Here is a 272,819-nt window from a genome sequence, read left to right on the forward strand (position 1 = left end):
TGTAGGAGGCCGTAAATGGGACCCTGTGTGTTGAGGTGCTCGCTGGCGGAGCAGAGTTTCTGTGGGGGTTGTTTTGAATGCTACAAACACCGTAGTGCTGTTTTCCATACCCCCGCTCCCCGAAAGGTTTTGGAGACTGGTTGGAAACTTTCCCCTTGGCCTGAACAATGATCCAAACCAGAGTCCTAGCTTTACGTAGGTATGTAAGGGTTGCGTTTCAGTTGCGAGAGAAATTTTCCCTTATTTTCCTTATTTGTTTCTACTTTTGCCGTAAATTTTAACATTGTTTTTCCTTTCTCATGTTTTTAGCAGTATATAATGTGATATTTAGGTACTCTGCTTTCACTCTTAAGCTTACTAGGCAACTATTTAGTGCACCAAAATCGTTACCTAATAATACCTCAGGTGGCTTGATTTAGTCGTGCATGTCTCAAGTCCCAGTGGCTTGAATTACGTCACAGGATTCTACCTGGTTTTGGGCGTAGGCCTTGTTAGTATTTAGTAGCTGTTGAAACTGTTTCTCCCAGAGGATAAACCACTATTTAAGTATCCATAAATATTCCCACAATGTTGTCTATACACTAGAATCCCTTATCTCTACAAGTGTTTGTTCGTAGGTTTTACAACGATGCATGCTAAAGCTAAAATGGACATTTGGGATGAAGTCTAGAACTAACATGCTCTCTCATTTTAGAGATGAGGAAACCAAAGCCCAGAAAATATAAATTGCCCAAGTTCACCCTCTTAGTATACAGCCTATGCAGAGCCCAGTTCACCAGATACGCAGTCCAGTATTTATTTGTTTGAGGTTTATATACAGATAGCCTTCCTGAAGATAAAGATCAGAAAAGCTACTGAGAATGCCCAGATTCTTTTTCTTTAAACCAAATGATACACAAGAAATTACAGTCATAATGTTAAGACAGAAAACTGAAATCAATGCTACTGATGACATTATGGATCAAAAAAGGAAGACAATCTTTTTTTTCAAAATGGCAAGATTCATTTCTTTTCAAAATCACCTTACCTATAGATCAGTCACTAGCTGACCACTTATTATTATCCTTATAAGAAATCAGGAGGAATTTATGTCTTTAGCAAATCTGAAACAGATGATTAGTCCTATGACATTATGTTATGGTTAGTTGCAGGGAAGAAATGTTATGAAACTTACTGATATATTGTGTGACTAGCATTTAATGTGATCTGCTTGCAGAATTGAGGGCAGTTTTAGATTGTCCTTATCTTAGAACTGTTCACACACTTTTTTTCTTTTCTTTTTTTTTTTTTTTTGAGACAGAGTCTTGCTCTGTTGCCCGGGCTAGAGTGAGTGCCGTGGCGTCAGCCTAGCTCACAGCAACCTCAAACTCCTGGGCTGAAGCAATCCTACTGCCTCAGCCTCCCGAGTAGCTGGGACTACAGGCATGCGCCACTATGCCCGGCTAATTTTTTTTTCTATATATATTTTTAGTTGGCCAGATAATTTCTTTTTATTTTTAGTAGAGACGGGGTCTCGATCTTGCTCAGGCTGGTCTCGAACTCCTGAGCTCCAGCGATCCGCCCGCCTCGGCCTCCCAGAGTGCTAGGATTACAGGCGTGAGCCACCGCGCCCGGCCCACATACATTTTTTTTTTTAAATGTCACAGAAGACATATTTAGGTACAGTTTACCTAAAAGATAAAAAAAGTAACAATGACTTCTTTCAGAAAGGTAATAGTAAAATTACCCAAAAAAGTAAAAAAAAAAAAAGCGTTCCCTTTTTTTTTGTAGGGATTTTTTTTCCTGTTTTAATTTATATTTTACCTTGTTCTAAAGGTAAACTGTTACAACCATGGAATAAAATTTCTACAAAAGAAATATGCTGTCCTGATATATATGAAAAAGGCAGCATAGTCTTATGGAAAGTTTAATACCCTACTAGTCTCAGTTCTACTACTTCATGGTATTTCAATCTTGTTTCATCTATGAAGTGGGTATAATAATACCTTCCCAGTTGCCACACTATGTTGTTGTGAAAATCAAATAGAATAATATTTATGAAAGAACTTTGTAAACTCTAAAATTCTATGTAAGTATAAGGTAGTAGTACTATGATAACATTTATTCTAGTATAGGAGGTCTGGAAACAGCATTTTCTCCAGAGAAAAAGCCATATTACACTACTAGAAATGAGCTAGCAATCACATGATGGTATAGGCTCAAATGCACGTGGACTAGTAAATCTTACCTTCCTGTCTTGAAACCTCCAGAAGAGATATTGTTTTATGTGGTTTAAAAAATATGGTCAACAGAAAATAGATGTAGGAAATCTAAGATCTAAAAGAAAAATGCAGGTACTTAATATGTCTTTATTTCAAAATATATACCTCTCCACAGACAAATAACTAACAATAGTTAGTTAATTCATTTGTTTAGCTCATAGTGCTAGTGAGGGTAGGGTTATGAGTTTCAGTTCCCAGAACAATTATCCAGAAACCCCTGTCCAGCTAGATGACTTCCAAATGGGATACAAAAAGGAAGAAAAGAAAAATATACCTGCTCATATTGAAAAATACTGTAACAGGAATAACCTAAAGACACACAAATTACCAACAGTTTGGACATTCTTTTCTTTAATTCTCTACCCATAGGTGTCTAAACTAGTACTTTTTGAGAAGTAATTTAGCAATTTTAACAAATTTTTACAATTGTAACAAAATTTTCAACTTGCATATTCTGTACTACAAAACTATTTGCACAAGAATGCAAAGATATATAAAGATGTTCAATGCAGTATTATTTTTACTGGTAAGCTGGAAATAGCCTAAGCATCCATCAAAAGGGGTGAGTAATTATGTTCTGATTTGGAAAAATATCTCCTATATAATTGGTTAAAAGATAAATTGCACAAGAATGTAATATTATTTCATTTATATAAAATATATTTTGTTATAAACATAGAGAACATCTGAATGCATACCTAACAAGTTTAACTGCAGTTGCCTTTTGGAAAGGGAAATTAATGAGGTTTTTTAAAAATACTGTGTGCTTCTTTTAATGCTGTATTGGTTTTTCTCATAATTAGAAACACCCATCTTTTTGGAGGTTTTTAAACATGGTTGCTAACTCCTTAGCTTCTTTTCCACATTCTACAAATTATGGTACACAGAATCAAAGGGAAGCTGTTTAATTGACAGTAGGAACAATCAGTTGAAAATTAATGTTTCCAGTTTTGCATTTTGTCATTATTTGCAAGCAAAGATTGGCCAAAATAAAAGAAGAGCACTGTAACTGTGAATACCTATTTACAAAATGACCATCCAGTGATGTATGGCTTATTTTTGGAAACTATAATCTATTAGAATGGCATTAATTATGTATTTGTCTACTTAGGATAAGCAATGTAATGATAACTGTGATATTATACATTCTGTGATTAAAATTTTATTTCAAATATTCTTTTTTCAGTTTTAGCCAACAAAAAAATGACCATTACTTTCTGTTTTAAATTTTTTTGCTTTTGTTTTGTTTCTTAATGTAGAGGAGCTCAGGGTGAGGGGAAGGTGAAGAAACTTTATCAAAGTTAGCTGGATGTGGTGGGCACATGGCTGGGCCAGCTCTTCAGGAAGCTCAGTAGGAGGATTGCTTTGAGCCCAGCAGTTTGAGACCAGCCTGGGCAACAGAGAGACCCCTCCTCTAAAAAAAAAAAAAAAATCAAATATTAAAGAAATAAGACTAAAAAGTGACAATTATGACTAGAAATATTCATTTTAAACTGATGTATTGTTTTAGTCAATATATCTTTTTTAAAATTATGGCCAAAAAAACCATAAAATTGACTATCTTAACCATTTTTAGGTGTACAGTTCAGTAGTGTTAAAAATATTCACATTGTTATAAAATCTGTCATTTTAATAGATTGGTTTTCAGTCAACTGCTTTGTAACCTTTTTGTCTATATTACTACGTACAGCAAGACTTTTAACTTCCCATGATATGGACACATAAAACAACAAGCTTCATACCAGCTATACAATGCTGTTCAGTGTTTACTTCATAAACCTTAAAAGAATCATATAAGAAACTTTAGTTTTATAGTAGTGTTTTCTCTAATTCTTTTTACAAATTAGAATTTTGAGGGAATATATAAAGTTGTCAACAAGCTAAACCAACTAGTCACTGTGCAAATTAATGAAAATTAAAGGGATTCTTTCTGAAAATTTTGCTAAGGGATCTAGATTTTAATGTCATTAATCTCATCAACACAGGACTTCCGGAAAATCTCTTTGCCAGTTTCTTTCAGTCCCCAACCTTTTTGGCACCAGGGACTGGTTTCATGGAAGATAATTTTTCCACAGCCTAAGGGTCTGGGAAAGGTGGTGCAGAGCTCAGGCAGTGATTCTCAGCCCCTGTCCTAATAGGCCAAGGACTGGTACTGGGCCAAGGTCTGGGGGTTGGGGACCATAGAGGGTCATGCCAACTGGCACCATATAATACAAAGAGAACCTGCTTCATTAGGCATAAGGGTGAGTTGGTAGAGTTAGCATGTATTTAAAGAATAAAAGGTTTGCTTTTTTATATCTTTATAAAATTAAATTTTGTAAGGTATATTGAATAATACAGAATCAGGGATTTTAGAGCAAAGTGATTTTAAAAATCAGGTAATCCAGTCATTGTCATATACTTTTATGTGGCATATGTGTGCATAGAAACTTTTGGTCATCTCTCCTCATAAATACGTTTTTTACTACTGCTAATTCATATATTAAATATCATGATTGTTAACTGTTTAATGTTTTTACACAATAAAAAATTGTGAATACTCAATTTTAATACTTTATGTCCCAGCAGATCATCCCTGACTTAATTCTACACTCTTGCTTGAGGTAACTCAGCAAGTAACTGATAGAGGTAGTATTATGGCCCAAGTCTCTCAGATTGGTTCTATGTTTTTCTACTTTTTTATCACTTTTATTGCTGTAGAAAGGGATAATTTCCTTCATGAAATACTTTGCAGAGAAAGTCACTGTGTCTGATGGTTAATACCTATTAAATGTTTGTTAAGTGACTGAGCAGCATCACCAAGAATGCAATTTCCCCTCCAAATAATTAAGCCTTCACTTTTGTTCAAGTACTTTATGGTTCTTGGGATTGGAAGCTGCTAAGTTGCCTTGCTTTAAAACATCCTTGAGCATGTGATTAGAATCAAAGAGACTAAAAAGCACCTCATCCATGTTTAACCCATTACTACCAACATATGCGTAACCAGGCCTTTCCCTCTTATTAAATTGTTCTCTGATGTCACCAGAGAATAGCTTTGGTGAGGGTGGGTAAGCAACACAATTTCCAGGAGATTGTCTTTTGCTGGAGTAAATTGTATCCCTGGTACAATATCTCTAAAGGTAAGATTTTCTGGGACACAGGAGTATTCTTGTATGTTAAGTCCTGATCATCAGTAGCCCTGGGTTTCCCCAGACAATGTTAACTCAGATCACATTCTAGCTTTTTTACGGAGCTGAGAAAGTCTAGCTATTCCCCATCAGGAGCTTACCCTCCTTATTTCTACCTCCTTCTTTACCCTTCAATCAATTAAGCACCCAAACATTCAGATACTACATGTAAGCTACCATTTCCCCAAATCCAGAGTCCTATTGAAATACATTTATGGAGTTGAGGAGAGAGGTATGGGTAATTGCTACAATTTTCCCACAACAAACAGGAATAGGCCTTTACTGTTCCCTGCAGTAGCCCCACATTTCACCCCAAGTGCAGCTTTTATATTCTTCTCTCATTCCTCTCCAGTTGGCTTCATTGAAGCCTGCTGTATCAAGGGGGGGGGGAGGGGGCGGGGGAGCGGGGGTGGGGTGGGGACAGAGTCTTGCTCAAGTGCCTTGGCACCAGCCTAGTGCACAGCAACCTGAAACTCCTGGGCTCAAGCGATCCTCCTGCCCCAGCCTCCCAAGTAGCTGGGACTACAGGCATGTGCCACCACGCCCCGCTAGTTTTTCTATTTTTAGTAGAGACAGGATCTCGCTCTTGCTCAGGCTGGTCTCAAACTCCAGACCTCAAGGGATCCTCCTGCCTCAGCCTCCCAGAGTGCTAGGATTACAAGCGTGAGCCACCATGCCTGGTCCTTCTCTAAAGCTTATTTACCCCTTATTGATAACTCCTCCAAGGCTGGAACTATGTTATTTTCATCCCTGAGTTCTCACTTGAAGTTAGAACAAATTCTTTGAACTAACATTTACTAAGGATTTTTATTCAGATTAACTGTTGTATTGAATACATTAATATTCAAGCTTAGGCCAGGCGCCATGGTTTATTCCTGTAATCCTAGCACTCTGGGAGGCCGAGGCGGGTGGATCGTTTGAGCAGAGTTTGAGACCAACCTGAGCAAGAGCGAGACCCCGTCTCTACTAACAAAAAAAAAAAAAATAGAAAGAAATTATCTGGACAACTAAAAATATATAGAAAAAATTAGCTGGGCATGGTGGCGCATGCCTGTAGTCCCAGCTACTCGAGGGCTGAGGCGGAAGGATCGCTTGAGCCTGGGAATTTGAGGTTGCTGTGAGCTAGGCTGATGCCATGGCACTCTAGCCTGGGCAACAGAGTGAAACTCTGTCTGAAAAAAAAAAAATTCAAGCTTGCCCATATCCTTTCTTCTTAGGCCCACTCCCTTAGGTTTGTTTCTTCATCCCCTTTCCTTCCTGCCTGACCCTTAAGGACAGTCCTTATATAAATGGAATTAGCTATTTACTGAGATACTAGGTTATATTCTCATCTATTGAATCTTATCTAAAAATCTGAATTAAAAAACATGTAATATTCTTATTTAAGAATTAATACTTGGGCCTGGCATGGTGGCTCACACCTGTAATCCCAGCACTTTGGGAGGCCAAGGCAGGAGGATCACTTCAGGCCAGGAGTTCAAGACCAGCCTGGGCAACATAGTGAGACCTTGTCTCTACAAAACAAATTTTTTTAAATATTAATAGCTGGGCTTGGTGGCACACCTGTAGTCCTAGCTACTTGGGAGGCTGAGGCAAGAGGATTGCTTGAGCCCAGGAGTTCGAGGTTGCAGTGAGCTGTAACTGTGCTACTGCACTCCAGCCTAGGTGGCAGAAAGAGATCCTACCTCTAAAAAAAAAAAAAAAATCTCTAAAAAGAAAAAAGAATTAATACTTGGAGAAATGAGAAATGAAAACTTCTATTTTAAAAAAGTAATAATAATCTCAAAAGGTTCCTAAAACATTTTAAAATATTAACAATTATTATATTTTGTTTTATGTAAGCTTTGTTAAGAGAGAATCCTAAGAAAGACCAGGAAGAAATTTTCTTTTTCAAAAAATTGTGGCTGCACATCTACATTGTCCTTGGATATGTGGAAATCCTGCTGAGCTAATTTGTATGTTTCTTTCATTTGGTAAAGATTTTTGCTATTTTTTCCTTTGCAAGTAGACTTTCAAGTTCTTTATTCTCATATTTTGAAGTTCACATTGTTCTTTTGAGTAAAATACAGAACTACAGCAGGGAGATGACAAATGTCCAATTTGCTGAAATATTATCAGTATGATTTAATTTTCTTAGGTTTTGCTTTGCTTTTTATTAAATGAAATAGATTATATGTTTAAATACCAAATGACAATTTTATTTACTACTATAAGATTTAATTGTATATGAGCCCTTATCTAACCACAAATGAAAATCATTTTGTTTTATGTTTAGCGCATTACAACACCATATTCATTTATTCAAGGTAGACAGATGCTTATCTAAATCATGTGACAGATAAGAAAAATAGCTATAATTTGAAAGTGTCATTATTTGATGAACCTCACTATTTTTATGCTGTCTAGTTCATATATATTTTCCATTGGGGTCATATAGTGTTAAGATTTTTTAAAAATGATAACCATAAACTTTTGCCTCTTTTTATCTTGTGCCAGTCTTGGGTTAAGAAGGAGTTAGGGCATTCCTAGAGATCAATATACTACAAATAGTTCCAGGAGATTGTCACCCATCCCTAGTGTTCTAAAATACTCTAGTGTAGGAGGAAGACATCATAAATTGGAGTCCTCATACAAATATTACCAAAGATACTATAGAAATTGGAGTTAGAGATAGACTAAATTAGAGTAGATGATTTCACATCAGGTGGGCCAAAGGAATCTTCACTGGAAGGCTCAAAGACGTGTTCTCTGAAATATCTGTGATATTAACAATTATATGTATGGACTCCCTGCAAACTGGAATGATTGTAGATAATGGGAAAAGTCAAGCATAATACTCAATTTTTAATGGAAAAAGGAGGAACTGAGGGATCACACTCTGTTTATCTGCTTCTTTGAAAGACTATGGTATTAATCTTTGAAAAACAACAATCTCCCTCCCTGTAAAAACCCCCTGCAATTTATAGGTCCAAAGAGGATAACCAAGTATCCGTCATCCAACATGGGTTTGTAAATAGCAATCACGATAAATAAATTTATTTACATCTTAAATAAATAGCAAAAAGAAGTATAATAGTAAGTTTGATTGGATATATGATCATTGCTGATGCTATGCAAAATTGTGATTTAGAGAAAATTCAATTATCTGCTCCAGGCTTTATTTAACATATTCAGATTACTCATTCAATTGCACTTGCCACATACATACAATTCCAAGTTCTGATTCATTCACTTGACATTGTATAATAAACTATGTACTACTCTTACTTACCTATAACCAGGTTACTAAAGAATCTGAAGTTGTGCTTTATTTATCTCTAGTCACTGTTCCCTCTGTAGAATCTATCCTTTTCCCCAGGCAGATTCCGTAGTTTTTGGTCTTTAAAGTTATTTAAAATCTAGCCAGGCTAGACTTCAAACTCCCTAGCCAGGGAGTTTAAAACTTTGGAGTTTTAAAACTTCCCCCATTGCTGGCCAGACTTGTAGCCATAGGGAGCTGAAATGGGGAATGGAGCATGGTCAATTTTTTACTCATCCTCCCTCTCCAAGCCCATTAAGATTGGGTTTGGTGGTGGTAGTGGAATGTCTGGTTCTAGAATATTTCTTCCTCTTTCCTTTTCAAGGCTAACTCCTCCGGTATTGGGGGCTAGAAGGAGGAATAGAGAAGAAATGAATCTTGCTACTTAATACTCTGTTTTGGTCATCTCTGCTTCTCCAGCTGACATTGGCCATCAATGTTCTTTCTGCCTCTCACATAGCACACTTTCTTAATTATTTCAGTGAGCCTAAAGGTCCTCTGCACTGTACCAATTCCCTGACAAGGAAACTCCTGTTCCTTGTTGCTGTGGTTTCCTTAGTCAGTAGTCCTTTCTTTTGGGTGGAACACTGCAAAGGCAGTTCAAGCCCCAGTATCTTCCTGGTGTCACCTGACCTGTAAGAAATTCATGTATCATCCCCTATATGGCAATCAATGTCACAGACACAAGGGCCACACATAGTCCTATCCATCATCATATCATCACAGGATGATGAAATTTAAAATGCTCTTCATATGAAGTGGGGATGGAGTGGGGATGGAGAATAATATAAACGTAGCTGCTGTTGAACCCTACTTCTGTGGGTGGCCACGAGGCCTAAGTTGACAATTATAACTTTCTTTTTCCACCTCTCATTCTACGTGCCCTCATCCCTGCAAGCACCTTGACTAGGTCTAATTATCTAGAGCAGTGCCCCACACCTTAATTCCCAAATGATCTGAGTCCACTATGGACTTGTCTTTGTCAGGTTGGCCGTCGCTATTTAGTTGCCTCAGTTGGGATTCAGACATCCTTGCCTTATTGGATGGCAGCAACCCGGTTTTCCCTTGATGATCTGGATTAATCACCACATGGCTATAGATAGTGACCCTTTTTGCCTTTAATTTTGCAGCTGGAGGAGCCAAAAATGGCCAGGGGGCAGTTTCAGTTTCCAATTCATCTGAACCATGATGCTCTTTCTTGGTGGAAGCATTTCTCTCTTGGACACTAGGGCCTCAAAAATCCATGAGCCCAGTCCGGGCGAGGTGTGGCTCATGCCTGTAATCCTAGCTCTCTGGGAGGCTGAGGCAGGAAGATTGCTTGAGGTCAGCAGTTTGAGACCCTGTCTCTACTAAAAATAGAAAAAATTAGCCAGGCATGGTGGTACACGGGAGGCTGAGGCAGGAGAATCGCTTGAACCCAGGAGTTTGAGGTTGCTGTGAGCTGGGCTGATGCCACAGCACTTTAGCCCAGCAAATAAATAAATAAATAAATAAATAAATAAATAAATCATGAGCCCAAGGTTGTGGGGAAGGGAGGCAAAAATGTCTTCAGTGGATTATTTAGTGAGACACTGAAAGAGACCACTTTTACCTCCTCCTCTTCGTTCATGTATCTGTGCATTCTGACTACAACAGATCCCCTTTTTATCTCCAATGTTCTGGTATTTCAAAATGTACCTTGGTATGAAACCTTTTTTTATTCGTTGTTCTGGGTATACAGAGGGCATTTTGAAACTGAAAACTCAACTTTTAGGTATGAAAAATTCTCTTATGTTATTTCTTTTATAATTTCTTTTCCATCATTTTAAATCTCTATTTTCTCTAGAATTCCTAGAAGTCAATTATTGGGCGCCCAGGTTAGTTATTTATATTAAAATCTTTTTCCTCCCTTTCTTGGTGTATTGCTCTATTTTCTGGGAGATTTTAAAATTTTGGAGTTTTAAAACTTCCCCCATTGCTGGCCAGTCTTGTAGCCATAGGGACCTAAAATGGGGAATGGAACATGGTCTATTTTCTACTCATTCTACCTCTCCACAAAAATGTTTCACAACATTTTTATTACAATCTTTTCATAACTTCTTTATTACCATTTACTAGTTTTATGACCTTGGGCAAGCTGCTTAATCTTATAGTTTCAGTTTCCTTATCTTTGAAATGGAGATAATAACATGAAATAATTCTACTTCAAATTTGTTTGAGGATAGAGTGTTAGAAAGTGCTTAGAATAGTGTCTGACACATAGTAGTACTCAATAAATATTAGCTAATTTTGGTTATTCACCAGTATCTTGTGAATTTGGTTAGTTTAAGTGATCTTTGAGCCATTTACAGGATGATTTCTGACCTACAGAACTGATAACCAGGTCCTGGGCCTTGGTGACTTTCTCACGTCAGGCCGTTTTTGGATGCCCTAACAACTGTCCTTCAGAATCATGCCTCTCTATCTCACCATGCTCTTCAAACGCAACAATTTTTACAGTCCCTTCTCCAATTATCTTTTTTTTTTTTTTTTTTTTTTAGAAATCTTTATTCTTAAAGAGAAAAGTGATGTGGGGGCGGGATGATTAATGAAGATGGTCTATCCCAGAAGTGTGTATTTGTGCTTTCAGCAAACATTTTTATTGACCATTGCTATATGCCTTGCCCTGTGCTAGTTGCTAGGGATCCAGAAATTTTTGTTGTATCTTTTTCTTTAATTCTTATATTGAGCATCTACCATGCTCTACTATGTGAGTTCACAGTCTATTGTAGTATTTTTAAACTATAGGTCAAGACCCACTAAAGGATCACAGTATCAATTTAACATGTTGAAACCAAAACTAGAAAAAAAAATAGGATAGTACAGAATAGTAAATACCATAGTGTGTTGCATGTAGTAATGTTTAATACTGCTCTGTCAAATTTTTATTTTGCTGTCTACTGGGGTTGTGAAAAGGAATGTGTTTTTTGCTATATAGGTCTGAGTTAATAAAGTTTGAAAGCTACCAGTAGAAAAGATAATAAGCAAAGAGGTAATTGCAACACAGTGTGATAAATACTATACAGAGGGTATAATGAGTACTCAGACTGGGTCTACCATAGATGTGGGAACGGTGGTGGGGTAGGGATTGTTTTATGGAGGAGTAGATTCTTAAGCTGTATCTCAAAGGATAGGCCACTGGAGTAGATGTGGAGTAAGATATTCCCAGCAAAGGAAATAGCACAAAAGCTCAAAATCCTCATGACTGAAGGAATAAGTATAGGGGTAGTAAGAAATAAGTAAGAGGAAAGGGCCAAATCAGGAAGCCTCCACCTTTCACCGTACAGAGGAGTTTGAATTTTATATTGAAGTCAGTAGAAAGCCGGCAAAGGATGGGGAAGTGACGAAATTCAGTTTCTGGGTTAGATCAAACACCTGATAGCACTGTGGAGAATGGATTTGACAGTAGTAGTGACAGGAGCAGAAAGTAGAGAACTGGAGGCTGGGAAAGCAATTAGGAGCCATATGAAGGCCATCAGAATCAAGAGAAGAGATTTAGAAAGCACTGAGGGGATGGAAAACACAGGATGGCTATTTGGATATGAGGGGGAAGGAAGAGTCTGATCCCCAGTTTTCTGACTCGAGCAACAAGGCCAATGGTAATGGCTTTCACTTAAGAAATACAAGGGGTCTAATGGCTAATGGTAGAGTAACCAGCTAGGAATGATCAGTGAACATTTAATTAAAACCTGCACAGCTAATGTCAGGCATTGAGATAAGCGTTAGGACTGAGGCGGGGGGTGGATGAAGGAGGAAGAAAACAATAAGATATACTCTGGAAGGAGCACAGAGAAATGTCCAATTCAAGAAGTAGTGAATTACTGTTTCCATGAAAACTTCTGTGTACCACCCACCTTGAATTGATTTTTTTCTTTGTCTAAGCCTCTACTGCATAAATTCACCACACAATTAAGCATCGCAGTATATGCATTGTTACTTAATGGTTTTAGATGATGTTCTCTTCATATTTCCTGCTTACAGATATCAATAATAGGAAGGCACACAGTATGTCTCAGAGATGGATTAGAATTCACAGCCATATAGAAATATTTTTTTTCTCTTTTTTTGAGGGAGGATCTTGCTCTGTCACCCAGGCTATAGTGTAGTGGCATCATCATAGCTCACTGCAACCTCCAACTCCTGGGTTCAAGTGATCCTGCTGCCTCAGCCTCCCAAGTAGCTGGTACCACAGGTGCATGCCACTGCACCTGGCTAATTTTTTTTAACTTAATGTAGACATGGGGGTCTCACTATTGCCCAGGCTGGTTTCAAACTTCGGGCTTCAAGTGATCCTCCCGCCTCAGCCTTCCAAAGTGTAGGATCACAGGCATGAGCCACTGTGCCCAGCCCCATAGCTATGCAGAATTCTATGTGGTAGAATAAATGCCCTCTTTTCCCTTCAAGGTTCTCTAATATGTTTAAGCAAAGAAGGATTTGTTTCATCTACTGAGCAGTAGCTTCTCTGTAATCCATGCCCCTCGTTACCACTCAGTTACATCTTGGGTCACACTTAGCTGCTCTTCCCCGTGTAGAACTCTGAGCCTACCTGTCTTGGATGAAATGATGTTGCTGCTACCATCACACAGATCTCAGTGAAGGGGTTGGCACTTCACTGAGGAAGGTTATACTTCCCATTACTATGACTTAATTTTCTTCCATGCCATCAACACAAAACTTGTTCACAGATAATGTTTTATTGAAGGGTTGGGGATAATTAGAGGAATTATAACTGCTGACTCCCTGTTCTATTCCCCATCCTCATCCCAAACTATCCAGGCAAGTTCATCCACTCAAGGTGATATAAGAGCAGAGTAACAGGAGAGTGAGCAAATAATGACTGTTTCTGGGGCTTCTTTTCTAGCAGTGATAGCAAGGCATAACACAGGCAAGACTGTAGATACGTTACTCCTATTGCCCACACTGGTTTGACTAGACTCAGTATTACCCAGCAGCTTCCTCAAAAATTCAGTATATAGTTAACTCTTTTTAATACATATGTTGTATTCTTGTCCTTTGTGGCATCTTTTGCAGCACAATGACCTTATGCCATGGGGAATTTAATAGACCTTTTGTGCCCCAACTCTTTTTTTTTTTTTTTTTTGAGACAGAGTCTCACTCTGTCACCCGGGCTAGAGTGCTGTGGCATCAGCCTAGCTCACAGCAACCTCAAACTCCTGGGCTCAAGCAATCCTACTGCCTCAGCCTCCCGAGTAGCTGGGACTACAGGCATGCACCACCATGCCTGGCTAGTTTTTTTTCTATATATATTTTTAGTTGGCCAGATAATTTCTTTCTATTTTTAGTAGAGACAGGGTCTCACTCTTGCTCAGGCTGGTCTCGAACTCCTGAGCTCAAACGATCCACCTGCCTCGCCTCCCAAGTGCTAGGATTACAGGCGTGAGCCACCACGCCCGTGTGCCCCAACTCTTAATTTCTATTTATTTCATTTTCATGCCGTTTTCCTTACTATTTTGTCATTATCTTAAGGTGGTATCCTATTATCAGGGAAACTGAGAAATACAGAGTACAACTTTGACAGAGACCTTTAATTCTTTTTGGTCAAGTTTCTTCCATATTCTTAGCTTCCTTCCTCTTCTCATTAAAAGAATGCTGACCATTCCACAATCCTCCCCACTTTCTCTCTTTGACTTGTCTCTCTCCACAAGATCTGTCTCTCTTCAAGTGCTAGCTGTTCAAACTCTTTCTCCAGAACTTTCTAATTTAAACTCCTCATTATCCTTCTGATAAGTACAATTTGGTACTGATCAATATTACATTATTCCTCTAATGTAATTCTTCAGGAGAAGTTTCTTCCTGGCCATCTCCGAGTTCCTAGCTTCCTTGTCTTGATGTTTGTAGACTTCTCTTCCTTAGTGACTCCTTTCTTCAGGTCTCCAGTGCAAACCTGCTCGCCCCTTTCTGGAAACTCCCTACTCAAAGGGGTTGGTTTTATCCCACAATCAGTTCTCCTTCCCTCAACAGGGCAATCCAAGGACACAATGACCAATTGCAGGATATTTCCCCAAAATGTCTGAATTTCTCAGTCTAGAATTACACCCTGGGTGCACTCCAGCAGGAGAGTTCCAAGTTAGGGATCAGATTCCAAGTCTGATTCTTTCCAAAGTTTCTGTCATTTTGTTATGCAAATGTATTCCGCATTCTTCCTCTTGTTTTGTTTGTTTTTTGTTTTTTTTTGTTTTTTTCCTGTGGGTTAACTATTAGACCAAATGAACACATAGAGCCAAGTATGCACAACTCCTAAGGACATACAATTATTGTCTGAATCTGTGTTAAGGAAAACATTTTTTTCTCAATGCAATATAATTTTCACAGATTCCTCTGCCTACAAAGGACATACTTGTCAAGCGGTTTCAGTTTCTTTTCCCTTGTCTCCAACAATGCACAGAGAGATCTATCAGTGGTTAAGAAATAAATCCCATTACAATTTCTAGCCAAACAACATAATTACATACATGGATAGCCATCTTTAGAAACACAAAGACCCAACACAATTTTTCCCTGATATCTTATTATTAAAATTTTCAATCATTTAGAAAAATTTAAAGAATGTTTTTCAGTGAACTCTTGTATACCCCCTGCAGTTAGATATCACGTATGTCTATCCATCTATAAATATGTCTTATTTCTTTGATGTATCTCAAAGTAAATTTAAAATACTAGTACTCTTTCCCCTAAATACATTGTATCAGGGGTCCCTAACCTATGGTGAGTTGTATAATTATTTCATTATATATTACAATGTAATAATATAAATAAAGTGCACAATAAATGTAATGCAACTGAATTATCCCCAAAACCACTCCCCCATCCCCAGTCTGTGGAAAAATTGTCTTCCAAGAAAATGGACCCTGGTGCCAAAAATGTTGGGGACCACTGCATTATATCATTGGCTGGAGTTCAATATTTGCTCATAGTTTTTTTTCTTTTGAAGAAAAATTTACACAGTTGTAATGAAATGTACAAACCTTAAGAATACATTCAGTAGGTTTTGAAAGAATGCATATATCTGTTACCTAAACCCCTAGCAAGACATACACTACTATATATTTTTTTTTCATTCAAGATAGTTCCTTCATGCCTCTTTCCAGTCAATTCCTCTCCTTTGGCAATCATGGTTCTGATTTTTTCCACTATAGATTAATTTGCTTGTTCTAGAACTTTATATAAATGGAATCATACAATATATGCTCTTTTGTGCTTTGTGATTCCATGTAAGGCTTCTTTCACTTGTCAAGATGCTTTTGAGACTTATCCATGTCATTGTGTGTATCAGCAGTTTGCTTCACTTTATTTCTGAATAGTATTCCATTCCGTAAATATCCTATAGTTTATCTATTTTACTATTGAGGGACATCTGGGCTATTTCCAGTTTTTGGCTATCATGAATAAAGTGGCTGTGAAATTCTTGTACAGGTCTTTTTATCAACATATATTTTCACTTTTCTTGGGTATATATTGAGAGGTAGAACTGCTGAGTCATAAGGTAGGTGTGTTTAGTGTTATAAGAACCTGTTAGACCTTTTCCCAAAGTGATTACACCATTTTACACACCCACTACAGTCTATGAGAGCTCTGGTTGCTCTACATCCTTGCCAACATCTGGCATTTTCAGTCTTTAATTTTAGTTATTAAATGTGTAGTGGTATCATCTCACTGTAATTTAATTTGCATTTCCCTGATGACTAATGATGTTTACTTTTTATGTTTTTGTTGACTATGTATTTTCTTTTCTGAAGTATCTGTTCTAGTCTTTTGTCCATTTTTTAAAAGTCAGGTTATCACAAAGAGTTTTACAAGATTTTTTTTTTTTTTAGAGACAGGGTCTTGCTCTGGCACCCCAGGCTGGAGTACAGTCACATGATTATAGCTTACAGCAGCCTCGTGATCTTCCTGCCTTAGCTTCGAAGTCACTGGGACTATAGTCACATGCCACCTCACCTGACTAATTTTTCTTTTGTATTTTTTGTAGAGACAGGGTCTTGCTCTGTTGCCTGGGCTGGTCTCAAAGTCCTGTCCTTAAGCAATCCTCCTGCCTTGGCCTCCCAAAGTGCTGGGATTACAGGTGTGAGCCACCACACCTGGCCTACAAGTTCTTTATATCCTGGACATCAGTCCTTTGTCATTTTTAAAAATTTAATTTGATTTTTATTTTAGAAATAGGGTCTCACTCTGTCACCCAGGCTAGAGTACAATGGTGTAGACATAGCTCACTGCAGCCTTGAACTCCTGGGCTCAAGCAATCTTCCTGCCTCAGCCTCCTGAGTAGCTGGAATTGCAGACGTGCACCACCATGCATGGCTAATTTCTTTCATTTTTTTTTTAAGACATGGGGTCTTGCATTGTTGCCCACGCTGGTCTTGAACTCCTGACTTCAAGTGATCCTCCCACCTCAGCCTACCGAGTAGCTGGGATTATAGGCATGAGCCACCACGTATAGCTTAGTCCTTTGTCATATATACTTTTTGCTAACATTTTCTCCCATGGCTTTCCTAGTCATTTCTTAATGCCATCTTTAGATGAACATAAATTTTTAATTTTAGTGAAACCTAATTTATCAGTTTCTTAATTTATTTTCACTGCCTTTTATGTCCTAAGAAACATTTGCCTACCTCCAAATCACAAAGATATTATTTAAAAAAAATTTTTTTTTAGAGACAGGGTCTCACTATGTTGCCCAGGCTGGAGTGCAGTGGCTATTCGTAGGTGCAATCATAGCAGTACTACAGCCTCAAACTCCTGGCCTCAAGTGATCCTCCCACCTCATCCTAGTTGGGAATACAGGCACACACCAGCATGCCCAGCCACAAAGATGTTCTTTTATATTTTCTACTAAAAGCTTTGTTTATAAAGCTGAAGGTAGGGGGGAACCCTTATAATTTCAGCTTTTGTATTTAGGTCTATGATTCATCTCAAATTAATTTTAGTGTAGGGTATGAAGTAGGGGTTGAGGTTCATTTGTTTCTCCACACTGGTATCTACTTATTCTAACATCATTTGGTAAAAAAGACTCTTTGCCCTCATTGAATTGATTTGGCACCTTTGTTAGAAATTAAATAACTTTATAATTTTGGATCTATTTCTGAGCTCTCTATTCTGTTCCACTGATCTATTTATCAATTCTTATGCCACCCAGTAATACACTGTATTGATTTCTTTAGCTTTATAGTAAATCTTGAAGCCAGGTAGTCTAAGTTCCTCCAACTTTGTTGCTTTTCAAATTTGCTTTGGTTATTCTGGGACCTTTGCTTTCCTCCCATACAATTTTTAAAATGACACTTTCTTCTTTACTTTGGATCAGGTCCAAAGCATTCTTCCCCACTGACCTCTAAGTGGAAGGGAAACAAAAAGCATCCAAATAAATCCCCAGGGGTAGGGTAGGTTTGGGTGGCCGAGGGATAGGTGGCAGGATGTTTGTTCTCCCAGTTATATATTGTTGATTGGAATGAGAATATGTGGCAAACCAAGAGTTTTTTTTTGTTTTTGTTTGTTTGTTTCTTGAGACAGAGTCTTACTCTGTTGCCCTGGGTAGAGTGCAGTGGCATCATCATAGTTCACTGCAACCTCAGACTTCTGTGCTCAAACAATCCTCTTGCCTCAGTCTCCCCAGTAGGTAGGACTACAGAAACACACCACCATGCCTGACTAATTTTTATATATATTTTTTTCTGTAGAGATGGGGGGGTGCAGGGTCTCACTCTTGCTCAGGCTGGTCTCGAACTCCTAAACTCAAGCAATCCTCCCATCTCGGCCTCCCAGCATGCTAGGATTACAGGTGTGAGCCACAAAGCCCAGCCAAACTAAAGAGTCTTTACCCCATCATTACCTAAAACTGCTTTGGCCTTTGGCCTATGACAAAAGGTTTTAGCATCATTCTTTTCACTTTCTTCATTAAAAAATGAATAGTAGTAGTTGCCACAGTACTCCATACTTTGGGAATCCTGCTATTTATTTCTCTTGTATTTCCTGTAACTACAACAGTGAGTTTTGTACAAACACAAGGCACTCAATAAATGTTTATTAACTAAAATTTGGCTCATTCCAAATCATGAAATTAAAGTGTTTGAAGAAGGATTAAAGTTCATCTAGTTCAATCCTCCATCTGATCATATGGTTTCCTACTGAATACCAGCTTGTACATGATTAGTCTAGTGACAGCGCACTCACAGCTGTATGTGTAGGGCAGCCCATTCCATGAATTCCTTCAAGACCCACTAAAAAGAAAACTGGCTGTTATTGCTTCCCCAAGGGAATAAAGAAGGCTGTTATCCAAAAATAAGATTACCGTCATCTCCATTGCATAATTAACAGGACTTAAGAGTTCGACTGTGAGGAAAACAGTTTAGGAAAAGACATAATTTCAGGAGTACAGCTATTTCATCTAATTTTTGATACCCCTCTCTTTCTTCTCCACCAAAATGAGAATTTATTTCAATATGAGTAAATGTTCATATGGGGCATATAATACTTACGTGGTATAGAAAAGCCCTAAAGTGTGTCATTTATCTAGTGTCTAACTGTAAGTGGCTTGGGTTGAAATAATACTTTCTGATTTATTGCTCTCCAAGTCAGCCTACCAAGTAGAATTTAATTTGCTCAAAGTTGAACACTTTTCACTTTGTATTTCTCCCCAGCCCACTCCTGCCACTTCTACATATAGACCTTAGCAAGGAAGGAGTTAAAAGTGCAACTTATAAAATTTATGTTTTACAATGTTTCAGTAAAATATAAAGAACCATTTTATGATTCTAGGAATAGGCCAAAACCAATATACACTTAAAAAATCCAGATGTTCAAATAGCCTGTGTGCGTGTATTTATGTGTGTGTGTGTGTGTGTGTGTGTGTGTGTGTTAAGGCGAGATCATGCTATTAATTTCAGTTATTTTAAGCAAGCTTCTACTTGATGGGGGATATAAAATAAATTCAGCTTATTCCTCATCACAGTGATGGTGTATATGCCTTTAACCTAGGAAGAGCTCTACCCTGATTTAATTAGTCAGTGATATTCTAATACTGTACGAACTGGTTGGACCCCACCTCAATTTACTTCTTGCAAGATGACATTCATAGTACCTGTGTGGGATTTGGAAACAGGAACAAAAATGTATTTATGTCAGTAAAATAATAAGAGGAGGGTAGATGATATACAGAAATGGTATACTATTAAAATGGAAAAATGATCACAGATTATGGCAGAATAGGATCGTTGGGAAATGCCCCATTTTAATAATTAGATTTTAGCTTATTAGGGCACTAAGCATTAGGTTAATTCTAACTTTCACCCACAAAGTATCAGGGTGGTTTCAAATTATTTTAATGCAAGTTGCCTAAGAAATGGAGATTGTTCCTGTGGGTTTATCTAGCAAGCTCACATTTTGGTTTTGCATCTGGGGGTAATATATTACTTTAACAGGCAACAACTTCACAGCAGATTTAAATTCCATCTCAGTCAAGCCACATACTGAACTCTAAAAAGTGTCTATTTATTAATGACATCTGTTTTTTAGGGTCAACAATGAAAATACAGTACAATTGTAACTAGTCTTATAGCCTTTCACTTCCAGCTTTGCTTTCTGAAATGTCACTCTTTCTAGGCTGTCTTAATTATCAAGTTTTCAACTTAAAGTTGTTCCACAGTTTTAAAACTTAAAATTTTTCTTTACAAGTATCATTCATGACTTAAAAAAAGACTTTTAAATTACTATATTGATGTGTAATAAAAATGTGGAAAGTTCTGAATTGTTTTCACCACCTTTTTCCAAATATATTATGAGTCTTATTTGACAGGTTTTCTTTTGATATTTCATTAGCTAAGTTTTCCATCAACCCTGATTATCTACAGTTAAGGCAAAAATAAGTTTTAATGTGCTAAAATTTCTGCCAATACTATTAAACTGTTAGCCAATTATTACAACAGAATGATAGATTGCAAAGTTTTTCAGGGCAGGAACACTAGTATATATGCTTTTGTATTCTTTGAAATACTTAGTGCATGTTCTACAGTACATACTTTTTTTTTTTTTTTTTAAAGAGACAGGGTCTCACTCTGTCACCCAGGCTGGAGTGCAGTGGTGCAATCATAGCTCACTGCAGCCTCTAACCCCTGGGCTCAAATGAAGCAATCCTCCTGCCTCATCCTCCCAAGTAGCTAGGACTACAGGTGTGCACCGCCACACTGGTTATTTTTTTATTTTTTGTAGAAACAGAATCTCAGTATATTACCCAGGCTGGTCTCAAACTCCTGGCCTCATGGCATCCTCTCATGTCAGGCTCCTGAGGAGATGGGATTACAGATGCAAACCACCATGCTCAGCCCTAGTGTACATACTTTTAACACATTAAGGCATTTACCTTAGGGCTTGTATTACAATACAACATTTTATTACTGATTATTATGTTTGGATAGATGAAAAATCTAGCAAAATTGACGTTTATGTAGAGTAACTGAGCTCTTCTATCTTCTTCATATGGCAACCTTATTTAAAATTATTATATCATCTCCATTGCAACTAGATTGGCCCAGTGAAACCCTTGAACTTGTTCAGAGCTTTTTTCTTTTTTTTTTTGAGACAGAGTCTTACCCTGTTGCCTGGGCTAGAGTGCCGTGGTGTCAGCCTAGCTCACAGCAACCTCTCAAACTCCTGGGCTCAAGCAATCCTTCTGCCTCAGCCTCCCGAGTAGCTGGGACTACAGGCATGCGCCACTATGCCCAGCTAATTTTTTCTATATTTTTAGTTGGCCTGCTAATTTCTTTCTATTTTTAGTAGAGACAGATCTTGTTCTTGCTTAGGCTAGTATCGAACTCCTGACCTCGAGTGATCCACCCGCCTCAGCCTCCCAGAGTGCTAGGATTACAGGCGAGAGCCACCGCGCCCGGCCTCAGAGCTATTTTTTAATCAAGAAAATTTCCATTGTGGCCTGGCACCTATACCTACAAATTATTTTGATAGGCTCTGTTTAAATGTAATGTTGTCTTCCTCCTTAGGAGTAGCCAGTTCAACCCTAAATTTTCACTCCAACAATAGGTATTTAGTCAACAACAATGTGTTTCTATAGAAAATACTCCCTTCATTTTAAATAAATGTCTTCCTTTCCCTTAAGTACTTTTATTCAAACTGAGGGACTTTGGGCTACTAAATAGACATCCTTCCCTTGTAAAGTAACATAAAATAAACATATCGGGATTCCCACTTAGGGAAACTTCATACTATAAGAAATAGCAGAGTATCCGGGACATAAAGTGCTAGACAAAATAGTACATTGTTTAGAACACCTTGAACAGACTGAAGAAAGAGAACAGACTGAAGAAAGAGATATAATAGTGGTGGACAGTTAAAGCAACTGTAGCAGAAAAACTCTTCTTGGGAGTACTAATAATGTAGCGTTGAAACCACAACTTCCATTTGCCACTCCTCTTTCCTCGTTTCTATTAACTTGGATCCTTAACACAAATATGTTTAGTGAGACTGGCTGGCGAAATGGGAAGCCTCATGTGAGATTCAACAGTGGAAATGTAAAAGAAGGTGGAGAGGGATTAGAGAGCTAAGTGAGAATAAGATAAATCTTGGAGTTGTTTGACTTTTTTTACTTATAAGGAGCATGCTTGGTTTAAAAACAAAAAAGTAAACGTGTGGTTGGGGTTGTAGGAAACATTGGCCATCTGTAATCATCTAGAGGGTAGGGACTACACGTTACTTGTATTTGCATTCTTTACAAGTAGGACTGTGGCATATAACGGATGCCCAATGAATGCCCGAGTGAATTAATATGCGGTCTAATACAGTCATAATGGCAAGATTCAGTGTTAGAGACATACTTTTGGTTCAAGGTAGAGCTATACTACTTTTTAGGTAGGGCCAGAAATCGAATGGAGAATTACTTTCTGTTCGTGTAGGGGGAAGGGCTAGGATTCCCTGCCAGCCCTATCGAGAACAAATGGAAGGTTTTCCGTATGTATTCGTACCCTACCTCATTGCACAAAGGATTTGGGTGATTAGGAAAGTGGAGTGAGTCTACTAATAAACCTTCATAATAGTACACAAAGCAAATTTTTTTAAGTGTATTCCTCCCGTGCCAATTTAGGGGAATATTTCTCAAGTTATGTTTCCGTTGGTTTTCCCCAGTGGCTCCCAGTCTGAGCGGTTCCCAGTCTTTTTTTTGTCAGTACTTGCCATTAGTTGTCATGAATTCATTGCTGTTATTAATGGGACGTGCTCTTTGATTCTTCGAAATTTTGCTCAATATAGGCCCCAAGTGTTCCTTTAAGCCTCAGGAAAAACGGCTTTGGCTGGTCCGTACCCAAAGCCACACCCACTAAGAGGCCTTAGGAAACCTGGGGCTTTTCTGGCGGCGACTCAGCTGTGGCAACCACGCGGCGCGCCGGAATCCCGCGGCTCGCACTGCAGTCTCCCCGTGGGAGGCGCGGCCCCCGCCCCGCGCGGCCTGCGGGCCCGGGGCCAGCTCCCTTTCTGGCCGGGGCGCGGGGCCGGCTCCCCACGCGGCACGCCCCGAGTTCATTTGCATAGGGACGCGCGCGGCGCCGGCGAGCGGGAGGGCGGGCGCGGCCGGGGAGGCGGCGCGCGCGCGCCCTGACAGCTCGGCCCTGCTCGCTCACTCGCTCGTCCCCGGCTTCCGAGCACAGCATGGCGGTCAAGGTGACTCCAACTCTCTGCTGCTGCTTTTATTGCATAAGAGACATTCTGAGGGTCCTGCCTGCAGCCCCTCCACCTCTTCCCATTTTCTTCTTTGCCTAGTTCTTAGCTGGCGCGTCCTGGGGCTCCAGCTAGCGGGTGGGAGAGCTGTGTGGGGCTTGGACCGGAGGAAGAGGATGCCCGGCTGGGGGAGGGGAGGGAGGAGGGATTATGAGTTGGAGGGGCTTGTGAGGACCACGGCTGGGAGAAGGAGGAGTAGAGTCTCGCCTTAGGTGCATGGAATTGTGAGTTCGGAGTTGGAAGGCATCGGAAAGGGTGTGGGAGGAAGTGGCAAGTAAAGCCGGGGGTACCTAGGGCATCAGTGAATCGCGGTGGGGGAGGGGGTGAGTATTGAGTAATTTGGGGCCTCAATAAGGCTGGGGGCAATGGTTGGCATTTGCGTTGCAGGTTGCAGGATGTCGAAAGTATTGGCATTTGTGGCAGCTCTCATCTTTTAGGTTGGATGGGGAGAGGGACGCGGAGATAATTACATGCCTAGAATTGCTTTCCATCGGGAAGAAAGACTGCTAGGCCAAGTGATTAATTTGGGTATTTTAACTTTCCTGTTGCTTCACTCTTGCTGGCCTCTTCATTTGAAGATGGGTGGTTGCTGCTATGTTGCTAGTAGGTGTGGAGTAAAGTAAAAGATTGGTCCTCCTCACCTGTTTCCATTCCAGAAGAAGCACTGTTCGGTAGATTTACCATAGTTTGGGCTATTCACACCTGTTTTTCCACCCTCTAGTCACAGATCTCCAGTTTGACAGTTGTTATCAGCAATTAGGGCTTTTTGTTTGTTTTCAACTAAATGCCCTTATAAAAGATAAGAGCATTGATTGTTAGTGTTACTCTAAAGAGATTGTGTGGTCTCTAGTGAAGCATTAACTGGCTTTTTTTTTTTTTTTTTTTTTTGTAACAGGTGCAGACAACCAAGCGAGGTGATCCTCAGGAGTTAAGAAACATATTTCTACAGGTAAATTGGCTTATGTAGTGTGCTTTTTATTGAAAAAAACAAAAAAGGTATGAGTCTTTCATCCTTTTCAGGCCTTAACTTTGAGGAATATTCTATTTTTTGCATTCTTACAAACATGACTGGACAATATAACTTATAATTCCTTTATTAAGGTTTGATTAAAGATTTTCTTTCTGTTAAGGATTGGTAAAAGGTTTTCCTCAAATTGCTGTTTTTCATTATGTAACTTAAGATATATAAAAGAAGACTAAAAAGAATTTCCAGCTTTAAGCACTGAGATGAAGATAAAATTTCAAAATATATTGGTGTTCTTGGATAATTGATAAGGGTGGTGGCCCAAATTCTTTCTTCCTTGAAAGTTGCATGTTTTTAAAGTTTTCCTACTTATGAGCAATCCTTCATGTAATTTGTTACAGACATAAGAATATTACAGCTACTCTTAATCTGTGTGTATCTTCTTCCCCTCTACTTATTTAAATTGTATTTGTAGGCCTTTGCAGGTTTTGTTACAAAATGTTACCCTCTAAGATTCTTGCAATGATCCACCTTAAATGGATCATTCTGCTTTTCTGCTAAGCTTTTAGAATCAGCGACTTGACTGTAGACTTAGGGGGGGAAAAAGGTTGGGTTAGTTTTTTGTTTTGCTTTCTTTTCCTAAATTTCAAAAGTTCCCTATGCAGGAAGTTATACTTAAGAAGTAGATGTAAAGGGAGACAAACTAAGGTGTTTCACTAAATATTGTGTTTTTCTCTGAAATCTTTTGAGAACTTTCTTTTCTGGACCTAGGTTCTTAAGAACACACTTTGACCTTGGGCAGGTCCCTGCTGAGTATTATTTTCCTCTGTAAAATGAGAGGTGATCTCTAAAGTTCCTTCCAATTCCAAAAGTCTATGATTCTATATTAGGAACAGGTTCTAGCATATGCTGATGAGCCTGGAATAGATGACATTTTTATCTGAGACATGTGGTTTGCTTAAGCTATTGTTGGAGAGGAGGCTTCATAGATATATGTAGTTTGTGAAAATAGGAATCTTAAATTTTATAAAATCTGATAAAGGAAGAATCTTTTCCAGAACAGAATAATTGTAACAGAAATGCTGCATTTGTGGCCTTGAAACTTTATTCCTCACAAGTATTCTTGAGAATAGCCAAAAATATGTCAATATTAATCACACCATGTGATTATACTCAATTGTTTTGTGAGAAGTTCAGGTGATATAGTTAATTTAATTTTCTGGACTAAGTAAGCATGGAAGAAATCAGTTGAAATGCTGCAGTGAAATGAGCACTGGCCTAGGTATCAGGAGCCCTGGGTTCAATTCCAAGCCCTGCATCTATCTGGCTTTTGTACCCTTAGGCTAATTGTCTATCCTTCCTGGGTTTCATCTTCTCATGTGGGACTCAATGGGATGTAAGGGAATGGAAATTGAGGTCTTTCCAGCTTTAAAAATTCCATGGGAAAAGAACCCTGTGATTCTATATGGATTTGTTTTTTCGTGTTTTGGGATGGTGAGGGTGGGGTGGTGGGGGTGGAGGTACAAGGAAAGAGGTCAGTACTTTGCCTAGCTCTTTGAAAACTTGTAAATCTTAGCTTTTCATTTAATGTTTTTCATATTATCATTACCTTTTTATGCATTGTTTTGATGATGCCATTATTTTTATACTGAAAATTTTTGGAATCCATAACTGCTTATTTAGCACTGAGTATAAAGCATTGACCCAGGTGTTATTGATAGATAAGAAGGAAATAAAACATAAATACTTACCTTCAGAATGACATAAAGCCACTAGCTGGTTGGATCAATTTGGGCACAGTTACCAAGTAACATATTAGATCTTTATTCCTGGCTTGAATACTTCAAACTATAGTTACCTACAGCTATAGTGTACTGTTTAGAAACAGTTTTATTAGAGATGCATATGGCTTATTGATATTTTAGATATAATAGAAAAATGCTAACTATGTATTTCTTTAGCATTTAACGTATATACCCAACATATATTTACTAAGGACTGTTTGCAGTGTGCCTTGCACTTGTATTTACTTCAGCAGTAGACACCAAGTTGAATAATCCAAATGGAGAATTGAGCCAAGACTTGAATGATGATGGGCATGTGATTGGACTAGCTCCACCCTGAGGCCCATTCCATCTCTAATGATCTGTGGTTGAGGAAGTCAAAAATAGTGACAGCAAATGCATAGTCTGTGGTAGAGCAATCAGTTTGGCTTCCTAGATCATAGTGGCCATGTAATAATGACAATAGCTAAAATGCATTGATCATTTAGAGTGTGCTGGACATTGGCCTAGTGCTTTACGGATATATTAATTTTCATAACCTTACGAGGTAGGTCTGGTATTCCTGTTATATAGATGAGGTTGAATGATTTGGTTAATGTCACTTAGTTCAAAAGTGGTAGAGACTGGATTCAAATTAAACTGCAGAACCCATAATCTTAACCCTTACACTATCCTGCTTGTAGGATCTCAGAACAGAGTGATTTTTGAAAGGCAGAGATATGTTAGTGGCTAAAGGCAGCTGTCTTTTGTTAAAGAAAAAAAAAAATCTGGTTACTTAGATGTTGAAATAAAAAGTGCCTTTATACTGTAACTATCTAGAATAGTTGGCTAAGGAGTTTGGATTTGAAACAGTAGGGAGCCACTGTGGGTTTTTGAGTGGGCAAATTGAAGTGGTGAATTTTGGCAGCTCTTTGTATATGTTGGATAAAGTATGAAGAGATGGGAAGTAGCTTAGGTGATCAGCTAAGAGGTTACTAAAATAGTACTTGTGGGAGATCATGACCTGGAGTGGCTGATGGCTGGGAAAATGGAAAGGAAGGACAATATCAGGGACTTTATAAGGGAAGAATCTATTGAATTTGGTATTAAATATGGAAGTAAATGAACAAGTGAACCTGGCATTTTTAGGGTAGATGTTAATTGATAAGGCATCTATTTTGGGAATTTGTGGGGGGAGGGAGTTTGGTTGCTAAACAAATGTATTCCATTAAGTTAAAGTCAGGTTTGGATAGATATAAATTCATATAGGTGGGAGATGAAGCTTTTGTTTAAGGGGATTAAATATAAATGAAAACAGAAGATGAGCAACTGATTAATAAGTCATATCCACAACTGAAGTGAGAAGGAAAAGGTGAACAAGAGAGAATGGGAATTTAAAGTAGGAGTTTCACAAAAAAGGTGTAGTCAAAGGTTATTATATAGATTATTCTGTTACTTGTATGATTTGGTTCGGGGAGGATTTTGGGGTCATTTGAATTTAGGATCATTTGAGCTATTTAAAGACTACAGAGAGAAGATTTAAATTTTGGAATACAGTCAAAAGTTCTTTGTAAAATATAGATCTGTGACATTAGCTGATTAAATTCACAAATAGTCAATATGGCTCAAATGTCATTTGTTTTGTAAAACAACAAAATATTCCTATTTGAAAGTACAGGTATATCTATGTTTAGTGCAGTTATTTGAGAATTCATGTGTGAGTTCATGAGAAGGACTTTGTAAGAGTAAAGCACTATTATTTTGAGCATGGGGAAATTGGTTCATTTTTTTCTCTGCTCTTCATTGTTTCTCAAATTGAGAATGTGCTATGTTTTTTTCATTTGTTAAAAAAAAAATACCCAACTATATTCACTAAGATTTTGCTTTTTCCCATCCCCCACCCCCAAAATTGGAGCACAACAAATGAATCTTTATGTGTTAGACTGTGCTATAATTTTACAACCAGTTGTCAAGCTAAGATTTTACTCTCGCTACCCTTACAACTGTCATTTCTTGATTTATTCCTTTCTTCTTTTAACCTCTCTCACCCACACACTATCATTGACCCAATTTAGCTACATCAGAAGTATACAGTAGCAAAAGGAGACAATAGAAGCAATGAAGAGGGAGGTGAGGTGGGGACAACAGGAATGTCATAGGCCATTTGTTGTAAGTCTGATAAATTTCAAAATGAAAAGTTAATCTTGTCTCTGCTTGGTGGCAAAGTAGATTTATCAAAAACTTTTAAGTGAACGGTTTTTTAATATCTCTTTAAAATTTTTTTTAGTTGATAGACTTTCTGTTGTTCATTTACTGATATATTTTATGATAAAAGGAACATATGTTGAGACTGTACAACTATATATGCCAGACCCAAAATTTACTGAAAAGTAGATCTCAAATATTATTTTAATCTTGTTCTTTTTTCATTGTCACCAATGTAATAATGAAGATCATATCCCATACAAAATTATGAAAATGCATTTTTTTCTGTCTTGTTCATTTTACATTAGAGAATAAGTAGAAGAAGATGCTGCTAATGTAAAACAAAGAGTAATTTTTCCTTAGGGACTTTTTGATAAATTTTTAAATGAAAGGAATGTCCTTTTATTCAATAAACATTTGTTTGCATAGTATGTAGTTATTTACTTATTTTTGGCAGTAGGCTGGGCTGAGAAGGGAATGAAGCAGGGCTTTTAGCAGGAGACCCTTTGTTGGAGTACACATTAGGGCTGTGTTTTTAAAAGTACGGGATGTGTATCATAATAATAGAGTTACAATAAGATTATCAAGTATGAAAGGGTGATAACATCTACTGAGGCCAAATGTGGAGAAAAAGAGTGCTGTGATACTGTATCTGTGGAAACAGACTCTTTGGAAAGCAATTTGGTAATGCTTTAAAGTGAAAAGAAAATGCCATTTGAACAAACAGTCCTACTTTTAGGATATTTATCCCAGGAAATAAAAATACTCATAAGAATATTTATATGTACAAGGTTGTTAATTGCAGCAGTCGTTTTTTCCTCAAAAAAAAAAAAATGCTATCAAAGGGGAGGGGTAGAAAAATTACAGAATAACTGTACCATGAAAAATTATGCAGATACTAAAAAGAATGAGTTAAGCCTATATCAGCTGATTTAGAGGGATTTTAGAGGGATTACGAAAAGAAAGATGTAAAGTGTATGATTCTGGTTTGTAAAACAAAGTCACTTCATATATGTTGTATGTATGTTTATACATAGTTTGTGATTTAATGAGCATTGAGAAAGTATGAAAGGGTAGATACTAGGTTGTTAACTTGGTTGGGAGAAGAATAAAGAGGAAAATAAAAATAAAGTCTCAAAGTATGTATTAAGCTTTGAGCAAGTGAATAATTTAAAAACTAAGAAACTTAGCAATTCAGAACCTGAAGCTAAAAGAGGACTCCCCATTATAAACTGGGTTGAATAAACCCAATATAAGACACACAGAAGAGCATCTATAGTTTTATTAGCCATGCTGATTAAGGGTTTTCACCAGTTCTTCAGAATGTGGGAATTGAAAATGATAACCTTTATTTTTAGTTTAGAAAGTATTTACCATAAACTATACAGAGTTTTCATTTTTAAAAAAAAGTGTTAGCATTAAGGGCAGACTAGCACCATAGTGAGACTTCGACCTTGAATCAATCAGAAAGACTGACAAAGAATTGAAAAAATAAGAAAATTAGTGTTACTAAATGCCATAGTATGTTCTTCCACCAATGAGTATATTTTTAGTTGCCTACTATGAGCCAGGCTAAGCACTGTACTGGGTTCTACCTTTATAGAGGTAACATAGAGGGATTCAGTGAGGGTAGGACCTTACATTCTAGGGATGAGGCAGACAATAAAAAAGTCCAAAAATTAAAAAATATTACTACAGATTATGACAGTTTCAATGGGGAAATAAACAGAATGATGAAAAGGGCCATCATTTTTTTTAATGATTTTTCAAGATAGTGGTCAGAGAAGGGCCCCAAAGAGGTGATATTAAGAGTTGAGAACTAGAAGGTGAGTAAGAGTGAGGTGGTGGAGAGGATCCCAGACTGAGGGCTCACGTGTATTATACAAAGGCTTAGATGTCGAAACAACAAGCAGAAAGGAGGCCAGTGTGCCTGGAGCATTGGTAAGTGTGGGAATGGGTGGTCATTAAGAGATGAGCGGCAGGACCCACAGCAAGCAGGTCCTTGGAGGAGAGTATGGAGTTTTTTCTGACTGCAGTGTGAAAACCACTGAAGATCTGTCTTTCACCTTGGAAGTGGAATGGTTGAATTTATAGCTTAAATGGATCATATTGACATGTAAACTGTTCCTTTTACATTTCTATCCATACTCATGGATGACTGCTTTTAGTAGACTGTGATTCTTTCAGTTTAATTTCCTCCTGTCTGTAGGGTTCTTAGAACATCTTGAGCTGGATGAAACTCCTTTTCATCCAGGAGGCAGCAGAGTGTAGCTGGAGCCTATATGGGCATCGTAGTCTAGCCTGGGTTTGAATCCTCATTTGACACCTTTTGACCTCAGGTGTTTACATTACTTTTGGAGCCTGTTTTCTCATCTCAGAAGGGTTAACTACACCTAGCACATAGGGACCTTACAGAGATTAAACGAAGTAACGTGTAAACTATGCCTGACGCACAGAGAACCAAATAAAGCTTAGTTCCTTGTCCCCTTCCTTCTATTCTAAGTTGAGATGAGATGAGGACTCCCCCCACCCTCATAGGACCTGAGCCCTCTGTCTTCCCCAGATGACTATGCTGGACCTAAAAAGTGACTAAAATGTGAACATGTGTTTGTGATTATGTAAATGTAATCAGTTAATTACTCACATTCTTGAGACATACAGCTGAAGATCTTCACTAATCCCCATGTTTAAAAATATCAACAGAAGAAGTAATATCTCTCAAGTTTGTAAGGCTCTGAGAGGAGGTATAGCCATAGTCTAAGGCTGGGATACCTGACAGACCAGTTAAGATATGTGCAGAATTTTCTTTTGAACCTTCAGTTGCTCAGTCTTAACCAGAAAAGGAATAATAGTCCAACTATAGGCTCTAAAATACCAAAACACAGACGTGAAAGACAGACATATAATTTATTTTTGTGTGTGTATGTAACTTTTCTTCTTTTTTTAAACCACTACCTCCCCATTCTGTCTGGCTCTCAGCACTGTGGAAATTTCTGAAAGGATCTTCCCCTGAAATCATTGCTTTGGCCAGCATTGGGCATCTAGACCTGGAAGAAACCCATTTTGAAGATATATTAGTTAAGACTAGTTCAGTCTTAAGTGACAGAAATTCAGTTAAACTTACTTGGGTTGAGAATGTACTGTCTGGAGCAATGACTGGATCAGGAACTTCTTATCTCTTAGTTTTGGTTTCCTTTGTGCTGGCTTCTTATCATCAGGGATCAGGAACTTCTTATCTCTTAGTTTTGGTTTCCTTTGTGCTGGCTTCATTCTCAGACATTCTCTGCCATGTGAAGTATCTCCAGATTAAAATCCTACCAGTTGAACGCTTTCAGCAGAAAAGGGTCCGTTTTTTCCACTTTCTAGGTTAGGTCTAGGAATTATTGACCACCCCCTGCCCCACCCCCACCCCCCCAAAAAAACCCACACCTGTACCAAAGGAATGCAGTTCTTTCATTGGCCTGATCTGGTTCAAATGCTCACCTCTGGAGCTGAGTTGAGTCAGCCCCACTTGAATAACCTGTGTAAATTGGGGGTGGGGAAGGGGCATACTGTAAAGGAAAATTAGCATGCAGTTACCAAAAGAAGGGGGAAGGAAAGCTGGGCAGATTAAAAATAAGAAACATATATGTACATCATATAAGGGATTGGAAAACCTGGGAGCCTGGAGATGGGAGACAAATGGCAAGTGTCTCCAAGACAACACTGCTGTATTTGATAGATTCTCTTTCTAGCACTGCTCTTTTACTGTCTGCAAAAATATCTTTAGTGAAATGACAATAAATAACCAAAATTAAGCCTTTGAAGAAGAAATGTAGCCTCACCTTATTCTTCCTTCAGATACCTCTAGTATTCTTTCCAGTTTTATTTTTTTTTTTTTTCCTGTGGTGGTCTTCCTCTTCCCAGATTCTTTCCTGTCCACTCTGTACCCCTCCCATACCATGGCTCATAATTTTGAACATTTCTGTTCAACACTGATTGCTACTGATTGTCCTACTAAGAGCCAGACACTGTGGTAGGTACTGGAGGAGGTATGAGGATAAATAAGGCATCCCTGATCTTCAAGGACTCATAGCCTAGGGCCACTTAAGTTACACATTCATACATGAATGCATTTAAAAAAAATTACAACATTCTGTTGTATAAGGCTGAAGGCTTTGAAGTCCTTTCTGAACTCTCCTCAAATCCCAGTATTTCTCTGACACCTAAGAGGTAACCACTGTTCTTGGTTTTGTTACTTTCTGATCATTTCCCATGCATTTACTTAGAAAATACAAGGTTTTGTGGTTTAAAAACATAGGTAATAACTAATGTTTACTGAGTCACTGTTATATATCAGACACTTTTAAGTGTTTTATATAAATCATCATATTTAATCCTCAGGACAACTCTATTAGGTAGGTTCCCATTTTACAGACGAGGCAACTGAGCCACAGAAAGATTAAGTAACTTGCTCAAGGTTATGGAGTGAATGGAAGAGCCTTGCTTCATATGATGCAACTTGCCTTTTTTACTTAATATTATTTGGAGATATAAGTATGTTAGTATATAAAGAATCATTTCATTATTTTTCTGTAGCCTTTTGAAAAGCATTTTATTATGGACCATTTCAAACATACACAAATTTAGAGAAAGAGTATAATGAATCACCATATACCTGGCACTCAGCTTCACCGGGTATCATGGCTAATCTTCCTTCATCTATATCACAGTCACACTGGCTTATTTTGAAGCACTTCCTAGACATCATATGGCTGCATCCATAAATGGCTCAGTATATATCTCTATAAGATAAGGACTCTGAAACCAACCAAACCATAATACGATTATCACACCTAAAAAAACTCCTTAATATCATCAATTTCTATTCAGTGTTGAAATTTCCCTGATTGTTTCATGATTTTTAAAGTAGCTTTATTAAAAACAGGATCCAAGCCAGGTTCACACATTGAATTTGGTTGATCTGTCTCATAGAACTTTTAATACTTTTTGCTACCAGGATAAAAATCCTTATTTCTCTATGGCAAAAATCTCGGTATTTAATCAAGGCTTATCAACATTAAAGTGTCCTATCCCCCTAGGAGTTGCACCTTGATTGTCAGAGAGACATGATTTGCCCAGGCTTGTATGTATATATGCTCCTTGTATGTTTCCACAGTTACTTAGACTAAGAGATTGAAGTATTTAAAGAACAATGCAAATTAATTCAACTTAATCTGCCCTGGGAAGCATTATAGTTCCATTTATTGGATTCTCCAGGTTCATTATTTTATTTTCAAGGCTTTTGGCCATTTTGAGGGGAAAATTGTTTTGGTAGACCTGGTTTGCTATGGTGGCTTCAGTTGATTTTAGTGATTAATAAGGCTCTTGTACCTCCCTGCTCTGTTAGGAATTGCATTGTTCAGTAGCTGACAGTAGGACTTGCTGTAATAGACAGTAAAAATACATTAAAGCAAAAAGAAAAATAAGCATACAGCATTTCATGGAAGAAATCTGAATTAGAAAGGCAGCGTTCTGAAGAATTTTCTTAGCAAAATCAATAAGAGGTTTTGTTTCTAGTATATGCAAAATATGAAACTGAAAGTACTAATTAAAATTGGTTGTATAAAACTGCTTTTCCCTAATGCACATATAGTTGGTTTTAGTCATATCAGAAAAATTTTACATTACCAATTAAAATCCCTGTTTTAAAAAATTAATATTACTTAATAAAGTCATTAAAATTAAAAGGTCAACGTGGCCATGTATATTTAACATTTTTTTCTCATTAAAGCATTATTCATGATAGAATACTCTCATTCTAATCGAGGCAACATACTAAAATAAGGTGAATTATACATTGAACTGTTGTAAAAGGGTTTGTATGTCAGACTGCTGTGGTCTGCTCCCTACGCAGAGCACTTGTGTAGTTAGTGAAAGGGCATGCATTCCTGACTAAATTTGGCTTCCGTTAGAAGTAACAGTGAAGGACAGCAAGGGGATTAACTTCATATGCTGAGCTCTTGACTTGGTATATATCAGCCTCTTCCATTGTTCACATAATTCATTTTTCTATATGGGGAATGCTCTATGTGATACCTATAGTTGCTGAACTTTGTGACATTGTCATTTGAGTTACTGAAATTGAAAGGATGTTAAGATCTGAAAATGTCAGTTCATCTCAGTTGGAACAAAGTCATGGAGGAACAGTTTGTTTTGACTCATATTACAGCCACATATTTGATAAGCAGAGATGAAACTGCCTAGACCAGTCAGGACTGATCCCGTGGTAAGCCCGGCAATCCTAGAAGCTAACCCCAAGGAAACCTTAGTTTGCAGAGAGATGGAGAGTTAGAACAATAAGTCCTTCATGCTTGGGCAAAAGCAGAAAAATTCAACAAGCAAGGAGGGAAACTGGGATCCTGTGCTTTTCTGTTTCTAAGCATTTTACATAACCATTTCAATATGCATATGTTTTATAATTTCCAAGTACTTTGGTGTTCAAGAGCACATTTTTGCCTCACAACAGGACAACTGTTTTTCTGTAACCCCTTGTTAGAGAAGAGGATCAGAAAAGCTGCATGTTTTGCCCAAAAATTTTTAATGAGTTAATGGCTCAGGTTTAGAACCCAAGTTTTCTGAGCTACTTGACAGCAGGAACTGTGTCTTAACTGATCTCTGCATCCCTAGTACGAGGCCTAGTGCCCAGCACAGTTTTAAAATGAATGCAGAATAACCTGAAAGATTTGATCTCAGCAGATTTTGGCTTAAAAAGTAGTGTTTCTAGATATATTGCCTTAGTTTTGGTGTGCATACTTGAAAAAAAATCCTTGATCTTGACACATTGCATAATTTTTAAAAAGTAACCAATTTTCAGGCTGGGCACAGTGGCTCATGCCTGTAATCCTAGCACTTTTGAGGCCGAGGTGGGAAGATTGCTTGAGACCAGCCTAAGCAAGAGCGAGGCCCCATCTCAAAAAATAGAAAAATTAGCTGAGCATGGTGTTGCATGCCTGTAGTCCCAGCTACTCGGGAGACTGAGGCAGGAGGATCTCTTGAGCCCAGGAGTTTGAGGTTGCAGCGAGCTATGATGATGCCATTTCACTCTAGCCTGGTGACAGAGGGAGACCCTGTCTCTCTCCCCACGGCCCCCCCCCAAAAGTAACCCATTTCCTAGTCACAGCAGAATTTTCCTTTATAGTCTCTGGAATATCTTTTAGAATATAAAACATCTGTTTATGAACTTTTATGAACATGTTTATGAATATCTTTAGAATATAAAGCATCTGTTTATGAACTTAAACCATTTAAACAAGTAATTTGTGTCATTTAGACCAGTGGTCCCCAACCTCTTTGGCACCAAGGACCAGTTTCATTGAAGACAATTTTTCCACGGAGAGGAGTGGGTGGGGGAGAGAGGAGATAGGGAGCTTAGGTGGTGATGCGAGCAATGGGGAGTGGCTATAAATACACAGATGAAGCTTCACTTGCTTGCCCACTGCTCATCTGCTGCTGTACAGCCCCCTGGTTCCTAAATTTAATGGAAGATAATTTTTCCACAGTTGGGGACTGTAGATTTAGACTATTTGGTTTTTTTACTCATTCAAGTCATTGAATTTTAAGTTAATCTTTTTTATTCTTAGTGGAAATTTAGGGTTGTGTGAGAGCTCTTTGAAATATGTAGTTAATATAATATAGTTAATATGGTAATGTAGATTGCACACATTCTAAAAGTCACTTAAGGTTAAGTTTGGTAAATTGCACTGGAGTTACTACTATCCAATTTACTTCTGTCAGGTGAGGCCTTGATTTGTTAATCTGTTGACTTAGTAAGCAAAATATTTCTTGATGGCATAATCTTGTCTGTAGCTAAAGCTAGTTCAGTGCAATTATGTCATATATCTGTATATGAAACACTGCCATCTTTTATAGACAATAAATGTATGAGGATCCTAATCTCTCATAAGGTTTATTTTATTTCTCAAGCTTCAGAATGCCAAAGCTCTTTCAAGCACATGTGAACTATACTCAATGTAAATTTTAATGTTTCTGCAAATGTCAAAGCTATGTGTACTTTCACATTTCAGATACTTGAGTTGGGTTTAGAAAAAATTTAATCAAGAAAGTAGACTACCTATTTCTGTTCAGATACTCTCAGCTACTTCGTCTCAATGTCTTTCATGTGTCCTTGACTTTTTGCCCAAGAGGGATTTACAACTGCTTAAGAGACATCTTTAAAATGGCAAATGATTAACTCTAAAGTTATTTGTAGTATGAAGATAATATTTGGTTAATTTCATTTAAAGTCATTTTAATTCACCCTTTGAAAAGATAGGAACAAAATGGAAATGATATTATTAAACTACCAAATTACTTGATATATTAAATCTTTAGCATAAGTGTTAGTCTGGGAGACCGAACACTTTGTTTTAAACTGCTTTTTATCATTTTTAGTGTAAATACTCAAGTCATTTTGATTAGCAGAAAGAGGAGGCCACAATAAGGTCACTAAACGCTAAACATGTTCTTATTTCTAGCCTCATATGTTACCCTAGTCCATATTTACTTTAAAAAAAAAATCTGTTTAAAACATTATTACTCAATTAAAAGAAGCATTAAAAGTAATTAAGTTGTTTAAAGTAAGTGGGTCATTTTTATTTTAAAAGTATTTTAGTTTAAATATACCACTAATTTTTGAGGAAGTAGCTTTTCTCTATTAGCATAATACCTAAAGTATTTTAACATTTTGACTGGCTGTGGGTAGATTCTGGTGTCAGTTCTAAATTCCCTTTTTGGTTCTGTTTGTTCAGGCAACAGGCTTATTGAAATTGCCAAGTAATTGTCTCTAATGAATTAATTAGTTAACTGTCTCCTGGAGAAGTCAAGTACTGACTCCATGTGGCTGAGAAGACTTAGTTTTTTTCCTCTGAGCTAAACAATCTATCTTTCAGTTAAAATCAAGTTAAAATAGACTAGGAGAGCTGAGGAAAACACTGGCAAAATACCTCAGGGTAAGTGGTTCTCTGGCATCATTTATAACTCCAGATACTGGCAAAGCCTGTTTCAGTGCATGTCAACTAAAGCATTTATTTGTTTTACTTGTTGGCTGCTGTGTCCTTGGTGGTTTGTGCTAAAGCTGTTCTATTTCCTGATAGTTGTAAAGTCAAGAACATTGTGAAATCTTGGTGATTCCATACATGCAGTATACTTTTAGAGTGTGTGTGTGTGTGTGTGTGTGTGTGTGTTCTATTTAGTGGTAGTAGTCCTGGAGATCAAATTCAGGTTTTAGAGAATAGACATCTCTGTGGCAAAAAGGAATGGACAAATAGTTGCCAAATTTTGTTAGTACTGACTCTGAAATGTTTTCATGTTCTTCCCCCTCTTTTGTCATTTACTAATTAAAGAAAGCAACATAAACAATTTTGAAGAGAGTGAACAAAAATTACCATAACCTCGTCTCTAATATTTTCATATTTTGTATTTTGTGCTTAGTTTTTCCTTCTTTTTAATTTTTCATAGGAGTCAGGCCCAGGATTCCTTGTTAAAGGATGTGAGAACTTTTATGGGTGTTTGTTTTTGTTTTGTTTTTGAGACAGGGTCTCTTGCCCAGGGTAGAGTGCAGTGGCATCATCATAACTCACTGCAACCTGGAATTCCTGGGCTTAAGTGATCTTCCTGCCTCACCCTCCCAAGTAGCTGGGACATACAGGTACGTGCCACCATGCCCAGCTAATTTTTCTACTTTTTGTAGAGACAGGGTCTCGGTCTTGTTCAGGCTGGTCTCAAACTCCTGGTCTCAAGCGATCCTTCTGCTTTGGCCTCCCAGATTGCTAGGATTACAGGTGTGAGCCCAGCCTAGTTCTTTATATATGATGTATATGTGTACTTGTGTGTATGTGCCTATATATTGCTAAATTGCTTTTCAAAAGGACTAAATTTGAAAAAAGCAAGATGTACAGAGCAGTATAAATAGTATGCTTTCATTTGTGTAAAAAAGAAATGGAAGGCCGGACGCGGTGGCTCACGCCTGTAATCCTAGCACTCTGGGAAGCTGAGGCGGGTGGATCATTTGAGCTCAGGAGTTCGAGAACAGCCTGAGCAAGTGCAAGACCCCGTCTCTACTAAAAATAGAAAGAAATTACATGGACAACTAAAAATATAAAGAAAAAAATTAAAAAAGAAATGGATAAGAATTTCATATATATAATACACATATTTGGCTGTATATGTATTATTGTATGTATATAATTTACTTGTTTATGATAAAACCTCTCTAGAAGGATATTTAAGAAACTGATTGCCTCTGGGATGGGGAATTGAGTGACTGGGGACAGAGGTGGGAGGAAGACTTTTCAGTGTCATCCTTTGTATTTTCTGAATTTTGAATAGTATGAGTGTAATACTATTAAAATAATAGAATAAAAAGCCATTAGCAATGGGTAAAAGTGCCCATTGTTTTTTCCTTTTCACTTCCAATACCTTGGTTCAGGCCTCAGCCTCTTTCACCTGTATCTTTGCCATGGCCACTACTTGCTCTCACTGTCCCCCTCAGTTCCTCTCTTCTCCACCCGTCTTTCACATTGCCACTGAGGATAGCACAAGTCAGAGTATGTCTTTTCCCTTCCCTAAAATTTTTAGTGGTGTCCCATGGCTTGCAGAATAAAGTTCAGACTATTCAGTTTAGCATTTAAAGTCTTCCACCATCTGGTCTCAACCTGCCTTTTCAGCTTCACCTTCTACTACATCTCTTTGTATATTTTCTCTTTATTTATTCTTTCTCCAAGTAATTCCTCCCCAAAAAAGAAAAAAAAAGTGTTTTTATTATTTCTATGTTTGTTCACATTGGGTTTTTGGTTTTTGTGGTTGGTTTTTTTTTTTTTTTTGCTTGAAATACCCTTTCTCTCCACTTGCAGTTGAAATTAGATTTAATCAAGGCCCATTCCAAATATTTCTTCCCCCTCTCCCCAGCCCCATCCCACCAGTCCTTAGAATGATTGACTCCTTTTTGCTTCCCATAGTACATTGCTCATGCTGTTATTCAGCACTCATATTCCAGTTAGTGGTGGACCTGTCAGTCTCCTTAAATTCTATTTTTAGACTTTCTTGTGTTGATCCTTCTTTCCCGTTCCAGGATTCGTCTGACATTGTGCCATTTTGCACTCCTGCCTGTCCTTAACATGATAGTTTTGTGATCTTGGTAGCACATGCCTAATTATGTCATACATTAAAGAATAAGGGAGAGAAGCAGCAATTGACAGGAATTGGTAGCATCCACGTACTATTAGTATGGCTGCCTTACAGTTTGCTTTTTCTTCATCCTATGTTTCTATACCTACTGTTTTGGAACCTCAAAGACTATTTTGTCTTTGTTTTATAGATGTGTGAAACACCTAGAAATATGGGAGGAGAATGGACTTGTCTAAGGACTCACAGTGGGTTAGTGGTAGAGCCAAGATTTAAACCCAGGACCCCTTCAGGAATGGCTGTTATGATCATGTAGGGAGAACATGACTTTATTTTGGGGTGATGTTTGGTGCTTGAGTGCTTTTGGTAACACCGACTAGTAAAAAAAAACATGTCCACCTTGGGCTATTTCTTTTGCAGGCTGATAAACTACTGGAGTTGGTAGTCTCTGTGGTGTTTTTCAAAATAAGACAAGGGAAACATTTCTGATTTAATTCTCTTATTGAAAAAAGAGGTGGCTTGATTTAGTCAGATTCACAAATGTAGACATTTGCGGTACCTAACCAAAGAGCAAATCAACAATCCTTTGCTCTGATCCTTCTCCCATCTCGCTTCCCAGAAGCAACAACTTATAACCCTTTTAGCCATTTATTTTGGTATTTCTCTCTACATTTCTATTCTGCTATTTCTAGACATTTTTGACTTCCTATTACAATAGTTGAGGACTTAGCTTCCTTATGCTATTTTCTCCCCCATTCTTCTCAGTTTATTTGTAATTTTTATTAAATTAATATTTAGTATCTACATTATTGTGACTGTAGATGTTATTTATTTTGAGCCAAGTCATGCATTAGGATATTTTCTATTTTTGTACAACAAAAATACTTTTTCATAGAGTTAAAAATTATCAGACTTTTCATTTGCCTAGTTATTTGTGTACCTATTACCAATTCATTAATTTAACAAATATTTACTGCCTACTATGTGCCAGGAATTTTTCTTGATGCCCAGGATACATCACTAAACAAACTAGACAAAGATTCTTTCCCTTGTGACACATTCTAGTTGGGAGATAGACAACAAACACAATAAATAGGTAAAATATAAAGTATGTTAGAAGGTGAGAGGTGCCGAGGTAGAGGGGGAAGCAGAGCAGCATCAGGGGGATTGGAAATATAGATACAGGCAGGAGTTGTAATGCTAAATAGGGCAGTAAGGGTGGGCCTCATTGAGAAGGTGATATTTGAGCAAAGACCTAAACTCCTCCCAGTGATATTTTCCACATCGTCAAATGCCTTGGATAACCTGACATTCCAGTTTCTCCAGTGGCTTTGCTTCCTTGAGCCTTCTGTCTTCCCCAGTCAGGACCAGGTATTCTAGAGGCCAACAGCAGTTGTTCCGAGACTTCCCTTGGTCGCTTCCTGGGTTGAATCGCCTGTGCTCTGGATCCCATATCTTCCTTTTATTTGGTTCATTCCCTCTTTTAAAAAAAAATTTCTTCTATAGCTTTATGAGAAAGGGCACATGAGGGCAGAAAATACAAAAGTACTCAAAGTACTTTTAACCTTATATTTGATTGATAGTTTGGCTCAGTTTAGAATTCCAGGTTGGAAATTTCTTTCAGAATTTTCGAGGCCTTACTCCATCATCTGCAAGCTTCCAATTTTGCTACTGGGGAGCACAATGCCCTTGATTCATGATTCTTTATATGTGAACTGATTTTTCTCTCTTGACAACTTTTAGGATTTTCTCTTTATTCTGATGTTCTGCAATTGTGTGATGATGAGATAGGTCCTAGTGTGGATTTTTGTTTGTTTTAATTTTTTGCTTGGCATTTAGTGAGCCCTTGTATCCTTCAGTTCTGGGAAATTTCCTGATCTTATTGCTTTGTTGGTTGAAGTAACTAAATTGATCTGCTACAACTCAAAGAGGAGGGCTTTGGTGGTTCATGTTTGGTAATGCCATAGTACATAAAACCCTTGAAATAGTGAGGTGTTTCTTTGAGACAGGTATTTATTATTTTATTTAAAAAAATTGGCCGGGCGCGGTGGCTCACGCCTGTAATCCTAGCACTCTGGGAGGCCGAGGTGGGCGGATCGTTTGAGCTCAGGGGTTCGATTCCAGCCTGAGCAAGAGCGAGACCCCATCTCTACTAAAAATAGAAAGAAATTATATGGACAGCTAAAAAATATATATAGAAAAAATTAGCCGGGCATGGTGGTGCATGCCTGTAGTCCCAGCTACTCGGGAGGCTGAGACAGGAGGATCGCTTGAGCTCAGGAGTTTGAGGTTGCTGTGAGCTAGGCTGACGCCACGGCACTCACTCTAGCCTGGGCAACAGAGTGAGACTCTGTCTCAAAAAAAAAAAAAAAAAAAAAAAAAAAAAATTATTGACATAAAAGATCATTTCTTTTTTCCAGCTACTGGAACTTGGAATGGATACCTATGATGGAAGGTCTTATTTGTTATGCCTTTCTCATTCATTTTACTTTTAAGATTTGGCAAGTTATGTCCCTCCTTCTCCCCTGCTCTGTGGACAGGAAGCCTCTGGGAGTCTACAGAGGCTATTTTCTTACTTGCAGGTCCTGGCAGTCCTTTCACTTTTCTGAGTCTTTCTCATATATTTGATCTTACCTATATTTATCTATATCTATCTATCTATATATTTTAAATTGAGATAAAAGTCACATAACATAAAGTTAACCATTTTAAATAAGCAATTCAGTGATTTTTTTTTAACATATTAATATTTACAATGTTGTATGGCCATTACCACTATCTAATTCCAGGACATTTTCCTTGTCCCTAAAGAGAAACCCCATGCCCAATAAGCAGTTAACTTCCATTTTCTCCTCTTCCCAACTCCTGGCAACCACCATTCTACTTTCTGATTCTACGGTGTCTATTATGGACATTTCATGTAAATGGGATCACATAATATATGGCCTTTTGTATCTGACTTTTTTCACTTAGCATAATGTTTTCAAGGTTCATACATGTAGTTTATATCAGTACTTTATAGTGTTCTTAAATTAGGCTCAAAGTATTTGATTTTTCACTATCTGGAGAAAAGTTCTGCATTTATTCTTATTTTAATACTAGCCTTTAACTTACCTTTTTATAAAACATTTGTTGATTACAAAATTATAATGAATAATTTTTCAGTATGCATTATTTATTTTTTTTTTCAGTATGCCAGTACTGAGGTTGATGGAGAACATTACATGACCCCGGAGGACTTTGTTCAACGCTATCTTGGATTATATAATGATCCAAATAGCAATCCAATGATTGTGCAGCTCTTGGCAGGAGTAGCTGATCAAACCAAGGATGGGTAAGGATCTTTATGCTGATGTTGTAGAATATCTTATTAAAAATAAAAGAACCCATAAATTTACTTATTAGTATCTTATTACATATTTTGGGGTACAGAAATCATTATGAAAAATGTATTCAAATTGGTTTTTGGGTTTTTTTTGTAAAATAAAAGAAAGCTGTATTTTGAAAAAGTAAGGATAGTAATTTTCCAGGGAAGGATTCTACTTTATTGGTCAAGATATGAGCCATCATAACTCTTAAACCTCACTAACTGGTGATCCATGTTCTTTTTTTTTAATTGATATATAATAGTTTACAATTAAACCATATCTTTTTTTTAAGTTTATAAAGATTGTGTTATTTACTGCCATTATCAAGGATACTGGCATTTTTCTTTCTGTTTGGAAAAAAAAATTACATGAGGAAAGCCATATTTTATGTTGACTGATTTGAGCAGAATGGCTTCCAGATAGCCAAGTGTATTTCTTTCATTCATTCATTTAATAGATAATGGAGCACCTGCTATGTTTTAGGCAGTGTTCTTGGTGCTGGAATTACATCAGTGAATAAATTGCACAAAGATGATAAGAAAGTAAATTATAGCATGTTAGGAGGCTGTAAGTGCTGTGATGAACAATAACTTAGAGAAGCTCTTAGGGAGTGGTATTTATTCATTTATCTGTCTACATATTTATTTGGTAAACATTAATTGAACAACCACCATTCGTCAGGTACTGTTGAGCCTTATAGATAAATGAGACTTCTGGCCTTAAGAAGAATCTCAGAGCCTAGTGGGAAAGAAGATGATTAAACAAAGGAAAAAAAATAATACTTCTGGGATAACGCAGTATAATAGATGTAAGAGCGGTACAGAGGGCACTCACGAAAGCATGGTTAACTCTGTTGTGGGTGGTCAGGACAGAATCGTGGATGATGTGATGCTTGTGAAATCTGGCTAGATGAACAGGAGCTTGTTAGATAAGTAGGGAGAATTCCAGGAAAGGGAACAGGAGTGGCATGAAATATCAAGGGGCATACATGTACATGTGTGTTTGGGGGGGGGGGGCGGTTGTGTTGCCAGTACTTTGGTGTGGCTGTGGCATTGCTTTGTCGCCGCGGGAGAAGTAGTTGGGATAGCTGTAGGCTCATGACTCTCATTCTTGGAGTTATTTTTAGCTTGCTAGTATATGGGTGTGTGAAGTCACAGAAATAACAAAGTGCATCTTACTAGTGTGTTAGTTTACTCAACTTGGGGGAAAAGGCCACTATTATTTTTATTAAAATTTATATAGGGCTGTTTTATGGAGCAAATGTAATATTTGCATGAATTAGATAAAGAAAATTGGCTTGTTACGGCAGTTTGAAGCTACATCCTCAGGCCTTCAACGGCCCAGCTTTTCTCCTACCTGTAGAGGTGCTTGTGTGAAAAACTTTTAAAAACTAGGCAGTAAGGACACTTTAAAATAATTTCCGTGATCACAAATATCAGATTTTACAAAAATAGTAGGTTGGAGTGGGATAAGACTTGCATGCAGTGAAATCCAGTTAAGTGCCTGTTGTAATAGTTAAAGTAGAAAGATGTTGGTATCTAAGTTCTTTGAGTCCAGGATTAGTACTGTATTCATTTTTATTGTTCCACAAAACAATAGTGGAACTGTGTGATCTACTGTGTGTTCAACACACAAATGTTTGTTGAATGAGTATTTTATGTCTTGGAAAGATTTTATATCACTTATAAATGACAAGTATCGCGGAACTTACATATATTTTGTATCTACTCTCTAAAAATGTCAAATCATCTAATAAGTCACTGTGGACCACTCCACAGCCTTAACTCAAAAAGTGGCCTTCTAGGTCTGTAAGTGCGGCCTTTTGACTGAATCCAAATTTTGCAGAACAAATCCTTCTATTAAAAGGGGTGCAGCAGAGAAAGATGAAGCTTTTCTTGCCTCGTTTGGTGGCTTAAAAAAGAAGAATCTTGAAATCAGAAGGCTGCAGGTTCCCCATCCCTTATTAAATGTAACATATATGTTTAGCTCTTTTAGAAGTTATCAGAATATTTATGGTTATTCATTTGGTCTGACACTTGTTTTCAGAATATCCATATCTTCTTCTCTTTTTTATGTCCATATCTTCTTAAATGTTTCCTTTCTTGATCATCTCTGCCTTAGTGCATCTCTGTAGTTGCCTTCTTTTAAGCTTCATGTGGTTCTCCTAGGCTGAGATGCATTGTTAAAGTAGAACATTTTCATGTGATCAAGTGAAATCAAGAGTTTTTGAAATTTGATTTCACTTGATTGTTGAAATCAAATCAAGAGTTTTTGAAATTTGATTTCACTTGATTTTTGCAACAGTTGCCAGAGTAGACTAGATCAATGATGGGTTTGGCTAGAGGAGAATCTAATAATGTTAAATAGTGTTTATTTTTTTAAAAACCCATTTACTTTTTTTTTTTTTTTCTTTTTGAGATAGGGTCTGGCTCTGTTGTCCTGGCTAGGGTAAGTGCAGTGGCATCATCATAGCTCACAGCAACCTCAAACTCCTGGGCTCAAGTGATCCTCCTTCCTCAGCCTCTCGAGTAGCTGGGACTATAGGTGTGTACCACCATGCCTGGCTAATTTTTCTATTTTTTTTAGAGACCGGATCTTGCTCTTGCTCAGGCTGGTCTCAAACTCCTGGAATCTTCCTGAGTAGTCCTCCAAAAGTGTTAGGATTACAGGCCACTGTGCCTGGCCCTGTTTCACTTTTAAAAAGACAAATATGTTCTATTTCAAATTTTAAAAACTTCTTAAGCTTCCTTTTTTTTTGCCCCCCTCTTTGGGATGAGTCAGATTGGGATTAGGTAAGAAATATGAATTACAGAGTTAGGTTATAAAAATTATAAATGAGTATATAAAATATAAATTATTTCTAAAAGCAGAGAAAGGTGGAATTTTCTAGAAACACAGGAATTCTTAGCCTCCTCTTCATGAATGGTATTCAGAGGTTCCTGAACTTCCTGAAATATGATGCAAAAAAGGGGGATTTTTCCTGAAATCCCAGGTTTTCAAAAAGGTCTGTGACTTTAAGAAGGCCAAGTATCATTGTCAAAGCTTCTTTTATATTCAATAGAATCAAAAGCTTTGGTAATGTTTGATTTATGCCAAGAAGTCAAACCTTCCTCATTTAACAGTTCAGGAAAATGAGCCCAGAGAGGTTGACATGCCCAACAATACAAAATTAGTTCTTTTCATTTTTAGTCCATTTTTCTTCTTATAATCATCTTTTTAAAAAGTTAGTTTCTCCCTCTTACTGTTTTCCACCTGTTTACCCGGGGCAGTGATGAAATATTAGAGTCATTCAATTGGTACAATACATTTTTTCTAGTCCCGAAATGTGTTACTTGGTTCTATTGTAGTTTTTTGGTGATGAGTCCTATAGGTATGTAACTTGAAATGGCAACATTTAATATTGCTTATAATCACTTGAGACCAAGTCTGCACAAACAGAACTTGTATAGACAAGTTTAAGTGATTTGGTTAAGTGTATGAGAAAAGCTGATTTAGGAGTGGTCAATGCCATGCTCTGTGTGCTCTGACCCCTCCTCCCATGTTTTCTAGCATGTAAACTGTCCCCTCTCTCTTCTTCCCCATCTCCTTTCTCCCAGTAGTTGGTAAAATAAGCAGGAATGTTTTGATACAGGCTCTTGCTGTGGAGAGCCATGTAAAAACAGCGTTGTATGTATAAATACCATGATGGGTTGTCTAAAAGTAAAAGCCATTAGCCAAGTATTATTTGTGAGATCTTGGCATAAAGTTTGAAGTTCTGGTTGTATAATGAAAAGCAAAATGATTTTATGCATTAAATGCTGAATCTCAGAAACTATTATTGTGTGATCTGATCTAAAATATTTAGACAATTGCTTGTTTGAAACTGTAACTTCTAGAACTGTAGTTTCTATTTCTAGCCCTTAGTCAGAATTTCATCTGGAGGTTCTATTCTCCTATAATGTGGAAAACTAGTTTTCCTCTCTTTTGTGTTTTTCACAAGTGTTTTCCTTTATGCTCACGTACATATAGAGGAAACTTTTAGGCAGAAATCCTGGTTGTTTTAAAAATTGCTGGGCGTGGTAGCTCATGCCTATAATCCTAGCACTTTGGGAGAACAAGGCAGGAGGTTGCTTGAGGTCAGGAGTTCAGGAGCAGCCTGAGCAAGAGCGAGACCCTGTCTCTACAAAAAATAGAACTATTAGCTGGTTGCGGTGGTGCCCGCCTGTAATCCCAGCCACTCAGGAGGCTGGGGCAGGAGAATCGCAGGAACTCGAGGTTGCAGTGAGCTACGATGATGCCACTGTACTCTATCTTGGACAACAGAGTGAGGCCCTATCTCCATAAAAATTTTTAAAAAAATCGCAAAATTAACATTAATATTTTGGCATTTTATTAGGTCCTATTTAGTAAATTAAAAAGGGACCTCGTATAAAATTTTTTAAAACACACCAAATTCATAAAATATTTTATTTCAAAGTTATAAAATGAGTACATGTTTTTTATAAAAAGTCAAAGAGCAGGGTAATATCTGATAAAAAGTGAAAGTGCCCCCTCATTCTCATTTTAAAAGAAAACAAACAATTTATTAAGGTGTGAGCTAATCTGTGGTTTCTTCACTCAATATTTAGTAGCCTGTGGTTTGCAGTTCTGCTAAAGTCTTTTTTTTTTTTTGAGATAGTCTTTCGCTCTGTTGCCCTGGGTAGAGTGCAGTGGTGTCATCATAGCTCACTGCAACCTCAAAGTCCTGGGCTCTAGGGATCCTCTTGCCTCAGCCTCCCGAGTAGCTGAGACTACAGGTGTGTGCCAGGACACCCAGCTAATTTTTCTTTTTTTAGTAGAGATGGGGTTTCACTCTTGCTCAGGCTGGTCTTGAACTCCTGAGCCCAAGCAATCCTCCCACCTTGCCTCGGCCTCCCAGAGTGCTAGGATTATAGGCATGAGCCACCGCACAGGGCCTCTGCTAAAAGTCTTGACTGGGTCCTTCTAGCAACAGAGGGATCTATGGCAGGATAAAAGAAAAAAAAGCTTTAAAAAGTATTCTGGAACATATTTGCTTTATGTTAGATAAGCAGACTATTTCTTGCTTTCTGAAAAATATTGTTACATTGTAGTGTGGTATATAATGCCTATGTGCTTAAAATAGATGAGAGTATCAGAGAGACTGTCAAGTGGTCTATTTTTTCCTTATTCCCACCCCCCCCAACATTTTATTATGAAAAATTTCAAACATTCAGGAAAGTTAAAAGAATTTTACAGTGAACACTCCTATGTCTACCACATAAAGTCTGCTGTTAACACCTGACTATACTTGCTTTTTTGCGTATCTATCCATCCTTCTATCCTTCCATGAATCTATCTTAATTTTTAATACATTTCAAAGTAAATTCAGACATTGATACTCCCCTTAAATATTTCAGCATGCACATTAGTAACTAGAATTCAGTATTTGTTTTGAGTCTTGTCCTTTAGATGTAAAATTTATACATAGTCAAAATCCTAAATCTTAAAGGTACATTTGCTGAGCTTTGACAAATGCACACACCTGGGTAACCTCAGGTGACTTTTTTTGTTGTGTTAAAACATACATTACATAAAATTTACCATTTTAACCATCTTTAAGTGTGTAGTTCTTGAGTACAGTCGCATTGTTGTGCAACCATCACGTGTCCATCTCCAGAACTTTTTCATCATCCCATCCTGAAGCACCATACCCAATAGTCAATGACTCCCCATTCTCTTTCCCTCCCCACAACCAGCCCCTGATAATAACTGTTCTACCTTTCATCTCTACTATTTTAGGTACCTCATATAAGTGGAATCATACAATATTTGTCCTTTTGCATCTGGCTTATTTGACTTAGCATAATGTTTTCAAGGCACATCTCTTGTTGCAGCATGTGTCAGAATTTCATTCCTTTTTAAGGCTGAATAATATGCTCAGTTGTCTTATTTTTAGGTTGTTGAAGCTTTTGTGTGTTTTCTTAGTTGACCTTTATTTCTTTAACTAAATCACCCATATAACAAAGGTAACTCTGAGTATTCGCCCAATACCGTCTCATAAGGGTCTTCTTAACTATAGACACTAGATGCCCTTTCTAGTTTTCAATATAACTTTAAATTTGAGCGGGTTACTGATTTGCCGACTGTGTTTGAGCAGACCACTTGACTTCTTTGGACCTTCTAAGGGTCCTTCTGGCTGTAAAGTTGCATGAATGTATGATTTGCCTTTTTGAGTATGCTGACAGACAAAATGTAAATCTTTAGTAAATTCCATAGACTTTATATTTTAAACAAAGGGCTACTTGGTTCCTATGCAACTAGAGTCTCAAATCCACAGGTGCAGAGTGCTGTGTACATAACTGATGCGCTCTGGTTGTTTCCCTTTCTGAAGGGGGCAGCTTCTGCTTGGCTCCAGGGGTTTGGTCTGACTTGGGACCAGAAACCTAGAGTTGCCTGAGTTTGCAATTTATCAAAAGAAACCAGAAGAAAACTGGGTATTTATATGAAATCTTAGGATTTTCTAATGTTGCCAACTAATGAAACTAAAAAAATAATATTTTGCATGCCAAAGAAAACACATCTGTGGGCCAAAAGCAGTCTGCCAGCTGAGAGTTTATGACCTTTCTAGTTAAGGAAAAAGCCTTTGATCTCTTCTCATAAATACGAAAAGTTTTACTACTGAGCATAAAATGTTTTAAAGCTACCTATTCAGTATTTCAGGTTAGTTGTATTTTAGATGTCTAATTCCTGAGATTGTTTTGGAAAAAACAAGATGTTAGGGTTTCTTTTAAACCCATAATCAGCCTAGCTATTTTTTATTTTTAAAATTTCTCTTTATAACCAGAGGAAATAATGCTGGTAATTCATTATAAAAATTTCCCACATTTCAGAAACATGTAGAAAGTGAAGTTCTTTTCTTACTCCTGCCCTATATTACTACTGTTTTTGTGTTACATATTCTCATGCTTCCAAATGACACCATACCATTGATCTTTAGTTTCATTCAGAGCTTAAAACAATGCACTACTCATTGTTTTTGAGGAGTGTGTGGATGGTTAGAATGTTAGCTGATGTTGTAATTTCATTTGTTTTTACTTCTCCAAAATTTGTGTAATGATAACTATACTTTCTAGTTTTACTATATATTTTTTAGTAAATACACCAGTGCATAAGACATATTATGAACATGGCCTGATAAACAGTTTTGATTACTGGATCATTCCTCCTAGGATTCACTGGGTACTCAATTTCATCAAGGATTCTTTAGCATGCACATAGTCTTCAGTGCCTTGAAGCTTGTTCCTCAGTAAAGGGCAAAGGCATAGTATGCATCATTGCTTTGGATATATGTAATGTTTATAATTTAAACATCTTTCTAAGTGTTTTAAGTAATAGAAAATGCAAATTTGAATGTAAAATATATTTTAGGTGAATAGAGACATGAAATGAAATGTAAAATGTAAAGCCATTTTCCTAACAATGTATCAGGAAATATGTCTCTCTACAAAGTCATATATTCTAAATTGACTGTGTTCAAGAATATTTATGAATTGTTACTGTGAATCAAGTCAGTGCTCTGTGACAAGCCTATCTTCTTTGGGATAGGGAATTCTTGGGAATTAGATTTTAAGCAATGAATTGCATAATTATTTTGATAATAGTTGTACAAAGGGCACTGAAAAAGTACAGTGTGCTGCTATAAGCATATGTGATGAGGGACGTGGAGTCTCCTGGAGGCTCTGGGATGATTCCCTTGAGGAAATGATATTTGAGCTGAGCTGTGTAAGGATTGGGTGACAATTAAATGGGCAAAAGCTTGGAGGAGGTAGGGTCATTCCAAGGAGAATGAATTGCTGAGTTATGGCCCCGAGTGGAAGGAACGTAGGTTGTTCTAGGAGCTGAATGAGTGGGCTGAAGTGCAGAGAACAAGAGGGAGGTAAGCAGCACTCAGATCACCTGAAGGATTAAATCTATTCCTTTAGATAGGATGATTGTAAATGTGTCATCCAAACCAGGCCACTTGAGAGTCAAAGGGAGTGCTACTAATAAGTAGGACATCTGGTCACTCTACCTTGGATGACCACTGAATAGTTAAGGGGTTTTAAGTAGAAAAGTGACATGATCACATTTGCATTTAAAAAGATCCCTCCAGCAACAGTTTGAAGAATGAGTTGGGGGAGGGCTAGAAGGATTCAGGACAGGTTAGGAGGCTGTTGCCAGTTTTAGCTGTTGAGAATGGGTGTGGCTACATTAGAGCACATATTGGGAGATCATGAGTTTTAATATATTTATTACCTGTAAATATACTAGTTTCAAAATTGGCTGTTTTTCTTGGATTTATTTCATCTTCAATGTGGTGTTTTCCTAAGAAACTAATCTTTCCTTAATTGTTCAATGTTCATTACTCTATATATTTCAAATGTGTTGATTGACGTGAGGATCTTCTTTTTTTTTGTTTTGTTTTTGTTTTTGTTTTTTTTTTGGAGACAGGGTTTCTCTACATTGCCCAGGCTGTTCTCAAACTCCTTGGCTCAAGCAATCCTCCTGCCTCAGCCTCATAAGTAGCTAGGACTACAGGTGCGCGCCACCACACCCAGCTAATTTTAAAATTTTTTGTACACACCTGGTCTTGCTGTGTTACCCACGCTGCTCTCAAACTCCTGGGCTCAAGTGATCCTCCTACCTTGGCCTCCCAAAGTGCTGGGATTACAGGTGTAAGCAGCCACGACACTGAGCCAATCCAGGGATTTTCTTTAGGATATCTTTCATGCAATTTCAGTTTGAGGAAGAAAAAATAGACTGATCAGTATGCAGATCTGTGTGCATATAAAACAGATTTTTATAATGCTGTTATTTGGACACTAGTCCCTTATCAATAGCAGCAAGATGGTATGGAATGTTTGTAGCAAGCGTGCTATGGTAGATCTAAACTAGCATATGCTGGCTCCGTACGGTCATTTTAGTCAGTGTCTGTGTACTTTTGGCCACTAGTTAGTTTTACAACCTTGAGTATGATAGGACTCATTAAGTTCTAGAATCCCAGTAATGTGAGTTCTCCCACCTTTTTTTTCTTTTTTTTTTTCTTTTTTTTTGAGACAAGGTCTCACTGTGTTGCTCAGGCTGGAGTGCAGTGACTATTCACGGGGCAATGATGGCACACTACAGCCTCAAACTCCTGCGCTCAATTGATCCTCTTGTCTCGGCCTCCTGAGTAGCTGAGTTTACAGATGTGAACCATCGTGCCTGGCTCCACTCCTTTTTGTTTTGAATTTTCCTTTAGAATTTTTTATTATTGATTTTTTAAATATATATAACACAGAATAATGTAGTAAATTCAATATACTCATCACCCACTTTCAATAATTACCAAAATAATTATTGAATTTGTTTTGTTTATACCTCCATTCATTCCTCTTATCCTCTGGATTATTTTGAAGTAAATTCCAGATGACATTTTATCTGTAAATATCTCAGTATGTATCTCTAAAAGATAAGAACTCTTAACAGTAAAAACCAAACCAAAAAAAAAAAAAAAAACTCTCTTAAAAACATTAACATTGATTTCTTAATATCATCAAGTATTTGTGTTATACCAGCATTTCCATTTCCCTGATTGTCTTATAAATTAGAAAATTGTCTTTTACTTTGTTGAAATTGGAATCCATATAAGGGTGTACATTGAAATTAATTGTTATATCTCTTAGGTCTTTTGAAATCAAGATTCCTCTTTAAAAATTATTATATTTTTTGCAACTACAGAATGTTTATCTTGTAGTTTCCTATCGTCCACATTTCTGTGGTGGTGGTGGTGAACATGTTCCTTTTGTCCCTTGTATTTACTATAAATTGGTGATTAGATGTAGATCAGTGGTTTTTAGCAGGGACAATTTTGCTTTCCAGGGGACATTTGGCAATGTCTGGAGACATTTTTGGTCATCACAACTGGGATATGCTATTGGCATCTAGTGAGTAGAGTCTAGGGATGCTGCTAAACATGCTTCAGTGCATAGAGACCCCCACAACAAAGAATTATCCAACTTAAATGTCAACAGCACTGAGGTTGAGAAGCTCTGGTGTAGAGACTTGATCAGATTCAGGTTTAATTAGTTTTGGTCTGATTCTCTTTTTGTGATGATAGAGGCTATTGATTATTGCCCAGGTTCACTAATTTGTTAGAGTAGAGGCTTACGAAAGGGTAATATTCTAATGCATCCTTTTTCCTCCCTCCTTCCCCCCTTCCTTCCTTCTCAGGTTACCCTGAGCTACAGTTCATACAGTAAAGGCAGATTAAATGCCTGATGGTCTTCCTTCCTTACCAGCCAATAACATTTTGCATTTTCTTCCAGGTTGATCTCCTATCAAGAGTTTTTGGCATTTGAATCTGTTTTATGTGCTCCAGATTCCATGTTCATAGTGGCTTTCCAATTGTTCGACAAGAGTGGAAATGGAGAGGTGACATTTGGTAAGGGAAAAAGAAGATTATAAGTGATAAGTAAAGTCAGTGTTTAACTGCTAAATCTAGTAATTGAATATAGAATGCTGCTTATTTAGGGCCTAATCAATCAGTGAAGTATTAGTTTCCTAAAAAGATTTACACAGATATAAGTGGTTTTATTTTCTTCAAAGCATTAACCTGTTGCCATAGATGAGGGAATCTAGGCTTCAGCTCATTGTGTCATTGACACTTTCCCATTCCTAAAACAGATGATGTAAAATTTTCTTGTTCTGGGCTAGACTGGGCAAAATTCTTTATTAAATAGATCAAGAACAATATGAAATGGTCTTCTCATTCTCTTTTTTTTTTTTTTTTTGAAATGGGGTCTCACTATGTTGCCCAGGCTGGTCTCCAACTCCTGGGCTTAAGCCATCCTCTTGCCTCAGCCTCCCAAGTAGCTGGGACTACAGGAATGTGCCACTGCATTTGGCTAATCTCATTCTTTAAGAGATTTTTGGATAGGGAGTTTAGAGCTGCTCTGTAGCATCTTTGGAAAATTGCTACAATGTCATTTTAATACCAAGAATGGGACTGAAGGAGGAAATTAAGGCAAGATTAGTGTTTTCTGAACCCCCATTTTAGATTTTTGGTTTTAGGAAACAAAGCTAGAATATTACAGTTGTCATCTGAGTTGTTTGTAGAAATTGATTTAAATCCTCTGGTAGACGCATAATCTAACGTATTATTGATGTCTCACAAATGTATAAACTAGGATTTTTGTTTCTAACCATGTATTAGTTTTTAAAGATGCTTATTTGTAGAAATTATGTTTAGTAAAAGTACTGGCTAATTTTTCTGCAACAGTATTTTCAATAAAAACAATGTAGTTTTTTCAAGGACCTTGAGGCCCTGTACCTCTTTTGAATATTTGAAATTTTTTTATTGTGGTAAAAAACATGTAACATAAAATTTACCATCTTAACCATTTTTAAGTGTACAGTTTGGTAGTGTTAGGTATATTCACAATGCTGTGACACAGATCTCCAGAACTTTTTCATCTTGTAAAACTGAACTTGAGCCCCTTTTACGGTGTGAATTGGCACAAATATTTGTAGGGAAACCCTTGAAAATCAGGCTTTCCCTGAGCCACAGTGCTAAATATTTATTCACTATAAAACAGATGTCCTTTAGTTGAGGAAGGAAGAAATATCACTGTAATGGGAAGAATAGTGAGAAGGAACAAGTAAATCAGAACAGCCAGTGATGCCTTGGCTGTAACCTTGGTGGGCACATTTTTTAATTTGGCATTGATTGTTTCCTTCCTTCTCCCCATTGACTCAGTTATCTTCTGTATGAGAAGACTTTCCTAAATAAATACTATGCAGAGCTCTTTAGATTTCTGCATATATCTTGGCACTCTCAGTGCTTTGGAGCAAGCTTTAGCCATTTTGCCTCCTGAAGAGTGATTTTCCTCAGAAACACCTACATTCTCTAGTTTAAAGCACAAAACCTCTGTCAATCTCATCATTCAGCATTAACCATGTCCTACTAATAATGATGCATTTTCTATTTTCAGTAGGTATCACACGTGCTTTCATGTCTCACAAATTCGTTGCAGAAATTCTCAGGAAATAACTTGATACAAATGTCTGAGTTAGTGATAGTGACCTGTGCTTATATTATGTGTGCATTAAGATTTAGACCTCAAAACCAAATTCTGGTTTATTTTGTCCCTCTACCTTGATATGATGATTCTTTGTGTCTCCTCCATTTAATTGCCTTTCCCAACTTCTATTTTTAAAAATGTCACTCAAGTCACTTCATCCAGCAGACTAAAGATGCATGCCATTGTTGATTAGTAGATTAAAATGAGTGTAGGAAGTAGCTTAGTGGCTTATATATACCTTATTTCATGTAAATGAAAGCTTATAGTTATTAGATCTCAACGTTAGCATTTCATAGATCTTTTGTTTTTCTTTCAGACTATGATTTATGGGTTAGGATTTTAAGAAATATAATTAGGATTAAAAACAAAACAAATCAGTTTTAGTTTTCATAGCACTTGGTATAAACTGAAGAACATACGAACCCTCCAGAATATTGCTTTCATTCTTCTGCTCCGTAATCTAGAGACAGGAAGATTCTTATGGAATAAGAAGCAGCTGTACCCCTTTCGGCACTCTGTTCCTGGGGTTCCTCGCCAGCTGGATGGCTCTCTTGATTTATGGTAGACACATAATCTAACACATTATTGATGTCTCACAAGTGTATAAACTAGGATTTTTATTTATAACCATGTATTAGTCTTTAAAGATGCTTATTTGTAGAAATTAGTTAATGTTTAGTAAACTAATTCTGATTTTCCTCTTGATGGTGCTCACCTGCTTCCCAAGGACCTTGACCATTTCCCCTTCCTGCCTTGTTTCCCTAGCTTTGAGGATACTTTTTTAGACAACTTTTTGCAACTAGATTGAAAGGAATCATAATAAAGGAAAGTTTAATTTTATATTTTTCAGAAAAGAGGAAAAGTATTTAAAACTATTATTTATAGCAAATGCCATTTAACAAGACTTCTAAGGCCCAATTATTTCAGCTGTATTTAAGACTACAGAAGTTCCGCATAAGGAAATAATTAACTTGGAGTTTATTTTTATAGAATTTGGATCTGTGATGAAGGTCAGTTTTTTATGTTTGTACTCAATAAAATGAATTGTGCTTACATATTTATAAACACATGGTTAGGTAAAAGGAAATTTTAGATCTATTCTGACTAGAGTTAAATCCTTTTCACCAAATGGCCTTCTGTTTTCTAGTTGGAGCTATTTAAATTATAATTTTCTCTTGTGCACATGAGGAGAGAAAGTTGGTAGACAATATTGGATGCAAGGTGCAATGGAATGGTGAAAAACTATCATGCCATCAGTATCTCTCATGGACTATGATGATAATGTTATCTGTGTACTTGTATATATTGTTCTCATCTATGCTTTTGTTTTTATAGATATGCTTTTTATACACATATTTTGTATAATTTTTATACAAATTATATACTTAAAATGTGTACATCTTTGCAAGTATTTATATAAATAGCAATAGTGAACATCATTGACTTGAGTGCTGGGCAAAGTTTTTTTTGTTGTTAGAGATGCCTCCACTGGGAGAAAGGACTTGGATTAAGGCCTTGGTACTCCATTTCAGAATGTGAAAGCTCAAGAAAGGGTTCTGGAGTTTTTAAAAGAGTGAATAAAATCATTAGTTAATTATTTCCTTTTTGTTTCTTTAATAAAACTTCTAACGCATGCTGTGGATAATTACTTAATGGCTTGTATATCTGTTACTGCCAGGTAGCATGAGCCTTGGTAGAGGCCATTGCATGACTGGTGTGTGCTAGATATAGTGTAAATTTGCCTTGGTCTCACTGTTATCCACTAGTGTACTGGACATCCTGCTTGATAGAATTAGGTTGAGGTAACCTAGATAAGCAGTTATACTACATTGTGTTGTCAGTGGCTGCCATGCATTTGTCCCAAGATGTAAGCATTCTTTAAAAAACCAACAAAACAATAAATTCTTATCTATTAACTAATAAATGAGTATGAAACATGTTACATGTTTTGAGTTCTCTATTAAAACCTCATCAACATTGTGTGCCCAGGTGTTTGCCTAGCAATGGGTTCTCTTCAAAGTGAACTTTTCCAAGGGCACATCCCCACCCCTTGACTGTGGAACCCTCAAAAAGCAGGGATTCCTTTTGATTTTGTACTGTGTTTGACCATCAATATGTACAGCAAAAAAAAAAAATATGTTCCATTTGTGCCTCGGAAATAGACTCTTTTTCCCCAAAGGGAAGAATGATTGGGGTGATTTAGGCATAACCACTGCTATTATTTAAATGGTCAGGAGATGGAAGTGTAGATGTGAAAAATGTTGTACCTTTTCTCTTTGGAAACAAAGTCATAGACATGGAATAATATGAAATTCTAGCAGTAATAAATACTAAGTTTAATTTGGTAAGAAGTAGCGCTTCACCCAAGAATCCAAATTAAATCAGGAAGAATTTTTGAGATATTTTTCTTTGTACAGCTTTTAGACATAGCAGAGAAGATTTTTTGTTTTGTGTTTTAATACTCAGGGCTATCAGAGTAGCTGAAGAGTTTGAGGTTAAAAAAAAGGACATGGTGTTATTCGTTTTTATGCCATTTAATGATAGTCTGTGGGAGCATCTAGCTTCAATAATGCAGGTGCTCTCTAAATGTGAACTCATCTTTCCTGAGAAATGGACCTTTACATGTATTTGGCAGCAGGACTACTCTGTTGACTGATTGTATAGTAGTCCCTTCTGGAGGTAGGTAAAGGGCTAATAGAAATAATTTCCCCAGAGAAACAAGAGGAGGTCACCCAGGAAACTAATGACCCACCTGGGAGTAGAACCAAGACTGAGTCTACATGCGATGTTGGTTGGGACTTCCTCTACAAGTTCCTGTTGTTGGTCTTTTTGTTGTTGTTGTTGTTTGTTTTCCTTTGTTTTCTTTTTTGGCTTCCTAGTTGTTCCTTCTCTTTCCCCCAATTTTTCCTTCACTGAAAAACTTTTCACTTCTATAAGTCTCACCATTGTTTTTGTTCAGTTATATACAAGGATACTCACTATTCGTGGTGGAAGCCCTAAAAGCCTTTCTGACTTTACTTTAAGAACTGTGCAGGTGAAACTCAGCTATTGAGAAATTTTTTCCTCCTGACAATAAGAATATTTGGTCTCAAGCCTATAAGTTGGAAGTAGTGGCTCCTGCTGGGCTGGAATCCTTGGAACAAGGATGTCGTTGGGCTGATGGTAGGTGGGCTGTGTCACAGGGCTGATGGCTTGTATACCTACAGGAGGAGTTCTCTGGCCACACCGTTGGTACAGCAGCTCCTTCCAGGCTCATTCATGGAACAGGCATGGTGGCAGTCTTGGAGAAGAGTGCCAGCCCCGGTCAGAGGTAATTTTGTACTGCAGAAAGGTGAACAAGATCAGTAGGAAGCTCCCATAAGAACCAGGGGAGGGAAGAGGGTGGATGAGATGGGGAGACACAGTGTGGGCTGCTGGGGAAATTAAAACCTCTGTTAAGACATATTTACGTAATATATATGCTTCAATGTATATTTCATCTAGTCCAGTCATCATAAGTGACTGATACAGCTTAACTGACTAATGTTATACGTCTGTGAACATTTTTACTTAATTAAAGTTGTCACCATTACCTGCCCTCCTGACAAATCATTGTGCTCCTCTCCTTTGAGCAAAGAGAATATAATGACAGGCTACTTTTGTATCTGGCCCCAATTCCCTTTTCAGTGGAATTATACACCCTCCCTTTCATAAGCCCATGCTCTGCAGGAAGTGAAAAAGTGGTCTATTGTTTTCTATATGCCAGAAAACAAATGGATTCCTGTTTCTCTTAGCAATACCAACCTAGTACAAAACACTAGATCATGATCTTGCTGCCAATAAGATGTGACTGTCATATCTCTTTCTTCCAGGCCAAACCATGGCCACTTAAATAACACTCTAAAGGAGTGCTATTTAGAGCTAGAGATCCTTGTTTGCCACTGGAAAGATGGGATTCTCTCTGGGGTGGGGATACTTGCTATGCAGTTTCATTTAGATATATTAGGTATATCTGAGACAATTGGTGTTCTCTTTCATATCATGTAGGACCTGATAAAACTGAGTAAGATAGAACATCAGCTATTTGAGCTATTGCCTCATACAAGTATAAACTCTCCAGTTCTGGACTTTTTTAGTATTTTTTTTATAAGCACATCCTGGTAAAAGTAAAGCGGTGATTATGAATTGGATTTCAATAGTTCTGCTAATTATTTCCGTGACATTCCTGAATAAGCCTCAGGAAATTGGTAGTGGAAATTATGACAAAAGAAATAGAATACATCTCAAGAGGTGCCAAAGTAGGTTTGAAATTTTATTAGTCCTAGTATAGTAATTATAATAGCCTGTGACATGGCTAAAATAATTAAAAGTTTCAGGGCGATAGTTAACCACAGCATATAATGATAATCATAACACCATATGCAAGGTTGTCACGTGACCACTTTGGGAAAGTGGGAAATGTCCAAACAAATAAATACTCATGGAAAATAGTATTTCTATATTTGGGAAGATTACTATTTAGGATATCATTTTGTTTCAAAGACTTTCTAAGATCTTAGAGATTGCTAAGAAGTTTATGAAATAGAATTTTAGGTAAAGTTTTTATTGTAGAGATATCTTTCCAAATGTAAATTACACATTGTAAATTTAGTTTATAAGTGTCCTTTTTGTCATATTAGGAAAAGTTTTTTACAGATTAACTTTTCTTTAGTTTGAAAGCCTTTGAATCTTTGACTTTATCTGAAATAGTTTCACACTTGAGATTGTGATATTTTCTGATCATATGAAAGGGATTCAGTTTTATTCCATTATATAAAAATTAGCAATATATATTTCTTATCAAATAATTTGAGTTTTGTGAGTTATGACCTTTAAAATAAAGATCACTGTCCGGGCGCAGTGGCTCATGCCTGTAATCCTAGCACTCTAGGAGACCGAGACAGGAGGATTGCTTGAGCTCTGTAGTTCAAGACCAGCCTGAGCAACAGGAAGACCCTGTCTCTACCAAAAATATTTAATAGAAAAATTAGCCAGGTGTCGTGGAGCGCACCTGTAGTCCTAGCTATTCGGGAGGCTGAGAAAGGAAGATTGCTTGAGCCCAGGAGTTTGAGGTTACAATGAGCCATGATGATGCCACTGCACTCTACCTGGGGTGACAGAGCGAGACTCTGTCTCAAAAAAAAAAAAATAATAGTAAATAAAATAAAGGTTACTATGAAATAACTTACTCCTTTTAATAATTAATATTACCTAATATATTAATAGTAATTTAAGTTATCCTATTCTGTTTTCCATTAATTTTAAAATTTTTTATCTGAATACTTTTTTTTGTTAGACCTTAAAAATTTAATTTTTTAATTTGGGAATAGAAGCAGCTAATTAATTAAATTAGAAGGATCCTAAAAAATCTTTGCTGATCGGCTATAATATTTTTAGCCCTAAATATTTTCTGCAACCTTTATTATTTCAATTATCTTATAATATTTTACACCTTGAAGTTTCATTTAGATTTAAGAATAATCTTTTGTGTTGGTTAGAAACCAGGATCCCATGAATTACTATTGAGTTAATTCTTTGCTTTTAGGAAAAAAACCCCATATATTTAATTTGTATTTATGTAAGGTGAAAATACTTGACATGATTTGAAAACTCTGAAATACTGTCACTACTTAAGAAATGAATCCTACGTTCCATTTGAAATAAAGAATGAGAATCCCATCTCCCCAGTGACATCCAATGCCTTCTTCCAACTTTGCTGATTGCTGTAATCTATTCAGAGCTGTTACATGGAGTTTAGACTAGTAGGATTTCCAGTTAAGGACTTACATTTCCCACCCCAGTAGTATTGCTTTCAGTAAGAAAAAGGTTACGTATATAAAACTAAAGGGAATCCATTAAACCATTTAAAATATGAGATCATATCTTATTCAAAGAATTTGCAAAAATTAGAGAAAATAGCATAGTTGGCAAAGAATATAAAACACTAAACTCGTATTTACTAATTCTCTAGTATAATTGATAGCTATTGATGGTAAAACCTTTCACTAATAAAATTGGCTTAAATCTGAAAATAATTTTGTTCTCAAGACATCAGTAAAACAGGCTTCCTGCTTTCTTAACTTTGTTCATTTTTTTTTTTTTTTTTTTTTGGCATGAGCTTCTAAATTAGTCTATCCAGTCTATGCTTGTTAAAGTACCAGTCATTTGTGAATTGACTTTTATAGTTAAGTTTAGAACTGTGTAAGAAAGTGAATGACATTGTTAGTGCATGAAGACAAGCTGCCAGAGGGTTTTGGTTGTATATTACACAGTGTGACTGGTTTCTATCTAAAAATTAGTGTACCGTGTTTAGTTCTTTATTTTAAAGTGAATCACTGATTTCACTTATCTTAAAACATTTTAATACTTCAGACTAATAATCATGGATTTTATGGGGATTTTGAAGCTTTGTGTCAAGACCATATTTTTGACAATATCAGAAGCTTTTAATAAGGTGCTTGCTGCTGAGCTAATGATATGCTTTTGGTAGTATTTCTTATATCTATCTTCAATAGACATATTCAGGCTAGTGTGAATGTAATAATCAAGCCTCAATCAAACCATACTTAGTATGACAAATATTGCATTATACTGTAATTTAGGTATTCATGCTTCTGATAAAGGGCTTAATTCGACTCCTTGAGGAACTGGGAAAACACTATTGATTTTATACTGGAATGTAAAGTAGCAGCCATTTATAGTGCAAGATATAAATCACTTTATAATTAAAATTAAATCAAGAGAAATTAAGAATCTCATGGCCTTATATGTAATGGTACACAATCTTAAGTGTAAAATTATATTTTGTATCAATTGTGTTCCTGTGCATGGGTTTCTGGGCACAAAAAAATTTGCAGTTAATCTTAATAGAAGCAGATGATATTGACTTTTTAAATTTCTCTTAATTTTTTTTCTGTAGGAACATTGCAGTGGAATGAACTACTTATTCCAGATATAATTGATTTATTTTTGTTTTCCCTTTTAAGAAAATGTCAAAGAAATTTTTGGACAGACTATCATTCATCATCATATCCCTTTTAACTGGGACTGTGAATTTATCCGACTGCATTTTGGGCATAACCGGAAGAAGCATCTTAACTACACAGAATTCACGCAGTTTCTCCAGGTGAGCTCAGTTTTCATAACTGGTATAAATATACATTATTCTTCCTCTGCCTCCGTCCCTTTTGTTTTTATTAAGTTTATTGCAAAAATAGTAGTCCCCTGTGGCATTTCACCCCAAATTTCCATTTCCCACTCACCAGAAGCAACTTTTAAAAACTCTTATAGCTGTTTCTTCCAATGTTTCATTCCATTTATTTAAATAGTAACCTACTTGGCACTTCTACATTTTAATTGTTCACTTTTAGGTAGTTTTGATTGAATCCTAAGACTAGGAGCTGGCTCTTTCACCTCTCCTTCCCTGCCACACATTTGGACATTTTCTGTCCCCTCTACCCCCTATATTATTACGTCATGATTCTGCTTAGATCAGTAATCCTATGAATTACTGTAATTTTGTAAATACTCTTCATGGCTAAAATTATATTGCTTTTTCTTAGAGTTTCTAGTTTTCATGAATTTAGTTTTCTTTGTGTTAATGCTAATTCATCCTCAAACTTTGGCCCAGTTATTAAGTATCTTTTTAATATGTTCAAAACACATTAGATATTATATGAATTTCGTCGTCTTGGAGCTCTGCAGGAGCTTGCTTTTTTTAAAAAAAAATTGAGGTAAAATTTACATGACATAAAATTAGGTATTTAGTAATGTACAATTTAGTGGCTTTGAGTACATTCACAGAGTGTTGTGACCACCACCTCTATCTAGTTCCCAGACATTTTTATCATCTCCCAAAAAAACCCATTGAGCAATTACTCCTCATTTCTGCCCCCCCAGCTTCTGGCAACTGCCAATCTGCTTCCTATGATATTTCTATGGGTTTACCTATTCTGCAATTTCATACAAATGGAATCATACAATACAAACTTTTGTGCCTGGCTTTTTCACATAATGTTTTCAAGGATTATCCATATTGTAGCATGTGTCAGTGCTTCATTCCTTTCTATGGTTGAATAATACTCCATTGTGTGAATAAACCATATTCTGTCTATCCGTTCATCAGTTGATGGACATTTGGTTTGTACCCACCTTGTGGCTATTGCGAATGGTGTTGCTATGAACATTTGTGTACAATATTTGTTTGAATACCTGTTTTCTGTTCTTTTTGGGTATAGCCAGGAGTGGAATTGCTGGGTCCTATGGTAGGTAAGTCTGTTTAACATTTTGAGGAACAAGCAGACTGTTTTCCACATCAGCTGTACTATTTTCTTAGTGCTTTCTGACCTGCTTTCAGGGTCAGAAGATGGACTTTGTGGGCCCAGCATGGTTCCGCTGCACCACTCTGCTGTCTTAGAAGGTGGACTTTGTAAGCTTGCTGCACAGCCGTCATTCTGTAATCTCCCTTCACGTTTATCCCAGAGAATCCATTTGCCTTTCTGTTGTGTTAAATTTCCGGTTTGCTGGGTTTTACCTCTTCCTTTAGCATGGTTTACTTCTTCTTTTTGGTAGAATACGTCCTGCAGGGACTTCCTGAGGGAAGTAAAATAATTTTTTTTTTCAGACTTCTCATATCTGAAAACCTCTTGCCCCATAACTGGTGGCTCAGTATTCATTCTAGTAAGAATTTATTTTCCTCATAATTTTCACAGTATTTCTCTTTTGTTTTCTAGTTTCCAATGTTGCCACTGTGAATTCCAGTGCTATTTTTATTCTTGATTCAGTTTTGAAACTTTTCTCCCCCACTCTAGAAGGTTTTAATACTTTCTTGTTAGGTGCTTATGAAATTTCACAATATTCCTTGGTATGAGTTTATTTTTATTCATTGTGCCGGGCTTTTCATTCAGTGGGCTTTTCTAATCTGAAACCTATGTCCTTCAATTCTTGAACATTTTCTTAATAGTTTTCTTATTCTATTCCTTCCTACAACTATTAAATATTAAATTTATTATCTTTTAGTTTTCTTTTCTCTCCTATTTTCCTTCTGAACCTTCTGTTGTGATTTTTATTTCTGTTGGATTTCTAATTTTCAGGAGCTTTTTTTGGGTCTCTGAATATTCCTTTTTTAAAAAATAGCATGTTGTTCTTGTTCCATGGATGTACTATTTTCTTTCACTTCTCCAAAGATAGTAAACACAGTGTTTGGTTGTTTTTGTTTTTTTTGTTTTTTTTAAGTTTCCTTGTGCCTGCAAAGTGTTTCTTCCAAGTTTCATTTCTTTTCTTTTTTCCTCTTTGTTTGAGTCTCACTTTTTCATGTTAGTAGCTTCTCTCATATGTCTGATAGTCCTCTGTTCATATATAAGATTAGAGCTTATTGGGAGCTTTGGGTTCCTGGTAGGACTTACTAACTCTGGACCTTACTGTAAAGTTTTCTGGCTGGACTGATTTAGGACCTTCCAGTCTTTTCTTTCAGTTTGGAGGGATCAGAGAAGAATCATCTGGTCTCCCATCTGGAATATTAGATCTGGCGTTTGACATTCTAGTTGCTGTAAAAGAAGAGGGTTGGAGGTCTCAACGTTCAGTATGATGATGTAGTTTGTTACCTTTTTTCAATGTAGTACTCTCCCCCTCAACTGGGCATGGTCTCCACTAGTCCAGAGGTCCTCATCTAAACTCTCCAGACAGTAAACTTCTGGTCTTCTGCCAGGGTTGGGAAAGGGCAGAGGCCTGGCTATTTGGAGTAAGGCAGATAATTAACTGCTTCTTAAACAGACTTCCATCTAAGCCCCCTATTTTTAGCCCCACCTTCACTGTCACTTCCAGAGGTACCAGTGCAGCCAATTCCTGAGTCTTTTGGGGGTTCTGTTATATACATCAGATTGCTTTTTGGCTTTTCCCACTTCTAGTTTTCTTAAGTCTATTAAAGTCAGTTGTCAATTGCTCTTCTGCTTTCTGATCTTAAAAATGTAGTTGCTAGGCCGAGCGCGGTGGCTCATGCCTGTAATCCTAGCACTCTGGGAGGCCGAGGCGGGTGGATCGCTCGAGGTCAGGAGTTCGAGACCAGCCTGAGCAAGAGCGAGACCCCCGTCTCTACTAAAAATAGAAAGAAATTATCTGGCCAACTAAAATATATATAGAAAAAAATTAGCCGGGCATGGTGGTGCATGCCTGTAGTCCCAGCTACTCGGGAGGCTGAGGCAGGGGGATCGCTTGAGCCCAGGAGTTTGAGGTTGCTGTGAGCTAGGCTGATGCCACGGCACTCACTCTACCCAGGGCAACAAAGCGACACTCTGTCTCAAAAAAAAAAAAAAAAAAATGTAGTTACTATCTTCTTTTTTTGTTTTCTTTGTCCTTGGGTTTCTGTTTTGTTCTGTTTTTTTCCTTTATTGTGATTTTAGTGGAGAATAGTGTTTTGGAAGACAGTGCACTTAAATGTACAAGTTCAGGCTCATCCAAAGAATCTGTTTCTGAAGCTCTGCTATTTTTACCTCTTAGATGAAATGCATTTTCAAGTGCAGAAGATCTTCACTTTTAACATAACTTCTCTTCTTTATTCTTTTCTTTAATTCCCCTATCTACCCATCCACCCAGAAGCAAAACTTATTTTACCTTTTATAAGCCCCACACTATTGTTTCTCTTTATTAGGGTAATCACAGATTTGAAAACTATGCCCTTTAGGTGTGGGTATTTTTAGAACTCAGTCCATGTTCTAACACTTTCATTGTTAGTGCCAATCTAACTCATCTTACAAAATACTCAGACTTGGAAAGTTAAAAATATTGTACATTTGAGAGCTGATTTTTTTAAAAAGGGAAATGTCCTCCCAACTACTGTTTTTTTTAAAGATTCTTCCAAAGGTGACTTTGTTTCATTGTTGCCCTTGCATTTACTGAAGATATTTTATAGTATCCATCGTACCCTGATATTTTAGTTATACTGTGTAACTGAGAGCTGTATATATGGAACTTCTTTTTTCTTTGTTTAACTTCTCATTTTGAAGTCTTTAATTTTAATTTTTTAAAACTTTCTATTTTGGAAGACTTCAAATATATTTAAAAGTAGAGAGAATAGTGTAATGAACCCTGTATACCCATCAACCATCTTCAGCAATGATCAACTGTTGGCCAATCTTGTTTTATCCTACTCTGCCTCCTACAGGATCATTTGGAAGCCAATCCCACACACTCTATAATTTCATCTGTGATACTTCAAATATGTATCTTTAAAAGATAAATGAGAGTTCTTTAACTGTTGACCTTATAGAAAACAGAAAATCTATTCTTCTAACATTGCTCTTTCACTGAGCATTCTGCTTCTTCTTTAAGGTAAAGGTCCACATTTTCTTTAGTACTGAGTATCATTAATAAGGCTAAATTGCACCCATGGTACAGTTATTTCTGGGAGATTAAGACATATTCATAGGGAAGACAAAGGCATAGCAAAGACATAAAGGAGGAGAAACAAAGGAGGAGTGAGGAAGGAAAAAAGTATACAAGTCAGGAAGTGGATCTGTGTCTGCTTCTGATGCTGCTTGGGAAAATCCTTGCAGTGGGGACCACTTTCAATCAATCTGATGAAACCAAACTTCCTGCTTCATTTGAAGGGTAAAGTGGTTGGAGTTGAGATGCTGGGAAGATGGAGTGAGTTGGGGGAATGACTAAAGCAAAAGAGGAGGCATAGAGGAGAGAACTTTGTCAAATCATGTTGGTTGTTTATTTTGTACTCTTTTTCTGCCTTACGTATTTACTAGTTGAGTTTATTTCTCTATATTGTTCTTTTAAACCAAATCTAAATATACCTTTTTATATAGATATTTGCTCACTGTTGAAAGTTTAGGAAGTTTCATATACTTGTCTCTAGTCCATCAACCTGCTAAGAAATTGTTAACATTAGTTTTACTGTTAAATATCATACAAATACAGAAACCACATAAAACAAATGTATAGCTCAATTGATGATTATAAAATGAACACCTACTAGGGTAATTTTAATGTTTTTGAATTACCATTGAGCTATCACAAGCCCATAGGCTAATATTATTATATAAAGATCATGAGACTTCTACCAAAAACTATTTTAAATGTTAGAAAAAGGTAAAGCAACATTGATTTGTAAGCTTTTATAAATAAATGGCAATGAAAATTATAATATTTAATTTTATCTTTGAATAATATGTATATACTTGGATAAGACTCTTGGTTTCAGAATTGCAGAGTGTGAAAGAGGCATCCAGTAATCCCATTATTATGTTGTACTAACAGACTTATTTGGGATTGTGTCATGAGTTCCCAAGGCAGAAATGCTCAGGTTTTGACTTTTGTCTAGTACCCGGGGGATTACTGGCACATTTTATTATTTTTATTGATATTACTTATTATGAAGTTTGGCTGCCTAATAGTTAAAAAAATTCAGTGATATTCTGGACAGTTTTACAATTTATGAGTAACTGTGCCCAGAGCCAGAAAGAATTGATAGCTGAAGACTATTTACACAGTTTGTTATCTATAACTTTCATTTTAGAATTACTAAGTATTGCACTTACCAGTTGGGAGAGTTTCTCACTGAGTTTTTTTAAAAACTGTTTGGGGCCGGGCGCGGTGGCTCACGCCTGTAATCCTAGCACTCTGGGAGGCCGAGGTGGGCGGATCGTTTGAGCTCAGGAGTTCGAGACCAGCCTGAGCAAGAGCGAGACCCCACCTCTACTAAAAATAGAAAGAAATTATATGGACAGCTAAAAATATATATAGAAAAAATTAGCCGGGCATGGTGGCGCATGCCTGTAGTCCCAGCTACTCGGGAGGCTGAGGCAGTAGGATCGCTTAAGCCCAGGAGTCTGAGGTTGCTGTGAGCTAAGCTGACGCCACGGCACTCACTCTAGCCTGGGCAACAGAGTGAGACTCTGTCTCAAAAAAAAAAAAAAAAAAAAAAAAAAAAAAAAACTGTTTGGAAAAATGATTTCTAATTCATTTACATATATATATAGAGAGAGAGAGAGACAGAGACAGAGAAAGACTGACTTTGTAACATTTAAAATTGAAAAACTGAGTATGAATCTAAACTCTTAATGCAAGAAGTACTCTGTGATGACAAGAAAGCCTTCAAGCAGGAGAGAATAAATTACTGTATATTTTAAGGCTGAAATAAAACACCTAAAACATTATACTCTATTTGATTACAGTGATGAAAACTTTTGAGTAAAATCTGAAGATTCTTTTTTCTTCTCTTTGTTGCTATGCTCTGATTCATTCTATTTTTTCCAGAGAAGTAACATGTAATACCTTTTCAAGAAAACATGTGCTGCTTAAAAGAAATTAAAGCTTTGTTGTAAATTCAGAGTTGTACGTTGTTCATTTCTGCAAGAAGTACATGTGGTGGAAGGATGTCTGTCCTTCCTTCCTTTCCAAAACATATACTTGGATGTGTTTAACCAATGTAGTGGCCTAGTTCTAATTTTTCCCTCCAGGAGCTGCAACTGGAACATGCAAGACAAGCCTTTGCACTGAAAGACAAAAGCAAAAGTGGCATGATTTCTGGTCTGGATTTCAGTGACATCATGGTCACCATTCGGTCTCACATGCTGACTCCTTTTGTGGAGGAGAACTTAGTTTCAGTAAGTAAAAAGCAAGTACTTTTAATCTCCTGTTTCCTCAAACGTTTTGAACCATTGGGTCCTGGATTACCTGTAAGGACTCATATGACTCTGCTATTCAAACTTCACATTGGTTGGTAGAAGGTAAATGTGTGTGTGTGTGTGTGTGTGTGTTTATGTGTGTGTGTGTAAGGGAGGTAGAGGTGAGGGTGAGTGGTCTTTCCCCAGATCATAGCTTTACTCAGAGCCATCATCTTGCTCCCATGTATTTCCAAACTGTTTATTTCCATTTACAGAGTCCAGTTCAAGGGAAACAAGAGAGTTTGTAGACAAGGGTGAGCAGTTACTTTTTCCAGTGGGCAGTACCTCTCCCAGACACTACTGCCTTCATCTTGGCCTCGTTCCACCCCACCAGGCTCCCAAGGTCTTGCTATAAGGATGGCTCCTTCCTTTGTTGCCTTCAGGGTGCTGTCTGCTGGAGGGATCGTCACTGGCTTCTGCACTGTTTTAATAACCATGCCCATGGCAGAAGGTATGGAGGAAATATGTGGCCATCAGCCTCTGTGGCTCACTCCTCTCTCTGCCCCTTCACCTGTGCATTCAGTCTGTATGCACCAGACACAGTTTTTTGTTCTGTCAAACTGCTAATCTCTATAAAGTAATCATCTGGACCAATAGCAAACTCATGTCATCCACTTCCTCACATAGAGTGGTGAAACTTTCCTCACTTACCCGTTTTCTTGTTCATGCTTTGTACTTATGTATAAGTTTTTGATTACTGCTTGTTTTGAATGGAGGGAAGCCAATGAGTACTTTTGTTGTTTCAGCTGAGGATCATTATCCCTGATTTGGACTGGGGTAGAAAGATCAACTTCTGTTCTTTTTCTTCATTGAATTTGAACATGGAGCATGTCACTTTCTCCTACACATTTCACCTCCCTGACACCACCCCGCACGCCCCTACCCTCACCTCATATCCCAACCAAAACATGAAAGAAGGAAGGAAAGAAAGAAAGGGAGAGAGGGAGGGAAGAAGGAAAGAAAATCCTAGAGGGACGGGCTTATTTGGTACCCATTTAATCTTTTCCAATTGGGTTAGATAGAGCTATTATAGCCTCAATTTACCAAAAGCCAGTTCCAATCCTCAGAGGAATATATTAAATAATTTGAGTCTAGCTTTTGGGTTACTGGTATCCAAACTCAGGCTAATACAAATATAATCTATATTTGGGTTAAGGCATGTGTGTGAGGGGTGGTAAGGATGAATACATTTGCCCAGCATTACCTATACTATTTGTAAAAGACCCTTATGATTAAGGTGGTCACATTAGTGTTTCCATAAGTATTTCTTTGAGTTTTTAACAGAGAATGCATTCAATTAAGTATGTTCCTCTGACTGCTGGCTTGAAAATTAGAATTTGCAACCTATGAAAAAATATTCTTTTTTGAGTTTATGTCCAAGTGGTGGACAGAGGGAGAGATTATCTCCTCACCCTGCAGAGGTAGTGAAGGCCACGTTGCCTCCTATCTTGGGCACAAGAGCCTCTTTGGCACTATTCCACTGAAGACTCAACTTTGTAGTGAATAGATCCTCTCCAGATTTTCTGTACATTTTTTTGGAGTTTTTGGTAGTTGTACCTTTCGTGATACAAATTCAGAGTGCAGCATAGACTGTTAAGTGTCTTAATTATAACAGTGGCCTTTAAAAAAATAGGTTAGGAAAAATTGATATAATGAAATAGTCTTAAAATTAAAACTTACCACTTGGTTTTTGTGAATGTGTATACGGGGGAAAAAAGAAAACCAAGTTTTAAAAAATGCTCCATATATTGTACATTGATGTTTTGTTTATCCAGGACTAGCAGGAGTTCCATAGTTGAGGATCTTGAAGATCCTGTTTAAATAGCTATTGTTTTTGATCTGTGATAATTGTATTTGTTGTTTCTGACCCTATAGGTAGATGAACCATGAAGTCCAACTTCCAGATGTTGCTTTCTTCCTTAAAACCTAAATTACATAGACTTCCCTGAGGGCATGAAATGCACTGAGTGTTTCAGTATGATACCTCCCTTGTATTTATGGACTGGTTGTTAATCATTTTAATAATGAAGACTCCCTTGGATCCTCTTTGAGAAAAGTACGGTGTCCATAAATGTGTTTTTTGGTTTTGTTTGTTTTTTAAACTTTTTGTGTTGTCATTTCCTAGGCAGCTGGAGGAAGTATCTCACACCAGGTTAGCTTCTCCTACTTCAATGCATTTAACTCCTTACTGAATAACATGGAGCTTGTTCGTAAGATATATAGCACTCTAGCTGGCACAAGGAAAGATGTTGAAGTCACAAAGGGTAAGATTTAAAAAATATATATTGATTAGAATCTCAGCATTTTCAGTTTCTTTATCTAGGCATCAGGTTAATCTAAGTTTACCACTCTAAAGCCAGATCTAGAAAGTATGTTACCAAGTGTATATTTGCTTCATTTGGGCTCCAAAAATCCAGGTGGATTTAATGGGATACTGAGGTCAGGAATGGAAAAGTGGCTTTGACAGTTTTGAAAAGAACCTTGGCCCAATCTGTCAAACAGGTCAGTGGCACTGTGGCAGCAGCTTGTTTGTACTAGGAAGGGGTTGCCACAGAAAGGTGGGCAAGCCTACTCCTTTTGGTGAATGGTAGTGGGATTTTTGAGTGACTAGAGAATAGCCAATTCTTTTGTGTTGTAACTCTGGAGACCAAAGTGAATAAACAAGATAAAGAGAGAGAGAGAGAGAGAGAGAGGATTCTAAAGAGATTATTTTGTCTTTGAAGTAATTTATCTGTTTTTGCTGTTTCTTTATCTTAACATTGTCTTTTACTAGCTTTTCAGAAATGTATATTCTTGTATAGTTGAACTTAAATTTTGTTTTAGATTTTTAAAATAATACTAGAATACCCGTAGCTTTCAGATTATGCTATAGTTGGTTAAGGTAGAAGTTTGTTGTGTATTAAGAAGCTTTCAAGATTTTAACATTTTATCTTTCCCTTCCAGAGGAATTTGCCCAGAGTGCCATACGCTATGGACAAGTCACTCCACTAGAAATTGATATCCTGTACCAGCTTTCAGACTTATATAATGCGTCAGGGTAAGTATTCAGTACTTCTTCATGATATTTATTATAGGGTAGTTCTTTTAAAATGTGAAATGGTGATGTGCTTTTAGTTCATTTTAACAATAGTTTATTCAATATATAAATTCCAAGAAAGAGCAACAGATAGGAGAAACAGAGGAGGAGAAAGAGGAAGACAGACCCAGGGTGGAGGGCCATATGAAGGGAGGGAAAGGAAGAGAGAACAAGGGTGGAGAAGAAAAGAGAGGAGGGCAAGGAAAGGGGGGAAGAGAGGGAGGAGGAGAGGTAAGAGAAGGGAGTAAGCAGTTGAGGGGCATGAGAGAGGGAAATGGGTGAAGGAAGAAAAGAGAGCGTAGGGGAGGGAAGTGAGAAAGACAGGAGATTTAATCTGGGTTTTCTGGAGGTGTTATAAGTTTCAAGAGATTTATAGAAATTTGCCTAAATTTATAACTTTATAAAATAGACTAAAGTACATGGAGTAATAGTATAATCTTTTTGGTTTGTTGTAAATTTTCATTTCACTAAAGAGTATATACCATTGCATGTTGAGAGTATCATTTTCTTCAGATATGCATGGGATATTATCATAGTTACCATCGTAGACAAGCTCAGGTGTTTTATGCCTTTATTTTGTAAATTTGAAAGACAGAAGCACATGGAAGGTAATTTTTAGTCTTATGCAAATGCGAAAGAAAAACCCTTATCTGTGGGCACGCAGCAGGACCTGTGAGAAAGGGAACTTGTGGTCTATTAAGAGATGAGATTTTTTTTTTTTTTTTTTAGTTACCTCTAGTAGTTCTTTAAGTATGGCAATATCTGAAAAATGGGCTTTAGCCCTAGAACCAAGAACTAGCAGAACATAGGTGGTTTATTGTCTTCATGCTACATGATGAATTGTTAGACTGGAGATGATACTAAATGTATCAGCCAGACTTTGGTGACTGACGTGAAATACCAGTCCATGTCTCATTCATCTGTAATTCACATTCTTAGACGAAAGTTTTGAGCTTGCTTCATGATAATAAATACTTTCAAAAAGTACTTCTCACAACTGGATCTAAAATGACCTTCTAGCTGGTTCATGGAATTTAAAGAAATTTTTTGGAAACAGTAGTGCATTAACATGGTTCGAAACTCAAGGTTTTTGAAAGAGTATACTGTTAGAAAGTCTCCCTCCCACCCGCGTGCCTTTCCTTGAAGGCAACCAGTTTTTATCAGTTTTGTCTCTATCCTTCCCAGAATACTCTGCACCTATGCACTAAATAGATATGATTAGGGCTCATACATATTAGCATATATGAACAGTCAATGTATATCATTGCTTCTGGAGAGAATTATTTCTTCACTTTTATTATCTATCACTGGAGTCTTAATAAATCTTGGTACATTATTTCTCTGTTTTTTTAAAGCCCTTTTTAAGGCATAAACACATTATTTTTCTAGAGTCTTTTGCTTTTTGTTGATCAAAACAGGCTTTAAAGATGTTTTTTTCTCACTAAAATGATTTGTGTGAATAGGGAAATAATAATTTTAAACCATAGTGGTTTTTTGTCTTGTTTTGTTTTTTGTTGTTGTTTTTTTTTTTTTTTTTTTGAGAAAAGATGATCTTGGTGTGAGGAGTTTGTTCGTGTCTAACAATTCTTTCTTTCCTGTGTATTTCCTGAAGGCGTTTGACTTTGGCAGATATTGAGAGAATAGCCCCATTGGCTGAGGGGGCCTTACCTTACAACCTGGCAGAACTTCAGAGACAGGTAGGAGTAGTTTCATAAATATAATCACCTTCAAAAATGCTAAAATAGTAGCCTAAATAGAAGCCTAAAACTTCTGAATGCTATGAAAATGAAAAATTACTTTCCAGAGAAAGACTTTCCTTAGCTCAAAGATTACCTTTATAGAACTACTGTTATCCTCACTCTTACAGAATATTTATGGGGTAACTAGATTTATGTTTGTGTTTTGTTCTTTTAACTTATTAAGATAAGGAAAATAAAAGTTCAAACATACATGGACTTGACTTTCTCTTAGAATTTGCATTCTTTTTGTTGGCCTAGTCACATTTAAAAATTAGTGTTCAGTTCACTTTGTATCATTAAACTGATATTTATGGGGTTTTTAAAATACAAAACATTCCTCAAATATAATAAATCATTCACTGGGATTGTGCTTTATAGATTATAACAAGAAAAAGAAAAGGTATGTAATTAGTGAACCAGAAAGAAAACCTTGACTATTAATACATTTTTGATAAAATATTAGTTTTGCTTTCTTTAAATGTTAAGTAAAATTAAAACATCTGGGAGACATGGGGAAGGTGTGTGGGGAGAGAGGAAAGAAGACAGGATACAGAGACAGGGAGAAAGTTAAATGGGCCTGCGACAGAAAGAGCCCACACATACTTTTCGTCATTGCTGCCACACTGGTGGGTAGCCAGGGTGGGCTTGCTGCTACTGTTCACCTTCACTGCATGTGGTAGTGAAAAGTCAAGACATGTAGGTGTGGTTCCCTTTGAGAAGATTTGGTGGGAAATCTTTCTTACACTTGAGCTCCATGGAATGATGATTCTGCCTCTGAAACTAACTAGAATTTCCAGTTCTATTTTATATGATGAACAAGAACTTTTTGTCGTCAAGTTGAAGTAAATTGAAAATGAAAAGGAGAGCTTTTGTATCTATAAATACATTTTATGTTAATATGTTGTTTGCTCTGTGTACAAAAAGGCTTCCTACGTGTTAAAATATATCTATAATTCATTGCAATGCAAATTCTTCTGTACCAAAAAAGCCCCCTTATTTGCTGCCATCAAAGTTTATTTCCATTATTAGCTCTCAGGTCCTTTAAAAATAGATGGATTTATTCAAATTAAGTGATTTTTTAAAATTTCATAAAATTATTAAAAAACTTGATACATTGAAATATTTAAAGAGCTCTTACTGAATTTAATTTTATCTTTTGTAGTGTATATTTGTGAAAATTTGCTCTTGAACTTTGAAAAATTGCATTTCAAAAGGAGATATTTTGCAGTGTTGTATATATCTGTTGATATAGCTTTCCCTGGAGGTGTCCTTAATATTTGTAATTGGGAAATATTTCATTTAGCTTATTAAAAACAACGTCAATTGAATTTAAAAGTCTCAACTCATTTCCTACTTTCTCTGCTTTTCTGCTGCTTACTATTCTACTCACCCACCTCTCTTGCCCCTAGCAGTTTTCCTAGAGGCTATATCTGAAACTTGTTTTGCAATTGTTGGCACCCTAAGTCTACATCCCTCATATTTCTTCATCCTTAGGAAGGTTATGTAATTCTGCTACCAGTGTGAATTCTTTTAAAGATGGATTTGAGATGATTTGCCTGTCTTCAGTGGCAGCTCTGATGCTTTTACACTGGCGTAGATGGCCTCGAGGGTCTTGTCAGATACTTAGGAAATGGGCAGTGATACAAACCACCACTTTCTTCTCCTCCCGGATTTCTGATTCATATCCAGAGTGGTGGAGGGGCGCTTTCTCTGCCTTTTCCCTAACTGGTGGGATGGCACAAGGATCTGGCATTTCTAGAGCATGGGTACAGGTCTTGGGTATTCCCCAAGGGAACAACCTCAGAGCCTGTCTTTAAAATTTTTCCTCTCACATATCAGATAGATTGGGTAGTATTACTACTGAAGGTTAGATATAGAGAAATAAATATTAAGATTTTAAATGTACTTTTTCCTATAAATTATTACAAGAACAAAACCTGAGAAAGTAAAACTCAACAGAAGTCACAAATAATTTTTAGATTTTTATAGGAACAGATTTATGAAGATTATTTCAGATGTAGTCAAAATGTCCATTAATATCCATTGTGAAATTTGACCTTTACAAAAAAAAAAAATCTGACTTTTACTATCATTGGGATCTAATACAAGTTTCTCTGGGCCTCAGTTTTCCCTTTAGTAAAGTGAGTACCTGCAAGTACTTCTGAGAATACTTCAAGCTTCTGCATTCTGTAAAATGGTATGAATCAATGAATCTTATTTTTAAAATTCTAAACTCATCTTCCTTTGTGGCATTTAAAATTTTGTAAGGAAGACAGGCTAGAACTCAAGTAGAATAATATGAAAAGATGCTTAAGTTCTTACAGCAACCAAAATAATAGAATAAACTTTCTTCAATTTTCAGTCTTGAAAAAAACTTTCTTCAGTTAACACATTTCAGATTCATGAGGCATTCTAAGGCAGCCATCTAGACTACAATTCTAGTGACTCCGTTTTTAAAATTCTTTAACCCACAGAATTACGGTAATGCTAACCATAGCTATTCTCATGTTACTTCCAGAAGATTTGATTCTCTTGTAATTTTTCCTATGTTGCCAAACTAAGAATACATAATTATTTACATTTAGTATATAGAATGTTCCGTTATAGGAATCTACTTGATACTTAAAATAGGAAGAAGGACATATGTTTTGTTGTTATTTCAACCTATTAAAGTTGTTATTGAAAACACTTGTTCATGATAAAGAATCTGTGAGTTCAGAAATAGAAAGAAGTTATGAGGGAGGCAACGGTTAAGAGCTTGGGCACTGATTCTGTAATAACCTTCCATTCTGTTTCCCCATTTATTAAATAAGGATAGTAATATCTATCTGATAGGATTATTATGAGAATTATATGAGATAATGCACTTACATTAGGCCTGGTACCTACTAAGCATACAATAATGTTAACTGCTATTATTGTTGTAGTTGTGACTGTTATTGAATATGAGAAACCTATATGAGCAAACTATAAGATGAGCTCAAATATATGTGTAATACAATTCCTTATCTACCCTCGTCTATTTCCATTAGGTAGAAGAGGATGGAAAGTGAGGAGGAATTATGGTTTTGTATTTTCTTCTTTATTACTTAAAATGTTTTCTTTTTTAAATTTTTTATGCTGGCTGAAATTCTACCAGTTATATTTTTAAAAAATTTAATTAATGATGGGACTTTTTGATAAAAGCCAGTCTCACTGAAGTTAAGTGATATCTCATTGTGGTTTGATTTGCGTTTCCCTGATGATTACAGATGTTGAACAACTTTTCACATGTTTGTTCGCCCTCTGTCTTCTTCTGAAAAGTTCCATTCATATCCTTTGCCCACTTTTTAATGGGGTTGTTTGATTTTTTTCTTGTAGATTTTTCTAGATTATAGATTCTAGTTGTCAGCCCTTTATTGGTTGTGTAGCATGCAAATATTTTCTCCCATTCTGTAGGTTGTCTGTTTGCTCTAATGATAGTTTCCTTGGCTGTGCAGAAGCTTTTTAATTCGATCAGGTCCCATTTATTTATTTTTGTTGTTGCTGTGATTACTTTTGGGGTCTACTTCATAAATTCTTTGCCTAGGCCGATGTCTATAAATAGAGTTTTTCCAACATTTTCTTATAGAATTCTTATGGTTTCATGTCTTAGGTTTAAATCTGTTATCCATCGTGAGTTGATTTTTGTGAGAGGTGCGGATCCTGTTTCAGTCTTCTACATGTTGGTGCAGATGCAGAGAGATAGGAATACTATACACTGCTGATGGAACTGCAAATTAGTACAACTTCTATGGAAAGTAATATGGAGATACCTCAAAGAACTAAAAGTAGAACTACCATTTGATCCAGGAATCCCACTGCTGGATATTTACCTAAAGGAAAAAAAGACATTTTATAGCAAAGACTTCTGCACTCGAATGTTTATAGCAGCACAATTCACAATTGCAAAGATATGGAACCCAAGTGCCCATCAATACATGAGTGGATTAATAAAATGTGGTATATGTATACCATGGAGTACTACTCAGCCATAAAAACAATGGTGAACTACCTATTGTATTATCCTGTATGGAGCTGGAGCCCATTCTTCTAAGTGAAGTGTCACAAGAATAGAAAAACAAACACCACATGTACTCACCACTAAACTGGTACTAATTAATCAACACTTATGTGCACACATGAAAGTAACATCCATTGAAAGTTGGGCAGGTTGCGGGGAGGGGATGGGTAAATTACACCTAATGGGTGCAGTGCACACTGTGTGGCAGATGGGCACACTTGTAGCTCTGACTTGGGCAATGCAAAGGCAATATATGTAACCAAAGTGTTTGTACCCCTTTAATATTCTGAAATTAAAACATAAATTAAAAAAATTTTAATTAATGATGAATATTCAACTAGGGAATATTCCCTATCCCACACCATACACAAAAATCTATTCCAGCTGGAATGTTCTAAATGTGAAAGAATACAGAAGATAGCATAAGAAATTCTATTCATGATCTAGAGATAAGCAAAGATTGTGTAAACAGGCCAGGTGCTCATGCCTGTAATCCTAGCACTTTGGGAGGCTGAGGCAGGAAGATCACTTGAGGCAGGAGTTCAAGACCAGCCTGGGCAATAGTGAGACTCTGTCTCTACAAAAGAAATTTAAAAATTAGCTAGGCATGGTGGCATGTGCCTGTAGTCCCAGCTACTCAGGAGGCTGAGGCAGGAGGATCACTGAGCCTAGGAGTTTGAGGTGGCAATGAGCTATCATGATGCTCTAGCCGGGGAACCAGAATGAAACCCTGTCTCAAAAAAAAAAAAAAAAAAAAATTGTAAACAGAGTACAAAACATCCATCATAAAGAAAAATATTAGTTGAACTTCCATTAAGTTGAAGGACTTTTGTTCATTAAAATAATTCCCACTAAAAGGGTGAAAGAACAAGCTATACAGTAGGGAAAGATATTTGCAATAAATTTAAGTAACAGAGGATTTGTATACAGAGTATATAATGAACTTCTACAAATTTATAAGCAAAAAACAGACGATGCAATTGAAAAATTGGCAAAAGACCAGAACAGAAACCTCACAAAAGAGGGTATCCAAATGGTAAGGGAATGAAAAAAAAAAGAAAGAAAGAAAGAAAGAAAGAAAAGAGAGAGAAAGAAAAGTCTAATATCATTAATACACAGAGAAAACACATGTTAAAACTACAATGAGGTGCTTTCTTATACAATCCGGATTGGCCAAAATTGTACACTGACAATGGCAAGTATTGTTTAGGAGGTAGAGGAATGGAAACCGTCAAAAACTGCTGGCATCACAACTTTGGAAACGATTGTCAGTACCAACCACAGTTGAAGAGACACATACCCATGACTTATCAATTCCTCTCCTGTGTGTAATCCCCACCAAGAATGAGTACATATGTGTGTTAACGTACATATGTATGTATAAAAATGTTGATGGCAGGATTATTTGCAAATAGCAAAAAATTTTAAACAATTTAAATACTCAACAGTAGAATGGATAAATATGTTCTGGTATAGAGATGACCTACAGTAAGAAAAACAGAAATTTTGATTTGAGGAAAGTGAGATAAATAAAGGGGCATGGGTTGTAGAGAGAAGAGGATGTATATGTTTTGGGAGCAGGTAATGGTTTGGAGGTTAAAACCAGGTTAGTACTAATTTTGGCCCTATGTGAAAATGGGTGAACAAACTTCCTAGTTTTCCTTACTCTACATTACATAATTATTATGTTTTTTAACTGTATGGGATAAATGATCTATGATGGACCTGCTTGGGCTTTTATGTACTTTTTTAAAAAGAGTTTTGTTTCCATAGGAAATTGTATTAAAGCTATAGGCCACTCCACGAAGTTTAGGAATGTAAGCTGGCTTGTGTTCTGTCAAAACATTAGAATGATTTTTCTCTCTATTTCATGTATAGCCCATTAGATATGGGAGTTTATCTATTCTGTGTACTTTGCATTCTATGGACCTTATTTGCACTTTGGATTCGTGAGTACACAGAGTAAAGCATTGCAGCCCAGTTATGAATTCCTTTTTTGGAACTTTTTACCTCTGTCACCTGTGATAGTTTTACCATAAATGGAAGTCTCTTCTCAGAAAGAAGGAAATGAGGTTTATAAGCTATTTATTGGTCATTGACCTGATTTAAATTATTAGATTTAAAGACTTATTAGTCTTTAACACAACTTAACTCCCCTCTTTCTGAGAGAAAAATATGTATTGTTTAGCATTTAGGGGAGAAACATAAACATATATTAATTTTTTTTTTCTTTACCCCCTTCTCCTATGCTGTCATTGCTTTGGATTTAATCTTACTTTGTAAGGCCAAGAATATTGAATTCAAATCCAGGACTATTAAAGTCATAGAGGGGATTTGCAGACAGAAGAATTTTGTTTTGTTTTCCCTAGATTTAGTTTGCCGTTCCAATCACACATTTTAGTTGACGTAGAATCTAGCCTTTCTTCTCCCCTCTGATGCTCAATATAAAAGATTTCAGCTATTGTATCCTTTTCTTCTACCCATTAATAGGGTGTCATTTGGAAGAGGCGGTTCTCTCTATTGGGCTGGCATGCTACATGAAGCGGCTTGATTTGGGCGGTTTCCTTGACTTACCAACCTGATCTTGCCCTATTTATTTCTCATTTATAGAATGAGGTACTGCCCGAAGTTCATACTGAAAAAAAATTAAAATTTATAGGATGAGGTACATTTAACAACAAAAGGAAAAGAACTTTTATTCTTTAAATGAGGTCTCAACTTATTTCCTATCATACACATATGCTTAGGGAGCAGGTTAAATAAAAATTATTTAAAATTTCTCAACTCTTGTTTTGAAAACCACTTAATTAACCTTGTTAAATATCAAACTTTATAATCATAATCATAACCTTAAGGGAAAGAACGCCTTTTCCTTTGGCCCGTTTGCTCACGGTAGGCGACCTTCTTAGTGCTGAGTATTTTCCTTCAGCCTAAATACTAAAAATTCAGAACACAGTCATTAATAGGGATGAGAGCTATAGTAGCATTCCATTTATGAATATTCATGAAATGAAATCCATAGCATTAATTACATTAATTTACATACTTGATACAAGTAAACCATAAGTTATAGTGAAAACTAAGTCTTGATAACCATATATTGTACATTTTCTTTTAAATGCTATTTAATAAGGGTGGAGGTGACATTTCTGTGGAAAGGCATTTAAGTATTTATAGCTAGAGATGTTTTTAGCTAAAAATTAAAGCACACTATAATCCTTCGGTTTTCATAGGATTTGTAGGGTTTATAAACATTTTTTAAAGGAAGAGAGTATAAAGAAAAATATATGTGGTTGAACACAGGAGAAACTTTTACATGACTAAGGGAATTAGTGGTTACTTGATGCTTGTTTGGGATCATAGCCTTTTTATTCTGAATTTTAATTCAACTCTTTCTTTCTTTCTTCCTTTCTTTTCCTTTCCTTCCCTTCCCTTTCCCTTTTCCTTTTCCTTTCCTTTCCCTTTCCTTCTTCAGGGGCTTGCTCTCTTGCCCAGGCTGGAGTGCAGTGGTGTCATCATATAGCTCACTGCAACCCCCAACTCCTAGACTCAAGTGATCCGCCTGCCTCAGCCTCCTGGATAGCTGGGACTACAGGCATGTACTGTCCACGCTCAGCTAATTTTTCTATTTTTTGCAGAGATGGGGTCTCATTCTTGCTCAGGCTGGTCTTGAACTCCTGATCTTGAGTAATCCTCCCGCCTTGGTCTCCCAAAGTGCTCAGCATATTCTTTTTCATTTATTTACATGATTGAAAATCATTCATAATCTATGAGAATGAGATTTATTTTTATTCTTGTGATTGAGAAATTCTAATTTGGGGCTAGGCATGGTGGCTCATGCCAGTAATCCTAGCACTTCGGGAGGCCAAGGCAAGAGGATCACTTGAGCCCAGATGTTTGAGACCAGGCTGGGTAACATAGCAAGACCCAGTCTCTATAAAAAATAAAAAAATTAGCCAGACATGGTGGCACATGCCTGTAGTCCCAGCTACTCAGGAGCTGAGGCAGGAGGATTGCTCGAGCCAAGGAGTTTGAGGCTACAGTGAGCTGTGGTCATGCCACTGCATTCAAGCCTAGGTGACAAAGCAAAACCCCATCTCTTAAAAAAAAAAAAAAAAAATTAAAAAGGAAAAGAAAAAAAACTCCAATTTTGGAAAAGTTTTATATGCATTTTTAAAAGAAGTTAAAAATATATGCTGTGTGTTTAATAGGACCATAACAGCTCTATTGATTTTCAGAGATTTTAAAATTTAAGCCAAAATGCCTGTTTGGGCTGCTATCACAAATTATCATAGACTGGGTAGTTTAAACAATAGACATTTATATCTCATAGTTTGGAGGCTAGGAAGTCCAAGATGAAGGTACTGGCTGATTCATTTCCTGGTGAGGGCCCTTTTCCTGGTTTGTAGGCAGCAATCTTCTCATTACATCCTCTCTCTCTCTCTCTCATATATATATGAGAGAGAGAGAGAGAGAGAAACCTTCTCTCCTATCTTTTCTTATAAGGGCACTAATCTTATCACGAGGGATCCACTCTCATGACTTAATTACCTCCTGAAGGTACCTCCCTAAATACCATCACCTTGAGCATTAGGTTTCAACACATGAATTTTGGGGATCATAAACATTCAATCCATAGCAATGTTATCACTTGAATTTCTTCAAAGTATATGAGGTTAAACATTATGGTTGCCTTGAAGGAAGAGATTGTGTTTAGATATTCAACTGTTGTCTTTGAAACAAAGTATCAGAATTAACTGCTTAGCCTCACTGTGTAACTAAGTGTTCAATCAATATTTAAAAAACAAGCCAAGTGGGTGGCTCAGGCTTGTAATCCCCAGCACTTTTGGGAGGCCGAGGCAGGAGGATTGCTTGAGGCCAGGAGTTCAAGGCCAGCCTGGGAACATACGAAACCCCATCTCTACAAAAAATTTTAAAAAATTAGCAAGGGGTATGTACTTTGTGTACCTGTTGTCCCAGCTACTCGGGAGACTGAGATAGGAAGATCTCTTGAGCCCACGAGTTGAGGCTGCAGTGAGCCATGATTGGGCCACTGCATTCCAGCCTGGGCGACAGAACGAGATCCTGTCTCAAAAAATTAAAAAAAAAAAAAAAAAAAAACCTAAAAAAACTAGCTGAAGCATATTCAGTCATTACAGCCGGCCCTCCATATCCATGGGTTCTGCGTCCACAGATTCAGCCAACTGTGGGTCAAAAATCCCTGGGGGGGGGGAAAAACCAATAAAAAATAAGAATATAACAATAAATAATATAAATTTTTAAAAATACAGTGTAACAACTATTTATGTATCATTTACATGGTATTATAAGTAATCTAGAGATGATTTAAAGTATACGGGAGGACGTATGGATGTGTGTAGGTTATGTGCAAATACTATGCCATTGTGTATCAGGGACTTGAGCATCCACAGATTGCGGTATTGTTGGGTCTGGAACCAATCCCCTGTGGATACCAAGGGATGACCATTTAATACTTTAAAGTACTATCAAAAAGATTTTTGCATTAATAAGTAAAGTACAAAATTATTTTAAAATATTTTATCTCATTCTTTTATAATTTATATTTTTGTATATGTTTAAAATGTTTATCTAATTTTATAATGTCTATTAGATTTATGTATAATTAATATAATGGGAAGTATCTGAACTTTTTATGATGCTTTTTTAAAAAGCTCATTTCAAGCTAATAGTTTTCAACTTTTCTTTATGATAAAGTAAATTTATAGGCCGGGCGCGGTGGCTCACGCCTGTAATCCTAGCACTCTGGGAGGCCGAGGTGGGCGGATCGTTTGAGCTCAGGAGTTCGAGACCAGCCTGAGCAAGAGCGAGACCCCATCTCTACTAAAAATAGAAAGAAATTATATGGACAGCTAAAAATATATAGAAAAAAAAATTAGCCAGGCATGGTGGTGCATGCCTGTAGTCCCAGCTACTTGGGAGGCTGAGACAGGAGGATTGCTTGAGCTCAGGAGTTTGAGGTTGCTGTGAGCGAGGCTGATGCCATGGCACTCACTCTAGCCAGGGCAACAAAGTGACACTCTGTCTCAAAAAAAAAAAAAAAAAAGTAAATTTATTATTCCTTTATTTCAGACTGTTTATGTAGTATATAAGATATTTTCATAATGAAAATATTAAAGAATAAGACTAGCACTAATATGGACAAATTATTTCAGGTCCTTTCTTTACGCTATGGGATACCTATGAAATAACATTCTGATGGGATTTTTCCCTTTGCTTAATTTTATAATTATCATAGATTTTGTATTAGAACTATGAGTATGGCTAGGATAGTAGTCATTAGAGATAGTAGTTATATTCAATATTCTCTGATTTGGGAATCAAGGTAATTTTTATACATTTTAGAAAGATTTTTAAATTTTAAGTTAAAGAAGCGGGGGGAAGTTTTGGACCTGAAATGTTTGTTTACCTTGAAGAGTCACTTCTGTAGACTAGTAGTGTATTCCTCAGTAGTAGCAGATAAATGAGGCATTAATGGGCTTGCAAAAAATACAGGAAAAAAGCTACTGTGTATTTGGCTGAATATAGTTTTCAAAAGCTGATGCTAGAGGTATCTTTTTCAAAAATATATTGCTTCCATTTTTTAGCTACATAAATATCCTATTTTCTTTTTTCAGAAAACATGTTACCTCATTAACAATATCACTTTTATATTTTGTTTTCCCTTATTTTAAAATAGCCACATTGTAGCTTTTTGATTTGCTGTGTGCTTCTCCAAAATTTTTGTATGTGTTTTCTACTTCTCCGCAGCACTCTCATGGGTTCGGCAGGCCTATCTGGCTCCAGATTGCCGAGTCTGCTTATAGATTCACTCTGGGCTCGATTGCTGGAGGTGAGTGACATGTCTATGTGCTGCTTCAGGCTTGTGTTAATGTAATATTATCTCACTAGACCGGGACAGATCAGCAGAGGTGCAGTTCATTGTTCCCGTGGGTCATGACTGCGGGGCTTTCTGAAGTGTTCTTTATTTTTACCTATGATCAGAGGACTTGTCGTAGCATGGCGGTGGCCCCTCTGGCTCCAGTCTGTCTTTCAGGACAAAAGCTCTGTAATGATGTGAACGTCTGGGATGCGGGGCTGCTCTCACCTTCAATATACCAGTTAAGGCTAGGGTGGAAAATGGAGAATAGGACTGTGTTGATGCGGTTGGGGATAGGCAAGGAAGGAAACTGAGATTTGGGATACAAATCCTGGAACCTCATGAAATAAAAGGGCCTCTCAAAGTGATTCACTTTTGCTTTTCTGCTTGTATTTTTTCCTTTCTCCCTTTCATTGGTTTAAGAATATCTAGATTTGAAGTTTATTTGCTAAAATGAACCTCCCCTTCCCTGCCTTTTCCCAGCTGAAATTTGAGAGACTGTTTTTGCTTAAATGCTCTACATAGAAAATGTGTTGAATCCGAAGTTGCTTTGTGGAGAAGAACGCAGCAGGTGTGATTAAAATGCTTATGATTTTTCACAACAAGCCTGAGCTGAAGAGACTATTATTTTTTCTTTTCAGTCTCAGTTTTAGAAGTTGCAAAGCATGTTTTGGTTTTCAACAGTCAAAAAATGCACTACCCTAGTTTATGTGATAAATTTTTCAGTCCCTGACAAATTCTGAAGCATGGCCTTATTTATCTTTTAAACCAAATTCTACATGTAGGGATAGGATCGTGTTGAAATTTATTTCTGATATTATGGCTGTAAATAAGATTAACTTATCAAAATGCTTTAGTAAACTGACTTTTAAAATTACAGCCACCTACTGTACAGATACAGTCATTTTAAGAAGTAACTGGCATAATATAATATTTAGGCACTTAATGGAAAATATAAAGAAATTTTGTACATAATAATTTAACGTCGTTATAGAAAATCAAGTGTTGATTATCTAATATTGGGGATGACTTGATAATCCCCTTTCTAATTTATACACCTGAGATATCAAAGAACATTCTCGACAGTTGTTCTTCAAAGCCGCTGTATTTATGGATCCCAGTGGTCGCTAGCCTGCCATCCCTCGGCTGTGTATGAGAAAAGGAAAAATAATAACATAACGTCTCTTTTGTGACAGTAGACATTGTGGTCTATTTTCTCATCCTTTGAGACGAGATTTGTCGTCCTTGTGAACTCTCCATTTAATTCTGTTCTTCTTTAAGCCTAAAAATTGTTCTGTTTGTAGCTGTGGGAGCCACTGCAGTGTATCCTATAGATCTGGTGAAGACCCGAATGCAAAACCAGCGTGGCAGTGGCTCTGTCGTGGGGGAGCTGATGTATAAAAACAGCTTTGACTGTTTTAAGAAAGTCTTGCGTTACGAGGGCTTCTTTGGACTCTACCGGGGTGAGTAAGCAAATCACAGCTGCTGAAGTTAATGATTTTATCTCACCAGCCACAGATTTTAACTCACTCATTATGGAAACCAACACGTAGCCTGCCCAGCCAGACTAGGGCTGTTTCTCTCTTTTTATTTTCTCTTTGCTCATTTCCCGTCTCACATTCTAGCAATGTTAGTCTGCAAAGAAGGTCTTCCTTTCTTCTTCCTGCTATTTTATTTCTTGGAATTCAAATCCTGTGTTTGTCCCAATATGGGACTAGGGTCATCATACTTTTACAAACTAAAGCAGATGTCTGCAGGTGGAATACAAGGACAGTAGCTAAGAAATAGAAAGCTGCTTTTTCTCAAAGAATTAGAGAGGAGAAATACACCTCTTCTCTGTGAAATAGAACCCAGGCTACCACTCGAAGGTGAGTTTACCCCTCTATACACTAGTTTCAACTGAAAGAAATAGCAAAAGTTTTTGTCTCTTCCTAGGAGATGATTTATAAGTCTTTTCTAGTGAGTCATCTGAAGTTTAAAAAAAAATTAAAAGAAAACCCTTTGATTCCAAGTCTAATTCTTGTTCCTTTCCTCCCCTTAGCTCAGAGGCACACAGTCAAAGCAGAGAGATTTTCTTTTCAGGGAATGTTACCACCAACTCTAGACTGAGCATGGTGCCGTCAGCATCAGAGGCAGCAGCCGCACACAGAATTCTCCCCACCCCCCGTCAGCTTTGTAGGAACTTGTTCTCTTTGGAGAGAGAATGACTTTCATGTGCATGTTTTCACATTAGAATTTAGGGTTTCCTTTGGGAGGGAGATTAATTTTTTAATCCCTTTGGGCGCCACTTGGAATTCTTTGAAAAATACTCTCTCCATGCTCAAGTCCAGGGCATTTATGTAATTTACTGTACTTGTTTGTTTGCACACACAAGCTCATTAATCCCTCGCTCATTCTGAGCTCTGTTGAACTGTTTGGCTTAGAACCTCTTCCTAGGAAAGAAAGACTGTGCCTGAACAAAGCTTTATACTCAAGGACAAGAGAAAAAACACCTCTGGTTAGCATTATTTGCAAGTATTCAAGTGAAAAATGTAACTCTGATACACATATATTTGCAGGAGAGGGTCATGAGGATGTTCATTTTTAGTAATGTATATAGAATAAGAGAAGACAGTCATTCTGAAATCAAACTAAACTCCAATACCCTCCTCCTGAGAATGAATAATTAATTTTGCTCAAATATGCAGAACTCTAGCCTCTCTAAATTCCAGCTGTACTGCGTGTGCTCCATGGGAAGAGGTGTGCATTGTCCAGAATCTTCCCATGTGAATGATTGTTTTAAAATGATTAAGCCTTGCATATCTAGATTTTATTTAATGGGGAATCAGAGTTCAGTGGCACGAAGGTTGCTTTTTTCTTTGACGTCTCCAACCTTTCTTTGTTGAATAATGCCCTTTCTCCTCTTCGGTATACTTTTCAATTGCAAACAAAATGTCCTCTATTAGAAAGAACCTAGATATTAATATATATAGTGCAGAGTTTAGCCTTCTCAGTGGATAAATGCTTACAGAAGATTTCATTTTAGAAAGAGGTCATGTTAATTAAATGGGTGTACTATAGCAAGTAGGGGAGGGGATTGTTGGCTTTATTCAGGATGTGAGCTGATAAAATCAGTTCTTTAAATGAGAGACTTTTGTATTAGAGAGAAGATTGTAGGAGTCCTGTATGTGAACACCGTGATTATCGAGATTGTCATATATTGCTTAGAACTGGTCCATTATCTGTCAGATGATTGACAGAATTGTTGACAGATTAGCTAAATTTCTTTGCATGCAACAATGATAAAATGACACAAATCAGTACTTTATTAAAATTCCATGAGCCTTATTGAGGCAAGTTGTAAAACAAATACACATGCTGACATGGTTGTATGGGAGTTAGATTAAAAGTAACAGGGCCTGATAATCATGAAGGTTAGAAAGTTAAGACTGCCATCTGCTGATTTATTCCTTTACATCAGTCTGCTACCCGTGCAAGGTGTGTGTGGATTTGTGTTTGTCATTGATAATTCAGTTTGACTGACAGTAGCCTGTATGTGTGATTACTTGCTAGCTCTCAATTCGTGGAAAATCACTCAGCAGTATCCTTAAAGTAGGCTTAAGATCAGCAGTGAGCAAGTGGGCAAACACATATCTAACTCCCCCTTGGCTGGATGGTTTAAAGGATATAAAATGTTTATTGTTAGCGTCTTTAAAAAATGTTTGCAAAAAAAAAAAAAAAAGTATGCTAACAATTTGGATAAGCCGTGTGCTTTAGAAAGCTGAGCCCTATGAATATCTACAGATGTTGAATTGTTTATATATTATTTCTTTTCCAGTTCGCAGCCAGCCTGGGAAATTTAACTGTTAAGGATTATGATTTCCTTTGTTTTGAGGGGATTTTTTAAAAAATGTCTTAAGCTTGACATATATTAGTAAATAAGAATACAACAGTCATACGTTTTTGCTTATAGAAGATACTCATTAAATGATGCTTAAAACTGCATATTTTCTTTGCAGTTTTGCTTTAAGTAAATGAATACTGAATGCTGGGTTGCTCTGAAGAGAAAATTATGGGAGTTGGTATTCTATAATAACCAAGCCACTGTATGCTGTTATGTAGGTAGCGTAGTTTGTGGCAAAATCTGGGTATGCTTAACAACACTCTCTTCAGAGCTTTCCCAAGTGTACAGCGTTGCTTCTCTAAAGTGTCTGTGTCTGTTTACCTATTGTCGGTTGTAACAAGGGAGGGTGCTTGGTGACATTGTTATTGGCAGCGTTCCCAGAGTAGAGAAGACCCATAGGCTCCATTCCTTCCTTATGTTCCTTTCGGGAGGGGTTGGATAACTAGGCTTTAAAGGAAGCACGCTTAAGAAAAGGATTTTATAGCCTCAAGAAGACATGACATTATACTTGACTTGTAAATAATTACTACATACATATACAGAGTTTTTAGGATAATCTATTTTTTCCCATTTTAATGAAAACTCTAAAATGTTTGATGGGTAATTAATATGAAGAAAACGCTTCCTTATTGGGCTTGTGTATTCATATCTAGTACATCCATATTGCTAATGAGTCTGTCCCTTTTCTTAGGTCTGATACCACAACTTATAGGGGTTGCTCCAGAAAAGGCCATTAAATTGACTGTAAGTTTCTTTCTCACTGAATTTGTCATTTGTTTGGATTACTATTAAGCCAAAAACTAAAATGGATGCTGCTGAGACTGGCATACTATCAAAGCATTTGTAAAACTTTGTATGTAAATACTTGATAATTTTTAATTTTATCATGAGATAAATATTTTGCTGACTTAGAAAAGCAACAATGTGCCAGTAGAGGAAATGGTTGGGAATTTTGGTTAACTGATACTGTCTTTCCAATTAGGTTAATGATTTCGTTCGGGACAAATTTATCAGAAAAGATGGCTCCATTCCACTTCCAGCAGAAATCCTTGCTGGAGGTTGTGTAAGTATTAATCCTGGGCATTTCTTGTGACAAATACATTCCTTTTTGCACATTAGATATGATATCTGAGTGACAGTCCCTTGAACTCAAGGGACACTAAGCGTGTTTTTTCCAGCAAACATTTATGGAATGAATTTTTTATTTATTTATTTTTTTTGAGACAGGGTCTTGCTCTGTTGCCCCAGCTAGAGTGCAGTGGTATCATCATAGCTCACTGCAGCCTCAAACTCCTGGGCTCAAGTGATCCTCCCGCCTCAGCCCCCTGAGTAGCTGTGACTACAGGCTTGTGCCACCATGCCCACCTAATTTTACTATTTTTTGTAGAGATGGGGTCTTGCTGAGGCTGGTCTCAAACTCCTGGCCTCAAGCAATCCTCCTGCCTCAGCCTCCCAGAGTGCTGGAATTACAGGTGTGAGCCACTGTGCCCAGCCATGGAATGAATTTTTAATTTTGTTTTATAATCTAACTGGGTTTGAGTACAGAAAAGAGGTAATATTTTAATCAGTGCTCTCCCTCAGAACTTCCTAAAGCATTACCTTCTAGACTTCTAAAAGTCCTAATTCCTATTCCTTTTAAGAAATAGAGTACAGAAAACATAGTAGTGGGTAGAGTTGCCATACATGTATATTAAGTGGAACTTTAAGTGTGAGATGGCTGATTAATTGGGCCCTTATATTTTAGCTGTAGGACTGAGTTAGCCATTGTGGTATAATTATAATTTTCCTTCTTTAGGGGCTGTAGGGTATGGCAAACAACTGTAACTATAAGCAGCTATCGACAAAAATTCTTCACTCAGAGATTCAGATTATATTTACTTTGAGAGAACAGAAAGGTTTCTGTCTTTAAAGTGTAAGCATGACATTGAATTTAGATCAATTCTCAAATCTAAGTTTTGCAGGTTTGCTAATTTTATTTGTGGTATTTGTTTCATATTTGATAACACATGGTTTAAGACATGTTCATTCCATTTTGTTCCTGAAAACATGAATAGCTTCCAGTTGAATTGGCTGACAGTCGTGCTAAAACCTCAGTTGCCCATGGAACTGGAGGTGATGAGGTCGATGACCTTTGCAGCTTTAAATACAGAGAAGATGCCCCCAGGGGTCAGAGCCTGCTCAGGGTTCTCCTTTATGAGATTTGTCAGTGTGGCACATACCTGAGTCCTCACCTTTCTGCAACCAAAGTATTATGGAAGCGGTGGATTGGTGTGTGGGCGTGTGTGCGCACACGTGTTTGCACATGTGTCTGCACGCGTGCCCCAGCGCATTCTCAGGAAGGAAACCGCGTTGGCTTAATTTATTTTTTAATGACGGGCAAGCAACAAACATAGAATAAAACATTTGCTTAGGTAGATCACCAAAAATGTTGTGCTTCTTCTTGTGAGATGCTGTAATTGTTTCTCCTTTAGTGAAAGAACTTTTGCAAATTGTAAATACTCTTTCTCTCAGTGGTTTTAAGTTTGCATTTGGTTTAGAAGCTTCTTAACTCATGCATATATTTGCCAGAAATCTTCTAAGTCATGCTTTTTCTGTTCCACAGAGCTAATTATTTGTTTCCATTTGCGATGTTCAGGTTTTTGGCCATGAAACTGACCTGTTCCCATGTCTGGCATGTGACCTAATTGGTTAAACCGTAATAAGATATTTGGTTCCTTTGTTCTTCCTAGGTAAAAACCCTGTTTATAGGTTTGAACTTCGGGAATTTCTATTGAAGTCTGAGGTGCCTTGAGGGTTGTGCTGACACTCTAAATCTGTTCCTTAATCATGACTCATTTCTGGAAGCTTTGATGGATTGTCTAGCTGGAAATTGACAGCATGAAAAATAGTCAGGTTGGACTCTAGGCAGCATGATCAGGTTGTCTGCAGTTCTTCACCTCAAACATTTTCTGCTTCTCCTTTCCCTCTAAATCTCTTTGTTCAGGAAAGAAAGAAAATGTGTAATTATTGAGTTTCTACTGATAAATTCAATCGAACTACAGTGTAAGTGATTGTTAAAGCACAATCCACTACTTCTCCTAAAAGTCTGTAAATTTCAACAGGAATAAAGTCTTAGGAAAAAAGGAGACATATCTATTGAATGTCAGGCACTGTGAGTTATAGGATATTCTCTCTCCTAAATGCTACCAGGCAAACAGTCACCAGATAAACACTGTGAGGAGTGGCTGCCCATGAGCCAGATCCTGAGAGTCCTCACCATTCTGGGTGGTTGGTACAATGTACAGTGTCCCTGGGGGTGTTTAGCTGAGTGCTGTCAGTGCCACCAGTGGGAATTACCAGTGAGAATTACCCAACTTTAAAGAGGCACCTAATGCAGGTTAATTAGGAAGACATGGCTCGAACTGAATTGTAGACTTTTTCCCAGCAGAAAGATTAGCTAAGACCTTGGCCTTGAGTTCCCTAGATAAGAGGAAAATTCTATGGCCATGGAAATGACTATATTGTCCTTTAGGCAAAATGGTATGTATTGCCTAGATCATGAAGTGACCAAGAAGTAAAAATCTCTGGTCCTCAGGTATCAGACTTCTTTTGTTGTTTGTTTTGTTTTATGATTTGTTTTTAAAGGTATGTGATATTTGCTACATGCAAAAAATACATACTATATAGATATAGAGTAATAATAAAACGAGTATCCATGCATCTACCACTCATCTTAACTAAAATATTACTATTAGTACTATCATTAACACTGATTTTTGCTTTTAATGTAGCTCTAATCTGCTAGATTGCTGATGAGCAGTAGGTAATTTTTTTTTTTTTTTTTTTTTTTTTTTTTTACTGGGCTGAATGTTTTAAAGGGCTTATCTCATTGTTATTCCCAGCTAGAGTTGAAGAAACTGAAACCTCAGTCAGCACTTAATAAATGGCAAGGTTGAGATTCAAACCACTTCTGTCTCCAAATCCATATTCTTTCACATTTGATGTATGTTTTTATTTATTTGTTCATTGAATACCTGCTATGTTTCAGGCAAATTTTAAGCATAATAGCTTTATTGAGATATGCTTCACATACCATACAATTCCCCCATTTAATGTGTATAATTCAGTGGTTTTTAGTATATTCACAGAATTGTGCAACTGTCACCACAATCAATTTTAGAACATTTCATCACCATAAACAAGTGCTCTTTAGCCATCACCCCTCGGTCTTCATACCCCACCCCCCAGCCCTAGGCAATCACTAGCATACTCTCTGTTTCTACAGATTTACCAATTCTGACTATTTTATATAAATGGAATTACATAGTATGTGGCCTTTTGTGCCTGACATCTTTCACTTAGCATGTTTTCAAGATTCATGCATGTTGTAGCATGTATTCATACGTCATTGCTTTTTATTGCTGAATATATGAGTATGCCATATTTTGTTCATTCATTAGTTGACGAACATTTGGGTTGTTTCCACATTTTGGCTATTATGAATAATGCTGCTATTAACATTGGTGTATAAGGTTTTACATAGACACATGTTTTTGTTTCTCTTAGGTATGTACATACCAGTGGAATTAGTTGGTCATATGGCAATTCTAATATTCATTTTCAGGAACTGCCAGACTGTTTTTCAAAGTGGCTGCACCATTTTCCATTCCTACTAGCAGTGTATGAAGGTTCTGATTTCCCCATATTTTTTTTGCCACCACTTGTTACTATCTTTTTTTTTTTTTTTTGAGACACAGTCTTGCTCAAGATAAGATAAAGAACATTTCACCCCAGAAGATTCATTCATGCCTCTTTCCAATCAATCCCACTTCCCTTCCCCCAGGCAACCACAGTTCTGATATCTGTCACAAGTTTTGTTTGTTCTTAGATTTCATGTAAATGGAACATACAAAACACATTCTTTCATGGCTGCTGCTTTTGCTTAACAATGTTTTCATTAAGTCATCCTTGTCATGCGGGTATCAGGTTTTTGTTTGTTTTGTTTTTTAATTTTGCTGAGTATAATTCCATCGTATGAATCTACCACCATTTGTCCATTCTGCTGTTGGTGGACATTTGGGTTGCCTGCAGTTTTTGGCTATTATAACTAAGGTTACTGTAAACATTCTTGTACAAATCTTTTTGTCAACATATATTTTCATTTTTCCTAGGTGAATAAGAGTAGAGCAGGATAGATGTGTGTTCAATTTAAAAGAAACTGCCAAGTTATTTCTCAGGTGCAGGTGGACCATTCTGTAGTCTCATCAGCAAGGATTCCTGTTGTTCTACATCCGCGCTATTGCTTGATATTCTTTTTTTTTTTTTTTTTTTTTTTTTTGAGACAGAGTCTTACTCTGTTGCCCAGGCTAGAGTGAGTGCCGTGGCGTCAGCCTAGCTCACAGCAACCTCAAACTCCTGAGCTCAAGCGATCCTCCTGTCTCAGCCTCCCGAGTAGCTGGGACTACAGGCATGCGCCACCATGCCCGGCTAATTTTTTCTATATATATTTTTAGCTGTCCATATAATTTCTTTCTATTTTTAGTAGAGGTGGGGTCTCGCTCTTGCTCAGGCTGGTCTCGAACTCCTGAGCTCAAACGATCTGCCCACTTCGGCCTCCCAGAGTGCTAGGATTACAGGCGTGAGCCACCGCGCCCGGCCTGCTTGATATTCTTAATCTTTTTGATGTTAGCCCTTCTAGTTAGTATGAAATGATATCTTATTGTGGTTTTAATTTGCATTTCCCTGATACCTAAAGATGTAGTGTATCTTTTCATGTGTTTATTGGCTATTTGTGTATATATGTGTGTGTGAGTGTGTGTATATAGATGGATAGATAGATTTTTTTTTTTTTTGGTAAAGTATTCAAGTCTTCTGCCTAGTTTTTATTAGGTTATTTGTATTTTTTATTATTGATTTGTAGGAGTTCTTTGTACGTCGTAGAAATAGTCCTTTGTAAGATAAATGTATTACGAAAGTTTTTTTCCCAGTCTGTAACTTGTTTAACTTTTTTTTTTTTTAATTTTCCAAGTCTAGCAAGATGTTTATTAATTTTCTTAATGGTATTTGTGGTGGTTTTTTAAAGAAAAATCAATGATGTAGTTTCTTGGACACATCCAGAAACTTAAGTGGGAATAAATTTAAATGCCTTTCCAAATTAACAAAGCAGAAAGTTAAAAAATATAAATGGACTGACCTATATGTACTTTCTAAAGGTCTCTCTGGTAAGTACCTGTTTTTTTATTGTTAAACTCTATTCAGAGGTCAGTTTACTACTTACCTGGCCAACCACATTACCTCTTGCAGAGAGTGTTTACTTCTGAGTTAACTGAAGTCTTAAAACTCAAAATGTATTTATTGCTCAGCAAAGGGCTAATATCCCTCATGTTGCAAGTGAGTTTCTGCAACCCTGTATGAACATACTTTCTGGAGAACACCTTCCTTACCTTTGTCTTGCTTTCAATCTGCAGTGCTCTCTCATTAGTTAGTGCACAAGAGCTCTGTGAGGTAGATAGGGCAGTTGCTGGGATCCCTGTTTTCATAGTGGGACACCGAGGAATGGAATGGTTATGATCAGTGCAAAGTTTATGACAATCTAGGTAAACAGCCTTCCAAACACAGGATCTTTCCACTTTCCCATGCTTCTTCCCTTCAGCTTATGCATGTGTGTGTCCTTCCTTCATATGGGTGCAGGAGAAAGCCTCCTCGTTAGGTGGAGCTTTTACTAATGCTGGGGGCCAAGATCTGTAGCTAGTGAGCTCGCCATACTGAAGAAGGCTATCTGTGTCTTCCTCAGCAATCTAAGTTTTTATACATATCTAAAGAGTTGTTTAGAAACAGCTCCTCCACCTCCCATTCCCAGGAATCAGTGTAGTCTCAACTGTATACTTCCATATGAGAACATACATGCATATGCACACAAGTTAAAAATGCTTATATTAAATACATTTATGTTAAAAGCAGCCTATTCGGGGATTTTTGACTCTTCCTATCTTAGTCTGTTCTGGCTGCTAAAACAGAATACCTTAGACTGGTGATCTATAAACAACAGAAATTCATTGCTCAGAGTTCTGGAGGCTGGGAAGTCTAAGATCAAAGTGGCAACAGGTTCAGTGTCCGCTGAGGGCTTGTCCTCTGCTTCCAAGATGGCACCTTGTTGCTATGTCCTCACATGGTGGAAGGGACAAGACAGCTCCCTTCAACTTCTTTTATATGGGCACTGATCCCATTCATGAGGGCAGAATCCTCATGACTTAATCACTTTCCAAAAGGCCTCACCTCTTAATACTATCATGTTGGATATTCGGGTCCAACATATGAATTTTGGGGAGACATCAACATTCAGCTCATAGCACTTCCCTTACCCTACTTAGGAATATGTTTAGTTTTATATCATAACATCCTGGCATATATGGTCACACAGCACTGAGCATTTTGGAATATATTCCTTTTAAACAATGACTATCCTAGACTATTTTAGAAAGAACCCTAGCATTTCCCATTGCTTTACAAAAGTATCTAGGAATGGCTGATGGTGGGTATATAAGACAGAGTCATTGTCTGTTCCTCTTGAGTCAGTTCTAGTGATAACTATTTCTGTGACTTTTATTGGTTTTGTTGGTTTTTTTTGTTTTTTTTCCTTGTTGTTGTTGAGACAGAGTCTCGCTCTGTTGCCCAGGCTAGAGTGCCGTGGCATCAGCCTAGCTCACAGCAACCTCAAACTCCTGGGTTCAAGCGATCCTCCTGCCTCAGCCTCCCAAGTAGCTGGGACTACAGGCATGCGCCACCATGCCCAGCTAATTTTTTCTGTATATATTTTTAGCTGTCCATATAATTTCTTTCTATTTTTAGTAGAGACGAGGTCTCGCTCTTGCTCAGGCTGGTCTCGAACTCCTGACCTCGAGCAATCCACCCGCCTCGGCCTCTCAGAGTTCTAGGATTACAGGCGTGAGCCACCGCGCCCGGCCTGGTTTGGTTGTTTTAAATGCACGTATTTTGTACATCTGCTCAGGGAGCTGGTGTGACCTTAAACAACTTGAAGTTAGATTTTTATAGGTCTCTGTAAGGGAAGACTTTATAATAAATTGCTTAGATTGGTCACTTTGTGGCTGGAGGGAAATTGTTTCAAACTATAGGAGACAACAGATGAAAGAAATAAATAAACAAGGTACTTGGCACAAGCAGGGCCCAGTCCCCAACCTCTTTGTGGACCCTGCCCCTGGGGTAGGATTGTGAGGGCAGAAGATTGAACAGGCCTAATGCTTTACATAGCCTCTCGGCCTCAGGCACAGTGAAGGCGGGGTGACATCTCAATTCTATATCCTTTTCTCTTGCTTGTCAGCTTTAGTTGGTTTATTTTCTCATAAAAAATTTATGTGATATAAGATTAAATGGAAGTTTTAACATTCTTTCCATTTGTTCTATATGAGTAACCCTCATTCAAAATGAGATTTGTTGCTTTTATATATGTTTTAAATTCAGTTCTAGAACAAAGAAATGACAACTTAATATTGAAAAATAAAAGCATTTAAGTCTGTTTTAATATTAGACCTTGTGTTTCTTTAAAAAACAAAAAGTAACAAATTTGACGAGGGAAATTTAGAAATTAGAGGGCTAGAAGCTAATTTGGGTGATTTGGTGAATGAAAAAAGTCACCAAAGGTTTGGTATAGAATGGTGTGTTTTCTAATATCAGCCTTAGTACCAGAAGCAGTAAGATTTCAAATTAAGCAGTGTCTATTTAAATCTATGTAGTTGTGTATCATTGTGGTTCAATTTAAAATGCTACTTATCTTGGTATCTTATTTCAGATCACTAGCTATATTTGGTTAATTTTGATGTTCATATATATGTATATAAAGCTTATCTACCTATAGGTAAGCTGTATCTACCTATATCTTACCTATCTATCTATCTATGTAAATAAGCTTTTTAAAAAGTTTTGGATTCACAGATAACTAATGCCAACTTGTTTAAAATATATATTTATAAGCCAGGCGCGGTGGCTCACGCCTATAATCCTAGCACTCTGGGAGGCTGAGGCAGAAGGATTGCTTGAGCTCAGGAGTTGGAGACCAGCCTGAACAAGAGTGAGATCCCCATCTCTACTAAAAATAGAAAAATTAGCCGGGCGAGGTGGTGTGTGTCTGTAGTCCCAGCTACTCAGTAGGCTGAGGCAGGAGGATTGCTTGAGCCCAGGAGTTTGAGGTTGCTGTGAGCTTTGATGATGCCACTGCCCTCTACCCGGGGTGACAGAGCGAGACTGTATCTCAAAAATATATATATGTATTTATACATATATACAATTTATATTTAAACTGAAATATAAATTTTATATATCTTCATGTCTATTTATTTCAGACCACTAGCTGTATTTGTGTAGGTTTTTTTGATGTTCATATATACATAGGTAAATAAGCTTTTTAAAAGTTTTGGATTCACAGATAACTAATGCCAACTTTAAAAGTTTAAAAAATATTTTTGGTAAATTACCAAATTTAACATGGGGAGAAGGAAGGTGTGAGAGAAGACCTAGTCTATAAAGACATTGTTTCTAAGACCAGTTCTGTTTCTTGTGTTGCTGTTGTTGAATAGTTAGTACATTCTTATGTTTCAGCACTTAAACAACAGGGTACACTATGAATGTTCTTTCTCCCAGCTACTCAGTTTCTCTTTCCAAGAGGCAATGAATGTTTTAGTCTTTAAGCTACTTAGATTTCAATAAACTTAGATAAATTTTGACATATTTGTGATCAAATGTGTGCCTAATATTTTATGTTCTGTTTATGTTATTTGTCGTGGTTGCCAAGCTGACCTTGAACTCCTGGTCTCAAGTGATCCTCCCACCTCAGTCTCCCAAGTAGCTGGGACAACAAGCACGTGCCATTGCTCCTGGCTTGTATATTAATTTTTAAACTGTATACAAATGATGTTCCTAGGAGCGTTCCCCCTTCAAATACAGTACATAGGCATGAAACAACTCATAGATGTGTGCCTTGCTATAGAGTCATTGTTTCATTGTTTGCATGCCCACTTGCCAGATTATATCTGTTTATAAGTGCACATAAATTGAGTTTTGTGGTTATGTCCTATGTATTGCTGGGATTTAGTATGTGTTCCAGGTAACCAGTCTTTAAAGCATACAATTAATGTGTATGTATTTTAAAATGGAGTCGTTTCCTTCTCTTGATCGCACCATTTTAGTAGAAAGCCTGTTACTTGTACACGCCGAGAAATTTGAAGCATTGTTATAGGAGTACAAATCTCAATAATCTGACAATTATTTTCAAAAGGGTCTATGAGAGAAGGGAAGGGAGGAGGGAACTGGGGGTGGGAGGATATGGAGTAGAGTACTTCTGCCCTGCAGGTGTTGTAATTTACTAATGATTACAAACATGAAAGAACTTTGTATTTATTTAAACATAATGTCCACATTTAACACTTGGCACCCAGGGGCTGACACTGTCTGGTGGTGGCAAATTTGGGGGATTATAATCAAAATATGTGGTTCTATTCTTTTTTTCTTTAATCTGCTTTAGTTTAGAACATAAAGCACATTTTCCCAAAGATAGTCTTTGCAATCATTATTTAAACAAGAGATTTCAGAGTAGTAGTAAACTTTTTCAATTGGTTTGGTCCTTAATACCAGCTACAGGAGCAATTACTTGGATTATCATTTTAGCATAATTTTTTACCCAGCAATCCTTTTGAAAGTATTGTTTGCTTTGATTGGAACATTAAAATGCTTCCTTCTGCCTGCAGTGCAACAGATTAAAAGAGAGAGAAACGCAGGCGAGTCACCATGTAAAATTGGGTCAGTACCTCATTGGGGGACCCATGTGCCAGTGGTCTGAATTGTGTCAAGTTGGGGAGTTACAGGAAACTGAGAGAAAGAGAGAGAGAGAGAGAGAGAGAGAGAGATACAGACACAGCAAATTGCTGCACCTCCCTGCTCAAAGGACAAAAAGGGGTTTAGGGCCCTGGGGAATCTAGAGCAATAAACTGCCGGGGAGAGGTAAGGAATCTAGTGTCTGTGAGGACACTTGTGCATGGGGAAAGGAGTCAGGGGTCAGGACTGGGATAGGACTAGTTGGGGGTTTAGAGCCCCAGGACTATTAGGCAAATGGGCTGCGCCACCTTGCTGCCCCTTAGGAGGGGGTCTGAGAGGGCTGTGGGTTTTAGATGAATGAGCAGGAATGTGGGTGAAGGTAGAGGCTTGAAGTGCCATTGAAGGCTGCAGGTGAGTTTTTTGGGTGTTTGTAGTCTTTCATACCTGTAGAATTACAATGCCCCAGAGAGGCACACATTTCATATTTCACGTGGATGTGCATTGCAGTTAAGTTGTGATTATAGAAAATGAGTATGATGATTAGAATATGATTATGAATATTATATGACTATGGTTGTGATTATATAATGTAAACAGCTACAGTTTAAGATGAAAGTGTGTAAATGGGATTTTTTACTTCATGAAAGAAAATATATATATTTATTTATTTATATATATCTCTGGTCACATACATACATTTTTTTCCTTTCTTGCAGAAACCAAAAAAGGAGTTGGTAGTTTTGTTAAAACATTCTTTTTTTTCCTTGACTAGTTAACAGATTTCAGATGCAAATATACTCTCATTATCCAAATTCAGATCTCTGTCACTCACCATCAGAGTGTGGAATGCGGCTTTGATCTGAGGGTGTTGTACTCTCGGGAACTAGATGTTCCATTTCCTGGCTCTACCTTGAAGAGTTTTTCTGCTTTTGTCTTGAAATGATACTGCAATTTATCTTTCCAAATGCTTTCCTTTTGTGTGGGTGTAGCTGTGTATCTGTGTACCTTTGCTCAGGATAATACTTTTTAGAATTTGAACCAAAGGAGACTTTCCCCTGCCTGATTTAAGGCACCTCTGTGGGGCCAAAGTTGCATTAATTGCTCCACAACCCAAGGAAGCAGAAGCAAGCGGCTGTGCGAAAGAGGATGCTTGCGGAGTAAAGGAAAGAAACGATTGCAGATCTGAACTTTAGCCCCGGCTTGTTAAGAATCCCAGTCTCCTACCCTCCCTTTCCCTGGTGGTGGGAGCACCCACTGCCACATCTGGCTTCACTTCTGTTTTCCAAATGGGTTTATTACTTTTGCTCTTTTGGAGATGGCTGAGGTGAGCCCGGAAAGACTGGTGTGAGAAACAATCTCGGTATTTCAAATAGAAACAAACCCAGAGGTAGACTGACCCATGACAGAGTTGGGGACCATCCCTGTGAACCTCTCCAGCTTTAGCCAAAGTGTCAGACTCTCGTTCCCCGATGAAGACAAAGGAGGTGGAAAGGTGGTGAAATGTGGAGGCTTCTCTGGATTTGCCTTGTGGGCACTGCCAGTCCAGCTCTGATGTGGAAATCTGCCACTGTCCCTGCTCCCTCTCCTGCAGGCCGGAGGCTCTCAGGTCATCTTTACGAACCCACTGGAGATAGTGAAGATCCGTCTGCAGGTAGCTGGGGAGATCACCACGGGACCCAGAGTCAGCGCCCTAAATGTGCTCCGGGACTTGGGAATTTTTGGTCTGTATAAGGTGAGTGGAGTCCTGTGGGTTATCTCAGTGGAGAGGTTGTAATGTACTCAATGTAAATGTGAAAGAATGCAGAAACCAGACTTCTCCCCACCAAACTGAAAAGCACTCTTGTCCAGCAAGGGTAGTCTGTGGAGTAGAAAGTCAAACAAAAAGAAAAAATCAGGATTCTTCTGTTAGAGGGAGTGGGCTCCACGCACGCTCTCCTGTTCTGTTCTGAAGTCCCGTGAGGGAGGCCGGCACTAACAGCGCAGACCTGCTGGCTCCAGGCTCACAGCCTTTTGTTTGATAAGGGGTTTGGGGAAAGTTTCTTTGGTGTTCTCTTTGGGCTGGTTTAGGGCTTCAAAAAAGTCTTATGTTTATTCTGAGTCTGAGTTACCGCTATTGTTATCTTCCCTGTAGGAGCTTCTCTTTGTCTTAATAATCTGACCATGATAAAACAGTAGTAGAGTTTGGTAAGATTCAGGTCTTTAAGAAGTTAAGTGGTAAGATTTGTCAATAATGAATTCCATTAAAAAACAATAACAACAACAGAGTGTACTGTACTTCGGCAAAATGCCAGTCAACAGATTCCTTCCCTGCAGGTGTGCCTACTCCCATCATTACAGATCAGATGTAATGGAGCAGAAGCTATTATTTTTCTTAAACAAGGAAGAGTATTTCTTTCCATTCCTTTGCCTGGTATAAGGGGGAATACATAAATGTAGCCACTATAGGCAACTGTGTTTCCACAACATCTGATTCATTTATAGATCCATCACTGCAGAAATGCATAAATTTGCCTCTATAACTGCAAATTAGAAATTAGAAATTCTATATATTGGAATCACACGGCGACAGGGCTTTCTGGAGACCAACAAACAATTATGCTCATCTCGAGAGAGTTTTGTACACAGTTTTGCTCCCCTTCCAATCGCCAATTTCCATCCTTTTTGGAATTCCCTTTGAGAGCCGGATGTATTAATATTGGTTCTCTCTGTATTATCCTTTAGAGAGTCCTTAGATTTTTTTTTTAAAGAAAATGTTTGAGCTTGTCTTTTAAAAACAGAGCCATTAGGGAAACAAGTGCCGAGGTGGAGTGTTTGCCTCGCTAGGTGGAGCCCTGGGCTGTCTCTGGGTGGTTCTCTACCCCCGTGGAAACCGCTCACTACTAAAAGCTAAAAAAATTTTGTCTGGATTCCCCCAGTCTTCTATTTAGGATATGGACAATGGGGAGAGAAGAGTTGTGGTTTCTTTTTTTCTTTTTCCTCTTCCCTTCCTCACAGTCACCTTCCTCACCCAATTGCGTCTTGCCTCCCACCTGGCACTGTGTCGGTGGGGCGGTTCTTTCGGACTCAAGCTATTAATCTTGGGATCCAAAGTCTAACTCCCTCCACCCTCTCCCCACCGCCACCAAAGCCAAACAGAACTGAAGTTTTATTAACCTTAAAAAATTGAATCGAGTTCAATGAGTACCAAAGTTACCCAACATTAATAAGTTGTCATTGTGCTTATAGTTAATATTGTACTGCACACTAAACATTCTGTTAAGAGGGTAGAATTGGTGTTACATGTTCTTACCACAATAAAAGATTAATTAATTAATTTAGAAAAATCTGAGTCTACGTTAGAAATGCCAGAAGTTCTTAGTTGTGAGGATATTGTTGTGTCCCAGTTACTTGCTTTCACAAGCTTTGAGACATGCATGGTTCCCTCTTCCCCACAGGCCTCCCCTCTCCCCGATTTTCCTCCCACATCAGTTCAACATTGTTTGAGGGACACCCCAGGCTTGTCATCAACAGCCCCCTGGATCCCATTCGGGCATTCACACACTGTTTGGCACTATTTCTCCACTGTGTGACAGGGTGCCAAAGCGTGTTTCCTCCGAGACATTCCCTTCTCTGCAATCTATTTTCCTGTTTATGCTCATTGCAAACTACTTCTGGCGGATGAAAACGGACACGTGGGAGGTTTAAATCTTCTTGCAGCTGGAGCCATGGCAGGTAACTACAATTTTTTTTGTTAACTAGAAGAATCCTCATGTTGTCTTTAAGGAGTACAGAGTCTCTATGCACTTTCCCCCTTTCTTTCTGAAAGGGTTATTGTTTGTACCTGACTTAGTTTAAGTATGATCGCTTTTTCTCCTTTGTGGGACGTGCTATGATTCTGATGAGAGTTAATTACATTTGCATAATGTGGATAAACAGCTTAATGCAGCTTAGCAACTCAGAGCCAAATTAGATCTGCCCATCTAAATTGGGCTTTCATCATTAATGTGTTTCTTAGTCTCCTGTGCCCCTGAAACCTTGAGTGCAGCCAAGCTAAGCATTAAGGTGGAAAAGTTTTTCATCAAATCAGTTGCCTTGTGGTATCTCAGGCTGATGCACAGGTCTAGCATGCCCTTACTTTCTATCTCTGTATGTTGGAGTCTACATGATGTGGCTCAAAATTGAGCTTTCTGCATGAAGCTCTCCCACCGCCCTCGTTAGATCAAAGTAATCAGTGCCCCTCAGCAAACCAGCCTGAACTCGATCTTCATCTCTTTTCTGACCCTTAGCACTTTGTCTTTTATTAATGGTTGTTTGCATAAGTTTTCCCCTCGGTACTAGGCTGAGAGCTTCTTTAGGGCAGGGGTTTCATTCTGTTCATTCCTGCTGTCCCACATGACGAACAGACTAATAATGGGAGCTCAATAAATGTAAGGGGAATGAATGAAAACCTTCATCTAGTCTAAGATGCCAAATTCAGCACAGAAGAGATTCCATATGAAAGAGGACCCTAACAAACGCAGCAAGGTGTAAGATGCTTCCTTCTCATCTCACAGGTGTAGGCTTACTCTTGAGTTGTGAAGGAGCTGACTTAGACTAGAAAGGGAAAATGGTGTTCTTGGCTGCACCAACACTCAGAGGTGACAGAGGAGGAAAAGACGCATGTTTGCTCTCTGTACAACAAGTAATGAGCCGTCACAGAGCTCAGTGTGGCTCTGACCAGCGGGGCTCACGTTCACTGTTTGGCCCTTGCTCACTGGGTTCATTCTCTCGTGGCCCTGGCTGAACAGTAGGATGCCCGGGCACTTCCCGAAGTGTGCTGTGCGTGGCGTGTGACAGGAGCTCTCTGTTCAGGAGTGTTGGGATGGACCATGTCGGTGTTCTTGCCTGTGATGACAGAGGATGACTTGTGATGATTAAAAAACTCCCCCCAGGGAGCTTACAGCCCTCATTTGGGGTCCAGCAAATCCCTTGTCTTGTAGCACTTGTCATTTCAGTCAGTTGCATGTTTAAAAGCCAGTAAAGTTTCCTGTTCAGTTGTGGTGCCAAGTGTTCATATCAGCCCCTTTCTGGTACTTACTAGTCTCCCACTTTGAAGTGGGGGCTGGTATTTCCCTCCAGGCTTTTCCCTGTGCTCTCCAATCATCAGCAAAAAACAGCCAGAGAACAGTCTAATCGTGGACAGGCATTTTGCCAGTGGTTGATAGAACCGAGTAAACATTTCCACGGAACTGTCAGCACCAACTTCTTCCCCACAGACATTTGATGGCAGTGTTCAGAATGAGGTGAATTTTTCTAATTTTTACCAGTAAAGCTTTGCTGGCAGGCACTGATAACATTCAGAATTCTTCCTCCAAAGGCAGGCAATTTACCTAGTTCCGTCTGAATAGGGCGCGCGGCTGTGCCAAGGGAGGTATTTGCATCGTTCTCTAACGGAGTCCCCCACGAGGCCGCCAGCTCCATCTACCTAGTGATGGCACAGTGATGTTCAGGCCAAATTGAATTTCTTCCCCCTGGGGACGTTGTGTTGCTCCTTTGTTCCCTGTTTCATTTCATAAGTAAAAGGTGTGGTTGTGAAATCCACCTTCTGTCCTGGGGCTGATCAATCTCAGCGTGTCCCCAGGAGCTCAGGCTCGGGCAGGAGGAGGCCGCCTGCTAGTGATCAGCCCCCCTGTTGTCCCTTAACTGGTTGCCTGGCCTCCTCTGGCTCCCGTTCTAGTGACTTCTGTCGTGTAACAATGTCTGAAAGGAGACACAGTCAACTCTCACTTAGCCCCTCCAACAGGTGAGTGGTTCCGAGTATTGATATTCACCTCGCACTGGACGGTTGACAAGAATCAGCCAGAAAAACAGTAGTTTGGTGTCAGATACATTTAGCAACCCATTAAATTGACATTATTCTATTATTTATTATAGATAAAAATATTCATTTAAGATAAAAAAGAAGGCAAAATAATTGAAACTGAAAGGGAACACTTGGGGAGTGTCCCATTAAATATTAATGCACTTTTTTTTCCTCTCATGGTTATTTGAGATCATGAGATATGGAGGGGTTTTTTTGTTGTTTTGTTTTAATTCAGAAAGAAAAAGTAATTTTGCCCTGATCACAATGAAGCAGGCTTCTAGATCCCTTTTCCCATGAGTGCCCGGATCTCCGTGTAAGGAGTTCGAGTTGCCTGCAGGTGGCTCAGGTTGCAGGTTGAGCTGTTAGACGTTAGCAGTATTTCTGTCTTTCATAAGGTCCTTTGGATGAATTCAATGTGGCTTTCTCCTGAAAGGTGTGCCTGCCGCGTCCCTGGTGACCCCTGCTGATGTCATCAAGACAAGACTGCAAGTGGCCGCCCGTGCTGGCCAGACGACATACAGTGGTGTCATCGACTGTTTCAGGAAGATACTCCGGGAAGAAGGGCCCTCAGCGTTTTGGAAAGGGACGGCAGGTAGGGGCTGGGCCGTGCAGAGTGGCCGGCTGGCTTTCCTGCGCTGCTCCCTGTCACACAATGATTGTCTTTACCACAGTCATCCTGGTTTTTCTCTCCAACCCCTGTCTCTCTCTTTCAGCTCGAGTATTTCGATCCTCTCCCCAGTTTGGTGTCACCTTGGTCACCTATGAGCTTCTCCAGCGGTGGTTTTACATTGACTTTGGAGGCCTGTAAGTGGAACTGCTCAACTCTTTTACAAAGAAATCACTAAAACCAAAACGAATGTTTGTTCTGTCTACAAAGGTATTTTTGAAACTCGTAGAAAACTGACAAGAGAGAATCCTTTGAGACCAATACATTTAAAACAGTGGCCTTAAGAAGCTTCAGTGGTCAGGGAGCAAGACCTTGACAGAGTGACATCATACACAACATTAAGCAGCTATTTGGGGGAAGTTTATGGAGGCAGTAAATTAAAATGCTGTGTGATTGTCTTTTTTCATGTAAGCAAATACCAAGCTTTGTGGAGTTAGGTTATTATTGTGTGAATTTTATTATATGGCCTTTTCACCAGAAGTATTGTAAACGTGTACCAGTAACACTTCACAGACCCAAGTCCTTTTGCACCTCTGATATTTCATTACTCACCACAATTTATTACTAGATAGGTATGATGTTCTTAGACCTAATTTATTGGAAAAAACCTTAGGTTGACAGAGAGATTATGCCCATGGACATAATCACTGGTGGGTGTAGGCCAGAAATTGAGCTAGGTGGAGCTCATCTCTTGAAGCGTATGCCGGGGAGAAGAGGAATTACTTGTTGAATTTGCTGGGTGGAAAGTTGTACCCAAAGCAAGCAATTATCAACTTTTCAGCAGAAGACCAACTACTATTTCTGAGTCCTCACCTCATAAACCTGAAAACCCCTCTCCTGCTCCAGGCCAGGTAGGGAATTAGGTGTTGAACCAGGAAGTGGAGGGACTATATGAAGCAAGCGAGAAGAGCAGCAGGCTTACTGTTCCCTTGTGGAAATGTTAAGGTTCAGGCTTTTCTGTGCTTTTACATTCTGTAAAAGTAAAAACTAAATCTATTTATTTCTCTTTAAATAATTTTAGTGATAACTTTTATGAGTCTATTTAAAAAGTTAACTTTTAAAACTATGTCAAAATAAAAGAAAAACATATATTTTTATTATGTTCATATATGCTTAGTACAGAAAATTTAGAAAATAGAAAAGTATTAAAAAAATCCATAATTCTACTTCCCAGAGTCTTTATATTTGATGACCTTTTTTCTATGGATCTGTTTGTATGTCTATAAGCATTGAAATTGAGGTCATTCCTCTTCTCAATTAAATATGTGGGTGTGTTGCTTGCAAAGCTATAAATGCTGACTATTGCAGTGTAGGCGACATGGAATGGTTGAGACAGATGCTCTTCTCTATGGCACAGGTGTCAGACTGAAAATACTCAGTTGTAAGCTACCCTCGTCAGTCTTGAGCACACTAACCACTGGCTTTTTCCTGTCAACAGCAAACCCTCTGGCTCAGAACCAACACCTAAGTCCCGCATTGCAGACCTTCCTCCTGCCAATCCTGATCACATCGGTGGATACAGACTTGCCACAGCCACTTTTGCTGGCATCGAAAACAAGTTCGGCCTTTATCTCCCCAAATTTAAATCTCCTAGTGTTGCTGTGGTTCAGCCAAAGGCAGCAGCAGCAGCAGCGGCTCAGTGATGAGATGGTTGCTGAGTGTGGCAACATGGTGCCCTGAGGAGAGAGACCTAGGAGAGCAGCCCTGTAACGTATCCAGTCAGCTGCATGGTGCTGACTGAGCGGAGGAGTCAAACTATTCTTTCTATATGACATATACATATATTTGTTTATAAAGTAATCATTTGCCCAGGGGAAAAAACCACAACGCAGTTTCAAGCTTTAGTCTTATGTGTTGAAATGTTTTTCTAAGCCTTGGCATGAATTAGTGTTCTAGACTCTGCTTTGCACAGCTTGCACTTACAGTGACTGTACATATTGTACATCTTTGTACAGAGACATCTTGGCACCTCATCCCAACCAATCACATTTATAGAAATGTAATGCGGTTCTGAGTGGCTTGAAATGTACAGAATGTTTTGAAAGTGTTTTATTAAGAGTCACATGAGAATAAATGTATTAAAATTAAATTCATTCTCTTATTGGTGACTTATGGAAATAAAGCATCAATATTGGATGTATTTAATTCCTAGTTTGTTTTCCATTCTGGAATAAAAAGGTATTTGCTGATAAAAGGCATAATGAGACATAGTGCTGACACCGTTCAATAAGCGATACTTTGGAAAGATGCATGCCAGTGGATGCCAGAGGACCAGGCTGATGACTTGCGTGTGCCGATGTGTTTCCATTTGTATTTACCATGTGTGTAGATCCTCCTCTGTTCATCAATCAAAAAGCATTTCCCAGACAGCTCCTTTCCTGTCAGTGTGCATATGGAAACAGGGATGTCTCCGGCATTACTGGCTTAGTTTTGCTTTTCTTTGAACATAGCAAGGCAAAGGCCGAGTTTTCCGAAAGAGTAAAGGATACTTTGGCAATTGTCCTTCATGTGGATATGATTCCAATCAAAAATAAAATGCACACCAAAATATATGCATGTAGTTGGATTTTTCTTCATAAATATATTGATAGTGTTTTTTGTTCTGATTCACTACTGATTCCGAATAACTCATGATCAGGTCTGCCCTCTCTCCCACCTTTATAGGAAATAGACGATTTGGTTTGGAAAAGGCTAGGGTAGAATCAGGGAAGGAAAAAAGAAAGAAAAGGAAAGCTCTATATGGTAATTTAATGGGGTCTAGGTTCTTACTTAGGAATCCAAATGCAAACTGTTTATTCCAAAAGTCACTCACCAAGAGTGTGATTACTAACTTGGATCTAAACATGCATCTTGACAGCCACATCTACACTTTGCTATGGAAGTGATTTGATGTGTGGCATCAGAATTTATTTACTTTAGCAAAGTGCTCTGAGAAGACACTATTGCTATTGCCAATGAGAATGTATGCAAATATTTTCAAGGGGCGAGCCTGGAGATGGACCAAGTCACTTAGTCTCCTACACAGTGCTCACCAATTGATGGCTGACAGCCCTGTAACCACATCTATAGGCTCTCTCAAGGCCCTGCAGGAACAAAAGAATTAGCTATGAAAGCAAGTCATTGCCAAATGTATTAGAGTGGTCTCATTAGAATTGAATAAATAACAATACAGTTGTTTTGCTATTACCACTTGTTAAAAATGTACAAGTAGTCCACAGATAATATGATTATAAAAGATACATATAATGTATATGTATCTAGAGTAAGAGAGGAAAGTGTCCTCTTTACCCTCCTCCCCCCACCACTTCCTGGCCCAGAGGTGATCACAGCTAACAGGTTAGAGTATGAGTTTGCAGTTTGTTTTTCATACATCTATATATGTTCATATTTATATTTTAAAAACAGGTTCATGTGATATATGTGTTATTCTTTGACTTGCTTTTGTTCACTTAATATATCTTTGAGATCTTTCCATGTCAGTTTGTATTTATTTTTAATAGTTGCATAGTATTTCATTGTATGGGTTCTGATACTTTTCATAAATATCTCCTTATTCATTTTTTCACTATCGCAAACAATGCTGTAGTGAATGGTAAATGTCTCTATACATATACCTTGAGTGCATGTGCTAATATTTTATTAGGATAGATATTTAGAATTGAAATTGAAAATTTATACAATATGTTTTACATTTTTATACATATTGCTACATTATTCTTCAAAAAAGGCTTTATTACTTTCCTGATGACAGCATATAAGAATGCCTATTTCTTTGCAACCTCAGCAAAAATGTGTATTATCAGTCTTTTATATTTTAGGCAAGTCATGATAGGCGATCACTGTTGTTTTAACTTTATTTTTCAAATTACTAGTGGGGTTGAATGTCTTCCTATTTACTGGTCACATGTATATTTTCTTTTTTTCACTTCATTTTATTTTGTTTAGAGACAGGATCTCTCTTTGCCAGGCTGGAGTGCAGTGGCACGGCACAATCATAACTCACTATATCCTCAAACTCCTGGGCTCAAGTGATCCTCCTGCCTCAGCCTCCCCATTAGCTGAGACTACAGGCATGTGCCACCACACCCAGCTAATTTAAAAATAATCTGTTTAGAGATGGAGTCTTGCTATGTTGCCTAGGCTGGTCTCAAACTCCTGTCATATGATCCTCCTGCCTCAGCCTCCCAAGGATCTGGGACTATAGGCACAAGCCACCATGCCCGGCCATTTGTATATTTTCTTATTGTGGAATATACAGAAAGTACATGAAACATGTACATATGCATGTGTGCACAGACACCCACATACATACGTACATATATATATATTTTTAAAATAATCTTAATGTGAACACCATATGACCACTAGGTCAAGAAATAGAACATTTCCAACTCCTCAAAAGTTCTTCATATGTTCCTCTGCATCACAGCCCTCTCTCACCACTTCAACACCAATTCCTACTCTTCATTTCTTTGCTTTTCTTTGTGGTTTTACCTCCCATGTGTTCATCCCTAAAACTATATTTAGTGTCTGGTTTTGGAATTTATATGAATCAAATTATATACTTTTGAGACTTATTTCTTTTGCTAAATATTATGTTTATGAGATTCATCGTATCATTGTATGTAGCATAGTTTATTCCATTGTATGAATGTATTATCATTTACTTTTCATTTTACCCTTGGTGGACATATGGGTTTTTTCCACTTTAGGGATATTACAAACAGTGCTGCTGTGGATAGTTTGAATATGTATCTGGAGATCATGCCATACTGTTTTCCAAAGATTCTTAAGCTGACTTACATTTTTCCCCCAGGTTATATGGACTTTAAAAACAAAAATCTGGTAGATATATAATGGTATCACATTGTGGTTTTAATTAGCATTTTCCTTGTATCAAATGAGGCTCAGCACCTTTCATATGTTTATTGGCCATTGGGACTTCGTCTTTGGTGAATGAAGTATGTGTGAAAAAGTCTTTTGCCCATTTTTCTCATTAATTTGTTGAGGTTTTTTAATATATTCTGGATAATGCTACTTATGAGTTGTGTTGCAGCATCTTTTCCCACCTTATGGCTTATCTTTTCACAATGGTTTTGATCTATTAACATTTTAATTTTAATATCTTCAAATATATCAATAGTTTTCCCTTATAGTTAGCTCGTTCTGTATTGTTTTTTGAAAAAGTTATTCTCTATAGGTTAAAAATATAGTTAATATTTTCTTGTTACATACTTTGTAGTTTTGCCTCTCACATTGAAGTTGCATCGCACTTGGAACTGTCTTCATCATGCAGTATGAGGTAACTCCTTTGCTTCTTCATGGCTAGTCTTTTGTACCAGCACTGTTCGTTGAAAAGCCCTTCCTTTCCCTATTGTTCTGAAGTGCTTTCTCTGTTGTATATTAACTGTCAAGATATGCAAAGATCTTTTCTAGGCTCTTTATTTTTTATATTGGTCTTGTGCCAATATGACTCTCTTTGTTACTCTTTTAAAAAAAATTTTGATGTATGTATGGCAAGTCTTTTCACTCTGTTCATCAAGAGCTTGTGACTCTTCTTGATTCTTTGCTCTTCTATATACATTTTAGAAACAGCTTATGTTCCACCCCCCAAATAAGCAAATAAACCAATCACAATGAAATTTTGATTGGAGTTGCAATGAATCTATAAGCCACTTTGGGAGAATTTATATCATTATAGCAGGACTTTCAATCCATGGACATGATATGTATCTATTTAAGTCTTTAATGTCCATAAACTTTTATAATCACCAAAGAGGTCTTGTACATCTTTTGTTATATATATTCTTAGGTATATCATATATTTGGATGCTATTATAAATTATATCTTTTTTATAATGTCATTTCTGGCATGTAGGAATATAATCAAATTGCCCCCTCCCTTTTATTTTCAAAAATTTCAAACCTACAGAAAAATTTGAAGAGGTAAAATGAATTCTTTCAATACCTTTCACCTAGATTCATTATTTACATTTTTCAATATTTGTTTTATCTTTATTTATATAAGTACATTTATTTTTGCTTAAGCATTTGAGAATAAGTTGCAGAGACCATGGTACTTCATGCCTAACTATTTCAGTATACATCTCTGAAGAATGAGGACATTTGCCAACTGAACAATACCATTATCACAAGTAAAAAATCATTAATAGCATATTATCTGATATTCTGTCTAAATTCAAACTTCCCTGACTACTCCAAAAATGTCTTTCTGATCCAAGATCTAATCAAAATTGATGCATTATGCTTGGTGGTTGAATATTTCATTCTCGTTTTTGTTAGTTTTTCATAATATTTTGATCCACTTGTCTTATAGCATGCCTCATATTGTTTATCTGATTGTTTCCTCCTGGTATTGTCTAACTTGTTCCAGTATTATAAACTGGAAGTTAGTCTAACAGTAAAGTTTTCTTTTTAACAGCTTTACTTAGGTATTCTTTTCTTTCTTTCTTTTTTTTTTTTTTTTAAAGAGATAGGGTCTCACTCTGTTGCCCAGGCTGGAATACAGTAGCCTGATTGTAGCTCACTGTAACCTCGAACTGCTGGGCTCAAGTGATCCTCCTGCCTCAGCCTCCTGAGTAGCTAGGACTATAGGCATGCATCACCACTCCTGGTTTGTTTGGTTTTTGTTGTTGTTGTTGAGACAGAGGTCTCGGTATGTTGCCCAGGCTGATCTCAAACTCCTGACCTCAAGGAATCCCCGTGCCTTGGCCTCCCAAAGCTTTGTGATTACAGGTGTGAGCCACTGTACCTGGCTTTACTGAGGTATTCTTTTCAGTTATGTAACCATCAACACAATCCAATTTTAGTACATTTCCATCATTCTCCAAAATGTAAAATTTGTCATTTCATATTCCCATCAGTAATAGATGAGTGCTACAGTTTCTCCTCATTCTTACCAACACTTTATTGTCTATCTTTTTTTATAGCTATTTAGTGGGTGTGAAATGATACCACATTATGGTTTTAATTTGCATTTCCCTAATAACTAATGATGTTCATGTTTTCATGTGTTTATAGACATATGTGTTTCTTCAAATCTTTTATTTTTAAATTGAGGTTTGTCTTTTTAATATTGAGTTGTTAGAGTTTGTTATACATTCTGGATCCGAGTCCTATGTCAGATGTGCAAATATTTTCTCCAAGTCTGTTTTCTTAATGATGTCTTTTGAAGCACAAAAATTTTAAATTTTTATTAAGTCTAATTTATCAATTTTTTTCTTTTATGGATCAGGCTTTTGGTGTCATTGAAAAACTCTTTGCTTAAACCAATATCATGAAAATTTTCTGTCTTTGAAAATGTTTATATTTTAGCTCTTATATTTAGGTCTTTTGTCCATTTTGAGTTAATTTTTGTGTATGGTATGAAGTAAGGGTCTAAATTAATCTTTTGCATGTGGATATCCAATTGTATCAGCACCATTCTTGAAAAGACTACCCTTTTCCCAATGGTGCTTTTATCCTTTTCCCTTGGTGCTTTTATAAAAAATGAATAGGCTATACATGTAAGGGTTTATTTCTAGACTCTCATTTTCTATTTCATTCATCTATATAACTATACTTACGCCAGTACCACACTCTTTTGATTACTGTAGCTTCATATTAGGTTTTGAAATAGGGAAGTGTAAATTTTTAAACTTTCTTGTTTTTCAAAATTGCTTTCGTTATGTTGACTCTTTTTGCCTTTCCATCTAAATTTTAGGATTAGCTTGTGAATTTCTTCCAAAAAGCAAACTGGTGTTTTGACAGGGATTTTGTTGAATCTGTAGATCAATTTGGGAAGAATTGCTGTCTTGACAATCTTGAGTATTGTAATCCATGAACTTGGAACCTCTCTACTTACTTAGATCTTTTTAAATTTCAGCCATGATTTTTTCAGTGTATAGGTCTGATACTTCTTTGTTATATTTATTCCTAAATATTTTATGATGTTTTTATGAATGGAATTGTTTTCTTCATTTTCACATTGTTCAGTGTTAGTGTACAGATATACAATTGATTTTTGTGTAATATATTGATCTTATATCTTGCAACCTTGCTGAACTCACTAGCTTTGGTAATTGGATTTTGTTTTCTATGTCTCTTCTTTTTTATTGTTCCTTTCTTCCTTCTTTGGTGTAAAAATATATATTTTATAGTATGCCATTTTAAGTCCTTTGTTAAAACTATTAGAGTTATTTTCCTAGTGGTTTCCCCAGGGGTTAAAATATATATCTTAATTTATCAAAATCGACCTCTGATCAATACTAATTCCAGTAAAATATATTCCAGTAAGTTCCAGTAAATATAAAAACTTTGCTCTCCATTTCCTCCCCTTCTTTTGCTATTGTAGTCATGTATGTTACATTTTTATATAACTCCATAGTACAGTTTTATAAATGTTCCTTGCAGTTGTATTTTAAATCAATTAAGAAAAAAGAAAATATGTATTTAGTCCTTTATATTTACCTATGTAATTACCTTTATAGGTGCTCTTTATTTCTTCTTTGAGCCCATCTGCTGTGGTTTGAATGTGTCTCCAAAAGTTTGTATGTTGGAAACTCAACCCCCAATGCAACAGTGTTGAGATACGGGACCTTTAAGAGGTCATGAGGCCTCTGCTTTCATGGATGGATTAATGTGGCTATTGTGGGAATGGGTTAGTTATTGCCAAGAGTGGGCTTGTGATAAAAGTGAGTTCAGTCCAGGCATGGTGGCTCATGCCTGTACTCCCTGCAATTTGGGAGGCTGAGGTGGGAGGATCACTTGAAGACAGCAGTTTGAGAGCAGCCTGAGCAAAATAGCGAGACCCCATCTATACAAAAAATAAAAAAATTAGCCAGGCATGGTGGTGTACATCTGTAGTTCCAGCTACTTGGGAGACTGAAGCAGGAGGATTGCCTGAGCCCAGGAGTTTGAGGTTGCAGTGAACTATGATGACACCACTGCACTCTAGCCAAGGCAACAGGGCAAGACCCTGTCTCAAGAAAAAAGAAACCTATCAAAAAAAACAAGCTTGGCCCCCCCTTTTGCTCTCTCACTCTCACCCTATCTTGCCCTTCCATCTTCCGCCATGGAATGATGCAGCATGAAGGCCCTTGCCAGATGCCAGCACTATGCTCTTGGACTTTGCAGCCTCCAGAACTGTAAGCCAAAGAAATCTCTGTTCTTTATAAATGACCTGATCTGTGTTATTCTGTTATAGCAGCATAAAACAGACTAAGACATAAAATTGGTACTGAGAAGTGGGGCTGTTGCTATAACAAATACCTGAAAATGTGGAAGCAGCTTTGCAACTGGCTAATGGGTAGAGGCTGGAGAAATTTGGAGGAGCAGGCTAGAAAAAGCCTAGATTGCCATGAATTAAGGGCAATTCTGGTGAGGGCTTAGAAGAAGACAAGAGCTGTAGGGAGATCTTCCATTTTCTTAAGGGATTAAGTGGTTATGATCAAAAAGTTGGTAGAAATATGGACAGTAAAGGCCATTCTGATGATGTTTCAAGTTGAAATGAGGAACAAGACATTGGAAACAGGAGTAAAGCCCATCCTTGTTAGACAGTTGCAAAGAACTTGGCAGAATTGCGTCCATTTCCTAGGACTTTGTGGAAGGCAGAACTTAAGAGCAATGAACTGGGATGTCTGGCAGAAGAAATATCTAAATAGCAAAGCATTGAAGGTGCTGCGTGGCTTCTTTGGGCCACTTACAGTAAAATGAGAGAAGAGAATGATTTAAAGATGGAATTTATAATTAAAAGTGAAGCAGAATAGAAAGATTTGGAAAACTCACAGCCTAGACATTTAAAGAATTAAAAAAACATATTCAGGAGAGAATACTAAGGGTATGGCCAAGTGATCTTTTGCTAAAGAAGTAATATAGGTAGAAGGAAGACAGACTCTATTCAGTGAGACAATGGAGGAATGACCCCAACAGCATTTGAGAGAAATTTGAGGCAAGCTAGGACCTTGAGGATAACGTTTCCAGAAAGGTTCCTATGGGACCTCAGCATTTGCTGCCCAGGGCTGCCTTTGGACTCTGCTTCCTACATCCTGGTGCAGTGCTCCTCAGCTACCCCAGCCATGGCTCAAGTGGGTCCAGGTGTGGCTTTTGCCACAGTTCCAGAGGAGACAAGCCATAAACTATGGCAGCGTCCACATGGTGCTCACTCTGTATCAGCTATATAGTACCATGGTTGCCTCCACCTAGATTTCAAAGGATATTGTGGACAGCCTGGGAGCCTGGGGAGACTTGTTACAGGGGCAGAGTCACCGCAGAGAGCCCCCACTAGGACAATGGTGAGCAAAAATGTGGTGTCAAAGCTGCCACAGAGAGTCCCCTCCAGGGCAATGCCATGGGAGCAAGGCCACCTCAGAGACTACAGAACTGTAGTGTCGCCAGTGTGCATCTCCAGCCTGGGAAAGCTGCAGGTGCAAGATTCCAACCCATGAGAGCTGCTGGGTGGAGCAAGCCCAGCAAAGTCATAGGGATGGGCTGCCTGAGGACTTGGGGGCCCAATCTCCACCCCAGTGTGCACAGGATGCGGAAAATGAAGTCAAAGAGATTATTTTCCAACTTTAAGACTTAATATTGTTTTCCCTGTTGGGTTTTAAGCTTACTTGGGATAAGTTATCCCTTCTTTTCCATTTCTCACTTTTGGAATGAAAATGTCTACCCTACCCTGTCCCACATTTGTATTTTGTAAGTAGATAACTTGTTGAATTTCACAGGCTCATAACTGGAGGGCAGTTTGCCTCAGGATGAATTGTGCCTTTAGTCTCACCCGTATCTTATTTAGATGAGACTCTGGATTTTGGATTTTGAGTTTATGCTAGAATGAGCTGACTTTGGGAACTATTGGGATGGAATGAATGTATTTTGTATGTGAGGACATAAGTTTGTGGGGCAAGGGCTGAATACTATGGTTTGAATGTGTCTCCCAAAGTTCATGTGTTGGAAACTGAATCCCCAATGCAACGGTGCAAACAGATGGGACTTTTAAGAGGTGATTAGGTCATGAGGGCTCTGCCCTGATGGATACATTAATGTTATTGTGGGATTGGGTTAGTTATTGTGAGAGTAGATTTGTTATAAAAGTGAGTTTAGACCCCTCTTGCTCTCTCTCTTGCCCTTCCACCTTCTGCCATCGGCTGATGCAACATAAAGGCATTCACCAGATGCCAGCTCCCTGCCCTTAGACTTCCAAGCCTCCAGAACAGTGAGCCAAATAAATTTCTGTTCATTGTAAGTTACTCAGTCTGAAGTATTTTGTTATAACAGCGTAAAATGGTCTAAGACACCATCTACTGTTATTTTCAAATAGTAGAGGACTTCCTTTAGTAATTCCTGCAAGGCAGTTTGGCTAGCAACAAATACTATCAGTCATTATTTGTTTAAGAAATGTCATTATTTTACCTTCATTTTTAAATAATAATTTTGCTGGATATAGAATTCTTGGATGACAGTTTTTTTCTTTCAGCACTTTGAATATGTTATCCTCCTACCTTATGGCATCCATTGTTTCTGATGAGAAATCAGCTGTTGATCATATCCCTTATATATATGGTAAGTCATGTTTCTTTTGCTGCTTTCAAAATTTTCTGTTTTTAAATATGGGATGTGCCTAAGTATGAATCTCTACCCACCCCCCAGCCCCCCACTTTTGCTTTCTTTCCATTTCTGGAACTCCAATTACGTATACATTGGTATGTCTGATGGTGTTCCACAGGTGTCTAAGGCTTTGTTCACGTTTCTTCATTTTTTTCTTTCACTTCTTTGGATTTTTAGGGTTTTAAAATTTCCCTTTTGGATCAGAAATTTTAATTTTCTAGGAATTTGTTCATTTTATCTAAATTTTAAAATGTATTTAAAATTTATTTTTAAATGTCTATAGCATTTTATATTCCACGGTTTTCATTTCTGATATTATTTATATCTTCTTTCTGTATTGTTTGCAGAGATTGGTCAACATTTAGTTTTTATGGAGAACGGATTTTTGGCTTTGTTGATATTTTTGTATTTCTATTTCAATAATTTCTGTTCTTATCTGTGTTCTTCTGTTTGCTTGGGTTTATTTTACCATTCTTTTTCTAACTTCTTGAGATGAATATTTACCTAGGTTTTTTTTAAAAAAAGCTGTAAATTTTCCTTATGATTTCTTCTAAGAACTCTTTTCTAGTCACCATGTGCTAGAAATGCTATATATCGAGAAGGAACTCATAGCCTATTGAGATTTCTTTTTGGATTCATGGGTTATCTAGAAGAATATTTCTTAATTTCCAAATTTGGGAAGATTTATCCATTTTGTTATTGATTTCTAGCATAATTGCATTGTGGTCAAAGAACAGGCTATGATTACAGTTGTTTAAAAATGTGTTGAGAGTTGCTCTTGGCTTCATATAGATGGTCATTTAAAATAAATATTCCATGAGTGTTTATGAAAATATGATTATGCTGTTGATAGGTTTACTGTGTGTGTATGTATATGCTCACTTTCATACATGCATATTTAGTCAAGTACAGTAAAAATTTCTATATTCTACTGAGTTTTTGTTTGCTTGTTCTGTCAATTAGGAAAAGAAGCATGTTAAAATAGCATATTATAATTTTGTATTTTGTATTTCTCCTAGTAGTTCTGTCAATGTTTAGTTACTTTTAGGTTATATCATTAGGTGCCCCAAAACTTAAAATTATTAGAGCTTCTTGATGATTTGAATTCTTTGTCATCATAAAATCTCCTTTTTTACCTCTAGTAATGTTTTCTGAAAACTAGTCCTTTTGATATTAATATAACTATACCAATTTCGTTGTTAGTATTTCAAAGGAAAAATTTCCCTATCCTTTTATTTTCACATTTTCTCTAGTTTTAGAGGTCTCTTGTAAGGAGCATATATTTGAATTTTTAAAAATTTGTGGTCTGACATCAGTCTTTCAGCTGAAGCATTTGTAGTTCATTTAATGTAATTATTGATAAACATCATTTTTATTTAACATTTCACTCTGTGATTTGTCTCATCTCTTTTATATTTATTTTTACTCTTTTCTTGGTTGTTTTGGATCAATTATTCTTATTTTTCTATTCTTGTTCCATAGTTTTAGTTTGGAGTTTATACACTTTGTTTCTTATTGTTTTAGTGAATCTATAATATGTATACTTTCTAAAATTGAAGTTGAATTCATGTACCCGGTGCCTGATAATACTAGGATCTTAGTATACGTGAAAACTTGATATTAGCTGTCAATGGAAAGGCTGCCTAAGTGCTCAGTTTACTACTCTGGGTTTTGGCTTTTCCTTAGTTTGTTGATTTATAATTTTTTTTTTTATTTATAATTTTTTCCTGTGTTCTCAGATTTTCAGTGTTTTGAAAATTTTTAAAAATCCAGCATTTTTAGTTTTCAGAACTGATACAATAACTTACCTTGCCATATTCCTAGGAATGAAGGTCTTTATTTGTGTGCTTTTGAATTGCTCATTTTTAATTTTAATTAGGGTATTTATATTTTTTCTTTGTGTGATCTGGATATTAACTTTTTGCAATGTTTCTCCCAATCCTTTTCTATGCATTTAACTTTTTATTTTAGAGACAGCGTCTCTTTCTGTCACCCAGGCTGAAGTGCAGTGGCATGATCATAGCTCATTGAAACCTTGAATACCTGAGCTCAAGCAATCCTCCTGCCTCAGCCTCTCTAGTAGCTGAGACTACAGGCACATACCACCATGCCTGACATTTATTTTATTTTATTTTACTTTATTTCATTTTGAGATAAGGTCTTGCTATGTTGCCAGAATGATCTCACATTTAACTTTATAATTTTTTTTTTTGATTGAACACCGGATGAAAAGTAGAAGGATTTTTTAAAAAATATATTTTTTTAAAGCAGTTTTAGGTTCACAGAACAACTGAGCAGCAAGTACAGAGTTCCCATACACCATTCTTCACTGTCCCCACACACACTCCCTTTCCTCTATCAACATCTCACACTACAGTGGTATATTTGAATATTTGTTGATCCTACATCGACACATTATCACCCAAAGTCCATAGTTTACATTAAGGTTCACTTTTGGTGTTGTACATTCTATAGGTTTTGACAAAGGTATGACACGTATCTACCAGTGTAAAGAATAGTTTCACTGCCCTAAAAATACTCTGTGCTCTGCCTATTCATCACTCTCTCCCCCCAACTCCTGACAACTATTAATCTTTTTACCCTCCTGATAGTTTAGCCCTTTCCAGAATGTCATATAGTTTGAATTATACAGTATGTAGCCTTTTTAGATTGGCTTCTTTCACTTAGTACTATCCATTTAAGTTTCTTGTATGTCTTTTTATGGTTTGATAGCTCATTTCTTTTTAGTGCTGAACAATATTCCAATGTCTGGATGTACTGCAGTTTACTTACACACTCACCTACTGCAGGACATCTTGGTTGCTTCCAAGTTTTGGTAATTACGAATAAAGCTGTTATAAACATCTATGTGCAGATTTTTGTGGGACATGTTTTCAACTCATTTGGGTAAATTCCAAGGGGTGTGATTACTGGATCATATGGTAAGAGTATGTTTAGTTTTGTAAGAAATTGCCAAACTGTTTTGCAAAGTGGCTGTACCATTTTGCATTCCCACCAGCAATGAATTAAGAGTTTCTGTTGCTTCATATCCTTGTCATTATTTGGTGTTGTCAGTGTTTTGGATTTTGGCCATTCTAATATGTGTGTAGTGTTACCTCATTCTCATTTTAATTTACAATTCCCTAATACATATAATGTTGGGTATCTTTTCATATGCTTACTCAGCGTATCTTCTTTGGTGAAGTGTCTGTTTAGATCTTTTGCCAATTTTTAAACTGGGTTGTCTGTTTTCTTATTGTTGAGTTTTAAAATTTCTTTGTATATTTTGGATAATAGTCCTTTATCAGATGTGTCTTTTGCAAATATTTTCTCCCAGTCTGTGGCTTATCATCTCATTCTTTGACATTGTCTTTCACAGAGGGAAAAGTTTTTAATTTTAGTGAAATCTACAGTATCAATTCTTTCTTGCATGGATCATATTATACCTTTGGTATTGTATCTAAAAAGTTATCACCATACTCCAGGTTATCTCCTTATCAAAGATTTTCTCCTGTTATCTTCTAGTTTTATAGTTTTGTGTTTTACATTTTGTGGGCATAGATTTGTTAATAATATTTCTTTATTATTTTAATGTCCATGGAATCTGTTGTGATGGCCCTTTTTCATTTGTGATATTAGCAATTTGTGTTTTGTCTATTTTTTTCTGAGCCTGGCTAGAGGTTTGTCAATTTTATTGATCTTTTCGAAGAACCAGCTTTTGGTTTTGTTGGTTTTCTCTATTGATTTCCCATTTTCACTTTCATTAATATCTGCTCTTTTATTATTTTTCTTCTGCTTACTTTGGATTTACTTTATTTATAAGGTAGAAGCTTCGATTACTGATTTTAGATTTTTCTTCTTTTCTAATACATGTGTTCAATGTAATAAATTTCCCTGTAAGCACTTCTTTTGTGCATCCCACAAACTCTGAGGAATTGTATTTTCATTTTTGTTTAGTTCAAAATATTTTATTCATTTATTTTTTAAGAGTCAGGGTCTCACTCTGTAACCAGGCTGGTGTGCAGCTCATAGCTCACTGCAGCTTCAAACTCCTGGGCTCAAGTGATCCTTCTGCTTCAGCCTCCTGAATAGCTGGGACTACAGGCACATGCCACCATGCTAAGCTAATTTTTTAAAAAATTGTTTTAGAGACAGAATCTATGTTGCCCAGGCTGGTTTCAAATTTCTGGCTTCAAGTGATCCTCCCGCCTCAGCCTCCCAAAGTGCTGGGATTGCAGACGTGAGCCATTGTGCCTGGCCTAGTTTAAAATCTCTCTTGAGATTTCTTCTTTGACCCATGTGTTATTTAGAAGTGTGTTGTTTAATATCTAAGTATTTTGGGGTTTCTAGCTATCCATTATTGATTTCTAGTTTAATTCCATTTGGCTGAAGAGCAAGCATTGTAGGGGTTTTTTTATCTTTTATTTATTTATTTTTTTTTGAGATGGCATTCTTACTATGACGTCCAGGGTAGTCTTGAACTCCTGGCCTCAAGCAATCCTCCCTCCTTAGCCTCCCAAGTAGCTGGGTTTACAAGTGTGCGCCACCATGCCTGGCTATTCTTTTAAATTTGTTAAAGTGCGTTTTAGGGCCCAGAATGTGGTCCATCTTTGTGAATATTCCATGTGAGCCTCAGAAGAATGAGTATTCTGTTGTCGTTTGATGAAATTGTTAATAGATATCCATCATGTCCAGTTGTTGATGATGGTGTTGAGTTCAACTACGTTCTCTGCCTGCTGGATCTGTCCATTTCTCATAGAGGGATGCTGAAGTCTCCAACCATAATAGTGGAGTCATCTATTTCTCCTTGTAGGTCTATTAGTTTTTGCCTTATGCTATAGTTGATGCTATGTTGTTAGAAGCATACACATTAAGAATTGTTCTGTCTTCCTGGAGTACTGACCCCTTTATCATTATGTAATGCTCTTCTTTAATGCTTTCTGGTAACTTTCTTTGCTCTAACGTATTCTGTCTGAAATTAGTATATCTACTCCCAATTTCCAGGACCCCCTGCAGATCCCAAAATCCAAGGATGCTCAAATCCCTTATATAAAAATGGTATAGTATTTCCATATAACCTATACACATCCTCCCATGTACTTTAAATCATCTCTAGATTACTTATAATACCTAAAACAATGGAAATGCTACGTAAATAGTTGTACTGTATTGGTCTTTTATTTGTACTATTTTTATTGTTGTATTGTTTTTATGGTCCCCCCCCCATGTTTTTGATTTGGTTGATTGAATCCATGGATGTGGAACATGTGAATAGGAAGGGTGGCGCAGCTGTAATATGAAATAGCATTTGGCAGAGCAAGTCACCCCTTTCAGTGTTCCTCACTTTAAAAATTATCTTGGTTATTTTTCTGTCATTTCTCTTCCATGAGTTTTACAATGAACATTTTAAGTTCAAGTTAAAAATTCTGTTGGAATTTGTATTGGAAATTTACTGAATTTACAGATTAGTTTTAGGAGGTATACTGACATTTTATAATACGGAGTCTTTCCATCTCAGGTCTGTCCATTTTTCAGGTCTTTTTAATGTCCTTCAGCAAAATTATATGAGGGTATTGAGTAGGTTTTACACATTCCTTTCATTGCCTTTTTTGTTTGTTTGTTTTAAGTTTAAATATTTTCATTCCTATTGTGAACAGAATTATTGCCTATTACATTTTCTAACTAATTAATGTAATAGGCAATTTTAGTACGTTGATCTTATACTCAGCCATTTTAATGAACTCTTATAATAATTTTTCAGTTGATTGTCTTGGTCTTTCTTAGTTAACAATTATATCTACAAAGGTAGTTTTGTGTCTTCTTTTCAATTTTTGTATTTTATTTCCTTATCTTGATGCAGAAGCTTAGACCTCCAGTAGATTGTTGAATAGGAGGAGCTTGACAGCAAGCACCCTTGCCTTTCTCTATAGAGCTTTAGTGAGAATGATTCTAACATCTTACCTTTAAGTGTGATGCTAGCTATAGGTTTATGATAGATACCCTGCATTAACATGAGAGTTTTCTACTATTCCTAATTTATTCTGTTGTTTTCTTTCTTTTAAAATCAGGAGTAGGTATTAAATTTATCAAATACTTTAGCTTTACTAAGATTTTTCTCTTTAATTTTTAATATGATTAATATTAATAAATTTTCTAATACTGTAGCATTTTAAAATTCCTAGGATGAAACCTGCTAGGCTGTGATGCCTTAATCCTTTTAAGGATAGTGTTATATTCAATTTTCACATTTTTTGTTCATAACTGAGCTTGGCTTATTCTTTTATACTGTCAATGTCTTGTTTGGTGTTCACTACATTTCCCATATTTTTCTAATTCCTGGAATAGCTCTTAGTATAAATTGTGCCTTTAAAACTTACGTCTTCCTAGGGAACAAGCTTTGGTTACCTTTTCCATTTCTTCTTTGATTACTGGTAGACTTAAGTTTTTTACTTCTTAGATCAATTTTACTAATTTATATTTTCCTTAAATTTTTTTCTGTCATGTCAAAGTTTTCAAATTTATTAACAAAGGCATATACTATATGGTTTTGTTTTTGTTTTTTACCTTTTGGGAAAATTCAAGTATATACAAAGTAAACAGAATAGTATAATATGTTTCCATTTATCTATCTTCCAGCTTCAACAATTATCAACTCATAGTTAGTCCTGTTTCAATTTATACTTCACCCACTTCTCTTCCACCCTTACTGGATTATTCTGAAACAAATCCCACACATAGTATCATCCAGAAATATTTCTGTATGTAGTTGTAAATGTTAAGGATTTTTGAAAAAATACATAACCACAACACTCTATCCCCAATTGTTTCTCTCTCTCACACACACATCTCTCTCACACACTGTTCAAATCATGATCCAAATAAGGTCCATACATGGAACGTGGTTGATATATCTCTTAAATCTTTTTTAATATTTGGTTTTCCTCTCTTTCTCTCTTTTTCACTTGCACTTTATTTATCTAAGACACTAGCTTGTTTGTCCTCCAGAGTTTCCTACATTCTGGATTTTGACAATTGCATCCTCGTGGTGATGTTTAACTTGTTCTTCTACTTCCCTGAATTTTATGTAAATTGGTAGCTATGTTCTAGAGGCTTAACAGCATTCAAGATCAATATTTTTGAGAAGACTGCTTTGTGGGTATGGTATGTGTACATCCAAAAGAAGGTACATAATAATGTGTCTTTCTGTAATATTAGCAGTCCTTGATAACTATTGCCTTCAACGATTATTTTATCAGTTGTTACAAAATGATAGTATTCTATTATTTCTTCTTATTAGCTAGGATACTTTTATAAACAGAAACTTACCAATTATTTAGTTACCCAAAGGTGAAAAACAGGATAAATGTTTGATTCTTTTCCTTTGTCAGTTTTCAAAATACTGTCTTTGACCAGTGGGAGCCTCTTCAAGTTAACTTCTGAGTCCTGTTGATATTACCTTAGGAATCTTTGATTGCTTCCTAGCTTTCTGGTATGACAAGATGCTCCAGTCTCTAGTTTTAATTTCTTGCCAAGACCAGACATTTTCAGACTATTCTCCAAGGAGCCCTAATTCTGTATTAATTACTAAATTATTTTTTATTTCCTTTTTACCCTGAGTTACTTAGAAGAGCATTTTAAATTTTTCTTTAAGGCAAGTCTTGCATTTTTAAATGTACATTTTAGTGCACTATGGTAAAAATATACCCATATTGACTCCTATTGGGATATTCTGACATCTTTGGTCAATGATTCATATTTAAAAGGGATGAATCCTTTTAATCCTAAGACTTGTGTCTTTTCAGATCAAAGAAATCTATTTTACTCTGAATTTTTCTCCTTATGGCCCCTCTTTTATCTTCTGTTTAGAGAGAGAGGTCCAAAAATTCCAGTGTCTTTTAACTTTCCTTGATACTTTCTCCATCTATACTTCTAGGCTGAATGGGAGACTGATCTTGTGATTACTCTGTTGACAGCTTTGCTCTTCAGCTATATCCATTATGTAGCTTTTCTTTAAAAAAAAATCATGATCTTAATATCTAAGATTAGATTTGTTCTCTTTTATAACCTGTTCTTATTTTATGGTTATGATATCTTCTATGCTTTTGAGATATTAAATACTCTTACTTGACGTCTTTTCCCATCTGTTCTTTCTGTGGATATATATTTTTTAAAGTTTGTTGTTCAGGGTTTTCATATTATTGGCTTCCTTCACGTTTTTGTTATGCTTAGTTGCTTATTTTTTGTATTTGAGAGCCTCTTTCTATGGATGCTGTTTCTGTTTATCAAAGCCTCTGATGGGAGCAAGTGGGCTGTGCTGCCAGTTGTGGATATGAAAATATTTTGGTTCTAGGCACAGTAGTCCCTCCTTTATCTGTGGGAGATACATTCAAAAACCCCCATTGGATGCATGAAACCACAGACAGTACTGAAACCAATTTCTGTCAACTGGAACATGTTTCTGTTCATGTTTTTCACCCACAAATTTAATGCCTTTTCTGCCTTAACTAAGCACTTACCACGCACCCTGGCTTTAACTTTTGCAGTTTGAAGTATAACAGCAAAACTAGCATGAATTTCCTTTTCCTTCTTCACAATTTCACAGATGGAAGATTGGTTCTTACTGTAGATCTTAGCAACCTCAGCATATGATTTTTTTTTTTTTTCTTTCCTTATAAGGTCAAGGATTTTTACCTTTTCATTTAAAGGAAGAAGTTTATAACTTTCCTTGGGCACATCTGAATTGCCGGCATCACAACTCTTGTGCTTTGGGTCATTATTAAGTTAAATAAGGGTCATTTAACTACAAGCACTGTGATACCGTAACAGTTGTAACCTAGATGGCTACTAGGTGAGTAAATGGGTGGGCAGTGTAGACAGCATGATATGCTGGACAAAGCAGGACAGTGCAAGATTCCACCACACTGTTCATAATGGCATGCAACTTAAAACTTATGAATTGTTGATTTCTGAAACTTTCTATTTAATATTTTTGGACAGCACCAACCACCGGTAACTAAAACTGCAGAAAGCCGAACTGTGGGCAAATGGGGCACTACTGTATAGGCTCCTCTTCTCTTGAAGGCCAGAAAATACGTGGGGGCATTGCCCAGCTTCTCCAGCTCCAGTGGCTTCATCCAGTTATGCTACAGGCTGGTAGAGACTCCTTTTGCCTACCACTTGGCCCGTGTTTGAGGAACTTGCTTAGCTATTCTGAATCAGCTCTCTATGAATCACCCTGTCCAGAATACCAGGGCACCTTCCTGCACTTGCATCTGTTGATTCCAGGTTCCAACCCATTCATCCCTTTGTGGTAGTTTCTGCCTCTTTGAGTTGTGATTTCCTTGTTTTATTTGCCTATAGCTCTGATCCTATCTGTTTTCTATCTATCTGGCATTCTTCCACATTTCTATTCCATTACTAATCTTCTCGTTTTTCAGTGCTATAGCAAGATTTTCTTGTTTTTCTTCTGCTTTAGCACTTTATGGAATTTAGGGTTGAGAGGGATAGTAGATGCTTCTGTCTACCATCTTGACCCAATCTCATTAATGCCACTTAAACCAGACAAAAACTCTTGTAGGCAGTTAATTTCCTTTAAAAGAACTAGTGTTGAAGTGGCTCTTGGGATGATCCTATACAATTACAAAATGTGTTGCACCACTATCCATTCACAGAAAGTATTATTTACAAAGTTTTATTGAAATATCAGCTCTTTTCTCTGCTTCCTACATGCAAAATTTTGTGATGAATCTATCAATACTAAAAACCAATTTCTAGCAGTGAATATTTTTAGAGGTCATGAAATAGTATTCAGTAGTAACCAATTTTATTTGTATTGAACTAGCAGAAGAGCATCAGCTGAGTATAGGCTGGAAATTCAGAGTGGGTCATTTTTTTCTACTTAGCACCATTTGTAACTTTACCATAGACTGTAATAAGATGAAACATTCCTAGGGAAAGTATCGCTGATTAAGAGCAATTAGTATTTTTCCCTGACTTCACTGCTACTCCTGAATGTCTGAGGATTCTGAGGGTTGAAATTGTGATGTGATTTCTTAGAATTAAAACATAATAATTTCTGAAACAGCAGGCCACATAGTCTTTAGAAGATGAGTTCTTGTTACATTGCACAGAAGGGTACACAGATTGTCTTTCTCCATTCTTGCGTTCATAAAATAAAAAAGAAATAACATCCCTTATTTTCATAGTACTTTGTAATATAACTTACAAAGGTCGTCACATAAATATTCTCTCATGTAATTGTCACAGAAAGCAAATGTTTTCCTCATTTAACAAATGACGATATTGATCCTTGTCTAGTTACATCACTGGTAATGGAGGAAATCAGGAATACAACTTGGGTCTTCTGTGCCCCATGTTTGTTCTTTCATATACCAAGCCGCTTTTAAGTATAAGAAATTTTGTTCCAAAGCATTTCCATTACTTTTTTCAGAAAAAAAAAAAAAGTTATAAAAAAAAAAAAAAAACCACCTAGTACAAAAATTCACAAAAGATAAAATTACTTGCTATCAAAGTCTTATCGGTGGTATACCTGATTTCCAGAGTCACAGTGTCAGGTCTCTGCATGTTCAGCACAACGCAGGTGTGTTCTACACCCCATACAATCACCACCCCACAGCTTTCTGACCAAATCAAGTACATTATAAGAGAGGCAGGATAATACGTTACCAGAGACCTGAATAAGTGACCTCACAAAGTGAAATAGACCTTTCAGAAAGCTTACCTGAGTGCAAGCTGTTCCATCCTCTGACTGGAAACTGGTAATGGAATATTAAGAAGCCAAAACTGAGATTCCTGCTATGAAACTAACAACACAAAATACCATAATTTTATAAAAGTTTGTAAAAGATTGCTGATTGGCTATGTTGAAGCTAGAAGTGGTTAGATGGTATATACTGAAAACTTAAATACCTGACATCCATTCGAACTTTTAGAAGTTTGGGGATCGTGAACCTGGAAGGCAGAAAAAGAATCTAAACACCTAAAATCCAACAAAAGGGCTGAGGATATTGGCCTACTGTAAAAAGCATTACAATGTGATGACTATTCAAAGTCTTGCAGTTGGCATTCTGGTTAGGACTGTAGGATGTTTTTCTAAAATGGGCTCCATAGTACCCTTCCCATATGAAATAGATTTTAAAAATGTAACGCAGTACAAGCAAATTACTAGCATTTTGGGACAATAAAGCTGAAGAAAATGGTTAAAAGAATATTCCTAATTGTAATCCTCAAAGAAATATTGAATGTGGATGTTCTTTTAATACTGCCTTTCAGGCAACTTTCTAATTTTTTGGTAGCACTAGAAGCCCCCAAATCGGTAAGCCAGATCTCTAAGTAAATAATTTCCCAGCATTAATAATTTTTAATGAGTGAAAAATAAAGACCTAGTAGTTGAGAGTATTTTCCCCAAACCTGCCAAGTTCCTAGTTGCCTAAGAAATCAGTAAGATCATAACAGGAAAGCAAGAACTCTTCTTGCTGCTGTGTAGCTTGGATTCAAACAAACAAACAAAAAACTCAATGGGAACCCCGTCACCAAGTCACCAAAAGAAGCAAAGCCATTGGCTTGTTAACCTAGACTTATGCCCAAGATTCAGATATGATACCACTACCCTGGATGCCAACAAGAGCTCTATTATCTTTAACATATACCTAATTATATAACTTTTTCATTTAGAAAATTATTAAATGTCAAATGTTGAAATACTGGGGTTGTGGAAAAGACATTTAAAAATGCACTGCCCAGTGAGTGTGGCAGGTGATCACTGGCACCCACTAGAAATTTACAGCAGAGCTTTAGAAATAAAACGAATGACTTTCTGACAAAAAAAAAAAAAAACAACACTGCCCAATAGAAAGAAAAGATAAGATATGCTTCACAACAGATTTTCATTCATTTATTCAAGTCCTTCCTTACCATATGGTTCAAGTGATGGCAGTTACAGTCTATCCATATTAGTACAGAATAGAATAAATCAACATTTTTACAACACTGAAAGACTAGTATCAATCACCCCTAAAACTACTTTCCTTTGGTTCCTCCCCCTACATTTTAAGTCATCCGTTCCTTCAAGATGCATTATTGCAACATTTTAGTTTTTTTTTTTTTTTTTTTTTTGAGACAGAGTCTCACTCTGTTGCCCAGGCTAGAGTGAGTGCCGTGGCGTCAGCCTAGCTCACAGCAACCTCAAACTCCTGGGCTCAAGCAATCCTACTGCCTCAGCCTCCCGAGTAGCTGGGACTACAGGCATGCGCCACCATGCCCAGCTAATTTTTTGTATATATATATTTTAGTTGTCCATATAATTTCTTTCTATTTTTAGTAGAGACGGGGTCTCACTCTTGCTCAGGCTGGTCTCGAACTCCTGACCTCGAGCGATCCACCCGCCTCGGCCTCCCAGAGTGCTAGGATTACAGGCGTGAGCCACCGCGCCCGGCCCAGTTGCAACATTTTATAAAGGGGTTTTCTAAACTTTGTAGGGAACTGGATCTGTAAGCATGAAGAAAGTTTCTACCAGTGATTATTTAGTTTATATAATAGCAAAAAAATATTTTAGAGATTACAAGTTAATTACTGTCTGAAAAACTGAGTATTCTTCCCTCAACAAAGGTAATAAATCTTTAATTCAAAAAGAAAATACTAAACAACAAAAAATTAAAAATTAGCCAGAAAGCTATAGTTTGTTTTCCTACTCAGAAAAAAAAAGTATAACTGATAACAAATATGGTACAATTTCTGTAACTGGGTATTTTTCAAATTGTAAGGCTTTCATTTCTGAAAGTGTAAAGAGCTATGATACACTTCTGGTCAACTTTATCTTGTCAGAAGATCGACAGTCTCAGTATTTTTCTCTTTTGCTATTACACAGTCTAAAGGTAATTCCTTAAATAAATTCATGTATTCCTAAAAATGCAGACCAAAGATGAATGGGCAAAGGTCCACATCATATTTTTAGGGGACAGTAGAAATTATTCCCAAAAAGCAAAACTTTTTTTGGTGATAAATAATTTGTAAGTACTTACCAATTTTCTTCTTCCCTTTCACAATTGAACAAAACAACTTGAGTCTGAGGAACACAGATTCAGTTTCCACATCTTGATTTCCAACTTTAGTCACCATTATGTTTTAACATTCATGTCTTCCCTTTTTCAGTCATTTTTACAAAGTGAGGGCAAAACTACAATAACTACATGAGTAGTGAGTACATGAATTTTCCTCTACAAAGACAGTGTGACTCTACTAAAACTGAAGTTCTGACTCATAGACATTGCTACCAGGAGATAACTTGAGATGTTATCTTTGGTATATAATGGGCAATTGAAAACTGAATATGCAGAAGTAGAGAACTGCCTGATATAATTACAATTAAAAAGTTTAGAGCTGGAAGGAAATTCAGAAATCATTTTATCCAAACTTAATTCCTAGAGAAAAAGAATGAGGCACAGACTTACCTAAAATCATACTTCTCATAAATGCTAGAGTTATAGCTAGAGTTTAGGTCTAATGTTCCTGATCAATTATTCCTTATGCTATATAATACTCATAGTAAGAAGTTTTGCTATTATTTGGAAATTCTTCTCCCAAAAAATCTGTTACAATTATTAAAACAAAAATTTTCAAATTCTGATTTCTAATCTTCCTTCCTAGTTGAATAAAAGACAGTTAAACTTTAGAAGGACAAAGGGTCAGGATCAAGGAAATGAACAATTTAAAGTGGATAAAAGTACAAGCTGATCATAGTCCTTTCTTCTATTCCCGAGACAGGTTTATTTCAATACTAATTCTTAGATATCTGTCACCTACCTTTCAGATTTGTAGACAAGGCTGTGGTAACAGATCTCAAGATGTGGAGTTGATTCAATGCCAAAATATGAGTTCATTTAAGCACTTTTCCCTCAGGGCTACTCCAACCATGAAATAAAGGAGGTTTTATTCTAGAGAGCTCACGTGCATAGTAATCTCAATCAGTGAAAATAATAGGCAGCTTTCTATTTATTCTTTAAAGTAAATATATCTTAGATGGAAAGAAAATAAGGTAGTAAAGTAAAAGTTAACCTAGGGGAAATTTTTTTCACTGACAGATTATCTAAACATCAGAGTGCATTGAGAGATGTATGGTATACCTTGTATGGTATGTGTAAAGCACAAAGCTTTATAGGATTTGAGGTGGCTGCTCACAACAGGAGCTTAAATAAAGATATGGGGGGAAAAAGCCTTAGACAGAAAAATTCAAACTGCAAGGAGTAAAAATGAAAATTTGAAAAGTTAACGCATAAATTTGTTTTTATTTATAGGTAACTACCACATGAATTATAAAGAAGACAAAGGACGTTAGCATGGAACTTGGATAGGTATATGCATGCTATAGCTGAAAATAAACAATGTTGCTACATATTGTTAGTGAGTACAATACCAATATAACAGGGAATTGTGATTATTTAAAAATATGCAGAACTTATTTAATCTGTGCTTTAGAAATAACTGTAGTGTTATAAGTTGAAAAGATTTCAAAAGAATAATACCAAATATACACCTGTGTGTTAGAATTCCGAAAAAGCTGCATTCTGTAAAGTCAATCAGCTGTATTAAAAATGACACAAATCCAAAACAAGATACGTGTTATATAAAAAGGGACATTGTAAGATTTCCTTGCAGCATTAAATCCACAGTTTAATCCATGAAATTTCCTTTTAATTATCATTTAGACAGAAGCATGCAAATAGTCTTAGGATCTACTTAAGAGCCTCCCCAATTTCACTAGGGCTACACTCCCCTTTTCAGGAACTAAGCAGGTATTCGGGTAGCTGCTTCCTCTTCTGCATCAGCTCGGTTTGCATTAATTTCTGCAAGTGTTCGGCCAAACCGTGCCCATTCATCATTGCGAGGAACAGCAATCTGCTGTTAAAAAGAAGACAGTGTTTTATGTACACTGAAATAAAAGATCATCTTACCCTCTATTATTCAGTTTGTTTTCAAATAATTTTTCCATTAAAAAGCAATAATTGACCTGAGTGGCCTTCCCATAATTACAGGGACTATAACAATAATTTACCACATTTCAAAACAAAAGACGATGTTTGCGAAGTATGTTGTGACAATCTCAGAAATGACTTTGCCATTATCACCATCAGTACAAGAGAGAATAACAATGATGCTTTGTAAATATAACTCCTGTGCACCATCTCATGGGTTTTGCTGGTGGGGAGAAATTCCTTAAAAAATTTTTACTTTATTCTTACACCATTCCTAGTATGAAATAATTCTGGAAGCATAATTCATAAGTGCTGGTTTCTTACAAGTATTTATTTTTGTTTGGAGCATAAAATAACCTTTCTTGATACCACAATTCTTTCATCAGAAGCTAAGCTACTATTTCCTACTTTAGTGTTGTACCAATAGCAAAAGGGGAAAAGAGGCTTGTAATGCTTCTGCCTGACAGAGGCAGTCCAATAATAAATATTTTTGATAACTGCCATTATAATATCATAGGAGTCTGACACTGTCATGTTAGGGCAGAAACCACTCAGTGTGGCAAAGGTATGTGCCTGGTTCTAAATCTACACTATCCAATAGGGTAGATACTGGCCACATGTGACTATTTACATTTAAATTAATTAAAATTAAATAAAATTTAAAATTCAGTTCTTCAGTTGTACTAGCCACATTTTAAGTATTCTGTAGGCATATGTGGCTCATGGTTACTACAGTGTAGATACAGAACATTTCCACCTGTGAAGATGGTCCAATTGGCTGTTCTAAATGATTCAGTCTACTTTCCACCAGTTCCAATTGCTAGAGGCTGTGGAGTATCCACAGAGAATGGGGAATCTGGAGGCATAGCAAAAGAAAAAGTGACTATGGTGCTAGTCAGGGCTAAAAAGAAGGACATCCATACTGGGCATTGTGTGCAGCCAATCAGAGCACCAAAGATGACAGAGCTGCAGCTCAACCTATTGGATTCAATTATAACGGCTCAGCATCAAGGCTCAAGATTCAAGGTACATGTTTCACACTGTCATCAGATAACTCTCAAACATATTACTTTTGATTTCTACCACATGGCCCTGACACATTGATAGATATAGAAAAATAAAATCTTATTTCAATATCAATTCTGTAAAACCCCAAAGTCCACCTATAACTCTGAACTTCTTCTCTCTGAAGAATTTCTAATTTCCAGCAATGCTTGCTTCAAGAAACAAGGTACTTCCAATGTACTGTATTACCCTCAATCTGTTGCATGGGGACACATGACATCTAGTTTAGAAAGAAAATTAATTTCAAGAGTCACTTCTGTGCTAGAAATAAGTTTTACCTTTACAATCATATGGTTTGTACAATTCATGAACCTCAAAGACTAGGTTTAGCCACAAAGATACCTTCACTACAATGCCACTAAACAGATGTGTCAAAATTATAGGCAGCAAGTCCCATACCTCTCCCACATCATATATAACAATCTGTCCTTCAGAATCACCCACGGCAATCTCTCTTCCAGAATGGGTCCATCTTACACGATTAAGAGCAGGATTACCCTCCACAGAAATGCTGGCAGTTGGTACCTAAAGTCATTTAAAACATAGTGCAGTGTTAAAAGTTTCATCAAGATTTCTATAAACATGTAAAACAGTAATTCTTCATCCAATCGGCTACATTTTTAAAAGCAAAGATGAAAATAGATAAAGAATTTTCCCAACTTTCTTCCTGTTCAGTGATATATTATGAAAGACATTATAGCCAATCCTTGAAAATAGTTTGGGAAAATAAGTCCTTATGTAAGAAATTTTCACAAGACTAGCCACTTCATTTTGAAAGATCTTCTCTTTAATAAAGGAATCTTCATTGTTGTTTAAACCTCTTTAAGAAGTCAAGCTGTTTGAAAACATATGACCAAAACCCATTTAAAAAGAAAACATTTCAAAAACTCTTATAAACAGATTATGGTTCAGTTTTAGAGGACAGGAATCAATTTTGTAGCTTGCATCTCTGTCAGCTGAAACCTATATTTGATTCACAGTTCCTAGGAACAGTTCATAGTAAAGGTGCAGTATGAGTCTTTCTAAACCCTGTTCCCATGAACTGGCTGGAGGGAGGCAAGATGAGAATACCAACATAATCACAACACCCCCTGGAATCTGATTGCACCTCTTCTATGCTGAGGAAAAAGATTTATTTGCTATACATAGAGCAAATATTCAGTGTTTGATTCAGACTAAAAGCACAATAAAATTTAAAAAATTTTTTGAAATCTGACAAAAATAATCCTTCTAATTGACATCAGTCATCCCCAAATGATTAACCCCTTAGATTGCCAAAATCATTAGGAAAATCAAAGGAAAAATTATAGTTCTATATATTCTTTAACTATTACAGGAAAGATCCACATTTAATTGTAACCACAGATCTCTAAGATCAAAATCCAAACAAAGAAAATAAAATGGTACCAATTTTATTTTCTTAGTATGGAAAGAAGAAACTTTAGCAGAAGGCACTGAGTGACTTTCTTGTCAACAACTGTTACTGATAGACTCTGCTAACATTACTTCTACTACCAATAGCAATATAGATTTTTAAGAATATTTTAAGCTTCTCTAAGCTGGTAAAAATACATATGACTAAAAATAAATGATAGCTGCAGTTAAATTTAATTGCTAATAAGTGATTTTAGGATAGCAATTAGGAAATTTCATATTCTCTATATTCATTTTATGGTGACAGTAACACTGTTTTCAATCCTTCATGGAAAAAGTCATCAAAATATATTTTTCCTCCACTCAAGTCAGGCTAAAACTAATATTTATGCATGATATACACAATCCTATCAAGGCTAAGAGATAATTTAGGAATTCAGAATTAAGGTTAACATATTTCAACAGTCTAAAACTATCTGCTTTCCAGCCTATGAATGAAAAATGTCCCAGTTGCCTTATGAATGAGACTTTGCCAGGACATTAGAGACATGACAGTGTTATTCACAAATAAAAGGAAATGCCCCAGTGTTCTTGGCAACATTATTTCTCCCTTCAGTTCTGCACAGCATGCTGTTTATTATTTAGGGTACAAAGCTTATTTGGTTTCTTTGTGATGAAGCTACAATCACAGAGCCCTTTTACATTCTTTGGGATAAAAGGAATTTCACAAATTATTCAATAAATATCCAATTTTCTATTTTTCAGTGCAATTTTTGTTATTTTCTTGCTCACCTCTGTGTCATTATTGAGATTCCACAAATCCAGTCTCCCCATGCCATCCACACAGGCAAATAGGGCTGGGTGGGTGGGTGACCACATAACATCATAAACATAGTCTGAATTATCTTCAAATGAATACAAAGGCTTGTTATTCTGAAAGGGAAAAGTTGATTCTTAGCACAGTCAAAATATGACATACACACAAATCATTAAACTACTTATCACTGAAAAAAATGACACACATTCAACAGACATAACATTTTATGATATTTAACTCAGCCTAGAAAAAGTTCCTACAATTTGTTTCACTACAGAATTACCTGGTGTTATATACTAAGAATCAACTATTGGGTTGCATTTTCTTTTTAACTTGTAGATGCCATCCTGTTTAAAAAAAAGGAATAGGACATGCTTCAAAAACATTTGTCAATGAGAAGATTCTGGGAAGATGACAGCAGTGGTAGTGTACTTTTTGAATCTCCTCTAAATCTCCCTGAAGAAGTGGAAAGAAGGCACAATAGTTTCTGACAGCTGGAGAACAGAAAACCTCACAGTGAATAGCAGATGCTCACTGGACAGTATGGTGGACCAGTCTGAGAACAACAGCAAAAACCAGGAGGGAGTTTAGCACGATCCCATTTATAAATACAGTTACCCTTGGACAACACAAGTTTGAACTGTGTGGGTCCACTTACACATATTTTCTTCTGCCTCTGCCACCCCTGAGACAGCAAGACCAACTCCTTCTCTTTCTTCTCTTCCTTCATCTTTGTTGTCGACAACAAACATGAAGACCTTTATGATGATCCACTTCCATTTAATGAACAGTAAATATATTTCTCTTCTTTATGATTTTCTTAACATTTTTTCTCTAGCTTACTTTATTATAATAATAGAATATATAATATTAATATATAGACCATAAAATATGTGTTAATTGACGATGTTAATGGTAAGGATTTTGGTCAACACTAGGCTATTAGTAGTTACGTTTTGGGGGAGTCAAAAGTTTATATGCAGATTTTGAAATGCGTGGAGGGGTTGGTCCCCCTAACCCCCGTGTTCTCCAAGGGTCATTTGTAAATGCAAGCAGACTGTGATGCAACAGAAGTAAGGTCTCATGGTACAGTTTCGGCCATATAAACTCTCAAAATTAACAAACCAAAGCTCCTTTCCAAGACAAAGTCTTGCTGGAGAGAAACTGCTGGGAAGAGAATCCAGGTTGTGGAACGCAGGATAAAAGAGATATAGGAAAGAGACATACGAAAGTGGTGGAGAGGAACAGAAAAGGCACATCTCAGAAAGTATATCTGTATCTCCAGTTTGCAAAAACCACAGGAGAGAGAGCTTTAACCTAAACTATGAAACTAGGAAAGCTATCCTTGCCCATTCTCTCCCTTCTAAAAGTATAGGAAAACTCACTTCATTAGTAGACAATAAGCAAAAGAAAAAGATCTCAGTCAAATCCATGCAAAGTTATTGTGGTGTCAAGACAATTAAATGGGGGAAAGAATAGGCTTTTCAACAAATGGTGCTGGGCTAACTGGATATACACATACGAAAGAATAAAGTTGGACACCACTTCCTTCCTCATATCACACAGAAAAATTAACTCAAATGTATCATAGATATAAATGGAAAAGCTAAAACCATAAAACTCTTAGAAGAAAGCATAAAAGTCTTCATGACCTTGAACTTGACAAACAGTTTCTTAGATATGAAGCCAAAGCACAAAGGACAAAAGATAAAGTAGATAAACTGGACTATGTAAAAATTAAACAGTTTTGTGCTTCAAACCATACCATCAAGAAAGTGCAAAGACAACTTATACTGGGGGAAAATATTTGCAAACCATGTATCTCATAAGTGACTTGTACCCAGAACTCTTACAACAGTCAATTAAGTATAAGAAAAGATGCTCAACATCATTAGTCATGAGAGGAATGCAAATCAAAATCACAATGAGATATCACTTCGTATCACTAGGATGGCTAAAATTAAGGAGACAGAAAATAACAATTAATGTTTGTGAGAATACGAGAAATCAGTATCCTCATACCTTACTGGTGGGAATGTAAAATGGTGCAGCCACTTTGATATGCTAATTAGTTACCATATGACCCAACAATTCCACTCCTAGGTAAATACCCAGGAGAAATAAAGACATGAGTGTTCATAGCAGCATTATTCATAATAGCTAAACAGTAGAAACAACCCAAATGTTCATCAACTGATAAATGAATAAACAGAAGGTGGTATATCTATACAATGGCATATTATTCAGCTATAAAAGGGATGACATATTGATACATGAAGTATTGATATGAAGGGATGACGCTTGAAAACATTTTGCCAAGTGAAAGAAACCAGTATACATGTCGAATGATTCCATGAATGTCTATGAACTGTCCATAACAGGCAAATCCATAGAGATAGAAAGTAAATTGATTAGTGGTTTCCAGGGCAACTGTGGAAAGTGAAATGAGAAGTGATTGCTAACGGACACAAGGTTTCTTTCTGAAATTTGGAAATGTTCTAAAATTAGATACTGGTGATAGAGCATACCTCTATGAATATACTAAGAACCACTGAATTGTACACATTAGAGGGGTAAATTTTATGGTATATGGAGCTCAAGAAAGCTTATTTTAAAAAAAAAGAAAGAAGAGATAAAGTGAATTTTTAAAAAGTGACAGACAAGATCAGCAACGATATATCTAAATGGCGGGTCCTGAAGAGGCAGACCAAAGTAATAATGGAGAAGAAATACCAAAAATAATTCAAAAGAACTCTCCTAAAATAAAATACAGCTTGGAACTACATATTGAAAGCGTATCTAGAAATAATGACCCTTTAATGAAAAGGGAAAAAAAAAAAATCCTTTGTTCACCCAAGTTTTTTTAAAAAGACCAAGTCACAGGAAAAGAAAATCAGATTGTCATCAGACTTTTAGACAGCAATGCTTTTTGTCAGAAGACAACAGGGGAACTAACTTATTTAAAGTATGGAAAGAAAGGAAATGTAGGTCATGGATTTTATATGCAACCAAACTAACCTTCATAACCATATACTCTAGTGAATATGGGAATAGCATACCCATGAGCACCTTCTGAGCAATCTACTGTAGAATGATCTTCAGATGACTGAAAAGACATCAATCAACAAGGTCTGGTGGATAACTAACTGATTCATGAGAGTAAACTTCTCTTTATGGAAATATGAACCATCTACAACTACATACATTAATGAGTGATACATTGAAATGCAAAATTCAAACCATGAGGAACTCTGTAGGACCAACTCTACAGAAACCAACCTGGTTTCTTCTTTAAGAACAAAAAATCAAGAAAAAAAGAGGGAAGGAAACCCTATTTTAAGAGAGGGGCTTAAAAGACACGTCAGTCACAAATATATGGACCTCATTTGGATCCTGCTTCAAATAAAAAATGGTAAAAAAAAAAAAAAAAAAAACCCACCCCAAAATAAAAAACCACATTGGCCATTTGATGAAATTAAGGAATCATTGTTCATTTTGGAGGGTGTAATAATGATACAGTAGTATTTTTTTTAAAGGATACTTTACTTTTTAGAGATATATACTGAATATTCATAGATAATGATGTGTCTCGGCTTTATTTAAAATAATCCAGGGGTGAGAATAGACAAGACTGGTCATGTGTTGATACTTGCGGCAGCTACGTAATGGATACAATGGCTACATTATACTAGTCCCTATGCTTTTGTATTTATTTGGAATTTTCCATAATAACAAGTTTTAAACTGTGAATTTAAAATTTTCAGATATGATGGTAAATGTCTACAGCATTGAACATTAAATAGCCAAAAATGTTTGTTTTTAATTAAAAAAAACCAAAATTTTAACAAAACTTAAAACCAAGCTAAACACAGAAACTGAGAGTTTTTTTCTTTTAAGATTGTTATTTACCTGTCACTCTCCCTGATAACAATGTCAATGAAGTCTCACTCTGAGGTAGTGGTTTAATTAACTTAGGATGTGCACTACAATCATCTGCAGAGCTTCTGAAGAATACAGATGAAGGGCCCCAGCCCAGATGCACTTCATCAGTATTTCTGGTGTTGTTCCACTAGTGATTCTGACGCACACCAATGATTAAGAATCACTGTACTAAGGTCTCTCACTCCTGAGGTGATAGTGTACTTCTTAAAGAACATCCCATTTTCAGGCAATTTGATGGTCTCCCACCAAACACTTAAAACAAAAATTGTTCACAGTCATGTTCATATTGCTGACTCAATAAAATGTTTACTGGTCTACATCATCTTCCAAAGAAGGGGTTACCAATAGAAACACAAGAAAAAGACTTAACAGGCACTTCACAAAATGGCCAGTAAACACATGGAAAGGTACATAACCTCATTAGCCTGAAGATAATGCAAATTAAAATGGCCATGCAATGCAATAACACACATTGAAATGGTTAAAATGGAAAAAAAAGAAAAAGAAAATTCCAAGTGTTAACAAAGATGCAGAGCAACAGGAATTTGCATATACTATTTGTGGGTTATAAACTGGCAAAGTCACTTTGGAAAACAGCTTGACAGTATCTACTAAAGCTGAATGTATTCATATCCTATGATGACATAATTCTACTTCTAGTATATACCAACTGAAATGAGTACCTATGTCCATCAAAAGGCACCTATAACTCTGCTCACAGCTGCACTATTTATAATAGCCCCCAAATGGAATTAACATAAATACCATTAGCAGTAGAATGGATAAATTATGGTATATCTACACAATGGAATAGTATAAAGCAGAGAGAATGGACAATGTACAATACTCAACAATATGAATGAATCTCACATACATAACGTTGAGCAAATGAAACCAGACACAAATGAGTACACACTCCATTATTCTATTTTTATAGGCTATAAAATATGAAAAAGCTACATGCAAATTAGATAAAAACTTATTATAATATAAAAGAAGATTGCTAAATGTCTCAGGAAATGGTTAAAATATTTCATCTACTCAGTGGACTATGTGGCAAGAAACAAAAGCAGGATGCATTATAACTAGGTAAATGATTACAATAAAAAGAAAAATACATGGCCAGGTGCGTTGGCTTATGCCTTTCGAGCACTTTGTGAAGCCGAGATGAGAGGATTGCTTGAACCTAGGAGTTTGAGGTTGCAGTGAGCTATGATGACACCACTGCCTGGGTGACAGAGTGAGACCTTGTGTCAAAAAATAAAATAAAATAAAAAACTAAAAAGATAAAACAAAATGGCAACACGTTCCCAAATTTTAAAAATGTGATTATAGATCACTTACAAATTTTTTCAAGTTTAATGTAAAAAAAAAAGTCATCTAAGGAGTAATATTTTTTCCTCAAAGAGAATGAAAGCACACATTTAACATCCAATACTGTTTCATAATATATTAATTTTGTATATGACACTGCAAATTAAAATCCCAAATATTAATAGATCATTTAAGTATTTTTTTAAAGTAATATTTTTTCTTTGAAGAACACTTCTGCCTAAATGGCAGAGAGATACCAGGGAAGAGTTGAAGAGGGACGCAGGACCTAGACTCTTATCTCAGGCTTGCCAGTACTAGTTTTAAGGCGTTGGAAAAGTCACTTCATCATTTTAAGACCCTATTTCCTTATTTATAAAACACAGCCTTTGTGTAAGTAGTTCTGAACCTTGATTGTACATTGTAATTACCTAGAGAATTTTTTAAAATATGCTGTTAGCTGGGTATTCCCCCTTAGGTAGTCTGACTTAATCGGTCTCAGGTGCCAAGTGAGTATTGAAAAATTTTAAAAATTGCCCAGGTGATTCTAATGTGCAACCAAGACTGAGAATCACTGAACTAGATGACTACAGGTCTCTGAAGCTCCAAATTTCTTATACATAAGTGATTTGCTAAATACATTTGCCAAAGAATAAATCAAAACAAAGGGCTTCTTTGAATGATAGATAGCATTTTAATAAGCAAAAATGGCTCATTCTGGTACAGTGGTGAGAATAAACATTGCATAGTCAAGAGACAAGTCATATTCTTTTTTAAGCTCTTTAAGGTTACATACTGGGTAACAGCATCCCCCAGATTCATGTCCACCAGTAAATAGAGTCTTTGTAGTAGCTGTAATCAAGTTAAGATGACGCCATACTGCATTAGGGTGGTCTCTAAATCTAGCATGATTTGTGTGCTTAAAAAAAGAGAAAAATTTGGACACAGAGACAAACAGGTAGAATGACATTTGATGACAGAGACAAAGATTGGAGTGATGTAGCTGCAAGGCAAAGAACACCAAGGACTGCTAGCAACCACCAGAAGCTAAGAAAGAAGCATGAAACATTCTCCCTCAGAGCCTCCAAAAGTAACCAGCCTGAAAACATCTTGATTTTTTACTTCTGGCCTCCAGAACTGTGAAGGAATAAATTTCTGGGTGTCTTCATGTTTTGTTTTGTTTTGTTTTGTTTTGAGACAGGGTCTTGGTCTGTTTACCAGGCTAAAGTGCAGTGGTGTCATCATAGCTCACTGCAACCTCAAACTCCTGGGCTTAAGTGATCCTCCTATCTTAGCCTCCTGACTAGGCAGGACTACAGGTATGTGCCCCGACACCTGGCTAATTTTTCTATTTTTTGTAGAGACAGGGTCTCCCTGTATTGCTCAAGCTGGTCTCAAACTCCTGGCCTCAAGCAATCCTTCCACCTCAGCTTCCCAAAGTGCTAGGATTATAGGCTTGAGCCACTGCACCTGGTCACTTTCTGTTGTTTTAAGTCACCCAGTGTGGTAATTTGTTATGGCAGCCCTAGAAAAGTAATACAGATTCTTTTTCAAAGCTGGGGTGACTGGGGAGTTCTAGATTAATAACAAAGAGAGTTCCTATAGTAAATACATGAAGATAATGGTGAGATGGCTCCCCAGAGAAATGGGAAATAAATATGTCCTCAACTTGGATCAGAAGAGAAACAGATTCTCTTTAAAAAGAAATGGATCCCAAGGTCAGAAATATCTTCCTATATAACCTGGCTAAAAATATTTTTTGAGAAGGAATGTGTCTATTAAAATGAAGATACAAAGAAGCAAAGTCTTATAAGAAAAATGAAGACAGTACCCACTCAAGCATTGTCTAGGAAAGAGGGAGTCTCAACCAATGGATTTTGAGAATTACTACCCCACGGCAAGGCTATCTCTATTTGAAGATGAATGAATCAGGCTTTCTTAGCTTGGTGCCATTAAACATTCAAATTATAAAACGTTTTTTGTTCTAATTCTTTGTTCGCCAAGCAATCTTCTGATTATAATTTGGCTTCCCATGTGGATTGTCTACAGAGAAACAATAAGCTGGTCAGGCCCGCATGAGTATCTGGACCTTCTGGCAGTTATGTTTCTCATTGTAAATTAGTAAATTGACATTCTCCAATGTATTGTGTCTTAGGAGCCTGTTAGTACCAGTCAGTGCTCCTTGTCTAATCAACTCTAGTAGACTGACAAAGTTGAACTTCTGAATATGCAAAGGAAAGGCCGGACACTGGCCAGCAGCAAGTTACTGAGGTAAATGCAGCTATGTAGGACTGGGTTTGGATAATCATTCAGCCTTCCCCCAAGAACACCCCAACTTCAAACACTTTTTCATTTTAACTTGTCTAATAGTTGTGCATAGCTGTTATTCTAAGCATTAGTAGGATCTTCTAATTCTGTTTTAATGCGTGTACCCTCTGAGAGTTATATAGGTAAGCTGTTAAGATGAGGGGTTTTGACACATCAGAGATCATGAAAAATTTCAAGTTGTGTATGGGCTAAAAAAGTCCGAAAACTACCTTTTCCAAGAAATTACCACATTAACAATCTTCAGTGTCACTTTATGGTAAATATGGTTCTGATAGGTGTCTGTACATGCATTAAAACATCTGTCCCTCAAATAAACAATTCTTATATTTTAAGAGTAATCTGTTAACAAATATGGATAAATGAGGTAGCACATTAAGCTAACTTACCAGGTCTACCCCTAATCAAGCTCCTCTAGAATCCTCAGGTTACCCTGAAGAAGCTTTCCTTCCTCATTTATTCTATCAGTTTGCAGACCTGCTGAAGTGCTTCTGTTGTGAATTTTAAATTTGGTATCCTGAGATAGTAACAGATCCAAATATATTAGAAGCAGTGTCTTGGCCTGTTTAAACTTCACCAATATGTGGGAAATAATCTATTTTTCTTTATCTTCTATATAGGTTGAGTATCCCTTATTGGAAATGCTTGGGACCAGAGTGTTTCAGATTTCAATTTTTTTTTTTGGATTTTGAAATATTTGCATTATATCTATGGTTGAGCATCCCTAATCTGAAAATCAGAAATTTGAAATGCTTCAATGAACATTTCCCTTTAGCGTCATGTCAGCACAAGTTTTGGACTTTGGAGCATTTTGGATTTCAGATTTTTGGATTCTCAACCTGTACTAAAAATAGTTGAATTCAATAAAGTAATGAAAACAATTTGATGAGCCAGAACTCTGTAACTGCATTATACTATTATAAATTCCTGTTGAGGCAAAGATTAGAAGATGGCTACAGAACTAGATTACTTTTTTTTTTTTTTTTTCTTGAGACAGGGTCTCGCTCTATCACCCAGGCTGGAGTGCAGTGGTGCAATCATAGCTCACCTCAGCCTTGAACTCCTGGGCTCAAGGATCCTTCCACCTCAACCTCCTGAGTAGCTGGGATTAAAGGTGCATGCCACCATGCCTGGCTAATTTTTAAAATTTTTTGTAGAGACAAGGTCTTGCTATGTTACCCAGGCTGGTCTCCACCTCCTGGGCTCATGCGATCTTCCCGCCTCAGCCTCCCAAAGTGCTGGGATTACAGCACCATGCCTGGCTGTGAAGTAGATTACTTTAAATTTGAGGCAGTGCCAAACTGAGATTTCCAGGGATTTTTGGAGGACTTATTGAAAGGGAGTAAAAGAAGGAGTCTTGTTTTGCTGTTGGGACAGAAGCAGGTCTTAAAGGACATAAAGGTACAACAACATCTAATGATTCATTCTTTCAGTTTATGGAGACTCAATTCCCAGAATCAGAAAGTAGTTAAAAAGTATAGGTAGAAAAGCAAAACATTTGAAGTCTGTTAAATTCATAAATGTAAAGATACTGGCTTAAAAAGCTTAAAATAAAATTGAAAAAATGTTTGAAAAGAGATTATTTAAAAACATTGCCTATTATTCATTACCATTTATTATTCATTAACATTGCCTATTAGTCATTATTATAACACAGAGGTTCTATCAAATTTTGCAGCAGGGCAAAATACCAGCAACATAATTAAACAGGCAGTGTAAATTCAAGATTGAAGCAATGACATTGGGACCCATGGTATGGCCAAATATAAAAATATTTACTCAGCAGATTGCTGCTGCTCTACCCTTCACAGAGTCAAATTATTTGTGTGCAGAACAGTTAGAATAAAGGATATTCTTCTGATAAAGTTTTAGAGGATCCCTGGGCATGTATAAAAACACTCCATGCCGGCCCATCCCTGGACTACTAACTTTGGAGGGGTGTTGGGTGGGTAAGAGAGAGGCATGTATCACAGTTGAATGAATAAATGAGTCTTCTATATAACGCTCGAGGAAGGAAGCAGTGCCTAGCTTAATTAACAAGAAAAGATATATGTCCACTTGTGATTCTTATTCAGATGGCAATTCTATGTTGAAATACAGTAAAATACAAGAACAAAAATATCAATCACCAATCAACTACTTGTATAGTACCACAAAAACAAGTATCACTCAGTCTGCTATCAAAGTTCTGTTCTTGATTAGGCAAGATGAATTCTTCATTTCCAAATCCTGATGTTAAATGTATATAAGGATAGAAGCCTCAAATTTAAAGCCAAAAGGAAGCTGGCAAACTGATGCCCTAAGATATTTTTTAAAAGTCTACAAACAGATAAGATTCTTTTCAATGCCCAAAAAAGGAAGCTGGCCAACAATCTAACAAAGATGTAAAGACATAGTGTCTCCTGTGACTATATATAGAGCTACTAAGATGAAAACACATCCAGAAATCTAACAACATATATGGCTGTTTGACACCTACAGAGAAATAGCTGGCTTCATCTTTCCAATTCTGTCTCTTGCTTTGGTTTTAGGACCAAAAGTGTTGGTCTGAAATTCTTAGGACCAGAAAAGTATTTCGGATTTTGGACTTTTTTGAATTTTGGAATACAGTAAGTCCTCACTTGACATCATTGATAGGTTCTTGGACTATCTTAACTATGATGTTAAGTGAAACAACATATAACAAACCCAATTTTCCATAGGCTAATTGATAAAAACAAGAGTTAAGTTCCTACAGCATATTTCTGATCACAAAAATATCACCAAACTTCTAAATAATGACCCAAAACACTCCCAATACTAAACATGAAATAAACATGAATTGTACATACATTTAAGAAACATTAATAAGAACAAGTAAGATAATTATTTACCTAATTCTTCATGAACCAGTGAGTAACAGCGGTTGCAGAAGTGGTGGGTTAAATCAAGGAATAAATGTTTGCAAGGGGAAAATTATAAGGAGCACCCCTTATCACCAAGCAGTTCCAAAACAAATAACAAATATGGTGTGCTCACTGAGCGCTTTCATACAGAATAATTTATTATTGTGCATTTGTGTGATTGTATACTTTACAAATTTTTATTTTACAGTAATTTGTATTCACTCATTCATTCATTTTCCAACTTGCTTATTCCAGTTCTGGGTCACTGGTGGCCAGAGCACAAAGAGGAAACCCAACCAGTACAGGATGCCTGCCATTCCATCTTCCAGTGAAAATTTCCTTTGAGCATTAGGGTGGTGCTCAGAAAGTTTTAGATTTTGGAGCCCTTCTGATTTCTGCTTAAGGATGCTCAATCTGTACTAGCTAGATTATGCCTTATGGCTCGTGGGTTATGAGAATCTTTTTCCTCTATCATTTCTCACTGTGTAAGTTTCATTCAAAGAACAAAAATTCAGTAACAATCCAAGAAAGGAAACAGATGATTTATTAAATGCATTCAGGCTATCTGATCCCTATTATGGGGAAAAAGAGGAACTGACCACTGGTAAGTGCCTATTATATCTGGACACAGTATTAAGCACTTTTCTGTGTGTTTCCTTCATTAGACTTTCTGCTAATGCCAAACCTGAAAACACTCAATTTTAAAAGGCAAGCTTTCAGAAGCAAAGTTTTCTAATCCACTTCATTATTAGACAGAAAAGAAGCACCAAGAAAGAACATGAGTGAACAGTGAGTTCACCCCAGATTTCTGAGGCCTGCAATTAATAAATAAATAGGAGTTCACTATAATAGTAAAGAAATCTGTTAAGATCACTCAGTTTTCTCAAAGAAATTAAACCAAAGAAGGTCTCTAAACTTTGTCTCTTGAGCAATTATTCAAATTTAGGATAAGACGGATGGAACCAGAAAAAATAAAAGCTTAAAATTTAACTTAATTTACATAGAATCTGATACACTGAGTTTTATCAGCCACATGTAATACTACAGAAAAACTAGATAGCAAAGTTAAGGCGCTTAAATTATAAATTGGGATCAAATGAAACTACAAAGTCTATCACATGAGGTAATATTCCCTACTTAAATTTGTCTCGAGACTTTTAACAGGGCAGGACAATGTCACATTTATCTGGAATTGCTGGAGGATCAAGAAGCACTTTATCACATAAATGGGTTTTTCAAATAACTGAAGTTCATTAAAACCAAAACAAATTTAAATTACTTATAGTACTCTACTATAAGTAACAAAAAATATATGCATCCATGCCTTTACCCAGTGCTTTTTCTTAATGATAAAAGTTTATTATATATAGCCTTATTATATAAGACTTACTGTAAATCAGTTTCTGTCTGTCTTTTCTCCATTTTCCATCAGTACTGTGAGCCAATGTAGTTCTGAATAGGCCTCCTTAAGCTCTCCAAAGAGCAAATGCAAAGCTTTTGTGCTGGACTGAACAACTATATGAGGTGCTATGTAAGATACTCAGGGACTTTTTCCCCAACTCAGATCAAGGTAAACAGTTCTGTGCTTGAAAAGCCTAAAGTGGAGGGAAGACTAGTCTTTGATTATAGTAACTATATTTGCTAGCACACTTTTATGAAAACTACATTTAGTAGCTCACTCCTGCTTTGTAGAACTTCTTAGCAGGCTTGATCTATCAGTAAACAATTCTAAGTGATTTAAAAGGTCTTTTTTTTTTTCCTATGTAGTATTAGAGCACCACCTTGTGTCAGAAATCTGAGCAAACAGCAGACATCTATGTTTTAGATACCTTAGTTGTCCAAAGTTTTACTGTCCAGTCAAATGATGAAGTGACAAACAGATGTGAGAAGTCTACTGCTCCAACAGCTGCATGACAGTGGATGCCAGTGATTGGTCCTTGATGTCCCTCAAACATCTCACTGATTCCAGCTTTGCTATTTCATAAAAGTGAAAATGTTAGGGAAACCTCTTATAAATAGACCAATTATAAACACATTTTATTATTGTTTATATTTCAGACCTTGACTTAATTTTGACAAACTAAACTCTGTGCTCATAATGTATCAGAATAACTTGAGTGTTATTCTATCCAGATTTGATAACACTACTAAAGCAATAGTACATTTTGGAACCATAAACATTATGCTGTTTATAACGGAACTCAAAAGTCCTATCTGAGGTGGTGGAATAGAGACAAAGGGATGCTACCTGTAAGAGAGACAATCTGGCCTACTTTTAAATCAAAAGTGTTGAAGGGAAGGTGATCTATTTTTGAGATGAAATCTGGACACTCAATTTTTTTAAAGGAAGCAATTGATAAGGTACAACTAGATAATTTCAGAACAGACTGAACATCAGGAGAAATACTAGTCAATTTAAAAGGTATACGTGACACTATGGTACAATTATCAGGAGGACTGAACTAAAGCTCAGGCTTCAAGTAAATCAAAATGGGAAAACAGCTGAAAAATCTTATTTACAAGTTCAAAAGTCATATGTGGCACATGCATATTGTATTTATAATTGCTGAATGTTCTTCCCTACCACTAACTTCTCTGAGTACATGCACATACACAAAACCAGAATATACCACAACCCACAAAATCTAGAACACATCATGAATCCAATGATTTTTTTTTAAAGTATTTAAGTTTTAATTTACATGCCTGAACCCAAATATTCTGTCACAAATAACAAGTGGCTGGCTCTAAGACAGATTTCTACTTATAAAAGGGGCAATTTGTTTCAGTGGGATTATTCAGGGTGAATTTTAAATTATTACAAATCCCAGTTTAGGTTTACCTGCCATGGCGGCATGCTGTGTACACAGAACCTTCTTCACTCCCAACAACAAAGTTGTTGACATCTCCAACAGGGAAGGACATAGATGTCACAGCCACTGCCTTTGACTGTTTATGAACCAATTCCATGCTATCCTACATGGGAAAAAATTATTTTGTAAATTTTCAATTTTAAATTTTTGTAGAAAAACTTCTAGTTTTAATTGGTGTGTAAACAATTCCTTTATTATACTACTTATGTAAACCTACTTCAAGTAAATGAAGAAGGTTTGAAAACAAGATACATACACAACAAACTATATTTAACATATGTTTAGGTTTATAAACTATGACAACACTATTACAAAACAGTTTATGAAAAACATAAGCAGGGGTATATACACACTTAAAATATAACATTTGCCTCAAAATTTCAGTTTCACAAGTTCAACCTACCTGTGGATGGGAAAGCATGTCCAGACTCCATGAACAAATTTTTCCATCAGTAGAGATGCTAATCAGATTGTGAGCATTTTGTGTTCCAACAACATTTACACAGTATACAGGGTGCTAGAGACATTAAAGAAAATTTTCAGAGATTGTTTCACAAAAAATGAAATAAATTTTTTAGTCTAATCACAGGTATTCTGCTTCATATCAAAAGTCTATTTTTAATGTGAAGTTTGCTACTATTCTGTTAACAAGAATCTCAGAAGGGAGATAAGTTTCTGATAAAACAGATCTCTAAAAATATAGAAATAGGGCCTTTGTTCTTTGTTGCTAAATGGTGAGAAATTCTTTCATCAAAGGAAGCACATTCTGAGACTACTCTGATAGACACTACTAAATAGTTAATGGTGAAGGAGCACAAAAGTCTAATGGAAATAATCTTATTTACTTACTGTGTGTGCAGCAGCTGACAGTGGAGTTCTTTGCACTGGAGTTCTTTTATTGCTACGGTTATCCCAAAGCACAATTTGGCCAGAATATGTACCACCAACAACAAGATTTGGATGAAATTTTGCAAATGTAGCAGACATCACAGCTGACTGCAAATAAGTAAGATTTTTATACTTGAGATTCAAATGGAAAAAGCCTGAAAAATTATAAAAATCTATTATCCAAAACATTTCCTTCTTTATTGTAAGGTATTAGAGGTTATAAAACAAATAATTAAGTCCATTAAAAGTTTTCATTTTGTTTCAGAAATATAAAACCGTATCTTTAAAATATTTTTTGCTTAAAAGTCAAATGTAATGATTGTTCACATAAATATGTTTAAGCAGTTTATCAAAGAAAGCAAAAACTATTTCATTTGATTATAGTATTAAAAAGATAACTGGTCCTGCATTAGCCTTTGACAGTAATCTGACAAAGTATACACTAGTCTTGACTCAGGTAAGTGTTTATTCAGGATGATGACGTTATTAAAAGATTTTAACTTATACAAACAGAAAAGGCTTGCAAATTCTAACCTACTAAAATCCACTTTAAAAATCTGCATCTGTTTCCTACTTTAACCATATGTTTCTACTTAAAACCATCTAGTTCCAACTCCTCAGGCCATGTATAAGTAATTCAGTTGGCCAACCATCTGATTGTATATTCAGCAAATAAAGTTCCTGAGAAACTCCCTGTAGAAAAGACATTTTATAAAAGATCCCTTTTATACAATCAATCACAATAACAGAAAATCACAACTGCAAAGGACTTTAGGTGTGATTAAACATTATAAGAAATGTCAGAAAAGCTACAAAAGGCAGATCATGTTTCAGAAGTCTTCAGTTTTCTGTTAACATCTGTTTGCAAATATGGAGTGGTTTAATAAATGCCAATCCAATGAAACCATTATGTTGACAAGAAAAGAAAAAAGGCACTTGTCTAAATTCATCAATGAATTCTTAAACTTGGGGAAGACTGTTAAAAGACCACCTTACCTGGCAGTGAAACACATACTCTGGGGTAGTTTTTTTGTATTTCATATTCCACACCAGGGCCACACCATCAGGCTCATGAGGAGCATCTTCGTTGTTGTTATAGGAAGCCACGAGTAACTCTGGATACTACTCGGAACAATCAAGTGGAAAAGAAATGCCATGCATAATAGGAACTATTTTATGCTCCTAGTTATTCAATGGTCTTTATCAGATTATTCTGAAAATACAAATATCTAACATTTCATCAAGAAAGATATCTCTGGAGTTATGCTCATTGGGACATTAGTACAATTTTAAGTTACTATAGTTAATTATTTAAAATGTTTTAACATTGAAACATTTAATTAAAATATGTGTCTAAATTTTATACAAAGGATTTGCTGAGCAATTAAAATCAGCAAAACTGGCCTGTGGCATAAATCAAGTCCTGAATTTTAAATACAATGTTTCCAATCCTTTCTTCCAAAGTACATAAGATAAAATAAATCTGATAACATTACAGCCATCATCCATTCTTTAAAAAATTACACATATTGATTTCATTACACAAAGTTCCCATAATTAAAACTACTTGCTAATTATAATTAAAAAATGAGTTAAGAGCAACCAATTTTGTTACGTTTTACCTGAGATGACCAATCCAAACAGCTAACAACTCGATGCTTTGACCAACGTTCATCAAAAAATTGTCGATTTAATGATAGTTTAGCACCTGCTTGAATCTCTCTATGGAAAAAGACCAAACCCCAAAAAAAGATGGTGTTATAACTTTTATCACTCTTAAAGTAATTTAACATTGCTGAAGTTAAAATCTTAGCAATTAAACATTACCCTTCTTTGTCTTCCAAATCTCTCCCACTGTAGTCAAAGAAGATGTTAATCTGCTCAGAAAGAGCTCTCTCTACGATTCTTGTAGAATGGTCAAAGAAACTTAAAAATTCCTCAGAGTGCAAGATTTGTTGCTTTTCTTCTTCAGTCAGCTCATGAGGGGGAGCTGGAAAGCAAATTTTTTTTGAAGTTTGATTTATGTCAGCCAAATCACGTCCACAGTTTAGAGCAATGAATGTCATTCTTTAACCAGATTCACCGCTCTGATTTAGGATATTTTATACTATTTTAATACACAAATAATAAGAGAAATCTTAGCAGTAATCAACAAAAATTTTTAAAGTTTATTTCTTTAAGATACCTTTACTATCATTTTCCTCATCTTTCTTTAAAGTTTTCTCTTCTTCAGGTTCAATAGGTGGTTTAGGAGCTACTACATCATCTTCTTCCTCTTCATCTGAAAAAATAGAAAGATAACAATTGTTTTTAGGAAAATAAGTTAGAACTTTTGAAATAGTATTTCAGAAGGTACCACAACTCCCTAGATAAAAGCAAAAGTAAACCACTGATAAGACAGAACAACTACAAATATGAATTTTATCAACACAATCTGAAAGAATTAAGTGGAACCTCTTAGTTTTTATATACACCTGTGTGGTACCTCATCAATAGCCATGCTAAATTCTGTAGCTACATAAACTGAAATAAGATATTATGTATAAGCAACTAGGATGATCCTCATGGAAGTCTCTAAAAGCTTGCAAGCATTATCATTCCAGACAGAACAACATGCAACTCCTGCGTAGTTTTATATAGCATGCTGACACATTAATGCTGTAGAATGAGAAAAATCAAATGTCTAAAATAGCCTACAGAGCTGGCTGCTTACTTGTGATCTGAAACCATCAGTGTCTAATGGGTCTTCATATGGCATAAAGACGGCTTACATTAACTCTCAGGTTGCTATTTGAGAGGCAGATTTTAAAGATAATAGCTATAAGACCACATTTTCTATTCCATCATTTGAAATGCAAGTCTCATTATGTACTGTTATATGGTGTGGCAATAAGCACTTAAAAAATAATGTTTTCTTACTTTGAATAAAAACATATATTGGTATAAGATACAATGTTTATAAGACTTTTAAAAAAATTACTAAATCTCTTACAGCCCCAAACCACGAACTAACTGAAAATTATTTATTTTCAAATGTTATAGAACATAAAATCCTGCCCACCTTTTCTTTTGCTACATACTAAGATGGATTTTTATGAAGAAAATGCTTATTTTTATTGCCTAAATACATGTGTTATTTGTCCGCAAGAGAATGGCAGCAGGCGTTCTGCAGCAGAGTGCATCTCAAGTAACAAGAGCCGATTCAATAAGAGGACTTTACTTGTTAGTTATACTCATTTCCCTGACCCATGTTCAGAATTATCTAAAACACACATACATACAATGTACACAAAAGAATGGTCAAGGATGGGAACCAGCTGCCAAGTCATGGTCCCAGCAGCCAGGCCAGCTGACTAGATAGCAACAAACAGATGGCACTGCTGGGATTGTGTCTTTCTGCTACAAGGTGGCAATGGGATGGCATAACATTCTTCCGCTTGACTGCTTCCAATCCTGTCTCTCTTCCCCAATGGCGGGTCTGTGCAATTACCCGCACTCCAGGAGGCCTACAGACAAGCCTTTACCCTGCAAGTAAAATGCAGCTTATAGGCCACACCAGCTGCCAAACCACAGACATAGTGTTACGTTTAGAGAGCTATGAAAATCTTTCTAACTCTATAGTATAAGCAATAAAAATAAAACCGTACCTGTGGAAAGAAAGCTTTAAATGACACTGTATAATGCACACAATGATACAACCTCCAACTTAATCAAAATGATAATGACGTATGCCAATCCTACATTACTTGAAATTGAGCGATTTTTACGTTCTGACAAGTTTACAGAACTAGGATAAATGGCACGAATGATTTCAATATATGCTCATACTTTTGAACCAAATGGTGAAGGTTAAAATTTTTCCTTTCAAGGGCCTCAATCAGCCACAAAGGAAAACAGTAATCACTGTCTTTTCAGCCAGCCCAACCGCATTTGTCAGCCCTTTCTCCGTCAATGCAGCCAGAGCAATCAACCTGCCAAACATTCAGAATGGAAAAACAATCTGAAAATACAGGGTATAATGCACCTGCCAGTGAAAATGGCCATTTCAAGAAAAGCTAGTGATCTCAGTGACCCTGCTGAGGAGGCGGTGGTGCAAAGGGGAAAGAACACGTAAAAGAATTCTTAGTGATCGCCACTCTCTTGCACATTGACACTTCCTTACAAAGCATGCCAATTACAGCTTTTGTGCTACTTAAAAAAAATGAAAGCTTTTTTGGGCAAAATAATCACACAGAGAAACAGAAAGACACTATTCCTTTTTAGATGAATTCTCATCTACAATGAATTATTAATCTGAAAACAATATAACTGGTGGCAATTCTACACTGTACTGCCCAAACATTAGAATGAAATTCTTCCATAAAGTCACCTGCAGGTATAACGTAATAAAATAATTTAATTACATTTAACTTAAAAGTTGACATTTAGAATAACAGGGCATTTACCTCAATTAAAAATTCAGTCTGAGAATATATATATATTTTCATTTTCTGCTAACATTATCAGTTATCCTAATCAATTTTGTTAACTAGGAGGGTTCACTGTATGTAAATCCTAAAATCACTCTGGACAGGCCATACTTGAGCATTGTGAATTATAAATTACAGCCTCCTACCCATATCTTATTCTCCTCCCTTAACTTTGTTGCATTATACGGCTTCTAAGTACCATTTCCAATGACAGGTGTCAAATTCCTGTCATAATGCATATGGTCAGTACTTTAGTGCTAAGTGACCTCATAATCTACATATTTAACAGAAAAGATCTTGTTTATAGACATTCATTTCCTTTTAAAATTTAAAATGTAGATGAAGTATGTTAGACAGTGATCTATATCTGTCTACTATATAGCACTTGCCATGCCTACTTGTCCAAACAAATTACTTTAGTTGTAGTTGAATGATGAGTATCAACTATTTAAATACATGTTCTCAGGATTTTATTGCAGAACAAATGTACATCCCTCTCTTTCTATATGGATTAAAAACAAATTTTAAAACTACAATTGGTACTTAAGCTTCACAAAAATGAATAAGCTAAACAAATTTTAAGGAACATAAAACCAAATGATATACTGTTCTTAAGAACTGTAAAATGTAGTATTTTTGTTATAAAGCTGATCTTTTTATCTACATATTTCAAATATTTGGCAAAAAATGCCTAACATCGATAACATTAGATTAAAAAATGTAACGCTGAAACAAATACACTTCTCTTATAAACTAATACAATAGCTACTAAATGACTATCAACATGCCCAAAAATATAAAATTATGGTTCTAAAGATTTTCTAAGCTAGTTTCTATTACATGATAAGCTATATTTAAAACTGGAAAAGACTGTAACAGAGGAGGAAGACTGAAAAATGGGACTGCCATGTCATATCAATTTATTGATGAATATTCATTACAATATGCTAAGTGGTTAACTCCATGCTTTCTCTGACAGGGAATCTAAGGTTATAAAACTCAGCAGCAAAGAGTGGATAAAAGTAGCAGTTACTTTTAAAATGACAAATCTCTTGTCAATGAATGCTAAAACTAGGTTAAATGAACCATTGAATTTTTACTTTGAGTTAACATCAAAATTGTGATGTATTTTGGTGAGATGGAAAGAAAAACTATTCTATGAATTAAGTGGCACCTAGAAATAACACCAAAGAATAAAATTCCAGTTGTTGGAATAATCTGTTACAATGGTGTAGGTTAATCAAAGTTAAATCATCTGTGAAATGGGTGGCTTTTGTTAAACTGAAGGAAGGAGTCTTCAGAGCAAGTTTTCCTATCTATATGTCACATTACACTTAAGAAACATTGTACATTTAAGATATATTTAAGATAAGCTAATAAGCCACAAGGTATACTTTAATTATTTTAAAATATTACAACACATTTAAAAGCTAATAGGCAAGATCTTAGAAAATCCTTACTAAATAAACATTGCTAGTTACGACTCTATCACTTTTCGTGATTCTCAATATGAAGTGAAAAACAAATCCCATCATTAGTGCATTGCTGTTTGGGAAATACATTTGTTATTCATCAATTCATTATATTTTAAGATAATTTAATATCCTATGAAGAATTTCTAACTTACAAGGTAGTTTGATTATTCATAGTACAAAGGAAGTTGACAATGAGTTCTGAAAATCAGGAAATTTGTTATATATAAACATACGATTTGACTTACATAAATTCAACTTATGAATAACTTCACAAACATCTATGAGAATATTAGAGGGAAATGCTTTAATCATTAGTTTAAAAATACAGATTAGACAAGAATGATTTTTCTTTAATATTTTCAAAATAACCCTTTCTTTTCTGGATCAGCATCATTTAGAATCACTACATTTCAATCTATTTGTCCATAACTTCATCATTTACAATATTCTTTAAAATCAAATATGTATCTAAGAGAATCTTCATTGGGACAAAGCTTCATGAATGTATCAATGGAATCCATTCCTTTTCTTTTTTAAAATATCTAAAATAAGAAAACTTGGGTTTTATTAATAATTTGATCTTCAACAAGGGAAAAATATGTAGCTGACTTTTTAATCAGGAAACATTTTAAATGTGGTTATAATGCTAATTTGGGGGAAAAATAAGAAAGAATGAAAAGAACAAATAGTTGAATTATATCGTTTACTTTCTTTTAACACAGATATTATCTCTCTATATAGTCTTTTTTTTTTTTTTTTTTTTTTTTTTTTTAAGATGAGGTCTCACTATGTTGCTCTGGCTGGCCTGGAACTCCTGGGCTCAAGCAACAGTCCCACCTCAGCCTCCCGAGTAGCTGGGACTATACGTGTGTGTGACCACACCCAGCCATAGTCTTTTTTTATATAAAATTTAGATTTTATTCTGGCAATACTAGCATCATTTACATAGACCCTGTTATTGCAATTTCATCAAATATTACATTTTTCTGAGGCCAGGGTTCCAGATATGCTGATTAAAGTCTTTTAATTAAGATGAAGAACAAATGCTTCCATTTTCTTTATATTTATTTTCTTACAGGTTCTCTGAGTGTTAAAACTAATTTGTTAAACGTGTTATTTCTTCCAGAATTTAAAAAATATCCATTTTAGATAAAGGTAATATTACCCAGAATGCCTACAAATTTGGTCTACTGGGGAAGTGTGGATTCCAAATGTTAACATCCAAAAGATTAAAAGATAGGCTGGGCCCAGTGGCTCACACCTGCAATCCTAGCACTTTGGGAGGCTGAGGAGAAAGGATTGCTTGAGCCAGTAGTTTGAGACCAGCCTGAGCATGAGTGAGGCCTCGTCTCTAAAAAAAAACAAATTGAAAAATTAGGCAGGTGTGTCAATACTCGCTTGTAGTCCTAGCTACTCAGAAGGCTGAGGCAGGAAGATGGCTTGAGCCCAGGAGCTTGAGGTTGCAACGAGCTATGATGATGCCATTGCACTCTAGCCTAGGTGACAGAGCAAAACCCAGTCTTAAAAAAAAAAAAAAAAAAAAAAAAAGATTAAGAGCTATTTACATATAATAATTATCTATATATTATAAATACTAATCAGGTGTCAAGGAAAAATATCTGGCTACTAAACCAATACCAAAAATAATTACAAACTCCCTCACAGGTAAGAAAGGGGAATGGAATAAGGAAAATAGCACTTCACTGGAAATCAAATGCCAGGTTCTAGATATAGCCATCCTCTCATGCTGTGGATTTAGACTAATCAATTAACTTCCCTGAATCTCAGTTTCCTCAGATGTAAACAAGCTGATTAGATAACCTTTAGGATTTCTTCCTTCTTTAAAGAGACTTCTCTCTAAAAATAGCAAAAAAAAAAAAAAAAGAAAAGAAATCCATACTGAAAAGGTGGGCAAGAAAAAATAATGCCATTTTCAAAAGAGTTAAAACTTTTTAAAGGTAAAGGAGGAAAGTAACTTTTCCAGGAGTATATCTGTGGGCACCAGGCTCTTGCCAAGAGAAGCTTTTTACCTGCAGAGAAGGAAATTGACTGAGGTCACATGGTCCTAGTCAATTTCATTCACAGTAGGTGCTTTAAGACAGCAAAGCACTTCAGTTCAGAAACAGTACTACCAAGTTAGAGAGTAAACTTGAAAGCAAGAAGGTGTCTAGCATGGGAAAAAAGAAAAACAAAGCAGAATAAAAACTGCTTTTTAAAAGAATCAGCCATTTTAAAAATATATGAAAGAAAAATGAGAGTTAACTCTAAGACCAATTTTTACCTTCAATTTGGTAACTCACATTACTCCTGCACAGATTATACTGCCTATCCAAGTTTAATTTACTATCTGTTATATTCCAACTGTGATTTCGCCAATTTTTTCTCTTGGTGAGTTTTGAAATTTATTCCATAACTCTTAAACGGGAACTGATCAGGCCAAGTTTGGGAACCACTATATTAAAATAATGGGTAAGCACAAGAACAGTTAAGCACGAAGTGTTTCATAATAAAATCTTAATATAAAGGTTCTTCTCTTTCCTTCTATCTAAAACTATAAAAAAATTTGGAAAACAAACTTAATATAAGAGCCCCAGACATAAAAATAATTGTAATGATGTAGAAAAGAAATTATCTCATTTTTGTAAATAGTTCCAAAGGCTAAGGATAGCTCCATAGTATCAGGAAGCATTTCTCATTCTCCTTCATTTATATACCTCAACTCGTAACTAAAAGGACCACAAATCCAAAGAGAGGATAATCTAATGCCTTCATATATAACATATACTCAATAAACTTATATTAATAGAATCAGTGAAAACTTGCTAGATTGCAAATGATTTTAAACGTGGGCCTTTATAAAATTACCAGCTAAGTCTACACAAGAAAAGTTAAAAGGTAGTAGTGTTGATGTAGACATACACTATTAGAAACTGGGCTCAGTTGACCCATCTTTTCACTTTCAATCGGTTAAGATAATAAAACTTCTATTCAACATCATAAAAGGTCAAAACTGCTTATTCATACCCTGAGACGACCACTAACAACGGTATTATCCTGATGCAGATACACCAATAAATAAACTAACCAAAACATGCTACCCTTTAATGAAGTATTTTTCAAACTGTAGGTCTAAACCAACAAATTTGGTGTGTCACGGTCAAATCAACACTTTAAAAAAAATGAAATACAGTAAGAGAAGATATTGTTCCAGTAAATTTTGTTTCAGTTATACATCTGTGTCTGTACTGAACTGTAATATAAATTGAACTACTTACTGTAGTTACTACCACAAAAGCATGTGCGTCACTGCTTTAGTGGCAGCACGAGAGAAAAAGCCCACCTTACAATCAGTCAGACCTGGTTTAAAATCACAGTTACTGGTTATGTGACCCTTGAGAAACTACATCTTTCACCTTCAGCTTCTCCATGGGTAAACAAAACCAAAACTTAACTTTCGGGGTTTTGGTGAGAGGACTAAAGAGAGGTAAAGTGCTTCACACTGTGCCTGGTATATGGTGGGCACTTTTTGCTGTTGTAATTTTCAGGAGAACTGTTATGAACGAATAGCTAACATAATATTCAATTTTGTTCATAGCATTCAGACAGATACAGAGACCACAAAATAATAGCACATTTGTATCTATGCAGTACTTCATGAAAATTCAAGAAGGCTATAAAGGAGAATCTACAATGGTTTCTTTACAGACCTAAGAGAAAATAATAACATGCTATAGTCATATTAAAACCAAGAACTGAGAGTAACTGTACCTTACCATCCAATTTTATCAATAATTGTATTGTAACATTAACACTGAAAAATAACCTTTTTCCCAGTAGTTGTCTCCAGATAAAAGGTATGAAAATAAATATCCTAAGCAGGCAAAATTATTTTCCTGAGAAAGTTAAAGCAATGAATTCCTTCATCAAATATTTATTGAGTACTTATTACATGCTAGGCACTGTTCAAGCCAGGCATTACAGCAATGAAGAAGAAACAAAAACAGTCCTTATGCTCATGGAAAATTTGGCAAAAAAGCTGAAGTATGAGGATGCTAAAAGCCTTGCCCTGAATAATTTCAAACTGAAAAGAACACAGTTCATCTTGTACTTTTGGGTCTTCTGCTTATCTAACAAATCATGATCTTTTTATTTTTTTAAATTACTTGTAAGATAAAAATGAGAAAAGTAATTTAAAAAGAAATGCCAGTCATATGTTATGCTAGCTATACATTCAAATTAGCTCAAAGGCAATAAATGACATGTCTAAAATTTAAAATTTACAGGCATCTTGAAAATGAGCAATCAAAAATGCAAATTTCAAGTAGGATACAAACCCTCGTGTGTGTGTGCACATGTGTGTACATGTGTGTATATAGTTAGGCGCCACATAACAATATTTTAGTCAATGATGGATTACATATATGATGGTGGTTCCATAAGATTATAACACTGTATTTTTATTGTACCTTTTCTATGTTTAGATATGTTTATCTAAACATAGGTAAGACACACAAATATTGGTACAATCACCTATAGTATTCAGTACAGTAACATTCTGTACAGGTTTGTAGTCTAGGAGCAATAGGTTACACCATATAGCCTAGGTATGTAGTAGGGCCATATCATCTAGGTTTGTATAAGTACACTCCATGATTGCACAACAAAGAAATCATGTAATAATGCATTTCTCTAAACATATCCTTGTTGTTAAGCATCACAACTACATACACGTGGAATTTTTGAAAAAACGTATTCATAGAAAACTTGAATATATTCACTGGAAACAAAATATTAACAATGAATATTGCACGGTGGTATAATAGACATTTCCTCTGTGTATCCTTTCTGTACTCTAAATTCTCTATGATATCCTACTACAGTAATTAGAAAAAATTATTTTTAAAAAATGAAAGTCTTCACTTAAATGAATATCATTATAGATATATTATAATAGACATTACCCAAAATAGCTTCAGAATGCTTTACTTGTCAAACAATCCAAAATACATTTCATAAGCATGATGGTATAACTAAAAATACAATCTCCAAATTACCAGATGAAGAAAAAAATCCTATTTTTAAACTGAGTCAATGTGCCTTCCTTTTGACTATTTTGCTCATCTTCTGAGTTAACATATCTAATAATGTAGCTACAAAAAGATATTATAGTACTCATCAAATTAATATGCTACTTAATAAAATAGTATTTTCTGGAAATTATAGAATCCTGCAATATTAATATTCTCCATACTGACAGTTCAACAGTTTATCTTTCCTTTTCTTTCTTTCTTTTTTATTAAAGTTGCTTCTGTCTCAAATAGGTTCACCATTAGTGGCTTTTTACTCCATTAGGATGAGGATTTTGCACCTACAAAAGCTACCTTACCAATAAATGAAAGAGCAGGAATGAAAAAAAATGTATCCATAGAAATAAATATTTACAAGGTCAAGTAAAACATTATGGATAAAAATGTTATCCTGATTTCCTCAAAATTTTCAAAGCATAATTGTATGTATGATAATGTCAACTCCTTTTTGGAACAAGTGAAAGGCAAGGTTTAATGTATTTATTTCATTTCCATTCTCAGAGGGCAGGGAAAGGAGAGTTATTAAAAGTGTCCATAATGATATACTATTAAGTCAGAAGATTGTAAGCCAGGCATGGTGGTGTGTGACCATAGTCCCAGCTACTCTGGAGGCTGAGGCAGGAGGATAGCTTGAGCCCAGGAGTTCAAGACCAGCCTGGGCAATATAAAGAGCCATAAATAAATAAATTTTTTAAAAAGTGTTGTGTTTATTTATAATCCCAGTTTTCTTTTCAAGTATATACAACTATGAAAATTTAAATATTTTCTTTGGTAATAGCTAAGGATTTCAAGGATTCCTCCACCCAACCCTGCTTCTGATTACCTGTACTTTCTTGGCTTTCTGCAATGAATACTACTTTTGTTTCTCCTTAATGGAGAAACACAGTAATTTAACTAAAATTTTAAAAATAAATTTAAATATTGGATTAAGTTTCTATAGGGAATAGGAATAAATTTTCCTGGCCAAGTATAAAAAATATTCCTTATGCATGGACTATTAAAAGGACAATTTATTATGGGCCCAAAATACCTTATCCACAATTCCAAAATCGTCAACAGCTCTAAAATCCATAACTCATTTGGTGGTAAACTCTGACATGACCAGAAGTAAAGTTTTTTAGAATTATTGTTTATCTCACTAATATGTTCAGATCTTTTGCTGCCAAAATATTAATGCCCAAGATGCTACTGGAGTGTTAACATATAATATATGCTTTATTACTTTTCTAAAATCTGAAAAATTCTGAATTCTAATACATATATGGCCCCAAAGGTTTCAGATAAGAGATTGTGGACCTGTATTAAGGATCTCATGTAAACTTCTTTTATATATGACATAAATTCATTAGCCTCATTGGGAAAAACAAGAACTACCACAGTACTTTATACTTGAATCATTAGCTATTGTAACTCTTTCTGGTTTAAGAACCAAAGGGACTCCACATTCAACATGTCTGTGCATACTTCCCTGCATTACACACAGATTAAAGGCTACTAAATAATCAACATAGGAGAGCCCCCTACATTATAAAAGAGGACGTTTAAGAATTAGGTGTAGATTTGTTCACTAGTATGAATAACATCAGAATGCAGTATCTCTACAGAAAATAATTTACATGACGTCATTTACACTCTTTGGGGGAAGAATTGTGCTCAATGATAGAAATTAAGAACATTCTTAAACTTTTCTGCTTCTAAAAGCAGTATTTATCAATGACAAAATGAAGACTGAAAGACTTAAATTTATGTCAACAAAACTGAAAACCATACATACAGCTTACAATGTTAACATCTAAAAGAAAGCTTAAAAACTCTAAAACAAAGACATAAATACAGAAACCATAAAGCATTAGTTTTCTAATGTTTCTCTAAGAAAATATGCCAAAAGAAATAAAACAAAAACAAAAGGAAGGGGGAAAAAAAGAATTACTTAATTAACATGAAGGTTCAGTGACAATCATATTAAAGATATTCACCTTCTTTGGGTTGAGCCATAACTGGAGTCTGAGTTTCCTTTGTGTACGTGACAATTTCTCGAGGAGGAAAATCAACTTGTGTAATTTTAGCCATTCCAAGTTTGATAGGTCCTCGTCTAAATTAAGTGAATACAAATGATACATTTTAATTACATCAAGCCATGTCATATTTAAAAATTAACAGTTTAACAGTCATTTGCATTCAGCATTGTAATTTAAATTTCTGTTTTAGTCAAGAAATTTTAGATGAAGAATGAATTGATTTTAACAAAAGAATCAGAAAGGAGCAAAGCCAAAAGATATTTCTGAATCATTCAGGGTTATTTATTTTTCATTTTAAAAAGCAAATATTAATAATTTTGTTTCTTAGAACAAATGTGTGGGTAATAATAGAACAAGAGGACAGGAATTTCAAAGTGGACTGCTGAGTAAGATTGGTTATAAGAACTGTTCTTAGCAGGAATATGTTTCTGGACTTTAAGAGTTAGATATATGAGCTCACTCAGACCATGTTTAGTTCCCTTCACCATTAGGAAACTTCAGCTTTAAGACTGAAAGGTTTCTGTTGAAAGCCTTGAGAATCACACTGTCAATTTGGACTTTAAAATGAAATATTTAAACTTTTTAAATCTGTAATTTGTGCATGGTCAATATTGATTCATATATGGACAAACCAAGGTACAGATATTCTACACCTAGACTAAAGCCACAGATCTTTTCAATACCATAAATCTACTAAAGTCACTTCTGTTTTAGAGGGAATACATTCTTTTTTGGCAAATGGAAGAAGAGAGTTGTGGCTGAAGAAAATGGGCCAAAAGAAAAATATTTTATTGGCTATCTGGGGGGCATCTTTTATAGGTCCTTACAGTAGATGTTTAAATTCTAAACCAATTAAAGTATGCTTTCAAACTCCCAAAGCAGTTCTCAATTATGAAGCTATCTTAAAAGGATATTCGATAAAGATACTGCTGCAACTTCCAGAATATCAAGCAGGGTATCTGAAATATATATATGTCACCAGTAATGTAGTAACTTTTTTCTTATATAAACATTCTTTTCAGTTCTGTTTGGTAACTAAATCCAAATCCTGTACAAAGTGTAATAAAATTAGGACATTTTAAAAATTAATTTTTTGTAAGGTCCCAAATGGGGGCCATTAAAAATTTTTAAAGTACTTTTGAAGTAATCTAGTATTCTAAGAATAAAATTTGAAATGAGAAACTCTACATTCTATTTTTATTTTTTTGAGACAGAGTCTCGCTCTGTCGCCCTGGGTAGAGTGCAGTGGCATCACTGTCGCTCACTGCAACCTCAAACTCCTGGGCTCAAGCGATCCTCTTATTCTCTTGCCTCAGCCTCCCAAGTAGCTGGGACTATAGGCGCCCGCCACAACGCCTGGCTAATTTTTCTATTTTTAGTAGAGACGGGGTCTCGCTCTTGCTCAGGCTGGTCTCAAACTCCTGAACTCAGGCAATCCTCCCGCCTCGGCCTCCCAGAGTGCTGGGATTACAGGCGTGAGCCACCTCGCCCGGCCAAAACTCTATATCCTTATTTTTAAGATGCAAATCATATGAAAAGTAAATCACTCACACATCTGGAAAAAAATGGTCAAGCCAACAATATTAGGAACAAGTTACTAGCTTGAATGCATATAGAGTATAATTGTCAAAAACCCACAATATTAAAACAAATTAAAAAAATACTCCAAGATTTTGGAGGAGGAGGAGGGTAGAAATGTAATACCTCACTTATCCAAAAGCCACTTTTACTAAAAATAAAAAAGCAATGAGAGGGGACAGAGGGAAGCCTCAGTAAGCCAATAGAGAGGTCTTCCAGTTAATGTATAAGAAATGCATATATTTTTCTTATATGTTCTAATTCAAGGCTTATTTACTCTCACTTTAGACACAGCTCCAAAAGTATGGTCACATGTTTTAGAAGCTGCAAACAGGTATCTGAGTTAGGCAAAATGGCAACAGCAAACATTTATAATTTGCATTGCAGTCTAGAATAAACAACTGAGTCAATGAATAAATGAATAAATGGCAATCTGTGGCCATACCATAGAGACCAATATCTCTGTTCCTCTCAACACCTTAGAAATCATCAGTAAATTTTAATACCAGAAAATAAATTAATACTCATATCAAATAACCCAGAAAAGGTTCAATTAGATGTACACTATATATTAGAAAAAGTCTGGGAAGTTTTTAATACATCTTAGAAAACTTATATAAAAAATATAGAAATAAAAGAAATTTGGACACTTAAATGGACTTAGGGTACCTAGAAAATCACGTACATACTTTCACTAATGATACAGGATAAATGAGGTGTCACAGTAAAATAAAACTCTTGTCCCAAAGATATACTACACTATTAGAAACGTAAGCAAAATGAAATTAGGAAAGTTTCACAAAGAATCAAAGAATCAAATTAATTATTAAAGAGGGAATGTAATAAATCTATTCAATACCCCAAATCGGAATCTGAGTGAAGCTGAAGAACTGATGGATCTGTATCCCAATGCAGCGTCCTAAATGGTTGTTGGACAACCATGAAGCATTAGCAAAAAAGGTCATAAGTTAGTCAAGCAAATACATTCTATGAATAGCTAAAGCTAAAGTACTGTTCACAATTAAAAAAACCACATGTTCTGGTTAGTACCAAAAGAAACAAAAAAACACCAGGTATTACTCAATGCTCTACTGCATGCAATAAGCATAATATGGTTAAAGATGCAAGCATACAACCCAGAATAGTTAAAAGGCAATATTTTCAGATTATAGGAAACTAATATTGTATAGTAATGAACCAGAAAAACTAAAGCAAACAACAACCCAAATAATACTTTGGATGAAAACAAGCTAGGCTATAAAATAGTTAAAATTTTAAGATTCCTAATTAAAAAAACATTAGTAAAAAGATCTTAGGTAAAATATTCTAAACTTGCCCAAAGCATTAAATGTGTGCAGGAAATTGTCATATTGGTAAAGGAAATGAGTCAACACATAAGCCTTTCAGTAAGAAAACCAAAGACTATCCCACTGGGATACAAAATAGCTAAAGTTTCCAAAATGTGACCCTTCTGTAATTTATGGGTTAAGCACTGCCTTGGGCTTACATGTCATCTGCTTTAGAAAAGAACTAAAGATTTCTGTCTCCAGGAAAAAATAGATTTTTCCCTAGAAAAATTTTATATTCAAAGGATATACCTAACTTTCGGAGAATATCAATCCTAAATAAATATTCAGTGATGTTTTAGCATTGCCTACTGGGTAAACAACTTTACACCAGAGCTTTTCCACTTAAGCCAAATCTAGTCATCACTGGAACAAAAAGTACTTTATCACATTGGCATTCTTGTAGGTTAGCAATATAAGACAAGACAACGCTCACAGTCCCTATAAAAAAGTTAAGCACAATACATTCAGTACTCCCACTTTTGTCAAATATATTTCTTGCTTATATAAGTTATAATGCACAACTATCTTCAGTTGCTAAAATATTTTAATACAACAAATGATTTATCTGACTATATAATTTATCAATAAAATAATCATGAATTGAACTAGAGACATCTTTCATTTTAAAAATATTAATATAAAGAAAGATCATGAAATTTAAACAAGGTTGTGTATATGCAACTAAGGAAGCAGCCACACTGAAGATCTGCTTTGTACTAAGCAATGAAAAGCAACAAACTTAGGCTTTGTTAAACCAAAAGGGGTTCTATGAGATGGTCTCCAAGGAATTTTCTGTCGACAGGCTTTACATTATATAAGGCTCCAGTTGTTATCAATGACATAAAGTTCCTTGTTGAGGATGTCACTTTAGTCTAAAATCAAGTAAGATTTTACTTCATAATATAGCTAGTACTGAAAAATGCACTGCACAACATACATGGTTATACTTATTAAAGGTATCTTCAGACATATAAAGTACAATTCCAATATAATTCAAAAGCTTGAGAAATAAACTGATTAAAAATGGAAAAAAGGAATAAGAGATATGGATTACTCAATTGAATAACTGTTAGCTAAATTTTAGAGATAATAGAAATGACTACAAAAGTGAACTAGGAATTTAATGAAATGCAATTTCCTAATCTGCAAAGTTAGAGGAATATCACTTTTCACAGCCTTTTATATTTATTCATAAATTACCACCAATCTCAATAGAAATTCTCGGCATTTAGAAAGAGTGATTCAAACATGTTTAGATAATATGTTTTGCAATATCAAATCTACCTTTTCCTACCTCTTGAGTGTACTAATCTTAGACCATCTTGGCTAACTAATGAAGTTGAGTGTACAGGTGCATACATCTCACACATCTTCATGAATTTTCCTATGATATTTCTTTTCATTGTCTTTTTTCTTTCATCATCATCATGTTTGTTCAATATGAATTCATTCTGTTTTCATTCTTAGACCTGAGCATTATTTTTAAATGTAATGTGTTTAGAAATGCATTATTTCATTACCAATATCACCATCAACAAGATTAACTATCTTTCCACTATGAAATCTGGAGATATTTTAGTGAAATTCATCATTTTTCCATAATTATTTTATTGTGTGTGTATACATAAAATGAGTATAATGAGCCCTCTTAAAAATTAACGTTTCAAAGAGAGTCTGTGCTTTCAAAGGAGACAATGTATGTATTAAGATTAAAAAGATACAAGGTTACCCACCTCATTCAAAAAGAGGACTTTTTTTCTCTCCTGTTAAACTCAGAAAAACTACCTCTGTATTTATTCTTTAACAACAAACACTTCTAAAAATATTAACTACCTGTTTTCTTGGTTTACAATTTATCATTTAAAAAAATCTACACTTTATACTAAACATAAGTTAGCACATGGTCCTTAGAGCTTTTCAAGAAAGTGAATAGTAGTTTTAAATTAATGATGTAATCACTAGAGTGTAAGTTCCATGAAAGCAAGGGCCATGAATTTCTGTGGTAACCCATAGTATTTAATAAAGTTGACAATTTGGTGACTACGTGTTCTATACACAAATATTTTTCTTACCAGTATTTACTCCCTGGACCAATTTACAATATTCCAAAAGGTTTCTAATAATCTCTAGGTTGTCCATGAAACTCATGAGGACACATCTTAATTCATATTAATTTTAAAAGAGGAGTAGATGTTACATGGTACTACTGAAAGCAAACTTGCTGACACTATATTAAAATAATCTCTCTATTCCTATTCAAAATCAGTAATGAATTCAAAATGTACACCGTATAGTATCTACATAAAAATGTATAATATCAAATAAGGAAATTTAATAAATACAGTAATTTTTTTTTATCTTGGGAAATGTTTTTACTATGGCAATGTTTCCTGTAGAAGAAAAAAAAAAAACCTTCACTTGAAAATTCCAGTTATTTAAAGGTTCTTAAATATCAGGTATTTAAAGAAATACTGACATATTTGTATAAAAGTACAAATAACATATTTGTATAAAAGTACAAATATGTACAGTATAGAAGTATGAAGTACAAAACAAATAAATTTAGCTCTAAAAATAAATTTAAACTGTCTTTAATCTATAATTCATACTATTTTATAAGGTAATAACATTATTTCTAAAAAGAAGGTTTTGATTTTCCTTTAAATGAAAAAATTATGTCATTTACCTCCAAAGACAGTATTGTTTAGATTTGCAATTTTGATTTTATACACAGAACAGTTTTGGAAAACACATCTCAAATTCAAACTGGCAAACTTTATGTGCCTTTTAATTGTTAATGACAACCTGATTATTCAAGAACTGATTAAAGTATTGAGTTTATGAATCATCCAGCCAGCCCCCTTGCTTCTTTTTTTTTCTCCCTCCTCTTTTTTACATACTCATTACTTGTTTGTAACTTCAATCAGAGAGACTCAGGCACAAAAAAGATAAAACTTCTAACAGTTTATGTCTTATTAAAAGGTGTGTGAAGAGATTTTCCTGGGGTGGACATTTAACTTCTAGTCCCAAATAAGGATTCAATCAGCTGTGGATTTTGACTAGCTATGTTTAATCTAATTTCAGCTGTCATAAGAAGTCAAAAAGCATGCTAAATAAAGACTTGCTATTAATTGTGTGTGTCTGTGTATGTATGTATATAACAAAGAGGAATAAGTAATAATACTTTTCCCAATATGCTTTGGAAGAAAGGTGAAATTTTACTCAATTTTGGAAAAGCAAGTTCCAATATTTATGTAGGATCCTAAAACAAACACGAAATACAATTTTATAAGGAAGATGCAAATTCAGGAAAACTTGGCAGTAAACATTCTCATTATTTCCTTAGCAGTTATTCCTTACCCTTGATATTTTAGACATTATTATTTTCCATCTTAATTAGCAGAACTAATGACTTAATAGAACAGTAATAGAACAGAATTGGGCTGCTTAACTGAATTGTTTAGATTTTCAATCACTAAATGGGGAATTTAAGCACAGTAGAGAGGTTTTACACTATTTACCAAAACATTCACACAATAACCAATATAAAGTTTGCTTAAACATAAAAAATTTAAATGCAGGCTGGGTGCAGTGGCTCACACCTGTAATCCTAGCATTTTGGGAGGGTAAGGTGGGAGGATGGCTTGAGCCCAGAACTTGGAGACCAGCCTGAGCAACACAGCAAGACCTCGTCTCGACAAAAAAACAGAAAAATTATCTGGGCTGGTGGTACATGCCTATTGTCCCGGCTGGGAGGCTGAGGCAGGAGGATGGCTTAAGCCCAGGAGTTTAAGGATGTAATGAGCTATAGACACCACTGCACTGTAGCCCAGGCAACAGAGCAAGATCCTTTCTTAAAAACAATTTAAATGCATTAACACCTTTATTTCTAATGTAAAATAATTAGCATAGAATTGGTTAACTATTTAGTACTAAGTTAATCAAGTGTGACAGTTAAATATTGTAAAAAAAATTTTTTCCCCCAATTTACAACAGAATTTCTATGCTATCTACAGTTTAAAATGTTAGGACTAACTCAACACAACTATGTAGAGTCCCTCTAAAGGTTTGACAGTATTTGGGCACTGAATGCATTCTATAATTAAAATATTAAAAGAAAATTGCCATACCTAGATCCCACAGCGCCATCTCCAGAGTCCTGGCTTCCAGCTTCACTTGGCGTGCTCACAGATTTGGAGGACGGAGACATAGGAGGAGGGACTAAATAGTGAAATAGACAGGTATCCGCTGTTACTACACGCAGAGGTTGCTCAGCTTATGACGTTTCAAAAATAATTTAACATGAAGTAATAAAAAAGAAAAAAATGGCAAACCAAAAAATAAATACATATGAATGAAAATGAACAATAGAAAAAAAGGGGAAAAGACAAAGTTAACAACGCATGCTGAAGATTCATGCAATTTCTCTGGCAAAATGCATTTGAGCTTTATATTTAAAAAAAGGCAAGATTATGGAAAGATGCATCTTCATCTCATCCATCACCAAATGTGGCCACTAATTTTCAAAGGAGAACATTCCTTCTCCTCTAACTTCTCACTTTTATTTTTTTTATTTATTTATTTTTATTTTATTTATTTATTTTATTTATTTATTTATTTATTTATTTTTAGAGACAGAGTCTCCCTTTGTTGCCCGGGCTAGAGTGAGTGCCGTGGCGTCAGCCTAGCTCACAGCAACCTCAAACTCCTGGGCTTAAACGATCCTACTGCCTCAGCCTCCTGAGTAGCTGGGACTACAGGCATGCGCCACCATGCCTGGCTAATTTTTTCTATATATATATTTTAGTTGGCCAGATAATTTCTTTCTATTTTTAGTAGAGATGGGGTCTCGCTCTTGCTCAGGCTGGTCTTGAACTCCTGAGCTCAAACAATCCACCCGCCTCGGCCTCCCAGAGTGCTAGGATTACAGGCGTGAGCCACCAAGCCCGGCCTAACTTCTCACTTTTAAGATCACCAGATTATAAGTATTATTTACAACTGCTGCCAAAATTAAAACTTTGAAATATGCATCATTAAGTCATTTAAGCTCTGGTTATCTAAGATTTTAAAATACTAAATTTTGTCTAATTTTTTCTTTCAAAAATTAATGTTCGAATGATTTTATTTCCTCCTTACCAATAAAAGGGTAATTTAGAGAAATGACTGCAGCTTAAGGAATGGCTCCTTTAAAAGGTTCATTAGTTTCCAGCAATTTGGGTGAAAAATGCAAACAGGCTATAAAATAGCATGCCTTTCAGACATGATGCATAACATAAAGTGATGCATGCAAATTAAACCAGGCAAGACTTATGGTAACTTCCTTACCCCAGTATTCAGAAAAAACTGAAGTGTACAGACAAAGATACAGACACCCAAAATATTCTTAATCCCTTCTTATAGAAAAATATACATTTTTCATAGTATATAAAATAAACAACAAATGCTTTCCCCTAAATTGTCAACTTTTAACATTTTATAACAACAGTTGAATATGCACATTTCATGCTTATGACATTTATAAAACTTTTTGACTACCGTTGTAGGATGTATAGGAGGATCATCACTGCCATCTTCTGGTTAAATTTTACCATTACTGTCCCTAATCCCAAGTGTCTTTAAAATAATTTTTCAGTATACGATATTAAGTGACTAATATATTTGATGTTGAGCTGAAAGCCCTTCTTTTAATACTCGATTGAAAAGAAGGTAAGTTCCTAGTTATATAGGAACTAAAGAAATATGTGTTTTTGAATGAATAGTCATGTTCATTGAACCCTTAAGATTATGTTTAAATGTTTATACATAAGGCATTAAACGGTAGGTTTGGTAATCTAACAAAATGTACAAATATAGTATGATGAACTGTATCTTAAACATAAGTAAAAAACTAATCATCCTTATTTTTTTAATAGCAAATTCTATTGGTAACCAGTAAGATTGGAAGAAAAAAATCATAGCTAGAATGTTTGTTTCCTAAGATACAATGGCTAATTCTTGCTTAAATTTCAAAGAACTATAAAAACACAATCAATGTTTCTAATATTGTGATTAAACCAATCAGAAATAATTATAAAGCCAGATAGTTTCATATAGTTCTCACGTGGATGGGATGGCACTGTGCTAGATGCTACATGTATAATTTAAAGTAGCTGAAAATGATTTTTATCTGAAGTAGAATAATATTAACGTCCCCAGAATTGTCTTAGGTTACATTTCCTCATCTTTTTGTCCATTCTCACTGTGAGATTTCCCCTAGTCTAAGTCCCAACTGATACAGAATAAAGAGTAATATCTAACAGTTGCTTGCCTACTGTGCTGTAAACACAAAATAAATGTTTATTATAGTGAAGCATCATAACGTTTTCATATTAAAGATTTTCAAAGAAGAAATTTTGTATTCTTTAAATTACATATTTAATTTCATACTTAGGAAAATAATTTTTCCAAGTATACATATCTTAGAGATTGAAGGAAAATAGTAAAATTCCTATCAATCTATTCGTGATGAACTATAGAATTCTTTTCCAGTTTAACTCACTTTTCCCCCTTTCTGGTGACTTTAAGTATCGATGATTCCATTCAACAAGTTCAACGGTATCTTACTTGGTTAAGACTGCATTTTTAAAAACAGTAACCAAAATCCTTTGTGGAAACAGGCTAAATAGTAATTATACATATATACATAGATACATTAACCTAGCCAGTTCTGAAATAAGTTTCAGAAACAAAAAATAAGTCAAAATGGTGATGCTACCAAATTATCTCAATTTCTTAGCCAGAGGCAAAAAAAAAAAACAAAAAATCACAGTGACTTCAAATTTATAATTACATAAAAATCTCCATCCCAGAACTATAATATATTCTTTCTGTCAAAAAATAGTTTCAAGCCAGCTGATAAAAAAGACTCATAAAAGGACTCTTATTTATTATCTGGCCCACAATTTCATCTTGCAATAATAAATAATGTTCACCACAGAAGGGACAAACCTAGAAAAAAAAATTACTACCATTACAAAAGGAGGAATGTTAATTTTTTAAAAGGGAAATGGTAGTATTATTTAGTGACTACCACATTTTAACCCAATTAATCTAGAAAAATCAAAGAATACTATAATTATGCAATAAGTCAATGTCACTATATTCCCAAACTTCAACAAACCCCTGAGAATGAATGAAAGCATGTATTTAGGGAGTTTAAAAAAAAGAAACACACTGAACTCATAGGTTCTCGAATCTAAGAAAAAACTCACTTCTAGAATTCATTTTTAAGGATGGTTCATGAGTCTAATCAGCTTTGAAAAATAAACATCCATTAATAACTAGCTTTTGCCAAGTATTTGAGATATGATTTACTTAGTAAGAACAGTGATTCAATCAGATTACCTTTACATACATGAATTTCAGCTTCTTAGATTTTTAGAGCAAAGATAACCTATTCCTTTGAGAACCAAGGAAGAAATAGTAAGTTAATGGGAGGGAAAAAAACCCTACACCATGGCATTCACTGGTTATGTAAGTAATGTTCAAAAGACTGTGACTCTAATTCTCTAGGACAAAAAGCCATCAAGAAGGCCTTTCCTGCCAGCTTAGGCCTTGGCCTTCCAAGGGTATAAAATTAACATTGCTGCCTTCTGGCCTGCAATATTTTTAAGCCACAAAGGACCTGGGAATGCACCTAGATTTAGAATTAGCATTAAGTCTGGGTCAATCACTCAAAACTACACAGAAATCTCAAGGATGAAGGATAGCACACAGCCCAATTATTTTTCAAGTAGAAGAAAGCCTCTGGCAAGAAGGGGCTTTTGTGAGGAAGAAGGACCTACAAAAAGTAGACAGCCAAGAAAAGTGAATGTTAGGGAGTAGAAGAGTTGATAGAAGACAATGGAAATGGAAGGAGTGAACTTCTGGGATAACACAAAGTTAGTTGTAAGGTCTCTTCTAACTCATCAATTACTCAAACACGGTCTATGTTACAGTAATGCCCCCTTGTGGAAACAAGTGCTCCTAGCCTGGAATATTAACATTTCAATAACTACCTGTTTTTCATACCTTATTCTTTTTGTCCATTAGGTAGATAGCTAGGATCGCCAGCTCTTCTAGGGACAAGGGTGCCCTGATTTGGTGCTGCCTCGAGCAATTGCCTCACCTGGGAAGAAGAATAAGGGCAGGCATTCCGTGTAGGTGTCGCCCCACCCTTAATCCTATCCCAAGCAACTGCTACAGCTGGGAAAGGATGGAATGCCTTACCAATCTGGGAATCCCTCAGCCTAGACAAAATAGGATTGGGAAAGTGACCTAGAGTAACCTAAGGCTAATTATTATGTCAGTTTAAATTTACATTGTGGTTCACTCTCACCATCCCCCCCACATAGGGCTTTCAGAGAAGGAACTTGCATAGGCAGATGCAACCTTGAGAACACCTGTTACCATGTGGTAACATCCTACACCTCCTGAACACCCTTCCCTGGACTAGGCCAATAAAAGGAAACAACTCGAGAATTCCCAAAGAGAGTCAGTGAGTCAGTCAGTCTCTCTCCACTCATGGAGACAGGGCTGTTTTGTTTAATAACAAAAAGCTCGTGTGAAAATGCTTCCTGCTTGTGGTCATTCTGTTGCACCGGCCTTGCTTGTCATTTTTTCCAAGCAAGGAGCAAAAGAACCATGATAACAGTCTGCCAAGAGGCTGGACCTGACAGTTTCGTGTGTCTGGTCATTCTTCAGCCAAGAACACACCAAGAACCAAGAGCAGCCTGCCACCCTGACATTTTGGTGCCATGACTCAGATTATTCTGTCCAAGTAAATCAGCTCATCTTTTTCCATGAAAACATTCTGACTTGGATAACTCTGTCTAGGAGGTGCCTTCCTTATCGTGGCTGGCCACCCAGTCGCCAGTGCTAGTACTTTTACAAATGATCAGGTCGTTACACCAACAGATCTCATTGTCCTGACGCTCAAAAGAAAAAATGAGAGGCTTATAGGTTTGAGGGGTTGTGCACAGCCCCTCTTCCTACGAATCGGAAAGGAGATGTCCAGACTGATACTTTGGCCGAATGGCCCCGGTCGTTATTTGGGGATGCCCAATTTTAACAGACCCCAGCGGGTATAGCCTCTCCCCTTTCCCTTCTTTGTTCCTTGGCCAAATGGCCCAGGTTGTAACCTGGGGATACCCAGCTCCAACAGACCCCAGCTGGCAAAGTCATTCCCTTCGTTCGTACCCCTGCTCCCCGTTTTTCCTCCTTATTTTCTAGATGGGTGCACAGGGATCAAAAATCCCTCCTAACACCCCTTTGGGGCATATTCTTGCAAACTGGGACAAGTTTGATCTAGACACTCTGAAGAAAAAACGTTTAAACTTCTGTACAACTGCCTAGCCAACATACAAGCTGGATAGTGGAGAACAGTGACCGCTACGAAGGACTCTAAATCACCCCCCCCCCATCTTACAATCAGATCTTTTTTGTAAAAGAGAAGGGAAATGGACCAAAATACCATACGTACAGGCTTTCTTTCATTACAGGAAAATCCTCAGTGGTGCAAGGAGTATTTCAAGCTAAGTAAGATTATGGTGTTAAGAGACCCTCCTCAGGTTCCCACCTGTTCCGAGGTTCCCCCATACTCAGGGAGGCCTAAAGGGGTCCCTACAAACAGGGAGGTGGTGCCATCTCTACCTCCACCAGGGGGAAAGATGGCTCGGCTCCTACCCTGGGTGGAAGTAGTGGAGGAGTCCAGACCAACCCTGGTCCATAAGCCCTTTAGTTTAGTAGAGTTAAAACAAATAAAACAGGATCTGGGGAGCTATACTGATCACCTTAATAAGTATGTAGAGACATTCCATCATTTGTGTTTAGCCTATGAGTTGGCTTGGAAAGATGCACACGTTATTCTAAGCCAGACTTTAAATGATTTTGAGAAATCCGGAGTGTTGTTAACAGAGGCACAAAAGCTTGCCACCAGATTATACCTTTCAAATCCTAGATATCCAGTGGGTGAAACAGCAGTGCCTATGACTGACCCAGGGTGGAATAATAGTTCCTCAGAAGAGAGGTGGGAGAAAGAACATTTTTTTTAGTACATGTCCAGGCTGGCCTCAAGGCCACTAGGCAAAAGGCGGTCAATTATTCCAAGGTCTCCACTATAATCCAGGAGCCTGAGGAAAACCCTATGGCCTTCCTGGATCGGCTTCAGGAGGCAATAGAGAAGTATACCACTGTTGATCTTAAGCCCTGTGAGGGACAGGTGGTATTAAAAGATAAGTTCTTGACTCAAGCAGCACCAGATATTAGGAGAAAACTCCAGAAAACCCTGCCACCTCCCTGGACAATATGGTGGCTGCCGCTAATTCTGTTTTCTATAGAACAGAACTTCTGAGCTCAAGAGTCAGGCTTGGGAGAAGAAATGGAGGAAGCAAGCTAGGCATCCCCGATTAATGGCAGCATTGGCACCCACATTCGGACCAATGGCCAAAGCCACCACTAGAGGAAGGGACCTTCGGTGTTCCATCTGCTGATGGGAAGAGCACTGGGCTAAAAACTGCCCCAATGAGGATAGGCTACCCAAGGCCCCTTGTCATCAGTGCCATCAGACAGGTCACTAGGCTGCACTCTGTCCTATGAGATCGTCCCAGGAGGGGAGTCAGTTCCCAGACTGGATCGCGGTACAACAATGAAGGAGCCTGCTCCCAGCAGCCCCCTGGTAGATAACTATCACTGGACTGGAGCCAAGGGTAGCCCTCCTGGTGTCAGGTAGGCCAGTAAATTTTCTTCATACTGGAGCTGCCTATTCTGTCCTCCTCACCTACTCCAGAAAACTGAAGACTCACTCCTGTATGGTCACTGGAGTCTCCGGGGTCCCTACCAAACAATTCTTTACTCTCCCTTTGTTTTGTTTGTGGGAGGACATGATCATTGAATATTTATTTCTAGTAATTTCTACTTGTGCTGTCAACTTGCTAGGATGAGACTTGTTTTCTAAACAGTGAGGGCAGGTTTCTTTCTATCCTTAGGAGGAACTCAGCTTCATAGGTCTCTTAACAGATTCAAAGGTCTCAGGCCAAAGTCAACAAGACTGGGAGGCAGATATCCTTGCGGTAGTCTGGGACTTCGGTTCCCCGGGCTGTGCCAGAACAGCCCAGCTGATTATGGTCCACCTCAAACCACAGCTAGGATATTCCCATGTTAAACAGTTTCCTTTGAGACCTAAGGCCCTGGCAGGTCTTGAGCCCCTTGTAAGATAATTCCTAGTTTCGGATCTACTTATACCGACTCGCTCTCCTTGTAACACCCCTATTTTACCTGTCCAGAAAAAGGACAGTACTTACTCATTGGTGCTAGACTTAAAGACAGTCAATGAGGCAGTGGTGCCTTTGCACCCTGTGTGCCCAATCTTTATACGTTACTGGGTAATATTCCCCCAGAGACCACGCATTACAGTGTACTGGACCTAAATAACGGACGCTTTCTAATCTCTCTCCACCCTGACTGCCAAAATTTGCTTTTGAATGGATGCCTCTACATGGCACACCCCACCAATTAACCTGGATGGTGTTACCACAGGGGTTCTGGGATAGCCCTCATCTTTTGGGCCAGGCCTTGGGGAGAGATGTGGATGACCTCCAACTCCACCAGGGTGTGGTGGTTCAATATGTTGATGACCTGATCTGCTCCCCAAGCTTAAAGGAGGCACAGGAACAGGCTATTTGAGTCCTGCAATTCCTGACTGATATGGAGTATGGGATATCATGTCGCAAAGCCCAACTGGCTCAATCTAAGGTGACCTACCTGGCACTTGTTCTCACCCCGGGAAAACGAGAGCTGTCTCTGGAGCGCGTCCAGGCCATAGTTTGTCTATCTGAATCTACCACTTGGCCCCTTCTGCTCTCTTTTCTTGGACTTACGGGGTTCTGCCAAATGTGTATACCTAATTATGGGCTTCTGGCTAAGCCCCTTTATATCTTTTTTTTTTTGAGACAGAGTCTCACTCTGTTGCCTGGGCTAGAGTGCCATGGCGTCAGCCTATCTCACAGCAACCTCAAACTCCTGGGCTAAAGCAATCCTCCTGCCTCAGCCTCCTGAGTAGCTGGGACTACAGGCATGCACCACCATGCCTGGCTAATTTTTCTATATATATTTTTAGCTGTCCATATAATTTTCTTTCTATTTTTAGTAGAGACGGGGTCTTGCTCTTGCTCAGGCTGGTCTCAAACTCCTAACCTCGAGCAATCCTCCCGCCTCGGCCTCCCAGAGTGCTAGGATTACAGGCGTGAGCCACCGCGCCTGGCCTAAGCCCCTTTATAAAAGCCTAAAAGGAAACACCAATAAGGAACCTCTAATACGGGAGCCTGAACAAAAACAGGCTGTTCAGGCATTAAAAAAGGCTTTACTCCAAGCCCTGGCCATGGGCCTACCACACCCTCAGAGAATCTTCTTTTTATATGCTCATAAGAGACATGGAATAGCTCTGAGGGTGTTAACATTGCTTTTAGGGCCACAGTTACAACTGGTGGCCTATTTATAAAAGAAATTGGACCCCATGGCTGCAGTCTGGCCTGCCCATTTGAGGGCAATAGTAGCCATATCTTTACTTTTACCAGAGGCTACTAAATTCACTATGGGGGCTTCCCTTACTATGAGAACCTCCCATTAGGTCTCTGAGCTCCTCTAGGGAGGGGTGACAAAATGGATCTCAGATAGCTGCTTGTTAAAATTTCAGGCTGTGTTAACAGAAACCCCTGACTTAAAAATTGAGACTTGTTCTGGATGCAGTAGTGCATGCCTATAGTCCTAACTACTGGGAAGGCTGAGTCAGGAGTTCTTCATGTTTTCTAATAAAATCCTCGGGTATTCCAGCAGTGTTTTTATACTTCTACAATTCAAAAATATTTAATAAATACTTAAGGAATAAATTCTATGGTGAAAAGAAAAACGTATCCATCCTGGGTCATGATATAAAATGGATTTTTTACTGTGGGTTATTGTCAAAAAAAGTTTGACAGCCAATGACCTCATCTGCATCCTGTATTCTTCAAGCCAAATTACAAATAAATACTGGATTTAATACTGGAACTTTAGGCATATGTTTTAAGGATTATGAAATGCATTTAACCTGATTTTCTAACAATAATGTGATCTTCATTCATAAAGCCTTTAACCCTTCATAGGTTCCATTACAATGGTTAATCTGCCGATAATGGATGGAAAACGGTTTAGAAAAATGAACCTTAAAGAAAGGAAAGATGTCTATAGATCTAACTTGGAAACTTAAATGCTAAAATCAAAACATAGTATTAACCTATTTGAAAAGACTCTCAATTCAATGTTAATCAGCTCATGCTGCTTTGATAAACATAATATCACATGCCTTTATATTATTTAAAATTTGAAATAAATATCATGAGTTAAAATAAGTTAAAGCAATGACATTTGGCTTCCTTTTCAAAGCATATCTGTTTACTACTCCCCCACACTATTCTACTCTCACCAATTGAATCTCTACTGTTAATTACTGACAGCTAAAAACTCTCAAGTCAAATAGTTTATAATACGTAAGTGATATTTAATCAAGAGGAAGATATTATTTCCAACCCCTCCAAAAAAACCTTTGTTGCAAATTATGCCACAGAATTCTGTAAAAATATTTTAATTATCTATAAAATTATAGATTAAATATGCTTTCTCCACTCTCTTTAGTAATTAATCCAAATATATAACAAAGTTTAAATCACATATAAAATGTTCTTTTAAATCTTTCAGTAGTTAGTTGCATTCACTAAATAAAGACATTTTTGTTTTAAAAAGTAGCTACTTACTAAATTATCTCTCCATAGTTTAATTTAACAATAACATTAAACTAGTAGTTTGAGGTTTAGCAGTCTCTTTCTTCTTTCATTCTCCTTTTCTTTCTCATATCTATACTCACAGACAAAAAAAAAACTTGGCATAAAGAAAAATAAGGGAATGATCTCTGTGAATGTGTCCTTCTAAAGTTTAAAGTCTCAACATGCACATGCTACACGAATATAAAAATATAGTACTAATACTATAATATTAACCTGAGCTACAAAAACTTTCCAGTTCTGAGATCAAGATAAAATCAGTCTGTTATTGCCTAGAAATGGTTTATCAAGAGATATCTTTATCTTAATCAACTTTCCTCAGAGCCAACTCTCAAAAATCAGAGTTACCTAAGAGAAGCTATAATAATTTTAATAATTATAAGCTATAATAATTGAAGGCTAGTTATTAATGACCAAACAAGCCAGTATTTAGGTTTTTATAGTAGTTTGATTAATGACCCCTCTAAGAGACTACCTTGCTTAAAACCCTCCTATTAAAACTCCCTCCATCACCTACAAGGCCCTACATAATCTGGCCTCTGCTCACATCTGCTCTTCTTCCTCCTGCTCACTACAGTACAAATACACCAGCCTAACTAAGCCAATGTCTACTACTCAGGAATGCTGTGCTCACAATTCCCTCTACCTAGAATGCTCCTCCTCTCAACCTAAGTATGGCTGGCTCCTTCTGGTCTTTCTGACCGTACTTTATAAGTCCACTTCTTAAAGAAATCTTCCTGAACACTCTGTTTAGTGTTACCCCTTGCAGTCTCCTCTATCATATAACCGTAAGAATCTATCTCCCCTACAGGAACATAAGCTTCAAAAGAGCAAGAATGTAAGCTCCAAAAGGGCTTCTGTAATGTTCAGAAGCCCATTCCTAAGCCTGGTTTACAGAAGGTGCTCAACAACATTTGTGGAATTAGTGAATGGATAAATGTTTTTTTTAAAGCACTAGAACTAAACTAAATATTAGAGATTTGAGTTTCAGAAAGCAATGTGTCAAATTGTTCTAACTGGCTCAAAGGATAGTCATATTTATGAGATATTCCAAATCACCTAAATCTAGATTATATATTTATCCCACATTTATAATCAGATTATGGTCATGCAAAATGTCTATTCCAGCCCTAATTTAACCAAAAAAAAAAAAAAAGAGAGAGAGAGAAAGAAAAAAGCTTATGACCAGTAGGAAGAGCTCTGATTACAACACTTTTTCCTGGGTGAAAAACCTTTAAGTGATCTCCCAACAGTTCCTTCACAATCTAGCCTCAGCCTCTATTTCCATACTCTCTCTCCTTCCATTTTGTCAGCCAAAGTAAATCACTTGCTATTTCTCTTGAGTACACCTTAACCTTTTTAACTTTCATGTCTTTGCTAACTTTTCTTCTGCCTGGAAAGTTCTTCCTCTTTCCCATTTGTATACATTAAAATCCTACACACATGGGGCACCAAAAACCATATTTCCAAATATCACAAACAACATTGATTTACCCATAAATCAAAGCCACAAATTTTTGAGGGATGCTCTGAGAGAGTTCAACACTTTTATAAATTGTAGCTAATTCTACAGTTTCTTCCTATGTCTGAATAACATACTTGCTATCAGGCATAGGAAATGTGAGTTTTATCATGATAAGGATTAGAGAAATACAGATAGACAAGAAAAAATGCAAAGGGCCAATTATACCAACTTTACTTAAGGGCCATTTGTCTTTCAGCACAAAATTGAAAATATGCAACTTGAATACTGCTTACCCCCAAATTCTGAATCAAATGTGGTCCATATAAATTTTTAATTTTTGGACTATTTCTCCTATCAGGATTATAGTAACAGGGTCTATTTTTTATATACACAGATCAGTCAGAATCTCTAGTATATAAATAAAATGGCTTGGGAATAAGAAATTTGGTAAGAAAATTTGCTAAAAAACCCAAAAAGCTGGTTGTTTGACAAAAATCAATAAGACAAGACAAATCTCTGGCAAAAAAAAAAAAAAGATAAAATGTAAGTGAGCAAAGTATGAAATGGGAAAAAGAAAATAACTCTAGGTATAATGAGAATAAAAAATGATGAAAGAATTATGAATAGCTATATGCCAATAAAGTTGAAAAGTTAGTTGAAATGGATAAAGTTCTACAAGAAATGAAGTACCAAAACTGATAAAAGAACCCAAATGATTTTAAGGGAAAGTTCTAATAAATGTTTAAGAAATAAATAATTCCAAAATTGTACAACCTTTCCAGAGAAAAGAAGAAGGTGGAAAACCACAAAACTCACTTAATCAGGCTAACAGAACCATTATAATAAAGCCAGAAAAAAATATAATGAAAGGAAGAAAGATTATAGGCCTTCCTCTCTTATGAATACAGATGAAGAATCCCTAAATATTATTAAACTAATGCAGCAACGTGTAAGAAAAATAGACCTCATAACCAAGCTGAGTTTATTCCAAAATGTAAGCATGCCTCTACATTAGAAAATCAGTGTAAATCATATTAATAAATTAAAAAATGAAGAAAAACATATGATCATCTCAAAATACAAAGAAACCTATAAGTTGGTTGCAAATATTTTGGTGGTTTTAAAGAATGCCCACAAATTCTTTGTGAGTGTGGACTGGACTTTGATTCTCTTTCAATGAACAGAACGTGGTGGAAGTGATGCTTTGTGACTTCCAAGGGTAAGTTATAAAAAGGATAGCTTTCTTCTGGCTCTCTTTTTCTCTTGATTACTCACCTTGGGAGAACCCACCTAACATGCTGCAGGGATACTTAAGAAGATCTGTGGAGTGACCCATGTAGGTAGGAACTCAGCTCTCCCACTAACAAGCAGCATCAACTTGCCAGCCATGTGAATGATCCACCCTGAAAGCAAGTTCTCGAGTCCCAGTCAAGACTTCAGATGACTACGGCTCTGACATCTTGATTTCAATCCCATGAGAGACCCTGAGCCAGAACCACTCAGCTAAGCCACTACCAAATCCTGACTGGCAGAGATTATGAGAGAGAATAAATGTTTATTGCTGTTTTGGGAAAAAACAAACGAATCCTGACACAAGAGGAAAGCTTGAAGAGACTATAACCATTTAAAAAAACTTGAAATTATGAATAACCTTGCTCTCTACCCCATGTAGAAAAAAGTCATAATCCAAGGCAGTTTTACAGTTGAATTCTATCAAGTTTTAAAGAAACAGGTAACACCTATCTTTTGCAAATTGTTCTACAAAATACCAAAGGGGAAAGCTGCCTAAGTTATTTTAAAACCATAACCATGATGACCACTGAACTTGAACAGAACAAAAAATTATAGGCAAATTTCACTTACAAATATATACAAAAATCCTAAATAAAATATTAGCTAATTTATTTTAAAAATACATGCAAAAACTCATCTGCCAACCCTACAGGTGACTATTAGTAATTAAAGTGAAAGAAGCATAAATACGTCTCCTGCTCTTTTAACATTTAGGGTAACCAAATAGCTCTAGTTATTGAGGGAAAGTTCCCTCTATAGAAGAACTTCAGCCAATAAATATAGAAAGAATGGTAGAATTACAAAAACAACGTTGCAACTCCTAATTAAATAACTGATTTAGATAACGATCATCCATGAGTATTAATATCATTAAGTAAAAGGTTGATAAAGAAATGAATAGTTGGTGGGTGTGGTGGCTCACACCTGTAAGCCTAGCACTCTAGAAGGCCGAGGCAGGCAGATTGTTTGAGCTCAGGAGTTCAAGACCAGCCTGAGCAAGAGCGAGACCCCACCTCTACAAAAAACAGAAAAAGTGGCTGAGCTTGGTAGTGCTCCTCTGTAGTCCCAGCTACTTGGGAGGCTGAGGCAGGAGGATCCCTTGAACCCAGGAGTTCAAGGTTGCAGTGAGCTATGACGACACCACTGCTCTATAGTCTGGGCGACAGAGAGAGACTGTCTCAAAAAAAAAAAAGAAAAAGAAAAAAGACATGAATAGCATGATATCAAAGTATCACCCTCAGATATCGCTTATTAGTCACAAGGGGTACCTATAATGGAGAAACCTGGACATCACAAGTGTAACCCAGTAATTAAGCTTAATGTCACTAACAGCTCAACAACCATATATATGTGCTACTGGTGTGATGCAGTATGAAGGACACAGCATCATCTATGAGATAGCCTTGCCAAAGGTGTTCAGCCTGAAGTGAATGAAGCTTTTTGATCTAATTTCCAGTTTGGAGGAAATATAAAGAATAGAAAAACAAAAGCTAAATATGAGAAAACCATCAGATAAACCCAGGAGGTGGACACTCTACAGACCGATTGGCCCACTCTCTTCAACAAGTATTATGGGGCAAAAAGTAGGATGTGTGTGGAGGATGTTCTAGATTTTTAAAATTAAAAACATATAACTAAATGTAATGTATGGTACAGCAAGATTTTGGTGGGAAATAATAAACTAATTTTTTGAGAGGAAGAAAAATGTTTATGAAGGTAGAACTATTAAGAAAAAGAGGAACCAAGGTTGGGGGTGACTTTCTATATGAGAAATTAGGATATAATACAAAGCCACAGTAATTAAAACTGGGTTAATTGTGCAGAATTGGACAAATAGATCCATTGTGAAAATAAAGACGCCAGAAATGCCCATGAATATGTGAGAACTTACTGCATGACAAAAGTTGGCATCAGGTATCAATGGGGGAAAAGATAGACTATTTAATAAATGGATTGAGCAAATTAGCTAACTATACAGAAAAATATTAGGTTGGATCCCTACCTCATACTATTTTTAAAAATATAACCCAAATATCTAAATATGAAGGGTAAACTATAAAGCTATTAGGAAAAAAACATAGGAAAATATATTTGTGTTCTCAACGCAGGAAAGGATTTCTTTTTTAAAAGACCAAAAAAGCACAAAAAAAGGGTTACACAGGTTGAGTATCCTTTATCTGAAATGCTTGGGACCATAAAGTGTTTTGGATTTTTTTGAATTTTAGAATATTTGCATTATAATTCACAGCTCAGCATCCCTAATCTGCGTATCTGAAATTTGAAATGCATTAATGAGACTTTTCTTTGAGTGTCATGTTGGCACTCAAAAAGTTTCAGATTTTGGATCACTCTAAATTTCAGACTTTTGGATTAGGGATATTCAACCTGTAATTAGTAGATTTGACCAAAATGAAGGATTCTGTTCAGTGAAGAATACTAGAAACAGAGTTAACAGATAACAGACTATAAGAAACTATTTTTAAAAAGACTAAAACAGACAGAAGCCCTACCTACAATATACAAAATATACAAGGAATGTCTACAAATCAGAAGATAAAAAACCCCAATAGTAAATGGGCAAAAGGATATGAATATGAAATTCACAGAAGGGAGAACTTGAAAGGTTAATAGCTACCTGATGGTCAATCTCCCTGTAATCAGATAAATGTTTACTAAAACATTCTGGTATACCACTTTATACCCACCATATCGGCAAAAATTAGAAAGTTGGATAGTATCCAGTGATGATGTGGATATGGTAAAGCCGTTACTTTTTCATGCGCTAGTAGTGGGAAGGTAAACTTTTGTAGCCATCCTTGAGAGTGGTATGCAGGACCTAATAAATTTAAGTAAGCCCTATACACAATAACACAGCAAGTGTATTCTTGGGCATAAACCCCAGAGAAACTTTTCCATGATCCTCACGGAGAAAGAATATATTCTTTGCAGTGTTATTTATGATAGTAAAGCAAAGAGACAAAAGCAATCTAAGCTAATAGCATTAGGGAAATGGACAAGATATGGTACATGATAGAATATTATGCACAGTCAGAAATAACTAGATTTGTATATGGCAACATGGAACAGAAAACATATAGCATGATGCCATTTATGTAAATGTATATACACGTAGATATATAAAACCTTGAAAAACTTAAAACACATGCAGGAAAGGACATGTTTATGTTAAAAATGCAAGAGTGGGTACTTAGTACACAAGTGGGAAGGAGAATGGAATTAGAGATGGGGAATGGGAGGAACACACACACACACATACACATACATACACACACACACAACTAACAAATGGTCTTTCAAGAATCAATGATGCAGGTGAGCCATACATTAAGAAATATGAACAAGTGAAACCAAAGTCCTAAAAAGGAAAGAAAAAAAATCCTATAGGAAAAAAATAAAGCCAATGCACAGAAAAAAATGATCACTCAAATAACAAGCTACAACTAACAAGTGACTTGGTTTAGTTACTAAGGTAACAAAAAAAAGTGTTTTGATTCATTTGCTCTTAAAATTGTAATATGCAACATAAGCTTATTAAATAAACACATAAAAATTAAAGTACTTCAGTCTTCGAATTCTACCAATAAGGAAAAGGAAAATGAGCTGAAATAACAATGAAGCAGACTATGAGAGTAACCAGCTTTTTCATCTTGAAACCTTTTAGAAATATCAGCTCTAAGGACAGTTATGTTGCAGTTTCACAACAGGCATACAGCAGTTACTATTGTCATTATTTGTCCCCTAGATGAGATGAAATTAGCCTGCAAACTAACCCTAAAATTTTAGGTCCCTAAAGGACAAAGGCCATGTCAAACTAAAATACTTTGTAACAGCACTCAGCACAGAACTATTTTAAGTAAGTATTTAATGCTTTCTGATATATAACTAGATTGTCCTCAGTACCTCTACTATTTCAGCTTTTTGGTCTAGCATAGCTATTAAAATGAACAACCCAGAAAAGAACAAGATTAAGCCAAATTACTGTCAAAATAAGCTACCAAAATTATCTTCCTTATTAGCATTGACAGCAGAAGGCTATAAGCATGTACTTCCATTTCTGTACCTTTGAATACTAATATACTTTGAATACTAATAATATAATTTTGATTTATTATACCTCTAATTTACAGAAATGAATACAAAGTTAAGATCAGGAATCATAGTAATCTTTGAGTTTAACACAGTATGGCACACAAAACTTGTTCCACAAATGTTTGTTGAAATAAATGATTGATTTAATAAGAAAAGTCAATTGGTAGCTCAGTCTATGTTAATAAATATAATTAATCTTGCAGCTCTTTTGAACAAATAACCATGTATTAGCACATCTGAAAAAAGGCAATTCCAAACAAATTATAAGATTAATGATTTTAAGAGACATGATAAGGAAAATACGCAAAATATATTAAGTCAACTCACTCAGCTATGTCTGAGTTGAACAGAATCTACACCTATCTCTCATAAATGGATATATTCTTATCCTTACCAATGGGGGATTCTGGAGTGAGCCCCATACTTTGAAGCAATGCTTCAGCTTCTCTTCTTTTTTTTTCAAGATCTGACTCTTCTTGCACAGGAGCCACAGCTTCCTTCTTCTGATCAGTCTAAAATTTTTAAGTTAAAAACTTAAGTTTACATATAGTATGAAACACTTCTGTTTTCTAAAAAAAAAGTATCTTAAATAATGGGCTAACACTGTATACTTTTAGGGCATGACTTAGTTTTGAGTACAGATTAAGTTCCTTTTTATAGTCATTAAGTCAAAATCATTCTCGATAGAGTTCTAGTAAATAATGTTCAAATGATATGTACTAAATTGATCCACTTTTATACGTAAACAAGGAGTTTCCACAAAAATTCTTCTAACAGATAAATTCAAAAAGTACAATCAACTTCAAATTATCTATAATATGAAATTGCTGTCCATGGTCAGGAATTGTGGAAACCTTCATCCCAATGGCACAAAAGCTTAACTATAAATATCACAACACTATAAAAAAAATTGAGGGGGAATTATTTAAGAGGCAACAAATTTTAAGTAAATGGACAATTCGATTTGTTAAAAAAGTATGAGTACCACAAACTTCTTTATACAAAGTCTTTATTTTACTTATGCAACTTTACATAGAGAGTTTATCAAAACTTCATCCAGATGAAGATTTTATTTTTTAAACTATAGGTCTTATTTTTATGATAATAAAAACATATGGTTGGGTTTGGTAAAATTAAAACTCACCTTTCCATAGCATATGACTTGTTATGAAAATTTTTGCCAGCTTTTTATTTATTATTGTCAAAATCTTCTAGTTAAACTAGATAAACCTCAATACTCTCACCTAAAACATCTCAAGTAAAATTTAGGCTTTCAAGGGAAAAATGTACACCTCAAATGCCCGTGTCAACTAGACAACTATTACTTATACGTTATCTGGAATGAATTTTGTTAGCCATGATTCTCTTTGATACCATTTTGACTTAAAGTCATCAGAAAATTTCATCCAAATAGCAAACAGGCTATATACTACCAAGCTGATACATCACTGTCTAAAACAATATATTGGTAGACTCTCTGTTTAATACCATTGAATTATCTCTTGTAATGTTTTATAAACTTTAAATTAAATACCAATCATGTAACAGATATCCCTTAGAGGCCACTTATGCCACTTATGGCCATCCTTAGAAAACAAAAATCAAATTTGCTCCTAACATTGAAGCATTTAAGCCTATAGATACTATTTTGGAATGGCTCTGACGGTCTGAATCATGCTTCTACCAGTGAGCTTTTAATCAAATAGCTAATGTAAAGTTTTAACCCTCTTATTATAGTGTATCACAGAAAGGTTCAGAAAAAACTAGCAAATTCTTCAATTATAGACCTTTACAGCATCATAGCAATGCTGCACATAAATTGTACCTTCAATTTTTCTACTATTGATTTTTCTTAATCTTAGAGATTTTTGGCAGTCTTGGCTATTACTTAGGCTACTGCACAGAAAAACTTGGTACTAAAGATACACTTAGGACAAACTAGCTTACACTGGCTATTTAAAACATATCAGTGATAAAAATATACAGATCTGTCTAAAGAGTTTCCATAGGGATAAAGTGTTTCAATATGGGAACAAGTAAAATATCTCCAGCTCAGGGTCAACATATATTTGCTGTATATGATGAAATACATGATGCCCAAAGTCTGAATACAGAGGGCCTGGTATACTTTTATGGTACTTTCAAACCTACTACTCAGTAAAAATATTACAATGACTAATTCATGATAAAAGAAACAAGAACGGCCAGGCGTGGTGGCTCACGCCTGTAATCCTAGCACTCTGGGAGGCCAAGGTGGGTGGATCGCTCGAGGTCAGAAGTTGGAGACCAGCCTGAGCAAGAGCGAGACCCCGTCTCTACTAAAAATAGACAGAAATTATCTTTCCAACTAAAATATATATAGAAAAAATTAGCTGGGCATGGTGGCACATGCCTGTAGTCCTAGCTACTCGGGAGGCTGAGGCAGTAGGATCGCTTGAGCCCAGGAGTTTGAGGTTGCTGTGAGCTAGGCTGATGCCACGGCACTCACTCTAGCCCAGGCAACAGAGTGAGACTCTGTCTCAAAAAAAAAAAAAAAAGAAAGAAAAAAAGAAACAAGAACAAATCCCCTAATCAATTAAATCATCTATTATATGTATTTCTGTTTATCATTAATACTATCCATTCTGACAAATTATTAGCAGGTTAGAGTAGCAAAATATTTAGATAAGTTCAAAATCCAAACTAAATTATGATTTGTATGCCATATCGAGCTATTACAACATACGCCCCTTATTTTATTTAATAAATATATTCCCAGAAGACTATGTAAATTGAACTTTTATAAATCAAATCTTAGAAATGTATCAATCTATATGAAATATTTTTATTTAGGCCGGGTGCGGTGGCTCACGCCTGTAATCCTAGCACTCTGGGAGGCCAAGGCGGGTGGATCGCTCGAGGTCAGGAGTTCAAGACCAGCCTGAGCAAGAGCGAGACCCCGTCTCTACTAAAAATAGAAAGACATTATATGGACAACTAAAAATCTATATAGAAAAAATTAGCCGGGCATAGTGGGGCATGCCTGTAGTCCCAGCTACTCGGGAGGCTGAGGCAGTAGGATCGCTTAAGCCGAGGAGTCTGAGGTTGCTGTGAGCTAAGCTGACGCCACGGCACTCACTCTAACCTCGGCAACAAAGTGAGACTCTGTCTCAACAACAAAAAAAAAAAAAAAAATATTTTTATTTAGTAAAAAACAATCATATTTTAATTTACCAGGTTTGTCATTTTCAGTTAGCTGTCTTCTTTAAAGTAAGATTTACTTATGGTGCTACATTTGTGGTCACACTGCTAGAATTTTTTTTGAGACAGAGTCTCACTCTGTCACCCCAGGTAGACTATAGTGGTGTCATGATAGCTCACTGCAACCTCAAACTCCTCAGCTCAAGCGATCCTCTTGCCTCAGCCTCCTGAGTAGCTGAGACAACAGGCACATGCCATGACACCTGGCTAATTTTTCTGTTTTTAGTAGAGATGGCCTCTTGCTCTTGCCCAGGCTGGTCTCAAATTCCTGAGCTCAAGCAATCCTCCTGCCTCAGCCTCCCTGAGTGCTAGGATTACAGGCACGAGCCACTGAGCCCAGCCACAACTGCTAGATTTTTACTATCCTGAAATTATTGAAATTAAATTATTGAAAAATTATGAAAGTATAAGTACTTGGAATAAAGACCAATTATTTTACATTAAGTTTATTTAAAAAAAAAATCAAACATACTTCCTTTTTTTTCCTTTCTTCTTCTTTTCTCTTTTTTTCCTCTCTGATTTGGGCCAATCGCTGCTTCTTACGTTCCAACTCAGCCTTTAATTCACTTTTGTCCGACATGTTTGTGACCTTAAGCAGCAGAAAATCATTTAAAATAATCATTAGATTGGTAAAAGCAAAACACTTTTAAAGAATTAGTGCTTCAAGAAGAGAACTGTTCCATGAGGCCATGTAGTTCAATGCTATCTAGAGACCATGTAAACCCTACTTTTAAAATAATGGAAGCATATATATACTACTGAGTTGAAAAAAATTATAAACAAATGCATATAAGAAATAAATATTATCCAAGGCTAAGCATAACAACTAGCACATAGTAAGTGCTTTAATATTCACGTGTCCAAATTGAACACACTGTGTCAATGTTTTTCATGACAATATATTAGGCCACTGGAGAAGATATAGGTCAAAACTAGCTCTTAAAACAGAAGATGTGGGTTGGCATTAAGAAGCTCTTATGCTGTATGACAGGGATCAAAACTATTACCAGAGTTTTACATTCATTCTTAGAAACTTGATAAAAGCAATATGAGGTCAAACAGAAAATTCCTGTAAATTCTACTTTTTTCTTTTTCCTGTAAATTCTAAAAAGTGCCATGGAAGTAGTAATATTAAAGGCAAACAAAACATAACAGTTACCATTATTAACTATCAAACCAAATGACTTATTTCTCCACAATAACACCTTAACTGCACCCCTTACAGCACTTACAGCACATTTGTGAACACACCTGAAACGTTTCCTATTAGACTGTAATCTACTTGAAATCAGAGACTGTGTTTTTGTCATTTTTGTTGCCTTCACAGTATCCAGCACAGTGACCTTAACATTAAATTGATACTGGCTAAATAAATAATGGATAAGGTAGACAGAATTACAGAGCTTCAAAAAACAATTACATAAACACTACTTCATCTTCAGTTTTAGGAAGAAGTAATGAATTAGGATTTTTTTTTTAATTGAAAAAGAAGCCTAGCAGCTGAGCATAAAGTAGGCACCAGGAACTTGTCACTTTCTTCATATGATTGATTTATTATAATGATCAATCTTTCTCAATGTCTCTGTACAACTGAAGTATTAAATGCTTTTGATCAAGAAAACCAGGAGAATAACCTCTGGAAAACTATTTAGAAGGAATCTCTTAAAAAGCACAATGATTAAATCATAATAAAGGTAAGTTAGTCAAGAGGAAAAGTCCATCTACTAATAAATGCATAAAGGAAATTTCAGCTGCAATACTCCATAAAGACTGGCATGCTAGTTGATAATTTTCAAGTATACAAAAACAGTGAAAAGTGGAAGTGGCAGATCCATATATATACAATATCTACCAAAATTCATTTGGACAAACTAAAAAAGAAAACAAAAGAACATGTTTCTTATTCCGCCCTTTCTTCACCTCTAAATAGCTCCATACTAATAGCTGTTGAAAAGAACTTCCACACTGTATGCTAAGCTAAACACATTATTTTTTGTTCAGTGTCAACTGTAAAATAGATACCAACAATAACTGATATTAAAGTAAGTACATTTTAAGTCAAAACCTAAGAACAAAGTTCGACCAGCTGAACTGGAACTGACCAATCCTCCCATCCTCAGAGAGACCAGAGCCTCTATGACTGACATGTTCAGTTTCTTAAAACTCCAAGAAAGTCTCTAGAGTTTTGTGCAACAATCTCCTTATTTGGGGACTTTCCAATACACACACACAAGGCGAGGGGAAACGCTATCAATCCAAGTAAGTAATGACTTTTATTTTTAAACGGAGCAAAGCGAAAAGGAATCACTTTCTCCCCTGAGATCACCGCCAAGAGGGCGCGGTCCAGGCCAGGGCGTCGGGGAAAGAGGCCAGTGGGCGCCAAACAAGTCTCAAGGCTCCGCAGGCCGCCTCTGGAGAGTCAAGAAGGGAAGGGAGCGGACCCCTCTCCCCAGGCCGCACTGAGTCACCACACCTGGTTCCCCTTCCCTCTCCTCCCCAAAGCCGGGCCGGGCGGCGCTGTCAGCAGGAACTGCCAAGCTGCCCTTCGAGTCCCAACGTGGGACACAGCAGCGAGGAGGGCCTCGAGGGAAAAACACTCAACCCACCTGTCAGGTGGCGGGATAGGGAAGTTCTCCCGCCTGCAATTTCCCGAAAACGTCCCTCGCCTAAGCCCCCAACGCCAACTGCTGCCACCACTAGCTCCGCGGTTTCCCGAAGCACACAAAGAGGTATGGGCGGTGGCTGCTACGGCGAGAGCTAAGGGACAAATGACTCACCATAACGAAGTCTCTCCCAGAAATAAGGGGTGGGGCCCTGCTGAAGGGAATTGTAGCCCCTCCGTGACTTACCCGTTGTAAAGCAGAAGCCAACAGATAAGACAAAGAACACAGCCAGCCTAGGAGCCTGAAGTTTTTCTGCTCTGCCGAAAACTGGAAAACTACGCCTTATATCCTCGGGCTGGATATGCAATTACCCACCTCGCCTTCCCAGCTGACACGAATGAGAACTACAAGCCCCAGCAACAAGAGAAACCTGTGTGCGGCGAGCAATGCCTTCTGGGAATTGTGGTCACTGGTAGTCGCACGGTGTGCTGGGATATGTAGTGTGTCCTGGCCTTTCGAGTTCCCATTTCAAGGCCTTCCTTCAAGATTGCAATAAGAAATTTCTCTTTAATTTTTTCTTGCCCGTTGGTCAGTGCTCACAATGTTTTATGTGTTATATCGTAAGACCTTTAGCCCAACACTGGCAGAATTTTAAGAAGGGCTATTCTGCAGTGGTGAATCCATGAATTACTCCGCACATTTGGTGAAGGACACGTTTTAGGAAAGATACATTATATATATGTTTGTATCAGTTTTAGAAAAAAATGCGTTATAGAGGCTTCATGTGACATCTTAGGCAAAATGTAAATAAAAATATGTTAATCAGCACAGCAAATAATTCTCTAGTATTTTGTTGCATTGTGGTAGTATTTTGGTTTTCTCTAGAAGAGTTTTTGGAAAGAATGCATCACAGGCCGGCCGGGTGGCTCACGCCTGTAATCCTAGCACCCTGGGAGGCCGAGGCAGGAGGGTCACTTGAGCCCAGGAGTTTGAGATTGCTGTGAGCTAGGCTGATGCCACCACACTCTACTCAGGGCAACGGAGTGAGACAATGTGTCAAAAGGAAAAAAAAAAAAGCATTTTATGCTATTGGAATCTGAAGCCAAGCAAGACTGTTTCCACAGGTTTTAGATTTTTAATATACAATGAAAACAAAAGTTACTGGAATAACTTTACCAGAATGAACTTACCAGAAATGTACAGGTTAATACACGTTTTTAAAGTTTATTTAAATAATTTAAAACATTATTTGGCAAGAACCAAAGCTAACACCAAAACAATGTCTTTCCTATGTTCTAGAAAACTGACTTTTCTAGTATCCTAGACATTGCCCAAATTTAGGGTTAACCTTTAGGATTCAAATTCTGAGTCCTTAGGCTTGTGGTCTTTTTCTTATCTTTCTCTGCCAATACCGTATACAAAATAAGTATCTCAGAAATGAATTTAAGAAAGATAATCCTTCAAATTCCAAGACTTTTCCCCATAACCTAAATTCCAAAGGGCTTTATAACTATGCTATTTGTTTTCCTAATACTTAGTTTTCATTTATTCATTTGAAAAAATTGTTATTGATTGCCTACCATCTGCCAGAAATGGTGCTGGGTGTTATATATAAGAGCTAAAATGCATATCTTTCCTCTAAAGGGAGAAAGGGCACTCAACTCAACTAAGTACAGGTGCTCCCTGACTTACAATGGTTTGACTTAAGGCTTTTCGATGGGTTTATCAGAGTATTAAATTCATTTTTGATATATGATATTTTTGAGTTTTGATGAGTTTATCAGGACATAAGTTGAGGAGCATCTGTATTATGATGGGATTAAGTAAAGAAATGATAGAAACACCTGGAAAAACTTTTTAGGAAACTTTCAAGAGGAGGTGATTCCAGAGCTAAATCTTTGATTCTGAAAGGTTGAGTAAAAGTTAAACAAGCAAAGAAGATGCAGAAAGATGCCTTGGGAAGAGGAAAGAATATGGCCGGAGTGCAGGGGTGTGAGAGCATGGGATACTGGAGAATCTGGAACTACTACAGAATGACAATAGGCTAAAACAAGAACTGGGGAGTGAAGCCAGGGGCAAAGTCCCACATCCCAGTTTAGATTTAGTCCTACAGATGATGTGAATCCATTGACAGATTTTAAGTGGGAGGATGATATGATAAGGTTTGCATTTTAGATAGCTGGCCTTTCAAAATAGTCTGGAGAAAGGCTGACATGCTGATTATTTTCTCTTTGTCCCCCAAATTCATATCCTGCCCTTCTCTGCTAAGCTCTATGCCTCTGGGGGTTCTTTAATCAGCTTCTTTAAGGACTGCCTTGTGGTTGGGTTTGACCTTAGAAAGGCCTAAGCAAAGATATCAGAAGGCAGGTAGAAAGTGAAGTTGGGGCATTTCTTCCCCACTCCTTCCCTCTTTTGACGTCACACCTCCAGCAATGGCTTCATCCCTTTATGACAAAACCTCCTGCCAGATGTGAATTCTGTTTCTTGCTGAGACTTACTGATACAGCTGGCTTGAGGGGATGAGAAATGGAGAGAAGAGACAGGGTACAGCCAGGCAGCAGGGAATGCAGTTAGAAGACTTTCGGATGGAGCCAGCAATTCTAAGTGCATGAAGTAATGCATTATCAATGGGAATTAAGAAAAGCAGATGGATTCGAGAAATGTTATGATTATGTAAGACTTTTACAACAATAAAACAGACTAGGTACCCCAACTGACCTTCCCACTAAAAACGCTGATAAAACACACTTTCCTTCTTGCTTCAATGAGTTGGCAAGAAAGTGAGGAATACTTAGGACAAAGGAAGGTGGGAACCTAGAGGGTATCTGCTTAACCTGGTGAACTTTCACGGCCTTATAAGGGCAGAGTACAAGAGACAAAGCCGGAGACCTACACTAAACTGGATTTTAAAAGGAAACCTCCTGATAAATCTTTGATGTAAAAAATCCACCGCCATCTCCTACCTTCTGGAAAATTGCCCAAAAACCTTGGCACTGAGTGGGATGGGAATGAGGCAGATCTCCCCTGAGAATTTCCAATCACAAGCAGGAACTCACACGGATCTGCAGCCTGAAATTTTAGTATCTGGATGATTTATAAAATCAGAGACCGAAAATTTGGTTTAAAGTTTTTGCAGACTTTTCATGCCCTCCAGTGCCTGGGAAAAGCAAATATATATCATTTTTTGAGGAACCCATTCTTATTCCAGGCTTTGAAGAATATTGCATAGATAAATATGAGCTCAAAAATCATAAAATACATGAAGAAATAAGGCACCAAAGCAAGGGCCAATCAACTAACCAGATAGCAGAATGAGACCACAAAGACTTAAGTTTTAGAATAATCAGAGATAGAAAATAAAATAAATATGATTAACATGTTGAAAAAAAGAGAAACTAAAATATGAATGAAACAGCAGATTTGAAAAAGAACCAACTAGAACTTCTAGAAATTAATAACAGAGTAACTGAAATTAAAAACTCAACAGATAAATTGAAGATAGCTAAAGAAAGCAGCAATGTCCTTAGACCTATGCAAGAGAGGCCCAGTCTCTGCCCCTCATCCAGCCACAAAGACTCTGCATGGCTAAGGATATGGCCAATCACATGGAGTCAGTATCCCTCCTTCTAGACCACATGCCTGGCACCAGGGACCCTGAAATTCCCAGCTCAATGTCCCCAAGCCCAATTCCAATTCCTTATGCAGACCTCTTCCCTAGGTCTATCCTGAGGGTAGACTACACCCTCGGGGATGGCCAAGAATTGGCTCTTGTGGGACCTGTGGATGGAACTTGGATTTGTAGGTTGGGTATATATAAATGTATATACTCAGTGACCTTGCAGGGTGGTACTGAGCTGAAGATGTAAGAGAGGGGCTTGAGGCTGGCAGTTAAAAATCAGCTCTTGTTGTGCCACTACATTATAGGGGAAAGCTTAGGTATCCAAAAATTTTAAATTCAAACCTGGCCTTTGTCAAGGCAGGAGAATGGAATATATTTTATTTAATTCTTTGTTAGCTTGATTTCTTTTTAAGTATGTCTATATGGTATGTAGCCTTCCGTTGTACTCTTGCCCAGGGTTCTAGAAACATTAGGGGCAGGTCTGAAAGACAAAAGTTGTATATTGAAAGATTATACTAAAGAAATTAGCCAGAATGCAGAGTAGAGATACAAAAAGACGATATGTAAGAAAGATTTAGAGACATGGAGGATAGAAGAAGAAGGTCTAACAAGTATCTAATAAAGTTCTAGAAGGTAAGGGGAGAGAGAATGGAGCAGAGGCAATATGTGAAAAGACAATTTTCTACAACTGATGAAAATCACTAGTCCACAGATTCATGAATTCCAATTTGTTTGCAAATGGGACAAATGAAAAGAAATCCAGACCTCAACACAGCAGAATGAAACTGTTAAAAAAAAAAAAAAAAAAAAAAAAAAGAGCAAACAAAAAATTCTAGAAATAATCCAAATGCCCATAAGCTAGTGAATGGATAAAATTGTAACATAATTATAAAGTGGAACTGTACAAGCAACAGAGAAGAATGAGCTACTCATATGTGCAGTGGCATGAATGAATCTTGACAAGATTGTGCTAAGTAAAAAGAAGCCAGGCATAAATGACTACACACAGTACAATTGCATTAATATGAAATCCTAGACAAGGCAGGAATGTCTTTCCATTTATTTAGGTCTTTAATTTCAGCAATATTTTTTGGTTTTCAGTGTAAAAGTCTTGCCCTCCTTGGTTAAAATTATACCTAAGTATTTAATTCTTTTTGATGCAATTATAAATGGAATTGTTTTTTCTTAATTTCCTTTTTGGATTGTTCATTGCTAGTGTATAAAAATGAAACTAAGTTTTGTGTGTTGATCTTGTATCCTACAACTTTACTAGATTTCATGTATTAGCTCTGACAGTTTTTTTGTGAATTCTTTAGGATTTCCTAAATATAAGATCATGTCACCTGTGAATAGAGATAGTTTTACTTCTTTCTTTCTAAGTTGGATGCTGTTTCTTGCCTATAACTTCTAGTCCTATGTTGAATAGAGATGGAAAGAGAGCTTACCTTGTTCCTGATTTTAAGAGGGAACAGTCTTTTTCAGTCTTGAAAATACTGCTTTTTAAAACTGATGGAATGTCCCAGCCGTTCATTTGAAGAGTACCCTAGGTAGTAGTCTGGGCTCTCTAAGACCATGGGCAATCTGTCTGCCATTATTTGCTCCTAGTCACCCAGGGAATTATTCCAGCTCTAGTTTCCAGGGACTAAAGATTTCTGCTTTCAGGCAGGGAGCTAAAAGTGGTAGGGAATATATCTATTTGGAATTTCTATCCACTTAATCAGGAATAATGAATATGTGAAAGCCTTTGTCTAGTCTCTGTCTCTTAGTGTCCTAAAATTTCTATTTCATTGTGATTAGAACCACTGGTGAGATAGGGGATACATTCCTGGTTTTTAAATTCTGTAATTGGATTAAGTTAACTAAGATACAGCCATAGAATGCAGTAATATGAAGCCATTAAAAATTAGCATGGTAGTTCTCTATGTGCTGATGGCAAATGACCTCCTACATTGACAATCAAAAAAAGTAAGGTGTAGAACACTTTGAATAGAATGATTCCTTTTGTGTAAAAAAGAAGAAACCTATACGTGTATACTGTTTGTGCAAGGATACACAAGAAGTGAGCAATAATGAATGTCTCTAGAGAAGAGTTAGATGTCTTGGGGTCTAGGACTTCTTCCTTGTAGCCTGTTTGACTTTTTTATAGAATATGTAAATATATAACTTTTTGTAAAAAAATCACATTTTTGTTTTGTTTCATTTTTAACACTTTTTAAAAAACCCCATTATCAGTACTGATAGAAAGATTGTAATGGCTAAGAAATGTTCAGTACCCCAGATATTACTTAGTTCAAACCACTATGTCTTTCTCACTTGCTAAGTTTGCAGAGCTGGTGAGGAGTGATAGTAAGTATTAGTGCTAAAGTGTTTTTTTTTAAAGAGGGGGGATTTGTATTTTAAAACTTCATAGAATGGGTTGTAGGAGAGGGTAGAGATAGATACAATTGCATTTGTTGAACAAATTCGTGTCTAGAATTACACTTGAATTCAATATGCCAATGTATGGAAAATTTTATAAAAGTAGTATATTAACATACCTAAGGATTTCATTTATATGGAATTCAAAGGCAGGCAAAATAATTCTCATGATTTGTTAGAAGAATAGCTATTGAGGTATAGGGGTATTGACTGGAAAGGGATATAGGGAGGTTTCTAGGGTACTGGCAATGTTCCATATCTTGATCTGGTAGGGGTTTCACAAATTTATATATCTGTAAAAAATTCATTGAACTCTACCCTTAAGATGGGTCCTCTTTACTGTATATATATTATATTCAATAAAGAAGTTAAGGGGAAAAAGTAGCTATTAAACTGTGGCATGTAAACAAACAAACATGCAAACCATCAAAAGATGTAGCACACACCCAAATCAGAAGAGAAAGGAATTTGAAAGGGTTAAAAACGTATTCTGTTACCCAGTGATTCAGGCACCTCAAAATATTCAAGGATATTTCTCAAAAAACCTAAAAATAGAACTACCATACAATCCACCAATCCCACTACTGAATATTTATCCAAAGGAAAAGAAATCAGTATATCAAAGGGATACCTGTACTCACATGTTTATTATAGCACTGTTCACAATAGCAAAGATATGTAATCAACCTAAGTGTCCATCAATGGATGAATGGATAAAGAAAATGTGGTATATATACAAATGGAAAACTATTTCACCATAAAAAAGAATGAAATAATGTCATTTGCAGCAACATGGACAGAATTGGAGGTCATTATGTTAAGTGAAATAAGCCAGACACAGAAAGATAAATTTCGCATAGTCACTCATATGCAGGAGCTAAAAAGGTTGATCTCATGGAGGCAAAGAGTAGAATGATAGATACCAGAGCCTGGGAAGGGTGTGTGGGTAGAAGGGGGGGATGAATAGAGATTGGTCAATGGGTACAAATCTACAGTTAGATAGAAGGTATAAATTCTAATGTTTGATAGCAGAGTAGCATGGCTATAGTTGGCAACAGTATATTATATATTGCAAAGTAGCTAGAAGAGGTAACTTGAAATGTTCCCAACACATAGAAATAATACATTCTTAAGGTGATGGACGCCCCCAAATACTCTGAGTTGATCATTATACATTTCTATGCATGCAACAAAATATCACATGTACCCTATAAATATGTAAAATATTATGTATCAATAAATGTGCATATGTAAACACCTCAAAAAAATATTCAAGGAACTCCAGTAAGTCTTTCCCAAGTAGTTAGCTACAGCATTTATAACCATTTGCTGACAACCTTGTGATATGCACCCTCATGCAGTTTATACTGAAATTATGTTGTTGTGCAAAAGAAAGTTGTAGCCCCATAGCAATGCATGAAGCTGTATAGTAATTATACTTTCAATATTCTTCTGTAAATGTTGCTTAATTGGTTATAACTTTGCTAAGATGAAATGTATAAAATTTAAGATGTGCATTCTTGTGACCTTCTTATCTGGCAAAGAACATATTTCCCAGAACCTTTTCTTAAGTATGAGATCTCTATTATTTTTTCCACATAGCTCTGTGATTCTGCACCGGTAGAGGTGTTTACTGCTGGTCCAGTTCTGACCTTTACCTTACTTCTAGCAACCGACTTTTTTTCAAGGCCATGTATAACCAAGTCCTATTTTATTTTTCCACATATTAATCAGAGGTCCTCTCAGATCTCACTTTGGTTATCTACGTTCATGAGGTTTCTACCACCCTGCCTCTGGGACCTTGAGCTTGTTCACCTTTTTGCATGTTAACAGCTCCTTCTGTGTCGCTTGTGTTCTTAATTTTTTTCTAAATACTTCCACTTCACCTTCAGGAAATGTTATTTGACTCTTAGAAACAGTGGCACAAGAAAATATTTTCTTCCAACTTTGGAAACTATCTTAACTTTCCCATTTCCTCTCATGTCTAAGGGAGGCTCTTTAAGAAACTATCCTCACTCCGTGGAGAGTTCATGCGCTGACCAGCAAGTCTCTCATAATTTAACAGCATTACTTTTCTATTATCCTTATTATTGTTCTAGTCTGTATTTTTCCCTTTGGAGTGTTTGCTGCATTGTTAACTTAATATAGGGGGTTTTTTTTCATTATTTCCTCTACTTGTCTTGATGCACATATTTTCTCTCTTAGTGTCAAAATAAGGTGATGGTGAATTATGAGTCCCTTCTGAGCAGAGACTACTTTTGTAATCTGGTAACCTTTGGCATGAAGCACATATCCCAGTGAATGATGGAGCACTTAAGAGTGATTCGCCACTGAGCATTACAGAAAATAGGCTGCGGGGCTCAAAAATTCAAGGCAAGTTCCTTCTCCTCAGCGTGGTGTATATACTGTACTCTCACTTTTCTACCCCCTATTATGTGGTTAAGAGAGAGGACATAATGATGGCTTCTTAAAGTTACCTATAATGCACTCAAAACTCTGTTGGGTGTAATGGTTTTAAAAGGTAGAATGAAAACACAGCTAGGAGATCAACACAAGAGAAATAATTTCCTGACAGAGACAGTGAGCCTGTGCCTTTCTTGATACACACACATGCAACTCACGTTAACTGCAATGGGAATGAGGAGCGCCCCATTAGGGGAGCATGTACCACTAAATGTGGAAGGGGGCTACTCTTTCTCTCCCAGAGTTTCTTGTGTTGACTTAGTTTCTCATGGTAGAATCAAATCTTTGTATTTTTTATATTCCTCTTGAGTATTCAATATATTGTCTTTCAAATATGGGTTTATTAAAAAAAACCACCACTAATAGGCAGGTGAAATATAGTTGAACAACCACAAACCCCATGTAAAGCCCAAATCAGACCCAAACTGATTAATTTTCAGGTTAGAAGCACTGACCTGTAATATTCCTCTTTGAATAAATATTTATTCAACATTTGACCTTACTGACTTTAGGCAAATTTCAGGGTGGTTAAGACTTTCTACATTAACATTGAAATGAGCTTCTAATTATGCAGAACTGTTGATTAACAACATGCACAGATTTGCATAATGAGAAAAGAACTGTGGTTTGCTCAGTGATCTTTCCAGCTATACATAAACATAGATATCTTGATCACTGGCAGATTTCTAGCTTTTAAAATGTTGTCTGTTGGTATATCTGAGTATATATGTGTGTGTGTTACACACACAGAAATATTTACACAAATGTATTATAACATTCTCTCCTGTGCTCCCAAGCCATGCATCCAACTCTCCATTGGATGTTTCCTGGAGATCCTACAGACACCTCAAATTCAACATGTCCAAAACTGAACTGTCATCTTTCCCAGCAAGCCTGCTCCTCCCTCATTTTGGTCTCACCAAATAAAATCTTCATTCCTTTAGTCACCCAAGCCACAATCCTGCAAAATCATCTTAATTCAAGATTTCATATCCCCCGCATCTGTCTCTGTTGATTCTATCTCCTAAATAGTTTCTGGAGGCAACAGGAAGACATCTGTGGTGCTGAGTGGGCAGGTTGTAGCAAGCATGAGTCTAGCCTCAGATCTGGGCAGATGGTCTTCCTGAGAGAAGTGTGGCTACAGGAAGTGAGAATCTAGCCAGTAGGGGACTGAGGGTGCTGAGATTCAACCAAGAGAGCCCCAGGCTCAGAGAACTAACAGATTAGGGGGCAAATGAGGTAGTAGTGAGGGAATGCCAGGGGTGGAGACGTGAGATGGGGGACCTGGAATTGGGATGGCAGCAGGGACCTGGTTATACATGGCCTTAAAAAAAAGTCAGTTGCTAGAAGTGAGGTAAAGATCAGAACTGGACCAGCAGTAAACACCTTTACTGGTGCAGAGTCACAGAGCTGTGGATCCTCTGGTCCTTACATTTCCCTGGCCTTGGAGCCAAATTAACCTCAGAGGCTGGTATACAAACGCAGAAGCAGGTGGTAGTTAGTTGGTCCCAGCTGTCAGCTTCTAGGACTTTGGGGCCAGAGAGGTCATCATATCACCTATCACTGGGTACCATCCATAAGTCTGTCACTAACTGCCCCCTTATCAGGAAGAATATTAACAGAGATGAAGATGGTACTGAAAAAGAAACAATTTTGCTTATATTTCTATCAAACTGAACTATTACCAGTTCCCCAAATGTGTTGTGTTTTCTTAGCTATTGTTTCTTTGTATATATTATGAACCTCCTGGCCGGGCGCGGTGGCTCACGCCTGTAATCCTAGCACTCTGGGAGGCCGAGGTGGGCGGATCGTTTGAGCTCAGGAGTTCGAGACCAGCCTGAGCAAGAGTGAGACCCCATCTCTACTAAAAATAGAAAGAAATTATATGGACAGCTAAAAATATATACAGAAAAAATTAGCCGGGCATGGTGGTGCATGCCTGTAGTCCCAACTACTCGGGAGGCTGAGACAGGAGGATCCCTTGAGCTCAGGAGTTTGAGGTTGCTGTCAGCTAGGCTGACGCCACGGCACTCACTCTAGCCTGGGCAACAGAGTGAGACTCTGTCTCAAAAAAAAAAAAAAAATGAACCTCCTGATATCATCTTTTTACCTTATTTGTAGGGAACTTTCGATACTTGATGGGGTTTTTAATAATTAACAGAATGACAAATCTAGAGGACATAATTTAGTTCAAATTAAGCTTGGGTAGAAGCTCTTACCTCCTTCCTGCTATCTTATTATTGTAACAGAGGGAATGCCCCCCACCAAAAATGGCAAAAGATGTTTTTTGTCTCTTTAAAACTTCCCCCACTCTTTTTGGGAACTAGGACCTGCAACCTTGCCTGGGCAGGTGGTTAGGCGGGGCAGGTGAATGTCTTTTGTTCTTTGTGCTGACAGCTGAACTGTCAGCTCCTTCCCTGGCCTGGTTCCTGGCCTGCAGAGGTCTGGGTGGGGCTCCCAGGTGGGCGGAGGTCATGGCTTTGTCTTCAGCGGAGATGGGACGATTAGAATCATTAACTGTAGCTAAATGACAATAGCCTAGAACTGAGGGCCCTTCCTATAAAAGCCCTGTATTTCTGCTTATGTACAGGATTTTGGACTTTGAGATGATAGTCGACCATTTTCCTCCTTTGCCGGCAAAGTAATAAACTTCTCTTTCCTTCTCCTCAACCACTTGTCCTCATTCTTCTGATGTGGCCTGGTGGGCAAGCACCTGAGCTTTCAGTAACATTCTTCCCCTCTCCCTACCTTCCAGTTTAACTCTGATTAACATGTGGTTAGGCAGACTTAAGAAGCAGTGAGACAAAATACTTAAATTTAGAATTGTTTCAGAAATTCCAGCAAATGTGGCTCTCAATTGTGTAGTCTTCTTTTAAAGTGCCAAGGTCATTGAGCAAGATTATAGGTTCATGGGTTATTTTTCTTCCGCTTATTTTCTGGATTAAGAGGCCCTAATCCTCATTATACATTTTCCCTATGAGATTGCACAGTTTGATTAGTTTGGTTCAGGAAGAGGTGTCTGGAAGCAGGAGGAGCTGGAGCAACCAGCCCAAAAAAGCCAGTCAAAGAATGGCAAGATGTTGATGGAACCTGATGAAAAACTCTCCATGACCAAACAATGACAATGACTCTGTTCTGTTGCAGTTCATTCATTCAGCCAATATCCATTGAGCATCCCAGGATGGGCACTATTCTAGATGATGGGGACACAGCTGTGGGTACAGTGACACAATTCTGCCTAATTGTATCCTTTTCAGAGGCAACCATGAAAATTAAGAAGAGTATAGTTGAATTTTCCACCCCTTATTAAAATCCAATCCAGAGTTCTTACGTGGCAGAATTTAACCAAAAGTTTCATAGGAAAGAGACTTTCTTATGAATTTGCAGTGTTCCCAGATTCTGATCCTTCAGGGGAAACAAACTTTATTTCTGCAGTAGTTTACCCTGTTCCTTGTATTCCCCTATCACGTCACCTTTCAGATAAAGAACTAAATTCCATGAAAATCCACAACTACCCTGTAGTAGAAATCAGTCCCTAATGATATTACACTTGCACAAATTGAAATGGGGTTAAGGGCTCAGACTGTGAATTCTTAGATTTCTTGCTAAACTGGAAGCTTTTATGAGACTCACTTTAAATTGAGAGGCAGAGTTTAGACCCTTTTGTTACTTAAGAGACTGAGCAAATTAGCAAGTCCGAGGCAAATCTTTTTTGATTACTCAACTATTACAAAGGCCTCCTGGCCAAAGAATAACCTCTCTCTAGAGGGAAATGTTCAGCAGGACCTTTTGCTTAAATTCATAAAATCTGTTAAAGCAAATCTCTCACATTTCCATTAAGGCAGTAAATTACTTCTAAGGAAAGAGGATAAAATGCTGGCTACAAAATGGCTGGACTATATTAATGATGGAAGGTGGGGCTGCAGAGGTGGAAGAATTGAAGCTGCATTTATGGTGCAGAGAATTTCAGCCTTTTTCTCGTGTTGGGCTAAATGTAAATGATGTCACCTTCTCCTCCCTGAGTGAGAGGCAAAGTTATTAGGCCACAGAGGCTTCACAGAATGCGTTGTGTAACTGACATTAAAATGACTACAAGGTTATTTCCTTCCCTATCTATTCTCTTGGAAATTTTTTCAAGATTTTATTGTAGATGGGAAAAATGCATAATGCTACAGAAACAAAGCCCTCGCTACATTCTTGCTACTGGATTATTGCCATTCTATCTCAATGCTGATTGAAATCCAAGACTTTGTATCGAAGCCTTAATGAGATGCTGGCAAATATCTTTCTGCCCCACTGGAAATGTAATCTTTCTATTGAACATTTTGTCCCAGTGAATTTCATCTGCAATAGCATTTTGCATTTGAATCAGAGAGGTCACTGCTTGAGAGCAGACCATGTGGCGCTGGCTTGGTTTGCTTTTGGGTGAAATGGATCCTCGAAGGTGTTGAAAGTGTAGCAGTGAGTCATTATAGATAATTAGCTCATTTTTTCATTCAGATGATTAAAGTCATAATACCACTGTCCAATTTGATGTGTTTCTAAATATCAGATTTTCCTATAAAAATGACCTGCTAATTCTCATGTCCACAATGCTTCCCAAGTATATTGAATTAGTGTATTATCTTTTAATCCCTCTCATATATTTGTATTAGATTTACTTAGGGAAACTCATACATGTCACAACTGCTGTCCCTGAAAAGGTCATATTTTTCTACATTTTTCCAGTTTTGTGTGAATGAAGTAGTTCATGCTGAGAACTTAGGCAAAGATTTAAAGTTGAAATACTCTCTCCCTTGCCTAACCATCAGCATTTTCTGAACCTTTGAACATCGTCAATCATCAAGTGAAGCACTAAATTGTACTCTTGTTTGTTAATGCTGAGATACCAGAAAAGGAAGCATTTAACTAGAGGTCTTTTATAGAGATAAGAAGCAATAACCAAACACATTGGCAAATATTTGGCCTGGTAGTTAAATAATATATTTCATGTCTGTAAGCAATAAAGCATATCATGGAAGGAAATGCATACACACACAAACACACACACAATTTTTAAAGTTAATGTATGCTACCAAACTATAAAAACTGTTGCTTTTCATGCTGTGCTAATATCAAAAGACTGAGCATTTAACTGCTATATGAACACGGCTTTTATAAGTAAATTTGCAAATCAAAAAGGCCTGGCATGGTCTACTATGAATTCATTTAAATAGTGGTAGTTTAATGTTCTATGCAATATGATTGATTTAATCAAAAAATGAATAGAACTACTCAAGAGATTTACCTATATTAATAGACCACAAGATTGGGCTACAAACCCAATTATTGGGATTCCAAGTGTGGAAGAAATTCAAGAAAGTGTGCAGCTAGTAAAATGGAAGAATTTAATTTTGAGTAAAAATAAGACCTATTACAATTTCAGAGTAGTAAGTTCATTACCATCATAATGTAACCCTGTTATGTTTCTAAGTGTTAGAGTATGAAGTCTGTAAGCAGGTGAGAAAGATTTCTCAAAGTTTAGGATAGAAAGCAGTACAAAGTTTATTTTACTTCTTCTCCAAAGAGAAGGAGGGCACAGTACCAGAAATAAAGAGAGGTGCTGGCCCTGAGGCCAAATGACTCTGACTCTTTATTAGGGCAGGCTGAGGAGGGGCAGGGGGAAACTCATGATTGTAGCCCAGTTAGCAGAAGACAGCTGAGAAACTGCTGAGTTAGTCTTTTTGGTCTCTCATGTAGCAGGTTGATAACAGGAATTGGTTTCTTCTTTCTTTCCTCTTGGCTATAGATTGATAGTGGGAGACAGTTGGTGCCATCTCTCCCTGAGGAGGCGGGAAGGTTGTGCCTCTGCTATCCTGCCTGGGAACTCTTCAAGGCTGTTTAAACAAACTCAAAAACAACCTTTTTGCCTATAGGTAGTGAATTTTTAATGACTGTTAATCAGATTGTTTACCCTTTCTCTCCTCTCCTTTGGAATGTGAATTGACCTGTTCTGGCAAATGTTAATGAGGATTTACACGCTCCTTTGTTTGCTCAGCTTCTTTTAATTGGTAGGTAAACATCTCTGTAGGAGAGAGATTCATGTTACTAACCTTAGGGGCAGAGTTCATACTGCTCTAAAAAAATGCCGCTAATTAGAAATTTATTTTCCTTGTTAGTGCATTAGCAAGACTGTCCTTTCACTAAATACAGAGAAAGTGACATTTTTGTTATGATTATTAAAAAGACCAATAGAATTTTGTATAAGTAGAAAATATAATTTATAAAAATATTTAAATGTGCCTATTGGAATTTGCATTATTTATTTATTTATTTAGAGACAGGTTCTCGCTCTGTCACCCAGGCTGGAGTACAGTGGCCCAATCATAGCTCACTGTAATCTCGAATTCCTGGGCTCAATCTTCCTACCTCAACAACAACTAATAATAAGCTAGAAAAATCATAACAATATATTGTAATAAAAGTTATGTGAACATGGTCTCTCTCTCTCTCTTTCTCTCAAAATATCTTATTGTGTGGTAGTCACCCTTCTTCTTATAATGTGAGATGAAAACCGAGACAGCTACTAAGTGATTAATGGATGAGTAGCAGCTACAGCTTGGACATTCAGCTGGACAAAGGGATGACTTATGTCCTAGCAGGCCTGAGTGAGACGGCATGAGATTTCATCATGCTATTCAGAATGGTGCACAATTTAAAACTTATGAATTGTTTATTTCTGGAATCTTCCATTTAACATTTTTGGACTGAGTTTGACTTCAGGTCATTGAATCCTCAGAAAGTGAAACCTCAGAGAAGGGGGGACTATTGTATTCTCAACACTTTCAGGCAATGAGTGGTCCTGAAGAAGACACAATCTTTGTCCCCAGGAAACACAGTTAAATTAGTCATTTTATACTGCTTCCTGGAGAAAGGTAAAAAGCAGGTCTATAGACAAGAGAGACTTGTTCAGGTCTGCAGCTACATTTCCCCCTCAGCCCTCACATCCTCTTTCATCCCTGCTGCTGATGCAGCGCCGGCTGGTCTGATAGCTTGACCACATAGCCTTAGATTGAGATCTTCTAGCTGATGGTCAGGGTCTAATGCTTGGAGATCATTGGAATGGCTGGAGACGATCTAGCGACAAACTGTAATTGATTTGTTGAGAGAAACAAACCATTATTGCCATAGTCTCTCTGGGAATGGGCTCTAAAGGATTTGGTTCTGCAAGATGTGAAGGAGGAAGGAAACTTTAATATTTGGATATTAACAATACTCTGAGCTTTATCTTATTTTATACCTCAGTTTTCTCACAGGTTTCCTCACATCCTTATTTTTTAATATATTAAAATATATATTTTATTATAAGTGACCTCAGATCCCTTTTGGAATGAGGTGGGATAAGAATAGTGAGTAAGGCTACTGGCATCAGTAGTACCCACAAGACCTTAAGCAGAGCACATCTGCAGAGATAAGGAGAATGAAGCCAGAAGAGCTGAGACAGTGAAGACCCTTCGGCTGATTGCTTGTTTGCCTGGACACTTGATGGTGACACTGGAATCCTACTCGTGTCGCACTACTGTGTCCCTTCAGTCAGAGCACAGGTTAATTGAACAAAGGTCAATTAATTCATAGTTTTGGTTTTAGATATTTAATTGAGATTAACAAATGAGACCCCTAATATAATCTCTCAACATGTAATGGATTATTTCACAGCAAGAAGTGGTCAGTTGTCTTCCATTCTCCCTAAAGACAGATTGAGAGCCTGAATTACAGCCTGGGAAAGTCCCATTGCCTCTTCAAAGAGCCAGTCAATTGTGTATTGATTGTCTGTGTTTTTCCTTGGTGTTAAAATCTTCTCTTTATTAAACACTTACTATGCTCCAGGTTCTGGGCTAAACATTTTACATACTTTTTTTCTCCACTAAATTTTTATACCAACCCTGTATAGTAGGCATTACCTACCCCAAATTATAGATGAAACTATTGATGTTTAAAGATTTCAGGGCAGGCACGGTGGCTCACGCCTGTAATCCTAGCATCTGGGAGGCCAAAGCGGGAGGATCGCTGAAGGTCAGGAGTTCCAGACCAGCCTGAGCAAGAGCGAGACCCCGTCTCTACTAAAAAATAGAAAGAAATTAACCAGACAACTAAAAATATATAGAAAAAGTTAGCCGGGCCTGGTGGCTCATGCCTATAGTCCCAGCTACTCGGGAGGTTGAGGCAGTAGGATTGCTTGAGCCCAAGAGTTTGAGGTTGCTGTGAGCTAGGCTGATGCCACAGCACTCTAGCCCAGGCAACAGAGTGAGACTCTGTCTCAAAAAAAAAAAAAAAAAAAAGATTTTAATTCTTTCTCAAGTTTATATAGAACAAGTTAAATGGTAGAACCAGGTCTATTTCAAAGCCTTGTTCTTAAATGCTGCTTTTATATCATTTAGGACATTTTTGGTGGCAAGTAACAGAAAATCCCAATTCAAATTGTCTTAAAGAAAATGTCATAACCCACAAAACCAGAGGTCCAGGGGTAATGTGGCTCCAGGGTACTATGTCAGGGTCTGACTTCTCCTGGCAGGGATTCTACTGGCTCTGCCCTCTTCTATGTTTTCGGTTAGCAAGCTGATAGCAAGGAAGTTCCTCAGTTCCAAGCAGGTATCCAGACACAGCAACATCCAGAGAAAGAAAGGGATTGTACCCTTCTTGTCTCTCATTTAAGAATAAGGAGATCTTTCCTGGAAACCTCTCTTCCCCCAAAGACTTTCTCCTTTGTCTACTTTGTCAGAATTCAGTCATATATATATTCTTAAACCATTTATTTATTTATTTATTTATTTATTTTTGAGACAGAGTCTCGCTGTGTTGACCCAGGCTAGAGTGCCGTGGTGTCAGCCTAGCTCACAGCAACCTCAAACTCCTGGGCTCAAGCAATCTTCCTGCCTCAGCCTCCTGAGTAGCTGGGACTACAGGCATGCATCACCATGCCCAGCTAATTTTTCATATATATATATGTATATATATATATATATATATATATTTTTTTTTTTAGTTGTCCATATAATTTCTTTCTATTTTTAGTAGAGACGGGGGTCTCACTCTTGCTCAGGCTGGTCTCGAACTCCTGAGCTCAAACGATCCACCCGCCTCGGCCTCCCAGAGTGCTAGGATTACAGGCCTGAGCCACCGCACCCGGCCATTAAACCATTTATTGACAAGAGGTAGGGTCGCCTTGATTGGCTTAGATTAATCATCTGGGGTGATGTAGATTCTGATGACTAGGGAACTTGGACCACTCTATTGCTGTCTATAAAAGCAATTATTATTAATTGGAATGCTCGGAGCCAAATTTTGGGCCTACCACTAGCAATGTATAAACTTTGGATATTAACATTACCCTGAGCTTTATCTTATTTTCTACCTTAGTTTTCTCACAACCTTGTTTTTTATTTATTTTGTTTTGTTTTTAAGTGAGGCCTATCACTTCAGAAACAACGTTATTTTTTAAAATATTGAAATATGTGTTTTATTGTAAATGACCACAGATCTTTTTGGTAATGAGGTGGAATAAAAATAATTAAGTAGCTATTTAAACATTTAAATTTAAAAATAGTGCTGATTTTATTTCTAACCTGCTTTATTTTCTGTGAATTTCTTACAAAGAAAAGGTCTAGTACAAATTATGTGCATATTTATGACATTTTTGGGCTACTCTGCAAGGCTGGGTTCTTTTTTGTAGGAGGAACTCCTTGACAGGGATTGTTGTTAAGCTTAGGATTTGAGTGATGAGAGACATTATTTGATTTCCTCTGGAGGTCTTTGCATATAAAAAACTAAAACTCTACCTATCTACATGATTGAAGCAGTTTTGCTGGATAAAGAAAGCTGTTGATCAATTGTTTATTCAAAACTTTATCTCTTATTTTTCTACACACTGAGCAGGGTGGGAAAGTGTGAGATTCAGATTCTGCCCAAAAAGAGTTTACAAACTAAATGGAGAGATGACCCCCACCCTGTGCATATAACAATCAGATAAAAGTTGCAAACGCTGCCTGATGAAGGCAGCCATGGGATGAACTCCCAGTTTTGCCTTCTGTAGTTCAAGAGTTTGGGCTCACCGAATAATGCCTTGGTTCTGGCAATATTTAATCTTCTGTAATCCTGTTATGCTTCTAACACTGAGAGTCTGTCATTATTTCCTCTTTACTTATCTCCACATTGATTTTTTTTTTTTATAGACAAGGTCTTGCTATGTTGCCCAGGGTGGAGCGCAGTGGCTCTTCTCAGGCCCAACCACAGCAAACTACAATTGTGAACTTTTTGGTTCAAATGATCCACCCAGCTTAGCCTCCCCAGCAGGTTGGGATTTATTCGGAACAAAAGAAAACTTTCAGGACAAATTGTGAGTTCCTCTTCTAAACCCTTAGGATCTACAGCTAACAAATGAGGCTCAGGATGGTCAGGTTGAGGCACTGAGGCTCGTGATTTACCAAAGAAAGATTCTAATATGTTCACTGTGCCATACTTACAAAAGAAAGCACCTAGCACACAGCAGGTGCTCGATAAATGTTTATTGGATTAAATAAATAAATAGAGTGAGTGAAGGAATGAATGAATCATTTCACCTAAGTGTTTCAGGCTGGGTTCCCTGTGGAGCCAACTGAGGCGGCAACGATCAGGAGGATGAAGAAGGCAGAGAGAGGAGAAGTTGAGCTCTGGTACGGTCTGCATGAGGCCTCCACTGACCACAGGGGGAGCTCTGGAGCAGCAGTAGTCCCGAAGTGCTGCTCCAAGCTGGCCTTTATACCCATTTGGGTCGGTGTAAGATATGGGATGTCTGCAGAAGGAAGCCCGACAGTGGACAAGACAGCTTCTTTCAGCTAAGGCAATCCCCAAGCTAACAGCTGAGACTGCCTTCTGGCATCCCTCCCAGGAGTCCAGGCAATAGGTCTGCAGTGAGTCCAATGGTGGCCCCCAAAAAGATATGTCCCTGTTTTAACTGTCAGAACCTGTGACTGTGACCTCATTTGAAAAAGGATCTTTGCAGATGTAAATAAGTTAAGGATCTTGAGATAAGATCATCCTGGATTACCTGGGTGGCCCCTAAATCCAGTGACAAATGTTCCAATAAGAGATAGAAGAGGAGACAGCATGGAGACACAGAGGAGAAGGCCATAAAGACAGAGGCAGAGCTTGGACTTATGCAGCCACAAGCCAGGGAATGCCTGGAGCCACAGAGGCTAGAAGACACAGGGAAGGGGTCTCTCCTAGAGCCTTCAGAGAGAGCATGGCCTTGCCTATACCTTGATTTCAGACTTCTGGCTTTCAAAACTATGAAAAATAAGCCTCTGTTGTTTTAAGCCACCCAGTTTGTGGTAATTTTTTGCAGCAGTCCTAGGAAACCAGTACAAAGTCCTTCTTCCTGAGCACGCACCTGGCTAACTCACCACAGTGTCCACGAACACTAGGATTGAGAAAAATGGGGTTTCTGGTTAAGCTTCTGAAAACTCAGCAATCTTTCTTTTGGAATATTCCAATTCTGGTTTGTTTGTTTTTGGGGTTTTTTTGATGAAGGGAGGACTGCTCATAAGAAGTGATACAAAGTGGACACTAGTAATCTTAGTAATCAGTGCACATGGCTGTAGAATTAATCCAGACTCCACGGCCGGTGTCTGTTCTCCCTGTTAAATGACCTATTAACCAGCAGGACCCCTACAGAATTCCCACAGAGGCAGGCTTAATTGGTATTCTTCCAGAAAGACCCTCCTTACTTGCTTTACATCTTCCTAAATGATATTTACCTATAGTATATAATGTATTTCTAAAAAGAACTAGTTCTTGATTGTAATGTAGTAGCTGTGCATTTATAGATTTTTTAATACAAATTACACACATTATGTGACTATAATTGCTTATAAGCTGTGTATGCTATAATTTAATTATATTTTGAATAAGAGATTTACATTTCATAAAGAACATTTGGTATTTAGTCACTAGGAGAAAAGAAATCATATTGACATAAATGGTTTTTTAAATATTTATGTTTTACTAAAATAAAGGGAAAAAGTCCCAGGTTTTTCTTACAGAGAATTAAAGTAATCTTTACTATGCAGAAATAATGCTCCATCAGGAAAATTGCATTTGTGCTATTTGAAAGGAAAAGAGAGGATATCTATGAAATATAAAGCACAGAACTGAAGGTTTATAGAAAAACTCAGAAAATTATCATAGCTTATTTGTGAAAAGGCTCTTGCTCCCATGAAATTTTGAGGTATTCTTTACACAGTTGAATTGTTTCCTTTCATTGTTGTTACAAGGCAGAAAGGTCTAGAATAACCATGTTATGAATGTGAATGGATTAGTTTCAAGCATATTTTAAAATAGGTAGTTATGAACAGAGGATTGAAATTCTCATTGAACAATCAGTATTATTTTAAATAACTATGAGATTTTTTTTCATATCTAGGCAGTACTAGTTGATTCTACCAAATGCAAAGAAATGTTATATTTGGGAATGTTAAAAACATTTTATTAAAATAAATATTCTGATACCTGGGCTTCAGCCCAAGTTTTTTTGGATGCTTTTAAATCAAGGGTCTTATTGATGGTATAAAAAAGGAAAAAGAAAGTGAATACAGCAGGAAGGGAGAGAGAGAGAGAGAGAAGGAAGAGATGTGAGAAAGGAAGACTGGGGACATGGGAGGAGGCGAATCTAGTGAAAACCACAGAGACAAATGGGACAAATGTTCAAGGAATAGAAATTTCTCTTTTTAAACTCTTCTAGAGAATAAAAGGAGAGAGAACACTACTTAAACTCATTTTATGAAGCTAGTATAGCCTTGATACCAAAAGCAAATAAGGGCAGTATGAGAAAGAAAATTTACAGGGCAGCTTTTCTCATAAATATGGATGTACAGATCACAGATAAAATATTGGCAGCCTGAATCCAGCAATGTATAAAAAAAGATAATAAACCACGATGAGGTTAGGTTTATTTCAGGAAAGCAGAGTTAGTTTAACATCAGAAAATCTTTTTATCATTACCATATTAACAAAATCAATGAGAAAAAGTACATGACTCTTTTGATCAATGTAGAAAAAGGGTTTGATATACATCAAGAAGAATTCATGATATGAAACTATTCTTAGCAAACCAAGAACAGATAGGAACTTTTCAGCCTGGTAAAAGGCATCTGCCAATTACACAGAGCAAACATTAAATGTAAAATGTTAAAATTGTGAACAAGATAGGAATGCCCACTATTAGTTCTACTTCTGGTTCAATATAGTACTGGAGGTACAACAAGAGAAAGAAGGGAGAAAAAGAAATATTAATAAAACAATGTTTTCAAGCAATATGATCATCTACATATAAAATCTGGAAGAACATACAGATAAATTACTAGAAATTCAGATCCTCAAAGTCAACACATTTCTAGAATCCAGGGACAAACAGAAAATGGAATTCTAACAATATTTATCATAAAATATTATCAAAAAATAAGATATCTAAAAATTATCTGACCTACCTTGTTTGACTGTAGGTCATAAGACCCCCCATTACAAAGAGAGTCCTGTCCCATATGTGAAGGAAGAAATATATACTGAGAAAGGCCAAGAAGAATCTAGACACACAGGCCTTGCTGGGTTTCCCTACTCAGTTGATTAGCATTGGATCATACTCTTCAAAGTTACTTTACTCATACACATAATTTTAAAGACTGTAAGAAAAAAGAAAATATTTTTAAATGAGTTAAGAATAAATTTTACAAAGCCACTTTTGAATGCTTTTTCTCAATTTTTCCAGAAACTCTGGCCCTCAAACTAGGTGAAAATAAGCTCTGGAAATGTAGATAATTAATGTAAAAAGAAAAATGAGCCCAGCTTTTATTGTAAAAGAAAAATTAGAGCCTAAAGCAAGTCTTTTTTTTTTCTTTGTAAAAACCAGGTCCATTAAAATTATCTAAAGCTTAAATGCATTTTGGCAAGAATAAATCCCATGTTGAATTCTGGGAAGCACTGTGTTGACTAATCCTGAGGGCAGAAAATGTCTGTTCCATTAGCAAAAGCCTGGGCAACTTTTGAATAGTTGATGAATAATCTCTGGAGTTAGGAAGTAAAGGTTGGTGACGTGGCTTTCAGTCGTGGCACCAACGTTCATTTCCTGTGGCACAGTGGCACACTGCAGTGTGTTCTGATCTTACCGCACAATAGCTGGGGTGAACTTGAGGGACCCGCACACAGACCCTGAGAGAGGGCACAATTCAAACATAGTAGCTGGGCATCTCGGAGGCTCTCAAACACGGAAATCTAAGATCGAGGTGAGTACGCTGTGAAGGAGACCCTACCAGCAAATGCGATCCGACACACAGAACCATGAGGAGCCAGGGGCCATCTGGGCCAGTGCACTGTTTTTTGTTTCCACCCTCAGCAGTTTTTCCAGCACCAACTCAGACACCTCACAAAACTGTGATGTTGCGTGACAGGGGAGGTTTCCTTACTGCATTCCTCCATTGTTCCCTCCACGTATGTCTAATAATACTCACTTTTGGTTCCAGATCAACATTTTCTAAATTGACCTATACTTCCAATCTGTGATTTATGCTGAGTTGCCTACCATTCACAGTGACTGTGACTGTTATCTGCTTTGTATTATAAATAATCACAATTTTTTTCTTTTTCTTTCCCAAAGAAATGTGGCTACACTTAAGAGGGCAACTACCATTAAAGCAATTTTTTTAAAAACGCACACACACACACAACATTAAACTGGCATCAAAAAAAGAAGCTATTAATAATTCAAGCCCTGGTTAAGGTTGGAAGTCAGAATTTACCAATGCCATTCATTGAAAGCCCCACCTAATCACCCATTCTCCTCTCTGCCCATCTTCTCCCCAGCCCCCACCCTCCCCCGAAAAAAAGTTATTATAAAAATGCCTCTCAGATTGCTGGGGTTGGTTATGGTGCCTTCATGTCTCTGCCTTGCAAGGTCACTTTAAGCCTTTCAAAGGATATATTTTCATTCACAGTATCATATAATCAGTAAAGGCATTTTTAAACAGTAAAGGCAAGGGCAAATTTTTAAATATGTACATACAAGATTAGACAAGCTTTGATGAGCCGTAAGCAGCCAGATTGGTCACCCCTGGGCTCTTGTAGTTAGTTGAATTTTAAATTTAATGACAGTAAATCAACAAATATTTGACACCAGAGAAATAAATATATCCAAGGGGCAAATGATGAAAATATTACATTCCCCTTAAAAATCAATCTGAAACCACCTTAAACATCAAATTTTTATGGTTTTGAAACCAAGTTGCCTTAATTGTCTCTGTTCAGATTTTAAAGAATTATAATTGTACATTTTGTGAGAAAATGCATTTGTTTGACAGTAGCTAACTTTTCCATTCCTCAGCAAAAAGTCAGGACTATTTATCTCAGAAAGGTTAATTTCAAGTCATGCTTCACTTTATGTTTTAAAATAGGTCTTAAGAGAGAGTATTTAAGACTCAATTTAATTGGTTTAGCACCCTGGAAACTCATGTTAAAAATAAGGACACTTATAACAAAGAGAAATTGCCATGGCAGAGAAATTATTACATCCTCTGTTCCCTGTGGATTTTTAATTCATTGTTTTACAAGCCCACCTCAATTTAATTGCTGCTAATTTTTTTCCCTCTTTTCCCCCATAAGCTTATAGAGTAGTCTCAGCTGAGGAAACCAGCAAATAGGTCATCCTAGTCAGTAAGAGCAACCGAGAGCAGGTATCAAAAGATGCAATTTCAAAAACATAGCTTTTTTTGTTTTTGTTTTTGTTTCAGAGTTTTGTGAAGGTACACATGTTTTGGTTACCTAATTTGCTTTTGTACAGTTTGAGTCAAAGTTATAAGTGTGCCCTTCACCCTGTTAGGTATGAATTTGCCCATCCCCTCCTCCCCCCACCTACTTGATTTCCCCTGAGTTTTACTTCCACGTGTGCACATAAGTGTTGATCAATTAGTTTCAATTTAGTATTGAGTACATGTGGTATTTTTTTCCCCATTCTTGTGATACTTCACTAAGAAGAACGGTCTCCAGTTCCATCCAGGTTGTCACAAAAGATACTAGATCACCATTTTTTTTTTTTTTTAATGGCTGAGTAGTGCTCCATGGTACACATATACCATATTTTATTACTCCACTCGTGTATTCATGGGCACTTGGGTTGTTTCCACATCTTTGTGATTGTGACTTGTGCTGCTATAAACATTCAAGTACAAGTCTTTTTTATAAAAATGTCTTTTTTTTAAAGAACATAACATTTTTCTCCTTGCTGAGACAGCCAGTTACTGTTAGTAACAGCATTAAAATTGACACCATTCTGATTCTTCATCCTACAAATTTTGGAGGAGAGAGTTCAGTCCCAGGTCATTTGAGCAGGATCAACCTTGGGAAAAAGGAAGATTTACCTGAGACTTTACTTTTTAAGTGATGAGTTCTGAAAGACATTATTGTTTCCCTAAAAGAAAAAAAATTCACCCTTCCAGCTCTTGGTTTCAGACTTTATTTCATTCCCTAGGTCACACACCCCATGACATGGGGATGGACAAAGATCAAGGTCATAGATGCGTAAGACCTCAAGTCACACAGTCTGGGGAAAGGTTTAACCTGTGATCTGAGGAGCAGAGAAAGGGGTGGGGACAAAGAGCGGCCTCAAGAGTTCCGGAAGGACCTGTGAGAACTGCAGAAATTCCACCCACCTCTTGCACTAAGAGAGTTGACCAAGTTCCAGCATGATTTCTAGCAGTTTAAGGCAAAGTTTCTGGGAAGAAGGTAATGAACGCCGTAGTCCAATAAAAAACTGCATTGGGCCTCAGAAAATAATACCCCAAAGTATGACATTTTGGCATGCTGAGTACTTTGAACTGAAGGATATTGGAAGGGCCTCAGAAGCCAAGTCTCTCCGACCTTCTCCTGCCCTTCTTTTTCCTGGTCCCCTTTCTCCTCCAAGGCAAGTCATGGAATTAGAATGCCTCTTTCCCAAGAAGTGTCACGGAAACTAGAACTATTACTCTAAGCTTCCCCCTCCTTTCTGTGTAGGAGCTGGCCATAGAGGAACCCTCTGACCTACCTTATCTGATCATAAGATCCTCATTGCAAAAGGGGTCCTGCCCTGTATCTGGGAGGAAGGATGCTACACAGAGAAACCAAGAAGAATCCGGACAGGCCTTGGTGAGTCTCCCCACTCAGTCTACTACTATTAGAGCATCTGTTGGGGCTCAGAAAATGATATACTAAAATAGGGGCTTTGACATGCTGAACTAAAGAAGCAGCCTCAAGGTCTCTCTGATTCCCCCTGTGCTGTCTCTCAATCCTCTGTCTCTCCCAAAACACAGCATGAGGCCGTTCTCTGAAATTCCCGTTATCTATTTAGAAACCAAACCCACCAAAAAGATACACAATTGTTTTCAATTCCCTCCCTGAAATTTCATGACCCAGAGATGATTAAAACTTCATTACAGAGGAAGAGATTGAAAATTAAACACTACACCTGGAGTCCAGAGAAACTTTGTCCCATGGGGATTAGCAAGAAATCGTACCGGACTTGGGGTTCTCTGTCCTGGAGGCGGTAGAAATAGAGGCGAGGCCAGAGAGATTTATACAGGCAAGGCTTTTACTGGGACTTTTTGTTCGAACAAGAGAACCAGTGCTGGTTAAGGGGGCAACGGGCTGGCTCTACGAACAAAGGGGTGGGGAACTTTTACAGTTGTAAAGAGGGTTATGTAGAGGGAGGTAGGTGTCAGTTTTGAAGTCATCACATGTAGAGGCGGGGTTCTGCTGGGGGCGGTGCACTTGGCAGTTATGCTTCTTCATGCATCGCTTGTATGATTAGCATGATTAAATCTCCACCCCTGGGTGTGATTTTAGTATTGGAATGAGATTATAATGAGGGAAAAGTCAGGGTAAGGTCACCATGGGGTCTCTCGTGGCTTAAGGCGGTTCAATCCGGATAGGTCTGGTTTCCTTGCACCCAGGTTCCTTATCAGCTGGTGTCAGCATCTTGCTTTAGTGGTCCTGGAAGACATTACTCAAGAGACAGCCAAGTTGGCCCCCTCCTTATATGGGTATGGGCTGAATTCCAGCGGCCAGGAGGTCCTCTGTTTTTATTTCTTTCTGCAGTTAGTTAGGCTGGGTCATGCTGCCCCGTGTTACCTCCCTTGGTCAGAAGTGAGGCCCAAGCCCTGTCCTTACAGTGTCTCAGAAACATGTGAGAATGTCCCTATATTAGTTAAGAAATCTAGGATTACAAGTGACAGGAACCCAATCAAACCAGATGAAGTCATAATGGTATTTATTGGTTCTGACTGGAGCTAGTTTCCTAATTTGGGAGAACTGGTCACTGGGAATCCAGATAGGAGTACCTGTTGGCCAGATGTCAGATCGGGGAAGCTGAGGAAGTCAGTCCCCCCTGCCCCCCATGCTTAGGGGCAATTGTTTAAAGGCATTTTGTTCTTTTCATCCCTATAGTTTCCTAACTAGCTGCCTCATCCATTTATCTTTATGTACCTGGAATTTGTGATAAAAAGAACAATGTATAGTCAATCAATAGCTTATGTGATTTTAAAGTAAATTCTTGTCAAACATTTTAGAAACTACCTCTTCTTATTTCCTTTAAAAACTCACTTATAACTGCTCCTGATCCGAGCATTGATTCAGGGCAACCTGGGTCACAGTCCTCAAATTTGGCCCAAATACACTCTCTATTTATATTATTAATAATTTTGCCTCAGTTTTTTCCTTTAGGTCAACATATCTGGCGTTAGTTCGCAGGACTCCACTGTCTGGCATTCCCTCTCCGACTCGGCACTCGAAACCAACAAACTCATCGTGTTCCTGTGACTCCAAAGGTTTCACTGGGTGCCAAAGGGTAGGTCCTCCTGAATCCGAACGTCTCTTTTCTTTTTGGTTGAGGTCTAGATTTTATTTGGGCTGTTTTTAAAACCCTCTCTTTTCTTTAAGAGTAAAGACTCTGTCTCTGTCTCTGGACTGCAGGTTCAGGTAAAGAGGTCACAGATAACTGTCTCCACCTCTGCCTCAGAGAAATAGGTTCAGGTTACTACACAGGCTGGTGGTTTCACTTCTTTTGGCCTAAAATGACATAGCATGCTTTTAAAATTGCACTGCTTTCTATTGCTTGTAATTTAGACTTGTATTTTCATTTGTGACCAATTGCTGTTAGTTTCAAACCAAAAGGTACATCAGGGAGAGTTCCCTCACCTTGAAGAGAAGAGGCGATTGGTTGCTCCCTCTGACCCACCCCATGCTGTAGTGACTACAGACTTGTCAGAGGTGCCAGGACTATTGTCCTGGACGTGAAGCAGCGTCATAGAGCTTTCCGCACCAGAAGACATTTTAGGGACTCTTGCTCATCTGGAAAGGTATAAATAAGGGACTGGTCATTTTGATGCCTTGAGTACCCTACTGTCACCTGGCAGTTAGGAGCAGTCTTGAGACACATAAGATAGCAATTCGTAATTCATGGGTGACACCTTGAGGAGTGGCAGTCATAAGCAGCACACTTTGACCCAAAACACATTTCTGGCCTTGGTCATGTTTGAAAAGTTCCTAAATTATGGGAAATAAAGCTTCCAAATCTGAGTACCCTTTTAAGGGACAACTTCCTTTAGAAACACCAGCTGGTTTTATGGGACATCCTCTTATAAATATCTAGGAAAATGGACCCACATAACCCAGGCTGGTCATGAGCAGCAGCGGCTGAAATGGGGGGCCTTTGAAAGGCCTAAAATAACCCATTTGTGTGCACAATTGGAAAAAGCTGATTTTAGAACCAGACAAATTGAATGGGAGACCTACTTTCTGTTTGTCTCTTATCAGCTGATAAGAGATTTCAAATCTGATAAGAGATTTCAAAAGACTTTTTGTTAAGGAGAGCTCTGTGGTCAGAAGTCAGCTTAGGCCGGCGCGGTGGCTCACGCCTGTAATCCTAGCACTCTGGGAGGCCGAGGTGGGCGGATCGTTTGAGCTCAGGAGTTCGAGACCAGCCTGAGCAAGAGCGAGACCCCATCTCTACTAAAAATAGAAAGAAATTATATGGACAGCTAAAATATATATATAGAAAAAATTAGCCGGGCATGGTGGTGCATGCCTGTAGTCCCAGCTACTCGGGAGGCTGAGACAGGAGGATCGCTTGAGCCCAAGAGTTTGAGGTTGCTGTGAGCTAGGCTGACGCCACGGCACTCACTCTAGCCTGGGCAACAGAGTGAGACTCTGTCTCAAAAAAAAAAAAAAAAAAAAAAAAAAAAAAAAAGAAGTCAGCTTAATTAAAAGCTGATATTCAGGTTATAATTTTTTTTTTTAAAGGCCTTTCTGCTTTTTCTCTTTTGGATCCTGTTTCTGAGAATTTTTTTTAGTCTACTGAAATCCCTTTTAAAATATATTTGGTTCCTCTGTTTGCTTCTTTTCTTGGTAGGGTGATTTTGCTGAGAAAAATGTAAAACTTCATTGGTCCTTTAGAAAGTTTAAAATCTCCCTGAATTAGCTCCTCTAAGACTTGTTCTTCCATTTCCTTTCACTTCTGCTCTTCCTTTTGCCATTTTTGATACCATAGGAAGAAATCTAAGGGAGACTTCTAGTGGCCCCAAGACTTTTTGAGGAACACAGAAAAAGGCACGACACACACTCACCCTTTTGGGGTCTTCTGTCTCCCTCGTGGAGTCTCAAGAGTCATGGGTGTTCCAATCAGGTATAAAGCTCTGCGCTCGTTTGCATTGCGTTTCCTGAACTCTCTGGGCTCCGGGGGGGGGGGGGGGGGGGGGGGTTTACTTTGTACTGTGGGTGAGAACTTGACCTTTGTGTGCATGTGATGGCTGGCAAGTCACTGGCGAAAGCTGCCGTTTTAGAAGTGGCTGACAGCGGATTCAGTGAATGGTTACTGCTGCAGGGGCTACTTGCTTCTTTGCGTGTTTAGATGTGAAAGGTATGGTTTGAACACTTGGAGGCTGTGGAAACTCTCGCCACCAAGGATGAGACTCCCCTTGGGATGGGCCAATCAAGAGTGGGCTGACTGGCGTTGGGTCACCTTCCAGCCTTGGGGAATGTCTTTGTAGCGAGAAGCACTGTGCAAACATGGTGCAGCCCCTTCCCATGGTTTTCCCCTCTTTGGGGGGATCTGGGATTCAGTATAAAAATGAGATCCTTGATTTTGAAAGATCTAGGTGTTCTGCCTTCCAGTCGTGCCTGCTTTTCACAAATTTAAATAGTAGGACCTGAAAACTGCAAATGTTTTCTTTACCCTATTCACAAAAGGGCTCTACCCCAAGTCGATAATCTAAGAAACAAGCTATATTGAGAAGACCACCTAGCAAATTAAATCGGTCTCTAAAATACAACTAACTTTCTGACATTTAGCTGGCTATTTTGAAACTCTTTGTAAAAGAAATTTATATCTATAAAGGAAATCTCCATTTGTAAGGGTCTCTCTCTCTCCACCTAAACAACAAGAAACTTTTATGCTGGGGAAAACGCTGGCTCAAAGTTTACATAACAACCCCTGCCTTTGTTTAAGACACTTTTCCTGGCACTCTTGTCTTAGCTGAGCCTATACCTACATCCTTCGTTGTCTAGACAATAATGATATTTAGATCTAAGTTCTGTACCTTTGAGATAGAAATTTTCTACCTTGCTTCATGTAAGAGTCCTGTCTTTGGAAGTGCAAATTTAGAATTGACTAGCTAAGAGTTACTGAGAGCAATGGAACAGGTAATTAAGAGATTGGTAGTATAAATGCAGGAGAGAAGCTGCGTGCAAACTAGTGTTGACCTAAAATAGGGAACTAATGCGAAATTAGTACAGAGAGTGTATTTGGGTCAAAGTTGAGGACTGCAACCCGGGAAACACTGGGAAGTGCTCCGGAGAACAAAGCAGAGGCTCAGTTTTTAAAGAGAAAAGAATGAACTAGGAGAGAGCAATTACAAAAGTTGTTTTTTGGTTTTTTTTTGGAATTCTCATTAGTTTACAGAAGTAACATTGATTAGTGACTGGCTATATATTGTTGAACTATAGGTTATGAGTTAAGGAGTCCAACATATGGCATTTTTACGTTAATTTATAGCTATTTGGTGTCAGTCAGTCTAGAGCCCACATAGCAAGTAGCTTCAAGAGGTGATTACTTAGCTCAAGGGGGAGTGAGACTTGACTGCTATCACATTTTATTGCCTCTCTAGGCCTGATAACATAAAGGGGGTTTGCATTCCTCAAATAAAAAGTTTCTTTTCAGCTGGGTATGGTGACATGCGCCTATAGTCCCAGCTACTTGGGAGGCTGAGGCAGGAGGATCACTTGAGCCCTGGAGTTGGAGGCTGCAGTGAGCTAGCATGACACCACTACACTCCAGTATGGGTGAGACCTTGTCTTAAAAAAAAAAAAAAAGTTTCTTTTCCTTCTCACTGGCAAATGAAGAATCTTATAAAAGCTACAAGATCTGCTTCTGTCTGTGTGTCTAGATGTCTCTATGTTTATGTGTGTTATATGTATGTGATATTTTACTACCAAAATATATGAAAGAGCTCTAATTAATTGGCTTAAGGAAAAAGTAATTGCTTAAATAAAAATATTTTATCAAAAAAAAATTTTATCAGAAAAATAGAAACTAACTCAAATGACTTTTAGTTCACATGACTTGGGTAAATCTTTGGTAAATAAGACTAGTTTAATATTGTTCATTTAATGTAAACAGCCATGTCTCTTTTTTTTTTTTTTTTTTTTTTTTTGAGACAGAGTCTCACTCTGTTGCCCAGGCTAGAGTGAGTGCCGTGGCGTCAGTCTAGCTCACAGCAACCTCAAACTCCCGGGCTTAAGCGATCCTACTGCCTCAGCCTCCCGAGTAGCTGGGACTACAGGCATGCTCCACCATGCCCGGCTAATTTTTTTGTATATATATATTTTAGTTGTCCATATAATTTCTTTCTATTTTTTTTAGTAGAGACGGGGTCTCACTCTTGCTCAGGCTGGTCTCGAACTCCTGACCTTGAGCGATCCACCCGCCTCGGCCTCCCAGAGTGCTAGGATTACAGGCGTGAGCCACCGCGCCCGGCCAGCCATGTCTCTTAATCAGCAAAATACCCATGTGCAGGGAGCAAGGATCTTGCCCTGCTAAGGTTCACTAAAAAATCACTGACATAAGGCAGATTTGTTAATAGGAGAGAAAAGTTACAAATTTATTTTAACAGGTATACATGGGAGCCTTCAGAATGAAAACTCAAACATACAGAGGAAATCATTCATTTTTATACTTAGGTTTGACAAAGCATGGACAGTTACATAGAAATATGGTGGGACAAAAATGGTATGATCTAATGCTAACAGACTGTGGCAGAACCCAGCAAGGCCTGTCTGTCTAGATTCTTCTTGGCCTCTCTGAGCATGCATTCCTTCCTTCTGGGTGTGGGGTATGGACCTTTCTGGAATGGGGGTCTTATGACCTACAGTCAAACAAGGCAGGCCAGATAATTTCTTTATGGCCGGTTTTTATATGGAATAATTTTAGGTTTTATGGCTAGCTTTCAGGAAAGGGGGTTCTGGCTTTTATGAACTGCCTTGGGGAAAAGGGATTCTAGTTTCTGTGGCTAGTCTTAGGGAATAATGGGACTGAGAGGCAGGAGGACAAGGAAGGTCAGAGAAGAACTTTTGCTTCTGAGGCCTTCATTTTGGGGTACTGTTTTCTGAGCCCCAAAGATATATAGAAAGCTTTATCTTGTGTGGTCAAAACTGATTGAGGTTGGATGGATCAGTATTTCCATTGTGCATACCACCCTCCGTCTTCTGGACTGGTGGAACACACAGCCGGGATAATAAAAAATCAGCTGGCAAAGCTTCCAGAAATTTTTAACCTTCCCTGGCCTAAGGCTCTTCCATTTGCTTAACTTAGGTTCTACCTCATTTGGAAAACATCAGCTTTCTCCCTTTGAAATAATGACAGGAAAGCCCATGTGCCTGGATGAAGGAGCCTACAAACCAGCTCTCCTTAAAGGTAATATTCTTCTTTATTGCCAGGGCCTGATAAACTTCTGACTAAAAATTCTAAATTAAGGATTCCTTTAACAGCAAGCTCCCAGGAGACAAAGACATCCAATATCATGGCCTACAACCCAGAGATTTTGTTTACTGGAAATGGCATCAAATGAAAGGTTCCCTCCAACTCTGTTGGAAGGGACCACGTCGGGTATTGTTAACCATTCCCTGTGCAGCTAAGCTCAAGGGTACTGAATCATGGATTCACATTTAAAACGGTAGCCTTGCCTTTTATCTTTTATCAACAAACGTCTCCAACTGAAGCTGACCCGCAGAGAAGTGGAAACTCAGAAAAGATCACTGAAAAGGCTAAATGGCTACAAGACATTAGAAAAGCAGACCGTTTACATGATTTGTTTGATTAGTTACCTTCAGGAATAGAAACCCCTTTCAGATCTGGATTTCAAATGGTTTTGTTAATAATTGTCCTTACTTATGTCATATTTTTGATTCTTAAATTCATTATGCTTTGTATTCCTATATGTCTACAGTCAACAACAAAAAACTAATAATGATAGCTAGATTCTTAGAAATGATCCAACATGCTGTGACTCCTTTGTAAGCAGATGGTCTGATTGAGATCCTGTAGCTCTGTCCCTTTCTGTCTTCAATCAATTTGACCTTGAGACTTATGTTCTTAAGCTGTAGAACCTCTCCTCTTTCTAACATGGGATGAGATTACCTGGGAATGAGCCTTCCCAGTGATGTGGGACAAACTTACAACTAAAATATTGATCACCAATGCTTTCAGAAGAGAAAGATTTCAATCAAAAGGTGGAAATGAGAAAAGAAAAATAGCTCAGAGCAACCTATGTGAGATATGCAAAACTTATCAGGCCCAGAGAGACGTGAGTATAGGACTTCAGCCATGCTCCCTCCTTCTGCACCCATGCCTTGGGGACAATTGTTTAAAGGCATTTTGTTCTTTCTTTTCTTCTCTGTAATTTCCTGACTAGCTGCCTCACCCATTATCTTCATGTTCCTAGAATTTGTGATACAAATAACAATGTATAGCCAATCAATAGTTTATGTTATTTTAATATAAATTCTTGATAAACAGCTTAGGAACTGCCTCTTCTTTTTTCCTTTAAAACCCCACTTATAACTGCTGCTAACTGAAGTGTATGTTCAGGGCAATTTGAATTCATGCTCCTGGGTTGCGGTCCTCAAACTTGGCCCAAATAAACTCTCTGCTTACATTAATTTTGCTTAAGTTTTTTCCTTTAGGTCAACAAAGGTAGTCTTCAAAACACAGTACAGATACATAATTTGACCTCTGGTTTTATTAGTTTACATGTTTACTTTTCTTTTAATAATACATTTGGTTTTGGGGTACTCAGGCAAAGAAATTCAGACTTTCTTTTGAGAAAAAATTAACGCTATGGGTTAGGAAAATATTTAAATGGTAACATGAGCGTGATAACCTAAACCATGGCTGTGATTTATTTGATAAATATTTATTAAGCTTCTGCTATGTGAATGGCACTATGATGATTAGTCTAACGACTTGAATAAGAAAATGTGGAAGTGCTTACAATATTAATGTGGACTACCAAGGTTAAAAGGGATAGAAATACTGTTCAGACCAGCTCAAATCATACAGGAAATTTATTGACTCACATTACTAAAAATTTCAGTAATTGCTTTAGGCACTCGTGGATCTGGAGTCTCAGTGCCATACCTCTCCCTGTCTCTAGGCACTGTCTTCCTCTGAAGGAGTTAGACAAGCTAGAAAGGAAATGCACAATTAGAAACTCTAAGGCCACATTTCCAGTCTCCATTAAGAAAAAAAATCTCCCTTGAGATTCATGTCACTTGGTCCCACTTTCTTTGTCTTTAAAACGAAGAATTTGAACTATGATTTTCAAGTTTCCTTCCAGCTTCAACATTTAGATTAGCGAATAAAAATATAGGGCACCCAGGTAAATACGAATTTCAAAATAAACAATGAGTAAATTTTTAGTGTAAGTATGTATCAAATATTATATGGGATATACTTACACTAAGAATTATTTGTTTATCTGAAATTTAAGTTTAACTGTTCATCAAGCATTTTACCTAGACACCCTAATCTTAAAGCTGCTTAAGTCTCATTCATTGATTCATTGATTCATTTGTTTTTTCATCCATCCATCCATTTATTTAAACGAACAGTAATTGAGTGCCTGTGAAACTAAAAACATTTCACCCCAAAATATAATTCTTTGATATATTTAAATACAGCTATTCAGAAGGGCTGGAAACACAAGAATGATTTAAAAAAGCTGCCTTTTGTGGGGGTACGTTGATAAAAGAAACAGGCTTTCTTTAGGCCCTCACTCTCTGTTGTCCAGATCCAAGAAAGATTAACTCAACCTCAAGCTACCATCTATTCTTTCTGCGAGCTATACCTCTGAGGTCCCACCTGCATAACAAGACCGCCATTGCTAGGTAGGTGCCTTTCCTCCTCTTCTCTCCCTCCCATAACCTGTCTTGCCACCCTAACCTGTTCTGCCATGCTCCAAGCTCCTATTATTTCTGTAAACTCAAGATGGTTTAAAAGCATCAAGCATCTGACCATTTCTTTGTATGATGCTCATGCCCCATCCATGTTAATAAAATTTGTATGCCTATTTTTCCTGTTTATCTATTATTGGTATGTTTTATAGACTCAAATTATTAAACCTTCAGGGGAAATATTTAAACTTTTCTACATAAGCTATGTACCCAGATACTCTGCCAGTTGCTGGGCATACAGTGATGAGAAGAAACTGACCAGATTCCTGCTCTCATGGGACTTTCAACCTCTCTAGCTGGGGAGAGTGATAATAATTGTGTAATCACCAAGGCGAATGTATTATTGCTAGCTGAATTAAGTGTGCTGAAGGAAAGAAAAGCATGTTACAAAAGACAGGAACTGGGGAAGTCTTCCCTAAGGAAGTGGTGCTCAAAAGGAGAGCTGAAGGCTGAACTGGAATTAACCCCATTGAGGAAGAGTATTCAAGATGGGGAAAATAGCCAATACTGCTTGTTAAGATTAGTGACTGCAAAGTTGGATTGAAAGATTAATTGTCAAAAATAATAATAAAACTTATAAAAAAAAAAAAAAGAAGGAAGGAAGATTGGTTGTCATCTTATTGGGAAGAGTTAAAGAAAAATATAGGTAGTGGCAGCCTTCTCACCTCCTCAGTCGTTCTGACTCTTGCTACACTCCAGCCTTGCTTTGTGACCATAATAGGACACACTTTCCACGAGCAGTACCACAGTTACCACAGGTGTGAACACTGCTGATGTCAATGTACAGAAATGTGGGCATTAGAAGATATGACTTATGATGCCAATCCTGAAAATGTGTTACTATTGGTCCTAATTCATTTCAGTCATCCAAGATGAAACTTGTGCTCATTAACCATGAATAACGACACATGTGTTGGGGAGAAGATTTATTTTTTCCTCACCCATTGCTAGGTTCATGGCTGACACTCTTAGAACAAAAGACAGATTAACAAGAGAAAAGCATACAAATCTAATATGCTTTATGTGACATGGGAGCCTTCAGAAATGAAGACCCAAAGAAACAGGGAAAATTGTATATGTATTTTTTTCCTCTCTTTTTTTTTTTTTTCTTTTTGGTAGGACAGGGTCTCACTGTTGCTCAGGCTGTTGTCAAACTCCTGAGCTGAAGCTATCCTCCCTCCTTGGCCTCCTAGAGAGCTAGGATTACAGGCATGAGCCACCGCACCCACCGAAAGTTGTGTATTTTTGTGTTTAGGTTTGATGAAGAGGTGAATAGTCATGGAGAAGTATGATTGGACAGAAGGGTATGATCTCTCCCCGTGATCTATAACTGTGGGGAACTTAGCAAGGCCTGTTTGTTCAAATTCTTCTCTGTGTTCCTGTATCTTCAGAGGTAAGAATGTTCCTTCCCTCCAGGTATAGGGAGGGTACCTCTTGAATGAAGGTCTTATGATCTCTTTCAGGGAAGAAGGGTAGGAGAAAGTCAGAGAGTGACCTTCCTAGGTTTTATGACCTCCTTCAGGGGAGAAGGATGAGAGTGACCTTCCTGCTTCTGCTGTTTCCTCAAATGCCAAGGTACCATATTTTGGGGTAGCATGTACTGAACCCCACCATATGGAACTGTTTTTCATGTCAGGAGATGCTGATATTCCTTCTGCTTCTAGCTAGCTAGGTGAGTGTGGGCATGCCATTTAACCCCCTGTGCCTCAGTTTCCTCAGTTATCAGATGGGATTTAGCCTACCTCATTGGATTGTTGTGAGGATTAAAGTAACATGGAACCTTATATTTCAAAAATAAATTTTATTGTTCCTATATTATTAGTTACACAGAAATAGTCACTACTAGTGTTTTTGGTGTGGAATAACTTATATACAATATTCAATAAAATATTGTCCCCTGAGGTTATGCTACATATATTGAAACTTGGACATGTATAAATGTGACACTAATAAGTACCTTTACAGGTTTTTCATCTGTTTAACAATAATAATAATATAGTATTTGCTAATATCCCACCAATGCGGGGTTGAGAGAGTTAATATGCTTAGGGCTTCATGAAAGTAGGTTTCTACCTAAACACAAATATAGATCTTGATTATTATTAATACTATTATAGTTGATATTTTGTCTTTAACACTTAACTTCCCTCCACTGAGTAAACTGCTCAGTTGTTGGAAGGACTCATGTTGTCATTCCTCTCATCTCAATGTGTCTTGCTGTTGTTAAGCTAAACGATTCTTTAGCTCCCAGGGTGCTTATTTAATAAATGATGCTGTGAAGTTCCCAAAGAAAGACTTTCAATTTTCCTCTCGTGTGATGGCTGTGATGAAGTTCTAACACCCTGTGGTCTGCTTCAATGAAAATGTACAGCTGGAATTTATTCACTAACTTGCTTTCTGTATTTAATCTGTTAAATTCCATAACCTATGGAAGTACCTGATGTTTTTCTTCTTCCCTTGACAATTTTCTCCTCTACTTTTCCCCAAACTTGGAAAAAAAGGTTAATTGCTATGTGTTTCTGAGCTAATTTTCTTTGACTTTTATAAGATGCTTTGAGGAAAAAGGTTATCAGTATTTTAAAATGCACACACACACACACACAATTACATCTTGGCTAGAAGATTTTTAAAAAGGAGGAAATGACAAAAAATTTTGAATGAGTACAAAGATTGGTTACTGTGGTAGGCAAAATAATGTCCTCCTAAAGATGTCTATGTTCTAATCCCCAGACTTGTGACTATGTTGTTTTACGTGGGCAAAGGGGAAGTAAAATTGCAGATGGACTTAAGGTTGCTAATCAGCTGAACTCAAAATAGAGAGATTAGCCTGGATTACCCAGGTGGGCCCAATGTAATCATAGGGCAAGCACAGAAGAGGGAGGCAAGAGAGTCAGTCTCAGGGGAATTTGATGTGAGAAAAACTCAACCAGCCATTGCTGGATTTACAGGTGGAAGAAGGCCCCAAGCCAAGGAACCCTAGTAGGCTTGAGAAGCTGGAAAAGGCAAGGAAACAGATTCTCTTCTCCCCTAGAGCCTCCAGAAGGAATATAATTCTACCAACACTTTGATTTTAGCCCATTTTGGACTTCTTCCTTCCAGAACTGTGAGACAATAAATTGTGTTGTTTCAAACCACTAAATTTGCAGTAATCTGTTACAGCAACAATAGAAAACTAATACAGTTACTTTTAATGCTCTAGCCAGGCACGGTGGCAATAGTCCCAGCAAGCTGGAAGTCTGAGGTACCAGGATAGCTTGAGCCCAGGAGTTTGAGGCTGTAGTGTGTTATGATTGCACCTGCAAATAGCCACTGCATCCTAGCCTGAGCAACATAGCAAGACTCCGTCTCTAAAATAAATAAATAGCTGGGCATGGTGGCTCACCCTTGTAATGCCAGCACTTTGGAAGGCCAAGGTGGAAGGATCACTTGAGGCTAGGAGTTCGAGACCCCATCTCTACAAAAAAATTTAAGAAGTAGCAGGTGTGGTGGCACGTGCCTGTAGTCCCAACTACTCGAAAGGCTGAGGTGGGAGGATCACTTGGGCCCACGTGTTCGAGGTTGCAGTGAACTATGATCATGCCACTGCACTTCAGCCTGGGTGACAAAGCAAGACTCTGTCTCTAAGAAAAATTTAAATAAATAAATGCCTTAGATGCCATTGGTCCTTAACACTCTAGAACAGGAATGGGCCTCTCTGTGTTATTAACCATAGTCAGATGTTTGTCATGAGAACTAAGGCCTCTGCCAGTAAGGTTCCTAGGTCCCAACTAATCTGAAGTATCATAATATCAACCTATCAAGCACATTATATTGACATACACTTTGCATGTTTGCGTTTGCTATGGATAGTAGTGTCTCTGAAAGTGAGGACTGAGGGTGTATTAATCTAGGGCTACCAACAAACTAGGGTGGCTGAAAACAACAAGTTTACTCTCACCGTTCTGGAGGTTAGGAGTCTGAAATCAAGGTGGCGGCAGGGACAGGTCCCTCTGAAGGCGCTAGGGAAGGATACTTCCTAGCTTCTTATAGCTTCTGGTGGTTGCTAGCTGACAGTCCTTGGTGTCCCTTGGTTTGTGACAGCAAAACTCCAATCTCTGTCTACATCGTCACATGGCCTTTCCCCCTGGGTGTCTGTCTTCAAATATCTTTCTCTTTATACGGACACCAGTCATTTAATTGAGAGCCCACCCTAATCCAGTATGACCTCATTTTATCTGGATTATATCTGGAACTACCCTATTTCCAAATAAGGTCACATTTGCAGGTACCCTGGCTAGGACTTCAACATATCTTTTGGGGGGATACAATTCAACTCACCAAAGAAGGCTACTTCCTCAGAGTTCCCTGGTGTGTTTGTTAAAGATGCAGATTCCAGTGCCCACCCCAGACCACCTAATTGGAGTGCTGGGGTTCAAGTCTAAGAATCTGCTTATTTAAAACAAGCTCCTCTCATGAATATTATGTGAATATTATTTACCCTATTGATTAAGACTTTTTTTTTTTTTTTTTTTTTTTTGAGACAGAGTCTCACTCTGTCGCCTGGGCTAGAGTGCAGTGGCATCATCATAGCTCACAGCAACCTCAAATTCCTGGGCTTGAGCAATCCTCCTGCCTCAGACTCCCAACTAGCTGGACTACAGGTGCACACCACCACGCCCAGAGAATTTTTCTATTTTTAGTAGAGGTGGGGTCTCACTCTTGCTCAGGCTGCTCTCAAACTCCTAGCTCAAGCAATCCTCCTGCCTCAGCCTCCCAGAGTGCTAGGATTACAGGTGTGAGCCACCATGCCCGGCCATTGATATCTTTAATGGTTTTATTTTTCATTGTTTAAAAATAAGGGAAGACAATTTAGTTACAGTCACTTTCTGTCTTCTAAATGTTTATTTTACATATTTATAGAGGTGAAAATGCAGGAATTTCTCCTTTTATGTGCAATGGGTATCCACAATTTCCACAGGATGCTAAAGGCTCCCAAGAAAAATAGCAGGTTTCAAATGCTTCCATAAACACAAACTGACCTGTTTTTACTTTCAAGCTTCACCCAAATGACCTCCATGTGGGAAATTGCTTGGCTTAAGAACAGAAGAGATACCCAGCAAAGACGCTGATCTGAAGGAAAAAGAGAAGATGGCCTTGGAGCCCCTGAAGCACAATGAGGTCCCAAGGAAAAGAAATAAATTCTGATATGTTTTCTGACAGTGACACAGGTGCCTACAGAGGAGGTGATCCAGGAGAGGGGGCGGGGAAGGAACAAGAGAAATTCTGGGAAACTGGAAAGAAGGCAATTCAAGTTCCTGGCAAAGTCCTATCTGGTGGCTTGTCTTCTCCTCTGAGAACATTAGTGACAAGCCACCCCACGTGGATGTCCATGCCCTACATAAGTAGTAGCCTCCTCCCCTTTGTTTTCTCTAGCCAAGATTGGTTTGAAGAATGTTAAAGTACATAGTTTGTATATAGAAGTATCAGGAAAAGTGTTTCCCAAAATATAAACAGTGGCTGTCTCTGGATGGCAGCATATCAGGTGTTTTTTATCTTTATAATTTTCTGTTTTTCAATGAGCAGGTATTATTTACAAAATCAAAAAGTGAACAGCTATCATTTAAAAACAGTTGTGTGTATGAGTACTTTAAATGTGAAAGTGAGATGGTAAAGAAAATAATAGTAAATGTTATGCTGGTCCAAAAGATCCCTTTGTCCTTTGTAGCAGACCAGTGTCCCCTGAAGTTGGTCAGGAACCAGACTGAGGACTGAAGCTTTGTTTGCTTCCTATTCCCCTCCCACCTCTCAAATCTGAGGATAAGGAGGAAGCGGAAGAAGGAAGAGGAGATGGGCAGTGAGTCAGAGGAGGTGAAGAGGCAGGAGGGGCCCTGGGGGCCTGGGCTGGGTCTGGGGACGTCCTCACCCAGCTGGGGGACTGGCTGGAAGATGGACAGAGAGCTGCAGCACTCCTTTTGAGTCTACGAACAGGCTCGCTGAGGCTTTTATTGACTCATCAGGCGTGGACCCGACAAAGGGTATTATATTAAGAAACAAATGATCTACTCGTGCATGTTTGGGTTCCATCTGCCCCGTGGGGCCACCCCACTGTCATTTCTGACACAGAACCCCAACCCACATCAGCTCTTTTTACACGACATGGAAGTAAAGGTCATTTTTCTCTAGGCATTACCTCGGCTTCTAAATAATGCTTTCTAGAAAATTTCTAGCTAAGAGGGAGTTTTACAGAGTTTAAAGTTTAAAATATAAATTTACAGAGTGAAACTTCTATTATTCTTTCTGGCAGGTAAAAAATAACTTGGTGATCTTTGCCATGCAACAACGTATGCCCCTAATCCGCACTTTCCACCACAACGTGAGTTTGGCAGGGGAAGGGCTAGGCCAGGACTGACTAGAGATTTTCTTCAAAGCTCCTCCTTACCACAAAGGTCCTTTGGAATTTATAGAAGGCACGTGGAAGGGAAGAGACAGAGTTGGGGAGATGCCAACAAGAAGGGTGTTAGAGCAATAGAAAGGGCAGACTTTCTTCGAAGATTTTTAAAAAAGAAAGAAATGCGGTTGAAGGTGGGGGGTAGGGGGCAGAGCATGTGGGAGGTAATGGGGGCTGGAGGCTAAGAGGAGCCCTGTCAGAGCAACCCAGAAATCCCAGTAAGGTGAGGATGAGGAAGAGAGGCTCTGGCAGCGCAGGCAGCTGGGCCATCCTGCTGTGTGGCTGCGCCTGGGACCTCTGGAAGCCCTCAGGAAGGCTCATCTCTTGGGTGTCCAGGAACTTACCAGGCCACAGCTGGCCAGAGTAGATCAGGGAAAGGCCAGAAAAAACTCTCTGCTCCCCACTCGGCTCCCTCCTGTAAACTGTGTGCGACTTCTTCGAGCCAAGTTACGATTTGCCTCTGAGCAGTTAGCTGAGCGTGATGCTGCCACCAGCTCCGGACTGCGGGGTATGGGGAGGAAACCCACGCTGGGAGAGCTCTCACCACGTGCACTTCACTGGTTACTTTTTACATTATTTTATTTAATCCTCAGAAAGATGCAGGGAGACAGCATTGTGGTGCACATTTTGCAGATGAAGAAACTAGGGCACAAGGAGGTTAAATAACTTGTCAAAAATCACAAAATTAGTAAGTGGCAGAGCTGATATTCAAACCCGGATACAATCCAGCTCAAAAAATCATCACTCTTTTTGCTGGGTAGGAACACTATGGCAAACTATAGAGTCCAAATCTCTACTTTTGTTTTTGCTCCTGGTCACCGCTGCTATTCATTACAGGACTTTGGCCTTGAACTTGTGAACTTATTCTTTAGCATTTAGGCATTGTCATTGCAGGTGTGTTAGTCTAGGTCCTCCGAGAAACAGACATCGTGATGGAATTAAATGCTTAGGTGAGAGAACACAGAGCAGAAGGCTGAGAGCCATCAGACTGCAATGCAAGCCTCTTCCCAATGAGGAAGAAAAGGAGAGAAGGCTGGATGGAAGCATCCTAGACCACTGAGCAGACTAGGGAAGGTTGGATAAACCCTCTGAGAAGTCCCTGGGCCAAAATCAGCCATGAGAGAAGTCCTACACCTGCCAGGAGTGAGCCTGCCATATTATCCCTGCCCCGCTCAGTCACCGGCTGGGAGGGGCTGTGGGCAGCACGGGTCTCAGGGCAAATGCTGTGATGGACAAATGAGTGAAAGACAAGCCTCAGAATGGAAGAAAATATTTGAAAATCATATAGCTGATAAGGGACTTGTCTCCAGGATATATAAAGAACACAATTCAATAATAAAAAAAGATAAATAACCTAATTAAAAAGCAGGCAAAGGATCTGAGTAGAAATTTCTCCAATGAATATATGCAAATGGCCAATAAGCATGAACAGATGCTCAACATCATTAGTCATTAGGAAAATGCAAATCAAAACCACAAAATGCAAATCATATCCACCAGGATGGCTATAATAAAAAAGATGAACAAAAACAAGTGTTGCAATAATGTGAAGAAATTGGAACCCTCATACATTGCTGGTGGGAATGTAAAATAGTGGAGCTGCAATGGAAAACACCCTTGCAGTTCCTCAAAAAGTTAAACACAGAGTTATCGTACAGCTTAGCAATTCTACTCCTAGGCACATAGGAAGAGAATTGAAAACATATGCCCACGTGAAAACTTATACACAAACATTTATATCATCATTATTCATCATATAAGCTAAAAGCATTCATCAACTGATGAGTAAATAAACAAGATGTGGTTTATCCATAAAATGAAATGTTATTGGTCATAAAAAGGGATGAAGTATATTTATAAATACAATGGAATATTATTCAGCTTTAAAAAGGAAGGCAATTCTGACACATGATATCACATGGATGAACTTTCAGAACATTATGCTAAGTGAAATAAACCAATTATAAAAAGATAAGTACTGTATGATTCTAATTATATGACGTGCCTAGAGTAGTCAAATTCATAGAGACAGAAAGTACAATGGTGGTTACCAGGGCTAGGGGTTGGGGGAGAGGAAATGGGGAATTGTTGTTTAATGAGTACAGAATTTCAGTTTTAAAAGATGAAGAGATCTAGAGATTGGTTGCACAGCAATGTGAATGTATTTAACACTACTGAACTGTACACTTAAAAATGATTGAGATGGTAAATTTTATGTTATGTGTATTTTGCCATAATTTTTAAAATGAGGAGAGAGAAAAAGGAATAAGGTACTGATATATACCCCAACGTGGATGAGCCTTAAAAACATTATGGGAAGCAAAAGAACATAGACACAAAAGACCACATATTGAATGATTCTATTTATATGAAATATCCAGAATAGGCAAATCCAGAGAGACAGAAAGTAGGTTAGTGGTTGGCACAGCTGGAGAGAGTGGAGGATGGGGAGTGACTGCTGATAGATACAGTTTCCTTTTGGATGATTAAAATGTTATGAAATTAGATAGTGGTGATGGTTGTACAACTTTGTGTTTATACTAAAAAACACCGATTTGTATACTTTAAAAGGGTGAATTTTATGGTATGTGAATTATATCTCAATGAAGATGTTAATTTTTTTAAATGCTACAATCTATTTCAGAATGCATCAGCCACCGGGACCCCTTCAATTATGTCCCCTGCAGTTGCAGATCTGCAAGGTGCATTTTTATCACTACCGCACATGAAGCTCTATTACGAGTATATTTTTGGTATTGATCGTGATAATAGTTACCTAAAATACATTCAGTGCAGACCTGAGCAGGGTAATGCACCAAATTATTTCTCCCAAAGATTTCTTTTTTCTAAGATTCAGTAAGTGCATGATCCCAGATTTCTCACGGAGGAGATATGAGTTTCGATGCTGCTATTTCACTGCTGCAACCATTTTGATTCGTAGAGAGCAAAGGATATAGCAGCAGAAAATGTGAAATGGTTTCATGTCTACTTTGTGACCCTAACAAACACAAAAAGTAGTACGAAACAACTTGGTATTTTCAACTGCAGACCAGAACCACACTTATGCAAAACTGTCACTGGTATCGTTACTGTCATTATCCTCACTTCAGGCAAATCAAATGGAAAGAAGGAAGAAGAGGACAAGCCCTGAAAGAAGATGGGAAGCCTTGTGACTCATGTTACTTTGTAATTTTTTAAAGTTCCAGATTTACTAGTTTAAGTGAAAGATAAACCAAAAGCTAATTTTAAAAAAGCTTCCCAGAGAGGTGGAAGGGACAAAAAGAGGAGAGAATAGTGATAGAAGCTAGACATCTGGAAATTACCTTATTTAGAGATTTGGTTTTGGAATCATGTAAATGTTTTATGTGATTAAAATATCATAACTACAAAAATAAAAAATGAACTTAATTGTGGATTGAATGAGTGGCTTAAACACAGAGAAGAACTGTGTGACAGTATTTTAAAACAATTTGACTGGGATGTACCCAAAGACAAAAGAATTGCAAATATAAAAAAGAAATTTCTCCCAGTAGTCATATTTTTAGTAATAATATTGGTAGTTATTCTTTCATTATGTATGTAATAGGATAAAGCAAATAAATAATTATTAATTCATCAGGAGCCAAGATTTTCATCATAAAAGAGTTACAAATATAAAATCAGAAAAGTTAAGTAAAAACCATGTAATCCTAAATTTGAATTAGAGGCTGGGCATTGTGGGTGACTCACCTTGATAATCCCAGCACTTTGGCAGGCCGAGGTGGGAGGACGGCTTGAGGCCAGGAGTTTGAGACCAGCCTGGGCAACAGAGAGAGATCCTGTCTCTAAAAAAAAAAAAAAAAAAAGAAAGAAAGAAAGAATTCCTATTGAAAAATATTCCCTAGATGTATCTACTGGAAAGGCTTAGAAACAGTGATAAATCCAGTCTCAGTGATCTATCCTAGCACCTAGACTGTGGTCTCTAAATACAATTTCCCACCAAAAGGAAACAGGGCTTTTCAGGAAAATGGCTAATTAAGTTGGGCAGGAAATGATTATGACAAGCCCAGAATATTTTGTCATATTAGAAAACAAGGAAGCTATAAAAACGACTGTGTTGTAACAAAAAGATGCAGAAAAGCCAATTGGAAGAGGCTCCCAGGGACCAAATTTGGGCCAATTTTGAATTCATCAGCATGAATAATAACTAGAACAGGTTGGAATACATTAAAACCAATGAGTTTATAATGATACTAAACAAACAAAAATTATTGATCATCTTTGGAGAATGCTAGGAAACCAACTTATTTTTCTAAAAAAAAAAAAGAAGAAAAAACTATTTAAGCATTTATTCTGCCTTTCCTGTATATACCTCAGAACAACCAAATTGTTGATGAGAGGAAATTTCTCTTGATAGATTTAAGATAATACATGAAGATGCAATGATGGAAATTGATCATTTTGCAACTCCCTAATGAATGCATACAGACAGCGAATATTAGAGACAACCAGACATTGTGTGCCCCCTAGTGGAAGTTCGCCATTTATGATGTATTCTTGATTTTAAAAATCAAACCTGAATCCAATACAGTAGCCACTAGCTTACATGTGTCTATTTCAATTTCAATTAAGCTCTATGTGCTGTCCAAAATGATAGGCACTAGCCCCTTGTGGTTATTTAAATTTGAATTAATTAAAATATAATAAAATAGTTCAATTCTTTAACCACACTAGCAAAATAGGCACATGGGCAGATATAAAACATTGCCATCATCACAAAAAGTTCTACTGGACAGGGCTGAAAATCTGACTACCAGTTTACAGGAAGTACAGGGGACTGAAGAACGTAATTCCCACAGTATGAGGATTTGACCACCACATCTGGGAGGTGGGAAACCATAGGACAAATGACCTAGTTCTTGTAACAAACAAATTATAAGGCGGAAAAAAGGAAAGAGGAAAGAGCCTATTAAAAGAGATTAAGAGATTAAAAGAGACAGAAGAAAAACGTCAGCCGAATGCAAAGTGTGGACCTCATCTGGATCTTGATTGCAAAACTCTGAAAAAACATTAATAAGGCAATTGGGGAAATTTGAACACTGACTGGATATTTGATGGTTCTAAGGAAATATTGTTATTTTTTAGTGATATTATGGTTATGTTTAATAAAAGATTCCTTATCTTTTAGAGATTTATTCTGAAAGATTTACAGAAGGAATGGGCTACATTTAGCTTCAAAGTAATTCAGTAGGGAGAGAAAGTAGACCAGAGCATGACAAAATTTGCCATAATGTTGATAACTCTTGAAGTTGGACATTCCATTAAACTATTCTATTTTTTGTATATGTTTGAAATTTTCCATAAGAAAAGTTTTAAAAATTACTGGTTTATTTATTTATTTTAGTTTAGTTTTTTGCCCACTATATTGCCTAGGCTGGCATCGAACTCCTGGCCTCAAGAGACCCTCCCACCTCAACTTTCTGAATAGCTGGGACTACAGGCACATGCCACCTTGCTCAGCTAAGCTTATTTCTTAGAATCATAAAATAGGTCTGAAACCTATAGTTTTTTAAAATATTTTTCACTGTTAAATCTTTTTTATTCTTCACGTTAGAATGTTTAGAGCAGGGAAAGAGTCAGACAGGCACGGAACAGGCCAGCATGTCTGGTAGACTGATGGCTCTGCAGGTGTTCATCCCCGTGTATTTCAAATAACTACTGTCTCATAGTAGGAAATTTCAATTTCATTAATAAATTCAATTCAATAAACTTTCGGTCCGGCTTAAAAAATACCGATCAAAGCAAATGAGTAACTGAAACGTTTCTATCATTTGAGCACTTTCTACGTGCTTAACAGTCTCCAGAATCTGTGGAGGATCCAAAAGGAAAGTAGGGAAAACTCCTAAAGAATTCTCAGACTTTGTTAAAAAGGTAGGATTTATATGTGTGGAATAATTACGGAGAATGATTAGAGAATTCCTGAGAAAGTTCAAAAACCAGAGTTGAGAAGAGACTTAGAAAAAAAAAAAGTAGGCATAGGTTTTGTTCTAACCTAGGTTTGTTGGTAACGGCAGCTAACACGGAGGGCTCAGTACACCTCTGGCCTTTGCGTGAAGCACTTCCACATACTACCTCATTTAAGCTCATACACATGGACAGAAAAATCTAGATCCCAGTGACTTCTACAATGGGTATTTTTCTTCCATATTTTAACTATAGATAACTGGGAATGTCATTACTGAAGTTTGCCTCACTCAACTCGACCTGGTCTTTGCACACACACACACACACACACACACACTCACACATGCACACATGTGACTGTCAGGGGGTGGGAGAGTGTGGGGAGGTTGGGAGGGTGTAACAGGGCGAGACTGACCCAAAGGAAGTCCTTGGGGCTGACTGGCTGTGGTGAGACACGGTCTGAACAGATAAGCCGGGCCAATGGGATTCCTTCTCTAGGGAAGCTGATTTGCAAACACAAGTGTCCAGTTGAAAAGGAGAGAGAAGGGAGCAAGTCCATGGAAAGCAAGAAGCTGAACAACATTAATGGCTGAACATCAGTGAGAAGTGCTGGTGGCCCAACCCAACCACCCATTCTGGTTCTAATGAGGTCTAGTTATTTGGATTTTCCAAGGACTCTTTGCACATTTTATGCTTTTATAGCTGGTATGAATTTTAGAGTCTCAGGATTCAGATATGCACAGATGTTTTTCCAATTCAGCTGTAGCCTTTGGTTTCAACTCAGTCTCTTTTGAGCAAATACACATCAAATATCGAATTCTCCCTCCACTCTTCTCCTTTTTTTCCCTCCCTGGAGGTATATAAATTTCCAAGCAGAGAGGAATGGGAGAGGACATGCCCTGCTGGCACCAAGAGGGAGCTCTGGTCTGGGCATTTTTCACCCTCCCGTGGGGCCCATGCGGGCCTGGGTGATCTCCTTTCTTTCTCCTGCATCCCTGGCTGATGGCTCTAACCCCAGTCTCTGAGGCTGGCCCCATACTCTGCCTCTTCCTCCTTCTGTGTCCTAATTGCTCACCTCCACTTTCTCTTGGAGGGTCAAAGACTCTTAGATGTGTTCCCTGAACCATGCTGGCACTCACTGAGAGGATGCCCTAACCTAGTTATAGAAAATCTAGATCTGCCTGCCCCCGTGCCCTAGGCATCACAGTCTGCTCAGGAACAGTGTTGGATGCAACACTTTTTTGCGAGGCTTGTGCTGTCCCCTACTACAACCCTGGGGGCCAGGCACAGCCCCTGCTGTTCATGTTTGTCATTTCTGGTAGTCTTTTCAACAGATGTACATTACTGTTTCTTCCTTTTCTATTTCATTAATTTTTTTCTTTTATTTCCATTTTTCTGACTTCCTGAGGTTTACTCTGATGTTCTGTTCCTAGTTCTTAATAAAAAATTTGATGCTCTTTTAACCAAATGCTTGGCTTAGATTTATTGGGAGGTGGGTAATGCAGATGGTAGAAATTCAGACCCTAAACACATGTGATACCAAACTTGTGATTAGATATTCTCCAAGTACTCTTTTCCCCATTTTTCCTTTTTTCATTTAGGTCTCAGTATGATAAGTCCCCCTCAATGTTTCCCTCTCTAGTGGACCCCATCACCACCACCACCGTGCCCTGGTTCAACCCTCTTGAACATACCTATTTAAGTTAATCCTTCTGGGATTCTGGCTTATGTGGACGTTTTTTAGTCCCTCCTCTCAGCTCTTACAGGCCTCATGGTTTTGCCTGTCCTCCCTAGCAGGTGACCACCTAGGACAGCCAGGTAGCCCCATGGCAAACACCAGCAGCAGCTGAAGTCTCTAGATATTTCCTGTCTTATTACCTATGGCAAAGATCTCCCCTTTCCCCGCAAGAGTTCAGCTGAGTATTTTGAAGGATGTTAAAAAATATATTTTATCCAAAAATGGAAGACTTTCTCTGGACATCTAGTCTTTCATACAACCAGATGTGGAAGTCGTCACACTCATAACATAAACAGTGTGCTTTTCTAAACTTTTTAAGTTGAAGGATTGTTTTGGTTTGGGGGGCTTTCTTACCTTAATATCAGTATTTAAGCAATAGACTTCTCTCTGAATACCACTTCACCTCATAATCAGATCAAGATAAAATTCTGTTGAGTACTTACCATTACTAGGTGCAATGCAAAATGCTCTGTATGTGTGTGTACTAGTATTATTCTATATTTTGTCAATGAGGAAATTGAAGTGAAGGAAAATTATGTAATTTCTCTAGGATCCCAAAGGTAGGTAGCATGCAGGGAAGCTGGGATTCCAGCCCAGGTCTGCCTGAGTTCCAAATAAGGTCTTGCAACCAATTCAATGTATTTTATAAAAGAAAAGGAAAGAAAAGAAAAAGGGATATTTGAGATGAGAGTGAAAAGGAAAAACTGACACTATTTGGTTTAGGGTGTTAGAGTAAAAGTTACCTCTTGATTTGACCTAGGTGAGATGCAAGGGTGCAGGTTACTAAGGGGATAACAGTCCAACCGATCCCAGAGGACACGGTGCAGACTGAGAGCGTGGGGCAGCACAGGAACAGGTGCACACAAATGCCTTCTGCCTTCCCAGGTAGGAACTGTGGCAGAAACTCGCCTTTCCTTGCTTAATTCAAATTGTTATTAATTTGTGCTTTCCTGGCAGTATCCATTTATGAAAAAAAAAAATTTAATCCAAATGGCCATATGTGTAATGTGTAAAACCACCACTAATGAACACATTTTTCAGGCCCAAATAAAATAGTCTCTTCGATAATCCCAGACTTTGGCTCCAGGCCAACTAGCTTCTTGCTTTTATTATTTGCAACAGAATCCAGAATTCACAGTGAATAAAAGAGCTGAACAGGAATATAACTCCGGATAATATTGTCTCTGCGTCTTATGCACTTATCCTTTTTGTCTCTCCCCAGGGGAAAAGCAGTTATTCTTACTTATGCTAAATCCAGTCGTTCCCCACGGCGGTCACGTAAATCCTGGCACGAAGTGCCTGGCAGAATAAAGTCGAGGCAGTGGGAGGCGCTCACACGAGAGCAACAGGCGGCCCCAAAGCCCCGAACGCTTCCATCCATTTTCTCCTAAAAATAAAGGGTTCTATTCATCAAAAACTTTTATATATTCTTGTGATTTTTCTTACAAAAAAAAAAAGCCAACATGATATGCAGGCAATGAATAACAACTCCAGGTTCACAAACCGTGCCATCCTTTCACTCCCCGGAGTAAGCAAATAGACCGGGGAGAGCACACACAGGAGAGGCTGGGCCCTGACTGTATTCAGCAGACAAAAAACGTCTTCTGCAAAAAGGGATCGGACCTCAAATTAGACACCTAAGTGGCTCCGTTTGAGGGAAACCGTCTCCTTTCTGCACATTCATTTAACAAAATGAATTACCCGGAGGCTAAACGTGAGCGATTTTATAACTTCCTTTTAAAGGGGTTTCTAAATAGCATGGATTTCTTGCCATGTCTTCCCAGCAAAGGAGAATTGGTTACTTAGAATTTACCAAGATTTAAAGATTATGTAGACCTTATTCTTATTCTTTCTCCTGTTTCTTCTCAGTCTTTAAAAACTATCTTTCCATTGTAAGTTCAAATGATTGTATGCTTTAGAATGTTTCGTCTTCGGGGGGATAACCTGCCCTCGAACTCTAGTTACCCCAGGCCCACCTTAACCCACCTGTCCTTGGCATCTCCAGTAGTTGAAGGATTAATGTCTTGGGCTCACCTGTAAGCCATACGCTGCATGTCTTGGCTCACATGCTGCGAAGCTCTGGGCTAGGATTTATACTCAGGTGTATTAGTTATCTACAACAGCATAAACAATTACCCCAAACTTGAGCATATTAAAACAACATAGATTTGTTATCTCACTGTTTCTGTGAGTCAGGAGTCCAAATGTGGCCTACCTGGGTCCTCTGGGCTCTCCCGAGGCCGCTGGCGAGGTGCTGGCGAGTGCCGCAGTTATCTTCTGGGGAGGAATCCACTTCCAAGCTGACTCGCATGGGTGTCCGCCAGGGTCAGTTTCTCCCTGGCTGTTGGGCTGAAGGCCTCATTTCCTCACTGCTCGTTCGCGAGAAGCTCATTCCTTGCCGTGTGCTTCTCTCCAGAGGGCAGTTTGCTTTAATAACTTGCTTCTCAACAATAGCCAAGAAGAAACACAGAGTGGGAGCTGGGAGAAGGCAGTCTTCTGAAACCTAGTCTCGGAGGTGGCGTCTCACCACCTGTGCTGTATTCTACTCATTAGCAAGTCACCAGGCGCCACCCACACTCGAAAGGAGGGAGTTACACAGGGGCATACACGCTAGAAGGCAGGATCCATGGGGACCCTCTTAGAAGTCCACACCAGAAGAGAAATTGCTGGGTGGCAGGGGTCATACATATGTTCAGCCTTACTAGATAGTTCCAGATCACTATCTAGCAGTGTTTGAAAGTTACTGTTATTACACATTCTCGCCAACACTTGCTTTTCCATTTTTGCCAATCTGGTGGGTTTAAAATGGTAATTCATAGTATACCCACCCATATTCATTGTGAAGTTGAGCATATTTTTAAATGTTAACCACATAATTTGTTCTTCTGTGAAATGCTGTTCATGTTGTTTTTCCATTTTTCTGTTATATTTTTGTCTATTTCTTATTGATTCAAAGGCTCATACTGTCTAAATTCTAAGCCTAGTCCATTATATGTGTGGTGACTATCTTCCTCCAATTTTCGACTTGTGCTTTCACTCTCTTGGTATCTGAATATCTTTTGAGGAACTGCAGTTGGTTTGTTTTTTAGACAGGGTCTCACCCTGTTGCCCAGGCTGGAGTGCAATGGTGTCATCATAGCTCACAGCAACCTCCAACTCCTGGGCACAAGCGATCCTCCTGCCTAGGCCTCCTGATTAGCTGGGACTACAGGAGCGCACCACCATGTCCAGCTAAAGTTTATTTTGATGTAGTTGAATTATGCTTCCAGTTTTGTGTTAATAAATCCTTTCTTACGTCAGGGTTAGAAAGATAATATTCTACATTTTCTTCTAAAGTTTCAAAATTTTGCTTTTAAGTCCTTTATCCATCTAGAATTGATTTTTTTTGAGTATATTGTAAGGTTAGAGTCAATTTAACTTTTGTCCCACGTGGCTAATCAACTCATATTTATTAAATAGTCCTTCTCCCTCCTCCTAATCTGCAATGCCAGCTTTGTCATAGATGAGGTTTCCGTATATTCATCTGGGTCTTGTTCTGGACTCTGTTTTGGTCCATTGATCTATCTCTGAACTTATAACACAGTCTTAATTATGAATGACTTTATAATGAATCTTAATATCTGGTAGTAGTATAATTGCTTCCATTTGTTTTTCTTTAGGGTTATTTTGGCTATTCTTGGCCCTTTGCTTTCCTATATAAAATATATAAATTTTAGGATCAGCTTGTCAAGTCTATGAATAGAATGTCATTAAATCTCTAGCTTATTTTAACAAAATATTATTTACATGTTCTTTATTGTCTTTTAATTACATTTTATGATTTTCTCCATAAAAGACTTCATATCATTTATTAGATATATACCAAGGTGCCTTATTTTTTTGTTGTTGCCATTGTAATTGGCATCTTTCTTTTAATTGTGTTCTCTAAATATTTGTTGCTAAAGTATAGATTTATGATTGTATTTTGTATATTGATCTTATTTATAGCAGACTTGCAAAATTCTAATGGCTTTTCAATAGATTCTTTGGAGTTTCCTAAGACATTTACAGTTTGTTCCTTTCTTTCCAGTCCTCATACCTTTTATTCTTCTTTCCTGTTTTAAGAGCAAGCTAGATCATCTAGTACAACGTTGTAGAAGTGGTGAGAGAAGTCACCCTCATCTTGTTCCTAATTTTAAAGAGAATGCTTTTTTTTTTTTTTTTTTTTTTTGAGACAGAGTCTCACTCTGTTGCCCAGGCTAGAGTGAGTGCCATGGCGTCAGCCTAGCTCACAGCAACCTCAAACTCCTGAGCTCAAGTGATCCTCCTGTCTCAGCCTCCCGAGTAGCTGGGACTACAGGCATGCGCCACCATGCCCGGCTAATTTTTTCTATATATATTTTTAGCTGTCCATATAATTTCTTTCTATTTTTAGTAGAGATGGGGTCTCGCTCTTGCTCAGGCTGGTCTCGAACTCCTGAGCTCAAACGATCCGCCCACCTCGGCCTCCCAGAGTGCTAGGATTACAGGCGTGAGCCACCGCGCCCGGCCGAGAATGCTTTTTAAGGTCTCACCATTGAGTATGGTATTTGCCATTAGATTTTTGCAACTTCCCCTTATCAAGTTTGATAGTTCCATTTAGCCCTAATTTACTAAGAATTTTAAAAACTCATAGATGATTGATTTAATCAATTGCCATTATTTGCTTCTATTGAGATAATCATATTTTCATTAATCTAATAATGCAGCAAATTACTCTAATGTGGAATTAACTTTTTATTGCAGGAATAAATTATCTTGGCCACCATGAATTAACCTTTTTATACATTGCTGTTTTGATTTGCTATTTTTTTTTAGGATTTTTAAATCAATTGCACCGGCTTGAAAGTTTCTTTTCCCAGTCCTTCTCCGTTTTTAGTGTCAAGATGGCACTGGCCTCATATAATGAGTTGAATGCGACTCTTTTTCAAATCTCCACAAGACTTCATGTATGATTGCAATTATCTCTTGAATGTTTGGCTGTGCTTGCCTTTACAACTGGCTAGGCCTAGTGTTTTCTTTATGGGAAGAATTATAACTACTAATTAAATCTCTTTAGTGGTAAAAACAGAACTTTCTATCTGGTGTGCTATGTACAGCAAATGCATGCGGTCTGAATGAGTTTCAGAAATTTTAAGCCCTCGGCCGTGAAGAGGCCAAGACAGAGGGTAAGAAGTGGATGTGGGGCTGCAGGACCCCTGGCCATATTGTCCCTGGTCATAGGATCCTCATCTCTTTACCCCACTGTGCATTTGATCTATCTTACCAAAGTGTCATGATTTCTCCATAAAAGCCTTACATGTTTTTATTACATTTTTCCAAGATGCCTTAAGACTTTTGTTGCCATTGTAATTTGCATCTTTCTTTTAATTGTATTTTCTAAATATTTGTTGCTAAGATATAGATTTGCAATTGTATTTTGTGTATTGATCTTATTTATGGCAAGCTTGCTAATCTCTCTTACTACTTTTAATAGGTTTTCTATATATTAATAATGGCTGTTTGTGTGTGTGCCATGATGTGAAGAGAGCTGAGACACATTGCCTTAGAGAAAGTCTAGCCATAGTTTCTTCAGCTATAAAATGGGATTGAAAAAGTACCTGCCTCATAAGATTGTTATGAAGATTAAATGAGTTAAGACAAGGCACCTAGAACAGTACCTGGTGTGCAGTATGCGTTCAGTAACTGTTAGCTGTCATCCTTATTGTCACACTCCTCCTCTTCCTGTGGTGAAGACCTTCTGCTCCCTCTGGCAGGCTCAGCCTGTTGCCCTCGGTCATCCAGCAGTGGTTCTTGATCTTTTCTGGGTCTTGTATTCATTGATTCTGAGAGAACCTTTAAATCGTTACCCTAGCACTATGGTCTGAGTGTTTGTGTCCCTCCAAATTCACATGTTGAAATCCTAACCCCCAAGGTGATGGTATTAGAAGATGGAGCTTTGGGGAGGTGATTAGGTCACGAGGGCAGAGCCCACATGGTTAGAATTAGTGCCCTTGTAGGAGACCTCAGAAAACCCCCTTAGCCCCTGGGCCATGTGAGGACACAGCGAGGACATGCCGTCTATGAACCAGGAAGCGGGCCCTGCCCAGACACGGAATCTGCTGGCACCTTGACCTGGGACTTCCCAGCCCGAAGAACTGTAAGAAATAAATTTCTGCTGTTTATAAGTCACCCAGTCTGTGACATTTTATTATAAGAACTGGAATGGACTAAGGTGCTCAGAAAAATACGAAAACACATAACTTTGCATATTATTTGGTGTGGGAGGGTGTCAAGATCCCTTTATATCTGTGCATAGATCTTTCCCTCCCTCCAAAACATTTAAAGAACCAGGTTAAGAATCCTGCTGTTAGAGCAATCTTCCTAGTTTTCTAGAGGGGTTTAAACCATTCTAGCAGGATACCCTGAGGATTTGGAATTAATTCACTTTTGCTCCCAGTCTAGCTGTGACCTTGTACCCTTGTTCTGATCAGTGGGGTTCGGTCCTGCTCCTCTGACCTGCAGCCCAGCTCTGGTCATCAGAGTCAGCTCTTACTTTCTATTCTTGAGCCTGTGTCTTGGCAGATTGCTCAAGACCCGTGTCATCCTTGAGATAGTGGCCCTGCCCTAAGAATGTTCGTCCCTCTAGAGCAGGGTTCCTCATCCTTGACATTGACATTTTGTGATGGCCAGTTTTTTCTTGTGTGTGTATCTGTGTGTAGGGGCTGTCCTGAGTGTTGTCAGATGTTTAGCAGCATCCCTGTCTTCTACTCATTGCATGCCAATAGCATCCCCCAGTTATGACAACTAAAAATTTCTCCAGACATTGCCACATGTCTCCCTAGGGAGACAAAAATCACCTCCAGTTGAGAATCACTACTCCAGGGACTGAAGTCCTGTGATTAAACGTCTGCCTGATGCCTGGAGTCCTGCTACCTGCTGACAGATCTCTCTAATACCAACTACAAGCCTAGTTCTCTGAATACAGCTTTCCCCTGGACTTCCCGTTGCTAAGCTGTGCCCTCCTGTGAAGATGCTGCAATAATTCTTGCAGCATCTTTCTGATGCCAACAGCTTTCCTGGGCTGCCAGTTGTTCTGCTGGGAGCTACCATTTTCCCTGGCTTGAGTGAATGCCCTGCTACCCCCATAACTAGCTTTCCCGTGGGAGTGGGGTTGGGCTGGTTTCTGTCTTTGGATCTGTCCTCTCGAGATCCAGTTAATTCTTCCAAGAGTGGCTATGTCACAAGATATGACAGCGAGAATGTGTTTGTTTTCCTGGGGAAAGCAATCTTCCCAGTGGTTTTATGTGAGCGAGCCTGTCCTTTTCCTATGTAAGTGGAGATAGAGTTTTCTGAAGGGGATAAATTGCCCCATTCTACCGTGCAACAAGTCAGTCGGGAATGAGCATCAGAACCACAGAATTGCAGCCCTAATAGATGGCAACAGCACAAAAGTGATGAGCTTAGTAACAGAGCCTCAGAGACAGGGAGAGAGAGAGATTGAGTGAGAGCTTAGAGCTGAGAACAGAATGAAGGAAAGAACATTGTGTAATGCTTTTCACAGAGAATATATCTAAGAACCACAGCCGGGAGAGAGGGAGAATGTACAGAACAAATCGTACCTTGCACTATCCTGAGCCTGGTCTAGTTAATTACAGGGGGTAGGGGTGCTGGGAGGGCCCAGAGCCTGAAAGGTACTCCAGGGAGCGGACACAGATATTGACGTTGGGAGGAAATCCATTCACACAGGTAGGAAATAGTATCCAGTGGCTTTAACAAGTTAGAAGATTATTTCTCTCTCATGGGAAAGTCTGGTGGCTTTCTTTTGCTCAGTAGTCAAGGGCTCAGGTGTCTTCCCTCTTCCTCTATCAGGTGTTGGGTATTGTCCTCACATTCATGACCAAGATGGCCAACTCCTACCCCTAAATTCCTGATAGCAGAGAGATGGCAAGAAGAGAATCACATTCCTTCCTCCTGAAGGCATAACCCAGAAGTTGCATACATTATTTTGATTCGCATCCATTGGCCAAAACTTAGTCATACGGCCACACCTAGCTGCAAAGGAAGCTGGGGATTCTGGGAGGCCACGTGCCAAGATAAAAACTGGGGTTCTCTGAGAAATTTCTCTACCACCACTAGCCTGAGTGTTTCTTGTGCTCAATCTCCTCCTCTTTCCTCCAGATTCAATTTCCCAAAAGCCCAGAGAACCTGTCTGGCAGATTCATCCTTCGAAGACAGAAGATGAAAAAGAGTGGGCAAAGATGGAATCTTCCTTAACAACAAGGGGTTGCTAAATACTTAACTTTTGTTATTGCTAAAAGAAAGGAGACTTTAAGTATCATGTCATCAAGCAAGCCAAGTGACCTGATCTCGTGCTGGGGTCCCAACTTCTACCAGAAGAATGGTCAGCTAGTCATTGCTGTGACATTCTAAAGAAGATTCAGAGGCAAACCTGTGGGCCCTTGGCCAATGAGGGACGGGCACACACTTACTGAATTGGGACCTGAAATACATCCAGCACTCTAAGGCAGTTACCCCTGGGAATGCTCATCTTCTAAAGGGGTGAGATTTAATTAATGGATGCCGGCACTTTTCTGGGTCTGAAAGAATTAGAAACCTACTGCTGAAGTGTGCCTTTGGCCACATTGGAAGAGATGCTTCATTAAATCCAGAGACTCTGGGTTATGTGGTATGATCTCTTGGCTGGAAGATCTCAGCAGTCTCATCCTTAATTTCCAGAAGACAGAGGGTCTGTGGTTACCAGACTTCACAGGATTTTTAAAAAAATTTGTTTTTAGAGATGGAGTCTCATTATGTTGCCCAGGCTGGCCTCAAACTCCTGAGCTCCTGAGTAGCTGGGACTACAGGTGTGTGCCCCTAGTTGATCACAGGATTTTAAAAGCAGTAAAGACAGAAATGGAGTTAAGAAAGAAATATTTATATAAAAGATATTTTAACACATGTGTGTAATTTTTAAAGATTATATATCTTATTTTACATTTAAATAAACTATTTTAGAACAATTTTGGACCTATGGAAAAATTGAAAAGGTAATGCAGAGAGTTTCCATAGGCATATTCCATGTTTAAATGAAGGCTGTTTTACTCTGAACATTTTGATAAGAAATTAGGAACTAAAAGTGGTCAATAGTAGAAAATTTTAGAAGGTACCATTTTCTGTTCTGCCGCTTCTGGAACATGAGATTTTTAGCAAATCACTTAACATTTTTGAATCTTAGTTTTCTCACTTAGAAAACAGAGATCAAACTAATGTTTCTCACGGTTGCTATGGTGACAACATAACAAAGAACATGTGAAAATGTCTGTAAATGGACGCATTGTAAAGTCTGAAACACTGATCAAATCTTAGCTCTAGTAATTAGTCTGCAGTACCCTACAGAATTTTAACTGATTGAACTCAGTATGTGAGTTGATATGCAGGGGTTCATGCACTTAATTAGCTTGTAATAGTGTGGGCTGCCATCTCACTAATGAAGGGTTGCTAAACTGATGTTGGAAAAAACTAGAAACTGTTAAACAATTAAATTTCCACTTGTAAAACAAGTGGCATAATTTCATTATGAAAATATAGAATTTTAGATGATTTAATAATTTTCCCCAAGGAAAACATATTCAAAATGACTGACAGAAAATATGAAGAAGAAATGGTTCTAAAGAGTTCTTGGATTTATTATACCTACTTCCTAGGATAAGGAGCAGAGAAATTGGACAAGATTTGTGTCTGGAAGGGAGGTATAGAATTTTATGAACCAGAGAAGAACTGAGGACTTTCCTAACTTGCTGAGATAGTTGGGGATGTTTGTAACAGATTATTAACAATGATTATCTCTGGGTGATGAGATTTAGGAATACTTTTTATTTCACGCTTTTTATTTTTTAAAGCCAGTCAAATTTAGCAGTGAGGGGTTGAATACCAACTTTAGGGACACTAATGTTAATAAATTCTGATAACCCACCACCATCGGACCAACCTTTATTTCACTTTTCAACAAGTCCAAACTTCCTACAATGTACATGCATTTTTCTTTTGTAATGAAAGTCATTTGCACTATACAGCCTTAAAAAAGATGGAAATCCTGTCATTTGTGACAACATGGATGACCCTGAAGGACATTATGCTAAGTGAAATAAGCCAGGCACAGCAAGACAAATACATCATCTCTCTCATATGTGGAATCTAAAACAGTTGAAGCAGGGAGTAGAATGGTGGTTACCAGGGGCTTAGGAGGGGGTGGGGATTTGGAGAGATGTTGGTCAAAGGATACAAACTATCAGTTTGACAGGAGGAATAAGTTCAAGAGATCTAGTGTACAATATGGTGATTATAGTTAATAACAATGTATTGTATTCTTGAAAATTACTGAGTAGATTTTAAGTGTTCTTACCACAAAAAAAGATGTGTGAAGTAACGTACATGTTAATTCACTTACTTTAGCCATTCCACTTCTATACATATTCCAAAAACAACATGTTATACATGATAAATATATACAATTTCTATTTATCAATTAAAAATTTATTTAAATGCCAAATATCAATATTCAAAATAGATGGTGGATTATGTTAAAATAAAAACTGAGAAGTATTTGTTTATTTAGTTTATATGGCAAAAAAATAAATAGAGTTGTGTCTCTCAGAAAACTCCACCAAATACTAAGCATGTTCATCAGACTTCAGATTTCCAAGATAAGCCACTCATGAAAGTAAAAAGATTCTATAATGAATGGACAAAAGGATAGTTCTGCTTTGTTCAGTTCTGGAATCTGTGATATTAATATATTGGTCTCAGCTATAAAACATTGGATTTTCCCTTTTATGTAATAATTATAATTATCATTATTTTGAGACAGAATCTTACTCTGTTGCCCGGGCTAGAGTGCCGTGGCATCAGCCTAGCTCACAGCAACCTCAAAGTCCTGGGCTCAAGCAATCCTTCTGCCTCAGCCTCCTGAGTAGCTGGGACTACAGGCATGTGCCACCATGCCCGGCTAATTTTTATATATATGTATTTTTAGTTGTCCAGCTAATTTCTTTCTATTTTTTTTTAGAGACAGGGTCTCGCTCTTGCCCAGGCTGGTCTTGAACTCCTGAGCTCAAATGATCTGCCTGCCTCGGCCTCCCAGAGTGCTAGGATTACAGGCATGAGCCACCACGCCCGGCCCCCTTTTATATAATTATTAATGTTGAAAGAAAAGCGACCAATGGTAACCTGAACATTGGCGAGCACACTAAAAGAGCAAAATTTTATTTTTCTTTCAAAAGCAAGATCCAAATGAACTGGCTGGAATAAGCACACTGAAAGTAGGTATTCAATTCAACCCAGCCCCTTTATTTGTGAAAGTCATCGTGTCTTATACAACTGGGAATCTCAAAGATGAGGCTGCAGGTGTGCTCAGTCTAATGCGGCTGTGCCCTTGACCCCTGCTCCTCAGGTGTGGTCAACCAACCCGGGGTGAAGAATGCCAGGCCCCAGCCCAGAGCTGGAAGCTCAATCTGCTTTTGACCAGATCCCCAGGGGATTCATACGCACATTAAACTTTGAGAACCCCTGATTTTGTGACTATTTTGCCATTTTGAACTGCCCTACCTGACAGTTCCAGCTAGGAAATCCAGCTGTTCTGGAGGCACTGCTGAAAGGAGGCGGAGGGGCATGATTGGCGAGCAGCCTCCTGCGTGCCAATTCATCTAAATGCCTGCCCATCCCGGCCAGGAGTAAATAGTAAAGGTAATTATTCAAAGAAATTATCAGGGCTGTGTGCAAAAAAACTGTATTAAAGGAACTTGTAATATTTTTATAATAGAATAATTGAAAACAACCTAATGTTAATCAATAAGGTATTAAAGAAATTATGGTGCATCTAATAGCTGAAAAAAGACTATGAAAAACCACGTCATGGAAGAAAGTATTGGCATGGGAGGATGTCCACATTGTGTTCCTGAGTGAACAGAGCTAGCTATAAGATGTGGCAGGATTCTATTTTCCAGTTTAAAATACATATATACACAAGAAAAAAAAATGCAAGGGCATGCAGACATGCACCATTGGCTACAGACTTGGAGTGCTTTTTTTAGTTTTGTTTGATTGTGCTTTTCACATTTTCTGTATTAAGCATGTTATTTCCTTTGTACAAAGTGAAAAAAAGAAGTCAGTCATAACAGAGAAACATGATCAAGACACAGCTGTGTATTTCTAGCCATAAACAGTAGAAATTTTTGTTCCACTAGAAAGTCATTTCTACTAACTCTGATTCAATTATAGCCAATGTTCAATGAGACACTAACTTTTGCAGGAGAGCAGTGCTTCTCAATCCGCACATCCCCTGGGGAGCACGAACCAACCAACCAACATCACAGAAACAATGGGTGCTTCCCCCACCCCATAAATCCCTGAGCATTGGGATCTTTCCCAGAGCTGAAAACCACTGCTTAGTCTGAATGAAAGTAGAACCATAGTTAGTTCATGTTTGAAAACCGTTACTACAAGTATGCTTTAACTACTAAAGAAAAAAAAATGTTTCCCACAACACTTCCGACACCAAAGGTGTGGGGTTTTATTCCCTCACATTAACACGTTTCCCAATCCTCTGACACCAACTGTGTATCCTATACTTTAACTCAATTCTGACACTAACTGCACTGAGTTAGCACAGACCTCACAGGTTAAATACCCAGTCTGCGAAACTGCTCCCCCTACACACACTTCAGATGTCAATTGCCAGTACTGGGTCCCCAGGTTCCCCACACTTCTGTCCCACTTGGCTGCAAATCAGGTTCCCTTGACCCCCTCCCAGGTTCAATAATTTCCTGTAGCAGCTCACAAAATTCAGGGAAACACTTTACTTCCTATGACTGGTTTATTATAAAGGATATTGTAAAGAATACAAATGAACAGCCAGAAGAAGAGGCACACAGGGCAAGGTTTGGAAGGGTCCTGTGCACAGGAGCTTCTGTCCCTGTGGAGTTTGGGGTGCACCATGCTCCGGCACAGGGATGTCCCCACCAACTCAAAAACTCTCCAAATTCTGTCATCTAGGATTTTTGAAGGTTCCATTATGTAGGCACGATTGATTAAATCATTGGCCATTGGCTTGTACTCAATCACCAGCCCCCGTCCCTTCCCCAGAGGTCTGGGGCTGGTGCTAAAACTTCTAATCATAGCAGCTCCCCCCCCCCCCACATCCTCTAGAGTTCGAGACACCCCCTTAGGGTTGACTTAGGTGTGGTTGAAAGGGGTTTATTATGAATAACAAAAGACCCTCATCTCACACCATCACTTGAAAAATTCCAAGGGTTTTAGAAGCTCTGCCAGGAACTGGGGATGAAACAAATATATATTTCTCATTAAATCACATTTACAAAACCCTGTGGTTATGTGTTTTGGGTAGTCTATTAAAGTACAGTTTTTAAAGTACTCTCACCATGATTTATTCAACAATATTCAACAAACATTTATTGAGCATCTGTTAATAGATTCTTCCAGTCTCCCAGTAACGCGAGAGACAGTGGGAGTGGTTCTATTAAGTCCACTATGCAGAAGAAACATCCCAGATCCCACAGCTCCTTAGGGAAAGTCTCAAATCCGTGTTCCTGGACTCCAAAGGCAGTGCTCTTTCTGCTAACCATGGAGTCTCCAGTGTTCCACATTTAAGTTCAGTTTAGAGAAGGTATTTTTCTAGTTCATGGTTCTTTTTCCTTATACATCGCAGGCATGCCTAGAATGTTTACATCTGAGAGATACGAAAGAGTCTTTCTTTACATTGAAAATTAAGCAGAAATTCCCGAAAACCACTAATCATCCTTTGGGAGGCTTAGGTTCTCAAAGAACTTCCAAATCTGGCACAGTAAAATCTGGCAGAGTAAGCAAACCAGAGCCTTGATGTGACATTTCTCAGCTGAATTTGGATTTTACCTGTAAGAACACACAACTGGAACCAGTTGTAATTTACCGGCTGTCAAATGATTCTGCCATTTGACAGATGCTAATTGTTTGGAAGATAGTTTCTCTTTGAATACTGTAGATGTTGACTTTCACTGTACCTTTGATAAGGAAAACCCCCATCTATTACTTGGCGCATCAGCCACCTGAGACCCCTACCCCTCACGGAAGACCGGCATCAGCGTTATACTAACCTATTACCTGGCCCATCAACTAACCTACTACCTGGCGGGCATTAGCCACCTGAGACCCCACCCCTCGGACCACCCCAACTTAATAACAGCGGGAAAAATCGGGTAGACGGGGCTCAGAATTTGGTGGTGAGACCCCTCTGAGCCCGCGGGGGAATAAACCTTGATTCTCCGACTCTCCGTATGCCGCTGGGTTTGTCCTCGGAACCACCCGCTGTAACACTTGCTGTAACACCTTCACGATATATTCTTTTAAAACATTCCCCAAGCTAGTGCACTTTTGGAAATGGGCATTTTATTTAGACTTTTTTTTTTTTTTTGCTTTAGGTTTACAGCAAAACTGAGTGGAGAGCACAAAGATTTCCCATCCTCCCCGCCCCCACGCACGCACAGCCTCCCCCATACCCACATCCCAAACCAGCAGGTACATTTGTTGCAATCGATGAACCTACACTAATGCATCATTATCACCGAAGTCCACGGTTTTCCTTAGGGTTCACTCTTTGTGGTGCACATCCTATTAATAAGTGTTTGGACAAATTTTAAGTACATGCACACACCATTACACTATCGTACGGAGTGTTTTGACTGCCCTGAAACTCCTCTGTGCGCCACCTATTCATCCCCTCCCCCAACCACGCTTCCCAATCCCTGGCAACCTCTTGCCCTTTTTTTTACAGTCTCCACAGTTTTGCCTCGGCATGTTTTTAAAATAACAAAGTATTTCACCAATGGTACAAAAAAAAAAAAAAAAGGAAAGAAAAGGCTGCTTATAGTAGGTATCAAATTATTGTTACATGTTTGTGATTAGCATGAATAATTTTTAATTGAAAATGATCACAATGTTTTTCTAAATCCCCGCGCTCAAAGGAGCAACTCAATCTGATTTTGAAACCAGAACCGTCCTGTTGGTGACAAAGGGTCCGCGGCCGTCTCGGTCGCCCTCGGAGGCCGCGGGTTGGCAGCCGTGGAGTTGCTGCCACCTCGTGGATGTTACAGGTAGTGCAGCCAGCGAGGCGGCCCCAGCCACGCCAAGGGAGCAAGCGCGCAACAGCCCAGCTGCCTCCAGTCAGTCACTTTGATGATGCTGCGGCTGAGCCCGCTTGCTACCCAGGCAGACGAGGGGCCTGCGCGGCTTATTATGGGTCGTGGTGTTTATTAATCCACAACAGTTTTGTTTTTGATAGACTACCTAAGATTGAGGCTAATAAAAGCCTCTGGGAATGTGGACTCCGTAATTTTGTTGGCTTGAGAACAAAGAAGAAAGTCAGTAAATAGTACCTGGTTCCTCCAGTAATTACTCCGTCTTATAAATTACTGTTTTCTCTTATTCCAACCCACAGTCTGTCATTCTAGAAAGTATGATATATTAATTTTTAGCTAAGCAATATCCACAGGGAGTAATCAGAGTTGGCACTGTACAGGTGTTTTTCCAATGAAAAAGGTTACTATTGGAATTATTTATAAACATCAGAGCACTGAATATTAACAAAGTGATTTTCATCTGCTTATTAAGTATCAGGAGATCCATGTGCGCCAAATCATCCCGTTCTGACTGACATTTGAAAGGTCATACGTTACCCAAGAAAAAGCTCCCCCACCCTTCAAGGCGCCGTTAACCTTCCTTCTTGTCCTTTTTCTTCTTTCTTTTAAATGTGATTATTATGGAACAGTTAAGTCCTACACAGTGGTATGACCCTACAATATTGATCATGCTTGCCCTTACCCCTCAGCTTAGGAAGCTCAATATTATCCACACAGGTGAAGCCTTTGTGCCCCCTACCAATTATTTACGGTTTCCACTTCCCTAAATTTGACGTTTATCATTCCCATTTGTTTCTTTAGGCTTTTGTCAATATGTGTCCATAAACATACAAAGTATTGGCTTCATGTTTTTAAAACTTCATTTAAATGATATCTCTTTTCCCTAACATGAATTTCTTCATTCATTGTTATGATTGTGAAACTCATCTATCACGTTAGTTTCCTAGACTTGCTGTAACAAATTACCACGAAGAGATGGCTTAACACAACAGGACTGTGTTGTCTCACAGTTGTAGAGGCCAGAAACCTGAAATCCAGGCATTGGCTGGGCTCTACTCCCTCTGGGGCTCTAAGGGAGAATCTGTTCCTCACCTCTTCCAGCTTGTGGCGGCCCCAGGCATTCCTTGGCTGGTGACTACAGAACTCCAGTCTCTGCTTCTGTCTTCACCTGACCTCTGGCTCTCCGTGTCTTCCTCTCTTATAGGGACGCTTGTTATTGAATTTAGGGCCCACCCATGTAATCCAGATTAATCTCATCTTGAGATCCTTTATTACACCTGCAAAGCCCCCAGGCAATATGTGGCAGAGGCAGGTTTCTAACCCCGCATTTTGGCCAACTCCCCCAACCACTGAATTGCATCACTCCAAGCTCAGATAGCTGTGATTTCTGGTTACACAAATAACGGGCATTGACTGTGGCATGGGAGCTAATGCTTAGCTCACATAGGTGGGAACTAACCAGGATTGGGGGGGCTACAGGGTGAGGAATGGTGCATAGGCTGGGGAGCAGGACATGGGGGCTCTGGAGTCAATCGTCTCTTGACCCCCAAGCTCCAAGAAACAGGATGCTCCTTTGTGCCTGTTCCTCTTCTGAACCACTTGACCTGATTTAGCAAGCAGAGTAGTCAGTGAGAAAAAATAACTTGGTTTGAGCTGAGAACACACAGTGGAATCTTTAAAATACATGTATTTTTTATTACTAAAAGTAAATAATATTGTAGAAAATTTGAAAAATAGAAGGAAAAAATAATCTTAACCCCATTAATCTAATCCCTCTATTTCTCATCTGCACGTTTTTACAGTTACAATCACTGGAATCTAGTTTTATAACCTACACTACATCATCATTTTCCTTCTTCTACATAGCTTTTATAAATGATTTTTTAAAATAAGCCAGGTATTAATGTACAACATGGTGACTATAGTTAATAATACTGCATCATATACTTGAAATTTGCTAAGAGAGTTGATCTTAAGTGTTCTCACCACACACACACACACACACACACACACACACAATGCTGGGCTTTGTAGGTGATGGATATGTTAGCCAACTTGATCGTGGTAATTATTTCATGATGCATACGTATATTAATCATCATGTTGCACACCTTAAATACATATAATTTTGTCAATTATGCCTCAATAAAGATGGAAAAAATAAAATAAAATAAAGACAGATATTCTCATCTTCCCCTTACAGTTGCAGAATCTAAAGCTCAGGAGACTGACTTGCTGAAGGTCCTGCAATCACAAGTGAGAAAGCTGGGGCCAAAGGCAGTTGTAATTTACAATGTGTAAAGTGTTGCAACTGCTACAAGATTTTATTTAAATATGTGGATATTTCTAGTAGGCATTTGAATAACACATCTGGTTAGCTGTTACTGCATATCAAATCACCCCAAGACTTCATGCCTTAAAACAATGACTACATTTATTTGGCTCACGAATCTGTAATTTGGGCCGGGCTTAAGAAGGACAGTATGTCTTTGCTACCCTTGGTGTCGGCTAGGGTGACGTGAGACTGGTGGCTGGAACCATCTGAAGACTCGCTCACCCACAGGTGTGCTGGTTGACGCTGGGTCACCTGGGACCTCAGCTGGGGCTGGGACCAAACACCTACACATGACCTGTCTGTGTGGTTCCTCGGCTTCCTCACACAGTGCTGACTGAGTGCCAAAGGCAAACATCCCGAGAGAGAGGAGAATAAGGCAAAAGCTGTGTCTCCTTTTATGACTTTTCTGAGAAACCATACAGTATCACTTCTGCCATATTCTTTTTGTTAAGAGCAAATCACTAAGGCTGGCCGCTATTCAAGGGAAGGGGAATTAGGCTTTACTTTTTGTTGGGAAGAATATCAAAGAATTTGTGGACCTATTTTTAAAACATTACGATTCACCCACCATACATAAATTATTTACATTCTCTCCTACATAAAAAATATACTCACTCCCCTGCCTGCCCTAGGCCCCTTAAACATTGTATCTCCTGTAGTATCAGGCTGAGGTTCAAGGTCCAGGATCTTGACATGTAGATCAAGTCCAGGAGCTGAGGCCCCTTGGGTCCTGTTCCCCAAGTACAGCTTGAGTGCAGCTCCTCTAAACCTGAAAGCCGATGAATCAGGAGACAAGCTATCTGCCTGCTGCACCCGATAGACTGTGCGATGGTGGAACAAGAGCAGGGTAACCGCTGTAGACACTTTTGTTCAAAAAGAGAACTGGGGGCACACAGCAGTCACTGGTGCACAGCAGCTCTGAAATCCAGCTGAGTGTATGTTGCCAGCGCCTTGATTGGGGCTCAGTCTCCTTCCTGGATGTCGTCCACCATAGCTTTTGGCTTCACCCACTGGGCTGTGGATCCCACCTTCGGAGCCATTCTTCCTTTTCCATCCTAGCCCAGTTTGCAGCTCAGCAGTTTTCTTAGACTGCTGCCTGCTCGTAGAAGTCTGGGATCCGAAGGCCTCAATGTCCCTTTCAGTCCAAGTTGATTATCATTGTTTTAAAAAAATTTAGAAGCTTTTCCTAAATCAATTTATATCTAACTCCATTAGGCAAAATCCACATCAATAAATCTCCTTTACCCCTCTGTACCTTAGACTCTCCTAAAGCTGGCATCTGGTAACTCCCTTAAGATCCGTTCGGCCTTTTGTCTGCTTATAAGGGTCTATGAAGCAACAGCTTAATCTTTCTGAGATCTCAACTAAGAATTTTATAGTCATACCCTTGACTTTACCTTCGGACTGTGTTTTCCTGACAGCACTCTGGGTTTAATCTGCTCCTAGAAGCCATTTCATTTGCCATATGAAGAGGCTGGGAAGGAGAAACTGTTCTATTTTCAACTGCAACAATCTCTGGGTCCTATAAATTTAACAGTTCTCCCTCTCACTTACCTCTCTCTTACATTTTACTATAGTCAGTGATAAAAACCAGCCAGTACCTTCAATGCTCTTCCTGAAAATCTCCTTAGATAGGTCGTTCAGTTAACTTGATATATTTTCTATTGTCCAAGTTACCACAGAGACAGTGTTGCTAACCTTTTTGCCACCGTATGACAGCTCCCCACAACATTTTCCTCACTTTCCTGTAAGCCCCAACCAATAACTTCTTCCAGAACTGTGAGGCTTCTGCAAATAGTCTCCTGCAGACACTTCCAAATTCTGCCTGCCACCCAGTCGTAAAACCACTGCCACATGTTTTTGGGTTTTGTTATGGTACCAAACTCTGTTGCTGCATAACAAACCACCCCAAAATGTAATAACTTAAAGCAGTAACAACTTCTGTTTGCTCAAGAATCTACAATTTGGGAAGAACTTGGAGAGGAAAGTTTATCTCTGCTCTAGTCAGTGTCCATGGGTGTGGTTCAAAGATTAGGGGCTAAGAATAAACTGAAAGCTCGCTCACGTGTCTGGTGGCTGATGTTGGCTCTCAGCTTGGAGTTCATCTGGAACTTTTGTCTCAATACCAACATGAGACTTTTCCACATGGCTGCTTGGTTTTCACATGGAATGTTGAGGTGGTTGGGTGCCCAGGGCAAGCATAGAGACAGAGGGGGAGAGAGAGCACACGCGAGCACCAGGAAACCTAGTCTCAGAAGCCACACGGTATTATCTCTGGTGCTTTCCATTCTTCACAAGTGAGCCACTAAGCTAGGCCCAGGTTCAAGGAGTGGGGTATTGGGCTCCACATTTTGATGGGAGGAGTGTCAAAGAATGTGAGGACCTGTTTTAAAACCACCATAAGGTATTCTTAGCTCTAGTTTGCAGATGTAGAAGCTGTAATTCGTAGAGCCTTACTTGCTGAAGTCCTCACAATTAGTAAGTGATAAGGCTTAGGACCACAATATCATTGTAATTTACATATTTATTTCTTTTTATTTTCCTGCAGGCTCCTTGATCTTGGAAATTTACATATTACATAATATGTAGTGTGAATTCTATAAAGCATTGTAATGCTACAACATATTATGATCTCAATTGAGCTTTCCTAGCTTCTTGATACAAGGAAGAGAACCCATCAGGCATATGGGTTATGAATCAAGGAAGTTTATTTTTTTATATAATAAAACATGAGCTTATTTTGCTGTAAGTGTTCATTTAATGAATCAAACTGTCATAATGGCCAGAAACATCTTCAGTCCTGATTTCACAGCATCTAGCTAGGTTCTATATTCCTATCAACCCTCCCTCTACTTTGACATACAATGTCCCTTTACCTTACTGGCCCTGTCATTGGCTGAGACAACTGAGCTCAGGAGGGCTCTTTGACCTCTCACAAAGAGGGAATTCATTCACCAAGGTTTGCCCAAAGGTATTTTTGGTTTCATAGTTAAATTTCTGATAATGATCAGTTTTCCCTGCTGAAAACTGTGTGCGTATGTGTTCAAAAGCAAGTGCATATCCTCACGGGAGCATGTTTCCAACTAGTTTGTTTGTTAGTTGTTTATTACTAACAGCTTTCAGTTTCTTAATAGCAATTTGTTGTACATTGAGGAAAAATAATCAGCTGCACAAAATTGCTGTGCAATGTGGAAAGACATTCAAATTACAATATATCAAAAACAAAACAGAACAAACCATTGTGCCTAGAAATGTATCCAAGTATCTCTTGAGAAGCATAAAAACAACTTTTCCTGACACTATTGTGTCCTTTATGGTCATGTTTAGTTTGTGTCATTTTCCCATGGAAACACATACCAGTCTCTATTGGTTTTGGCTCATATCCGCCGTATTTGTTAAAACCTTTGACCTTAACCATTATGTACCCGCAGCATCAGATCTTCAAGGACAAAGGCGGTTAGCCTGATCTCTCCCTCTCTTGCAATAATAGCAAACACAGAAATATTGTTCTGTACGGATTGTGGTTGCCTGAAAAGAATAATGAATTGGATATTGTGGAAAATAAGGTATTTAGACTGTCATGCCTGGGAATTTTCCACCATGATCTGTAGTTTTCCTTGTTGCTTTTGCTCAGTTTCTTCCTTGGTCCCTACCCTCCCAGCTGCTCTGGACCAAGTGGGTTCTGTTCTGACCCATTTCTAACTTTTTTTTTTTTGACACAGAATCTCACTCTGTTGCCTGGGCTAGAGTGCTGTGGCGTCAGCCTAGCTCAAAGCAACCTCAAACTCCTGGGCTCAAGTGATCCTCCTGTCTCAGCCTCCCGAGTAACTGGGACTACAGGCATGCACCACCACACCCAACTAATTTTTCTATTTTTAGTTGTCTGCCTAAGTTCTTTCTGTTTTTAGTAGAGACGGGGTCTTGATCTTGCTGAAGTTGGTCTCGAACTCCTAACCTTAAACGATTCTCCTGCCTCAGTCTCCCAGAGTGTTAGCATCACGCCTGGCCAACCATCTCTAACTCTTTACTCAGTCTATCCCTCACCCCATTCTTGCCTCTATTGTCCCCTTTACAAAGCCCACTAACCTTTTCTCTGGAGCCCTCAATACCTAGATTACAAAAGGTTTATTCCCCTGTAAACACTGAGAATTCTAGATAATTCTGTGCTGAAGGATGGAAATGGTGGTATAAATTAAATTGGATGCCATAGTCTTTAAAATAACAGACTCACAGCATTCTAGTGCGAGCCCAGAGTAGTATGCATGAGCAGTCCTGTGCATGCAGGGGATCCTCAATAACTAATCGGTGAGTAAATGGGAAAGGACCTGTTTTTGTAGAGGATGGAGAAAGTAAGTGACTTGTCCAAGGTTAATCCTGGACCATGATAAGGTTCTTACAAGAATCCAGATCTTGCTGTTTTGTCCAGTTGTCATGATTATACACTGCCCAGCTTCTAGAAATTTGCATTACTTTCGGAAGGCCTGTGAATGTTTGTGCCTCTGAGGAACTGGAGACTAATGATGCTGCAAAGCCAGCGGTCCCTCAGGCCAGTCTGGTATCTGACCAAGTCAGACTCTTGGCAAATGCTTTGGTTCCTCCTTCCTGGAGTTGAGAAAGCATTTATTTTGCTTTAAAAAATATTCTCTTCAAATTTTTGCTAAATTAGACTAAACAAAGATTTGGATGGTGTCAACCAGCCAGATGGGTTTCCGATAATACATGTTGCAATGTCTTTCTTAGTACAAAAGTAATACGGAAATTTTAGAAAATACAGAAAAACAAAAAGAAGGAAATTAAAAATACCCATTATTCTACTCCATCCCAAAGATAACTATTTTTAACTAATTAACTATTTGATATATTATACTTTCAGTTATATGTGTGTGCACATTCACATTTCCAAACTGTTTTATTAATATATACTATTTATTTTACTTAACAATAAATTATGAACTTTCTATATTGCTAATTACAACATAATTTAATCTTTGATGACATAATTTCATATAGTAGATCACTGCATTTGGCCATTCTCTATTAGACACTGTTTCCAATGACAAGAAGTCTTTAAAGACAATCTGCCACACAGACGCCATCACTGCAGCCGTGATTCTCAATCCCCACTTGCAGCCCACTCCCAATCCACTGCTCTGGTAAATGGGAGAGAGAGAGAGAGAGAAAGTGGTAGTAGAACGCTAGATAAGGAATGGATGGTTTTCTGTCTAATGAGGCCTGAATCATAATCACCACTGTACACTCTTTGCACACCCTTGAGTTAATTTGCACTTTTGCTTGCTCTTGGGGTGAGTAAGGTCACACTTAAAGTTGTCACTGCTCTCTTGCCTCGGTGCTTTCCCACTTTCCTTCCTCCACTTGGGTGTTTCCAGTGAGTTCACTGTGCCCAGGGGCTCCCAGAGGCTGCTCAAGCCCGCTGCTTGGAGGTTTGAGGGGAAACAAGTGAGGTCTGATAGCAGAGTGGGGAGTTGGATCGTGTGCTGGGGAAGGGCAAAGATGCTTCTTACTGTTTCCTCCTTCATGCCAGGGAGCCACACAAGGAGAGAAAGGAGCCCCCAGTGGCTCCAGGCCCTGCCTGTCTGTGTGTGCCAGGGCTGCGCTGGGGCCTGGCCCTCCAGAGTTCATCCCTTCAACTGTAGGGTCTCTCTAGCCCTGAAACACAGGACAGGGACCCACTCAGGAAACTCATTAGAATCTTAAGAGGAATTTCAGACCTTATTCAGTTCTACATTCATCCAATGCTTGTATTTCCCCTTTTCACCTTCATTCCACAAGAGGGAAATTAATGGCAGGTCTCAATCTAACCCTTAATATGATAGGTTCATATAAATCGATATAAGAATATAGAAAACATTTATTTGGACTAGACTTTAGACAAAATTTCCACCACAACTTTATCTAAACTGAGGAATTACTTATGTAAGACTCTGACCCTGAGGCTGAGGACAAGATATTCTTCTAGTTGAAATAGGAGAACCCCTATGACTCCACTCAGCCTGGAAATCTCCCAGTTTTGTACCAGCAGGTGTTGAACCAATCGAAGATTGCCAAATGTACTTACAAGTTGATATAATTTGAATATTTGTCCCCTCCAAATCTCATGTTGAAATTTGATCTCCAGTGTTGGAGGTGGGGCCTGGCGGGAAGTGGTTGGGTCATGGTGGCAATCCCTCATGAATGGCTTGCTGCCATTGTTATGAAAAGATCCTTGCACCTCCTCCTCTCTCTCTTGCCATGTGACACACCTGCTTCCCCTTTGCCCTCTACCATGATTGGAAGCCTCCTGAAGTCCTCACCAGATGCAGAAGCTGATGCCATGCTTTTTGTACAGCCTGCAGAACTGTGAGTCCAGTAAATCTCCTTTCTTTAGAAATCATCCAGCCGCAGGTATTCCTTTATAGCAGTGCAAACGGACTAATACAAACGTCAATCAGAAAGCCTCCCCCACTTCCAAAACTCACAACCTAATGAAATACTCACCGATCAAAGCCTGTCATAAGACTTCTTCCTGTTATTCTATAGACTTCATTCTCCTATCACACCCCTTCAAGTCCCTACCAGAAGAAAAGTGAGGGTAGCAAACTCACTCACTATAGTCAGATCTGAATAAACGGGTTTTAGGTAATTCTATAGGTGTCCTTGGTCTTTTTGACAAAACAAAAATGCACTCTTACCAGATTGGCAATATAAATGAGCATTGCTCATTGGGCTACCTCCAACATGAACAGAAGTTGGCCTATGTGTTCGTGTACCTCTCACTACCCAGCATCCTCTCCTCCTAAATTTGCCTGTCCTTAAAAATGGCGAATCTTGTGGGTTGTGCCTCTGTGTTGAGTGAGGGGAGCCCTTTTCAGCTGGGCCCTCCTCCTCTTCCCTTGCTCCCTAAAGCCTAACATTCTAAAATTGAAGATTTATTCTCTTGACTCCAGAACTGTTCTTTATGCAGGTGATAATCAGGGAAGAAAGTCCAGGACACTCTAAGGAGATAAGGGGATGTAAACTGAGTTATCTTAAATCTTGTCAAAGGGGCTCTCTGCAAGGAGAAGAGCTGCAGGTATCCCCAGATGTCTAAGTGCTGGCTAAGGTCAGAGGAAAGGAGCCAACTGGAGCTGTGGCTTTGCCCACCAGACCGAGCCCCACGCAGCAGCGGCCTCGCCTTTGCTCTGGCCTTTCAGCAGCTGGCCAGCCGCCTCTCCAACCTGATGCTTTCCAGATGGGGGCAGACACCAGTCCACTGTGTTCCTCAAGTTCCAAGGGCACATATCAAGCTCCCCAAATGGTCCCAAGAAGCTTCCCTGAAATCACGGTGCCCTCTCTGGTCCTCATCTTGCCATAGACACACTAATGTGAATGACTTTCAATGAGGGGAAACTAGTAGAGTTAGGGAACTGAGAAACTAAGGAGGGAAGATACTAAAAAAAAAAACAAAAAACTGGTGATCCGGGAAGGGAGACTTAATTTAGCCGAGGGACAATCCCACAGCCCTGACTGTCCAGCTGGATCTCTCACCCGTCCTGCTGCCCTTTGCCAGTCTCTCTTTTCCTCCTATTTCCCATTTCTCTTGCCACACAGTTGCTGATCTTGTTGATTAATCTTTCACAAACATTCAACAGATATCTATCTGGCTATCATAATCCTGAAAGTACAAATCCCAGCTCCCCGCCACTTATAGAAATCAGTGAGGGAGAAACAATGACCCATAAAAATAGTCTGATAAAATGGGCTGGAGGCAGGATGGGGCTCTTTGAACACTCTGAGCAGAAACACCCCTCCCAGACCCAGGGGCGCTGGGAGCAGGGGGTGAAGGTAAGGCAGGAGCCTGAGAGGGCTTTTCCTAGGCCTGATCTGAGTTTTAGAGGAGATGCTGAATTTAGCAAGGTGGAGGAAGCAGGGTGAGATATTTGAGTATGTTTTACCAGATCCTGACTACCTTGTGAGTTATTTCAGGGCAGAGATTGTTTCTAAGCCTAGCAAGGAACTCCTACTTTGAATAATTTGCCATACCAATATAGTATGGAATGCTAGAGTAGTGTAGACTGGTACTTTAGGGACTATATGTACTTTATGGACTAATAACTAATATTAACTTTGTAAGATCTTTTCCTTCTTTCTCTTCCCTCTGCTTCCTTATTCTAGTTCACCATCTTCTTTTCTGAAAGGGAATATGATTTCTGTACTGAAGAGGAAACTTATCCCAAAGACACCATCTGGGACAAGGTCTATATGCTTTCCTCAAGTGGATACCAGATGATTATTATGCAATTAATTTACTCCTAGGAGATGCACGCTGAAGTGGGTGAAGTCTTATCACATTTGCAACTTACCTTAGAAATTGTGTGGGAACTGGCCCCGTGTGGTGGCTCACACCTATAATCCTAGCACTCTGGGAGGCCGAGGCGGGAGGATCGCCTAAGGTCAGGAGTTCGAAAAATTGTGTGGGAGGGAGGAGAGAGAGAGAAAGCAAATGCAAAATGTAAATAATTGTTGAATCTGCTGGAGAGTATATGTATTTATTATACTACTTTTCAATTGTTCAACAGCTTAAAATTTAAAAATAAAAAGTTGGGAAAATATAAATAGATTCCTGGGACAGAGTACTGGTCAGTAGCAGATTCCTTCTCAGAGTCTGTGTAAAAATTGCCTTTGCCTTTATGTGATGCATTTTGCTTCATGTATCTATTTCTGCATGAATTTGTTTCATTTGTATTCCCCTCTCAAAATGTCAAGCTGCCAGAATACAATCTCAAATGCAGAATTTTTCTGTTGTCCACTAACACAAACTTTGATGCTCAGACATTTTTAAGTGATGATCACAATTACTTAATAGTCCCTTACCATCTTTACTTTATAATGAAGGTCAAACTCTCTCACCTTTAATTACAAGGTATCTAAAGCAGGTATGATTTCCACAGCATTTAATTAGATGAACATTATATTTAGTGGATAATAAGCAAAGTCTGTAACTTGGCAAGAAGTTGTAAGGACACCTTGAATAAGGCTATTCTTTGACTGGCTTTCCCCAAAGCAAAGCAAAGCAGTCATTCCGCAGATGTTCCATTTAAAAAAACAAAAAAGAAGCTCTTTGGTCAAGTAAGTTAGGAAAATACTGTAAATATAAATACTGTATATTGTATTCCCTATCTTAAAGAATCACATTACATAGTAGCAATATCAAAGTGCTGCAAAGTTCTGGCTCCTGGTGATGGAGGCACAGCTTTTATTGGACGAACCCTCATACAAGATAAGAACTAAAAGTTTGGGGCAAACTTTTTTTTAAAAAAAAGTGCCTGAAGGCTGGACCCAGTGGCTCATGAATGTAATCCCAGCACTTTGGGAGGCTGAGGTGGGAAAATCGCTTGAGGCCAGGGGTTCCAGACCAGTCTTGGCAACATAGCAAGACCCTGTCTCTACAAAAAATAAATACATAAATAAAATAGCTGGGCTTGGTGGTGCACACCTGTAGTCCCAGCATCTCAGGAGGCTGAGGCAGGAGGATCACTTGAGCCTAGGAGTTTAAGGTTGCTGTGAGCTATGACTGGGCTACTGTACTCCAGCCTGAGCCACAGAGCAAGACTCTGTCTCTGAACAAAACAAAACAAACAAAAAAACTACCTAGAAAACAAAGAAAGCAATGAAGCCAGGGAAGCTGAAAATCCCTGCTTTCCTCAAGTGGATATTAGATGATATTGTGCAATTACTTTATTCCTAGGAGGTGCATGCTAAGGTATCTGTGAGTGTAGTTATAATACATATGACAAGACTACAATAAAGATAGAATGAGTAAATAAGGCTATTCTATTGAAAATTTTGGTACAATGTTAATTTTAAGTAGATACTAAGGGTATATTATAATCAAGAAGCAACCACTAAAAATTTAATAAGAAGAGGTATAGCTAAAAAACTAATAGATTAATTGAAGTGGAATTCTAAAATATATTCAATTAACTACCACCCCCCCAAAAAAGGCAGAAAAAGAGGAATAGAAGAACAAAAAACAGATAAGACAAAGAGAAAGAAAATTAGTAGTAAAATCAAACCATATTAATAATTATGTTAAAGGTAAATGAACAAAACACTCTAACCACTTTCTAAACACTTAAACCAAACTGGTGACCAAAAAAAAAAAAAAAAAAAAAAAGAGAGAGAGAGAGAGGGAGATTGTAGAAATAGGTTTTTGGGTTTTTTTGAAGCTAGACCCAACATGCTGTCTGTAAGAAATATAAAGACATACATTGAAAGACATAGATTGAAATGAGTGAATAGAAAAAGAGATAATGTGCAAACAGTAAGCATAGGCAGGCTGGAGTAGCTGTATTACTATCAGTTAGTTTTAGAAATCAGCACAAATAATATAAGAGATAAGGAAGCATAATTCTTAATAAAAAAACAATTGTAATATAACTGTTTTATATTATATTATATTTTATAAAAAATATAATATAAAAATATTCCCCTCAGCAAATGCTAAATTGATGAGACAAAAAAAATCAATAAAGACATAAAATCTCAACAACACTGTCAACTTCCTTGACTTAACTGACTTCTATAGAACACTACACACAACTGCCCAATTCATATTGCACATGACATGTTTAGTATGATAGTCCATATTCTGAGCTATAAAACTAGTCTCAGGAAATTTGTGAAGATTGAAATCATATAGTTTATGCTCTCTGATTACAAAAGAATTAAATTGAAAACAGTAAAATATTTGGGAAAACCCCTATATTTGGAAATTAATGCACTTTTTTTTTTACATTTACATTTCACAGAATAACACACTTCTAAATTAGAGAAGTTACAAAAAAATCTAAATGACCTAAGCTTCCGCTTTCAAACATTAGAAAAAAGAGTATAAAATAAACCAAAAATAAGTAGAGATAAAGAAATCATAAGGATAAGCAAAAATCAATGTAATAGAAAAAACAATAAAGAAAATGAACAAAGTCAAGTTTGTTCTTCGAAAAAAACAAAATTGATAAATCCCTAGGGAGATGAATCAAGAGAAAAAGAAACAAGTCAACAATATCAGGAATTTAAAAGAGAACATTACTATGGCTCTTACAGTTTTTAAAAAGATAAGGAAAAAGAAGTAATTTTATCCCCAAATTTGACCATTTAGTTAAAACAGACAAATTCCTTGAAAAATATTATTTACCAAAACGACAAAAGATGAAACAGAATGTCTGAATAACCTTATTGTTAGGGTTGCTCGGGGTGGGAACCTGGAAAGTATGTATAGGACGGAATGCAGTTAATGGAAAACATAGATAGTGATTGGTTAATGGAAAACTTAGATAGTGATGGTAAAACCTGTGAGACAATAGCTGCAGGAGTCTGGAGAGTCCAGAGGTGGTAAATCTAACTCTGACCACAGACCGTGGTGGCAACGCCAGCAGGAACTGGTTACTGTTCAGGAAAAACAAAAAAATTCACCCTCCCCAAACTTCCATCCAAACCTCCTATAAAACCCACCGCTCTCCCCTTCCTGGAGTGGTCTCCACCCACCTGCACCCAGGTGCTCAAATAAATAGCATTTTGCTACACCTGAGGCTTTGTGTGTCTCCCTCTTGGCTCCAGACCTAACACCTGTATTGGTTAAAGAAATCAGGTTCATTATTAAAAAATTTCCCACAAAGAAAACTCCAGATTCAGATGGTTTTACAGATAAATTCTGTCAAACATTTAAAAAAAATACTAATATTACACAAACTGTCTCAGAAAATAGAGGTAACATTTCTCAACTACTTTTTGTGAGGCCAACTTTACCGTGAGTATAACCTGACAAAGATATTGGCACGAAGGGAAACTGCAGACTAATCTCTCTCACCGGCATAGAAACAAAAGTCCTTAACAAAATATTAGCAAATCAAATCCAGCGATATATAAAGAGGATAATGCATAAGATCCAAGGGGGGGGGGGTTAGCCCAGGAATACAAAGCTGGTTCAACATTCATTAATCAATGTATTTCTCCATATTAACAGAGGTAAGGAGAAAACCAAGTGATTATTTCAGTAGATGTATAAAAATCATTTGATGCAATTGAGCACCCATTCATGATTTAAAAAAAGAAACTCAGTAAATTAAAATCAAGCTAGTGAAGGCCATATATGACATATTTAATGATGAAATATTGAATACTTTCGCTCCATGATAGTAAACAAACTGAGAATGGCCACCCGCACCAATTTACTGATGTTTGTAACATTTTGAAATGTATCAAAAATTTAAGATGGAGTATTTGATGAATAAAGGGATGGATAGATAAGTGGAAATGTGATAAAGCAAATATAGCAAATTGTTAATTACAGACTATAGCTGGTAGGTATGTGCATGTTCACTAGTGCAACTGCACATTAAATTAAATGAGCTAATATGTGTAAAATTATATGGTAATCTGCTTGAGCCATATATTTATAAAGTGTTAAAAGTACTTACTTGCAGGCCGGGCGCGGTGGCTCACACCTGTAATGCTAGCACTCTGGTAGGCTGAGGCGGGAGGATCGCTCGAGGTCAGGAGTTCCAGACCAGCCTGAGCAAGAGCGTAGACCCCGTCTCTACTAAAAAATAGAAAGAAATGATTTGGACAGCTAAAAATACATATAGAAAAAATTAGCCGGGCATGGTAGCGCATGCCTGTAGTCCCAGCTACTCGGGAGGCTGAGGTAGAAGGATCGCTTGAGCCCAGGAGTTTGAGGTTGCTGTGAGCTGGGCTGATGCCACGGCACTCTAGTCCGGGCAACAGAGCAAGACTCTGTCTCAAAAAAAAAAAAAAAAAAGAAAAGTACTTGCTAATTAAGATGAATCTGAAATGAAATACGGCACTCCTGAAATTAGTATACAACAGTGACAAAATTGTTGCTCCTAGAGTTGTAGCCCCATAGAAATATTGCTCCATAGATTAATATTACTGTATTGGAGACAGAATGATCTCAGGAGTTTTGCAGGGCTTTGCCCTGAAGGAATATGTGAACGTGTTTTATAGTTTGCATATCAAAAGCTGCCTCACCTCAGGAGGGCGTCTCAAAGGTCAGCGGCAGCTGCCTTCCAAGGTGACGCTGCAGTCTCAAGCCTGTGGTTTTTGCTTGCTTTGGATGACAAAGCAGGTTTGCATGGGTCCACGGGATGGGAGCTGATCAAAGAGTGCCCGCCGGAGAGACAGACACCTGTGGCTAAAAGCAATTAGCCTGAGGGACAGCTTCTGCTGGACTCCTGAATACCTGTCTCAATCCACAATAACTAGATAAAGAAATAGGGAGCCACTACATCTCTGTTTAACTTTTCTGCTAAAATGATAGTTTTATCTTAGAACTTAGAAGTTTGTCCTAGAAAGATTTTGTAACCATTTGCTCACGTGGATAGAGTTAATTAAGGGATCTATAGAAGCCTTTTGGGAGACTTTTAACCTAAAAGGAACCACCTGTGATTATGTAAATCTGCTACCCCTGGCAACCGGTCACTGTACCTATAAATACTGAGTGAAACTTCATTCGAGGCTCCACAATTTACGGGAATATTGTGGGAACTCCGGAGCGCCTCCATTTATATAAATCTATTCTTTATAAACTGTACCTTAGTCTCTGTGTATTCTTTTATTTCTATATTGTATTATTTTCTATTTTCTATTATTTCCTTATCCTTTGCAACGACCCCTGCCTGAGGAACCCAAGTCTTTGCTGGGAGCGTAGCTAACTCCCCGCACAAAATGTGACATAACGTACAAAAATTCAACTCATACACAGTGTTACAGCTCTATTGCATAATAGGACATGTATTAAATAGTATTATGTTGTTATTATAGCTACATGACATAAAATACCATAAACATTCCCCAGGAGAAAAAGAGTAGGTGAGAAAAGGCTAAGTGAACAGTCATATTAAGATTGTATGAATGTTGGCATTACTTGCA

The 272,819-nt window shown here is 37.5% G+C and overlaps 2 protein-coding genes across 14 annotated transcripts; one reads left to right on the top strand and one right to left on the bottom strand.

Moving 5' to 3' along the window:
- Positions 1-23,375: 23,375 nt before the first annotated feature.
- On the top strand, positions 23,376-109,132 carry SLC25A12 (solute carrier family 25 member 12). 2 transcript variants are annotated; one of them, XM_069471110.1, is made up of 18 exons: positions 23,376-23,417; positions 24,370-24,423; positions 42,761-42,903; positions 53,263-53,378; positions 62,022-62,161; positions 68,499-68,645; positions 70,831-70,969; positions 71,649-71,742; positions 73,394-73,478; positions 84,352-84,433; positions 85,765-85,923; positions 89,035-89,087; positions 89,326-89,406; positions 100,738-100,878; positions 102,719-102,857; positions 105,401-105,559; positions 105,681-105,771; positions 107,073-109,132. In XM_069471110.1, the coding sequence occupies exons 1-18, from the start codon at positions 23,406-23,408 to the stop codon at positions 107,275-107,277; spliced, it is 2,040 nt and encodes a 679-aa protein (XP_069327211.1). In that variant the 5' UTR covers positions 23,376-23,405; the 3' UTR covers positions 107,278-109,132. The 2 variants fall into 2 exon arrangements, with proteins under 2 accessions (XP_069327211.1, XP_069327220.1); XM_069471119.1 differs by lacking the exon at positions 53,263-53,378.
- Positions 109,133-129,804: 20,672 nt separating this feature from the next.
- Positions 129,805-192,631, bottom strand: DYNC1I2 (dynein cytoplasmic 1 intermediate chain 2). Of its 12 annotated transcripts, none has more exons than XM_069471142.1 (18): positions 192,474-192,631; positions 190,097-190,213; positions 186,779-186,896; positions 171,010-171,027; positions 169,815-169,905; positions 165,195-165,254; positions 162,716-162,831; positions 151,894-151,989; positions 151,536-151,698; positions 151,331-151,430; positions 150,705-150,830; positions 149,670-149,816; positions 149,224-149,337; positions 148,790-148,923; positions 147,777-147,921; positions 135,460-135,600; positions 133,693-133,818; positions 129,805-132,154 (listed from the first exon to the last, which is right to left on the bottom strand). In XM_069471142.1, exons 2-18 carry the CDS (start codon positions 190,202-190,204, stop codon positions 132,041-132,043), a joined length of 1,917 nt encoding a protein of 638 aa, XP_069327243.1. In that variant the 5' UTR covers positions 190,205-190,213; positions 192,474-192,631; the 3' UTR covers positions 129,805-132,040. The 12 variants fall into 12 exon arrangements, with proteins under 12 accessions (XP_069327243.1, XP_069327232.1, XP_069327263.1 ...); XM_069471131.1 differs by lacking the exon at positions 192,474-192,631 and adding an exon at positions 192,231-192,347; XM_069471162.1 differs by lacking the exon at positions 171,010-171,027.
- Between the last annotated feature and the right edge of the window lie 80,188 nt (positions 192,632-272,819).

This window comes from Eulemur rufifrons, chromosome 1 (assembly GCF_041146395.1).
Source record: "Eulemur rufifrons isolate Redbay chromosome 1, OSU_ERuf_1, whole genome shotgun sequence".
Lineage (NCBI taxonomy): Eukaryota > Metazoa > Chordata > Mammalia > Primates > Lemuridae > Eulemur > Eulemur rufifrons.

Excerpts from the sequence above, each read along its gene's own strand:
- DYNC1I2 (XM_069471142.1), bottom strand. The coding sequence starts at position 190,204 with ATGTCGGACAAAAGTGAATTAAAGGCTGAGTTGGAACGTAAGAAGCAG. Across the intron at positions 165,255-169,814 it reads GATGGCGCTGTGGGATCTAG|GACGCTGCATTGGGATACAG; the intron begins GTATGGCAATTT and ends ACAACCATTTAG. Across the intron at positions 151,990-162,715 it reads TATGGCTCAACCCAAAGAAG|ATGAAGAGGAAGAAGATGAT; the intron begins GTGAATATCTTT and ends CTATTTTTTCAG.
- SLC25A12 (XM_069471110.1), top strand. Across the intron at positions 53,379-62,021 it reads AAATGGAGAGGTGACATTTG|AAAATGTCAAAGAAATTTTT; the intron begins GTAAGGGAAAAA and ends TTCCCTTTTAAG. Across the intron at positions 89,088-89,325 it reads AAAAGGCCATTAAATTGACT|GTTAATGATTTCGTTCGGGA; the intron begins GTAAGTTTCTTT and ends CTTTCCAATTAG.